Source organism: Eschscholzia californica, unplaced genomic scaffold (genome assembly GCF_041429995.1).
Source record: "Eschscholzia californica isolate CP2 unplaced genomic scaffold, dmEscCali1.0.p SCAF_1, whole genome shotgun sequence".
Taxonomy (NCBI): domain Eukaryota; kingdom Viridiplantae; phylum Streptophyta; class Magnoliopsida; order Ranunculales; family Papaveraceae; genus Eschscholzia; species Eschscholzia californica.
In genome coordinates this window covers 87,540,088-87,763,608 of record NW_028238198.1, presented here as the reverse complement: position 1 = coordinate 87,763,608, position 223,521 = coordinate 87,540,088, and the positions used below count along the sequence as shown (strand labels likewise).

At 36.9% G+C, this 223,521-nt stretch overlaps 27 protein-coding genes, 2 long non-coding RNA genes, 1 other non-coding gene and 4 pseudogenes across 44 annotated transcripts; 15 read left to right on the top strand and 19 right to left on the bottom strand.

Annotated features, from left to right (window-relative positions):
* Positions 1-6,359: 6,359 nt before the first annotated feature.
* On the bottom strand, positions 6,360-8,511 carry LOC147570762 (F-box protein At5g65850-like). Its single transcript, XM_086657300.1, has 2 exons — positions 8,252-8,511; positions 6,360-7,805 (listed from the first exon to the last, which is right to left on the bottom strand). Exon 2 carries the CDS (start codon positions 7,766-7,768, stop codon positions 6,428-6,430), a length of 1,341 nt encoding a protein of 446 aa, XP_086513426.1. The 5' UTR covers positions 7,769-7,805; positions 8,252-8,511; the 3' UTR covers positions 6,360-6,427.
* A 3,292-nt stretch (positions 8,512-11,803) lies between these two features.
* LOC147570761 (uncharacterized) lies at positions 11,804-13,439 on the top strand. The gene is made up of 7 exons (XM_086664678.1): positions 11,804-11,823; positions 12,202-12,318; positions 12,433-12,502; positions 12,666-12,759; positions 12,900-12,936; positions 13,045-13,114; positions 13,266-13,439. Exons 1-7 carry the CDS (start codon positions 11,804-11,806, stop codon positions 13,437-13,439), a joined length of 582 nt encoding a protein of 193 aa, XP_086520804.1.
* An 831-nt stretch (positions 13,440-14,270) lies between these two features.
* Positions 14,271-18,539, bottom strand: LOC147570760 (protein NLP5-like). The gene is made up of 6 exons (XM_086657302.1): positions 18,189-18,539; positions 16,704-17,807; positions 16,558-16,605; positions 15,464-16,469; positions 14,437-15,313; positions 14,271-14,395 (listed from the first exon to the last, which is right to left on the bottom strand). The coding sequence occupies exons 2-5, from the start codon at positions 17,613-17,615 to the stop codon at positions 14,457-14,459; spliced, it is 2,823 nt and encodes a 940-aa protein (XP_086513428.1). The 5' UTR covers positions 17,616-17,807; positions 18,189-18,539; the 3' UTR covers positions 14,271-14,395; positions 14,437-14,456.
* Positions 18,540-21,019: 2,480 nt separating this feature from the next.
* On the bottom strand, positions 21,020-31,406 carry LOC147570759 (phosphoinositide phosphatase SAC7-like). The gene is made up of 22 exons (XM_086657303.1): positions 31,050-31,406; positions 30,393-30,557; positions 30,203-30,286; positions 29,725-29,852; positions 29,547-29,638; positions 28,668-28,725; positions 28,314-28,370; positions 28,175-28,208; positions 27,933-28,013; positions 27,322-27,428; positions 26,787-26,873; positions 26,584-26,661; positions 25,624-25,694; positions 25,455-25,553; positions 25,146-25,245; positions 24,449-24,557; positions 24,183-24,255; positions 23,975-24,068; positions 23,494-23,586; positions 23,234-23,300; positions 22,739-22,899; positions 21,020-21,509 (listed from the first exon to the last, which is right to left on the bottom strand). Exons 2-21 carry the CDS (start codon positions 30,535-30,537, stop codon positions 22,769-22,771), a joined length of 1,788 nt encoding a protein of 595 aa, XP_086513429.1. The 5' UTR covers positions 30,538-30,557; positions 31,050-31,406; the 3' UTR covers positions 21,020-21,509; positions 22,739-22,768.
* A 616-nt stretch (positions 31,407-32,022) lies between these two features.
* Positions 32,023-35,713, bottom strand: LOC147570758 (catalase isozyme 1). 2 transcript variants are annotated; one of them, XM_086657305.1, is made up of 8 exons: positions 35,581-35,713; positions 35,251-35,347; positions 34,106-34,383; positions 33,060-33,836; positions 32,792-32,881; positions 32,621-32,688; positions 32,434-32,527; positions 32,023-32,268 (listed from the first exon to the last, which is right to left on the bottom strand). In XM_086657305.1, exons 1-8 carry the CDS (start codon positions 35,593-35,595, stop codon positions 32,209-32,211), a joined length of 1,479 nt encoding a protein of 492 aa, XP_086513431.1. In that variant the 5' UTR covers positions 35,596-35,713; the 3' UTR covers positions 32,023-32,208. The 2 variants fall into 2 exon arrangements, with proteins under 2 accessions (XP_086513431.1, XP_086513430.1); XM_086657304.1 differs by lacking the exon at positions 35,581-35,713 and having other exon boundaries at positions 35,251-35,377.
* Positions 35,714-39,788: 4,075 nt separating this feature from the next.
* On the top strand, positions 39,789-41,630 carry LOC147570757 (uncharacterized). Its single transcript, XR_015231505.1, has 3 exons — positions 39,789-39,909; positions 40,137-40,888; positions 40,954-41,630. It is a non-coding gene; the product is annotated as an uncharacterized LOC147570757 (long non-coding RNA).
* An 8,470-nt stretch (positions 41,631-50,100) lies between these two features.
* On the bottom strand, positions 50,101-51,082 carry LOC147570756 (uncharacterized). Its single transcript, XM_086672749.1, has 4 exons — positions 50,775-51,082; positions 50,612-50,689; positions 50,426-50,490; positions 50,101-50,334 (listed from the first exon to the last, which is right to left on the bottom strand). Exons 1-4 carry the CDS (start codon positions 51,006-51,008, stop codon positions 50,235-50,237), a joined length of 477 nt encoding a protein of 158 aa, XP_086528875.1. The 5' UTR covers positions 51,009-51,082; the 3' UTR covers positions 50,101-50,234.
* Positions 51,083-52,214: 1,132 nt separating this feature from the next.
* On the bottom strand, positions 52,215-59,258 carry LOC147570755 (chromatin modification-related protein EAF1 B-like; annotated as a pseudogene).
* LOC147570754 (F-box/LRR-repeat protein 10-like) lies at positions 59,251-62,690 on the top strand. The gene is made up of 4 exons (XM_086657299.1): positions 59,251-59,739; positions 60,044-60,249; positions 60,377-60,470; positions 61,027-62,690. The coding sequence occupies exons 1-4, from the start codon at positions 59,542-59,544 to the stop codon at positions 62,407-62,409; spliced, it is 1,881 nt and encodes a 626-aa protein (XP_086513425.1). The 5' UTR covers positions 59,251-59,541; the 3' UTR covers positions 62,410-62,690.
* Positions 62,691-67,078: 4,388 nt separating this feature from the next.
* Positions 67,079-68,451, bottom strand: LOC147570753 (uncharacterized). Its single transcript, XM_086672748.1, has 2 exons — positions 67,532-68,451; positions 67,079-67,118 (listed from the first exon to the last, which is right to left on the bottom strand). Exons 1-2 carry the CDS (start codon positions 68,449-68,451, stop codon positions 67,079-67,081), a joined length of 960 nt encoding a protein of 319 aa, XP_086528874.1.
* Positions 68,452-70,289: 1,838 nt separating this feature from the next.
* On the top strand, positions 70,290-75,237 carry LOC147570752 (uncharacterized). Its single transcript, XM_086657289.1, has 14 exons — positions 70,290-70,592; positions 70,677-70,758; positions 71,028-71,138; positions 71,997-72,094; positions 72,182-72,265; positions 72,351-72,487; positions 72,688-72,760; positions 72,880-72,925; positions 73,018-73,127; positions 73,234-73,341; positions 73,447-73,506; positions 73,657-73,718; positions 73,954-74,263; positions 74,393-75,237. The coding sequence occupies exons 1-14, from the start codon at positions 70,521-70,523 to the stop codon at positions 74,933-74,935; spliced, it is 1,896 nt and encodes a 631-aa protein (XP_086513415.1). The 5' UTR covers positions 70,290-70,520; the 3' UTR covers positions 74,936-75,237.
* Positions 75,238-75,733: 496 nt separating this feature from the next.
* On the top strand, positions 75,734-78,830 carry LOC147570751 (G2/mitotic-specific cyclin-2-like). The gene is made up of 11 exons (XM_086657287.1): positions 75,734-76,012; positions 76,137-76,266; positions 76,350-76,406; positions 76,495-76,549; positions 76,642-76,794; positions 76,917-77,042; positions 77,268-77,357; positions 77,441-77,662; positions 77,930-78,028; positions 78,122-78,300; positions 78,392-78,830. Exons 1-11 carry the CDS (start codon positions 75,955-75,957, stop codon positions 78,522-78,524), a joined length of 1,302 nt encoding a protein of 433 aa, XP_086513413.1. The 5' UTR covers positions 75,734-75,954; the 3' UTR covers positions 78,525-78,830.
* A 1,980-nt stretch (positions 78,831-80,810) lies between these two features.
* On the top strand, positions 80,811-83,969 carry LOC147570750 (butanoate--CoA ligase AAE1-like). Its single transcript, XM_086657285.1, has 2 exons — positions 80,811-81,398; positions 82,392-83,969. The coding sequence occupies exons 1-2, from the start codon at positions 81,069-81,071 to the stop codon at positions 83,823-83,825; spliced, it is 1,764 nt and encodes a 587-aa protein (XP_086513411.1). The 5' UTR covers positions 80,811-81,068; the 3' UTR covers positions 83,826-83,969.
* Positions 83,970-86,392: 2,423 nt separating this feature from the next.
* Positions 86,393-89,592, top strand: LOC147570749 (Zn-dependent exopeptidases superfamily protein). The gene is made up of 11 exons (XM_086657286.1): positions 86,393-86,774; positions 86,885-86,942; positions 87,085-87,201; positions 87,420-87,557; positions 87,659-87,728; positions 87,824-87,879; positions 88,060-88,185; positions 88,282-88,421; positions 88,757-88,829; positions 88,924-88,998; positions 89,086-89,592. The coding sequence occupies exons 1-11, from the start codon at positions 86,650-86,652 to the stop codon at positions 89,407-89,409; spliced, it is 1,302 nt and encodes a 433-aa protein (XP_086513412.1). The 5' UTR covers positions 86,393-86,649; the 3' UTR covers positions 89,410-89,592.
* Positions 89,593-89,839: 247 nt separating this feature from the next.
* LOC147570748 (MATE efflux family protein) lies at positions 89,840-95,878 on the bottom strand. Of its 3 annotated transcripts, none has more exons than XM_086657283.1 (16): positions 95,837-95,878; positions 95,611-95,784; positions 94,976-95,375; positions 94,411-94,550; positions 94,131-94,274; positions 93,880-94,040; positions 93,495-93,630; positions 92,430-92,526; positions 91,847-91,947; positions 91,490-91,653; positions 91,105-91,176; positions 90,856-90,972; positions 90,643-90,738; positions 90,409-90,530; positions 90,242-90,299; positions 89,840-90,049 (listed from the first exon to the last, which is right to left on the bottom strand). In XM_086657283.1, the coding sequence occupies exons 3-16, from the start codon at positions 95,311-95,313 to the stop codon at positions 90,038-90,040; spliced, it is 1,758 nt and encodes a 585-aa protein (XP_086513409.1). In that variant the 5' UTR covers positions 95,314-95,375; positions 95,611-95,784; positions 95,837-95,878; the 3' UTR covers positions 89,840-90,037. The 3 variants fall into 3 exon arrangements, with proteins under 3 accessions (XP_086513409.1, XP_086513410.1, XP_086513408.1); XM_086657284.1 differs by having other exon boundaries at positions 94,976-95,362; positions 95,837-95,864; XM_086657282.1 differs by lacking the exon at positions 95,837-95,878 and having other exon boundaries at positions 93,880-94,274; positions 94,976-95,362; positions 95,611-95,776.
* Positions 95,879-98,409: 2,531 nt separating this feature from the next.
* Positions 98,410-101,775, bottom strand: LOC147570747 (uncharacterized). The gene is made up of 8 exons (XM_086657288.1): positions 101,422-101,775; positions 101,047-101,321; positions 100,616-100,705; positions 100,430-100,510; positions 100,135-100,266; positions 99,734-99,952; positions 99,038-99,130; positions 98,410-98,749 (listed from the first exon to the last, which is right to left on the bottom strand). The coding sequence occupies exons 2-8, from the start codon at positions 101,290-101,292 to the stop codon at positions 98,588-98,590; spliced, it is 1,023 nt and encodes a 340-aa protein (XP_086513414.1). The 5' UTR covers positions 101,293-101,321; positions 101,422-101,775; the 3' UTR covers positions 98,410-98,587.
* Positions 101,776-102,346: 571 nt separating this feature from the next.
* LOC147570746 (inactive purple acid phosphatase-like protein) lies at positions 102,347-106,040 on the bottom strand. Its single transcript, XM_086657274.1, has 11 exons — positions 105,218-106,040; positions 104,812-104,903; positions 104,479-104,672; positions 104,174-104,213; positions 103,980-104,061; positions 103,806-103,883; positions 103,578-103,703; positions 103,349-103,470; positions 102,939-102,978; positions 102,725-102,799; positions 102,347-102,630 (listed from the first exon to the last, which is right to left on the bottom strand). Exons 1-11 carry the CDS (start codon positions 105,514-105,516, stop codon positions 102,471-102,473), a joined length of 1,308 nt encoding a protein of 435 aa, XP_086513400.1. The 5' UTR covers positions 105,517-106,040; the 3' UTR covers positions 102,347-102,470.
* A 3,216-nt stretch (positions 106,041-109,256) lies between these two features.
* LOC147570745 (expansin-like A1) lies at positions 109,257-128,304 on the bottom strand. Of its 2 annotated transcripts, none has more exons than XM_086657281.1 (5): positions 127,932-128,304; positions 110,364-110,473; positions 110,095-110,273; positions 109,828-109,960; positions 109,257-109,657 (listed from the first exon to the last, which is right to left on the bottom strand). In XM_086657281.1, exons 1-5 carry the CDS (start codon positions 128,071-128,073, stop codon positions 109,394-109,396), a joined length of 828 nt encoding a protein of 275 aa, XP_086513407.1. In that variant the 5' UTR covers positions 128,074-128,304; the 3' UTR covers positions 109,257-109,393. The 2 variants fall into 2 exon arrangements, with proteins under 2 accessions (XP_086513407.1, XP_086513406.1); XM_086657280.1 differs by lacking the exon at positions 127,932-128,304 and adding an exon at positions 111,015-111,220.
* A 1,362-nt stretch (positions 128,305-129,666) lies between these two features.
* TRNAF-GAA (transfer RNA phenylalanine (anticodon GAA)) lies at positions 129,667-129,739 on the top strand. The gene has a single exon. It is a non-coding gene; the product is annotated as a tRNA-Phe (tRNA).
* A 270-nt stretch (positions 129,740-130,009) lies between these two features.
* Positions 130,010-134,315, bottom strand: LOC147570743 (DHHC-type zinc finger family protein). Its single transcript, XM_086657279.1, has 11 exons — positions 133,950-134,315; positions 133,723-133,837; positions 132,928-133,002; positions 132,726-132,797; positions 132,383-132,520; positions 132,045-132,078; positions 131,769-131,878; positions 131,295-131,381; positions 131,077-131,160; positions 130,455-130,520; positions 130,010-130,293 (listed from the first exon to the last, which is right to left on the bottom strand). The coding sequence occupies exons 1-11, from the start codon at positions 134,053-134,055 to the stop codon at positions 130,119-130,121; spliced, it is 1,062 nt and encodes a 353-aa protein (XP_086513405.1). The 5' UTR covers positions 134,056-134,315; the 3' UTR covers positions 130,010-130,118.
* A 4,019-nt stretch (positions 134,316-138,334) lies between these two features.
* Positions 138,335-141,416, top strand: LOC147570742 (protein SKU5 SIMILAR 14-like). Of its 2 annotated transcripts, XM_086657277.1 has the most exons (7): positions 138,335-138,939; positions 139,187-139,457; positions 139,595-139,697; positions 139,837-140,182; positions 140,279-140,644; positions 140,736-140,814; positions 140,990-141,416. In XM_086657277.1, the coding sequence occupies exons 1-7, from the start codon at positions 138,686-138,688 to the stop codon at positions 141,209-141,211; spliced, it is 1,641 nt and encodes a 546-aa protein (XP_086513403.1). In that variant the 5' UTR covers positions 138,335-138,685; the 3' UTR covers positions 141,212-141,416. The 2 variants fall into 2 exon arrangements, with proteins under 2 accessions (XP_086513403.1, XP_086513404.1); XM_086657278.1 differs by lacking the exons at positions 140,736-140,814; positions 140,990-141,416 and having other exon boundaries at positions 138,571-138,939; positions 140,279-140,648.
* Positions 141,417-146,039: 4,623 nt separating this feature from the next.
* LOC147570741 (L-ascorbate oxidase homolog) lies at positions 146,040-149,058 on the top strand. The gene is made up of 6 exons (XM_086657276.1): positions 146,040-146,408; positions 146,888-147,158; positions 147,359-147,482; positions 147,621-147,966; positions 148,077-148,442; positions 148,534-149,058. The coding sequence occupies exons 1-6, from the start codon at positions 146,158-146,160 to the stop codon at positions 148,829-148,831; spliced, it is 1,656 nt and encodes a 551-aa protein (XP_086513402.1). The 5' UTR covers positions 146,040-146,157; the 3' UTR covers positions 148,832-149,058.
* A 125-nt stretch (positions 149,059-149,183) lies between these two features.
* On the bottom strand, positions 149,184-153,658 carry LOC147570740 (mechanosensitive ion channel protein 6-like). Its single transcript, XM_086657275.1, has 5 exons — positions 151,332-153,658; positions 151,101-151,224; positions 150,613-150,906; positions 150,322-150,524; positions 149,184-149,704 (listed from the first exon to the last, which is right to left on the bottom strand). The coding sequence occupies exons 1-5, from the start codon at positions 153,188-153,190 to the stop codon at positions 149,416-149,418; spliced, it is 2,769 nt and encodes a 922-aa protein (XP_086513401.1). The 5' UTR covers positions 153,191-153,658; the 3' UTR covers positions 149,184-149,415.
* Positions 153,659-158,013: 4,355 nt separating this feature from the next.
* Positions 158,014-162,022, bottom strand: LOC147570739 (F-box/LRR-repeat protein 10-like; annotated as a pseudogene). The gene is made up of 5 exons (XR_015231498.1): positions 161,988-162,022; positions 160,700-160,961; positions 160,251-160,456; positions 160,018-160,111; positions 158,014-159,589 (listed from the first exon to the last, which is right to left on the bottom strand). The product of XR_015231498.1 is annotated as an F-box/LRR-repeat protein 10-like (transcript).
* Positions 162,023-164,490: 2,468 nt separating this feature from the next.
* LOC147570738 (F-box/LRR-repeat protein 10-like) lies at positions 164,491-167,726 on the bottom strand. Of its 3 annotated transcripts, XR_015231500.1 has the most exons (6): positions 167,509-167,726; positions 166,987-167,192; positions 166,799-166,892; positions 166,335-166,570; positions 165,013-166,161; positions 164,491-164,654 (listed from the first exon to the last, which is right to left on the bottom strand). XR_015231500.1 is itself a non-coding variant. In XM_086657298.1 (4 exons), the coding sequence occupies exons 1-4, from the start codon at positions 167,614-167,616 to the stop codon at positions 165,203-165,205; spliced, it is 1,776 nt and encodes a 591-aa protein (XP_086513424.1). In that variant the 5' UTR covers positions 167,617-167,726; the 3' UTR covers positions 164,901-165,202. The 3 variants fall into 3 exon arrangements, 1 of the variants encoding a protein (XP_086513424.1); XR_015231499.1 differs by having other exon boundaries at positions 165,013-166,570; XM_086657298.1 differs by lacking the exon at positions 164,491-164,654 and having other exon boundaries at positions 164,901-166,570.
* Positions 167,727-170,186: 2,460 nt separating this feature from the next.
* LOC147570737 (ornithine decarboxylase pseudogene) lies at positions 170,187-171,658 on the top strand (annotated as a pseudogene). Its single transcript, XR_015231501.1, has one exon. The product of XR_015231501.1 is annotated as an ornithine decarboxylase pseudogene (transcript).
* Positions 171,659-172,240: 582 nt separating this feature from the next.
* Positions 172,241-173,851, top strand: LOC147570736 (putative pentatricopeptide repeat-containing protein At3g49142 pseudogene; annotated as a pseudogene).
* A 172-nt stretch (positions 173,852-174,023) lies between these two features.
* Positions 174,024-180,025, bottom strand: LOC147570735 (phospholipase D delta-like). Its single transcript, XM_086657297.1, has 10 exons — positions 178,626-180,025; positions 177,782-177,898; positions 177,325-177,519; positions 176,615-176,896; positions 176,455-176,526; positions 176,197-176,344; positions 175,662-175,810; positions 175,102-175,266; positions 174,821-175,018; positions 174,024-174,447 (listed from the first exon to the last, which is right to left on the bottom strand). The coding sequence occupies exons 1-10, from the start codon at positions 179,547-179,549 to the stop codon at positions 174,154-174,156; spliced, it is 2,544 nt and encodes an 847-aa protein (XP_086513423.1). The 5' UTR covers positions 179,550-180,025; the 3' UTR covers positions 174,024-174,153.
* Positions 180,026-183,824: 3,799 nt separating this feature from the next.
* Positions 183,825-189,945, bottom strand: LOC147570734 (uncharacterized). Its single transcript, XM_086657273.1, has 14 exons — positions 189,564-189,945; positions 188,747-188,858; positions 188,567-188,679; positions 188,118-188,240; positions 187,826-188,049; positions 187,650-187,725; positions 186,552-186,638; positions 186,357-186,437; positions 186,235-186,267; positions 185,870-185,923; positions 185,741-185,782; positions 184,946-185,024; positions 184,782-184,852; positions 183,825-184,430 (listed from the first exon to the last, which is right to left on the bottom strand). Exons 1-14 carry the CDS (start codon positions 189,723-189,725, stop codon positions 184,347-184,349), a joined length of 1,341 nt encoding a protein of 446 aa, XP_086513399.1. The 5' UTR covers positions 189,726-189,945; the 3' UTR covers positions 183,825-184,346.
* A 1,637-nt stretch (positions 189,946-191,582) lies between these two features.
* LOC147570733 (uncharacterized) lies at positions 191,583-192,887 on the top strand. The gene is made up of 3 exons (XM_086657295.1): positions 191,583-192,062; positions 192,218-192,357; positions 192,499-192,887. The coding sequence occupies exons 1-3, from the start codon at positions 191,805-191,807 to the stop codon at positions 192,641-192,643; spliced, it is 543 nt and encodes a 180-aa protein (XP_086513421.1). The 5' UTR covers positions 191,583-191,804; the 3' UTR covers positions 192,644-192,887.
* A 695-nt stretch (positions 192,888-193,582) lies between these two features.
* On the bottom strand, positions 193,583-194,392 carry EMB1793 (LYR family of Fe/S cluster biogenesis protein). Its single transcript, XM_086657296.1, has one exon. It carries the CDS (start codon positions 194,341-194,343, stop codon positions 193,867-193,869), a length of 477 nt encoding a protein of 158 aa, XP_086513422.1. The 5' UTR covers positions 194,344-194,392; the 3' UTR covers positions 193,583-193,866.
* Positions 194,393-195,497: 1,105 nt separating this feature from the next.
* On the bottom strand, positions 195,498-196,798 carry LOC147570731 (uncharacterized). Its single transcript, XR_015239493.1, has 3 exons — positions 196,771-196,798; positions 195,765-195,848; positions 195,498-195,544 (listed from the first exon to the last, which is right to left on the bottom strand). It is a non-coding gene; the product is annotated as an uncharacterized LOC147570731 (long non-coding RNA).
* Positions 196,799-198,040: 1,242 nt separating this feature from the next.
* LOC147570730 (chromatin modification-related protein EAF1 B-like) lies at positions 198,041-210,251 on the top strand. 4 transcript variants are annotated; one of them, XM_086657291.1, is made up of 24 exons: positions 198,080-198,187; positions 198,303-198,770; positions 199,392-199,626; positions 199,706-199,760; positions 199,904-199,989; positions 200,079-201,438; positions 201,556-201,675; positions 201,775-202,050; positions 202,747-202,926; positions 203,160-203,240; positions 203,682-203,742; positions 203,822-204,366; positions 204,449-204,502; positions 204,735-204,783; positions 205,069-205,160; positions 205,537-205,590; positions 205,679-205,759; positions 205,869-206,006; positions 206,168-206,284; positions 206,656-206,756; positions 206,928-207,113; positions 207,192-207,579; positions 207,697-209,525; positions 209,777-210,251. In XM_086657291.1, the coding sequence occupies exons 3-23, from the start codon at positions 199,538-199,540 to the stop codon at positions 209,437-209,439; spliced, it is 5,856 nt and encodes a 1,951-aa protein (XP_086513417.1). In that variant the 5' UTR covers positions 198,080-198,187; positions 198,303-198,770; positions 199,392-199,537; the 3' UTR covers positions 209,440-209,525; positions 209,777-210,251. The 4 variants fall into 4 exon arrangements, with proteins under 4 accessions (XP_086513416.1, XP_086513418.1, XP_086513417.1 ...); XM_086657290.1 differs by lacking the exon at positions 198,303-198,770 and having other exon boundaries at positions 198,041-198,187; XM_086657292.1 differs by lacking the exon at positions 198,303-198,770 and having other exon boundaries at positions 198,062-198,187; positions 199,518-199,626.
* A 4,462-nt stretch (positions 210,252-214,713) lies between these two features.
* LOC147570729 (uncharacterized) lies at positions 214,714-223,017 on the top strand. Of its 3 annotated transcripts, XM_086657271.1 has the most exons (15): positions 214,714-214,920; positions 215,193-215,872; positions 218,208-218,283; positions 218,377-218,433; positions 219,255-219,310; positions 219,765-219,993; positions 220,753-220,839; positions 220,917-220,991; positions 221,218-221,301; positions 221,569-221,633; positions 221,765-221,808; positions 221,875-221,963; positions 222,051-222,139; positions 222,408-222,522; positions 222,682-223,017. In XM_086657271.1, the coding sequence occupies exons 2-15, from the start codon at positions 215,262-215,264 to the stop codon at positions 222,721-222,723; spliced, it is 1,719 nt and encodes a 572-aa protein (XP_086513397.1). In that variant the 5' UTR covers positions 214,714-214,920; positions 215,193-215,261; the 3' UTR covers positions 222,724-223,017. The 3 variants fall into 3 exon arrangements, with proteins under 3 accessions (XP_086513397.1, XP_086513396.1, XP_086513398.1); XM_086657270.1 differs by having other exon boundaries at positions 221,765-221,963; XM_086657272.1 differs by lacking the exons at positions 214,714-214,920; positions 215,193-215,872 and adding an exon at positions 217,359-218,123 and having other exon boundaries at positions 221,765-221,963.
* Positions 223,018-223,521: the final 504 nt, after the last annotated feature.

The window sequence follows — 223,521 nt, the reverse complement described above, 5'->3', positions numbered from 1 at the left end:
CCCTTGTAGATCCAATTGTTAAGCAAACTTCATCGACGGTAGCCACTACAGGTAATGTAGGCAAGACTTTAAATATGTCTACACAATTTTCGAATAGTACTTGGATAATTGATTCTGATGCTACAGATCATATGACTTTTGATTCTAGACAGGTCTCAACCATAAACCAATCTTCACATAAATATGTCTCTACTGCCAATGGCACCTCAACCACTGTTGTAGGGGAAGGACCCATAACTCTAACGAACACATTGAACTTAGACTCTGTTTTGGTTGTCCCATCTTTAGATCATAATTTATTATCAGTGTCTCAAATAACCACCACTCTATTTTGTGTTGTCATCTTTTGGCCTGAATTTTGCGTCTTTAAGGACATCCGGACAAGGCAAACAATTGGTTATGGTGTTAGGCGAGGAAAGTTGTATTACTTGGATTTAGTATCTGAAAGCTCTAATAAATTGCGTCAGGCATTAGTAGTGAACAATTCTGAAATAAAAAATAAAGATGAAATATGGTTATGGCATCGCCGTCTGGGGCACGCCTCCTTTGGTTACCTTAAGAAATTATTTCCATCGCTATTTATTAAATGCGATGTTTTAAGTTTTCAATGTGATGTTTGTGCACTTGCAAAAAGTCATCGTGCATCGTTTCCGTTAAATTTAAATAAAAGTCCAACTCCTTTTATGATCTTACATTCTGATGTCTGGGGTCCATCTAAGGTTTCTACTTTGGGTGGGGCACGGTGGTTTGTTACCTTTATTGATGATTGTACTAGGATGACTTGGGTGTGTTTGATGAAATCTAAAAGTGAGGTAAAGTTATTGTTTCAGAAGGTTCATAAACTGTTTAGTACTCAGTACAACGCAAATGTTCAGATACTCCGTAGTGACAACGGAGGAGAGTATATGGATCATGAACTTCAAACTTATTTGGTTTCTCATGGTATTGTTCATCAAACTACTTGTCCAAATACCCCTCAACAAAATGGGGTCGCTGAAAGAAAGAATCGTCACCTGTTAGAAGTTATCAGGGCTATGTTGATCGAAGCACATATGCCATTATCTTATTGGGGAAAAGCACTTCTTGCTGCAACCTATTTAATTAATAGAGTACCATATAGTACTATTGAGTTTAAGACTCCTTTTCAAGCTCTATCGGATGTTACAACTTCTCCGACAGTTTCAAATTTACCTCCCCGTGTCTTTGGGTGTGTAGCATTTGTTCATCTTCATGAGCACCAACGTACAAAATTAACTCCAAGGGCATTAAGATGTGTATTTGTAGGGTACGGTGCAAATCAGAAAGGGTACAGATGTTATCATCCTCCAACTAAACGAATGTTTGGTACATCGGATGTTATCTTTCATGAAGATTCTAAGTATTTTTCACCTGAGTCTGAACTTCAGGGGGAGAAAACTATGCAGGAAGTTCTGACTCTTGATTATGAAGAAACGGATAATCATGTAGAAGAGAACAAAATTGGATCTAATATTGAAGTAAATTTGATTCCTGAAGAAATAAGTAGAGCTGAAATTGAAATTCCAGAATTACCAAAACCTGAATCGGTAATGGAAGAAAGTGTTAATGAAATCGTTGAACAAATTGTGGATTCACCTCCAATTGAAGTCGTTGAACCAAGGGTTAGTAATACACCAAACCAATCAGTTGTTGAGGATGTTCCTGAAGCACCTTCCGAACCACCTAGGAAAATATTACCGTCGCGTCAAACCAGAGGTATTCCTAAACCGACATATGAACCTGAGCTGTCTAGTAGAGTCAAATATCCTATGAGTCAGTATGTGTCAGATCATCGGTTGTCAGAATCAAATAAGTCGTTTGTAAATCAATTATCTACTGTACATATTCCTAACAATGTACAGGAAGCCTTATCTGATTCAAAATGGAAAGCAGCTATGAATGAGGAGATGAAATCCTTACAAAAGAATGACACTTGGGAGCTAGTTGATCGTCCAGAAGATAAAAATCCAGTAGGATGTCGGTGGATTTACTCAGTGAAGTATAAAGCAGATGGTACAATTGAACGTTACAAAGCGAGATTAGTGGCAAAAGGCTACACTCAAACTTATGGAGTCGATTACACAGAGACATTCGCTCCAATTGCAAAAATCAACACTGTTCGCGTCTTGTTATCGTTAGCAGCAAATTTAGATTGGCCACTACAACAATTTGATGTAAAGAATGCTTTTTTGCATGGGGAACTATTAGAAGAAGTCTATATGGACCTTCCACCGGGATGCAAGATACCACAAATACATAGCCAGAAGGTATGTAGATTGAAAAAGTCATTGTATGGATTAAAACAATCACCAAGAGCGTGGTTTGGAAGGTTTACAAAGGCTATGAAGGAATTCGGTTATCACCAAAGCAATTCTGACCATACCTTATTACAAAAAGGCAGAAAGGAAAACTCACAGCACTTATTGTATATGTTGATGACATGGTGGTTACTGGGGATGATCCCGAAGAACGAAAGGCTTTACAGAATTACTTATCTAAAGAGTTTGAGATGAAAGACCTTGGTCCATTGAAATACTTTCTTGGAATTGAAGTATCTCGATCTAGTAATGGGATTTTCTTATCCCAAAGAAAGTATACTTTAGATTTGTTACATGAGGTGGGTATGTCAGCGTGTGAGCCGATTGATACACCTGTCGAAGAAGGATTAAAGTTGTCAGTGGAGCCTAATCAGATACCGGTTGATAAAGGAAGATATCAACGACTGGTTGGAAGGTTGATGTACTTGGCGCACACGAGGCCAGATCTTGCATATGCGTTAAGTATTGTTAGTCAATTTATGCACAATCCCGGTGAAAAACACATGAATGCTGTTTTACGCATTTTGAGATATTTGAAGGCGGCTCCTGGAAAAGGTATTTTGTTTACTAAAAATTCGAGTTGTCGAACTATTGATGTATATACTGATGCAGATTGGGCCGGGGAAGTAAATGGTAGGCGATCAACTGCAGGATATTTTACCTTTGTTGGTGGAAATCTTGTTACATGGAGAAGTAAAAAACAGAACGTTGTTGCACGTTATGGTTAAGACTCCTGTTGGATGATTTAGGATATCCTTCTGAAAGACCAATTCAATTATATTGTGACAATAAAGAAGCATGTGATATTGCTCACAATCCAGTCCAGCACGACCGCACAAAGCATGTTGAGGTGGATCGATGTTTTATTAAAGAAAAGTTGGAAGACAACATTGTAGAATTACCAAAGGTCCGATCTGAAGATCAATTGACTGATGTTCTTACCAAAGCAGTTTCAAGTCGAATATTTTCGAAAATGGTAGACAAGTTAGGCATGTGCGATATCTATGCACCAACTTGAGGGGGAGTGTTGAAATATCTTTCTATATATTAAGATATCCCATATAATAGATATTAGGAAATATCAAATATTAGAAACTACTAAGAATTAGGAACTAGTAAATATATTAGTATAAACTATTAAGAAACTAGTAAAATATTAGAAAACTAGTAAAGTTAGAAACTAGTAGTATTGTAACTCTATAAATAGAGTCTTATATTTCTTTTGTAATCCATCAAGGAATAAAACAATTTCTTTGATCAATTTCAACTCCAGGGTAGACATAAATTTCCTAGTAATAATGTGCCTGAAAAAAGTGAGTTGATATTTGAGTGAAATTCGAGGTGGACGGGTTAATTCCGTTTTGGCCCCCGATTTGTGACCAACTGGCCGTTTTGGCCCCGAATTGTGTCCGGCAGTTCGTTTTGGCACCAAAAAATTCCTAAATGGCCCCAAATTTTTTCAACCTCCCAATTTTACCCCCATGGCATTTCTGTAATTATCTTTTTTTCTTTTTCTTTGTCCACCTCATCTAACAATCACCACATCACTCTGTCCACCTCACCCTTCTTCTCCGGCGAAAGGTTGCCGGACGGAATAAAAAATTCCGGCCTGCCACCTTTACCAAAAAAAAAAAAAAAATTTCTTCATCTCCTTCTTTCTCTCTCTTCTTCATCTTCTTCATTTCTCTCTCTTCTTCATCTCCTTCTTTCTCTCTCTTCTTCATCTCCTTTTTTCTCTCTCTTCTTCTTCTTTATCTCTTCTTCCTCTTTCTTTACCCCTCTCTCTCCGCCCCTTCGCCGGAGAACCAGACCTTGAAGGTCTGGTTTGAAACCAGACTCGGTCTGGTTGTAGAAACCAGACTCGTTCTGGTTGTAGAAACCAGACTCGGTCTGGTTTGAAACCAGACTCGGTCTGGTTATATTGAGAGAGAGAGAGAGAGAGAGAGAGAGAGAGAGAGAGAGAGAGAGAGGGGTTAGAGAGAGAGAGAGGTAAAGAAAGAGGAAGAAGAGATAAAGAAGAAGAAGTGAGAGAAAGAAGGAGATGAAGAAGAGAGAGAAAGAAGGAGATGAAGAAGAGAAAGAAATGAAGAAGATGAAATTTTTTTTTTTTTTTTGGTAAAGGTGGCCGGCCGGAATTTTTTATTTCGGCCGACAACTTTTCGCCGGAGAAGAAGGGTGAGGTGGACAGAGTGATGTGGTGATTGTTAGATGAGGTGGACAAAGAAAAAGAAAAAGAAAATAATTACAGAAATGCCATGGGGGTAGAATTGGGAGGTTGAAAAAATTTGGGGCCATTTAGGAATTTTTTGGGGCCAAAACGAACTGCCGGACACAATTTCGGGGCCAAAACGGCCAGTTGGTCACAAATCGGGGGCCAAAACGGAATTAACCCAAGAAAAAATCTACAACAAAGAAATCTTACACACGTCTTCCTTCACTCTCTGCCACTTCCTTTCTCTTAGTAATGTTGAATTCCGCCGGGTATATATAAGAAGTTGGATTGGGCTTAAGTTATACTATATAATTACATAATTTCTAAATTAAGAGAAAAATTGCTTTCTTTATGGTATTTCCCTAATAGAGATATCCTATTTTGGCAGGAAATCTTACATAAAGTTGAGACGGAATCATGTGTAAATTAAGAGGCAACAAGGGAATGATTAATTGATATGATCCAATGGTGGTGATTAAGTCTAATCCTAGACAAACGTTCTAATTTGTATTTGTATAATAGACAATCTAGATCGTTAATATAAGAAAGAATTTCATTATAATATGAGAGGACCTCTAGACAATATCCTTTATCAAAAAAATGATGTTCGTCCCGTTTTCTCTTCTATTTTATGATATAGATTATATTATGTTGTGAAAGTGGGTAGTTATTTTGGGATTTGTGGTCGATTTTGATGTCCTCGTAGTTTGTTTCTTCTTGATTTGAATCATTTTTTTTTTATTATGAGACTTGGTAGTCTGTTAATTCTATAGCATCTAGTATTAAATATTGCTTAGGTTATAGCTATAACTTATAGGAGCGATATATGGTTTTGTCATGAACCCGTATATTTTCGTGACAAGTTCACAATCTAAATACTCTCTTAAGTTCTTAGTTTTTGGTAGTGGCAGGTTGACCTTAATTTATTATTTCTCTGATTCACAATCTAAATACTCTCTTAAGATAGAATGAAAACTTCTCTTTTGTTGATAGTATACTGATGGTTTTCATAGTTATGTTTATGTACGTATCAGTTGTCATCATCAAACAACTCCGCAGACCTCTGGCTCCAAATAATAGTGATGCAAAGGACTTTGAGGCAAAAATCATCGAGCCAAAAGGACCTTCAGGCACCAAAACAGGAGAATAACCAACTTACATGCTTTACCTCCTAAAAACCCATTTTAGTCCTGGACATTTAACCGCATGCAGATGGGCAACAGAGTATGTGGTGGGTTGAAGGAAAGTAGCCTATAAGATGGATGGAACCTTCTGTTGGATGGTTGACTGTTCACCAGTACAAATTTGTATATTGCCAATCAAGAATCTACGAGTATGGGTCCTGTCGGTTCGTGTTATAGAGAGGTGAATAAATGAACAAGGACACTGTATTTACTTAATAATGCCAAGATCAGTCCTACGTTGAATCCTGAAAGGAAAAAAGAAAGAAAAGAATGATAGTGAGCCCCCCTATAATTAATAGGGGAATGTTGTAGAACTTGTATTGAAATATTCAGAAATGTAAGTTGTACAAAACTTGAATACATAATGGATCGCGGAGCAACAACATTATCGGCCACTATGATTACATTTTTTCTTATCTTAATATTGAAATTAAGGGAAGAAACCCAAAGGTCTTAAGGTCACATGGACCTAGCCTTAGAACTAATATTTAGATAGTTAGAGGTCCCCCCCATCTTCTATGTTTGTAATGAACCAAAACCTAAACCCAAGCAACAAAATGGTTGTCCTGGTGTGAGCAAGTTGATCTGAATTGCCATTGTTGTTGAAAAAAATTGACTCTAAGGGACTTAATAAATAAGCTTTATTATTATATGTTCAAATGATCACAGACTAGATTCAACTATAACAAACTTCCTTACTTCCTAAAAACATAAAGAGCCGAACACATACCAAGAAAACAACAAACACCAATTACTATGCTAGTATTAGACCATTCTTCGGTGTCAACCAAGGGTTGTGGTGGACTGGTGGTGATCATCTGGTCGTGGTGGTCGCCGACTGGTAGTTGTGCTCCAACAGGATAAATGCTCTCTTCAAGTACTGACAAATGGAAATAATTATCATATTTATTTTCTGGCTGAGGCAAACTACCATATTCACTAAACTTCTTCTTCTTCATGTCGTAAAAATAAATAAGAGATTCCTCCGAGCGAAATATTCTTGTTATCATAAACAAATCTGTTCCTGGAATTGATTTAATAACATAAATCTTACCATCTTCCATACAAAAGGGCAATTCAATCATCTCCCAAATCCACTTATAATTATTCTTTCCTACCTCCTCCTGATTTATATAAGTCCACACCCTCATCTCTGTCACCTTCTTTTGATCATCATAAACCATTCTCTCTATTATTGCTAATTGTCCATCAACTTCTAATGGAAATTCGTAATCGTCACGATATCTTATACCATTGGGGGGTGGTTTTATCAATCTAAATTTCTCTTTTCCAACATCAAATGCTAATATGTTGTACAACCGTTGGTCCCCCTCCCACGCCAGGTTGACTATGAACCAATAAATAAAACCATTAATGTAAATTGCAGTTCTATAGCCGAAGTCATTAACCGGTAGTACTTGGTAACTTGTTCTCCAAGTATTTTCACCGACTGTCAATACATCCACAGCAACCTTTTGAAAAGTACCATCTATCAGCCACACTAATAATACTTTATGTTCTTGGGTAACAGGATCAAAACCAAATCCACTTATAGGAACAAGAAGACGACCATTATTATTTTTCCAAACATTTGATGTAATCCATGGTGATGCTTCTTTGGTGCAAAGATTGTAAATAAGAACAGAACCTTTCCCATCGACGAAACATAACAGACCATTAATAGGTCCGTGCATGAGCTTTCCATCGCATGTACGCGGAATTGTTGTCACATCTTCAATACTCTGCTTGAACAAATCTAGTGTGAGGAAACTAATTCCTCCACGGTAAGATTGGATGACCATCTTTTTATTTGATTTTGAGCGACAACTGTATAATAAGAAAAAATGTTTGTCTTCTTGAATTAGAGACAACCAACTCTTGCGTACACACTTGAACCGCATAAGTGACTTGGGAGGAAGTCTACTAAGTATGTCGACCATTATTTCATCAATAGCATAAACTCCGTGAAGGTTTGAAACATTGTCGGCGACCGAGGTGATGATAGGAACAGAATCTTGACTACTTTTGTTTCTCATTGTACGTAGTTTAAACAATCTTGTTTCCTTTTCTTTTCTGTAACTTTTTTCTTGTTCAGATATATATCTATTATATATATAACAACGTAGAGAGATTTAAGAATCCCTTTTTAATTAAACTTCCTTTAAAAACCAAACCGTAATTTTTATTTAGAAATTTTGATTTTAAAAAAAAAAAAGATTTTGGTAAGTAACAACTTATTTGAGAATCCCCTTTTAATTAAACTTCCTTAAAAACCCGTCCATTCTTTTATTTAGAAGATTTTGATAAGTAACAACTTATTTCAGGATCTCCTTTTAATTAAAATTTCCGTAAAAACCCGTCCTTTCTTTTTATTTAGAAGTTTTCATTTAAAAAAAAAAAAAAAATTTGGTAAGTAACAACTTATTTGAGAATCCCTTTTTGATTAAACTTCCTTCAATATGATTTACAGAGATAAAATTTGAAATTCCAAAGAGGGAGATAGAGAGAGATGAACTTACACGGGTTGATGAGATGTGATGAATAGAGGAAGATCTATCAATCGGTTGAGGAAATTTCTCTTTCTTCGACCTAATACCTGTATCACGGCTGGATTCGGAGAGTGAAATGGAGGAGTCAAATGAGAGATTAAATCTAGGGTTTTGTTACTAATTACATTCTAAACAAGTTAAGGAAACCAAAAGCTACTTGGTGGTGCCCGTGCCTCTATCAAATTTTCACTTCATATTATTATGTACAAAATTCTAAATGAGTGAGTGATGATGCAACAATCGTATTAAGACCATATAATACAAGTTTAGAATGTACATATTGCATCACACAATTGTATTAAGACCATATAATACAATTGTTGCACAGCTCATGATGCAACAATCGCTCATGCAAAAGTAAAAAAGTAGTCAACAAGTGGTCCAAGGTGGTGTGGACATAAACTCCAGAAAGTCTTTGAGGTCCCATGTTCGAATCCGAGAGAAAGTTGAATCTTTGGTTATTTGATTTGGGATTATTAGGGTATAAATAATGTAGTTGGGCTTTAGGCCATAGTTCAGTTAGGCTTTAGGCCATAATTTAGTTGTGCGGTTAGCGAGCTTATCACATCTTTGATGTATCAATGTCATATGTAATGACTACCGTTGATAGTAGTCAGTTTCCAAAAAAAAAAAAGTAAATAGGTAAAATTAAAGGACCAAATAACTAAAGACTAGAAAAGGAATGTCATAACTGATCCAAGTTCTATTTCAGGCAGTATGATGTGTCTGTTCAACAACCTGAGTTCTGGAAGATGTATGCATATGTTCAGTAATAAAGATTTTGTCTATAGACAGAATTTCGAAAGTATTATGTACGACCATAGCCAAAGCATGGTAAGTAAGTCATGTGCTATAGATCTAGTATTATGTAATATGTTAAAATATGTTAGTTCCAAACCAAACCTCAAGGTATTCAAACTGAAAGAAGGTAAGCTGAGAGTAATGGAAATTGTTTATACCAACACCACTAGCGATGTGTTATACATTAGGGAGTTAGTTTGTACTTCATACAACTAAGAGCTATTGAATTACTGCAACTTGTTTGACAGCTTAACACAGTAGGATGTATGACACTAGATCTCTATGAAACTGATCAAATAAGATGACACCGACTCTCTAAAATATATCCTGTCTTAAAATTGTCAAAACAAGTTGTTACTTCAGTATATATGCTGAGAGTGTGTGGCAGTTTGTATTCAGACTGATTAGACATGCTAACGGAAAGAATATTCAACAAAGTGAAAATATGCTAATTTATCTCAAGTACTTCTAAGTGATCCATTTCATTGGTTATTTTGTTCAAATTTCGACTGGCAGTTTTTTCTTCTCTATGGTTGCCCTTTTCAACATTTGTAGCTTACTATGCTTTATGATTATTTTTAGATAGCAAGAGCATCATTATTACCTGAATCAAGCTACATAGCAAAACCAACAGCTTCATGGCTTGATGACTTTCTAGAGTGGATGTCTCCAGAGGCCTTTGGTTGCTGCCGTAAGTTCACAAATGGGACTTATTGCCCACCTGATGATCAGGTGAAATATACTGCCTTGCATGTATTTCACTAATTAAAAGCACTCTCTTTGAATAAGTAAGCATGCTCTTGGATTTGGTGCATTCAATTTCACTAATTAGAAAACTCTCTTCGGATAACTAAGCAAGCTCTTGGATTTGGTGATGTAGGACAGAAGTGGGAAAATGGAATTGAAGAAGAAAATAACTTGATTATATTATAGATAGACACTATAAGACATTAAAGACATTAAAGAGACCCTAAAAGACATTAAAACTTTAAACAAGGTGGAACCATTTTGGATTAGGCCCACATTATTCAAGATTCCAAGTGGGCCCTTCATCTAAGACATGCCAAATCAGAATTTGGGCCTTAGAATCTTTCTTTTGACGCCTCCGATACACCTTTTGTGGTTGTTGTTGCCATTCATCTCTATCAACTCTCCCTAGCTTGAGAAAACTCGACCCCGACGAGTTAATTGCATAAAACTTCTCATAAAGGTCTTGGTCGAGTCTTTAAAACTCATCATCTCTAATCCACGTACAATCCGAAAGTGGGTGTCCCCTACATTTAGTCAAATACTTTTGATAACCACCTACCCTAGTAGAAATAAATTGATGATCCACAACGTCTTCAATTTCTTCTTTTGAATGTGGGGCTGGTGGTAGGCGAATGACAGGATCCTTGTCAACTACATAGCTGTCGTGTTCACGGTACAAAGTAAGATCCTCAATGTTGAACACATTACTTATGCCCATATCTTTGGGTAAGTCGAGAACATATGCATTAGAGCTGATCTTCTTAAGAACCATATATGGACCAGCATGTCTCCCTCGTTAAACTCGATAATCTTCCTCCTCAAGTCGGCATGTGCTTTATAAGTTTGATTCTGATTGCAATCTTTCGCCTTACCTCATCATGTATGTCCCGAATGTGCTTACTAAAAGCATCTGCTTCAGCATTAGGGCGTGCTTCAATTGGTAAAGGAACCAAATCAATAGGCTTCTTTGGCAGTATACCAGTTACTATTTCAAAGGGGTTGCGACCAGTAGATCTGTTCACTGAACTATTATAAGCAAATTCAGCCATAGGAATGACCAGATCCCAGCTAGGAGCATGGTCACCCACTAGGCAGCGAAGTAAATCACCCAAACTTCGATTAACAACTTCTGTTTGACCATCCGTCTGTGGGTGAAAAGAAGAAGAAAACTTCAGCTTTGTATTCAGCAATTTCCATAGAATATGCCAAAAATAACTCATAAACTTCACATCACGATCCGAGACAATGGTTGTAGGCAACCCGTGAAATCGAACCACTTTTTTAAAGAAGAGCTTAGCAACAGAGACAACATCAACAGTCTTTGTACACGGAATAAAATGTGCCATTTTCGAATATCGATCCACAACCACATATATGGAATCATGGCCTCTAAGGATTTTTGGTAACCCAAGGATAAAGTCCATGCTTAGGTCTTGCCATGGTTCATGAGGGATAGGTAATGGCATATCTAAGCCAGTATTTTTCCGCCTTCCTTTTGCTGTTTGACAAGTTCGACAACGAGAAACAACTTTGGCAACGTCTCTTTTCAACCCTGGCCAATAAAATCGATCTTCAACCATCACAATAGTCTTATCTCTTCCAAAGTGACCTGCTGCTCCTCCTGCATGTAATTCCCATATTACTTGCTCTCTAAGAGAGGTGTCGAGCAAACAAAGTTGAGTCCCCTTGAACAAGTAGCCATCGTGTATAGAAAATTCAGTATATACTCCTTGCTGTCCAGCCAACAAATCATCATAGATGATGCTGAAATCTTTACAAGAGGGGTAGTCCTTTTTTAGTAAATCAAAACCGACAACTTGGACTTGCATGGAAGAGAGGATATGAACTACTCGACTTAAAGCATCATCAACCTTGTTTTCAGTACCTGCCTTGTGCTTGATAACAAAAGCATATTCCTGTAAGAAAGAAACCCACTTACCATGACGACGATTTAAATTCTTTTGAGAGTTTATGTATTTGAGAGCCTCATGGTCAGAGAATAGCACAAACTCTTGAAAAATAAGATAAGTCCGCCACAAAAGAAGGGCTTGAACAACAACATAAAATTCCTTGTCGTACGTGGAATACTTTTGCTTTGCCTCATTCAGTTTTTCGCTGAAAAATGCAATTGGGGTTCCTTCTTGACTTAAAACACCTCCGATTCCCACATATGATGCATCACATGTCACTTCAAACACCTCTGAGAATTTTTCTCGCGATCACAATTGTTCTCGCAGAAACTGATGCACCTTAGTTACTAGATTATAAGTTAACTTGGAGTTTGAGGGAAATCTGATTTCATTGTACTAGTTTGCGTAAGAGATATGGTCACACGGAGCATATATAAGATACTATACTCTTTATAAAAGGAGAGGATTATCGTTTGATTCATTTAGACTTTTATCTAACAATTTTTTTTTATCAGGGTACGAGAAGGGTGTTTTTCAAGCATCAGCTTTCCGTACGTATCACACTCCACTTAATAAACAAGTAAGGAAATTGAAACATTTTAACGTAAATATGTTATCTCTGAAGCTGAGTCAGACTTTTTCACATTATTACACAAGCTTCCACTTAATTAGATCTGCATGCTCATTGTTGCAAACTGACTTTGTAAATTCATTGCGAGCTGCACGAGAGTTCAGCTCAAGAGTAGCCAAAGTGCTGAATGTAAGTCTTGAATCATCATGATACCATAAACACTAGCTTATACTGTGCCTTATTGTTGATTTAGAAGCAGAAAATGATTAGAACCTGTGGTTATTGTTTATTTAAAAGCATAAATGGCTAGTCATTTTTCATTGGAAGTGCTGGCTTTACCTTTCTGATGCAGATTGATGTCTTTCCATATGCCATGTTTTATATCTTCTTTGAGCAATACCTTAATATCCTGAGAACCGCTTTGATTAGCATCGCTATAGCTCTTGGTTAGTGTTTTCTCCGATGAGATGTGCTCGACGTTACTTAGTAGTGTAAACGGATATATTAAAAAATTATTATTATTTTTTATTTTCGGAACCTTCACTCTAATAGCTCTAACTGAATCTTCTGAACTTTGTATTGGCAGCTGCTGTGTTTGTTGTTTGCTTGATTATCACCAGCAGGTCTTTGATCTTTTTTCTCCCTTTTCCCTAGTGCATCAATTTCTGTGTATCTTTGCCCAATTTCACTGTCGTTGGTATAACTCCGTTTTGTTGCAATCTTGAGCACAGTATATGGAGTTCAGCTATCATTCTACTTGTCTTGACAATGATTTCGGCGTATTTGAAACTTTCTTTTCATGTCTAGTCATTCACTGAAAGATTAATCTCAACAGATACATTTCCATCTGATCTGATAAAACCATGTTTCGAAATTCTTATTTTTCCTTCAATTTATACATTCCTTACAACTTACAAGTTCGGCAAATGATTAATAATGTTGAATTGTGCAGGGTGTGATGGCGATTTTGAATATCCAACTTAACGCACTCTCAGTTGTAAACCTTGTCATGTCAATTGGAATTGCTGTTGAGTTCTGCGTGCATATAACACATGCTACTAAGCTTATGTGGTCCGCCATCAAGATGTACACAAGTAGAGAGGCAAGACGGTCAAAGTACATCTGAGAAAAGTTCAAAAAAAAAAAGAATGCACCAGCCGGGAATCAAACCCGGGTCTGTACCGTGGCAGGGTACTATTCTACCACTAGACCACTGGTGCTCGTTGTATCTAATTTCAAATGAAATCTTCTTAATAAGATGTATTGTCTGAAACTATGCCATTCCCAAACACATAACCTCATCCCAACTGGACAGAGTCTCCACATAAATCTTATGTTATTTGTTGTGATTCGCGCTTCCAATGATTTTGATCCAGAGGTGCGAGTCACGACAAAACACATGATTTCTATCCAAAAACACAAGATTTCTATCCAAGGTTTGTTCGATTTTTCTTGTTCCTTAGCATTACTCTTAATGAAAAGAGATGGGAAATGACCTATTTCATAGCAAAATAAGATTGTATACGAAACACACGTACTGAAAAACAGAAAAGGTGTCAAAACTAGGTAGACTAGTTACAATGTAGGCGTTAGTCGTTTCCTGCTGAATATATTTGTTGAAGAAATTGTTGTTAAACACTATAAAAGCATCAACTATATAAGCTGATTTAAATGCTTTCTCCTAGTCCATAACAAAGAAAGAAGGACTGCCACTTACAAGGACTTATTTTAAACTATTTCGTAACCTCGCCATTCACCATATATAGTTCTTGAAAATACACATACACAATATGAACTTAATAATTTTTTTAACAGACCTCGTCGGTCCCTCCTGTTTAATATATTTTAAAACCAAGTAACATCATTTAATGGATGAAGGAAGCTCAGACTCCCCGCGCTTCTACATGCCCTTCTCCATTTTCAGAATCCCAACTTTCTTACTGAGAATAAGATTTCATAGTCTGCAAACTTAACCTGAAGACCGACCAGTCTTTTGTTCATTTCAAACTCACTTATTCATCCACTACTTTCAGGCCCTTCACTGTGTCTCTAACCAACCACGATTAGTGACGACTTCTTTATGTTGTAGACACTAAAAACTTACTTGGTAAGAGAGTTAGTAGGTTTATTCAGTTTCTACGAACTACTGAGCAGTACTACCCAAGGAACTTCCAAGATTCGGGTAAGAAGCTTGTTGAACTCTGAGTTTAATTGTCTGAGTCTGATATGATTTATAGATTTCCATACACTCCTCAAGATCAGCATCACATGTCAATAGAACCCACTCGTTATCATCATCCAAGTATTGGATAACATTTCTGCTCATATCATCTATGAAAAATCGCTTAGCTATCTCTTGTTGTAGATCTCTGAAACCCCACTGGAGTTGCATACTGAAACGGACTTTCTCTTCCCCGTAAGTCACTTTCAATCTAGGAGCTCCTCTGTCGTGATATACATTACTACTGCTCGGAATTGGAGGTAAACTGTCACCTAGGCTAGGATTCTGATCAGTAAGGTATCTTTGGCTTTGGGATCTTCCCAGAAGACCCGTCGGATCTTCCTGAACTATTGACTGCAATTGTTCTGTTTTTTCAGATATCGAAGTATCTTCTTTACCTCCAAGATTGACAGTACCAGGATTCTGCTGAGTGGAACAACAGAGGCTTGAACTGGAGCTTTGACTACAGGAAGAAGAAGGTGGTGATATCGATGCAGCAGCTTGAGGACTCGAGACACCTTCTGGTTGTACATTAGATGGATTAGATCGATCATTTGGCTGTGGTCTCGAAAATGCGCTACTTCCAGAGAGATTTGGAGAAGTTAACTCAGAAAAATTCGTGTAAATTGATCCAATTTGAAAAGCACCTTCAGCGCCTCGCACTGAGTCAATGACGATTTGGAGTTTTCTTAAAGAATGTCCTACTTTCTTTATCTTTCTTGAAGGCCACCGAGTTATCCCGTGTTGCCTGCATATCCTCTTCAGGGTAGTTGGGCACACTGGAATAGACATAGCCGTGTAAGAACACGCTTATGGAGCATTAGCAAGTCAACCATTTAGATCTAGGAACACTTTAGTTTCTTTTCATTAGCTAGATAAAAAGTAAAGGATGTGCATATTAAATCTTGTATACCAAGTGTTCAACTTACCACCAAGGCTCTTGGCTGCATCTTTTAAGCTCCCTGGAAAGTACTGCCGAAGAACTTGCAAGCTGATGGTTTTCTCCATCTTGGTCCTTCTCTTTCCTCCCGTTCTGCTCGTACTCGAGACTTTACGCTCAATCAAAGAAGAATCACCACCGCTATCAGCGTTGTGTTTGGGACGAGAATCTTGGCTATGCTGCTTAAATTCCATGAACGGTTGCCCTTGCTGTAATACAACCTCAGAGCTATTCCAATGAGTTGTTACTTTGAACCCTTCCGCCGATTCTTCTTTCTGAACGCCTTTACCCTTACGTTGAACCTCAATCAATTGAGTGATCCATGATGATCCTTTGTCACATGATCCTTTCGAAGGAATGGGTTGTGTTAGCATAGGCATTTGATCTCTAAAAGGTTCTGGATTTGGAGGTGCAGCTACTTCATTGTTACTCAAAGTAGTTTCTTCTTGTAGCTCTTTATCCATGACAACCCGTAAGCTTCGGCAAACATTTTGTATGATAAGAGACAAGGATCTGAGCATTGCCTTTTGTTGTTCCGTGTCTCGACAATCCACGGGTAAGAAAAACTCAAGAACATAGTCAGTTGTTCCAGTGTACATGCTTCGTAGGCGGATTGCAACAGCAGCTCCCAACCCAAACATTCTAGCATAGTGCGAGAGAGGATAGTCCTTCTTACTTAGAGTGGTTATGTCACTAAAGAAACATGGTTGATTTGTTGTTAATGCTCTTCCAACAACTCCTTGGCCTTTGAACAGGTGATGTTCAGAGCAAGCCTCATGAAACCCCCAAATTTTAGGATCGCACACACAACAAGCAGAATTCACAGTTGAGACATAATGAGTGTAGTTAATTTGGTCAGAGTGTCGGCATCCTTCATTTCCTTGTATAATGCATGGGACCCATGTCTGGGCTAAGGGCAATCTATGAGTTTCACAGACAGCTCTCAAGACCTCTAGAATCTCTAGCAAAACAGCTTGGTAAGAGAAGTTTGGTGCCTGATAAGAAGAGATGGTAGCATGACTTCAAGAAGACATTTTGGATTTACAGATAGCTAAAATGAGATCGATTAATGTCGATTGTTACCTTGAGGGTGGAAGGACTTGCGACTTCAGAACCCCTCAGATTCACCGACTGCAAACGAGTCCAGGTGAAAAATACTCAAACATAGACAGACATGGAAGAATGAATTAGAAAAGAGACAGAATCAAAGAGTGAAAGAGGAGACATACCTCTAATGCCTTACAGATATTTTCCAGCTCAGGACGATAATTGATCTTTTGAGTGGTCATCACAACTTCAACAACACCCAAGCATGATCTACTACCTAGTTCAAAAATGGGGAGGGCAAGAGTTCCACGAACATCATATCTTTGAGCGTGATGAATCCGTGGATACTCGTTTCTGCTAAAGAATCTAACATCAGGAGTCCATTCAGGAACCTTCCCCAAAAAAACCCGGCCAGGTAAACCAACTGACTCGTTTGAATCCTCGTCAGCTGGAAACTCATACTCCATAGAAGCATTTCTGTAACTTTCAAGCCTTTGGCAGCTAGAATCCAGTTCAAATGGTTGGCCATTAGTAATAAGAAATTGCTTGCCTTCTTTCCTTACAGGAACCCATATCTGAATAAGAACTTCTGCATTCTTAGTCGAACATCTTATGTGATTAAGAGCTCGACCTAGCCTGTCTATCACCGTAGAATGAGGAGTAGGCTCAATCCACCACCTTCTGTCAAGTTCAGAGCTTCCGCCGCTAGGATGACCACGTTCTGGTTGGCTAGAAGTCTCTGCATTACGAAAGGTACTGTTTGCATTCAGATATTGAGTTTCAACAGAAGTCGACGGTTGTAGGGAAGCGGGAATCCTGGGAACAATTGATCCTTCCCTCTCTTCTTGTTTGTTAATTTGAGATGGGTTCAAACCCTCTGAAACAGTACTAGTTGTGGAAGTAGTAGTAGTAGTAGGCAAAAAATATGAAGAATTGAATAAAGCAGTTGGATTTGAGGAACTAGGTTGCAAGAAATCTGATCCTTGAGTAGTCTCCAACCAACAACCTTCTGACAAGAGTTCATCCATGAGATCAAAATCGACGTTGGGATCGGTCGACATGTTATGGGATGGAAATGATTTGCCATCGGCCATTATATATGTATGTGGTCCTCTTTAGTACCCCATTATAAGTATCCTCCTCCCATTCTGGACCCCAATTTCCAGATAATTTCAGGATTGATCCAAAAGGAAGTAGAATGTAGAAGAAAAAGTGAAAAGCAAAAGAGGAGCCTCCTCCAATATGAAATCTTCTTCCTTTTTTCTGTCTTCAGAAGCCCAATCTGTCTAAATTGTGTAAACAGAAATCTTGTGAGGAAATAAAAAGAAGGAAAACTAACATCATTCTAAACAAGCTAGAAATCCTTGTAAAGGAAACCCTAATTAAACTAAATGAAGTTACCCAGGTACATACAAAATTTTGATTAATCTAAAACAAGAAACCAGTAAATGTAAGTATAAAAAAGAAGAAGAAGAAGGTTGTGAGTATTTTTTCTCCAGAAAGCAAAAGGAATGAAGAATCAAAAAAGACCCACTTTTTAGGAGAAAAGCCAAAGTCACATACAGTTAAGAAACAATTTGAACAGAAAAGTTAAAGCAACTTGGAGAGAGAGAGAGAGAGAGAGAGAGAGAGAGAGAGAGAGAGAGAGAGAGAGAGAGAGAACTCACTTTGACAGAATCTTGAATAGATAGGAGATGGGTAGATATGTTACAGAAACAGCAAGATCATGAAATACTTAACAAACAGTAGAGTCAACCTAACAATATGCTGTGAGGAAAGAAGCTTTTGTCTTAATTTCCAGTTTCTACAACATATCTACCCAGAGAAGAGAGAGATTCAACAAACAAAAACCCTTCTATCTATTCTATTCTATACTATATTAGGAAGAAGAAGAAGAAGAAGAAGAAGTTAGAGACAAGTAGCTAGAAAGAAAGAAATAGAGCAAGCAAAAAAAGTAGTAGTAGACTTTTAGAGAGAGAGAGAGAGAGGGTATGTGTGTATTTTTCATGATGTTAGATTCTCTGCTTCTCTCCCCACTAGGGTATTTAATGGCAGGTACTAAGATTCCCATTCTAAGGTAACCAGATACTGCCACTTGTTAGTTGATGAAGTCAGACTGAATATTTAGCCTTCAATATTCCAGGGTCCCACAACCACTTACTCTCATCATCAGATGATCATGATAATCCAACGACTATAAATCATTGGATTTCAGTATCAAGGTGGGATCCCATGGATGACATCATTGCTTAGCTCAGTATGGTTGTTGATTCTTTCTCATCAGATTCTCCTCCCTCTCTTATTAATTTCCTTTTTAACTCCCATTAACTTCACCACTTTTCTAATTAATATTGAGTTAGATGAAACTATATGACAACATATCTCAAGAGCTAAGATGGAATATAATTTTATTCAAATAATCAAAAAAGAAATACACCTAGGTAACAATATATCGACAGATGACATCATTTAGATTTCGATAGAATTCTGATATGTAAATGTGAGTTCAAGAGTTTCTCATTACTGACACGAACATGCCTAATGCCTTCTTTTTTAAATTATATCGATGATATCAACTCAAATAATTAAAAATATGGCAATATGTATAAGTTATGACAAGAGTTTTTACTACTATTAGTAGCTCTAAATTTTTCACAAGTCTCCATCTAATTAATAAAAAAGAAATAATGTTTTGGTTAGTATTTTTATACGTATTTTATACAGGAACATACTCCACAGGTACAAATGAAAGTCAAACACCAAAAATGCTTTTAATAAACATCAAAATATGAGATAAAAGGGTATTTTGATGTTTTTTTTAATAAAAATTATGTTCTTTTACATTTTTCAACTACAACTTTTGAATATCTCAAAGAAGAGTTCAATATTAATGTAAAGAAAAGAATCTTATAATTGTTGCTTATAAGGAAACACATAACAACTACCCAAATATCAAATAGAATAAGACAATTAATTATCTTAATTATATTTTAATCCTCTTTGCTTTAAAGTTGATCAAGGAGTTGTTACATGTTAAAATAACTAGGTTCAAAACTTAAGATTAAATTTTATTTTTGGTATAAAAGTGTGGATTCTTACATCAGTATTTTCTGTCACAAGCAAGCAAGCACACACAAAAAACACACGCATACATAGATATATGTTCACCTCTTGAAATAAAAAATCGAAAAGGGAAAAATTCACAATCAACGGTTCATTAAGTTTAATTAATGTTTTCTAATCTAGGAGGTTCACAATTGATAGTTAATTAACAAAGTTGCTTCATTTTGTCCTCACAATTATACTCTCATACTCCTTTTATTTGGACTTTCAGTATACAATCGTTCCAATGTATTATCAAACGTTGTACTGATTTTTAGCTTCTTAACAAAAAAAAATGTCCTACTTTGCACATCACGTCTTAATGAAAACTGGGTTCTCGTTGAGGGCCAAATACCCTCATATAAGACACGGTTGGTAGTACATCATCGCTTGTACTGGTGAAGTCAATTGTATATGTTTTCATATGAGCAACTTACTAGGAACAACGCGCTTTTAAATACTTCTGAAATGGTAAAGAAGAACTCACTAAATCAAGCAATTACTTGAAGTAGAAAGTTTAAACCCATATAAAATATGTATAAAGAATATTTACGAAGATCTAAACAAGTTGCAGTTAAGCACTTGCAACTTGTTTAGAGTTTGTATATGTACTATCTCTAGAAGAAATTCAAAATTAAATACTTGTTTGTCACTTATGTGCACAACATGTTATGTGGTTATGAAACAGCTTTCAATTGACTTCTTCTTCTAACCATGCAACATCACTATCTCCATCACAAACATCACCACATCAAACTCTCTTGTATTTTTAGTCAACCCATGTTATTAGGAGAAACCAAAATCTTTGATACACTCATACGCAGGGTGTTTGAAGTATTATTGAATAGTGTAGAAATGAATACCGCGATATATACAACCTCAATACACACGCACCACCACTGAGGTCAAGGTGTAGTTGAATGCGACGATACATTGTAACGCCATACATTTTACGGATGCGAAATCTACCACACCCTCCGAAAACACAGTATATCTAATATGAACTAATTATTTATATAGGACTTAAAAAATGGAGTTGAGATTTTTAGTTCAAAATGTAGGGATCATAATTAGCATACCATACTATCTAATAATTGATGGAAACAAGATTCATCAACTATTTATTTGACATACAGTCACTCATTAGATGATTTAAATCAAGATTCTTGTAAGCTTATAGAGATTCAGATCATCATATAAAATTAACTTATCACATTAATTAGGATATATATATATATATATATATATATTAAAATAGAAATGTCCGTGTCTGGTGCAATAGCTAATTATTAGAAAAAACATCCTTTATTTGAAGTAGGTAAAGTATATGACAATTGAATCTACTTGGACCCACGTCAGTGAGAGAGGGACACTAATACAAAATGAATATTCTAAATGAGTTTGTGTATATATAGATACTTGGGGGGGTTCTAGATGCATTTACCAACTCCTTGGAGTTGTTTATTCACAAGTGTTTATATTTCACTACCCAATAATCGATATACATATATATATAGATACTTTCGAGGTACATTATATTAATAAATAACAACTGGGTATTCTTTTACTTGTTACACAGGTCGCCCAATAATCGTGTTCCCAAGAGTTGGGTGTGCAACCCCACGCCTACGCCCCCACTTGGTGATTTCCCTTGCAGTAGTTTGCACATAGCTAGGTTGCTATAACACTCTTCCGATAGCTAAATTAAAGATCATATTAACCATCTTGTTTTGTTATATCAACTAGACATAACTACTACATCAAAAAAACTAGACGTAACTTACTTCACATGTGCGAACATAATACTATAGAAAGAGAAAACAATATCTTATCTCTTCTACTCATTCCACAGTTGTCACCGTATGATTTGGTTAGATCGAAACAAACTTGTGCATTGTAAATAGATCAAAACAATGAGATTTATCGAATGATCTTATTAAATTATATTAATGTTTTATAAAAATAATCGCCTACAAAGTAAGTATTAATAGTTCTCTGACCGATAAAAAGAACTTCTAAGCAGCCAATGATTAATTGACGAATGTCTTAAGCTAAGGAAACATGTTTTAGCCTTTTAATATAGATGGTCAGAATAATAAAATATTTGTTTCTTGATGAGCACTAATAAAAGGGTTTAAAATTGTTGAAAGAAGATTAAGTTAACTAATGAATTGTTTATGTTAGTTCATCGATTTTCTCATAGATCAATTACATTTTTCTAATACAAAGTGCGCTACATTAGTTCAGTTTTAAAACATAAAACCTCGACTTAAGCGTCTATAACTATAATCGAAAACCCATGTTAATATTATGTCTCTTGCCTCGGATACAAAAGCTCTCTAAATAATACACACTAATGAGTTTAATATAGTTCCGTCCACTGGCTCTCAATAACATTCAATTGCTTTTTTTAGCCGTTCAAAAAGTTTTTCCTAATCAGAAGAAAAACAGTAAATTATTCTATTTTAATTATTACAAGTGTTCGCATTTTTCTTTTTTTTCCTCAACTTTTTAAACTAGATAAGTCAATATGGCATAACTTGTATTTTATGGATAGTACAATAATCAATTACAGCTTGATTCGGAGTTTTACTCAACTCATTCATGGAACCTTCTAAATTTTTTACTTTAAATCATTGAGATTTTGCAAACTATTTAATTAAAGTATCTGGTCAGAAAGATGCATCAACTAAAATATAAACAGAAAACAATTCTTCTATACAAAAATCTAGACCATTTATTTATTTATTTCCGCTCTTGCAGTTAAGTTTGATACTTATCGGTTAGTTGATGGCTATTTTTCAGGTTTAAAAATGGTAGTAATTATTAACGGTTATAATGGTGATTTTAGTATTTTGGACCAATTTAAGCACACTTTCACTAATCTAAAACATACGGACAAGCATAAAGAACACATCAAATATCCAAATAATTGTTTTCAATTTAGAAACTAGTATTAGAACAACATTTTATCAGGAAATGGCTGACTGAACCAAAGGGGGAGAATGATAATAATAATAATAACAATAACAATAACAATATTAATATTAATAGTAATAATTATTTCCATGATAATAATAATAAGCAGAAAAGCGGGTGATAGAGGATAGCATACCGATATCGTGGTTTAGAATACTCTTTGTGATTAAAGTTTGGGGTTGTTGAGACGAGGTCGGTTGCAGAAGATGCGGCCATTGGCTCTTACAACTGCTGCTATACCTACACTCATGCTCGCCCATATCATCGAGAAGAATAAATGACGATGATCATTTCGAGCTGCAAAAAGAAACTACCATTAGTTTTGTCCCTCCATTTCCTACACAAATATTTTTAAACAGCAACGCTATTTCGGTCCACAACTCAGTGATGTATCTGTACTATATCTGAAACGAACTCTAATGTGATCGAGGTCAAACTGTGATAATTGAGACTGTGTTAGTACTCATTGATCTTCACGCGATACATCCTAATGTGGAATCAGGGATACACTTAGATATCAACAGAGATTCGATAATGCCAACCAACCAATGAATTGCAATAGCTCCAATAATCAAGTGTCATACGAAATCTTAAGGCAGTTTACATGATAATAACCTAGAAGCTAACTCACCTTGTCTCAGTGACAATGTCGAGAATAAAAGCCCAGTCAACCCCAAAGCCAGAGCCAACGGAAATGACTGCAGAAAACACGAAAATATATTCGCATAAGGATGAAAGTCAATGAGCAGGGTTTAAAGAGATACTGTAAAATCTTATCTTCTACCAAATGTTTCGGCTGACTGAGATTGCTGGTGATGGGTAAGGTTCACTGTTTCCATTGATGATTTTGTACATAAATATAATTATGTGTTTTAAAATGAATGTACTCACAGCGTAAGCCTCGATGCCTTGTTTCTTGGTTGGAGTAATATCCCGGCTGACAGAAGAAACAATGTAATGTCCTTGCAAGAGATCAATTGCATCCTTCGTATTTATCCCAAGACAAAAATAAAAATATCAGGAGTACTTCTCAACTATGTCATGCAATACCAAGAGAAGAGATTGAAATATTTCATGCTAGTGATTATAGAATTATACATCACTTAATCAAGTCAAGCTACCAACTGAAATAGTGGAATGTCAATCAGAGCTAAGATTGTGCTCCATTTCAAGGTCTTGATGACTAATTAAAACGTGATCTTTTAAGAACTATGAACCTCTAGAACAAAGAGTTCATGTATATAAACAGACGCATGTGTGACCACGGTAGGCTAAGAATATCGAAATTTTGTCATTATGAACTATCTAATAAAGTTTTTGCACATTCTCAAAAGAAGACGACCACAAGATAGTGACGGACTGACGCCTATACCTGCTTTGTCCCATCACTGAAATTGTTCAGGTAATAACGAGCAAGAGAACTCCACCCGTCTTGAAGGATGCCTTGAATCCTACGCCGTCCAAATCTATAAATTCAAGAAAAATGAAATAAGTTGGGTGCTTGACTAAAGAGAGAAACTTAACTCCTAAACTGTAAAACCTAAACAGAAAACTTAACTCCATATAAAGAGAGAGATTACCTGACAAAATCTCCTTTCAGAGCAGGAGTACCAGAATACTGCATGCTTATGTCATCTCCATGATTAGCCCACACTATAATAGAAGTGAAAAAATCAGATACCAAGGAGTGGAGAATAACAGATCTAAAATAACATTAATTCCAGAAATCAAATGTACACAAGGTGGATTAAACTCCACCCAGATAAGGATACACAAGTGGAAAACATTTTTGGTCCTAGAAAGGTAAACCGTAAACTGTCTACTTAGCAATATAACAAGAACTTACTTATTTTAAAGCTTTCATCAAAATGCAGATGTGTGCTGATGGTTTCATCTGCGTTAAAAACCCCCATTCGATGAAGTTGCTTATCCAAAAACTTTCTCCCTATCATGCTCTGCTCACAGACAGCCACCGTTAATGCAACTTCAGTTTAGCTATTCATATTCAAGTACAAGATAATAATATAGGTGTCTAGAGTCTCTAGACCACCGCCACTGCACCACACCACACCACACTACAAAACCATCCTATAGACAGAAAACACAAATTTAATTTATACTAGTAATTTTTAAATTTTAAATAATACTTATTAGGTTTGAAGTTTGATTCTTCGAATTTGAATTATTTTATTCGCGGCTTTGCTATTAATAATATTTTTAAAAGGAGTTTTTGTAGGTAATAAATTCCTACAATTTTGTTTTTGTTGCCAAACGACCGAGGATTCAAACCTTGTATACATGAATTTTAGAATTCTTAGGATTGTTTTGCCTGCCAAATAGACCAGACCAAAGAAAATCCCAAGAAACCATGCTTTTGTAGTATTCATGTTTCCATAATCCATAGGATTCATTTTTCCATCGAACCAGACCATAAGAGAAAACTGTGTCGATGTTTGTTATTTTGATCATTTCAACACTACCAACTAGAAGTCAACTACATATGGAAATTTTTTAATAATGGAGCAAATATGAGTTTAACTTGCCTGGGTTACATTTGTACGGTCTAAACAATCAATGCAGTTGGTCCTTACAACTCCAAGTTGCTTATCGACCTTTTCACCCTTTTCGTTCAAAAAGAAGTACCTAACAAGTCCCAAAGAAAATCATGAGTTCTAAGAAACCAAATGAAGCTCCAACGAAGTAATGCATGCCAAAGCACGGAAACATGAGAATGGACAGCGTAAATGTGCTCCCATGATTTCTTTTTTAAATGAAAGATTTGATATCTTCACTTTCTCCCATGAAGCTCCAACAAAGTACTGCATATTAAATTATTGTTCTCTATGTCATACCCATTCTTGTTCAGGAAATCTGCCATTTGGTCGTAAAGGATAGACAGACGCTCAAAGTGGACATGACCACAAATCTGATGAAAATCGAAATGCAGATACCTACAGTAATCAGAAGGTCAGCAAAGATGATTAAAACGAGTAAAACTAACAAAAAGAAAAAAAAAATCACCTTATATCTTCACCAGTAACATGTTGCATCGCACTGCCATATTTTTCACATAGACGTCCCTCACCTCCGTGCTGAAATGAGAAAGAGTCGCAAAAGCATTTCATGAAGTCAGAGACAGAAACAGAGATCGATGGAAACACATGCAACATACTGTCTGGAATTTTATCAACTAGACAGCTTTACATGAGAGGAGAAACACGAAACAGCAAAGATGATAACAAAAACAATATATCCATGTGATTTAGATGAACCTTTGAATATACAAAAACAACAACTATACCAATACAGGTTAGACCCATTGTATAGCAAGGTATTCAAGAACAAAAAGTTAATGGAATTAAATCATTTGCATAATTGCATGAACCCAAACCAGCGACAACGCAGCTAACTAAGAAACCATTCCCCAAGCACATAAGAATATATAACCCTAGTATCTAATGCACAACCTAAATATATAGCATCATCTCAGCGCCTGAGATCAACACACACACAACCGCTGATGAAGGATTCCTCGAAAAGTTAAGGATTAGTAATCTTTTTTAGAAATCGAATGGACCAAGTGGTTGATTTTATACCTCCAGGACCAGAACTTCTTGTTTCAGAAGGTGAATCCGTCAAGCTTGATCAACCACTAACAAGTAATCCCAATGTGGGTGGATTTGGTCAAGGCAACGCAGAAAGAGTACTTCAAGATCCATCACGTGTCCAAGGAACGTCTTTATCAGAATATTTTTGCTTCTCACTTCGGGCAGTTAGAATTAATTTTTCTGTGGACTTCCGGAAATCTAGTTTTTCACTCCATTTGCATGTAAGTAATGACATAGTTACCAACCAAAACTATGTGCATGAGTAAGATCATGTGTATGGTAACAATGACAAAAATATACAAGTACCCATGAAAAAAATAAACAAGTTCCACTATGCCACTAGAACTTAATAAACATATTCTGTGAAGTATACCTTATTGACAAGATCTAGTGCCAACACTGACCCATATCTTTTTCTTAAATCCAAAAAGTGCCGCTCCACTACTCTAGGCTGCAATACAATGTAGCAGTAACCAAAAGATTGTAACCAGCAGAGATACCACAGCTGAAATCTGAAATAACATATCAGAAGAAAAATGAACTGGGCAGAGCATATAAACTCATTTAAATACTCACAGCCTCTTCGAGTCTCAAAAGCTCAAACTTAGGTTTATATGTCAAATCAACTATCTGCTGCCACACCAATGGAATGGAACCTCGAACCTATAAAAGGAGAGTCTATCAGAAGCCCAAATATATGGTAATGTTGAAACATGCATCACATACTGACCCCAGGGAACTCTCTGGCATCATCCAGAAACTTGCAGAAAACAAATATATAGGTTGAGTTTTAATTTGACAGAGGTTTGAGAGGCTGAGAATTTAGTACCAACCAAGACGTCAAAAATTCCTAATATCCAACTTAAAACTGTGAGCCGAAAGAAATGTGCAAAGGATGAAGGATACATAGAAGAGATCTCATCACTACAATAACCAGGCATAACTTTCTAAGTTTATCAAAAGGACAGCTAAAAGCCTAAAACTGGTACGAGATGAAGGTCATAGAGACTATTAATAACCATCAGTTTCAAAGAGAAATATAAAACACTTCCATTATATACCTAAAAAACATAAAAGAAAAATAATAAGATCAAAACAACTAAAACTTCACCTGCACAAATGATGTTGTATACCCATTCAATTGTAAAATTTGTTCACTTTCCACAAAATTTGCAACATAGCCGTCGGAGTCGGCACCTCTTCTCCACATACGTGTACCTTCAGGAAATAAGTAACTTCGTTAACTATCAAAACCGAAGTTTAGTGTGTTTTCTCAAGCAATTAGGTGGCATATCTAAATCACAAATTATACCAATATGTCCTAGACAGAACATTCCAAGTCATTTCAATTTGTCAAGTAACAGAATCACAACAACTTACAACTAGTTAACTGTTACTTGCACGTGATATAACTTTTCAACCAACATTTTTTCCTAAGAAGCCTTCGACATGATTTTATTAGTTTGACACTGTCAGAGCTTTTCTTATCTTGATTACATATTAAACATCCAAATGAATAAATGTAGTAAATCAAATATCCAGAAAATCTACAATCCGTAATTACAAAATCCCTAAATCATGAGGCAATAACTCAGTTTATCCTTTTCTTTGAACGACGAATTAATTTATGATCAAAACTCAGCTTATCCTTACTAAAAGCACTTCAGACAATTCCAAACAGAACTCAAGTTTTCTATAAAATGTAGAAGCTGTGATGTATACCATTTCTCCTCGTACACCTCCGTGCAATGAGAGTAACATCAACGATATTTTTCGCAATTTCTGCCTGAAAGTTCTGAAAGGGTGATGAGCGGCTAAGGTTTAACTTGGAACTGACGAAATAAATAGATAAGAAGAGAAAGAATACTTAAACTTCGTCATATAAGAGTTTGACTTAATTAGAGAAGTTCCTAACATCCTATTTTACATAGTTCGACCGATCAAAGCGAAAGTAGTAAGGATATTCCCTTGGACAATAGGAAGCAGGTACTGGTCGAGCTGCATATTGGATCATAATGAGCAATTATCAGCAATCACAATGTGCTAAATGGTATTAAAGGGTGATACGCTGAATTTAGCCAAAGATTAAGAAAAAGATCTGACCTTATTATCTATGAGAACCTCCAACATGTAGTTATTCCAGAGATACCTAGGGTCTGCCTGTCAAAGAACAACAACGCAAAGGGGCATGACATTTGTTGGGAAAAGAGGTGCCTATCACATTTGAGATAGAAAAGCAATTGTCAAGAGTTGAAATTAACCAACACAACTAGCTACGTGGCTTGGAAAAAGATATAAAGGTGTTTGCTAAGTTGCCTATTGGTGGCCGGCCCTAAGGAGGTAGCCCTAAGGGTTTTCAATTCTCATAAGAAGCGAAAAGTTTTACTTGTTAATTATGAATATCATTCAGTGCAACTACTCAAGCACTCATCTAATTCAAGACATAGATAAAATTACCTGTCTCCAAAGAGGAAGCCTTTTTGTCTCTTCTCCCAGATCATGCAATCGTTGTGCACTGCAACACCAAATCATCAGATTTCGTATACTATAAAAAAGATTTCATGATAGAACATGAAGTAAAAGAAAGAAAACTAAAACGGACTAACCGACTAAGTTCACACAGAGAAGGAGTTACCGACCACTGTTATAAGAGAGATTCGAACATGACAGGAACTAGGAAAGACGTTCTATAGATCAGAAAATTCAGGTCTAGTTATCTGGACACTGATTAGAACTTTGATCGTTTGAGTGGGTGTCTTCCAATATTGCTTCAGATATTTATCGTCTAATTCAGCATAACAAGTTTCAGCTGGATCAGATATTGCTTACTAAGTGAAGTCGAACTTAGAGGAGTAGTCATTAAATCATGAATCTAAGTTCTAAGAAGCATTCAACGCCTAATAAGCTTTGAGTGCCTTACCTCTATGGTCTATAGCATTACAAACATTTCAAACAGGCAGAAGCATAGAGACTCATGAAAGATTAAGGAAGTTTTGAGGTCTTATACCCTGTTTTGCTCTTTATGAAGATGATTCCTTAGAAAGAAAAGTGGTTATGCAGTTATGCTCATGTTTTAGACTTTTAGTTACGTGGCCTTGTTTCACACGATAAGCATAAAGTAGATGGGAAAAATATTTATTTCAAACAGTTAGACATATTTAAAATCATTCTCGAGACAATGGATGGTGGAGAACAAGGGAATCAAATATGTGGCATGATATAGTTAATCAGTTAGACCTCATAAAGACTTTGGGGGTGGTCAATCAATTTTAAGTTTTAACCACAATCGAATCTCCATATAAACATAATACAAACACAGCAATCTAGAGGACACACCTGAGTGTTAGATTGACGTCATAAGAGAAGTACAGACCATAGGTCCTCTCTGCGGCATTTAGGAGCACAGAAAACTCAGATTCCATCTTTTTCTGTCAATAGTGGTGATAGCCGAGGTTAAATAGTTTTATATTACCAAGCTAAAATGATGAGAGCCAAGTACAGTAAACAAGATTACCTGCTCCAGTGAAGAACTATTAAGAGAATGGTCACATTGCAAAACCTTCAAGGATGATACTTTATATATGGGGTGCCCCAAATAAGATCCAAGACATTCACACTCTGTTATCACTAATACATAAACCCCTAAAAATAGAGACAGTAAAGGTATGGTCAAAGTTAAACACAAATCTTGAGAAATATACATTTACTTAAAATGAAAACTAAATTTCATAAGCTATACACTTGAAGAAGAAGAAGAACCTATCTACACATGATATTGTGTTGGAAGATGGGTTATCCTAAAGTTGTTTCACCCACTCGGAATATTAAGCATGCTTTTGGGATTTTGGCTATGCATTAGCATCCATACGTAAATGGTGAATAAATGGATAGCGACAAATTTCTGCATCATAACTTCTGACTTGAATTGAGTCTCCCCACAGATTGAAATTTGAAAGAAAGTTATTATTGGATTCACGGAAAGAATTGCTTGCCTGCCAAGAGCTTTAGTGTTCCAATTACACCAAAAATATTCTGAATCTTTGGAGCCTGGACAGACTGCAACTGTGGAACCTCATCTGCATAACAAAAGATACACTCACTAAACCATCCTGATATAATTCATAAAGAGTTAAAATATAAATTACAATCACATGATAGAATACACAAGAAGTCCACACTAACCAATCAAATTCATTGATCCATCGCGACGACTAATTGCTAAACAAGAACTAGAAAGGCCATCAGTTGGTTCAACTACGAATTGATCTGGAAACTCCCATAATCGCATTTGTTTGTGTAACTTTTGCTCAGAACCAAATGTTTCCATTGAAACTGGGGCCTAACGAGCTGAAAAGTAAACCAGATTAGAAATATTGAACAAAAAACGAGCAATTCAATTCTCTACAATAAAAAAGAATTAGCCCAGTATCAAACTTATTCCGTTTCGTTAGCATATAATTCATTTCAGTTACTCCACACTGCCTATAACTTGAATAGAATCAGTAACTCCAATCTCTGAACATAATTGTATACCTAAGACTAAAGCAGTTAGAATCATAACTCCAATCTCCGAATAAATTTTTATCATCGAAATTTTTGAAAGAATTTGCATGATGAACCGGAGAAAATGAAAAACAGAAACCCACTTAAATTCGTAAGAATTAGTGACTGACTCTCTGGTTCAAGATCAAAAGGATCAAATCTGAGAAGAAATAGGTCTCAAAGATAAGATCCATAAACAAACCAAAACTCCAATACAAGGTAAAGAAAATATAGGAACAAAGAGATGGAGATCGGAAACCCTAACAATGGAAGTAAGATGTATGTAAATATGTATACCTTCGTCGAGGGACGAGTAAAAGTGGAGGAATTGAGTCGTCGATTAAAGGAAGTAGTAGTAGTAGGAAGAAGATGAAGTTGGATAATGCACTAGATGAAGAAGAAGTTCAAGCAAATGGCGGGAAAGACGAGATCTTATACTAATTTGTTCCGATTTTGATGCGTTTATTAGGATTCCGTCCGATGCCCTTTCTTCTGGCGGTTGAAAATTGGGATCTTGAATCTTGGAGGGGAACGGCCTTTATATACTGATTGATGGTGGGAGGGAGCCCCTTCAAAAAGTAATTATTACTATATGGATTGTTAGACTCGCTAAGCGGAACGAAATATTGTGGAGAAATATTCCCCAGTTACCTTAGAAAATTTGACTTGATGAAAGTTAAACTAGTACATGTTTCCTCGTGTAATCCTCGAACCACCATAGGGATCTGCCTGGCCCAGTAGTTAGACCCCAGGAAATATTGACCTCACTTTTTGGTTGCGCTAAAATGTACTGTCATAGACTCTTCGTTAAGCAACTGCACTAGATAAGCCACTCAGTATTCAATTTATGAGCCAACTCCTACTATTGATTTTTGATTCGCAACTCCACCGTCTAGTATAGAAATATCAAGGAGAAGGAATAAGGAAAGGTTTATGGGTGACGAAGCTACTCTTTACCTCACTTATCATCAAGCTATTATGTGATTGTAGCATTTCCAATTTTATTAGTTCTCTAATATTTATGCATTGGGGTGTGCCATATCTAGGTAGCTTTAGAAGAGGATAGAAAGATGTTATCCACACAGTGAACTTATATTTGTACTACAAGCACCAAATTTTACATCGACTAAATGAGCGTGTGAAACACATAAATTCAGAATTTAGTACAGGATGAGTGGACATGGCATAGTATAACAATGGCAAAAAGGGATAACCATCAAACTACCCTCCATAACGAGTAACAGAACCAGAAGATAAAGAGATAAGTGAATTAGAGCAACCATCTTTTTTAAACTTGCACATATAAAACTGCAACTTATTACATGATTTCATCACAGAATGAGTCAAAGACTCAAGTGTATTTTTAGTACAAATACATTTATCAGAACAACAACATTAAAGTTTCATCTTTCATACTACAGACATAGTACTCTCTCTCTCTCTTTCCCTCTCATCTTCAGATGTTTGGTCTCACGTTCAAGTGAGATGCGAGCTTCTGACCAAGAGACACATCAGCCTGTCGATACCAAAATCACACGATTAATACACAAGTAATTCATACATTACCATCAACAACTAGTAGTTTAGTACATGCTCTCCTTATCTCACATCTATGACTGTTGTTTGCATTTCATAATTAAAGCCTCACTACTAAGAAGATAACATAGAATTTGAATCTTACCTGACTCCAGTATGAGACCCAGATACTGCGGATTTCATGGGTGATCCTTGGGTCAGATAAGGCATCAACCCATCGGCGGATAAACCTCTCCTGCCTGTAAATAGACGATACAGGTAAGAAAACCAAGTTAGATCTATTAACTGTTCATGATTCTGCAGAAGGGCGGAAAGAAAAGGAGGATATATACCTGTCTGGTGAGAAGGAACGGTATCTCTCTCCAGGCTGCTTGAAGTTGTTCTCCTTCTCAATGATGCACTGATTTAACCAAAAATCCTTTATTAGTACTACTGATTTATACTAGTATGGTATTTAGTTGTTTCATAAGAAGATATTAGATATAATGTAAATAGAAACTAACCCTATCACGTTTCCCGGTGCAAACAGCTGGTGGAATGGGGTATCTTTCTGCGTGGCGAACTGGGTCATACCTCGAGGGGAAGTAATCAACCTAGAAAGAAAACATTATCAGATGAAGTATAACATCAATAGCTACAACAATGAAGTAGAAGAAAGTGGTTCAACCTAAAAACTAGAATGTTATGTCATTCATTTCATTAGACGCACATTTGGAAAAGCACACTTGAGAGAATATAGTAAATATGTATTTGACTACGAGAGTGAAGTACCTCCTCATCCCTGTGCATGGAATTCATGAAACCATCATAGTGGTTGTTATGGTGAGTACACTTGGGAGCATTAACTGGAAGCTGAAGATAGTTCGGTCCAAGACGGTGCCTCTGAGTATCTGAGTAGGAAAAGATACGAGTCTGAAGCAACTTGTCATCCGAGTAATAGATACCAGGAACAACTATGGCAGGGCAGAAGGCGAGCTGCTCATTCTCAGCAAAGAAATTATCGATGTTCTTGTTCAAAACCAAGCGACCAACTGGCTGAAGGGGTAGGATATCCTCAGGCCAGGTCTTCGTCACATCAAGAGGATCGAAATCAAACCTATCTTCATGATCAGGATCAATTATCTGGATGAAAAGCTTCCACTCGGGGTAGTTACCAGACATGATGGAATCATAGAGATCCTGTGTGGCGTGGCTGTGGTTGGCACCCCCAACCTTGATAGCTTCATCCTCCAACAAATTCTTGACCCCACATGTAGGCTTCCAGTGGAACTTCACGTAGTGGGCTTTCCCGGCCTTGTTGATGAGCATGTAGGTGTTGACACCAGATCCTTCCATGTGTCTATAATCCTGTGGGATACCGATATCGTCAAAGAGGAAGGAAAACATGTGCAGACTCTCTGGGTGGTGGGAAAAGAAATCCAGGATCCTCCAGTTCTCTTGAATATGGGACTTTGGGTTGGGTTTGAGTGCATGGACCATGTCGGGGAACTTCATTCCATCTCGGATGAAGAAAACTGGGAAATTGTTACCCACCAAGTCAAAGTTACCCTGAAACCAACAACAGAAGATAAAGGATTTGATCAGGAAAAGATCCTAAACCATTCCTTCTAACTATAAGACATCATAAATAAAGAAAGTTAAGATCTAAGTCGGAAATTGAAAGTACTCCTAGTAACAGGATTCACTTTCAAATTTATGTATTAACATAAACCAGAAGGTATAGATTAATCTCTCATGAAATATTTCAGAATAATAAGACAATGAGTAGAAAATATTGCTAATGATATACTAATATGAAGTTTACTACTCCAAAATACCTCTCTGGTGTAAAATTTCACAGCAAAACCTCGAGGGTCTCTCAGAGTTTCAGGGCTGCCACGCTCGTGGATAACAGTGGAGAAGCGGACAATGACAGGGGTCTGAACTCCTGGAGCCCGAAGAAAATCAGCACAGCTGAGGTGGGAAATGTCATGAGTGACCTCAAAGAATCCCTTTGCACTAGCTCCCCTAGCATGAACAACACGCTCTGGGATGCGCTCGCGATCAAAGTTAGCAAGCTTTTCCACCAGATGATAATCTTCTAGGAGGATTGGACCTATAAAATAAAAAGTGTAGTGAGTTAAATTGAAATATTAATTCTTGTTCTGGTGAACAAGTCAACCATCCAACAGAAGGTTCATCTTATAGGCTACTTTCCTCTACATCGCAAAATAACTATGCACTTTCACAACATAACATAATATAAAGCTATGGTGCATCATAAAACAAAATCATATATAAAGGTAAAGTGAAAGCAAGAGAAATTTAAATATGCAACAAGGGGGGAAAACAGTATTTCTTTCACAACATTCCTAGACCAACTGCTTCTTAGACAGCATCCAAGACCGCCTCTTGCATCTTACCCGCTTATTTTCCTCGCGATGCATGTTCTCGATTCTCGAGATTTTTCGAAGCTCAAATTCTACACATAGACGGTCTAGTAGTCGGTTGGTTTAGAATTCCGGTTCATTTTATCAGTGGAACAAATAAGCAAGGAATGAAATCGCGACAAATTTTGGTTGAAATTATATTTCGGAAATTAAGATTAGGTGCATGAATCACACTTGCAGCTAATTTGAGCGTAGTTTCCACCGGCATGAAGGAAATCTCTACCGAAATTGTTGAAAATTTCAAAATTTCCATCGACATGGTTGAAATTTCACCCGACGTAATGGAAATTTATCAAAAAAATCAGGAGAAACTGAAACTAAAACTAAAAACATATCTCATTCCTTTATGTGTTATTGTCGGTAAGGATGTTATCTTTTAGGTGTTATTGTGAAGAAGTTGTTCAATTTACCCCGGGCGTAGCTATGTAATGGTTAATACCCTCAAACTAATTTAAATTTTCATCCAAACCAGAATTTTATTCCTCGCAAACAAATTAATTCTAAATAAAACAAAATAAAATAAATAAATATACCTCTAGTTCCAACAGTTAGTGATGAATTGTTGTTCCAAACAGGAGCACCAGAATTGGTGGTGAAAAAAGGTGAATTGAAAGAACTTGAAGGCCGAAACTGCATCATCATCATCATCAAATCAACAAACAAACAAAATCATCAACTCCTAATTCATAATCACAATTCCAAGGAAATCAAAGAAATGAATGTAACAAACATGAAGAGAAATCTGGAAAAACGAGCTGAGACAATCATTTCTGATAATAGAGAAACCAAATTCAATCGAGATGTTATCAGAAACCGAACTAGGGCAAATGAAATCAAGTATAAAAATTAGGGCAGAAATTTACCTTGTAAGGATCCATGATAGAGAGAGAGAGAGAGGGAGATCACTGCAAAGTTCGGATAAGAAGGGGAATTGTTTATGGCGATTAGCTCACGTCTTCTAATTCAGATGCTATTTATAAATATCAGGCCGAGGGGCTGTTATTTTTTGGGTTATTTCCCAAAAGGCCCCCAAAGTTTATGACCAGCTTCCCTTCTAGCCCCTTGGTTTAACGAAAATATTCAGATGACCATTTTTTTGCACTCCCGGTCTATTGACCGTTAAAATCAAACTTGCATTTTTAGGGATGGTTAGAATCAGTCTGACTTTCACTCTTAAAGTCAAGTCTGATTGTTCTTTCTCTCATTAACATCTGAACTAGATCACCCTTTCTCTCTATCTCTCTAGGGTGTCAATTGAGTATCTTTTATGAGTTAGGGGCCAGATAGAAAACTGGTCATAAACTATAGGTCATTTTAAAAAGTAACCCTTTTTTGTTGTAAATATCGGGCACGTTTACTCCAATCTCTCTAGAACATTTCTCGACAATTTCTCGTTTTTTGTGATGTGGCTTATCTTCTTTGTTGTTGTTTTTCTTTTTATTGTTTTTTGTGGTGAGTTTGTGTTAAACCTTTTTTTTAATTTAATTTCTCATTTTGTATTCTTCAAAGGATATGTGTGATCAGTATAAATTTAAAATTTAATCTGTTGAGATGTATTTGTGGAAGAGTGAAGAAACCATTTCCAAGCCATAGATGATGATAGATGTGCAAAAGTTTTATGATTCTAACGTGTTAAATGTGTAAAGGCAACAATCTTTGGTTGGAGTGGTAAGAGGTATAATCTTCCACCTTAGAGGTTAAATGTTCGAAGCACACGCTGAACAATTCAAAAAAAAATGTAAAGGCGAGTATTTTGGCGCATAAGAGTTTGGTTAGGAAGATACATAAGCGTGTGTGCAGTCGATTTAAAAATAGAAATTTCGTTTTTATCATCTCATCTTTGTTTTCACTACAACCACTCTGACGACTATGTCCTCTTTTTCTCCTTCCTCTTCCTTGTTCCACCACAACGATGTCATCAACTTCCCCATTTTCATATCTCGTTATTTTGACGGGACTTCATTAAAAAAGGTTCATCAACTTCCCCATTTTCATATCTCGTTATTTTGACGGGACTTTATTAAAAAAGGTTTCAATTCTCCATCCGCAACTCAACAGGAAAAAATATATGGATTTCAGTCAAAGGAGTTTCAATTCTCCGTCTGTAACTTAAAAAAAAAAGACGCTCAAAAGAATGTAGCGATACAGTGGTAGTGGTCAGTGGCAAAAGTGAAGATGAAAGGCTAATAACCTAACCTTTGAATTTTAGACCCTTAAAAGGTAATTTGTCATCAGAGGTGACTTCCACACTCCAAATTTTGTAGCAATATTATTTATATTAATTGTAATTGTTTCCGACAACAGTTGGTAGCCCAAGTGATTCCAAGGTGTTGACATAAACTCCATAAAACTCTGGAAGTCCCAGATTCGAATCCCAGAGAAGATGGAATCTTTGGTTATTTGAATTGGAATTATTAGGGTGTAAATAATGTTGTTCGGCTTTAGGTCATTGTCTAGTTGGGCTATAGGCCCGGTCTTATTAGTGTTTCAGCTGGCAGTTATCGAGCTTATCACATCTATGATGTATCAAGTGCCATATGTAACGACATACGTAGATCATCGTAGTCAGGGACGTATCCATGTTGAGGCCAGGAGGGGCCATGGCCCCCCCCTGACCTCAACATGGGTAAGCCCAAATGTGGGATATTTAATGGTGCCTTTATAGTCTGGGTGAACAAAATCATCACTTGAGCATGTGACTACTGAAGTCTAGATGAGATTCTTATTGACCTCTCTTTCCATGTTTACTACTTTTCATGTTTGGACTTGGTTTAGTTGACATTTATCTACTCTTACTTCTTATTAAATATAGATGCAGCTTAAACTTGGGGGAAAAAATGCCTTTCGTTTCCTCGAATACACTTGAGTTTTATTTTGATTTATGTTTTGTTATTGTTTCAAAGCACGGGGCTAAATTAGGTACGACAAAAAGATCGTCACAAGAATTAATTCTCATTTTTTCGTTGTATTATTTCCATGATTTCGTGTATGTAGTGTGCATATGTACTGATAACTTAGGTAAAACACGTAAAAAAATATAGGTGGAAGTAAAAAACATTTAATTGTACATGTACATTTGGCCCCCCTTGCTTTTGACTCCTGATTCCGTCCCTGATCGTAGTCGACTTCAAAAAAAAAAATTTATAATTGTTTCCCGAAAAAACAATTGACTACCGTGAGAACTACTCTAGCAAGTGAGAAATTGGTCAACCGAAAATAAATGTGAGGAGAAAATGAAAGATAAATGGGCTCATGGGCCCTAGTGCCTTATCTTCTTTGGGCGTATCTAAAACCTCTTTCCAACCACTCATATGTCAGACCCCTCTATGACTGTCCATTTATATTTTGCCACATCTTACTCGCCCCTTGAGACGTGTGCCCTCTTCACTGCCTTTGGTGTTCTTTTTATCAATTTGGATTTGGTTTCCAACTATTTGTTTGATCAGCTCAACAACAAAAAAAAAAAAAAAAAAAACTATTTGTTTGATCGGTGCTGATAGCGAAGTAGGGGACTCTCCGTATACTCCCACTAGCAGGACGAGGGTGCTTTAGTCTTTCACCTTATGTTCAGATTATGAAAAAATTAGAATGTCCTTCGTCTTATTCGTCACTTTACTAATGAGATTTGTCAAGAAATACACGTACAAGTCTCCCGAGCATTTTTGTTGTTTCATCAATTCTAAAGCTACAATATTTGTTATAGGCTTCATCTCTGGGTGATCATGATCTTCATATCTAAGCACTTTTCAAGGAAGAAAATATCACAATGAAAAAAATTTATTCAGAAAAAAATGTGAATTGTGTTATTTAAATCAGTACCGATGTTATAATAAATAGTCGTACATCTTACTATCAACACCAATATATAATAAATAATTTTTTTATTTACTTTTCCTCGTCTTCTTCTTCACCAAAATAGGTTGTTTTCTTAAATTCATCCAACAATTTGTTTAGACACCAATAGTTGGAGAAAGAAGAAGATGGATTCGGGTTGGGGTTAAAATTTAGTGAGGGCATGTTTGGGTTTACTCGAATATACAATTCACACATTTGAAACTTAGCTAGAACTTGACATTTTCTGTATATGTGGAGTAGGGGGTGTATATCACGTGTTTCAAAAAAGTGAGAGTGTAGTCCTACTATCAATATAGGAGTGGGGGTCAATGTCAAAATCTCTGAACCTTTTTTTTTTTGGCCAAAATTTTATGAGAAACCTTCACAATTTTGTCTTGAATAGCTTACAATAAGAGGAAGGGATTTTTATTTCTTCTAGATTGGCGATTATCCTTTGATAGTATGCAAAGTTCAGTGTAGTCTAGCTTACAACATCAGATCGACCTGAATGTACTTGTTTATCCTAAATTATATCTCCATCTATTAAAGTAAAGAGAAAACCTCTCAAACTGAAGTTGTCAATATCGAATTCCATTAAATGAAGATGGTGATTACGTTATAGGTTCAACTTGCTCAATAAAATGTAGATCCGTACATGGAGGTAATGGTCGCACATACAACTATATTTGGCTATGGCAAACAAGCACTTTTGTGGGAAACTCGAAACTGGTTGTAGATATGGTGCAAGGGGAAAGATGTTAATGCACATTGGACATCCTTTTGGCTTGTCACGATGATCAAACATATATCTTTACCATTTTATAACAATGGGGACATGCCATAGTATAACAATGGGGCGAAAAGCTGAAAAAGAATAACCCTTTAAGAATCCTCCATAACAAGAAACAGGAGCAGATGATGATGGGGGAAGAAGAGAGAAATATAGAACTGGATTAGAGCAACTCTTGCACATATAAAACTGCAACTTATTACATGATTTCATCACAGAATGAGTCAAAGACTCAAGTGTATTTTTAGTACAAATACATTTATCAGAACAACAACATTAAAGTTTCATCTTTCATATATACTACAGACATAGTACTCTCTCTCTCTCTCTCTCTCATCTTCAAATGTTTGATCTCACGTTCAAGTGAGATGCGAGCTTCTGACCAAGAGACACATCGGCCTGTCGATACCTGTTAGAATATATGAGTGTTAGAATATTTAGTACCACATTGCCCAATAGATAAAACTTCTCTCCTATGTAACTCCTTATAAAGACTTATGTAATAGCTTAGGAAATCAATACAATCAATACAATCAATACAAATTCTCTTTTCTTACATGGTATCAGAGCTAGGCCCACACGTGATAGGCTTAAAAGCCACACGTGCTCCACGTCACCCGTAAAGAAAAAAACACACGTGTTAGGCTCAAAGAATGCCACACGTGAGGGGGCGTGTGAGAATAGTCCCACATGGGAGAATGGGTAACTAGCAACCAAAAATATAAAGAATAGGTCCTCTCCACTCATTGCCAATTGGTTTTGAGTTGGATGGCCACAAACTTAACATGGTATAAGAGCTTCTAGGTTTCTTTCTTGGGTTAGTCAATAGAGTCTTCCGCTTGCCGGCGGCGGTAGTCCCATTAATGGCTACCGTTCGCCGGGCTTTTATCGGTTTTTAGTTCAAGTTTAGTGTTTTTTTTTCCTTTCCAATAAGAGTAGTTCTTTTCTATTGTTGAGATCTAATCATTCTTCAATACTTTTCTCAATAGTATTTGAAGATGATGAAGATTAACAAGAAGATGAAAGATCCAAACAAGAGTGATTTGTTGAAGAAATCACATGATATACTCTTCAATGATCTCAAGCATTTCAAATGTCAAGTCCTCCACAACATCAAATCTATGTGTATCCATGGTCCATGAAGTTATATTTTGAGAGACATTGGAAAGCTATTAGAGAGGGGGAAAAGAATTCATGGATTTCTTGTTAGAATAGTTATATACCCCATGTTTATCTTGAAACTATACTTATAGTTGTCCAAAATCTTGATTTCCAATATGATGCACATGAAGTGTTTGATAGAATGTATCAAAGAAATCATGCTTATTCTCAAAGATGGTTTTCTTTTGATGTTTGAAAACATGTTTGTGGGTTCCTTTATGGCAAAGAGTTTATTCTCTTAGTTGATTTGCTCATACTTCTTATATCAAAGTTGAGAACTCTCAAACTATTGTTCCTTAGTTTTTTCATAAGATCAAATGAAGAGGAGATAAGAGAAGATTATAAAGAAGAATTGAAGTGGGAAAAATCAAGAATGGTAATCGCTAGTGGTTGGAAAATGATAAAATCATAAGATCAAGGGGTTGAAAAATGATAAAATCATAAGATCAAGGGGTTGAAAAATGATAAAATCATAAGATCAAGGGTTTGCATTATATTACATTGATGATGTTGGAGTAATAATCATGTGTGAGGGCTATTAAAATCAATGGAGTAAGAATTCCAAACAAAACCTTGACAATGGTTTATAATTGTCAACTTTCTCTTTAAAAAGAGAACATACCTAGGCAATGGTGCTAACTTTTCCTCAAATGGGGAAGGGAGAAAAGACATTCAACAACAACATTCAACAATATTCAACAACAAACAAGATAGCAAGGAGTATATCTCCGCCCACAACCGGACAATGGGTTATAATTGTCCGCTTTCTCTTTAAAAAGGGAAAATACCTGGCAATGGCGCCAACTTTTCTTCAAATGGTCTTCCAACGGAGAAAAGAAAAACAACAACAAAGAACAACAACAACAACAAAGAACAACAACTTAGCAACCTCACAATGATGTCTCCATATCAATACCAAGTCAACATCTACAAATTTTAGCAAACTCATGAATTTTTCACTAGCAAAAGTCATTAGTTTGAGGGGGAATGTTAGAATATATGAGTGTTAGAATATTTAGTACCACATTGCCCAATAGATAAAACTTCTCTCCTATGTAACTCCTTATAAAGACTTATGTAATAGCTTAGGAAATCAATACAATCAATACAAATTCTCTTTTCTTACAATACCAAAATCACACGATTAATACACAAGTCATACATTATCATCAACAACTAGTAATTTAGTACATGGTTTCCTTATCTCACATCTATGTTTGTTGTTTGCGTTGCATAATTAAAAGCCTCGCTACTACGATTAAAAGAAAAAAGAGAATTTGAATCTTACTTGACTCCAGTATGAGCCCAGATACTGCGGATTTCATTGGTGATCCTTGGGTCAGATAAAGCGTCAACCCATCGGCGGATAAACCTCTCCTGCCTGTAAATCGACGATATAGGTATGAAAACCAAGTTAGAAGTGGGCTTTTTTGGCCTGGTTGATGAGCATGTAAGTGTTGACATCAGATCCTTCCATGTATCTATAGTCCTGTGGGATACCGATATCGTCAAAGAGGAAGGAAAACATGTGTAGACTCTCCGGGTGGTGGGAGAAGAAATCCAGGATCCTCCAGTTCTCTTGAATATGGGACTTAGGGTTGGGTTTGAGTGTATGGACCATGTCGGGGAACTTCATTCCATCTCGGATGAAGAAAACTGGGAAATTCTTACCCACCAAGTCAAAGTTACCCTGAAACAAATGACAGAAGATAAAGGATTTGATCAGGAAAAGATCCTAAACCATTCCTTCTAGCTATAAGACATATTATAAATATAGAAAGATAAGATCTAAGTCGGAAATTGAAAGTGCTCCTAGTAACGGGATTCACTTTCAAATTTATGTATTAACATAACCAGAAGGTATAGATTAATTTCTTCATGAAATATTTCAGAACAATAAGACAATGAGTAGAAAATATTGCTAATGATATACTAATATGAAGTGTAATACTCCAAAACACCTCTCTGGTGTAAAATTTCACAGCAAAACCTCGAGGGTCTCTCAGAGTTTCAGGGCTGCCACGCTCGTGGATTACAGTGGAGAAGCGGACAATATATAACAGGGGTCTGAACTCCTGGAGCCCGGAGAAAATCAGCACAGCTGAGGTGGGAAGTGTCGCGAGTGACCTCAAAGAATCACTTTGCACTAGCTCCCCTAGCATGAATTCACGCTCTGGGATGCGCTCGCGATCAAAGTTAGCAAGCTTTTCCACCAGATGATAATCTTCTAGGAGGATTGGACCTATAAAATAAAAAGTGTAGCGAGTTAAATTGAAATATTTATCCTTGTTCTGGTTAACAAGTCAACCATCCAACAGAAGGTTCATCTTATAGGCTACTTTCCTCTACATAAAAATGATTCAGGTCCCCAGGAGAGAAAGCTAAGAACTTAAGAGAGTCTTTAGATCGTGAACTTCTCACGAATATAAGGTCCATGACAAAACCATATCACTCCTATAAGATATAGGTATAATCTAAGCAATATTTAATAGATGCTACAGAATTAGTAACAAACGACCCACTTACCCAGACATCAAATTAAACGAAAAATTGCAAAATAACTTTCCACTTTCACAACATAATATAAATATAAAGCTATAGTGCACCATAAAACAAAATCATATATAAAGGTAAAGTGAAAGCAAGAGAAACTAAAATATGCAACAAGGGGGAAAACAGTATTTCTTTCACAACATTCCTAGACCAACTGCTTCTTAGACAGCATCCAAGACCGCCTCTTGCATCTTACCAGCTTCTTTTCCTCGAGATGCGTGTTCTCGATTCTCGAGATTTTTCGAAGCTCAAATTCTACACATAGGCTGTCTAGGAGTCGGTTGGTTTAGAATTCTAGTTCCTTTTATCAGTGGAACAAATAAGCAAGAAATGAAATCGCGACAAATTTCGGTTGAAATTATATATCGGAAATTAAGATTAGGTGCATGAAATCACACTTGCAGCTAATTTGAGCGTAGTTTCCACCGGCATGAGGGAAATCTCTACCGAAATTGTTGAAAATTTCAAATTTTCCACCGACATAGTTGAAATTTCACCCGACATAATGGAAATTTATCAAAAAAATCAGGAGAAACTGAAACTAAAACTAAAAACATATCTCATTCCTTTATGTGTTATTGTCGGTAAGGATGTTATCTTTTAGGTGTTATTGTGAAGAAGTTGTTCAATTTACCCCGGGCGTAGCTATGTAGTGGTTAATACCCTCAAACTAATTTAAATTTTCATCGAAACCAATGGGCTTTTCAGTAAATTCACTCTCATTAACGGCGCAAATCCGTTAAATCTGACAAAATGTGGGGGTATTAGTAATTACTAATAAAAAGTGGGAGATTCAGTAAAGAGCATTATCAAAGGTCGGGGTTTCAGTATTTCTCCCCCGAGGGCCATTATTTTTTGGATATATCCCAAATGGCCCCAAAGTTTATGACCACCTTCCCGCTTGGCCCCCTAGTTTATCGAAAATATCCAGATGATCATTTTTTTGTCCTTACCGTCTATTGATCGTTAAAATCGGACTTACATTTGTAGGCATGGTTCAAATCAGTCTGACTTTCATTCTTAAAGTCGAGTCCGGTTGTTCTTTCTCTCATTAACATCTGAACTAGATCTCTTTATCTCTCTCTCTCTCTCTCTTCGTCGTCATCTGCCTTTCTTTTTATGAGCTAGGGGCCAGAGAGGAAGCTAGTCATAAATTAGAGGGCATTTTGAAAATAACCTTTTTTTTTGTTATAAATATCGGCCGTTTACTCTAGTCTCTCTAAAACATTTCTCGACGATTTCTCGTTTGTTGTGATTTGATTTATTTTCTTGGTGCTTTCTTTTTATTCTTTTTGTGGTAAGTTTGTATTGAACGTATGTTATTTAATTTCTTATTTTTTTCAGAGTATATGTGTGATCACTATAAATTTAATCCGTGGAGATTTAATTGTGGAAGAGTGAAGAGACCAATTCCAAGCAATAGATGTGATAGATGTGCAAACGTTTTATGATTTTAACCTGCCAAAAAATATAAAAGTAATACAGTAATATAGAAGTGTAAAGGCAAGTATTTTGGCACATAGGAGTTCGGTTAGAAACATTCATAATCTGTGTGCAGTCGGTTTAAAGTAGAAATTTCGTTTTTATTATCTCATCTCTGGTTACACTACTTCTCACTAAATCAGTCTGACGACTATTTCCTCTCTTTCTCATTCTTCTTCTTGTTCTTTGTTCTACCACAAAGTAGTTATCAACTTTCCCATTTTTCATCTCTCGTGCTTTTTACAGGGCTTCGGTCAAAAGGGTTTTAATTCTTCATCCGCAACTCAAACAAAAAACTTACGGGATTTCAGTCAAAGGGGTTTCAATTCTTCATCCGTAACTAAAAAAACACACCTTGTTAGTGGTCATAGTGGCGATACGTGAAGATGGAAGGGCAAAAATCTAACCTATCCTTAAGTGTAATTCAACCTCTAAGGTGACTTTCACACCCCAAATTTTATAGCAATTTTATTTACAGGAAATTGGGCAGGAGGCCCAATTTCTTGTATTTTTTTGTTAAAAAGACAACCCATCTTTTTAACTAGCTAGGCCCTAAGTAAGTTATAAAAATAGGCTTGAAGGACATTTTTAAAGGCACCAACTTTTTAAGAGTCAAAAATACCCTTCATTCAATTAGAAATACCTAGTAATAATCTAACTAATAAATCAGGAACTTGAATTTTTCTCATGAACGAACCGAGTTGGATTGTCGACGCCGATTAAAATTTCTGGGGTTTGAATCGATTTTGGCTATAAGATAGGTTAATGTTTTTAGGTTTTGGTGATTTAATCTATTTGCTTGTTGTTTGAAGAGGCTTTTAAGGGGTTTGATTTAGTTTTTGGTTCTAAATTCTAGAGAGAGAAAGTTTTATATACTTTCAATGGAAGGAGAATTTGATAGTGTTTCAAGGTATAATCCAACTTCTTCATTGCTTTATTTTCATTGAGTTATGAATGATGGATAACAATTTGCTAGTTTTGATGTTTATGTTCAAACTTATTTGTTGGATTTACATGAAAGTTGTGAAAGTATAGTTGATGCAAGCAATGTGTTTGATAAAATGCTTGAAAGAGATGTTGTTGCTTGGAATGCAACTTTAGTTGGTTATACAAGACGTAGGTTGGTTGAAATAGCTATAAAGTTGTTAGATGAAATGCTTGTGAGAAATATTTTTTTCTTGGACAATCATGATTGGTATTTATGTTCAAATTGAGAATTTCATGAAAGCTTTGGAGGTTTTTCGAAGAAAAGTAAAATGATGGTACTAGAGCTTATAAAATGACTATTATGAATTTGTAGGGTTTTTAGATAGTTTTTCGATACAACATTCTATTAGACAAAATATAATAATTTGTAACAAATTTCATGTTAAATCAATTCAAAACTAATTTGCAAACCATTTGCATGGCATTGCAAGGTGTTTGCAAGGCTCTGCAAGGTGTTTGCAAGGCTCTGCAAGGTGTTTGCAAGGCTATGCAAGGTATTTGCAAAGCTTTGCAAGGCTCTGCAAGGTGTTCGCAAGGTTGTGCAAGGTATTTGCAAAATTCATGCAAGGTGTTCGCAAAGCTCTGCAAAGGTTTTGCATGGCTCTGCAAGGTGTTCGCAAGGCTCTGCAATTTATTTGCAAGGCTATCCAAGGTGTTTGCAAAAAACATGCAAGGTGTTTGCAAGGCTTTGCAAGGTGTTTGCAAGGCTTTGCAAGGCAGTGCAAGGTGTTTGCAAGGTATTTTCTTAGACTAGGGTTAGGTTGGTCTTTTTACTGAAATTGAAAATTACATAATTGCCATCAGGGAGGTGAAGCCTAAAAAACTTTGATAAATCCTTTTTAACCAAAAACATAATTTCTTAGGGAGTTTTGGCCAAATTCCCCTTTTATTTATATTAATCATAATTATTTTCCCACAAAAACAGTGACTGATAGTGAGAAATACTAGCTAGAGAGAGATTTTTTTTTGTTGAAGAGAGAGAGAGAAAAATTGGTTACTGAAGAGAAATGCTGCTTGGCCCGAGTGACCGGCCGACGTTAGCCCGAAATCTGACGTGGTCGGCCAACTCGGACAAAAAGCATTTTCGTGGAGAGAAAACAAAAGTGAAGACTTATTCAACTTCAGTCCCCCAAAATTATCTATTATTTCGCTTTCATCCTTCCTTTTTCCCCCCTTTAGATTAAACCAGGGCCGGCCCTGACCCAAAGCGAGCAAAGCCTCGCTTTGGGCCACCAAAATAATAGGGCCACATTTCAGAGGAGGGCCTGTAGAATTTCTTAGAAGTTAGTTCACGGAGGCCCATACATTAGAGCAACTCCAATGTGGGTGGGGGGGGTGGGGGGGGGGGGGGGGGGGGCTGGGACTCCCAAATTCAAATTTGGGGGCTGGGAGCCCCATGCTCCCTGGCTCCCAAATGGGAGCCCGATCTGGGGGCTCCCAGCCCCAATACTCCATTCTCATCTCTCCACCTATTTGTCTCCATCCATTCTTTCTCTCTCTCTCTCTATCAATTTGTCCTCCATCTATTTTTTTTTTCAATGGATTCAAATGTCAATTTGCATAATTTAGGCTATATGGAAATGTTAAATTCCGATTTCAATGTTGCCGATGAAGCTAATTTATCGAATGATGGGGTCGAAGAAAGTTTTGATTGTAATGAAACGGCAATGTCGTCGGTTTCTAGTAAGCGTTATCGAATGATGGGTGAAAATTAAAAACACACATGTACATATTTTGGATTTGGGAGCCCCTGTTGGGAGCCCCATGTTGGAGTTGAGAAAAACCTCGAGGCTCCCAAAATTGGGAGCCCGAGCCCCACATTGGAGTTGCCCTTACCTAAGGAACTTAAAACGTTGGGTTGTTTCTCCATTAATTTCCTTTGGTGTTTTATTCTAAATAAGTGGGTCCACGTCTTTGGTGGTTTATTCTAAATGGGTGAAAATTAAAACATAACCATTCTCAAAAAAAAAAAAAAAAAAAAAAAACATAACCCTCACAGACGTACACCACACATGTACATATTTTGGATTTGGGAGCCCCTGTTGGGAGCTCAATGTTAGAGTTGCGAAAAACCTCGGGGCTCCCAAAATTCAGGGACTCCCAAAATTGGGAGCCCGAGCCCCACATTGAAGTTGCCCTTAACTAAAGAACTTAAAAATTGGGCTGTTTCTCCATTACTTTCCTTTGGTGGTTTATTTTAAATAAGTGGGCCCACAAATTGGGCTGTTTCTCCATTACTTTCCTTTGGTGGTTTATTTTAAATAAGTGGGCCCACGTCTTTAACAAAGAAAAGGGGTAAACAGTAGTACAGTACCACCCTCTCTCTCTCTCTCAACAGTTTACAATGGACCACACCCACACCCACACCCACACCCACACCCACACCCACACCCACACCCACACCCACACCCAACTCATTTCTATTTCTTTTTCTCTCTACATTCTCACATGCATACGTAAATGTTAGTTATAATATATGGGAGTAAATAAACAATAAAATATCTTCTCAAATATGTAATTTACTTTAGTTATGTTTTTAAATCTATATCTTAATATCCCATTATTTTCCATTCACTATGGTTTACAACTAAATGGTAACGTGCAAATGAGAAGTGATTTACGTCGTCAATGAAAATTTCTTATGATAAATTACAAGTGGATAAGTTAAATTTGAATTTTTTCTTTATCTTGTGATCGTTGTATATTCAAGCATAATCGAATTTGGTACTTAGCTTTAAATAAGCTCATTGTTTTTTCACAATATTGACATGGTTAGAAATTTTAGTATCAATTATCAAAGTAAACAAATTTGTGAAATTTGATATGGGAAGAAAATAAGAACAATAATTAAAAAGGATTAGAAAGAATAGTTTTATTTAAAAAAGTTAGGACAAACATGTAATCCTCTAGTTTTTTTTTTTTTTTTTTTGATGAGATTGTAATCCTTTAGTTTGAAAAAAGTATTTGGAAAAGAAAATAAAGGTGTAGGAGAACTAAACACTTGACATAGGCGGAGTTCTACTACGATTTAATCGCATGAGTTGGCATCAAATTTTTTAAATAAAATGAAAACATTTTTACAATAATACAGGGCGACTTTGTTGCCCGAGAAAATCTACTCGTGATTTAGTTGTCTATATATATATGTGTATGCGATAGGGCCACATTTATTGTTCTCGTTTCGGGCCTCCGGAAAATCAGGGCCGGCCCTGGATTAAACTAGACAGAGCGAAAACAGATTTTTCGGCAACTCGATGAAGATAGAAAAAGAGCTGAAGAGAGAGAACAAAGTGAAGAAGGTTTTATTGATTTTATTCAGTAAAAAATGGCGAAGATTTTTCGTCACCAAAGGATCATTAGGGTTTTCGTCAACAATCAAAGATCAGATTTTCGTCACCAAAACGATTTTCTCCATTGAAAATTTAAAAAACAGATATAGGGCAACATATACCCTAATGTTTCAAGACAATGGCACTTGATCTCCCATGAGTCCCATCACAGAGAGCAAAAATCTAGGTTTAAATGCTTTCTCATAGATCATTACTGTGAGAACAGTCCCACATAAGAGAATGGGTAACTAGCATCTAAGAATATAAAGTATAGGTCCTCTCCACTCATTGCCAATTGATTTTGAGTTGGATGCCCACAAACTTAACATGGTATCAGAGCTAGGTCCACACGTGATAGGCTTAAAAGCCACACGTGTTCCACGTCACCTGTAAAGAAAAAAAAAGCACACGTGTTAGGATCAAAGAATGCCACACGTGAGGGGGCGTGTGAGAATAGTCCCACATAAGAGAATGAGTAACTAGCATCTAAGAATATAAAGTATAGGTCCTCTCCACTCATTGCCAATTGGTTTTGAGTTGGATGACCACAAACTTAACAATTACAACCATCAGTTTCAACTTGCTTTAACTATATGGTATTTAACCCAACTGACATAATAGTTGATAAGTTGAATCAGATCTCAGAAGGCTTCAAACTTGTATTACTCTCATGTGAAGGAAAAAGCCAAGCAAAACGAAAATTATGACAAAACATCTTCGTTTTCACCCATAATCAGGATGCTTCAATCGATTGATGTAGAACCCCTTGCAAACCCTAGAATTTAAGTAGCCCTAAATGGAGGAAGGAAGAAGAAGGCAGCCGGTTTCCCGCTCCAAGTCGATTTTCCTATTCAAATTATAAATCCTAGATATCAAATCGTGTCTACTTCATTTCATTCTTTCTCTCTCTCTCTCTCTAACTCCTTGTGTTTTTTCTCTGCCAAAGTCGAGCCGAAGAAGTCGATCCTTCCCTCTCTCTCTCTCTCTCTCTCTCTCTTCAAGCTTATGGTTGAAGAAGAAAGTGAAGAATGGAGACGAAAACAATAGAGAAAAAAAGGGACTGAAGTTGAATAAGAAGAAAATGACTTTCCTCCGTCCACGAAAATGCTTTTGGTCCGAGTTGGCTGGCCACGTCATATTTCGGGCTCACGTCGGCCGGCTACTCGGGCCAAGCAGCATTTTTTTGATAGATTCTCTGTTTTTCGCAACATCATAACACATGAAGTAGTATGTTTACACACTTGAGGACAAAATAGATCATCGACCCATAATACAGTAGTTCTTTTATTCATTTTATTAAGAAAGCTGAACAACAATAAAAGAAAACTAAAAAGTAGCTAGCACTTCTGGCTATTCATCCATCTCTATTTTCCACAATGTATTAGCTTCGTTCAAACTGAATAACACGATCTCGGAGTACTATGACCTTCTCTAGTTTAATAGGCTCGTTCATGTATTGTATTGCTCCTGCCTGCATGCATCTACAGAAAAAAAGAAAACAATATTTTTCAGATGTTTAATTAAGCAAGGGAGATGAAAAAAAAGTCAAGAATGAATGGGTATTTGTCTTACTTTATGGACAATGATTCGTCATGAATTAATTGCCAAATTGCAACATGAATATGTGGCCATCTTTCCTGTTTGTTTGTTCATTTAAAATAACATAATCACAAAGACATATCAAGAAAGAGAGAGAGAGAGAGAGAGATCAAGAAAGAGAGAGAGAGATCAAGAAAGAGAGAGAGAGAGAGAGAGGACCTTGATGTGTTGAAGCAGTTCAAAAGCACTCATATCATACAAATCGTCATGGATTACAACTAGAAATGCAGTACGGCCCTATGAAAACAAAAAACAAGCTAATTTTGTTAAAGAAAACAAATGCAAGGAATGAAAAACAAAGAAATAGGTGCATGAAATAAACCTGAATGTTTTGGTTAGGTCTAGGCCACCTTTCGATATCCCGCAAAAGAGTAGATGCAGTATAATGCCTTCCATGAGTAACTGCTTCAATATCCGGACATATAAAATCTGCTTCAAAATTAGGAAGGCCACGAACCCAACTCGAAACAGTCGCCATCCACAACCCAAATGGGGGTGGTGGTGGACCTGGTGGTGGACCTGGTGGTGGTGGACCTGGTGGTGGTGGTGTAGACATTATTGACTCTTAGTACAGAGAGAGAGAGAGAGTAACAAGAAGTTTTTATTCCTAATAGCAGTTGGTTTGAATGAGATTTGATTAGTGTTACTACTAGTCTTTTATAGGATTTCTGGCCAACTAACTAAATCTTATTAACAGATTCTTGATTTCAGGTTTTCGGTTATAATTCTTGATTTCAGGTTTTCGGTTATAATTCTTGATTTCAGGTTTTTGGTCAGTATAATGTTTTGAACGACATACTAAAGGCGCCCAACCCTATTTAAGGCCCATGTTCTATTTTTTAGCATAGGCCCGTGTTCTCTTTGTGTATACTATATTTTTCATTTCTTTTCTCTCTTTAATTTTGTCTCTATTTCCTCTTTGATCCTCTATTTATTTCTCTTTTCTTTTTGTTTTTTCTCTCCCACTCTCTCTCTTAGCTACTACATACAATAGAGTTGTACATCTTTTTTAAGTGCCCATATTTTACTTTATCATCCTAATAATTTTTTGGGTTAATTCCGTTTTGGCCCCCGATTTGTGACCAACTGGCCGTTTTGACCCCCAATTGTGTCTGACAGTTCGTTTTGGCCCCAATTTCCTGTTTGGCCCCAACATATTTTTGTAAGCTTCTCCATTCTACCCTTATGGCAATTTTGTAAATTAAATGTATTTTCTTTCTCTTTGTCCACCTCACTAAGCAATTGCCACGTCATATTCTGTCACATAAGGTCGCCAGAAAATGTCGCCGGCGACATCATTTCCGGCGACCACCAATTTTTTTTTTTTTTTTTTTTAACTTCTTCTTCTCCAACCATCTCCTTCCTTCTTCTTCTCTCTCTCCTTCCTCTTCTTCTCTCTCTCCTTCTTCTTCTCTCTCTCCTTCTCTCTCCACCACTGCCACAACCAAACACCAGTTAATCAGGGTTTGGCTATTAAAATCCAAAAACACCCAAATTAATTCAAAGCCAACAATAAACATAAACCCACTTTCATCATCATCAAGATCTTCATGCAATTGGGATTTGGCTATTAAAATCCAAAAACACCCAAATTAATTCAAAGCCAAAAATAAACATAAACCCACTTTCATCATCATCAAGATCTTCAGTCAATTAGGTTTTGGCTATTAAAATCCAAAAACACCCAAATTAATTTAAAGCCAAATAAACATAAACATAAACCCACTTTCATCATCGTCAAGATCTTCATGGCTATTAGAGTTTATGAATCAAAATCGAATACAAACGATCTTATAGGGTTTGCTTTGTTCTTTACGACATCCTTAACTTCATCGGCGTTAGGATCTTCAAGCCTAATCAACAACAATGAAGTATTAAATTCATTAAAGTTTAATAAGATGTGTAATGGAACATCATCTAAGGTAGGAAGGGAACTCATTTTTCTTGTTCTTCTTCCTGTGTGATTGTTAGAGAGAGAAATGAAATGTGGGTGGTTGGGAAGAAGAAGATCTTAATGATGACGAAGAGGTGTCTGGATCTGGGGTTTTCCCCAGATCCAGACGGTTTCCGGCGAAGGGTTTCCCTTCGCCGGAAACCTAACAGAGAGAGAAGAGGGGAAGAGAGGGAGAAGAGGGGAAGAGAGAGAGAAGAAGGAGAGAGAGAAGGAGAGAGAGAGAGAGAGAAGAGGAAGGAGAGAGAGAGAAGAAGAAGGAAGGAGATGGTTGGAGAAGAAGTTAAAAAAAAAAAAAAAATTGGTGGTCGCCGGAAATGATGTCGCCGGCGACATTTTCCGGCGACATTTTCCGGCGACCTTATGTGGACGAATTTGACGTGGCAATTGCTTAGTGAGGTGGACAAAGAGAAAGAAAATACATTTATTTACAAAATTTCCATAAGGGTAGAATGGAGAAGCTTACAAAAATATGTTGGGGCCAAACAGGAAATTGGGACCAAAACGAACTGCCGGACACAATTGAGGGCCAAAACGGCCAGTTGGTCACAAATCGGGGGCCAAAACGGAATTAACCCTTTCTTGAACACCACCTAAGGCATGAAATGTATATTTTTTTTTTATAGAAATCGTAACGGAAAATTGTGACCCGTGAAATATGAAAGTTTTGAGAAAGTCGTATTCTACAAAAAAAAAAAACATATACATGAAGGATTGATACATCAACAGACCTAGATAGGGTTTTCCCCACAATACAAAAATAATATTTTCATACATTATTATCAAGCTTAATTGAAAACCATGATAATATAACAACAATGTAAGAAAAGCCCAAGATTTGGGCCCAAATATGAAAAAAAACCCACTCGGGAATAATAATGTAAAAAAAACCCAATTTTTAAACTGTTGGCAATACTTTTGAAACTGTTACAACACTTTTGAAACTGTGACAACATATATAATTATGTGTGAACAAAAACAAATTTGTTCATACATTTACAAAATTGTTGAGAGCAAATACAAAATTGTTGAGAGCAATCTGTGTTTTGTTCAGAAATTTTAATGAATGGTAATTTTAAATTTTGGGTTTTTTTTGCATTATTATTCCGGATTGGGCTTCATTTGATATTTTGACCCGGATTTTGGGCCTTATAATTTTTCTCTCGATAATATATGAACCAATTATAAGGTGACCTTAAATGAAAAAACAAATGGGGAAATGAACTACAATTAACACCCCCTTTTCTTTTCTTCCTTCTTTATCCTATACAAAAACAGTTGAAGAGAGAATTACCCAAGTAATAAAAAGAAAGAGGAGGATTGGCCCCCTGTACACATACTGTTAAACCTATTGAAACCCTAATCTCTCTTCTTGTTTCTTTCGCACAGCCGAACAAGAGTTCAGCTATCCCCAAAGAAAGATAAACACCAAGGTATGCTCGCAAGAGGGTGTCCCCAGTAGATTTGTCATGCAGGTCGCAGTGATAAGCTTCCATCTGCATTGAACCCAATATCCTACTATTAGTTTGAAGTCTATCTCGCAAAATTTCGAAGTGAAGGAAATAAGCGGACATCATGAGACTTTCTAGGCTTAGATATGTAAATGTAGGTGAAAAGAATGATAGTCGACTGAAAATTCAGTCTCTGCTTTGAATGATCGTTTTTTCATGGACTGGTTATGTCTATTTCTGTGTATGTGTTAAGTCTATTTTCATGGATTGGAACTCAGCTTGTAAAACCTACCTGCTGTACAGTACCGAGACAGGGTCGTGAAAAAAGCCAAAGCCAGAAGCTGACCCTTGCTAAGAACGTCAGATCTGCCTAGGTGATTCATCCCGATCGAGAGTTACTTGGCCCGACTCAATCCCCTCCACTGTTTCCTGCTTGCGGGGTTTGTTGTTGTTGTGGCTGGGGCTGCTCGGGATTTTGTGGTGACGGAGAATGTGACGGTGGACCTGGTGGTTCAGGTTGTTGGCTTGCCGATAGATGTTGTCTTTGTTGTTGTTATTTTTGTGAATGCCACTGGGTTCCCGCATTGTTTCCATGCATAAGCACGTGTCCTGAAAACTGTTTCTGGTTAAAGTCATGGACATATGAGGATGGTGCTGTCTCAGTTCCCTCGTACTTGTCAGCGGCAGTGGGTCTCCAACTGCAGACGGATCATTTCTTGAGCTAGGAATTCCTGATTCACGTAAAGGCTCTGACGCTGCTTCCAACTTAAACGAGGTTCTACTTGCAGACGAAACAACAGGAGTGACACTAGTAAATGATTCCGTACGGTCTTGAGGTGATGACATGCTTGTTCTCAGATGGTTGCTCAACTGGTGATTGCAATGAGGATCAGAACTCATTTGCCGATTTTGTTGTATCATTCGTTCCACAGTCTGGTGCGAATTACCCAGTTGCTTCCGATGTTGCCGTGGCGGCTGCTGCTCTTGGCCAGAACTGACAGCCAAGCGAGGAAGAGATGGCTGAGATGCCAAAAGAGAATGAGCCGGGGAGGGAACTGATGGAGACTGGCCTTGACTCAACTGATCGGGATGAGGTAAAGTCTCTGCCATCTGCTTTGACAAAGAAGATGGTGACCAAGATATCAGCTTTTACTGAGGTGAACATTGATTCGAGGATTGAGGCGTCACTGGAGATTTACATGGTTGTACCAAATTTGAACCTGAAAATAAGCCCGGGCTTCCCCCTTGCACCAATTGCGTTACCTGCTCACCTTTCTCATGTGGTACTTGACTTTCAGGAATTGAAGCAGTAATTCCGTTGACATGGAAGGGATCAATAGGTAACTTTTGAGGCATCATCACATTCCCTCTCCCTATTCCCTTAATAGATTTAACTTGTGGTTGTAATTCAGACTGCTGCCTTTGTTGAGCTAGGTGCCTGCTAGGTTGTTGTTGTGGTTGAAGATGCGGCTGCCATTGTTTCAGTATCCGTTCAGGCAAGCTCTCAGCATTGCTACTCTGATGACCCCGACCAAGAACATGAGAGAGGTGATGTTTTGGTTGGGATTGTGAAATTATCGGATTATTGGGAGAAAATGATGATGATATTGGGGGGAGTTGGGTGTTTTGTGAAGGATCCGAAGATGCTTGTTGCTGAATCTGAGAAATATTCTGCACAGAAGACGAAATTGGATGCTGAGACTGTGGTTGGCCAGGAGTGATAGGAGTATTGGAGCCAGAGGTAGGAAATGTATGTTGTTGTTGTGGGTGATGACGCATCCGTTTCTGCAGTTGCCTCTCTTTCGCAAACCGGATCATGTAAGCGTGCTGCTGTGGGGTGGTCGCAGGATTGCGAGCTCGAATATGGGGTAGATGGGCCTGTTGGTGCATCATTGGCCCATATGCCTGTTTCTGGAGCATCTGATGTTGCTGTTGTGGATGTCGTACTGAAAATGTTTGACCAGGTGGAGGGGAAATCTGGTTAGAGAATCCCGTGCTAAGACCATTGAAAGGCGGAACAACTTGGCAAGTCCCCTGTGTCACCTGCTGCATCATCATCTGTTGTAAATGATCATCTGAATTTTGATTAGGCTATGACAAATACAGAAAAATGATCATCAGAAAAGCTGAAAACAAATTATTATTATGGGTTATTTCCCAAATTGCTCCCTACTCTTTTTGTAAGTATGAAGGTCGCCGGCCGGTCACCGAAAATTTTGACCGACAGGCAACCTTATCGGAGATGAGGTGGCGAGAGAGATAACGTGGCAGAGAGAGGTGATGAGATGGAGGAGAGAGGGATGACAACACGGAAGGGTCATTTGGGAGAGGGAAAAAATTTAACGAACATGTGAAAGGGGGTCATCTGGGTACTTTTCATAAAGCAGGGGGCTACGCAAGAAGCTGGTCATAAAGTAAGGGGTCATTTGGGAAATAACCCTATTATTATTTGTTACTCATTGAATATCAGTTAAGCTTTCCAGAATAAACAGAGGAAAAACATTCTCACTCTTGTCATATGCATATCTCGGATCTCATGATTGTGGCCCCCCGGCCAGAAAGAGATCCATTTTTCATAGTTACAAGTTAGGCATCCCAGCCCCGTTTGTGGAAATCAAACTTCCAGATGGAACCATGTTCCTCGAAGGTGAACCTACTCTTTGAAACCCTGGCCGGGGCATTGGCATGGCCCTATTGATTCCAGTCATCATACCTATACCATTTCCACCAGGTAATACGCGAACACCACGATCTGATCCTGCCAAAGACACAGTAAGAGACAAGCCAGGTTGCTGAACTTTTCTACCAGATGCCACGTGATTATAATGTTGCATTCGCTGTTGCTCATCGATCAGTAAAGATGTCTGTGTTGGACCACTATATTTGTGACCATGCATGTAAAACGTAACCATACAATCATGTCTCGATGAATTCATTTCATTATCGCAATATTATTAGATTGTGAAGCATACCTACTACCTAGTAGGGCCACTGGGTGAAGAAGATGGAAGTAGCAAGCTATTATCAAGGACAGGGCCGGAAGATACTTGCGGCATGGAACTAGAACCAGATGTCGGAATTACCGGAGCATCCGAACCTTGATTTGTTATTCCAAGGGAAAGAGTATCCGAGCTTAAAGTTGTTGCATCCCAAAGCTCGAGAGGCCTTCGTGGTAAAATTAAACGAGTTATGATTAGAACTTAAAGAGGAAATAAAAATAAATCAAACTACAGAAACTTGGAACGTACAAATAAACAACAAGTGGAAATGAGTGGCAGTGAATAGAAGGTGAAAGAACTCAAGTACTACATTTCCCCAAAAAAAATTAGAACTTACGTCAATGTGACGCCGTTTGAATTACTCAGACAAGCTTGAAAAACGGCAATAGCATGGGAGCTATGGACTGGAGTTATTTGTTTCGGATCCTGGTTATCATTCTAATATAAAAACAAAACAAATTGAAATTTTGAAACAGGAAAACGAAAGAAAAACCAAGGACCCCAGGGGCCACATTTAATGATATGTATAAATCATGTTGATTAGCCCAGTGAAGAAGTGTAACACACAAACTCGCACGGGTGACAGGTCAAGCACCACAATTTGAGGTTTCCAATTTCAGAAACCTGCAACAAGTGGACGCTACCAAGCTGTCCAATTCAGACTCCCAAAGTAGAGTAACAAACTAAATTATGCAGATGAGGGAGAATCACATGCTACCATCACAGAAACGGTTTACAGATCACGTAATAAAAATGGTCGAAATAATTTACACTTCAAAAACAAAAACAAACCTGAATTTTACGAGAATGTTGATGTCTTCCAATCAAAATGATTTTCTCAAAATGAGATTTAATGGCTTCCTCTTCCTTCGGACCCTGCAAACGCTGGAACAACTGTCTGGCACTACCCTAATGAGAAAGCAGTACTAGTAGACCAGTTTTATTAACAATAGGAGGCATAACTTTGAAATCAGTTTAAATTGAGAGTTCTTCTCATGAAAACAATGAGGAAATAGGACAAGTGAGTTCAAATAATCAAAATGACAAAAAAGCATGCCTTCGGAATTCCAGGTAAACTGGATGGATAAGGTTGGGAAGACCCCGAATCCTCAGCACTATTAGCTCCATCACCAAAATTCTTGTCCATTAAAACTTTGTGGTGTTCCTTGCAATCTGAAGCTTTCCGAAAAGTGCACTGGATGTGGACAGGAAAATCACATACGCATCTTCAGTGTAGACAGTTGAACAGATTACAGTTCATAACATTGACGAAAAGTTTCACTTACAATCTGAAGCTTTCCGAAAAGTTTCACTTACAAAGAACTAAAGTGAGGATAAACTCAAAATGTATTTACCTTTAACTGTAAAGTACTGTTCATAACATCACTAACAAGTTCCCAGTTTGGACCCAAATCATGTACAAGTACAACAAGTGCCTGAAGTATAATTTAACAACATTTCATGTTCTTACTGAGTTTCAAAATCCAAAAACAAAAAAGATAATACGAAGGAGAAGATAACCTGTTCTTCAAATGGTGACAATGGACTTCCCAATTCCAACTGCTCAGTTGGTGTCTACAAAGACAATAAAGTGTAGAAATTCATTATAGCCCTCACACCAATATAAGATGGAAATTGATCATATTTTCGCTTGTACTAGTACATCGCCATTTACTCGTCTATAGTTTCAAACTTTTAGCAACAGAAAACACTCAACACTGACTTGTATTAACCTCCCAATATTACTGACTACCGAGAAGGCTAGAAGCTGGAGACTTCCACACAACACAGTAAACATTAAGTTCTGACAATAAACAAAGGTGTTAAGCCTACCGCAAAACACAGTAAGTATAGTTACATATATTGCCAACATAGCTTTCGCAGATTGTGTTTATTTATAAAATTAAAAGGGGAAATGCTCTTTCTCATAGGCAGAGCCCTGCAAGCATAAGCATACGGTATTCAGAAACATAACAAATGCACATGATTTTCAAATTTTATGTTCATAGGCTGCTAACTAATACCGGCTCCAGCATCATAAATAGATGTGGCAACCTCTCCTTGGCGCAAATTGCCAGCACATTTCTGAAAAATCATATAATTTCAAATTTTCAATAAATAAGCTGGTTAACCATGCACCTACTAATAAAATCAATTCGGATGTAAGGCCGCCCAAGGTTGGTGCACAGAAAACAGGTTGCAATTTGCCATAAGATTGTGTCTAGAGACACGTGTAGGAAAAAGAATTTTTTGTGCAATAATACACTTGAAACATAAACTATTTTGTACAAATGCAACATATGAGATAGTCTCCCATTCTTTGAGTTCCCTCTATGTACTTGGGCCACTCATAAACTCGACTCAATATGTCTGGCCAAAAATACTTGAAATGGAGATGGTCCCATTTAGAACAGGTTCATGACCTGCCCTCGTCCTTTAGGAGAATCTCTTTAGGGAAAAGCTAACCCACCATCATCTCTACAATACAAAGCAGTCAAAACTATTTGGACGTGTAGAAGTAGATATATTTGTAAAAGGAGATAAGTGGTACACAGCCATCATGAGAAATCCTCAATAAAGTAAAGATACATCTCTCATAAAAAAAAAAAAAAAAATCCTAAAAATGCAAAATAGATTATTTAAATTGTTCCGATAAAAAACATTAAAGAGGAAAACTTCTCGACTTTCATGGTGAGTGATATGGTGGAGAGAGACAAGAGAGAGATGGAGGAGAAGTGCATCTTGGAGGTATTGCCTGGTGAGATATTAGGGTTCATAATGGAGAAGATGGATATCTCATCTATCTGCTCTATCTCCACTACCTGTAAGACCTTCAACTCACTCGCTTCCAAAACCCTATCCATCCTCCCCAATCTCCATGTTTCTGTAAGTAATTTCTTTTTAGGGTTTTTAGATTTTGATGGTGCAAATTTTTGATTATATGCACATTCTTTTAGGCTAGGATTTGAGACACTAAAATTGAACTCCCCCTGAAAAGAAAAAATAAATAAATGTCAATCCTTTGAAACTTAGAACTTGCCCTTGAAAATGTGGTTGCTGGGGACAATGGATGGATACCTTCCCCTGCTTAAGCATGAATGTCGGTCAAATTACAGTTTAGGGTTCAACGTCAATCTTAACTAATAGTTTGATTATTATCTGATTAGTAAGTAATCTTGTATGTTTTCAGGATACTCCTCTGCCAATCAATTTGTTGATGCCCCTCATATCTCGTAACCCTAATCTTCAAAGCCTCAGAGCTGACTGTAGGCGCCTTAAAGAGACACCCATCAATTATCTTCTCCGGCCTTCTCTGCAACATCTTTACTTGCATAATTGCATAGATTGCTACAAGAAATTGGCGTCGAAGATTGGAGAATGTTGCAGGGACCTGAGGTTTGGCTCACAATATGGCTTCAGCTTTCTCATGCATTACTTCCTTAGTCAACATCAACTTCTGTATATTAACTTGAGAATAGTTACTGGGTTTCTTGTCAAATGAATTTTTTTTTTTCACTTACAGGTGTCTTTACTTGGATGCGATAGTTGGAAGAAGAGCAGGTTCATATCTTACTGATCAACTACGAGAATTAGTTACTGGTTGCTCCCAATTACAAGTAAGATTCATATTAATACCACATAGACCCGTAAGATTATTTGTTTCATCATAAAGGAATAGTTTTGGCAACTAAACATATTAGACATTGTTTGCCAATCGTCGTCTTTGGTCTAATTCCTACTCTCAAGTGTTAGCAGAGCGGTTGTCTTAAATAGCAAGATTATTTTGTGTCTATTATTTATGCGTTTGTGACCCTGGCTTGTATACATATACATACTAGTTACTGTTAATTATTGTTTGAAAAGGCGCCTCGAGGCGTACGTATTGTAGGCCATGAAAAAAAATGACGTATTTTAGGCTAAGGGGACTTGTTATGATATGGTAGTAAACTTTTCAATGTTAGTTTTGAGTTGTTTGGCAACACTTCAGACTTTATACTATGGCAGTGAAGTAGAAAAACTTATTATGCTATGTTTTTACACAATTGATGTCATTGTCTCTAGCAATTTTTTCTCGTATTTTAGGCATTAAGGCGCGCCTGGAGGTACCACCTCGCCTTGAGGCGTAAAAACGTATTTTAAAACCTTGATGCTAATATTTGTTCATCTTTGTAGTCGTTGACACTGAAGATTGGTGATATGTCTTCAGAATTTTTGAGTGGGATACTATTCCCGTCCGAAGTAGCTCAACAACATCTATCTCATACCGTGCTGATGCTGCCTAACATTCAAAAGTTGTGTATTTCAGTAGACAGTATCTCAGATACTTTAGTTGGTGCTATAAGTAGATGTCTTCCGAATTTGATTCATTTGGATCTTGAAGATGCACCTTATAATGAGTTAATAGACCGGTGGGATCTCAGCAACTCTGGTCTTCAACTTATCAATCAACACGGGAGACTGAAATATCTATCTCTGGTCCGAAAGCCACGTTACCGTCTCACCTACTTTAGACGAGTCGATGACCTTGGCATTATCTCAATGGTAGATAGATGTTCAAATATCGAAAGTGTTTCGCTTGCAGGTTTTTGTCGTGTTACAAATTCAGGTTTCAGGGCAATATTACTCTCATGTCCGAAACTGCAAAAACTGTGGATCCGCCATGGAACAAAGATGACAAATTCAGTGTTTCACGACATTTCTGCTACATCTCTTTCCTTGACAAGTGTGAGCTTGAGATGGTGTTATCTATTAACCAATTCTGCTGTAGCGAGTTTGGTATACAACATGAATATCAAATTTCTAGACTTGCGTGGTTGTCGAAACCTTGGTGATGAAGCCCTAACACAAATCAGCACTCTGCACAAGTTAAAGATATTACTCCTCGATGGCTTGGATATTAGTGATATTGGCTTGACATACTTGGGAAATATAGTATTAGAGTCATTAACTTCATTATCCGTTAGAGGTTGCAAAAGACTTACTGATAATTGCATTACTTCTATATTTTACTGTTCTAGTCAATCTGGTCGAGGGTTGCAACACTTGGACCTATCTAACCTTCCGAATCTTACTGACGATGGAATTTTGGTACTTGCTAAAACTAGGGTTCCTATTATTGAACTGCGTATGCGTGAATGCCCACAGATAGGCGACGCTTCAGTGATAGCATTGGCCACAATGCATGTCGAGGAAGATGGGTGGAATAAGAGTTGCTTGAAGCTAATCGATCTTTATGGTTGTGAGGAAATAACGTGGCTCGCATTTCAGTGGTTTAAGAAACCTTACTTGTCGGGGTTGAGATGGTTAGGTGTGGGTGGAAGTAATAGCGAAGTATTAGTAGATGATTTAGTAAGTAGCCGACCATTCATGCACATTGCAGTCAATGGTGAGGAGTTGGGAATAGGGCATTGGGATGGCTCTGACGGTGGTTTACACAAGAGTGACCACAAAAGAATAGATAAACTAGGGCAAGGAATTCTTGAAGGCGAGGGGGAGATGGACACGGACACGGGGAGTGAAGCTGATGCTGATGATGGTTATGATTGGTGGATCTAGAATAAAACTACTACTAGTATGTCATTAAGGTTGTTTGCCTGTTAGGCTGGAGTAGCTTTCTTTAACAAATAATAAATGGAAACGGCTATTTCGTTTCAGTGTCAAATATCAGTAGTGATAATAATAGCTTAGAGTGAACTGTGAAGAGTCTGACAGAGATGGAGAATTGAGTTTTTTTTTTTCTTTCATTTCAACTTTAGCTTTTTTTAATAAACAAGTGGGCATTACTTTTTTTTGTTACTACTACTATTTGAAACTAGAATGAATTCTTAGTTTCTACCTTTCCATTCTTTTCCAGCTTTGTTGCTCTACTTGTTAATTTGGTCCATATACTTCAATAAAAATCAAATTCGATACCCTACTATATTATACTTTAGACAAGAACGGAGAGTTTTTATGAGGGGCAGGGGCCTAAAGGCAGCAGTGTGACTGAGATTTTGTAGGTCTTGTGGTAAATTTTAGTTTATATGATAAATAAAAACTAACGAAGTAAGGACATAGTAATACCCATTTTACGTTCCCCTATTCAATGTTGCATCTAGTGATTGTCATTATTTCTGTAATTGGAGTCACGACAATAGTAATAGTTATAGCTTAAAGGCTCGATATGAGGTATCCGTCATTCATCATATTGACATATCGTTTGTTTTAAATAGTTTGAGAGGTTTTGCTACTCAGGTGTATGGTTATGCAAGTTTTCAGGCATATCTTGTGGGTGGGTGTGTGCGAGATCTGCTCCTAAAGAGAATACCTAAGGATTTTGATGTCATAACACTGCTCTGACTTAAACATGTTCATGTGATAGCTTTTAGTTTTTTCTCAACTTTTATTCGTATTTGGTCGGACACTTATAGTAGCTTCAGCTTCAGTTCAGGCATCGCTTACTTTGCTTGCTTTGCGTCTAGGCATTAACCTTCTGTATTCTTTAACTGCCGCTCTACCCTTTTTCCATAAGCCGGGTGAAAATTCTTTCATTCTGCCTGATGAGATTGTTTAAAAGGACTTGAGGATGGTTTTAGGGGCCCAAAAGAATGGGATTTATCTTTAGGGGAAGTCTTGCTTCTTCGGCCAAATACAATATACAAGTGGGACCTGCACTATGAGTAAGCTGTGCGAAAAACCGCTTCTTTTTTCCGGTTCCGCAACAACTTGGGCGAAATGGGGTTCTACCGGGAAACCATGGATTTTTTAGTTTTAGCCATTGGTTACTGGTCGAGCCAGTGGGTTCATATTGGTAATTTGCAGATCAAGAAGCTATTTCATTACTCCCACATTGTGGGGAGGCGATTTCCTATATGCCGTGTTCATATAAAAGGCTCTATTATTGAGGTCTATTTGCACTTTAACTGATTGTACCAGCTGACTAACGTCACCCTTGAATCCTTGTTATCTTGGATTGAATCATCATCAACTATGAGTGAGTTGTGGTAGTCAAAACAAATTGCAATGATGGTGATGGAAATGCTTTTTGTTGTTATTAAAAAAGAGCGACGGAAAAATATGCTCTTGCTCATATATAGTTCAAGTTATAAATTTCCATCTATATATAAAGAAAAAAATATAGATAATGAGATAATGATTTACGTGGTTCGGCTAAGCCTACTCCACGGGAGAAGAAGAGAGCTCGTATTTCTCATTCATAGAAGTTTGGAGGTGAGGTTACATGAGTTTTATAGATCAATACAGGCAACTAATTTAAGCAACACAATATAGATATCATATCTTGCCTAAATTGTTATACTCAAATCTAAGACTATGAAGGAAATAAGAATATACTTCATATATCTTTCAAATCTTCTCCACCAACACTCCCCCTCAAGTTGGTGCGAAGATGTCAATAGAGCCCAACTTGAATAAAATCTCTTGAAACTTTTTAGCCGGCAATCCTTTTGTGAAAATATCTGCTAGTTGTTGATCAGTACGAACAAAGGGAGTGCATATATTGTTAGCCTTTATGTGGTCTCGGACAAAGTGGCAGTCCACTTCAATGTGCTTCGTTCTTTCGTGGAATACCGGGTTCGAGGCAATATGCATAGCAGCTTGGTTATCACAAAACATCTTGGTGGGTTGAGATGAAGCAAAACCTAGTTCTTCTAACAAGGCTCTAAGCCATATAATCTCGGAAGTAGTTGATGCCATGGCACGATATTCTGCTTCTGCACTAGATCGAGCAACGACATTTTGTTTTTTACTCTTCCATGTAACCATATTACCTCCAACAAAAGTGCAATAACCTGTTGTTGATTTTCGATCAACCGGACAACCAGCCCAATCAGCATCAGAGTAGGCTGAAATGGAATGTCCAGAATCATCATCATTCTTGCACATCAATATTCCTCTTCCTGGTGATCCTTTTAGATACTGCAAGATCCTCGTTGCTGCATCCATATGATTAGACTTTGGAGAATGCATAAAGCGACTTATTAAACTCACTGCATAAGATATGTCAGGTCGAGTAATGGCAAGATAAATTAATTTACCAACTAACCTTTGAAATTGACCAATATCTAATAGTAATTCACCTTTCTCGTCAATCTTACCACCATTTTCAATTGGAGTATCAACTGGTTTTACTCCCATTTTTCCTGTCTCTCTTAACAAGTCTAAAACATACTTTCTCTGATTAAGAAAAATACCCTTTTTTGAGTAAGCAACTTCAATACCCAGGAAATATTTTAATATCCCTAAGTCTTTGATAGCAAACCTCTTGTGAAGCAGATCTTTAAGTTTTTCGATCTCATGTTGATCGTCACCAGTAATGACAAGATCATCAACATACACCAACACAATAGTAATTCCAGAGTTACCTTTTTTTATAAATAAAGATGGATCGGCTGAGCTTCTTTTCAACCCATCCTTCATAAGAACTGAACTCAACTTAGAATACCATGCACGAGGCGACTGTTTAAGACCGTATATCGCCTTTTTTAATTTGCATACTAGATTAATGTTGCTTTCTTGAGGATGACCAGGCGGTATACTCATGTAGACTTCTTCTTCAAGATTACCGTGTAGGAATGCATTTTTCACATCCATCTGAAATAACTTCCAATCTTTGTTAGCTGCAAGAGACATAAGAACTCTAAAGGTGTTCATCTTGGCAACTGGAGCAAAGGTTTCTTTGTAATCTTCTCCATATGTTTGAGTAAATCCCTTAGCAACCAACCTCGCTTTATGTCGTTCTATACTTCCATCACTTTTGTATTTAGTTTTATATACCCAACGACAACCAACAGTTTTCTTTCCGTGTGGTAACTTTACAAGTTCCCACGTCTTGTTTTCATCTAAAGCTTGCAACTCTTCTTTCATAGCTTTCATCCAAATTGGGTTGGATCGAGCTTCTGTAAAATTTTTTGGCTCTTGATCACTCGATATTGCACTTAAAAAGGCAGAATATGAAGGAGTAACATTATCATAAGTCAAATGGGCCTCCAAAGGGTAAGCAACCGCATGGTATGTGAAGAAATCTTTCATTTTTTCTGGAGGTCTTGTCTCTCTACCAGACCTTCTTAGTATTGGAACTGCTTCACTTTGAGGAGGTATGATTTGTTCTTCTATCCTATCACTGGGATCATTATTTGTCGCAGTTGATATTGGTTGATTTGTTGATTCAACCAGTTCAACATCATTGTTAGAGGATTCATTATCAATAGTAGGAAGTGGCATGGAATTGTTATCTCTGGCAGGAAGCGGTACCATGTCAGCCATATACTCCCCCTGGGACCGATTCCCAGATTCAGATTGAAAATAAGCATGATCTTCATCAAATAAGACATCCCGAGAAATCATAAGCTTTTTGGTTGTTAGATTATAACATACATACCCCTTTTTAGTTGAAGAATATCCAAAGAAAACACATTTACTTGATCGAGCATCAAATTTGTCACGATTTTGTGTTTGTTGGTGAACATAACACACACACCCGAATACCCGAAGATGAGAGATATCAGGTTTATGCCCTTTTAGAACTTCTAATGGAGATTTAAAATTAAGGATTCGAGTAGGAAGTCTATTAATCAAATACGTAGCAGTTAACATACTATGAGACCAATACCTTTTGGGAACATTCATTTGCATCATGAGGGCACGAGCAGTTTCCAACACATGTCTATTTTTGCGTTCTGAAACACCATTTTGTTGCGGTGTGCCAACACAACTCGTTTGATGTATAATACCCTGACTGCGGAGATAATGAGGAAGTAACCCTTTGACATATTCTGTACCATTGTCAGATCTAAAATATTTAATTTTAGCATCAAACTGATTTTTCACCATGCAATTAAAATCTACGAAAACAGAATACACATCACTCTTAGATTTCAGTAAAAACAACCATGTTGCCCGAGACCAATCATCAATAAATAACACAAAATATCTATAACCATCATATGAATCAACTGGAGCAGGACCCCATAAGTCTGAATGGACTAACTCAAAAGGCATAGTAGTTTTAGATGTAGAAATATTAAAAGGTAAACGAGTTTGCTTAGAGAACTGACAAACATCACAGATACTGGACTCTATTGAAAAAGTAGGAAAAATATGAGATAAAATACGACTAGAGGGATGCCCAAGACGCTTATGGAGAATGGAAGTTGGCACAAGATTTGTTGTATGACACGCCTTATTCTGAGGACTGAACAAGTATAAGCCATTTGAGTAGACTCCTTTACCAATCATCAAATTCGTCTTTCGATCCTGAAAGATGACGGAAGTAGGTGTAAAAATAACATTACAATTTAAAGAATTTGTGATCTTTCCGACCGATAGAAGTTGAACAGGAAATGATGGAACTACAAGTGCCTCAGAGGGAGAGCAATTTGAGAAAAAATAAACTTTCCCACTTCCTGAAACAGGGACTGTGCTTCCATTAGCCACAGCAACATTATGCATATGAGATTTAGAAGAAAAATCATTAACAGATGAAGGGTCGTTAGCCATGTGGTCGGTAGCTCCAGAATCAACAATCCAAATATTAAATTTTGAACCAAATGAAGTAAGAAGAGCATGTAAAGTACCTGAACTGTGAGTAGAGGTGGAAGGTTTTTGTTCAGATGAGACAGACTTACTCATTTGTTCGAAAAGATGACTCATTTGATTAATAGTAGATGTATCAGCAATATTTGCACGCTCGGTCTTACCCATTTGCTGAAGTAATTGACTTAATTGATTCAATGTAATCGAAGTATCAGCAACTGCTGCGCGATCAATTTTACCTTTCTCAAAATTAGATTTGAGGTGAGGATGCAATTCCCAACATCGATGCTTTGTGTGCCCACTTTTACCACAATGGTCACAATGATATATTTCACGTCGTCCTTTATTTTTATAATTTTTTCCTCTTCCACCACTAAAATATTTTCCCTTTTCTTCCTTCTCAACCATGAGAGCACTCGATTCAGGTATATCAGAAACATTCTTAAGATTCATAGCCTTCTTTCGAGTTTCTTCACGTTGAATAGTAGCACAAACATTGGATAATGTGGGCAAAGTGGAACTCATAAGGATATTGCTTTTTAAGGAATCATGTTCTGGCTTGAGACTACTAAGAAGTGTAAAAATCTTATCTTCCTCTGCCCTTTGTAAAAGAACCTTAGCATCAGTTGTATGTGGTCTATATAACTCAAGTTCATCCCACATTCGCTTTAGTGTGCCGAGATGTTCGGTAAACGATTTTTCACCCTGCTCTACTTTGGAAATTTCACATTTAAGTTCAAAAATACGTGCAGCATTATTTTGATGTCCATATAAGTCCGCCACAGATTTCCATAGATCCTTTGCAGATTCAGAAAATGAAAATATTTCACTAATATCCGGTACCATTGAGTTTAAAAGCCATGATCTAACAAGTTGGTCATTAGCAATCCAATCGTCATACTTAGGATCCGCTAGATCAGGACATTTAGCATTACTATCAATGAAACTAATTTTCCTTTTTCCACCAAGAGCTAGCATAACAGCTCTTGACCAACGAACATAATTAAGGCCATCTAGAGGAACAGAAGATAACTTTAAACTAGTATTGTAATCCATTTCCGCCATTAGAACACACAATAAGAAAAAAAAAGGAACCAGTATAAAATCTAAGAAAGCTGAAGGGATTAAGGACTTATCTTGAGATGAGTAATACCAAATCACTCTTAACAAAGTATAAGAGAAAAAAATATTCAACCGAGACGCAACCCTATCTTCTTCCCCAAACAAAAGAAACGATCTCCCTTCTCAGTTTTAAGAGAAAAATTAATTCTTCCAATCAAGAAGATTCAGGATGCTGTGCATATAATTTTCTTCAGAAATAATTATGAAGATGTTGTTTCTTCACCAACAATAAAAAAAATTCTGAAGATGTTGTTTCTTCACCAACAAATAGTGCTTATGAATAAGGAGATGAAGGAAGATTGACTCAAATTTCAGAAAGTCAGGAAGGATTTGAACAGATTCGAATTGAAGCTTCTCTTGTTCGCAAAATCGGAGTGGATCTGACGTAGCTCTGATACCATAAAGAAAAAAATATAGATAATGAGATAATGATTTACGTGGTTCGGCTAAGCCTACTCCACGGGAGAAGAAGAGAGCTCGTATTTCTCATTCATAGAAGTTTGGAGGTGAGGTTACATGAGTTTTATAGATCAATACAGGCAACTAATTTAAGCAACACAATATAGATATCATATCTTGCCTAAATTGTTATACTCAAATCTAAGACTATGAAGGAAATAAGAATATACTTCATATATCTTTCAAATCTTCTCCACCAACAATATATAGACTAAAAGGAAAGAAGAGTATATTAGTTCATCTTTGATAAAGGAGAATCATATTATCTAATCGTTAAACTCAGCATGCATGGAGGAAGGCACATAACATATCAAGAACTTGAAGTGTTCATTCTATTTTGAAGTATTGTTGTTTTGTTGTGATAAACATGATATCTCATAAACTCTTTGTATATGTGTATTAAGTTTTTTGCTTGCAATATCGACTTTCAAGTTTGATGATTGTGTCTGATTGAAATTCGGATTTTTAAGTTCGAAATTGTAACATAATTTTTTCTCAAACAGTAGTAGTGACCAATATGCATGATCTAGCTAACATTTCTATAACTAACCCACTCGAGTCTGATTTATCTGAAAAACTGACTTCTCTGAGTCAACAATTGTTCTAGTCATGAGATCAATAGTCATTAATTAGGTTATTTTAAACAATAGACTCCTAATGCAACCATACTACGGTATTATTGTTTTTTTTTTCAAACCAATTATATTATCAAGTTGCACATTACCAAAATCACTTTCAAGATTGTGGCCTTCATACTAGGACACGAATAATAAAGTTGGTTTTATGCATCTCCATTGGTCCTATCTTATGGTAGGTTAAGAGCGTTAGCTGCATGTGAAAATTGGGTGGGAAATTAGATTTCCACTTATTGGTTTGACCAAAAAGAGTTTCTGACATATTTATTCGTTGGCAAAAAATAAAAGATCACTTGGATTCATGAGTCTCAGAGACTCGTGATTCCTTAATCCACACAATTATTGTTTTTCGATTCGAGACCTTATATTAAAGTTCTTCATTTGGATTCATGAGTCTCAGAGACTCAATAGTCTTTAATCCAATCTATTATTGTTTTTCGATTCGAGTCCTTATATTAAAGTTCTTCATTGACTCTCCAATAAGATTACTCAGGTATAAAAAGTTTTGTCTGTATGTAAGCGGCCTTCTATTTTCATTAGTCCATACTTTATTATCGCACTCACTGAAGTCAACGTGGGTAAAGCTTTGTTTCCTCAATTTCAGTGGGTCTCGGCCTGGTCAGTCCGAGATCCAAAACAAGGCCTCGGTCTGGTTTAGTTGGAAGCTGGCTCTTGGGCTAGTCAGTCCGAAAAGAGCACATATCAATCTAGAGGTCAAGCGAGATAGTCAATCCCTTCTATTGTGGCGAATTAACAATTCAAGGGGCACCTTTAGCCGCTCCCCTTATGGTTTCATCATCCGTCCATACTTTTTGTTTTTGGCACTTGGATTCAAAACCAGTAAAAGCGAACACATCAATGGCGGCATTTCGGCCATGACCTCCTCTTCCTCCTCCTACTACGCAGCCGCAGACGCTCATGCCGACATACAAGAGAATCATCTCTTCATCCTTTCTCTCTAGGATTCAAACCCTAATTCTTATCTCACAGGCATCTCTCGTTCCCTCTCTCTCTCTCCCTTCTTCTCTCCTTATTTCAAACTAATAACTCTTCCTTGGTTTTAATTGCTTCCAGAGATCAAAGCACACATTAGCCGGAAATGGAGGTAAAGCTCGATTGCACCATGATATTCGCCTCGAATCTTCACCTGAATCAAGTAATTTCTCAAACTTCATAACTTTCCCGCATTTTTTTTTCTTCTTTTGGGTTTCTTAAGTTTTGTCTTTATAATCTTCAATCTCATATCGCGGGTAAGCTTTGAGAATCAGGGGTTCTTAAGCTTGAGCTGAAAACAAAAAAAGTTTCATTTTTTTCCAGGTCTGATGGATCTTAGGATTCAATTCTAAGAGAAAAGGTGAACGAAATGACTATCTTTTGAAGATAAATTGTTTGCTAAATTAATGATTTTTCTGTAATCTTGTGTAGGTTGCTTTGATATTAAATCATGGAAAACAGTGGATTCCAGAGATTTCGGTATTACTACTTCCACGATTTCGAATTCATCATGGATAGTTTTGAAAATTCTTCAAAGCAAAGGTATATAAACTAACTTACTCCAGCGTATCGACCAATCCTTTCAATTGTGTTGGTTCCTTTTTGTATGTGAGCTTTCTTACCTTTTTGGTCCTGTTTCGCGCTGGAAGGGAATTCGTTTGGTTTAACTAGGAATACTAATATAATTCCGGGCAGATTCCTAACTTGATGTTTGGTTTGCATAGCAATACGAACGCCACTTTTGGTGAAATTCCAGTCATACTCTTGTTTATACCACGTAGTTACACTTCACCTTGTAACTTTAATATAGTTTTTGGTAGTACTATTACTCCCTTCAGGGGGAATCCTATTCTCCCGAAAATGGGATTCGTCTTGCAACCCCGCGAGCCAAGCAATAATTTAGAATTTGATGCCAAGGAATCACAATTATTTCCCGCTCGGCAAACATGGCCTTCATGAATCTCATTTAAGGACATAGTAATACCCATTTTACGTTCCCCTATTCAATGTTGCATCTAGTGATTCACAATTCTGTAGTCTAATACTTATTCCTCAAAATCTTCATCTCTTATAAACTTAATCACCAATTGTTGTGCTTTTGTTTCTTTACCCCCCTGCTTGTGGTGTTTGAGTTTTGCAAGTGCAACATCTAAGCCTTTTTTCTAACTTCTATAGTGACACACCTCCAGAGCCCATCTTTCCTCTGGATTACACAATAGATCAGTTTGTTCTACCACTCAAGATTGTCATTCTTTCTGTAATTGGAGTCACGATAATAGTAATAGACTAATAGTTATAGTTTAGAGGCTCGATATGAGGTATCCGTCATTCATCATATTGACATATCGTTTGTTTTAAATAGTTTGAGAGGTTTTGCTACTTAGGTGTATGGTTATGCAGGTTTTCAGGCATATCTCGTGGGTGGGTGTGTGCGAGATCTGATCCTAAAGAGAATACCTAAGGATTTTGATGTCATTACTACTGCTCAACTTAATCAGGTTTGTGTGATAGCTTTTAGTTTCTTCTGAATTTTTATTCGTATTTGGTCGGACACTTATTAGTTGGTTCATTTTGGTAATGTGCAGATCAAGAAGCAATTTCATCACTGCCACATTGTGGGGAGGCGATTTCCTATATGCCGTGTTCATATTAAAGGCTCTATTATTGAGGTCTATTTGCACTTTAACTGATCGTACCAGCTGACTGATGTCACCCTTGATATAATACCTTCAAGTTTAATCTTTATTGTATCAGGTATCCAGCTTTGATACAGTATCAAGGCAGGCTGAAGAGAAGAAAAAAATTGCTTATTCACAAATGCCAGCTGGCTCTAGGAAAAAGGACTTCATCCTCTGGAGGAACTCTTTGAGTCGGGACTTCACAATTAACAGGTATGCATTTGAATTTGTCCTTTTAGCTAAAGTTTCATTTTTCAATTGTTTCAAGGTTACCCTTTGGTTCTTGGATCCTTGTTACCTACTGTACTATTTTTTCTGTGAAAATTGTGAGTTTATTTCTTGAAAGCATGCCGGTGAGCTTCTTAGTGATTCTAACTGACCATGAGCTAATCTTCACGATTACTTGTAAACAGTTTATTCTATGATCCTTTTGAGAACAAAATATTTGATTACGCAAATGGAATGAGAGACCTAAGTCTATGTAAGGTGATTATCTACTACTCTTGCTACTAAATGAGCAGTCTGCATTTCAATTTGTTCTACTACTACCAATGGTCTTTCATGTTTATAATTTTCAAATTATTTTGTTTATAATTGATACTCAGGTTCGAACAGTCGTTCCGGCCGATTGTTCTTTCAAAGAGGACTGCGGTTTGTGCGCTGATCTCCTTTCCCTGTCAAAATTTATTTATTGGTAAATTGTCCTCTATGCACATATGAATTGTCGACACTCTGAACTGCAGCAAGGATATTGCGTGGCTTAAGAATTGCAGCTCGTCTTGGTTTAACTTTCAATAAAGAAACTGCAGCTGCAATTCAAAAACTATCATCGTCTATAATGACTTTGGACAAGGTATAGATGTCGCTTTCCAAGGAAACAATCGAGTATTTTACAGTAGTTATTCTTACACGACTTCTAACTGTCATCAGCTGATATTCTAAAAACTTTCCATCTTAAGGGAAGGCTGATGATGGAAATGAACTATATGCTCTCGTATGGAGCTGCTGAGGCCTCTCTCTGTTTACTTAGGAGATTCAAGCTTCTGGATATCCTCCTTCCATTTCATGTGAGTGGTTCTTCCAATTACTGTAAACAAATTCAATGGAAAATCATGTATTCTGAAAGTTCGAAACTCAGTTAATCATTTTTTGGCATATCGATTCATGTGCAGGCAGCATACTTAGCTCAAGAGGCTCCCAATCAATCAAATCAAAGTTCTCTTATGTTAATGGTAAATGTACTTGTGAAACAATGTATCCATCTTAGTGTGAAGTAGTTTCACTCAACAAACCTAAAATTATACTCTTAACCTTATTGAATAGTTATAGTTTTGGTAACCTCACTTCAATTGATGACTCTTATGCTCTCTGATTCCCCGCAGAAACTATTTTCCAGTATGGATAAATTACTTGGCTGTGATAGACCGTCTCATTACAGTCTCTGGTAAGTACATTCTGTTGTTTGTGTTGGAATAGTCACTCCTCGTTAGACATGCGTTATCCTTTTCATGAGGCAAGAATATAGCTTTCTAAGTACGAATGCTTGCATTTATCTGTCAGCGTGTGATATTTTAGTATACGGGCAAATTCCAACCACAGGGTGCTCTTAAATCTTAATTGTCATGAAACCACATTGTTTGATATTTGGCTGATTGATCATTTACTGTTTTCTATTATAGGGTTGGCTTGTTATCTTTTCACCTAGCACTTGTAAATAACCCTCAAAATTCCCTTGTCGTTTGGGCTTTCTCCTCCGTATTGTATCATGGTAACTGGGGGGAAGCTGTGAACTTTGCTAGAAAAAATGCGCAAATTGACGATCAGTTTGTCCCTGAAATTTTGAAGGCCTGTGATACCATAACAGACAAAAAACTTGCAGAAGATGTTACACATTTTGCATCGCTACTGAGATACTCTGTTGATGCTTTAACTGAGCTAGAAAGTCTGAACGCATCAATGGCTCGATACCCTATATCAAGTGCTGGTTTGGTAGGTTCATCTTCTTAATGCATCAAGATAAGAGAGCAGATACCTTGAATGTTTCGAATTTTAGCTGTACTCTCTCTCTCTCTCTCACCACACACTAGCTTGATCTGTTTGGAAATGTGTTTCTATCAGGTATTTATGTCCAAGGCGGTCGCGCAAAACGTGGACGGGCTCTTCAGTGCCCTTGCTAATGATATCACGAAGTACAACAACACGAGGGAAAGTTTTGAGATAGACTATGAGTTGCTTGGGATGGGTGATAAGAACGAGATTAGATTCGTTCTTGGTAAAGTCATCATGGATGCAATGAGCAGCGAGGTGATCAGAGAACAAAAGAAAGATGCAGTTAATGAACGTAATCAACCACTGTTTGATTTCAAAAAGCAGCTCAAAGCAGTAACAAAGAAGGATAACCTACCAAAGCTCAAATTTGCACAAGAGCAGAATGCAGTGGACAACGAGAGTCATTCTGAACCAATTTCGAGCGTGGGCGAAATTTGGGAGGTTATCAAGAAGAGTAAAGTAAACCCTAAACTGTCGAACCTCAATGAACAAAGAGACGCGGGTAAGAAGCTTGAATCAGCTGAACCAGTGCCAAATCTGAAACAACAACACCAAGTGGATAAAGACAGTGGGAAAAGTAGTAAGCCTCGTCTGTCTAGTCTGTTCATGTAAATCAGAGTTGTCGGCTTTTGAAATTGTAAATTATCGCGATCCCCGCTTTGAATTGGGGCTTTGCTTAATGAGTTTAAGTTATAAGCTTTGTAGTTTATTTTTCATTGAATTAGGTGGTTTGTGCCACCAAAACATGAAATATGGAACTTAGATTAGTTGACATTCTTATGATCAGATTAGAAGCTATGTAATATGTTGAAGTAACGTAATTTGGTGACCCGAAGTCTTACCACTTATGTACCTGTACTGATTCTGTCTGAACTTGAATGCTTATCTGTATTTATACGGCTCAACAACAAAAATTAGTATAAAATTTTGGGTGGGAAATTCGGCAACTGGTGTTATCTTTTTCTTTTTAGTTGAAACTTATCCAGTTCTAGCAAACAATGTCATCTTTTTTTTTTTTGTTGTTGAAATGCAAACAATGTCATCAACATTCAAGTTTTCAAACTAGGTTTATTTCTCCTCATTAGGAGTCTAATAATTGTCTTTGAGGGTGTTTTCAGTCTTTTCGTCAATTTGAACGTTAACTCATTGGTTGTCATTACAAACAATTTGATTTTTTTGCAACCTAAACTTAACGCAGGTAAACTAAGTTTTCCTTCAAAGTTGACGAGATTTTGTTTAAACGTTAAACATCTAGTGGGTTTTATTAACCCGCTTTCTGAATAACGCACCTAAGTTTTCAAGTCGTGAAGTTTGAACCCTAGGAAACGTTAACTATTTCAAAGATAACCGTTAGATCCTGTCAGCAAACCAGACTTGTAATTTAAATGATCTGACGGTACTAATTAAACTAGCCGTTATTTTTTTTTCTGTAGAAAGGGATTCTTATTTTCCTTCTTCTTCTTGATTGAAACAAAGACAGAGACTAGAGAGAGAGAGAGAGAGAGAGAGAGAGGGTTTCAATGCTACTTGCAGTGTGGTTCTCTTCATTGGGTTTCTCTGGTTTGTGTTGATTTGGAATCAGACGAGTGTGAATTCTCAAAAATCTTTTTTCTAGGGTTAGAACAATCAAAATGGGAAGATCAGATGAGAACAATCCTGGTGTGATTGCACAAACTCATAATCTTCAAGGTAAAAAAAACCTCTAATTTGATTAAACAAATTTTAGTTAAACTTGTTGAAAGTTTGAATCTTTTATAGGATCTAGTAACATCTAATGGGGTTTATTGTTCTTTTTTGGTTTATAAATTTAAAGGAGGACATCAAAGAGGAGCGGGGAAGATAGTCTCTGAAATGTGTCATCACAGAAGAGCTTTAAGCAATATCAACAAGAATGTTGTTGGACTTCCACCTTATCCAGCAGTCAGGAAAAGAGGATTAGAAGAGTAACTATTGAAAACCCTAATCTTTTTTTGATTCCCCATTTTCAAATCTCTCATTTTTAATCTTAATCTGAAATTTGTTTCAGAAAGCCTGTTGTTAGTAATAAGAATCCAATTAATCCAGTCCATCGACCAATAACAAGGTCAGAAAAATACCCTAATTTTTTTTTATTCCCCTTTCAAATTTCTTTACTATAGCTTTATTGATTTGATTGATTGTGTTAATTTCAGAAAATTCACAGCACAAATGGGGAACAAGCAGGCACAGAAGCAGACTTTGCCTGAGGTACCTTCTTCTTCTTCATAGAACTAAAGATTCAAACTTTGATTCATTTGTGCTTGTTTAGGTAATCTTTTTTGGGATTGTTTAATCTTCAGGAAACTTCAAAACCATCACCAATAATCCCAAACCCAAGTGAATCAGAAGATTTTAATGTTATAGATGTTGATGAATACAAGTCATCTGATGAAAGTTCTGTGCCAATGTATGTGAAACACACAGAAGCCATGATGGATGAAATTGATCAAATGGTATTTTTAAGAACTTCTTTCAAGACTTGGTTTGGTTCCTCATCAACCAGGACTAATTTCTCATAGACTGTTATCGATTTTCTTTGTTTGTTTTTCTAATGTAATCATAACCCATATTGTAGGAAGAGGTAGAAATGGAAGATATAGTAGCGGAACCGATAATGGATATCGATAGTTGTGATGTGAAGAACCCTCTTGCAGTTGTTGACTACATTGAAGATATCTATGCCCACTATCGGAAAACTGAGGTTTGCCAAATTTTTAGTTCATCTAGTTTCATCCAATTAATGTACACATCAACCAATAATATCAAGACTTTATTCTCAACTTATAACGCGATATGGGTAGTTAAATTATCAGATTAAGCTTTGGACTTCATTCTTTTGGAGAATTTTTATGACCCAAAACTTGTAATATGTAAAAGATGGTAAGATTGATCCAAGTTTCTTACCCACTGAAATCAAAATTTGCAGAGTTCTAGTTGTGTATCTCCAACATATATGGCGCAACAATTTGACATCAATGAGAAGATGAGGGGCATTCTGATTGATTGGTTAATTGAGGTAAACACCATTAGCTCAGTATCTTCAGTTTGAGCACTTGAGTGAGCTGTAGAATTTCTGACCCATTTGATGAAATCTTGTAGGTGCATTACAAATTTGAGCTCATGGATGAGACATTATTCCTTACTGTGAATATAATCGATCGATTCTTAGAACGCCAAACTGTTTTAAGAAAGAAGCTTCAGTTGGTTGGAGTGACGGCAATGTTACTAGCGTGCAAGTATGAGGAAGTCTCGATCCCTGTTGTTGAAGACCTGATTCTGATATCTGATAAAGCATACACAAGGAAGGAAGTTCTCGACATGGTAACTAATTTATCCTCCCCTAACCTCCACCTTTCGATAAATTTCTTAACTTTAGTTGCATATCAAGCTTGTGGGCTGTAAGATTATCCTCGGACGCCCCTCTTTTGTTGGGGGCTGGCTATCTGAACTAGACATGTGTCTTTTTGTTGGGCAACATGGAACACGTGTAGGCATATCATGTGCCGGGTCTTGCTCGAACACCATAGTAGGTTTGTGGCCATCTAACTCAAAACCGTAAATATTCTTAACACTCTTTTGTACTTGCAGGAGAGATTGATAGTGAACACGTTGCAGTTCAACATGTCCGTTCCAACTCCATATGTGTTCATGAGGCGGTTCCTTAAGGCAGCAGAATCAGACAAGAAGGTAAGTTGAGTTAGCTTTAGTAATTTCCTGTATCAGTCGAATGCAGTAGCTACATACTAATCTGGTTCCCGGATTTGTAAATTTGAACAACAGCTTGAGCTTTTATCTTTCTTTCTAATTGAGCTGTGCTTGGTCGAGTATCAAATGCTCAAATACCCACCTTCTCTCTTAGCTGCATCGGCCATCTACACTGCACTATGTTCTCTTTGCACTTCTAACCATTGGAGCAAGACAGCCGAGTGGTATTCTAACTACTCAGAAGATCAGCTTCTGTAAGTAGTACTTCTTTTGATTCAGATCATTATATATAAATATATATACACATAGACCATTTATTAAAATGTGATTTGTTTGATATAATAGGGAATGCTCCAGATTGATGGTTACTTTCCATCAAAACGCTTCGTCGGGCAAACTAACAGGGGTGCACAGGAAATATAGTACATTTAGGTTTGGGTGTGCTGCGAAATCTGATCCGGCTTTTTTTCTCTTGTGAACCAAGGCGGCCTCTAGACAAGGAAAGGGCGATTAACCGAATAACAACTAACTTTTTTTCATATTGGATGGTTTAATATTGAGAAAGATAAGCTGCAATTTTTGCAACAGAAGTTGCAGGGGAGGAGGATGGAGTTGTTTTAGGTATCAAAATCTTTTGTTACTTGCTTCTGCCAAGTTTACACACGCTTCATCATGTAATTTTTGTTTTCTGATTTTGTGATAACACTCATGTTGTTGGAATTGGAAAACCAAAAGTTGAATCTAATTTGTATCGTCAAAATGAAATGTTCTTCTCTTCTTGGAATGTGAAAGTTCTACTGGGATGTTTGTGGGCTTCTAACTCAAAACTATATAGTCTTTCTCTTCTTGGAATGATGAGCATTATAAATCTCTGTCTCTCTACTTAGTCTAAATCCAAATGTATTCCAACCACATTTCAGAAAACTTGGTTTTTTTATTTGATTTCTAGCCGCGACTCAGGTTGCTTTTAGGTCTATTTGAATCCGACATAAAATACATTTGAATTAAGAGAGTTTATTTGACTCCCCGCTCTAATACAAGTTAATTACCATCAACAAATTCTTAACATCTTGGTCAATCAACCAACAATCTCCAATAGATGTTAAACCATCCATTGCAAGGGTACTATGAATATATCTTTGACCAACTTAAAATCTTTTAGTATTTCCTAGTTTTTGTTCTAGTAGATTTAAAACTGGGGATCGATCATGTCCATTAGGTATATTTGAGCAAGAAAGAATCACAAGTTTTGAGATATAACACCAACTAGCTAGTTTTGGAAGTGTCATTAATGTTCTATTAGACAAAACAAGAGAGAGTACATTAATTAATATTTGGCTATTATTACATACAACAGAATGGTCCGGTAGTATATTTATGTAAATTTTAAACTAGACTAGACTTGTCTTGGATGCAGATGTTATTCTATTTAATGAGCGAGGAGTTGTTTAATTATGATGCTAACATGGCTGCTTCAGAGGAACTCACCAAGACGTTTTCCAACTTCTTTGATGGACTTATTTCCACAAAACATCCCTGCTACTCTTTACTGCCGCTAGCTGTATATTTTCTTTGGTACAGAGTCTTCGACAAATTAGATAATAATAATATATAGTATTCAATTTTATCAAGTACATTTCTAGACAAAGTACTAAGGTTGTGAATGAAGCACTAAGGTTGTCGAGTATATCACCTGGCTGGGCTGGGATATTAAGAGAAGTCCTCAAAGATATACTTATAAATGGTATGTAGATAACAAAGTCGTTTTTATCTACAATTTTAAAGGACTTCCGTACTTGATTTCACCGGCCCGTTAGGCTCTTGGAACTTAACAAATATGTACTTGTGAATCGTGATATTTTGCAGGATATGTAATTATTCCACAAGGTTGGACTTTTATGTATGATGGTTCCTTCCGCAGTGCATATGAAATTTAAAGATCTCCTTTCCTTCAACCCATGGAGATGGAAGGTTAGTATTTAGGGAGGAGAAACGTACCGAGCTCCTGTCTTGGGTTTTAAAGGTGGATTTGATATTGAAGTCTCTGCAAAAAAAAATGAAAAATCTCGTCAAATTTTAGCAAAACCTAGATTTATTTTAATGTACTTTGTAATTCAATCCTATCCTCCTTGTTTGGGTGTGTGATCTCTCTCAATTTCGTCATTTTAGTAGTGGCTTGTATTACATGACATTTATACATCACGAAGGTATAGCAGTTGTGACTGATCAATCAACTTACCTCTTGCTATGAGAGAAAGTTATAGGTCATCAAATTGAAGTAGTTTAGGAGCCTAAAAAGATATTACGAAAATATTAGGGCAGAGCTTTAGTAGATTAAGGAAAGTAGGTCAAACTAAAAGATCAAGTGTAATTAAGAAATCCTTGCCTCAATGGTCCGGTCATTCCTCTTATAATCGTGGAGAAACAAGTTCGATATCAAATGTTGGTGTTCTAATCTGGGATAATGGTTATAGATTCTCCACGTGCTGACGCTTGGTACAATGATGCTCAGGAACAAGCTCGTTTATAGTGAGAAATGCTTATTTCCTCTTAGGATTACGCGAAACAATCTGAGTAAGATCTGGACTAAACTCATTTATACCAGGCTTATTTCTTCTACGGTCCTAATCATTTTACTCGGGAACTGATGTAACATCTTCAATTGTTGTTGTTTTGAAATGTGAAGGATACAAAATCAATGGGCAGACATTGCAAAAGATTCAGTAGAGATTAGTAAAGAAGTGTCTTTCAACAAAAAAATAAAAAATAGAAGTGTGTGAGAGAGAGTGAGTGTTAAAACTTAGGGCCCTTTCCTTTCAATTTGGGTGGAGTTTGTTTGATAGTGTAATCAAGTAAAAAGGTCAAAATGTTCCAATTTCTCTCTATTTCTCCAAAATGAATTCTTCTTCTTCTATGGGAATTGGATTCCTTTGCTGAATAAGTAATCTCACTCTATCCTTACTCAAATTCCCACCTCTCTCTCTCTCTCTCCCTCTCTCTCTCTCTCTCTCTCTGTGGTAAAATGAATTTCATGTCTAGATTTTTTTACTCATCTCGGATGAATCTCTATCTAATAACTCAAATTCATCCCAAAATCGTTCAAAAAGCTCATTTTTCTGAGAAACCCAAGTTTAGTTTTAGTAAATCAATGGAGGAGGAGGGTCTCCTTATAAATTCAGCAAATTACATACCCTTAACTCCAATAAGCTTCTTAGAGAGATCAGCTATTGCTTATGGAGATAGATTCTCTGTTATTTATGGTAATCTCAACTTCACTTGGAAACAAACACTTGATAGATGTCTAAAGCTTGCTTCTGCTCTTACCCAACTTGGGGTTTCCCCTGGGGATATTGTAAGTTCCATAAAATTTTCTTTCCCTGGTATCAGTTTGATTTTTCATCTTTTACTGTTTTATTGTGATTAATTCTTGTGAATGAAATGCTCATGATATCCTCATACAGAGTTGAAAAACTACTTTTCAGATTTTTGTTTGGATATATATAAATGATGAAATGTGGGTTTGACTCCAAATGTTCACTATTGATTATCAAGTGGGTTTTTGAATAAAGATCTGATCTAGTTAAGTTTCGCCACCACATATTGGTTACACTAATTAAATGATCTAGAATTGCTCATTATGAGTTTTCTTTAAAGCCCTTGCAGTTCATCATTGTAGTATCTTGCTAGTATATATAAGACCAGTTCTTCCGGTGACGATAAGTTTGAACCAGATTTACTTAGCCATGTAAAAACAGACATGGTCGTCCGAGAAATTGATGTAAGAAGCGTCTATTTTATTTTGAAACGACAAACTTGGATCCCTGCTCTCTGCAGTGGAGAGACATGAATGTTACCACCCAACCATAGTGGGCTTCACAGAAGTTGCAGATCTCAAATTTGGTTCTTCTCCATGATAAGCTTTCATCTACTGCTTTGTGCAGTTCCATCCCCATTTGTGTTCTTAGTTTGCCGCCCTTTTTTCCTTTTGCAAATTTTCTGTTTATCCATCCGTATTCCGTTCTCCTCCTTGAAGGGAACATAAACCAACAAATATTACTTACCTTCCATGAGAAAGTTTTGCATAAATCATTACAGTTGTAGCTTCTTTTGGTAGGAAAATGACTGAAATCAGCTACCGAATTCACATATTTGGTAACCATCTGACTTACCCGAGTAAAAGCTTGATTGGCATTCAATCTGCATCTGGGAGGTGAAAATCCTTCAAACGAATTGCTAATAAGTTTTTCTTCACTCCAATACCATTAACTTATCTCTCTTGCCAGCTCCGATTTACTTTGAACTTTAATTGAAGTACTTTTTTGTTTTAAAATATTTGATGAAGTAGGTTGCTACATTATCCCCGAACGTCCCTGCAATGTATGAGCTCCATTTCGGTGTCCCGATGGCAGGGGCAGTTTTGTGTACACTCAACACAAGGCATGACTCGGCCATGATTTCCGTCTTACTGAAACACTCAGAGGCCAAGGTTTTATTTGTAGACTACCAGTTACTCGAAACTGCTCGTGGAGCACTCAACCTTCTTACCCAGTCGAAAACTAAGCCCCCTCTCTTGGTACTGATTGCAGAATCCAAAAGTTCATCAGAGACAACAACGACTAATGATTTGGAGTACGAGAATCTCCTGGCAATGGGGCAAACTGAATTTGAGATAAAACGCCCGAAGGATGAAACTGACCCAATCTCTTTGAATTATACTTCTGGAACAACATCAAATCCGAAAGGAGTTGTTTACAGCCATAGAGGTTCTTATCTGAATTCCCTTTCTACTGTTTTGCTTCACAATATGAGTTCAGTGCCTGTTTACCTATGGACCGTGCCTATGTTTCACTGCAACGGTTGGTGTCTTCCTTGGGGGGTAGCGGCTCAAGGCGGCACAAATATATGCCTAAGAAGTGTCTCTCCGAAGGGAATATACGACAATATCGCTCTTCACAAGGTTACCCACATGGGCGGTGCACCTACCGTCTTGAACATGATTGTCAATGCATCAGAAAGTGATCGAAAACCACTTTCGTCCAAGGTAGAGATTCTGACAGGAGGTTCAGCTCCACCTCCAAATATCCTTTTCAAGATGGAAGAGCTCGGTTTCAAGGTAAGTCACATATACGGGCTGACAGAAACTTACGGCCCAGCAACAATTTGTTCATGGCGACCAGAATGGGATTCTTTACCACCAGAAGAACGTGCAAAGAAGAAGTCCCGACAAGGAGTCCAACATATCGGAGTCGAAGTTGACATAAAAGATCCAGTTACCATGAGAAGTATACCAAACGACGGAATAACTATAGGTGAGGTAATGCTCAGAGGTAATACGGTCATGAACGGATACTTCAAAGATTTGAAAGCAACAGAGGAAGCCCTAAAGGGTGGATGGTTTCGAAGTGGCGATCTAGCAGTGAAGCATTCTGATGGTTTTATACAGATAAAAGATCGATCAAAAGATATTGTCATATCAGGGGGAGAGAATATAAGCACAATTGAAGTAGAGACAGTGTTGTTTAGTCATCCTGCAGTACTTGAAGCAGCAGTAGTTGGACGACCGGATAACCATTGGGGTGAGACGCCTTGTGCATTTGTGAAGTTAAAAGAAGGGTTTGATGCTAATGCGGAAGAGATTATCAAATTCTGTCGAGATCGTTTACCACATTATATGGCTCCTCGGACTGTCGTTTTCGAGGATCTTCCAAAGACTTCAACTGGAAAGACACAAAAGTTCATTCTCAAGGAGAGAGCAAAATCAATGGGTAGTCTTTTCTAACTTAACCTTCCTTGTATTATAAGGATATAGTCCCACATTCTAAATCAACGAGTGTTAGTTGTAGTAATTGTTCAGTAACTTCTTTTGCCATTTGCCTTGTAGTAATAAACGTTTATGAATCACCTAATCTGTTTAGTTTGTGGACATTCAATTCAAAACTAACCGGGCAAAAACAACTTCAGATTTTCGCTCTTGCCTGGGTTTATAGTTGAAGTACAAGTGATTTTTGCTTGAGCACCCATAATAAAATAATTCAATCACATCCTACCATCTCAGAAACCAAAATAAGTATATACTCAAACTTAGTGAATACCAAAAGTTATTGGGTAGGTACAGTGACAACACTGACATGGGGACGATAGTTGTTTCATGAATCGTTATTACTAGATAGGAGTATTATTTATTTATTATTTTCGGGAAACAAGATCACAATTTGAGTGTTTTGTCTTTAAATCCAAACAGGTGTACACTTTAACATATCTCTGATAACCAACCCCTCCTACAAATACAAATAATTTCACTAAAAATACAAATAATTTCACTAAAGTACAAAACCAATAATTTCATTGAATTGGTTGCAACTTGCAATCTCAATTTCAAGAAAGATCCGTCTCTTTCAACAAAAAAAAAAGAAAGAAAGTGTCCTACCTTTCATCTCATTTTGGCCCTTCCACTATTGGTTGGGGACATGGGGGTATTGAGATTTTGGGTCAATACCCAATCAAGTGATAGAGTTATCTAATTTTACCCTTATAGCATATCCAATGGAATACTCTACCAACAACTTTAAAAGTCCTAGTTTTCTAGTGTCAACCAAAACTCACTCTTTGAAATGACTTATAAAGACACTTTAAACTTTTTTTTGTCTCCCGTGGAGATCTCTATAATACCTCTACTTAATACACATATCACTCTTAAATTTAATAGGAAAAAAGTGGTTAAAAAAACAAAGATTTAGAGCTCTTGAAGAGTGGAACAATGCATTACCAGACACGAGATAGATCCTTCAAAGAACGAGACATTTTTGGAACAAGCCAATTCATTTGGGATCTTGCAGATCAATTCTTTTTCCTATTTAAAGATCAACCCCCATGAAATTTTGAATCGAATCTCAGTTGAAATTTCTTGAAGTCCGATGTAAAAGAAGATAATAACATTGCCTTAGTAACTTAATCAACTAAATTTGGCCAACAAGTGGGAGGACACTTGCTAGTGCATCTACTCTGTGATACGGTCCTAAGTTCGATTTTTTTTTTTTTTTTTGAATACAAGGGAAACATATCCATTAATAAGTGATAAAATCACAATGACACAAGGATGATAATTGTTATTTCTCTCCTCTGAAGACTTCATGAGAGTTACATACCTTTAAATGCAAAGTGCCTCATGAAAGGAAAGAAATTGGACTAGACACAGGCACAAATAAAGACCCTAAAGGCTGACTAAAAGACCCTGAAGGCCGACTAATACTGAAAGTACCCCAGCCGAGGTCGCCGCCACCATAACCAGGAAGACGCCGCTAACACTACAGACCCACCAATTTTATTGTACTAAGATAGATAAACTAAATAACATTTCTCATCTACCCTTCTCTGCAGGATCACCACCGCCACTTAATAAAACAGTCCCCACCACCACCACAAAAACACCACATCAACCACCCTTTACCACAACCCTCGTCTCCACCATCACGCCACCACCACCACACCAACCTCACAAAAACACCACCACACCACCACCACCACCCTCCACAATCATTAAACATCACCACGGATCCCTCCACCACTCCATCATCAAGAAACCCTAAAATCCTACCGCGCCACCCCCACCTACCAACACCACCACCATCTTACCATCACCATCAGACCATCACCAACACCGCCGACACTACCACCATCATACCATCACCAAAAACCCCCACCACAGAACCTACACCACCACCACCCCACCATCTCAAAACCCACCACCAGATCTAGCCGTAAACCCCAATCACACCACTGCCACCACTTTCAACCAAGAACACCGGTAGATCCCAATCACTCCACCACTACCAGATCTATCCATAGTTAAATCACACCATCACGCAACGGTGAATGTCGAAAGAGAATAGAAAGAGGAAGAAAGGGTCAATCCCTCGCCGGATTGCAGAAGGATTAAACTAGAAACAACAACCGGTTTGTTATTTGATTTTGAAACCTAGGAGAGAGAGAGGGACGATTCTGAAGTGGTTTCTTAGAGAGAGGAGAGAGGAAAGTTCGATCTTATAAGAGTGCAAATTCAGAATTATTGAACTTGGGTATAAATAAAATAATTAGATGGACTTTAGGCCAGTTGTTTCATTGAAATTTAAACCAATTGATTCGTTGGACTTTAAACCAGTAATTTCTAAAAAGTTTAAATCGTGTTTATCACACTGTACCAATGCTTTTGTAATGACTATTGTAATTCATTCAAAAAAAAAAAAAAAGTCAATTCAGGTCACTAAGTCTTCATGCCCCAGCAAAAATTGGATGTCCCACTAGTTCCATGGTATGGGTAGAAAAGGGAAGAAATAGGGAGCGGAATCTGATGCCCGAAATCAATCATCGTGACCGTAGAACATGGAGGAGAAGATGGGAGGAAACTAGAGAGAGATAGAGAGAGAAACGAACACTTTTTTTTTTTTTTTTCTCTCTAAATGACGTTGAAAATCTTCATGACGATCGTTATTTTCCCCTACCTTCTATTCTCAGAAGAAAAACAGTAAAATAAAAACACAAATGAAAAGAAGAAGAAACAAAGAAGAAGAAGAACTTCTGTTTCTCTCTCTAATTTCTTTCTTCAGATGGGCTCTTCTTCTCACTTTATTATTATTCTCTTCTTTTTCTTTTTCTCTCTCCAACTATTAGTTAATGGCAGCAGCAGAAATCTTTCTTCCACACCCATCAATCGCGATCTCTATCATTCTAGGTTACTTTTTTTTTTTTTTACAATACCCACTTTTTCAATTTTTACTAACTTCCGATCTAAACTAACCCAATTTTAGGTTTTCATATCATTCTTTTATGTTGATTTTGCAGTGAAGATTTGCAGGAAGAGATCAAAGCCCTTGTAAATCGACACTCTAATAGATTTTTTGTAAGTACCCCCAACCACCCAGATTTAGAAATGACTAAAGGTTATAACTTTATCTTTCTTCTTCTATAATCACCCATACTTGAAATTTCACCATGAATTCATATCTCTGTCTTAATAATTCTCTATCTATCTATGTAAACAGATGGAAACAGTTACAACTCAAAATAAAGGCTATAATGCAGAGATTTCAGTAGTTACTTATACCAATTCTAAATCAAAGATCGATAATGATGATCGTTCCAAGTTTCGACTTCTTCTTGTAAGTATTCTAATTGCCACTACTTGTATATCATTTCCAATTGAGTAAGATATAGATAGATCCTTCACTCCTACATATTGGGCTAGAAATTTGAAATTAGGATAACTTTACCTTGTGAAGACGATTTTTATTAGTTCAGAGTTGAGGAGGCGATAAAGGGTTATCTCAGATTTGTCGTAATATCTGGTGTTTTTGACAGATGATTACTTGTCTTCCAGAGTTTCGGACAGCATGGGAGGGAGCTTATTACTTCTGAACTCGCGTTCAGACTTCTCTCAATCTTGAGTGGAGAACAACGAACCTCAAATGTCGATCCATCTTCCCTAAACAGTATACTAGAGAATCTAGTCATAAAGGTAACAAATTTGTCTTGTTTAAACTGGATTCATCAACCAACTTCCATGGAAAGAGTAATAATATTAATAATGTCTGAGTGGAATCCTGATGTGGGTTTCAGGTGGTACCTTTGGAAAACTTAAACGGTCGCAAACTTGTTGAAGCGGGAGATCTTTGTGAGAGACGAAACGGTAAGAAAGGCTCTCTTGTTCTTCACCTTCTGATGCTAAATACTAGTACCTTCTGTTGTTTACTGGTCTTACTGCCTCTCTGTCTTAATCTGCAGGAAGAGGAGTTGATCTTAACCGAAATTGGAGTGTAGACTGGGGCAAAAAAGAGAAAGTTAGTTCCTCCTTTAGTTTCCTCAGCTCATTATGTTCGTTATGGATCTGGTTTTACCGATGTTTTACCTCAAATATTGACACTCATCCATCCACTTCCACTTGGATTGCCTTCTTTATGTCTCCTACCCACACGGAATACATAACCATATCACTAAGATTTTGTCTGTCCAAATTGTAGGATTATGATCCATATGAAGAGAATCCTGGAACAGGTCCTTTTAGTGAGCCTGAGACTCAAATGATGCGGCAACTCACCAAATCGTTTGATCCGCATGTGTGGGTTAATGTTCATTCTGGAATGGAGGTAACGCGTGCTATACCAGTGTTGTTTTGTTTGTGTTTGAGACTGAGTTCCTGAGAATTGTTTATGTAAAATCACGGTCTTACATGATCATTGCAGGCCCTTTTCATGCCATACGACCACAGGAACACAACACCAGATGGATTAGCCTCTCATGTGATGAAGTCACTGCTTGAAGACTTGAACGATTTACACTGCCATGGGCGATGCTTAGTTGGATCTGGTGGCGGCTCAGTTGGGTTAGTATTCAATCATATCTTGACTTAACAAAAACTGAAGATCTCCCTAGAGTTTATAATCTAGCTGCTACCTAAAAGTTGATGCTAGATGATTCAACTTGATTTTAAGAAAACTAGACTCTGCATGAAAAAGAGTTTATAGTTCACACGGATAAGTCACCTTTGAAGTCTTCGTAGTTCCTTTCCCCTTTACAGGACTCGAGATCGACTTCTTAGCATCAGAGTGGAAAATAGTAATTTGTCTTTGTACAGTCAAATAATTGTCTAGGGACCAATCACAAATCTAACATGTTCAGTGTTGTTCGATCCTCCTATCTGATTGTTATATGTCGCAGGTATCTAGCACATGGAACTGCAACAGATTACATGTATGAAGTCGCCAAGGTCCCCATGGCGTTCACCTTTGAGGTCGGTACACTGTTATAATGTTCATAAACTATCATTCCAGAGGCGATGTCCTGTCCTGAAATCATAACCGCTTCTATTTTCGCGTGATAACCAGATCTATGGAGACACAGATGCCTCGTCGAAGGACTGCTTTAGGATGTTCAATCCTACTGATATCACCACCTTCAATGTTAGTAACTCCACAGAGCTAGACAGACGCTCCTTTCTATGTTAACTACAAAATCTAAACGACTGTTTTTTGTTTTCGGTGTTTCAGAGAGTTCTCGATGACTGGTGTGGTGTCTTCTTCACATTGTTCAACACCGCTAAGAACCGGTTTGATGGGATTAACACGAAAACTTCAGATTCGAAATCAGACAAGTGGATATCAATAGACGAGTATTTAGAAGGGTATTTAATGGAGAGAAGCAGTAGATATGGGAAGAGGACAGAGGTGCTTGAGCTAGGTATACAGGAGATAAGGACATACTTTAGGTTATTTCTATTATCATCAGTTCTGTTGATGTTTATGTTCTGTTCTAGAATTTCAAAGAGCAAGTGCAATACAATCAGACCACTTGTTTCGACGGTCTCACTCTGAGCTACTAAAATCAGAGATAGAGAGAGGTTAGAGAAAGAGAAAGAGATGTTAGTTTCCTGAAAACATCTCTTTCTCAGTCGAGGTAGAGTATTATTGAATTATGATAACCACACCACCAATTTGTGTATAAACAATTTTCTTTTTTCCAATCCCAGTATGTAGTGGAATGTCTGAGTTCTTGCATGAATCTATTTGCATTTTTTGTGAGTTAAGACATGGGACAGATACATAAACTAGGTTTCCCTTAATTGTTCTTAAATTCTAGAAAAACAACAATTATGATTGAGCTCTTAAGATAGAGAAATAGCCCCGATAACGATGTTCGTTGTTTCCCAAATTTCAGTATGTGAATTTCTCTGTGTTCGTTGTTTCCCTATTACATAATTGTAGATTAGAGATTAATGAGAAAATTGAAGTAAAGAGAAATGAGTTTCAAAATTGGCAACTTGTAATGTACGTAGCCTTATTTCAACTTGATCAAAAAAGAATTATAATGTAAAAATATTTCTAAGAGAAACAACAGTTTTAACTACAAGAGCAAATTACAGCTCGGTCAGGAAGTACCCAGCAAGAGGCTTAGATGTCGTAGACAAATGCGATTATCATATCCGTGACACCCCTTCAAATTTTATCCAGCAACCTAGAAAATCAGGAGGGGAAAGAATCTCATGACTGGGAATTGAAAGATCTAGTGTATAAAATAGAGTGGCAGTGATTTTGTAAGTTTGTGTGGGAAACGTTATGAAGACGAAACAAATGTGAAGATTGAAGATTCAATTGTTGCATATCTCACAGAAACAAATAAGAAGGTCAAGTCTTCATTTATACTAACCTCGCTTCTCTGTAAGTCTCTGTGCAAGAACCACCATGGTCCCGACTTTGACATTAATCTGAAATAAAAGTAAGAAAACAGCAAGGATGTCTAAAATAAACACTATTGGAAGCGTATCGAAAACCTAAATGGATTGATTTCAGATGAAAATAAGCTTCTATTTTTACCTGATACATCCTGCTACCGTACGTAATCCCATGAAAAGAGATAAACCCATCCAAACACCCGGAAGACCAAATACAGAAGGAGCATATAGCAAAAATGTAGAACATACAGCTCCAACTACCATCTACAATATCAATTCGATATTATTTAGGACAAAGCAATTTACATGATGAGTTTATGTGCACTAACTAACAAAAAGGAAATCGATATCTAAAACATCTTGAGGACATCTTTACCATAGATTGAGCCGAATATGCAAAGTCTGAAAGACCGAAGTAGAGACCATCAGAAATAAAAGCTACAGCGTTAAACGGTTGACTGGCGCAGACAAACTGTAGAAGAAGGTTACATCAAGAATGTCATTGACAAGTAAAAGAATGGGGCAAAAGAGAATGGTACCAAGAGCACAAAAATGTGATATAGACAAATTGGCAGATAGACGCACGTACCAGTATTCCAGATCTAACAATTCCTAGGACTTCCACGTCCTTGGTGAAAAATGTGGCAAGGGTACCGAAAGATGCCCCCAAAACTAAAGCTAAGAAAACACCGGTAAACAGCCCTATCTGGAGAAATTTGTATAACCATTACAAAAGACGCAATCGAATACTAGGAAACAGTAAGAAGTGAGGTAGAACTAGTTCAAATCTAGAATCCAATACAAAGCCTTAAATTAAGGGATATGCGGAAGAACTAACCTTCAATACAAGAAAAGTTACTTCTTTCACTCTGGGATAGTCACCCTCTGAGAAAGAACTTGCAATCATAGCCTATTGATTGATCATTAGAAAAATGAGTCCATAAAAATGAGCAGAGTTTGAGATGACCAATGTTAAAGATGTGAACTATGACGAGTAGTCACATACAACGATGTAAAAGGGAAGGCCTGTATCTCATGAACTAAAATGAGACTGGTAGTATTGCAGTTGCCAGAAGATCTAGGTTTATGCCAAAGAAAATGAAATAGCAGTATTCATGTAACTGGTTCATATGAGATTCTCTTATAACAGTTTATGTTAAAAAGTAGTCAGAAAGCAAGTGAAAACAAATTGAAACTTCGGTTGAGATTGCTAAGCCAGATACCTGAGCAGATGAAGCTAGGGCGTCTGTAAGGAGAGATACAGCCAACCACACTTGGAAGCATATCTGATGAGCCGCCATCCCTACTGGCCCTTGACGAGCGGCCATGGACGTTCCAAGTGTCACGGTAGCAAGGACAGCTAAAGTTCTTCCAACAAGGAAGCCACCTAAAAGTACGCATCTGTTATTAAATACATGCAAATGTGTGCTGAAACCAAGGGAAATTCTTAATTAAAAGAAGACGTGAGTATTTTTAAACATCACTGGCAGCAAGATTATAGACCACTAATTTGTCCCCAGCAAAGCCATTTCATCAACCATACATGCTAGCGATGTTATTACCAACAACAAAACACTCACCGCATTTTAGATAGCCACCAAACTGCAGATTTTCCATCTTTGGAGGCAATAATATAGCCCTCTTACTAAGAAACCAGACCATCAAAAATGTCACAATGTACCTGAATATTTTTTAATAGAATAAACAAGTACGATTGGTTAAAAGGCTCAATCAGTAAAGAAAGAAAAAAAAGGGTACAATGTGCATATTGGAGACTAAGCGGTGAATTTAATATACAAAACGTAGCAAAAAACACCAATCTCACCAAAAACTCAGATTCACATATGATTTCTAAGAGGATCTCCTACACCACTAAAACATGTCATATATAAACTATTCTTAGCTTTCATTTAAAGACCTTCCAGATATTACTGTCTTTACACTAAAAACAACTTATATTTCTTATAGGATGCTTGCTTCCTGCAAACCTAACAGATCAACTTATGCTTGCTTCTTAGAACGGCCAAAAATCAGTTAATAGCATTAGCAACCACAAAAAACATCATTTGGCCCGTCCATTTTTTTTTCAGGTAACCATTACTAAGTACGGTGTTTCTTCGATGACATTAAGTGTAAGAGAAGGGGGTGGAAAGATGAACATACTGAGACAAAACAGTAGCAATAGCTGCACCAATTACACCGAGGCGAAACGAATACATAAGCAATGGGAACAAAAGTACAGCTGAAAAGTTGCCAACTCCTGCACATAGATCAAAATATCAGTTCGTAGAAAGGATGTCTGGTATAAAAGCAGACACTCAGATGGGGGTAGGTTAACCAGTATCCTAATAGAACACAATAGCCGGGAAAAAACCAATTTAATGGGCTAAAATATTTGCAGAAAGAAAAAAGTCTCCAAGTAAGCTAGTTTCTCTTAATTTTACAAGTATTACTATATAGTAGGCCGTGCTTTAATATTTGGCGACCACAAATGATACATTTTATTTCATCAACATCCAGTATTTTACATGACAAATAGAGAAAAAAATAACAGATAAACTGCTCGTCAAAGAAATCTATGTCTCAAAATTTATCAAATGTAAACAAACAATTAATAAGGAATACTTTAATTTCTTAGACTAACACTAACCTCTTTTTATATAATTCTAAGGTAGCCTTGAAGACTCATAACCATTTCACACACTTTTTGCTCATTGACGTTTTTACTCGAATTGCTCAACTAAAACTTCAGAACATACTGAAAAAAAATTATTTCTCTCACCATTCCAAGGCACAGTGTTACAACTGGATACTGAAATTTATGAAGCAGGAGATTGAAAGGTCAGTTCCTGATGTTATGGCTGTACGAGTTTTATCAGCACTACTATATAACCACTCAGTGCACACAAATATGGCAGTACCTCTAAGAACACTATAGTAAGATGAAATTCCAATCAAATAGCAGCACATAGAGTCATAGACCATCAAAATGCTAGAATTGGATAGTTAAAAATGGATACTGTTATCACAAACATGTAGATCTGGACCTTTTGACAGAGAGCTCCACAGAGACTGTTTCTTAAAAGGCCAAAAGAAGGAATACGATGTGTACAATATGCTCAAAGTGAACAAAACGAAAAAAAAAACCTGGTGACGCGCGAAGATATATCAAACTCTTCGACTAATACAAGTAAATATATCTTATTTATAACTTCAAGAGATACTTGCCTAGACAAAACAGAGGAGTCTTTGTATCCTTAAAACCACGAAAAACACCTTGAAGAGCGAGAGAAACTACAGTTGCAGGAGCACCAAGGGCCCTCAGGGATAGAAATTGTTGTGCTAGAACCCTCATGGATGAAGCCTGTTCAGGGAACGAGTTTAAGATATACTCCTCCCTGTATAATTAACATGCATGAAGAGTCTGAGAGGCAACGGAAGAGGAAAGAGATACGATTTTGAAGAAATATTCTAAGGACACAAGTTTTCACCAAAAGACAATTTAATGAACTGTCTACGACTCGTGCTTCTATGCAAAGTGAAGAGCCAGGGGGATGCCGGGTATGTACATTTCATAAATAATATTACAAAAGGAAAAATATGAATAACTTACTGAAGATACGCCCATAATATTCAAGAAAAACCCAGAACCCAAATACAGTGCTAAAGCTTCAAAGGTACCAATCCCGAGAGCTAGTAACAGAGCAGTAGATACTGATGCTAATTGCTTTCTCTCAGTCCCTTCAAGTGGTCTACCATCACCATTACCCCCATCTGGAAAAAAAAAATAGCCAGGATTAGCTACAGAAAATAATAATTCTTGGTATTTGCTTACACTTGCTAGCAAATAATCTTTTATTTCACCTGAAGCAGATTCTTTGCTTGCACTTTTTGCGATGTCTTCCGCCACGAAAGAAGTAGCTACACTAAGAAGAGGAATATTGAATAGCTTTGATACGACATTGAAGATCGACACGGAAACACCAGCAGAAGCCAACTCCACAGGACCTTTAGAAATAAGATTTTTTTAATGGATGAAAAATTGACGGACTAATCAGAACCTCCAAATTCAAACCAACCTAGTAATCGATGTGCATGGATGAAATTGTAAAGCACCAAGTGTAGAAAGGCATAGAAATTTTACCAATCCTCCCAATATAAGCTGTCTCCATCAGTTGTGCTAAGGGGTCAAGAGCTTGTCCACCAATAGCTGGTAAAGAAAGAGATACAAGTTCATGCATGATATTTCGGGAACTTGATTGACTGATTGGTGTCTCTGTTGGCCTGTTGATAACAGATACAAGTTATTAACAGCTGAATAAAAATCATAATGAGTCATTCTATTAAAGAAAAAAAGATTTATAGGGCCTATCCGCTTCAATAGTTTCACTGTCTAAAACGTGACGTGTCATGTTAAGACCGAATATTATGACCCATTGAAGAAAAAACAACATATCCTCGTGCAGGCAAAAGTTTCTTTATGAACGGAAATGGGTATTTCTTCTCTTGGTGCAGGCAATTTTTTTTTTTGAAAACATGCAGGCAAAAGTTTTTTTTCAAGAGGAAATGGGTATTTCTTATCCTAGTGCAGGCAAAATAATACAAGAGAAGTATATACTCGTGGAGCATAGATTATGTCTGTCGGGAGGTCATTTCAGGTACCAACTTGAATAAAACAGTGAAATCTAAAGAAATCACGTAAGACTTACAAAGTTCCCTCCTTCGAACGGCTTGGAACACAATCGTTCTCTGAACTAGGTGTCTCCTCAACATCATAGGGACCACCATGATCGCAGTCTGAAACCTTATTACTGACCACGTGAAAAGCACACCTTCTGCTTGCCTGCGAAGACAACAACAGCTTCGTACGGCGATGACAAATACTCATACTGTTGGTCGAATTCGTGCCGTTCTTATTCCTGGGTGATACTAGTTTGGTAGTTGCCTGAGCACAACCAAGGCTGGAAACCCTTGTCATTTTGTTTACACACATTTTGCTCATTAGTCCATTAGGAAGTGAACCACCTTGCATATTTGTAACCCTCATGATCCTAAGCTTCGTCTGGGCCGGAGTTGCTCCAAATTAATGTAAAGAACTGAACATGGTAACTAAAAGAGATAATTCATTACACACTACTCAATTAAAATATGAACCCTAACTAAGGAGTCAATAGATTTTCAAGCATTATTATATACTAAGTAACAGATTAAACAAGAAAATCTCTAAGTAACAATTGAAAGGAAACAAACAAAGATTGAAAGGAAAGAAACAGTTTGTTAATCAAAACCGACCGACGATCCATTGTTGGGTATAATATGAAGATAAAATGGAAAAGGGTTTTACCTTGCTTGTGTGTTTCTAGGGTTTAGTTTGTGAAATTCAGGAGGAGGTTAATGACAAGGAAGACAATTTCTCAGAATCTCGTGTCGTGGCAACTCACAACTACTAGTACTCTAGTAGTATACAAGTACTAACAAAATAGGGCCTGTGGCTGTGGGTTTAAAAGAGAGTAAAAAACTGTCCATTTTAATACTTCTGGACCTCACAGTTCACATTTTCCCAAGATTACATCATATTAGAGCGAATCGTGTTGATAACGTGTGGTTTAAAATGGAGTAAAAAATGGTCTTATATTCACCTGTCTTGTTGTATAATGGTGCATACCAACTTTCTTGGTTGCTAGTGATACCAGTTATTTGACACTTCTAGGCTTAGGGGGTGGTAGTGGTTGGGGACATTGGGGGACATGAAATTAGGTTATTGGTTGGGGACATTTGAAATGTCTCCAAATGTCCGTGTTATTGGTTAGAGACATTTTAAATGTCTCCAAATGTCCGTGTTATTGGTTGGGGAAATTTCAAATGTCCCCAAATGTCTGTGTTATTCGTTTGGGACACGAAATTAGGGACATTTGGAGACATTTTAGTGTAAATTTGGAGAGCTTTTGGAGAGAAAATGTCTCTCAAAATATGGAAGACACTTGTAGACACTTGGGGACATTTGAGTAAGGAAGATAATAAAAATAATTATTATTATCAAATCATATTATAATAATATTATCTTATTATTATATTACTATATTATTATTATTATTATTATTATTATTATTATTATTATTATTATTATTATTATTATTATTATTATTATTATTATTATTATTATTATTATTATTATTATTATTATTATTATTATTATTACTGTTGTATTATTTTTATTATTATTATTATATTTTATTTGAGTAAGATGATAAAAATAATAATTATTATCAAATTATATTATTATAATATTATCTTATTATTATATTATATTATATTATATTATATTATATTATATTATATTATATTATATTATATTATATTATATTATATCACTATTATATTATACTATTATATTATTATTATTATATTATACTATTATATTATTAATATTATATTAACTATATTAAATAATAAATATTTACCAATTGTCCATCAATGTCTACAGATATCTATGGATGTCTACAAAAGTCGAAAAATATATATATTTGAAAATATTAATTAATTTTTTTTATTTCATATGGTAAGACAGTAATAATATTAAAATAATAAATATCAACTAAATATCTATCAATGTCCACAGATATTCACGGATGTCTACGAAAGTCGAAAAATATATTTTCAAAGTAGTAGTGCAAATATTTTATTTTATATGATTAGGTAATAATGATGATATTAAAATAATAAATGTCTACCAATTGTCATCAATGTCCACATATATTCACGGATGTCTACGAAAGTCGAAAAATTTATTTTCAAAGTGGTAGTGTGACGCAGCGGAAAACTGATAAAAAAGCCTTAGAACTCCGTCTAAAGACTATTGAACCGAAATTGATAACAAGAATACTAAAATACTGAATTTTATTGATTGAATGAATGACTGAAACAACTTCTAAGCCCTCATTATATAGACTTAGGGTTTCCTAATCTTGGTCAAACTCCAATAGAAACTCCTAAAAAAATAAAATACTAGAATAGTAGAAATCCTAAACTGAAAACAATTACCAAAAATAGAAAAAAACTAGTAAAAGTCCGTTTTGAAGCCCTAAACGATGGAATTTGCCACTCAAAGTGGGCCCGTTGTGGCAAAGCTACAATGAATGACCGGAACACTATTTCGCACAATCCCTCAAAATTTCGTCCAATTCCGACACCCGTAGCTTCGATTTTGGCCGTTTTAGTCTGTCACCCTTGTATTTGGCCGCTTCGATCTCACCCATGTATTTCTCAGCCAATTCCTCTACATCATAGTGCAAATATATTATTTCATATGATTAGACAATAATGATACCATTAAAATAATAAATGTCTACCAATTGCCATCAATATCCTCAGATATCCACAAAAGTCGAAAAATATATTATTGAAATATGAGTACAAATATATTATTTCTGACACTAATGATAATATTAAAATAATAAATGTCTACCAATTACCCTTCAATAATAATAATACTAATAATAATAATAATAATAGTAATAATATCCAATACACATTTTGTCCATGGATTCAATATGTTAAAATGTCCCCAGGACATTTTGTCCATGAACCAAATGTCTTGAAATGTCTCTAAGACATTTTGTCTATGAATCAAATGTCTTGAAATGTCCATAAAGACATTTTGTCTACGGACAAATGTCCCGAAATGTCTTGAAATATCTCTGGAACATTTTGTCTCTGAGTGTCCTCCAATGTCGTCCAATGTTTGCAACAAGTGTCAATTTTCAGGTTACTTGATCCCAAAAAAACACTAGGTAATTCTCACTTGTAGGTGGTAATTCTCATTTGTAGGTGAAAGAAGAAAATCACTTTTTTGTTTTCTCAACCATACTTGTTATAACAAACATCAAATATGCAGAGGAACGAGAATGATTAACAACATTGAGGAAGAACAAGAATGTGCCTCCTCTTCCTCAATGTTGTTAATCATTCTTGTTTCTCTGCACATTCGATCACTCTTACTGTGTTTTTAACATGAAAAGCCGCGTTAGGGGGATCCAGAAAATGGTATTTGAGGTTTTTTTTCACTTGTGTACTTCAGAGCCTAAAAAACAGTCGCAAGAAAACATCTTGTCACAGAGAATTTTCAATCAATAACTTTCACTACGAATTAAAGCTAGCACCTTTCCATTAACGAAGAACAATAATATATTCTCGCCCTAAAGGGGCGAACCGAAAATGATTACATGTAAAGATTGCACTATTTTATTCGAACTAGAACATATAAATTGTCATCTGAGATATTCTACAGTTCTACCCGACTTGTTTCGTTCGCTGACCGCTGTCTAGATGTTCTCTCCTGGAGGTAACTCGGCCAGCTTTGGAGAAGTTCCAAGTACCCTCTCCATATCAAATCGCACCTCAATGTTCCGAATGCTATACCCAACCACCATGAGCCAGTAAAGAAGCTTCGCTAGTTCTGGTGCGCTCGTCTCTGTTGCTGATGTCTGCAAATCAATGATGAGAATGAATCTGAATATGTCAATCAACCGGAAATCGTGCTGTGGTACTTTTAGAACTAAAACCGACATTCATCAGTTCATGACTTGACATTTTTGAACGGGTCTAAAAGGCCAGTGGCGTTCTATTATCACTTAAGTAAATATCGTCCAGGACTAAAATTGAGTATAAAAATTAGAACTCGTTCTAGTTGGAAACATTCATGAAAAACATTATCATGTATTGATAAACAATAGAAAATGGGACAAGGGAAGTTGTTCTTAGTGAAGGCAAACCTTCATTTGCGAGGGATCTGAAACTGCCAAGAGACGTTTTATGAAGGTGTTCATAGCCACGACAACATCCTCACCGGCATTACTAGATAGTTCCTGCATAAGTTGGGCACGTTAAACACTTAACAACTCCACGCATGCCAGATACAAGATTGTAAATGACTACTACTAATGCTGAAAAGAGTGACTCCATAAGGATGAATAGCTGGTAAAAGGAACATGAGCTTATACTGTAATACCTAGCCGAAGTTTACTTTGGTATCTTTGATGATAAATCCACAGATAGAGCATTTCTATATGTAAACGGTCGTTGTCATGAGACCCATTATTTGGTGACCAGACTGATTGTGTGAGTAGATTTAATTCCTCGTGGCCATATAAGGTACAACATACGTCATAACTAGCACAATAAGAATTCCATGCAAGCGCCATGTATGGGGTATCAACTTCGAGATACGAGGCAATCAAGGTAGTTTCATTTCATAATTTTCATCAGTGCCACAATCAGGTGGACAAAGCTTCTTTGTCCATTGAAATCAATTAGCATTAGAAAGTGAAAACATGTCAGTATTCCAAATAACTGCGCTGAAACTAGACGTATTTTACCAGCCCACCAATTATCAGATGCAACAAAAACTTAAAGGATGATACAGAAATAACTGAAAATGCATTTAACCATCAGTTCGCTTTGCCTCCTACCTTCAGATTTTGTGGCTCAAGAGATTTAAGGTAATCCAACAATGCATTTTGTCCACTGAAGGCCTTTCTTCCAACCTGACGATTTAGTTCCTCAATTTCGGCTTCAAGTATTTCAATGTATTTTACCGCGTCTATTTTCTCAGGACCAGACACATTATTCCACCTGATAACTTCCCCTGTCACATTTTTCTGAGTCCCTGGTGCATAATCTGGTTTATCCTGCAACAATCATGAGCACGAATAACGGGTTGCACAAGTAATAAGTCGGACTCTCGAAGGCCACTTTCTAGATGATGCAAATTGCAGAATCATTCAAACATAAACAGAAAGAAAATGATGCCCACAGCCACCAAGCACAACGACTAGAAAGTAGTAACTAAATAAAGCGAAGTGAAAATTACTTTATTTTCTTGAACTTCGGGGAGAGCAGCCTGTTCCAGACTCTGCTGCAGTTCCATACGATATTGAGCATTTCTAAACATGTAGCCAGTCATCAAAACACTGTACATGAGCTGAGCTAGATTCTCAGCAACCTGAACAAAGAACCAAGCGTTTTTACTACCACAACGAGCACTAAATATTCAAAAGTACTACACAACTAATGCAGACCCAAGACAAAAAAGTTGAACACTGTCCCAAGATTGCTCATTAATCAATAAAGCAAAAGAATTTCATGACGTTGAAGCAAATACTCACAGTAGTAACCGTTACAGCGAAAAATTGAGGGGGTAGAGTTCCGATCATATTCGTCACTGTCTGCCTCATGGCATCAACTACCTACATACAGGAAAACCCACATTGAATTTGTCTTTCAAATTGATAGGGCAACATGAAACTTCAACAAACAAATCAAAAATTGAAGAAGCAGGGCGGAAAACAGACCTGCTGGGGTGCCCTTTTCACGAATAACTCCATGAATTCAGGTTGGACATTTTTAACATACTCGAGCAAAATATCCCTCCTACTTTTCGGCTAATGAACAACCACAAAAAGTATTCAAAAGTAAACTTTCAAACAAATCATAAACTCTTTGCGGAATTAAAACAAAACATGTTATCTACAAACACAATGGTCACAAAACCCATGCTCATTTTCATCACTAAACCCTAGTTGTATCATCAAATTACCCCCTACTTTTATGGCTAGTGAAAATACACAAAAAGGGTAGGAAGTAAACTTTCGAACAAATCATAAATTCTTTAAGGAATTAAGACAAACACATTATCTACAAACACAATAATAACAAAACCCATGTCCTTATATTCATCACTAAACCCTAATTGTATAATTCAAATATAAGTAAGAGAGATTACCAGAGTACCGTCTGGGGGTTTGGTGTAGCCGGCTTCATTGGTGTTATTATTATCACCGGGAGAATTAAAAGAGCGTATTAAAAAACATCTTCCTCTTCTGCTGGTTTTAATTGGGAATCTAACGTAGGAAGAAGAGAGAGAGCGATGTGATGATGATGATGAGATATTAGGAGAATGGGATGAAGAAGAAGAAGTTGATGATGATGATGGAATGAGGGTTGACCACTTGAATGTCAATGAACACATTCTCTTCTCTTCTTCTTTCCTCACTCTCTCTCTATCACTCTCCCCTGTGTTTTATTTTTTATTTTCTCTCTCTAGAATATAACCTCTCAGAAGGATCTGCCCCTGCCCTGCCTGCCTGTCTGTTGAGACCTAAGCAACTAATAATCTAAACAAGATTTTGTGAACATTTTTATATTCTAATACTATATAGTGTTGAATATCCTTTAAACAAAAAAAAAAAAAAAAATATAGTGTTGAATATGATTGGACTATATTTGCCAACCACGGTAGCAGAGTTGGCAGCATATCTACTCGGCAATACCAAAACCCCCGTATTCAATTGTATGCAAGTGTAAATCGAAGATTATTGAATTTGAGTATAAATAAAAAATAATAACGATCCAGTCGATAATATAGTACACCTACTCGAACTCATCTATTTTTTTTAAAAAAAAAGAGAGATAAACTCTCTAAATCTTGATTAAGATAAAAACCCATGATTATACAACATATAATTTGGATAACAACTCTATTTGTAAGAGTAAAAAAAAAATATTGTTCTCCTGTAGAGTGATAAATATCATAAACAAATGAATCAAAATTTTTCACTCCCACTGACATTATAAAAACCATATATCACTATTATTAGTACGACAATATATCACTATTAGAACGATGTGTTAGTACGTATAAGCAAAAACACAGTTATCTTTGAACAAAGATCTTCAGACAATACGCCGTAATAGTCAAACTCTAGTTTTTGAGATCGAAATACTTGTTACCATAGCAAACGAAGTTATGAAATCTGAGGAACCAACAGAATTGGAAGAGCTGCTTTCAGACTGAAGTCATTAAACAAAGCTTTCCTGTACGTGTTTGATTCCCTTTCCCGTTGCTTCTGACCCAATTTTTCAGCAGATACATAAACATCATGGATCATTGTAATGTAGATGTATGTACAGCTTTCATTTTAAATCTATTTTGTTCATGGAATCAAATTAAAATGATACTGTCGTGATATCGAGACTATAGATCAACATAACAAAATCAAGGCAAAAGATCTGATTAACAAGTATGCCAAAAATGAAAGAATGATTAAATAAAAAACTAACATTTCTACTGTTTTGTTTACACACTATTTCAGTCTTTTGAGTACAAAAAATATGGTCTCAAAAATAAATATTTCTGAATTCTACACTTCATTGTGAAAGTGAGCCTGGTTGTTCATCAATTGGAGGTGGTGAAGAAGACCCAAACTCGAGATGTGGGTAGACACCAGGTGGTCTCTCTCGAGGCTGAATTGATAGCAACTGGCTGGAGTCACCCACGACGTCTGCCCATCCGTAATGAGGTTCAGCCCTTCGAGATAGAAAATGCAGTTTTCGTTAGTTTTGATTTAGCAGGAGGGACAAATTCCAATCTAAAGTTATGTATACAGATTATATGAGCTTACTCATAATAGGTTTCCTCATCCACAACGATATCCCAGCTTTCAGCTGTTGTGCTTTTACCGTATTTGTGTACTTTCCTGAAGATATAAACTTTGCTTATTCAGACAACATTGAATCAAGTCGATATAGGAACTACACTGAAGAGTAACAGTTCGTCCATACAAGCTAAGTTGGTATAATGGTTATAGGACGTTTCCACATTGCGGAGGTACTTACCCGTTTCCAAAGTGCTCTTCTCCCCACGTTCTCGACCAACCTTGAAATGACATGAAAAACATCTCAGTGATATTTAAATTTGCGAAGGACATGACAAATTGTAAAAACAAAATTAGGGAAAGCATGGTAACTAATCACAATAAAGACGGTACATAACTAGTTACTTCAGAGAAAAGGTTTTTCTTAAATATGTTTTAAGGTTTGCATTAATTACCGATTTCCTACCTTTGCTGCTCAATATTAGCTTATATTGGTGTATGACATTTGGGTATTTAAAATGATCTAGTAAGATAAGTTTGCTGTACCAAAAAGCATCAAGGCTGTAATCATGCAGGTTGGTTGCATTTCAAACAGTTTAAGAGTAAGGAGTGTAGCAATTGGAGATTGGATGACAAAGAGAAGAAGCATACGTTCTCCAGCAGGTGAAACATGCCACGTCTCTCCTTGTCGTGATCCTATGCCTGAAACAAACCTTTCTTCCCACTTGTCTCCCCATTTGGTTCCTAATTCTGTCTCTGCCCATTTATCTGTCCTGGGAAAAGGAAGAGATAGAGAAACTTGATAGTCAATAGAAACCTCGACACCCACAATATTTCAACTAGATAAAATTGAAGTCAAACAAGAGAGTTTTGAACAAACCATTTTAGGACGGATCCTCTTCCATCGTAGTGCTCTCCCCATTTCTCCCACCACGATTGCTCGTTCAACCTACCATATTTATGAGCTCCTTTTTCTGTCCAACCTTTAGCATCATATTTCTCCCACCTACATGCAAGAAATAAATCACCATTATATGCTTCCTTTTCACAATCGAATCGATTCTACTTAAGTATGAAGCTATAGAGTAATACTGAGATTCACACTCACCATTTCTCATACCATCCTGCATTCTCAGTTCCTGATTTCGCTTGTTTCTCCGCACTTCGCTCTATCCTTGCTAAATTACTGTAATTCAGAATATTACATATTTAGGCAGATCAAACTCGGTGGTAGATTCTTCATAACTTACAAAAATAGTACATAAGTTTATTTTAAAGCTACCTCCATTCATCTTGATGCAGAACTTCTTGCCATGTTTCCCACCACGCATCCCCTTCGGCGTTTTTCCCTGATTTCTCTACGCCTATAGGAACCGTAACTAATGAAAATAAGCACTAGAACAATAATTGTGCAAATTCGAGATAGCATTTAGCATATCAAAGAAGAAAGTGATGAATGATAAAGCGAGTAACTACCTAGTTCTTTGTATCCAGTCCAATCACTTTTCTCCCACCACTGTTAAGATATTAAAAAAGCCAATTAAACGCATCTACATTGGATAACAGTCATCCTGGTTTTGAAAACAAAGTAAAGATGCATCGTTGCAATATGCTAAATGGTTGAGTAGCAGCATTGATACACCAGAATGAACAAAAAACTAGTATCTATTTCACACATTTGGGAAAAGGGTGCTTCGTGATCAAACAGAAAAGAAAAATTACACGAGAAGACAAAGGACAATGTAGGTCATACACGAATCTTAGTATAAGCAGAAGTATACCGTTTCTTTCCATTCCGAAGAACCATCCTGGCATTGACCACCCATCTTAGTCCAGCGGCATCTATACCCATTTTCTCCAATGTCTTCTCCACTTTCACGGTACCAAGTACTTCCATCTTCATTTGTACCAGTTTCGTTTACATTTTCATTTAACAAACTGATTCCCCAATCTTTCTCATTAGCAATACCAGTATCTACAGGGATAGTATAAGTTGAATTACCAGGCATTTATGATAATACTAAAAATTCATCCTTTAACTAATTGACACTATTAGTCCAAAACTGAAACACGCATTAGGTTAGACATTATATGGTTTATTGTTGATTCATTACCTCTTTTAGGTGGAGTGTCACGAGACTGTGGGGCAGTATTTCTCGGAGTACACCGAGGATAGAACTTCTTTTGTTCCGAAGCACCACGAGGTCTGCAGTAAACAGCAAGAGAAAAATGCTTTTCTTTTTTCAGTAAAAAAAAATGTCATCTTTAAACATTAACTGATTGAACTCTATACATACTGGTCATATTCCATCAAAGGTAGAGCTGATCAATTAATGTTTGCAAAGTTTAAATTATCAAGTGTAATGGCGAAAAAGGTTGATGCTTTTTAGCAAAAATCAAGTTGATCTAGGGTTACTAAGTACATTACAGTAAGCGGAAGCATCAAAATTGAAGTTAAGTGACAGATCAAACTAAGCACTAGTACAATTTAGTACCTAGATGGGTAAACAGAATGAATACCTAGATGAAGCGAAAGGAGTAGTAGTAGGAATAGCTTGAATACGAACTTGACGTTGAGTTTTGTTGGAATCCAACCTGATCAAATCATCAGCATTCTCAACAACACTCTTCCTTGAACCAGATTTCCTTCGAATGAGAGACACAGAGTCAGAACAAATGATGCTTGTGGAACTTTTCCTCTTGTTCTGAAAATGCAGTTCAAGATACTGAGGATGAATTGAATCAAGAGTTTTGTGTTTGAGACGAATGAACGGAGAAGAAGAAGAAGAAGCAAAGTGAGTAGTAGAAGTAGTTGCCATTATCTCTATAGCTTATACTAACAACAATTCCATTTATATATACATATATAGAGAGGGAAGAGGATTGAATAAACCCTAGGTTTTCTGTTTTAGGTGATTGGAGTTGGGAGAGTACGAAACTAGAGAGATGAAGATTTTATAGGGCGAGGAAGTTGGGAGGGGTTTAGAGAGAGAGAAGCAAGTTGGAGTTGGAGATGGTGATGGATAGATAGATTTGGAAGAGGGGGAGAAGATCCGTTGAGGAGATCTTCCATCAAAAATCCCATGCCAACTTTTTCGCACAATATCTCTCACCTTTTTCCAATAACATAATGCCACGTGTGATCGGTTCAACTTTGCTAATCAAAGATAATGTCTCTTAATTTTGAATTGTGAATCAAAATTCCTCCCCCTATTAAACACAACCCCCTCCTCAACAAAAAAAAAAAATATATTAAACACAACCCTATCCCACAAAATTGTCACTGCCCGTTTCCATAACCTCTACACCCAAATCCCAAAAAATAAAAAGGGAAGAATCTCGAAAATTTTCATTCTACTCTAAATCACCCACCTTTAGAAAATCATTTGAAAATATTGGAAGATTGTGTGTCGATCTAATAGGGTTTTATAGAAATTTACATTTGTACTTTTCTTTTTCAACATTTCGTAGGACGAAAAATTATTTTATATGGTGTAATTTATTAATCAAATTCATTAAACTTTATATTAATTCAACTTTATATTATTATTAATTATATTAAACTTTATTATTATTAAGATTTATTAAAATTATTATTATTATTAATTTTAAAATTTTATATTACTATTAATTATTAAATTTATTATTATTAAACTTGTATATTAAACTTTTTATGAAAAGTTATTTTATATAGTCCTTTTTTATTATTATAAAAGTACGCATAAACCTAAAATTTATTAATTCAATTCATTAAAGTTTATTATTAATTCAACTTTATAACATTAATTCAAATTTATGTCATTATCAATTATACTAAAATGTGTTAAATTTATTATTATTAGAATTAATTTTAAAATTTATTAAATTTATTAAAACTTATTAATAAAATTTATTAAATTTGTATTGTTATTAATTTATTAAAATTTTAAAATTTATATTATTATTAATTATTAAAAGTATTATTATTAAAATTAATTATTATTTATTATTTATTATTTATTATTAATTCAAATTTGTTAATTAAAATTTATAGTCCTTTCACATATCTATTAAACTTTCAACTCGTCTATATTGAGTGATTTATAGAGCTTTGATTATCCCGAAAGAGTAAGGACAGATCAACTCTCATTTAATCCTTTTTTAATCATACAAAATAAAATTTTAGAATTCTAAAAAAAAAAAATCATATGACACATGACTTATTGTGAAATGATAACCATAAAACCTTATCTAAAAGAATGAATATAAAGATACATTTTTCTAAATGTCTGCGTCAACCTTTTTAGTGACAACAACAAAGTCTCATGACTTGTTGGTGTGGATCTTTCTCCTATGGGGCTCATATGACCTAATCAATATAAACCCACCATTCGTCAAAACCTACACAGGTGAGGTGGGAACAACCTGATGACTACGTGTCTCTTTAGCCAATGGATAAGATGAGAAAATGCCAAACTTACGTGTAAGAATTAGTAGTGGTTTAGAATCCCTGAAAGAGGAAAGGAAGAAAGTGAGTCTCAATTTCTTTTTAAACACTTGTCATCCACACTTTTGAGGTAACCATAGAAAATAAAGTTTGCAAATTTTTGTCAAGTTTAAGGAAAACAAGCATGTTTTATGAATCATATGATCTTATCCTTATTTTTTTAAACAAGTCTAGTTTTAAGTTCTATCAAATTGTTCTTGCTCAAATGGTTTAAATCTTTTTTTTCTTATTAGTTGTTCAATTGTTTGTGGTTACAAGTTTTATAACACAAAATATACCTTTTTATTAAGAGAAAAATCATATGATATAATGATATCAAGAGAATGCAGTTAATAGATGCTTGCTTGAGGTTGAGGGGAACAACAAAATAAAGGAGGAGGTGATAGAAAAAAAAATGACTACTATTGTAAAGAGATGAAGTGTATTCATAGACGATATCTTGATTTATGTTGAAACTTCGTATCATACATGTTTAAAGCTTGATTTTAGAAAATACCGAGCACTGACATAACATTGAAATGTATAGGCATTTCTATACGAATTACAAATTAATTTGTTATTTCACTAAGGATTTTTATTTAAACAATTTCTTAGTTCAAATTTTGTTTTGCTTTCATTTATTTAAAATAATCATAAGGTCGACAAGTGATAGTTGGTATTGCATGTACTCTAAAACACTGGATCAGGTTTCAAGTTCGATTCCCAGGGAGGTTAAATTCATCATTTGAGTTAGATGGGCACAAACTTAATATGGTATCATAGCTAGGTCATCTCCACACGTGACGTGACGTAGTCCGAAAAGAAAGAAAAACACGTGTTAAGCTGAAATACCCCACACGTGTGGGGACGTGTGAGACTAATTCCACATGCGAGAAGGCTAGCATATCTTCTGGTGGTTCCTCCTTGTAATTTAGAATTTGGTAGGGTTGGAGTTTGTTCAATTATTGAAAAAAACATGAAATTCTTACCTCAAACCTTTTAAGACATAACTTCCCTTCACCACAGAAGTGCAATAAGAGCAAGAGTCTAGATCATACTCGATTACTCCCTCAATTTGCTCTCTCCTAATCCTCTGAGGCTCTGACTGATGTTGTGACGTCTCATTTAAACGTAGAACAAATAGAGAGAGAATATGGTCAAGAGAGGTCACGGGACATTGCCACATATAATTTCTGAGCTTCGGTAGGATTTTTCTATTTATTTTGTGAACGGTTGAGATCATTCTAGGGTCCATATATAATTTGCATTTGAATGAGAAGTCGTACTCCTAGTCGGCCCAATTAACATTCGTGAAATTAAACAGATCTTCCTTTATAAGTTTGAATATGAAAACACCAAGAACATCATAGCTCTAGTATGGCAAATTGATAGGAAAAACTCTTTGAATGTAGTGCCCTCCAAATCACTCAACATTAGCCCAAAAAAAAAAAAATTACAAGCTAATAAGGAAGATGTGTATCGGGGGATTACATTTCAAATGTCCACTAATCTTCAAGTCATTAGTTTGGGACACGCAAAAAGCTGGTCACACTTCAAGGGACCAATCGGGAAACAACCCTAATAAAAATGTTTGATGCATGGCCTGAATGGTTGAACTTGTTGGCTCTAAACTCAAGAAATCATTCCTTTTAAGAAGTTGAACTCACTGATTTTACCCAATGTCTAGTTGATCACCCTTTTCTCACTGACTCTCTTGTTCTTTAGGTTTTAATGCTATTTAACTCGATGTAGATGTAGTCTCATATTCCAAATTCAACCTAGTCTCCTCCTCAAATAAGGTTGTGTAATAGTTCCTCGTCGTCCACATCATTATAAATGAAAAAATATTAGTTGTCAAAGTTTTTTATTATGTGAGATTCTGCAGTGGCGCTTACAATCGTTGTAGTCTATCCGAGGTCGACAATTAAATAATATTTCAAGTATGTAAGGATATTATCTTCAATCACTAATCTAAGACATTGGGTCTGATTCTCCCTCCTCACCCTAAAATAAAAGGGTGAAATCAAGTCGTCCACGTTGAATTTCGACCCTTTTTTTAGCCCCAAATTTCATTTTTGATTCAAACGCCAAAGATCAAATAAAGAACACAGATTTGATTAAAGGAGGGATGCCTTATTACATATTGATGTTATCAAACCACAATAATGGACATCAACAAACGACATTGGCTCCATTACTAGCTAATTAAAATACGTAGCAATGAGTAGTAATTAAGAAGAAACTAGTAATTCATCAGAACTACTAGTACAAGGAGTGCAACCTTCTATCATATCGACAACATTGTTGGTTTGAGCACCCAAATCATAAATCTCGCCGACTTTCCAATCAACGGGTAAACCCTTAGTTGTCCACACCATATACCTATCTCCTCCTCCTACCAAGAACAGCCTGAACAACATTGGCTCCTGTGGTACTGGACTCATACTCCACACGGCTCCGTACTTCCTGCTCATTGAACTTTCTCTCCCATTACCCTGCATTTTTAAACAAATATAAAAGTTACCGCATTGTTTTAGGGGTTGACCATGGGTTTTGGTTGAGTCAACCCATGTCCAACTCGGTCACATACATTTCTCATGTGAGGAGTCTATACGTACGTACATAGGTGATATACTAGCTTTCATTAATAACCAATTTTACATACCAATAGAACATCTAAGAGCTTGATTTGGGTTTGTCCACCTTCATACAAGACTGTAACTTCTAGGTAAGTTGGATTCTTGCTTTCTTTTTCCACTCTTAATGAAATATTCTTGTTTTCATAAACACATGGGATCCTGCATATTAACAAAAAAAACTAACTATTCTTAGTTCATGACAATGAGATATAGCTTAATTTAGTGATCCGATTATACATACATATACATACATATATAAGGTCGACCCTTAGATTAGCCATCAAATTCATTACCTTTTGTATTCAGTGTCAACGATTCCTTGGCGTAAAAGGTCATGAGCCATACCCTTACGAGTCATGGAAATGAAAGCCCTTTGACTAAGAACGAGATCTGTTTTATTGTTGTTATGGGTATCGGTTAAAATCACTTTAGTACCTTGTCCTCGGCAGAGTTTCTCATTCTTGCACTTTACCTATCAAACATAAAACGCATCAGGTGAAAAAAATCATCACAAAAACAGAGAGAGTAACTTCATTATTGTGTTCATTAATTAGGTACATACTTGGAAGCAGTTTCCACATCCAAGACCATCTTTAAACAAGGATGGGATACCAGCTGCTAGGTATCCATTAAAGAAACTTGGAGCCAAGGAGCCATACCCACATGCCCCAGCTGCAAACAATCAATTAAAATCAGACCAACCCATTATTCATAAGTACTTTAATCAATATATTACATGGGTCACCTCTCTGTGTCAATTTGTTCCAGCCGGCCCGCAGGCCGAAATAAATGTTCTAGTCAAAATTGAAAACCTCAAGACAAATATTGGAAAAACAAATTCTAAGAAGAAAAACTTCATCGAGCCACAAGTTTGCAAAGAAATTAAAGTCCGATGAAGGCGATACTTTTTGTGGGTCACATTGGTGCTAAACACGACTTTTTGTGGGTCGTCAATCTAATTTACATGTTTGGGCTGAGGGCTTAGGCGGGGCCCCATCTGGGCTGAACTCCTAACCCAGTATACAACACTAGGGTCTCACCCATGAAATTGTAGTTTGGTCTATCTACATGAACAACAACAATATAACCACCTAAAAGTAAAAGTCTCCTTAGACCAAAGTGAAAATCAACGGTTCTATTCAGAGTGAGAAAGATTATCAAAAGAGATGTATATAGAGAGAGAGAGGGGGGGGGGGGGTATGAAAGTTCTTACATGAGAGAATAGGGTCAGAAGAGGGGAAATAAGCAGCCTTGCTTTTCTGAGAACAAAGAGGATTACATTGGGCATTAGCAGTGGGAGAAGTAAGAAAGATTAAGAAGAAGAGGAAGCAGCTCACAACAAAAGTGGTTAGGGCAGACATTCTTAAACTACTGAGGGATTTATTTTGTGTGGGAAGAAGTAAGACATTCCAAGTATATATATATAGAGAAAAAAGAAGAGTTGGGTCTATATACATATAATAGAGAGAGAGAGAGAGAGAGAGAGAAGTGAGGTGGGGTGAGTGGGGAATGAGAGGAAAAAGTGAAGAAGAAGAAGAAGAAAAAAAAAAGACATACGAAAGAACAACTCCAAAATGGAGCCGATCAGAGCCCCCAAAGACTGATGCGGCGAGCTCTTATTGGTCCGGACATGTGAAAAAAAAAACGTCTGGAATAATAAGAGTCCGCTACGTCAGCTTTCAAATAGTGGTCGATTTTCATTTCGGGTCAGATAGCATATCTCGAAAAATAAACACATGACCGGTCGGGTTGATGGAATTGATTAAACAAATTGTGCTACTTATTTTATTTGCAGGAGGCCCGGCACTACCCACTCTAGAAAACGTTTTTAATACGGGTTTTATTTATTTAACAAATATTACACATACCACCATGTTATTTTTTTTTATACCCACTTAATTGTCTTTCATTTTTTTTCCTGATCCAACTCTTTTCGAGTCTGTTTCCTTTGAATCTAAATTCTCTATCACAACTGGTTTACTCACATGAAAAATAGTTATGTCAGTTCATTATTGTGACGGTGTCTTGATTTAAACATTTTTTTTCAATGAATTTCATCCTCAATAGACTGTATATTAATCATACAAAGTCAACCCCATACACATATCTCAATCAAAAATCACGACCCACACAAAAATAACAAACATTAAATAAATCGTGACCCTAGACAAATGATCAAATCTATAATCATAAGAGTTCATATTGGACTTAGAGAACTCCATATAAGAACACCAACCTAGTTAGCTAGCTAGTAGTTGTTTTTTTATTACAGACTACTTTATTACAGAATTAACTTATCAATAAGAACGTGTAAGCATGTTAATAACTGACACTAAATATCATAAGATAGGATTATATCAGGGGCGGCCCGTGACCAAAGCCACCAAAGCGGTCGATTTGGGCCCCAAATAATCAAGGACCTCATGTTTCCTATTTCATATGTAAATTTCGTAAAACTAATTATACTTTGAACCAATTTCAAACATAATTTAAGACTTAGCATAGTGGTAAAGAGTTTAGATCTTGGATAAAAAGTCAGATATACTTGGGCCAGCCCTGGACTATATAGATCTCTATTAATCAAAAATAAAATAATGATATAGATGTTCTAAATATTTATATTAATTAATAACAATTGTGTATCTTGTTATGTTCAACGAAAATTATTGATGATGTGACGATATTATAATGTTGGAAAAGGATTTTGAAATTATAGAGGCAAAGTTTGCTATTGGAAGAGAGGATACGTACGTCAAATTTTAAGTAGGGTAAAGATTACTTGCAACGGTAGAAAGAAAATCCGTCAGAAATAGTTCTAGTTTTGAAGGTTTATCTGAAATCCATCGAGAGCAGTCAGTATTAACTACGGGTTTATACTCCAACCAAGAGGTTTGCTTAGTTTGCACATAGAGCCCAAACCGAAAAAATACTAAGTATTTTTTTTACCAAAACCAACCGAAAATTTGATATTCGATCGAATTACATGAAAATTGCATTTGATAAGGCATTTACTAAATAAGGTTATATAGGTAATTAAAAATTGTTATTTTTAGTATATTGGTTAGTGATTTATAATCACTGAATTATCGATTGTTTGTATTTTGTTTGATAAACTAAGATTTGAGGGTGGAGAAGAGAAATTAATTTACGAGAACAGAGACGAGTGATCTCTTTCCTTAAGACATTTACTCGTGTTGTTTATTGTACCAATAGTATAAGCGAAATGTCTCTCAGAATACAACAGATTACCTTTTTGGACCGGAGGTACTTGGATTTAGAAATCTGTTGAACGTTAGTAAATATTGAAGAACTCCTGAATGCTTTTAACTCACTGTTAATTCAAAGTGGGTTTTTAAGTCTGATTTCATGGCATATTTATAGGTGAGAGGCGAGTGTTAGCAAAAGTCGCACTTAGAGGGAAGAGGCATTTGTGACTATTGGGTCCAGTTGCTCTTTGATCATACAATCAACGAGTTTGATCTGGGTCGTTGGATGGTGATCATCACGTTTGATCACAACGGTGTGATTAACATCTGATTACAACTGTCAAATCAGAACGGTCGGATCTAGATATAATTGTGTATGTCGGATTGACTTCGGTATGGTAAAACAAAAATGCAAAAAGTGTCACTAAATGCTCACGCGGTTCACGCGTTGCAAACCACACAAAGCATTGGAGGATAGCTTCATTCATACCGTCACACTCTAGTACAAGAGATTCAATTATCATAAACCCATCACCTTCCTCTTCATTATGTGATGGGAGACTATCTTTCGACTTTCGCTGGTTCCTGTCTTGTCATGTTTATACCCAACTTCGGGAGTTAATAACACGTTCATATGGAATTTTTTTTGAGCAAACAATAGCTTGAAGTTAAGCCCTGGACGAAGAGAACGCAACAATACATCTCTTGATTTGTTTTATGGTAATCCTATTTGTATATCCAAGTGGGGTTATTCTTGCAAAAACCAGAAAAAAAAAAATAGAATAGAGAAGGAACACAATAGTGATGTTTGAAGAATGCCTTAGTCATATTGATGTTAGCAAAATCAGAGTACATAATCATGCATCAAATTAACAAACACCTAATGAGAATTTATTGGCAAATGTCTCCTTATTATCATGACAGCAAATGCTAATTAAACCAAGAAAAAACCCTCTCTTTCATTCAAATTAACCTAATCTCTTGGCAAATATCTCCTCCTCCTCCTCTTAAATCCTATGGATTGGAACAAGGAGTGCAACCTTCTATCATATTATAAACATTGTTGGTTTGATCGCCCATATCGATAATATCGCCAACCGTCCACTTATTAACATTTACTTTCTCCTTTGTCTGACACACTAAATATTTCTGCTCCACCTATCATGTACATTCTGATGTAAACAGGCTCCTTTGGCAATGGACTCCAAACTGCCCCATATTGCCTTTCCATTGATTCATCTCCCCCTTGCCCCATATTCTGCATTTTTCAGACATACAAATCACTTTTATTGATGTAGTATCGTATTTCAGACTGTTTTTTTTATCTGACTCATAATATCTTCCATTTGATTCGTCTGAATAGCTCATGATAGTTTGATTTTATTAGGTTTAGGTTGATTTGATTCAAACGAGTCAGATTCTAATGATGAACCAATTAAGTAGATTCTCTATTTGATTGCTTTATTGTGTGATTTTAAAAATTCTTAAAATCTTAATACTATATATTTCTCTATATTTTTACTGAAAATTTTTAAATGCGAGAATAGTCTCAAATGGGAGAATGAGTAACTAGCAACCAAAAATATAAAGTATAGGCCATCTCCACTCATTGTCAATTGGTTTTGAGTAGGATGGCCACAAACTTAACATGGTACCAGAGCTAGGCCCACACGTGATAGGCTTAAAAGCCACACGTGCTCCACGTCACTCGTAAAGGGGCTCCACGTCACCCGTAAAGGGGAGTGTGAGAATAGTCCCACATAGGAGAATGGGTAACTAGCAATCAAGAATATAAAGTATAGGTCATCTCCACTCATTGCCAATTGGTTTTGAGTTGGATGGCCACCAACTTAACATTAAACTTGATATGTTACCCAAACAATTATAAAATTTGAAGGTACCTGTTGAAATATTCGATTGAAAATATTGAGGATCTTGAAATATTTGATTGAAGATATTTCAAGGCATTATCTTCTGGCTTAGCTAATTGCCAACCATTCTTTCCAATACATTGGTTATTCTTTCCTTACGTAGTATCTTACCATTCTTTCCAATACATTGATTATTCTTTCCTTACTTAGTATCTTGTATAGGCTATATATTTTCTGGTATGTAGACATGTTGGAAATACAAAAAACAAATAAAAATGTTCTTCAATTCATATCTCATTCCTCTTTCTTCAATTCATCTTTCATTTCTCTGGTTATCATTCTCAATATGGTATCCGAGCAGTGTTTGTGATCCCAAAAAAAGAAAACCTGCTGTGCTCATCATCTACCGAAAACAAAAATGTCTGAAGAAGATACCAACAATCTGGCCATCCAGATTGCCAATCTCCTTAAAAATGGAGTTCAAACCCAAACCCAGAACACAAAACCAAATCCTTCCGATAGTCTAAAGATTAGTCTCAATCTCACAAGCCAAAACTACCCTTTATGGGCTCGAATGATACGAGTAGCCATAGGGGGGGAAATCAAAAGCGTTGTTAAATCATCTCACCCAAAATCCACCAGAACCCGTTGATGAACAGTGGAAACAAGATGATTTGATCGTTTTTTCCTGGCTCATCCAAAATATTGAACCAGCCTTCGCTTGCAACTTGACGGAGTTTCCCACAGCAAAAACACTATGGGACGCTCTTTCAGTTACGTATAGTAGTGACAAAGACAAACTTCAAACTTTCGATCTCCATGTTAAAGCAAACGAGCTCAAGCAAAATGGTGTACCTTTGGAAGAATTCTGGATAGTTATGCAGGGTATCTGGGAAGAAATAGAACGCCGAGACCCAAACCCGATGAAATGTTCTACCGACATCGCCACTTACAATAAAATAAGGTCTGAAAACAAACTCTTTCAATTCCTTAATGCTCTTGACCGAAAGTATGATTCCCTTAAAAGGGAGATCCTCCGGTGGGATCCTTTGCCGTCCGCCGAAGCCGCTTATGCTGCTGTCCGAAAGGAAAGCGCACATCAAAGCATCTTTGGTAACATACAACAAGGGGTGGGATCGGGTCTAAACTCAACAAGTGTTTCTGATGGGTTAGGGCTCGTTTCTAGAGGTCGTCGGTCAGACCAGAAACTCAATCTGTCATCATCCCGAGTTGATAAAAACAAGTTAAGGTGCGACCACTGTGGCATGGCCAAACATACGAAAGAACAGTGTTTCAAACTAGTGGGATACCCAGAATGGTGGGCTGACGAACACAAAAAGGGCAAGGCCGCTGTCGCCGTGGGCAATCAAGAAACCACCGGAAGTCGAGAAAAAGGAAATCTTGGAGGCTCATGTTGTTTTGCGGCTGTGAAAGAAGAACTAGGAGATGGTATCACAGGTATTGTGTTTGAGGGTTACACCTCAAACTCTTCACTCTCTCAACCTACATTCTTTAAACCCAATAACTCAAAAATGAAAGTACTGAACCCTCAATTTTTTAGTCCAAAAATCCTTGATTTATTAAATGAATTGCAAGGTTCAGAGGTTACAGACAATACCTCTCACATTTCTAACTTGGATAAAAAGGAGTCAAAAAATTCTTTTAATATTGGGAAAGTTAATATGGCAACAAAAAATGGAAAAAATAAAGACTCATGGATATTTGATTGTGGTGCTACCGATACAATGACCTACGAAATATCTGACATGTGCTCAATGTCAAAACCACAAAGATCCAAAATTCATACTGCATATGGAGAAAGTATTGAAGTAAAAGGAGGAGGGACTATTCAAGTTTCACCAAACATGAAACTATCAAATTGCCTCTATGTTCCATCCTTATCTCATAAATTGCTATCGATAAGTCATGTTACAAAAGAGATCAATTGTGTTGTGTTAATGCATCCTACCTAATGTATCTTACAGGACATCAGGACGGGAACGATCATTGGGCGTGGTACTGAGCGGCAAGGACTATACTATGTGGATGAAGTGACTCGACAAGGTACTGTGATGCTAGCTCATGGATCTACAGATAGGGAAGCTTGGTTATGGCACCGAAGATTGGGACACTCATCCAGTGGGTACTTGCATCGTTTATTTCCTGAATTATTTCCAATAAATAAAGTCTTGAATTGTGAGACATGTTTTTTAGCTAAGAGTCATAGACACACTTTCAAATCAAATGACACTAAAGTTGATTCTCCTTTTTTATTAATTCATTCGGATGTGTGGGGGCCAGCAAAAGTTGTGGGGGGGCAAAATTTCCGTTACTTCGTAACATTCATTGATGACTGCACCCGCATGACTTGGATTTATCTTTTGAAAAATAAATCAGAAGTTTTCTCAAAATTCACATTTTTCTATGCCATGGTTAAAACCCAATTCAAGAAAGATATCCAAATTCTTAGGTCCGATAATGGGGGGGAATTTGTAAGTACTTGGCCTGACATTGCTTACGCAGTGGGAGTTGTAAGCCAATTCATGCATCAACCTCAAGTTACTCATATGGTAGCCGTATGGAGAATTATCAGATACCTCAAAGGGACACCTGGTCATGGAGTTCTGTTCAAGACAAATGGACACCTTGAAACCCAAGTGTATACAGATGCAAACTGGGCTGGAGATAAAGGAAATCGGAGGTCAACATCTGGTTACTTTACCCTCATTGGTGGAAATCTTGTCACTTGGAGAAGCAAGAAACAAAAGGTGGTGGCTCTTTCAAGTGCCGAAGCAGAGTTTCGAGGAATAGCACGTGGTCTAGCAGAGATTCTATGGGTACGGAAACTCTTGACAGAGATCGGGTATCCTCCATCCCAATCTAGTAAAATTTTGTGCGATAACAAGGCAGCTATCCAAATTTCAGAGAATCCAGTCCAGCATGATCGCACAAAACACATTGAGGTAGACCGACACTTCATCAAAGAGAAACTTGAAACAGGGATAATTGAACTCTCGTTTGTTCGCTCAGAAGATCAACTCGCAGACATACTAACAAAGGCGGTCAGCGGAAAATTTTCAATCATTGTCTTGGCAAGTTGAGTATTGAAAATCCCACTACTCAACTTGAGGGGGAATGTTGAAATATTCGATTGAAAATATTGAGGATCTTGAAATATTTGATTAAAGATATTTCAAGGCATTATATTCTGGCTTAGCTAATTGTCAACCATTCTTTCCAATACATTGGTTATTCTTTCCTTACTTAGTATCTTACCATTCTTTCCAATACATTGATTATTCTTTCCTTACTTAGTATCTTGTATAGGCTATATATTTTCTGGTATGTAGACATGTTGGAAATACAAAAAAGAAATAAAAAAGTTCTTCAATTCATCTCTCATTCCTCTTTCTTCAATTCATCTTTCATTTCTCTGGTTATCATTCTCAATATCCATTCCAGTGCGGCGTCAAAGCGCATGATGATGCCAGTTTGTCCACCTTGATACAGGACTGTAAATTCTACATAATTTGGTTTTGTTTTGTCCACTCTTAATGATATATTCTTGTTTTCGTAAACACAAGGTATCCTGCATATTAAGGACAACGATTAAATTTCAAAGACCCGTAGGTTAATCTACGGGAATCAACTAGCTAGCCAACATTACCTTCATAAAAAATAAAACGTATTACGTACCTTTTATATTCGATATCGACAATTTTCTTACTTAAGAGTTGATGAGCCATACCCTTACTAGGCCATGGAAATAATAGCTCTTTTACTAATTAAGAAGGAAATCAGTTTTCTTATTTGATTTATAACTATCCGTTAATATCACTTTAGTTCCTCGTCGTCTGCAGAGTTTTTTGTCCTTGCAGTTTACCTTAAAAAAAATAAAAAGAAATGATTGAGTGCCCAAAAAATGGATCGAAATCTAGCTAGAATCCGACTGGGGACCTCTCTGTTGGGTTAAGTCTGGTCGTCCACGTCAAATTCCGACTACTAAACGCGTACAGTAAGTAAACAACAAACTAATTATACAGGAAGGAAAAAATATTTGAAGTTTAATATATGTTGAGATATATACTAGGTAGCAGTTTCCACAGCCAAGTCCATCATTAAAGAGGGAAGGAGCAGCAGCTGCTGCTAGGTATCCATTATAGAGAGTTGGAGCCAAGGAACCATACCCACATGCTGTCCCAGCTTCAAACAAAAACAAAACCAACCCATTAATTAATATTATGTAACTATATGAGAAATATTATTACATGAAATTGTACTAATTAATTGGATGTAGAGAGATATATCTTAATTATTACATGAGAGATGGGTTGAAGAGAGGGAATGAGAAGCCTTGGTTTGCTGGTAACAAAGAGGATTACAAGGCAGATAAGGATCGAGGAGGAGGAGGAAGCTCCAAACACCATAGAAGAGAGCACACATTTTTAGTTGCTAGCTAGACTCTCAATCTCAATGTCACAATGTGGTGTGGGATTTCAAAACTGTGAAGAGGTACGTACCTCTTGATAATCGACTCGGATGAAGCCGAGGAAGATGAAGAGAGATTGATCCCTCGGTGGAACCGAGAGGGACAATAGGACCTCTCGGGTGAAACCGAGAGGATGATGATGAAGATAATCGGGTAAGACCGAGAGAGAAGGTTGGAGAACTCGGTTGAATCCCGAGTGTTGATCCTAGTCTTCTCGGTTGGAACAAAGATGATGATAGCAAAGTGTTAATCGTGAGAGAGAGAGAGAGAGATAGGTAAATACCTTTTCTTTATTCACAATAACATGATTTTACATTATGGATCTAATCCTTTATATAGGTTTACAAGAAGAGTTTAAGAAATATAAAACTATATCTAAGTATGTGTTTATCTAAACTACATCAATCTTGGTAGTAATAGGAATCCTAATCCTACTAGGATTACTATAATTAAGTGAACCTAATCCACTCGGTTTAGCCGAGTGGAGTGGACTCTAACACTCCCCCTCAAGTTAGAGCGGGAATGGAAGTAACGCCTAACTTGCCAATAATGTTCTTGAACGGTTCTGCTCCAAGTGGTTTGGTGAAGATATCCGCTAACTGGTTGTCTGAAGTGGTGAAGCGAGTGACAATAACGTTGTCTTTGATCTTCTCACGAACGATGTGGCAATCTATTTCAATATGTTTCGTACGTTCGTGGAATACGGGGTTATCAGCGATATGGAGTGCAGCCCGATTGTCACAGTAAACTGTCATCGGGTCTGTGTGATCAATTCCAAAATCAAGTAATAAATACTTGAGCCATTGTAGTTCACAAGTGAGAATGGCCAAAGCTCGATATTCTGCTTCTGCAGATGATTTAGCAACCGTTGGTTGTTTCTTTGATTTCCAAGAGAGTGGACTATCACCCATCATTGTAAAATATCCAGTAGTTGATCTACGGGTTGAAGGGCAGCCAGCCCAATCCGAATCACAGTATCCTGTAATATGGAGAGAGCTGTCTGCGGATAAGAAGACTCCTTTATCAAGAGTACCCTTCAAGTATCGTAGAACGCGATGAGCTGCGTCTAAGTGTACTTGGCTAGGTGTTTGCATGAATTGGCTCAGGTTGTTGACGGCGAAGGTGATATCCGGCCGTGTAACCGTTAAGTAAAGTAATCTGCCTATGAGACGACGGTAAACTGACGGATCTGGTAAAGGTGTACCGTCGGTGGGACTGAGACGTATTTTTTGTTCCATGGGAAACTCAGAAGGACGTGCAGCGGTGAGTCCAGAATCTTTTAAAATATCAAGAGCATATTTCCTTTGACATAGAAAAATGTCTTGTGATGAGCGAGATACTTCGATACCAAGGAAGTACTGCAGACGACCCAGATCTTTTAGTGAAAAAGCTTTATTCAGAAATATTTTTAACTGGGAGATAGCATGATCATTATTTCCCGTGATAATTATGTCGTCTACGTAGACGAGAACAAAGATTTGAGTGGAGTTCGAACGGAAAGTGAAGAGAGAACAGTCGCTTTTAGACTGAGAAAAACCTCGTTCAATAAGAACGGAGGAGAATTTTGAAAACCATTGACGGGAGGCCTGTTTAAGACCGTATAAGGACTTATGAAGACGACATACTTTAGACTCCCCCTGAGATGAAAAACCGGGAGGAAGTTTCATGTAGACTTCTTCATGGAGATCGCCTTGAAGAAAGGCGTTATTGACATCCAATTGATGGAGATTCCACCCTTTAATGGCGGCAAGAGATAAGAGAACACGGACAGTAACGAGTTTTGCGACTGGGGCAAAAGTGTCGTTATAGTCGAGTCCCTCGATTTGGGTGTAACCTTTAGCTACTAGACGAGCTTTATAGCGTTCGATGGAACCATCGGAATTGAATTTAATTTTGTATACCCATTTGCAACCAATAGGTCGCTTGCCGGGTGGAAGATCAGTGATGGACCATGTCTTGTTTTCTTCCAAAGCGGAGATTTCTTTGGCCATAGCTTCCTTCCAATGAGACGATTTCATTGCTTGAGTGAAGGAGGTAGGCTCGGTAGTAGACAATACAGAGGAGAGGAATTGTTGATGAGATGTGGAGAATGAATTAATGGAGAAGTAGTTTTCAAGTGGGTACTTGACGGAACTTGTGTTGGAACACACATAATCTTTCAAGTGGGACGGTGGTCGGCGCGATCGTGTTGGACGGCCGGAAATCTCAACCATCTGGTCGGAATTAGCCTCGGGCGGTGTTGGGTCCGTCGAGGGGACGTCGGGTATAGGACTGTCCATGGCTGCTGGAGACGCTCCTGATTGGGGAGCGTCACTAGCGGCCGCTGAAGGCACCTCGGGCGATGGTGCCTGTTGTAATGGACCGGGAATGGAACCCGGTCCTGCAGGGGTGTCTGAAGGCACCCCTGAATCGGTAATCTGTCGAACAGCAACTCCATCGGTGATCTGCTGGACGTCGGGAACAGCAGCTCCATCGGTGATGGTGCTGCTGTTTGGTGCCGAAACAGTGGAGGTCTTGCCGGTCGATGGAAAATCGAAGGTGTCATCATCTTCGATGGAAAGGAATGGTTCCGGATCGGAGTGGTTCGGTATTGCCGAAGAGTATGAGGGAGACATTGGAAATTTGTTTTCAACGAACGTGACGTCTCTAGAAACAAATATTCGTCGTGTGGAGATATCGTAAACACGATAACCTTTTTGTCCATTGGGATATCCAAGGAATATACCGGCGGAAGAGCGGGCGTCCAACTTGGTTTTAACCATAGGAATTCGAGCATAGCAAAGACATCCAAAAACACGTAGATGTGAAAGATTGGGAGCAACACCCATGAGGATTTCATGGGGTGATTTTCCATCGAGAATGGGTGTCGGTAATTTATTGATTAAATAAACCGCGGTGAGAACACATTCTCCCCAAAAAGAGAGAGGAAGGTGAGCTTGGAGTCGTAATGAACGTGCCACTTCAAGGATGTGGCGATGTTTACGTTCAACTACCCCGTTTTGTTGGGGTGTATAAGTACAACTACGTTGGTGGGTAACCCCTTTTTCGACAAACCAACTTTGTAGAGAGGAATTGATAAATTCGGTTCATTGTCCGATCGAAAAGTCTTTATTTTACAATTAAATTGTGTGGAGACATAGGTAAAGAAATTCATAATTGTCCTATTTGAATCGGACTTAGAATCCAAAAGAAATATCCAAGTACAACGTGAATAATCGTCTACAAGGGTGAGAAAATATCGACGCCCGGAGGTGGATGGAACCGGAAAAGGTCCCCACAAATCCGCATGTACCAACTCAAATATGTGAGAGGAAGAAGTGGTACTAGTTGGAAAAGGTAAACGACATTGCTTAGAAAGTGGACAAACATCGCACGGTACTTTATTAGATAAATATTTAAAATTCAAACAAGGAAGTTTGGAATGGAAATATTGAAAACGACTAAAAGATGGATGGCCTAAACGCCAATGCCATAAAACAAAAGACTCATTACTAGAACTATCTTTAGTAAGACTAGAAATCGAAAAAATTGGACGCTCCGTGCGAAGGAAATAAAGATCATCATGAAGACTACCATGCCCAATCGTCGTCTTCGTTGTTCAGTCCTGAAAAAGACACAAATTCCGATCAAATAAGACGGTACAACGAAGTGATTTAGAGATTTGAGAAATAGAGATAAGATTAAATTGAAAAGATGGAATGTGAAAAACATCTTCAAGATAAAATCTATTGGAAAAATAGACAATACCAATATGTTCAACCTTTACCCGTGAACCGTCCGGTAAACGGACGTATAAATCCGGTGGTGCAAGGGAATAAGAGGAGAATCGAGATATATTCGAACAAATATGCTTGGCGGCTCCCGAGTCAATGACCCAAGGAGGATGAAAAGAAGAGTAATACTTACCGGTAAGGTTGATTAGAGGGTCCTTGTTGGTGTTGCCTTGAGAATTGGTTGTGGACGGTTGCCTATTGCGGTCAAGGAGTGCCAATATTCCTTGGTATTGCTCATTAGTGAAGGATGTTGCTGGAGGCACCCCCTGGCCGGTTTTGTCAGAAACCGAGAGATTGATGGACTCTTGTCGGTTGCGAGTTCGTCCTCTTTGACCATAGTTGGGTGGATACCCATGTATCTTGTAACAAGAGGAAACATCGTGTCCATGGATTTTGCAATTTTCACAAAAAGGACGAGGACGTTTTGGACGTTGTCTCTCGGTTCCATTAAAACGAGTTTGATTAAACTCATTGTTTCCAACGGCAAGTGCCGAGTTGTTGGAGTCAATACTCATAGGAGTGACTAAGTTTTGTTGAACCTCTTCTTGTTTAATAAGTGAATGGATTCGAAGAATCGAAGGGAAGGGTTCAATCAATAAAATTTGACTCCGAATAGATGAAAATCTATCGTTAAGTCCTTGAAGAAATTCCATAGCCCTATCTTGATTTGTTCTTTCAAGTAAGGAACGACCATGTCCACATGTACAAGGCTCGGTGATAATCAAGGAATTGAGTTCGTCTTGAAGAGCCTTGAGGTTGGTGAAATATGTAGAAACATCGGAGTTGTCTTGTCTAAGACAAGAAATCGCTCTCTTTAATTGGAAAATTTTAGGAGCATTACGTTGATAGAAACGATCATATAGATTGTACCATATATCGGAGGCCGTTTCATCATATAAGATGGATGATCGAAGAGGTGGATCAACGGAATTGATGAGCCAACTAGAAACGAGATCATTACATCGTCCCCATTGTTCTAGTTCATTAGGATCGGTTGGTTTTTCGATGCTTCCATCAACAAAACCTAACTTAGCTTTAGCTCTCAAGGCTTTAGTCATTCCTCGTGACCATGAGGGATAGTTATCACCGGTTAGAAATGGTGTGATAAGAATAGTAGTGGGAGAATCCGAATGGTGGACATCAAACGGCCCACTATTGATGTTGTGATGAACTTGAGAGGTTTCCGAAGTTTCGGGAGTAGTCATCTCTTAAAAAAAATTTGAATTCTAGCTCTTATACCATGTGAAGAGGTACGTACCTCTTGATAATCGACTCGGATGAAGCCGAGGAAGATGAAGAGAGGTTGATCCCTCGGTGGAACCGAGAGGGACAATAGGACCTCTCGGGTGAAACCGAGAGGATGATGATGAAGATAATCGAGTAAGACCGAGAGAGAAGGTTGGAGAACTCGGTTGAATCCCGAGTGTTGATCCTAGTCTTCTCGGTTGGAACAAAGATGATGATAGCAAAGTGTTAATCGTGTGAGAGAGAGAGAGAGATAGGTAAATACCTTTTCTTTATTCACAATAACATGATTTTACATTATGGATCTAATCCTTTATATAGGTTTACAAGAAGAGTTTAAGAAATATAAAACTATATCTAAGTATGTGTTTATCTAAACTACATCAATCTTGGTAGTAATAGGAATCCTAATCCTACTAGGGTTACTATAATTAAGTGAACCTAATCCACTCGGTTTAGCCGAGTGGAGTGGACTCTAACAAAAACAGATTGATAGAGAAAAAGAGAGTGATGATGTGAGTTTTATTAGAAAAACCATTGTTTGGGTTTTGGAATTCATTTCTTATAAATTTCAAAATTGACCTTTATTAAAGACAAATGCTAAACGAAGCTGCATAATTGCTTCATAAAGCTATTTGCTAGACACAACCATTTATTTTTTGTTAAATTGCTAAACAACACCAAAGATCGATTTATTGGTTTTATCTAGCAAATAATTTTTTGAATCTTAGATTGTTAAATACAACTATGTTTTAACTTCCCAAAATTATGTATTGGACACCATTTTTTCTTTTATTAACTTATTACACAAAAATAAAATTGGTTGTATTAGTGTTATCTAATATTTTTTTAAATAAATACTTAGACATGTTATAGGGTTTTAAAAAAAAATATACATTATATTTATGTAGTATAATTTTATGTAATATGATTTTATGAAATATACATTATTAAGGTTTAAACTAAGCTTAAAAATATACATAGTGATTTTATGTAGTATGATTTTTACAACATGAAATGCTCTGATTGGAATATAATATTTTTTAGTTATTTTTTTTATACTTGGTTAACTTTTTAATTTAATGTTCGAATAAATTTTATTTATGCATAATTAATTATGGTAATAGAAATGAACCCAAGATTTTTTGAGAAAAAATTCGAATATTTGATTTTTTTTTTTCTTTGGATTTTACCTCAAATTACAGCATGGAATGCTCTGATTGGAATATAATTTTTTTTTATTTGTTACTATTTGGTTAACTTTTTAGTTTAGTGCTCGAATAAATTTTATTTATGAATAATTAATTATGGTAATAGAAATTTGAATTTTGAGAAAAAATTCGATTACATTTGATTTTTTTCTTTTAGTGTTGGATTTAGCAATTTAAGACAAAATTCAATTAATTTTATTTAGTTATTTTGTGTAATAATTTTTTTAAAGTTGTATATAAATAGAGGAGAGATTCGGTTATACTTGATTTTTGGTGTTGGTTAGCAATTTAGGACATAATTTTAGTTAGTTTTATTTAGTTATTTTTGTCTAATAGTTGTCCTTAGCAAAACTGAAGTTGCATATAGTAGCATCCTTATTAAAAATGAATCTAATGATCTGATTGACCTAACCATGCTGAGGAATAGGAGGTAGTTCCCAAATAACAGTCCAACTTCAATTACTCCCATTTTAGAGTTTATGTCAACATTATCTTGACCAACCAATTATTTACAATATCACCAATAAAATTGATCACTTTTCATCAACATATTTTTCAAGACATTAATTACCAATTAAAGTTATGAATTCATTAATTAATCCATGAGAGCTAAAAATGTGTGACCATCTAACATTAATTGATAAGGTGACGATGTTATTGTTGGGAAAAATCGAAATTATATAGGCAAAGATCAAAATCTTTAGGGTTAATTCCGTTTTGGCCTCCACAAGTGTCCGACAATTCGTTTTGGCCCTCAAAAACCAAAAAAAATTGTAACTCTTTCCGAAATACCCTTAGGGGTAAAAAATAATTAAATCTTAAATAAACTTAAAAACAAATAAATCCACCTCATCTCTCCTTCTCTCTTCCACTTCATCATCTTTTTCCTCCACTTCATCCCTCCTTCTTGCCACATCACTATCTTCTCTGATAGTGGTCGTCGGAGAAATAAGATTGGGAGATCCTCTGTTATATTTGTGGGGTTCTTTTATTAGGGTTTGAAAGAGAAATAAGATGGAGAGTCAAAATCACTCTAACTCCCTTCATATTGAACCTTCTTTCAATCCAACCCCTAAAACCTAGTTACTGTTAACAGATCTAAATCAAAAGGCGGAACACCACAACCTCGGTCGTCTGGATCTGGGAGCCGTTTGGATCTACTTTTCATTTCATCGAAGGTGTTGCTAGTGGTGTAGCTGGAGGGAGACAGAGAGAAGAAAGACAAAAGAGAGATGGAGACAGAGGAGGGTGTGTTGATGGTGGTGGGGTGGCAACGATGGTGGGAGATATAGAAGATGAAGAAAAAAATAGGTCGTTGGACGTAGCCCTACCTTTGGTCGGAGAAGAAAAAGAGGTGAGAGGAAAAGATAGACAAGTGAGGTGGGGATAATAAAAAGCAAAATAATATAATTACAAAAATGCTACAAGGGTAGATCTGAAAAAAAAGTTAAATTAAATTAAAATTTTGAGGTCAAAACGAACTGCCAGACACTTATGGAGGCTAAAATGGTGAGTTGGTCACAAATTGGGAGCCAAAACGAAATTAATCCAGATCTTCTTTGTTATGTAAAGATTACATAGAGTAAGCTGGTACAGTCTACAAATCGAACGGAAGATTTGTTTAGTTTGTACAGAGAGCCCAGGCCAAAAAAAAAAGAATAGTCTTTTTAATAAAATTAAACCAACAGGTAATATGATAACCCAGTTGGGTTTAATGTAAATTCCATTCAATAAAGACAATTTCTAAACAAGATTGTAACAACTTTTGATTCAAACACCAAATGGTTTCATGATTGAAAGAAGGATGCCTTATTACATATAGATGTTAGCAAACCACAATAATGGACATCAATAAGTACTACATTGGCTCCATTACTAGCTAATTAAATTACTTAGCAATAAGTAGTAATTAAGAAGCACTACTAGTACAAGGAGTGCAGCCGTCTATCAAATCGACAACATTGTTGGTTTGATCACCCAAATCGTAAATCTCGCCAACTTTCCAGTCCACAGGTAAACCCTTAGTTGTCCACACCATGTACCTGAAATATCCTCCTACCAAGAACAGCCTGAACAACATTGGCTCCTGTGGTACTGGACTCATACTCCACACGGCTCCGTACTTCCTGCTCATTGAACTTTCTCTCCCATTACCCTGCATACATTTTTAAACAAATATAAAAGTTACCGCATTGTTTTAGGGGTTGACCAAGGATCCATACCCACATGCCCCAGCTGCAAACAAAAACAAAACCAACCCACTAACTATGAGAAATATTATTACATGAAATTGTACTAATTAATTGGATGTAGAGAGATATATCTTAATTATTACATGAGAGATGGGTTGAAGAGAGGGTATGAGAAGCCTTGGTTTGCTTGTAACAAAGAGGATTACATGTTGCATTAGCACTAGGAGAAATAACAAGGCAGATAAGGAGGAGGAAGCTCCAAACACCTAAAAAGAGAGCACACATTTTTAGTTGCTAGCTAGACTCTCAATCTCAATGATCTCAATGTGGTGTGGGATTTCAAAACAGATTTATAGAGAAAAAGAGAGTGATTATGTGAGTTCAACAAGACGACTAGTATTTATTTATACAGCAGAGAGGTAATTAAGGTGAGACTAGAGGACAAGTCCTGGAACCTTCTTCTTATGGACTTCCAAGGAGGGTTCATTCTCAAAGATTGAATTGAAGAAGGAAAACAAACACATTAAACATGTTCTGTTAACCATATAGTAAAAAAAAAAAAACATTTTTAGGGTTTCTTCCCGATCAGAGGTTATCACCGAAAAAACAGCTGTTTATGGTGTACGGAATAACATAAAAACATTTTCTAGACATGTTTAATTTATTTATTTTTTCTAGACGTACATTATATATTGTTTTATTTTATTTTCAGAGCTACATTATTTTATTTTAATTTTTATTACATTTAGTAACGAGCATTACTAGTTCCTGTCGGTAGAGTAATTTTGAAATGTGTTTTAACAACTTATTAAGATCTACTATTAGTACTAAATAATCTTTTTTTGGTAAGATTAAAAAGCCAACTTGGTACCAAGATCTGTATAGGGTTTTTGAATGATCACAAAAATAATGATATAGATATTTTGAATAATGATAGATAACAAGAAAAACTAGACAGACTCTAGACATACATCTTATGTGGCTTGTCGTGATTCGTTGTTTAGTAGATTAGAATTATCAAAAATACAGCAAGTCACATAGGCTGTATGTCCAGAGTCTGTTTAGTTTTTCTATCCCTATTCATAGATTTGAATAGAATAACGCCGAGGTGAGATAGCATTTATTACGCTGGATTCTTTTACCTAGAAAAACAATTGTTTAATATGATTCCTATTAATCTAGTCTATACAAATTTCAAAATTGACTCTTAGAAGAAAACAATGAAGCTAATTGATCTAACCATGCCAAGAAGGATTCTATCCAGAAACAGTGAAGCAAAAGAGAACAAAAAGAAACTATGGAAGGATTTTAGCGAGAAAACTCGAAAAATTTAGAAGAAAGATTGACATTGTTAGAATTACAAGATAGAATTTCACGGTTAGGATAGTCATGCAGGGTAAATATAATGAGAGTTTATGACTCAAAATAATTTTGATCGGTTCCTTTATGATAGTCATAACGTTGATAATAACTATTGGAATGATCATCAACCTCTACATAGTTGTTTCCCTCAGTTAAGAAATACCAATAATTATCAACGTTTCAACAATCGAAATTATTTTAAAAAACCAATGACGAACAACTATGGCATTAACAATAACTGGGGTCATTACCAGCCACATGAAGGTTGCAAACCACATTTCGAGTGTCTCCATAATTATTCATACATGCAATATAATCAAGATTTAGTGAGCCACATACACCTCACAGGAGATTGAGCAAACCAATGATTATTCATCCCAAATTTCAACTTCATTAAACTAAGTCTTAGGGATTTGTCTAGGAACACAATAGAGTAGGCTAAGAGAACACAAGAGTGAGGTAGAGTTCATGAGGTGCGATTCGTCTTAGAAAGTATTATTAATATTTGTACAACAAGCGGGGATAGCTCAGTTGGGAGAGCGTCAGACTGAAGATCTGAAGGTCGCGTGTTCGATCCACGCTCACCGCATATTTCTTTTCTCGTTCTCTTTTTTAGGGTTTTGGGTTACTCTCTGGAGAGGACTTGATGAATTATCAACCGGGCTACTATTTGTTGGTCTCTCTCGCTGGTTCAATCACACACTTCACTTCTCATACAATTTGACCAGCACCCAATTTACCCGCAGTACTTAAATTATACAGGAATGGAATATGTTATTTCAATTGCATATGATCTGAACTTTGAAAAAAAAAACTGTGCTAAAAAGCTGAAAAGGTTGTACAAATTTCAGGACAGGACTAACAAAATGAAGGTATTAATTGCTTAACCAATAACTACTAGTAACATTACTTTGACATAACACATAATTCTGCTAAGAAAACAACATAAGATACATCATATAATCAAGTCAGCAACATCGACACGATAACACATCAAAACAGGTATATGGTCTCGATTTTGCTTCCACTTCTTGGGTTAACGGCAGTGCTTCCATCGTCGATAAGCTCTCACGGGCACAGCAGAAGTGGTACAAATTACTGCAAACACCCTTGCTGAAAGGGTACACTCTCTCTGGTATACCTCTGCTCGAAACAAACGACGAAAAGTGAGAAATTTGAACAAGACGTTGATCGAGGGTATTTAGCCAGCCATGATGAATTGATGGACTTGGTTTGACTTGGAATATAAATTTCAAAAGGGAACGTTAATTGCAAGTTTAAGGTGGAAAAGTAAGAAAACTAACCTTAAATATGGTATTCTTCGCCTTCTTACAAGTTCGTAAGTAGTTTGATTTGTGAGTACAAGATAGCTACAAAAAAAAAAGGATTATGATTAAACCAGCTAACTCTATTGGGAATTCGCCTATTTCATAGTAACTGGAACTTTCGCTTCATAAGTGAGCAGAAAAGGCAACAAAGATATTGGTCATAAATGAACATCAGATTCAAGACAATTAATTTATTTTTGCTTCATTCTGTTTGTATAGTAGCAAAGTTTAACTGGGCTATCATCCTTTAGAACATGGTCAAAGTCATCAACTAGAGACTCAGTATGTCATATTCTTGATTAACCCCATTTAAAAACTCGTATTTTTAATCTTATTATCTAAGGGAGCCTGTGACATAGACGATGTAACGTGGATACTGTATGGATATTTTTTCGATTATTTAAGAAATATGTTTTTCTTGACTACTAGTTATCAGGCGAATACAAAAGTTGGATTAGAATGAAGATAGCAGAGACCTGTCAAGTGTCTATGAAGCTAATGGGTATCACTCAAAGCAACTATTGATGTTAATTGATCTAGCTACATCGAAGTGTGGGATTGAATTTAAAATGTTAAATTTTCATAACAGCTGCCTTACCTGTGGAATAGAAGCAGCAGGAGCAAAAAGATGAGGCAAAGGGACAAAGTAGCCAAAAACAATACAACGATGACATCTTTCCACCTGTAACATATTGCGTCCAAGATTTTGAAAATTTTTTTTTACAAATAATCGATGATAATAAATCGATTTTCTTTGTCGAAACGAAAAAAAAACTGATACGAAAATATGGTGCATTATCAACAGAATCAACATACCATGCCCTTGAAATATCAGCCCTCAAATACGATATGTACCAAACACCGGTCCAGATGCACAATATTGTCTCTTCAAATATGTACCACCTATAATATAAGTTAGTAGCATGTAAGACATCTTTCACATTGAGTTAGAATCGCATTTGTTTCCTAATGAAGAATTTCAGAATAGAAAGAAAAAAAAAAGAGTCAAAAGACTAAAGTTACGCGAGATGGACGTAACATGGAGTTCGCTATTACATGTTGCAGAAATATGGAAGAGGGAGCCGTGGAGCCATTTGTTATGTGGAAATAATGCATTTGATGTCAAATGATTTCTTGACCTTGACCACATAATTAATTAATTCAAGAGCCTAATTCAACTTGTAACACAAGAGGATTGGACCTTCAACTAGCTTGTAAAAAAATAAAGATGCACCTTTTAGGAACAAATTAAACATTAATGGATAAATCTTACTAGGACACCAAACTCACCAAAATCGGCAATGATTACCGCGACCTATGCACGTTCCAAGCCAAACACAATGGTGGTCAAATTGAAGAACACACTTGTCACAATCGTGACAATGCTTTGCTCGCGGAGGCTGCAAATACATCATATTATAAATAAGATCTAGAGCATAAAAATGGCTTGTAGCAAGAGCCACTATCATAGTAAAGGTTCTGTGCAAAAGTCCAACATATCAATTATAGACCTACGCAAGCCCAATATGAAAGCAGAAGAGATAGATATGAACTTGACTACACTACCTGCACGATATTACAATAGCTGCATGTCCAATTTCTGCCGAAAAACAAATAAAAAAAGTTAACAAATTCTCGTGAATCATGATACTACTGATGTTAAGAGTTAAGCATAGCTGCATAGAGAATGGTTTGATTCGAATAGAACTTGATTTCCATCACATGGATTTCATACTCTAATCTAGTGCACAAGTCTTACTGAATAGTGGACAGAATCAGAACGATTAGATAGATGATAGATCAAATTCAGAGATAGTCCCTATCTCAACAAATGTTCATATATTGAACTATGACACAAATGTTCGATACGTAAATAAGCAGACAATGAAGGAAAATATGCTTACCTAATGGATGATCCGGGATGATACAATTCCATCACCATCTTTGTCCATGACGTGTTATATGACCCTGAAACAGTTCTTCCCAACTGATTCCCTTCTACAGAGATAGTCACGCTCCCATTTTTTATTGAAGCAGATTGTCTTTTCTTGATCATTGTAAACTAAAGTTAGCAAGCTACGGTACTCAATTAGTCACAAACTCCACTTTCTTGTATCACTAAAACAAATAAGCCATCTAAAACTGCTAGCCCCCATTACGGAGAGTCCAAATAGGTTTTTTCTCTTTTTATCTTTTTGAGTAAAATCAAAATGCAAAAATTGATAAAATAAAATAAATCAATCTTACATTGAGGTTTCTGGTGTGTTCGTAAAAGTTGCATGTGCCTCATTGACAGACCTCATTGCATCAATAACATATCTAAAGCAGGAGCAACACATAACAATAGATGATTTATACAGAGATCGCGAGAACCGCATCTACTGATGTAATCAGAAACTCCTAAATGAATATTTACGACATAATATAATACAGTCAAGGAAAAAGCTACCCAGGAGAAGAACCAGCTGTAAAGAAATACTGAGCTAATGTTGCAACAAACAGCAACAAGTATATCACAGTGAGCCTGAAAAAAAAGGGACTATAGTGAATTTTGTACTGAGAAAAAATTGAAAATAGCAGGACCAACAGTAAGAAAAATTGCAATAATTGAAGGTAATCCATATTTCTAGCAGTGAAATATTATTGTTCCTCAAAATGATATATGATTGATTACAGATATCTATGATATGTCTTCTCTAGAAAGGACCAGAAATACCTTGCTTACGTGTAATTGGGAAATGCATTAACATAAAAACGGCAGTAAGCAGAGGTAATACAAAAGTGTGTAAACTATAAAAATGAGTCAAGAGTAGATAAGTAGATTGACCCACACTAGCACTTCCGCGTAATTAATCGACCAAGGGTGATCCTAATACAGGATTAGCATCGCCTATCACGATTTTTACTGCCCAATAACCAATTTGGTCCCGAGGTAAGGAATAACCGGTTTCACCAAAAAAAGATGCTGTCAATACAGCCATAACGGCAACCCCGTAACCCAAGTCAATAATTAGGCCTAAAAAATAATAGGTACACCATCTGAACTGATCTTGGGCTACCTAACTAGTGTTATGACCTTTGTAAGTATGAGATTAATGGGTTAATTGGGTATGGCATTTGATTAATGAAATCTTGAATTCTTACAATAATAGACAATAACCCAAATAGAATTAATCTTTAGTAGAAAGAAGCAAAACTCAAACAGATAGTTGAGTGTGACAAAAAGAGATGGAAGAAGTAATACCAAGGTTGTTTGAGTGTTTGATCAATCAAATCTGTGTAAAAAAGGAAGAGAACTCCAACAAAGATCAAGTGAAGAGATACCAAAGCCATTTTCAAACCCCATGAAGATCTCGTAGCTGAAACCCAACCAAAAAATTAAACAAAGCTTGATAATTGAAAAGGAAAAAAAAAAAGGGGGTGGGGTGGGAAATTAGGGTTGTTAATAATAAAGAGAAGAAGTAGTTGTACCTGGATCTGAGAGACAAGGGATTAAGTGGTAACACCTACTAGTCCTCTCCTGGTAAGCTTGATGAATTGATTCGCGTAGTGGGGAACAAAATCCCATTATCGTCATTAAAATTGGGCTCTCATCATCTCCTCCTCCCAATATTATTCTCTGTTTTTTTTTTGTGAGACCGTACTACTACTAATCACCCTTCAGGATTAACTGGTGGTTCCAGAGAGAGAGAGAGAGAGAGAGAGAGCCGGTATGTATGAATATTGAATATTGAATTGGGGGGTTCGGTTGTTGTTGTTTCTAGAGAGAGAAAGAAAGAAACCGGAGGAGGAGTACGTAATTCTCTCTCTCTCTCTATTTGGACAAAATCCCACGGGAATTGTTTCATTCTCGGGTCGGGTTGGATACTATCGGGTCGGATCTTCTGATGAGAATAACCACGTCAGCTATTATGGTAGCAATAAGGGAGGTCTGCGGAACTCAGATCGGCACGTTGAACCCTTAAGTGCTTCAAGGCGAGGGGGAAGGTGGACCCGGCACGAAATTTATTCAACCTGAGTTTCGATTTGACCAGAGAGCCATAGCAGAGAGATCGACCAAAAAGGACTTCGCCCTCCCAAGCTTAGATTAACCTCAACATAACATCAATGACGTGAAAAGGCCACATAAAACCAACGATCCACTTTCATGCACGAAGGATATGTCAAATGTTAGAAGATACGCACGCATAAGATATTATCCTCCAAATAGTCATCGACACGTGGCTAACATCAAGACCGGTGCTTTATCACCCCTCATCTCAACTGAACATCGTTATTGTTTATCCAAACGTATATAAGCATATCATGTGTTTCCTTAAAAAATGATCGAAGCCAATTTTATAAATTCAAACTTTGAATACTTCCATTAAAACTGCAAGAAACACTTTAGTGACTTAAGCATCAGAGTGATTTTTTTTTTTTGCTTTTTAGCAAGTTCGAGTTTAATAATTACTTAAGGGAAATTCACTATCTGAGCTTAGATCTCGATCATTAAGAAGATAACCGAGAAAACAACTTTTCGACATCATCATCAGTAGAGTTTAAGTTTTGTACAAATGGAACCAATAAAGAAAGGGGACTTTATTCCGTCAAAAATGTGAGTCCAGATACGTTCTCGTATGCTAAATACTATTTTGCAATGCAATTTTAATTAATTGCAGTTCATGGTCATGCTCCAAATAAAACCATATACTTATCAATTGAGAATATAAGGTACACTGATTTGGAACTAGGAAAATGCAATTTACTAATGTGCATCATTGTGAAGGACTGGACAGTGTGAGGTTATGATAAATTAGTTAGTTGCTAAATTAAAAATAAATAGAGAGGTAGTTGGACTAAATAATGGAGTTTGCACCTAACTTATTTCAAACACAAGTATGTGTTCTAGAGCAGAGGAGAGAGCCAGTTGTGTGAAGGTGGCCTACTCCTCCTACAAAAACACCTCATCAAGTCCAAAACAAAATATGGACTTGCTCATTTCCATCTCCCAATTCCTCAAATTAAAGTGTTTGAGTGTTTCATATCACTCAATATACTTGAATCTATCTGCTCCCATAATAAAATACTACGGTTGTGTTTGTTTTTTATTTTGTGGCTGAATCTGAATTGGCTGAACTGAATTAGCTGAATCTGAATTGGCTGAACTGAATTAGCTGAATCTGAATTGGGCTGAATTATTTAGAGTTAGATGTTTGTTTTTGAAATCTGAATTATTGAGTCTGAATTAAAATATTGACATTTCTACCCTCACTCATCTTTTAACACCAAAAAACCCTAATTTATAAATTATCCTTTTTCCTTCCATTTCATGCCCAAAGGAAACCCTAGCTTTTAAACCTTTCCCCCTCTTTACTGCTCTCTCTCTCCTTGCCTGGTAGGAGTCTCTCTCTCTCTCCCTCTCTCTCTCTCTCCCTCTCCCTCTCCCTCTCTCTCTCTCTCCCTCTCTCTCCCTCTCTCTAGACATAAGTTTGTGGAATGGCGGTTTAGTTTGTGGTGGAGATGGTGGAGATGGTGGTGGTTTCTGTTGGTGATATGTTTCTGGTGGTGGTGGTAATGGCGGTTTAGTTTGTGGTGGAGATGGTGGAGATGGTGGTGGTTTCTGTTGGTGGAGATGGTGGTGATGGTGGTGGTTTCTGTTGGTGATATGTTTCTGGTGGTGGTGGTAATGGCGGTTTAGTTTGTGGTGGAGATGGTGGAGATGGTGGTGGTTTCTGTTGGTGATATGTTTCTGGTGGTGGTGGTAATGGCGGTTTAGTTTGTGGTGGAGATGGTGGTAATGGCGGTTTAGTTTGTGGTGGAGATGGTGGAGATGGTGGTGGTTTCTGTTGGTGGAGATGGTGGTGGTTTCTGTTGGTGATATGTTTCTGGTGGTGGTGGTTGGAAACGGTGGTGGTTTCTGGTGGTGGAGATGGTGGTGATGGTGGTGGTTTCTGTTGGTGATATGTGGTGCTGGTGGTTGGAAACAGTGGTGGTTCTGGTGTGGGTGATGGTGGTGGTTGTGGTTGTGGTGGTGGTGGTGGTGGGATGGTGGGAAAACTTTGAAACAAAGAAATATTTTCAAAATCATGGGTACAAGTGTCATTTGACACAATTCAGATATTGAGCCATTGTTTCAGACTTGTTTTGAAGTCTGAAAATTATGGACTATTTTTCAGCCAATTCAGACATAGACTAAATTCAGCCAAAATTTCAGATTTTTTTAAATTAAAAAAACAAACATCTGAAATCTGAATTGATCTTAATTCAGATTTCAGATCTGAAAATTTTGAAAAACAAACAGCACCTACCTTTTAAAACTACAAAATACATTTTCGGTGATAGATTTTAGATAAATTCTGAAAAGAAAAAAATGTACGTTTTTGTGATCTAATAATCTCTAAAAGAATGTAGTTAGGGCCTAGAAGGATCCTTTAGCGGGAAGTTCTAAAAGTGTCCCATATTATTGCGGTGGACGGCCCCAACAACCTAACTTTCTTAGGAGATTTCATGTGGAAAGGTGACGCCTTTAGAGATAAGTGGCCCCTTTAGAATTTCTCTCTGATCACAATTCTAATCACTTGATGGGAAGTTTTATAGGAGCTACCACTAAAGTTAAGGAGCGTCTATAAGTAGTCCCGAAATTACTCCTGACCCATTTCTCCTTCTGTGCATTTGGACCGTGACAGTCCAAGAGCACTCAGACTAAGCCTAGTCTGTGTTGGGTTTGAACAACACACACTCAAGCTAATATAAGGCTCTCAGCTGACTACCGCAATTCAAGGATCTCGGACTGCTCATTCCCAAGCTCAGAGAGAGAGTACAAAGATAAGAATGGGTTAAGAGGAAAAAGACAGGGCTGTCTTTGGATGCAACCTAAAACTAAAAAATGGTGTAGCCAAATGATCAAATATACTGTCCTTTGACTAAATTGTAGTACTAGTAGCAATTATTCATCTGATGAGAAGCCGCAATTCGTGGTAGAACATTAATATCACTCACATGTTGGAAAAGATCGAGTGGACTTTCTTTTTAAACAAGAATGTGGGATGTTTATTTAACAATTAGCTAGTATATACTAGTATATATTTATAACTATATATCTAACTCCCTTCAATATAAAAACAACATTGGATCTGATATTCGTGAGTACCCATTGACTTCCACCACTTGCCACACTATTTCTGCTATCAATCTCTCCATTTTATTAACCTAATTTTGACTGCCAGAAAGATTACGACCACATGAAGGAGTTGAGAACTTGTATTGTGAAATTCCTGCAACAAAAATTCTATTTCTCCCTCCGTTTGCTCCCTCCCCCCCATCCCTCCAGATGATGTAGCGACGTCTTGCTTGACCGTGCTTCGGCATATTCTCGCTCCATTTGCTCCATGCTAGAGTGAAAACATATCACATCAGTCGGGGAGCTGAGAGGAATAGAATTTCTCACTACCTATTTACCTCAATCCATTACTAAACTTACCCTCATATATGTTATTAATACAACACCTCTTCCAATCTCCTTAATATAACTAATTAAACGTATACATAAAAAATAATGGAACTTTCTAAATAAAATTATATTTGTGTTGTGAGTATCGAAACACATTAACCAGCGCAAGATGTTAAATTAGAGACTTCTTATTTAAAAATGGAAAGATTAGAATGTTAAATAGGGTTTTTTTTCCTAGTTAAAAGTCACGGAGTGTGAAAGTAGTCCTACACGAGAGAATGGCGAACCAAAAACCATACAATGGGTCCGTCCTGTTAAATTAGAAAGTCAGATGAATTTTTTTGGTATTTGAGTTTGACATACGTAAAATTCAGTTTGATTGATGGTAAGTATTTATTTCTGCCATAGGGATTGTTTTTTGATTGTTGAGAGGAAGCTCAAATTTAAGTGTAGCCTTCTTCCAGCTGTTTGGTACAAGATCTTTTTATTATGTTAAGACTAGATCGGGAAAAAGAAAATAATACTATATTTATATAACATATAGATCGAGAACGGGATCTTCTATTATGTCACATCTCGTTCATATTGTATAATTGTTTAATTTAGTATACTAATCACATTAAGTAAAGCTTTTAAATAGTTCTAATATCTCAAACTATTCTTCCAATCATTTCTCACTCACTCTCCCTCACTCACTGCTGAGTCTCTTGAGACTCAAGGGAGTAAAAACCACAAAAAACTCTTACTTCATCATCACTTTGTCTCTCCCAATAAAATGTCAATGAATAATGTAGCTACCATTTTCATCATCTCATTGGCTTTGGTGTTTGTTGATGTGGTTAGAGGTGAAGATCCATACAGGTTCTTCACTTGGAATGTGACTTATGGCACCATTTACCCTCTTGGAGTCCCTCAAAAAGGTATACTGATCAATAATCAGTTTCCTGGTCCAAATATCTTCTCCAATACCAATGATAATCTCATTGTTAATGTATTCAACTACTTGGATGAACCATTCCTCATCTCTTGGTATGTGATCTCTAGCTATCTAGATTTCTCACTCTTTGTTTCTCCAGTAACGCTAGAGAAAAAGAAAAACTAGGCAGACTCTGGGCCGAAAACTTACGTGGCTTGCTGTGATTCGCTGTTTAGTGAATCAGAATCATCAAAAGCACGAATCACAAAAATCCACATACGATTTCTGCTTAGAATCTGCCTAGTTTTTCTTAGTTGTCCTCTTTCTCTCTCTTATTTTGAATGTGATTGATATGATCAGGAGTGGAGTACAACAGAGAAAGAATTCATGGCAAGATGGGGTTTATGGAACAAATTGTCCAATCCCACCAGGCATGAACTTTACTTACAAAATCCAGGTGAAGGATCAGATTGGAAGTTTCTTCTACTTCCCTTCTCTTGCTTTCCACAAGGCAGCTGGTGGGTTTGGAGGAATTAGTATTCTTAGTAGACCTAAGATTCCAGTTCCCTTCCCTGATCCTGCTGGTGACTATACACTTCTTGTTGGTGATTGGTACAAGGCTAACCACACGGTATTAATCGCTCGCTCTCGGATACCCACATGATTGGAATCTGTTGTATAATTGTTGTAAGCTTGTTGTATCAATACAAGAACTCTGCGTTATCTGGGTCTGTTGACTTTTTTTCGTTCTCTGTCTTTTCTGTTCAGGATTTGAGATCGACTCTGGACGGTGGTGCGATGCTTCCTTCCCCGGATGGCATCCTGATTAATGGTCAAGGATCGAACCGATTATCTTACACATTTCAACAAGGTAACATTATGATCAGATCATACTTTATATTTTTAACACAAGTCGTTGCCTCATTAGCCAGATTTTATCAAAACGGACAATATTACTAGCAGATTAATTGAATTTGTACAATACTAATTTGTTAACTTAATGTATACAGAAAAAACATATAGGTTTCGTATTTCAAACGTGGGTTTGCAAAATTCACTCAACTTCCGTATTCAAGGACACAAGATGGTTCTAGTTGAAGTCGAGGGAACTCACACTGTCCAGACAACATACTCGTCCCTAGACATTCACGTCGGTCAGACATACTCCATTCTAGTCACGGCTAATCAACCGCCTCAAAACTACTACTTTGTTGTTTCCACGCGATTTACATCAGACACCCTCTACTCATTCGGTACCTTCCAGTATAGTAATTCTGCAGGTGGATTCTCTGGTGCACCCTTTGAGGATCCGACCAGCGACATTGAGTGGTCTCTCAACCAGGCTCATTCCATTAGGTACACATCATTGCAATATTGCTATCAAGTTGTCTCATTAAAGGTCATTTGTCGTTCGCTAGGCTTAACTAACCTTCTTGCTTTTTGTCATTGTAGGACTAACCTAACTGCAAGTGGACCAAGACCTAACCCACAAGGTTCATACCATTATGGTCTTGTAAACATCAGTAGAACCATCAAGCTATCAGGCTCAGCAGGTCAAGTAAATGACAAGCTGAGATATGCAGTTAACAATGTCTCTTTCGTACCAGCCGATACTCCTCTCAAAATAGCTGATGCCTTCAAAATACTAAATGTTTTTCGGGTCGGAAGCATCTCCACCGCCCCTACGGATGTAGCATTGCACCTTGATACATCCGTAATGGGTGCCGATTTTAGGGAATTCGTCGAGGTTGTGATTGAAAATCCTGAAAACCTCGTGCAGAGCTGGCACATTGATGGTTACGCGTTCTTCGTTGTTGGGTAAGTACTTATTAAATACCCATGTAGACGATAAAATGGTTTTCATAGAAAGATTAGCATGATTGATATATTTTTTCGTGTATATTTGCAGTATGGGTAGAGGAGAGTGGAGTCTTGCTAGTAGAGGTGAATACAACCTGATTGACGCAGTTGTACGAACAACTATTCAGGTATGTCATATTGAAAAGATGTTTTAATGTTGTGATAACTCGATCGGTTTTGTATATATATTATTAATTATTATATTATTATGTATGCATAATATATATATATATATATATATATATATATATATAATATCATGGATTGAATGGCTAAATCGAGTGGCATTTGGCATTTTTACAGGTATATCCTTATTCATGGACTGCAGTTTACGTTCCACTAGATAACGTTGGAATGTGGAATATAAGATCCGAGATATGGGCACGACAATACCTTGGTCAACAATTCTATTTACGTGTTTATTCGCCAGTAGAATCCATTAGAGACCAATACCTAATCCCAAGTAATACTCTTCTCTGCGGTAGGGCAGCTGGTCTCGCATTGCCTCCTGTACCCAGCGTTTGATGGAAGGTAGATCCATGGTCGTCATAGTAGAAGATGATTATTAGGGTTAGGGTTTCCAAGCGCTTATGAATTTTGATGAAACCATGAAAGTAAGAACTAAGTTACGTATTCTTTAGCTATTGTCAATTGTTATTGTTGTTCAATTCTCTTTCTTTCCTCATTGTTGTTGTTATTAAGTAAATGGAAATAATTTGATTTTGTCTCACTTTGTTTAAAATAAACTAGTTTTCATTATTTTTTGCATTTTCGTTTTTAGATTGAAAACTACCCTATTAAACTAGAGCACACATTTTTTTTTTTTTTTGAATAATGTGATTGAATTGAGAGGAAGAGGGAAAGGAATGTACAAGCCTAAAAGGCGAAAACGACGACAGGGGAGGCAAAGCCCACAAGCCGACGCCCCAAAAGAAAAAAACAAAAAACAAGAAACAAGACCCGACTTTAGTTTTGACGAGGTACATTGCAAAACATTCAGACTTTAGTTATGGACATAAATCGTAGAAAATAAGCCAAACTTTGTAGCAAATGATCTTTGGCTGTGACCACAACCTCGTAACTGATCGCCATCACAAATAATTTCGCTACGAACTTTTTGCTACAGATATCCATAGCTAAAAAGCCAGGTTCAATTACGGCTTGTCCCATAGTAAAAAAAAAATCATATTACCAGAACAAAATGATCGTTCGTCTGTAGCAAAAAAAAATTTAAGTTTTTGTCCAAAAATGTTTTAGTTACAGCAAGTCAGCAACTGAGTTGTAGTACTAGTGAAAGACCAATTAATATATTATAATATCCATATAAGAATTGAACAACATATTGAAAAAAAATGTATCTTTTATTTACCAAGTAATTGAACCATCCTCCTTAACAAAAAAAGAAAAGTAATTGAACCATCCAAATTCATGTCAATGATCATGAGCCAGAGTTTGGGTTGTTCTTGGAGAGAATGAGAAAAATCTCCAACCCTCTACTGAATGCTTGGTTGAACGTTAGCCAATTGTAAGCAAAAGTGTAACTTCTAACCTGCAATAATATTTTAGACAAGAAAAAGAATTTAAAGCAAATTCTGGTCTCATGGAATCATTAAGATTAAGGAACAAGCACAACTCTTTTTAACAAAATGAAAATTCTATATGTCGAACCATAAACTTCGTACCAGTTCCTTGATATTTTTAAAAGATAAAACCCTAATTTTTTTTTTTTGATGAAGTTATAAAACCCTAATTAGTAATTTATCTTCTACTCTTCTAATGAGTCCTTGTTAAAGGATAAAACATACTAAAGGTCTAAAGTCCAACTAAACTAATAGCCCAAAGCCCATCTAACTATTTTATTTTATCTTCGCTGGGAATCGAAGTTGGGACCTTCAAGATTTTGGAGTACATGCACTACCAGCTGAGCTGTCAGTTGCTGGTTTATTTTATATAGTGTCATTGTTATATTTTTTATTTGTCAGCGTTTTCGGAAAAGAAGAAAAAGTTTCCATGGCAATATAGTGCCATTGTTATATTTTTTTTTTGTCAGTTTTCCCAGTTCTTTATTCTTTTCTCTTCCCTTCCCACCACCTCCACTATAACTCTGGCGACCTCTACTTTTAACGCCGACGACCTCCACCTTTAACGGCGGCGACCTCCACCATTGACGTCGCTCGATCTTCACCATTAACATCGGCGATCTCCACCATCAAATCTGGTCGTCTCCTTTTTTCCTCTCTCTCTTTTCTTCTCTCTCGCCTCTTTCCCTCTCCATGCTTCTATCTTTCTCTATCTAGGTTCCGACAAAGGGAGATCCCCTCGGTTGGAATCTCGTTTAGATTTGGTTCTTCCAGATGTAGACGAATGAACCTTACATTCGTCTAGAAACCAGACTAAGGGTTCCAGGAAGGGGCCCTCTCCTTCGTCGCAACTTAAACAGAAAAAAAAAAGAGAGAAGCGGAGAGAGAGAAAGTGGACAGAGAGAAGAGACAAATAGAAGGGAGAGAGAGAAGAGGCAAAGAAGTCGACGGTCAACTCCGGGCGACGACTTTCTGCCTTTTTTTTCCGAAATCATTTCTTGTTTCCCGAAAATGACCACTTTTTTGTATTTTATTTTTGTGAAACAGTCTCATTATTGTTATTGCTTTTTTTTATTAGATATACTACTTCTTTGACTTTGTGCATACAATTCACATGTTCTGTTCTTCTCAGACCTTCATATTTATATCAAGTCAACGGTTTGCTTTAGATCTGAAGCCGTGGCGGTGATAGTGTTCTTTCATCTGTTATACTATTCAATCCTCGAGAAAGATCAATGTCACATATTATCTCATACGCCAGTTAGTGGGACTTTCCGGTATGATGGGTGTCCAAGATTGACGCGCTATTATACCATCTTTAAAAAATTTATTTTTTTGTTTTTCCCGCGTTTACAGGTTTGACACGTGATTATTTGGATACGCGTTTTGCCCATTTAATGCCAATTCGATATTTACTTACTATCAACAATTTGGTCACTTTTAGAGTAAAATTATTGAAAAGTCTAAATCAACACATTCTTTGATTAAATTCATACTATGATCATATATATATTGTTGAACTCAGTAGCGTGTGGTGGGGGGTGCGGGGTGTGCTCCCGCACAGGGCCCCCCACCACATTGGGCCCCCAATTTTTTTAGTTTCCTACCTTTATGCTTGCACCAGGTTTACCAATGAAGGTAAATTGGGCCCCTAATAACTACTTTCCCACTTTCTCTTTCTTCACTCCCTTTTTTAGCTCTATTCTCTCTTATTACTTCCAACTTCAAGATGCAATTTCCTTTTATGCCAAAAAAAAGATGCAATTTCCATTAAAATTTATTTTATAGTTTACTATTTTGAATTTCATTAAACTCTAATTATTATAAATTATTTGGAGATTTTGAATTGATTAGTTTTTTAATTTATTATTAGACCTTGATTGTTAGATCATTTAAATTTTATTATTTTTTATGGTTAGATCATTTAAGTTTTATCAGCTGGGTTCAATTCGTCGATAGAATACTTTTATTTTGTTGTTAGATCATTTAATTTTATGTTTATTATACTACGTAAAAAAAAATTCTATACTGTAAAAATTTAATTACTATTTGGCACCGGACCCCCAATTCCTTAGCCACGCCACTGGTTGAACTTTGACCTTTTGTTAAAAATATTTAAATTACTCTGGTTTCAAAGAGTGTATTTAGTACATTATTACTGTGTTCAAGCACATGGATTTGTATTTATGACCGTAAATACAAAAATAATTAGGTTGACCTAGAAAAACCGGTGGGAAGCTTCTCAATATGTATTATCGCAATACAAATACATAGAACTAATCTTTACCTCCAATTACTTGACTCCTCCTCGCATTAATCATGGGATTAAGTCAACTAATCACAAGTGGGAACATACATGTTAAACCTATTTCTAACATTTTCTATGGCCCATAGGCAGGCGACTCTAATTTTAATCTCAATTTGCTTCCGACGAATTAAATTGTTTAGAAAATCAGTGAAGTAAGATATAAACTTATGTTGATGATAAATTTGTAACTTAGAATGAGATTTTGCATTACTTGTCGCCACGTTTATTTTTTAGTTATAACTTCATCTAACAAGTACAAAAAAGATACCCCAGTATGTACTCTATTAAGTGATTGCGAGACGTTTACTTTTCTGATATTTTATTAGTTTGTATAAACCAGTGGAAAAAGAATGAATTAACATTTAACACATTTCTTTACCACACGCGTTAAATTACAAATTATTTGTACTTTCAGTACAAATTTAATCTTTATGTGGATTGTAAGAAAAAAAAGAAAAAACTATGATAGAAAATGTAAACTCGAACCTTAATGAGTATATTAAAAGAGATTCTTAATTCACATAACAATTTCTAGTTCCTTTTAAAAGAATGAGGACAGTTTACATTGCTTAATGGTGAGAGATTAAAATAATAATGCGTGATACACGAAACATCATGTATAGAGTGTATATGATCATAATATTAAATTGTCAATTAGTTGTGGAAACATCTTAGCTCACACATAACTGGCTAGGCCCTTTTCATGTCTCATTCCTTTTCTTCTATCTCTAGATTTGCCTTTTCTTTCTTTTTGCATGTATTAATTCCATTTTGACTCGATAAAGATTACCAACTCACCAAGATGGCTTCCTAAAAATGACCAACTTTCAATATAGACCTCTTCTGAATTTTTCAGTTAGTGAATTTTAAGTTGATTAATTATTTCTTTTTTACCCCTCTTTTAAGGAATTATATCCTATTTATCTTTTCTTTCTCTGCTAGCAGAGATGGGTCGCCGACTCCTCGCCTACGACCATCATCGACAACTAAAAAGAATAAGAAAAAACTTCTCTTCATCTTCGTTTTCTTACTTCTTCCTTTTCTCTATTTTAACCTAAATTATCAAGGTTCTTTATCTCTCTCCCCCTCTCCATCTTCCCCTATATCCACTCTCTTAATTTTATCTTAACTAACGGAAAAACTTAAAAGAGAACTATATTGGAAGCTGGTCATCTTGAGGGGGTCATTTTGGTAAGTTAGTCATCTTTATGGGGCCAAAATGGAATTAGCCCTTTTTCCTTTGATGCTTCGTTTCTAACATTCTACACTCCTTTTTAAATAGCCTTCCTCCTCCTCTGTTCTTCCAATCACCTCCCACCTCTCCAACTCTCTCTCTCTCTCTCTCTCTCTCTCTCTCTCTCTCTCTCTCTCTCTCTCTCTCTCTCTCTCTCTCTCTCTCTCTCTCTCTCTCTCTCTCTCTCTCTCTCTCTCTCTCTCTCTCTCTCTCTCTCTCTCTCTCTCTCTCTCTCTCTCTCTCTCTCTCTCTCTCTCTCTCTCTAAGCTCCAAAAAGGGAGAAACTTATACACCTACCCTTACATCAAAACTACCATCTTTTACCTCTATAGAGCTTTCTCTCAAGAAAATGTCAATGAATGTAGCTGCCATCTTCATCATCTCATTGGCCTTGGTGTTTGTTGTTGTGGTTAGAGCTGAAGATCCATACAGGTTCTTCACTTGGAATGTGACTTATGGCACAATTTCCCCTGTTGGAGTTCCTCAACAGGGTATACTGATCAATGGTCAATTTCCTGGTCCAAATATCTTCTCTGTTACAAATGACAATCTTATTATTAATGTATTCAACAACTTGGATGAACCATTTCTCCTTTCTTGGTATGTCTCTAGCTAGATTTATCTCTCTAACATGGTAGTATTTGCTTTTGTTTTATAGAAATTTGACTTGTGTAGCCGTAATATCCGTCAGAATAACTACTTCGTTGAGTTAGACCATTCAGACCTATAAATGATAAAAGTACTTCCTTAATGGCTCACCTCCTTGTCTACATGGTGAACAAGACAAGGGGTTATTGGTATTTCTCTTGAGTTAAAATGTCTCTTGTCTTATTAGGATGGAGTCCACGTGGAAGACGGGAGGTACTTGTATCATTGTTGATTTAGACGAGTCAAATCATTCAGGCTAATCATCATTTTAGATAAATTCAGATAAAAGTCAAACATTTTGAAAACAAATCGACTTTAGACTATTCAGACGAGTAAGATCCGAATTAAAAAAAAAAAAAAAAAAGACTGCATAAAAGTGACTCATTTTTCTTTGTTATAGTATTGAATATGAATAATGAAAATAAACACAGGAATGGAATACAACAGAGGAGGAATTCGTGGCAAGATGGAGTATATGGAACAAACTGTCCAATTCCACCAGGGAAGAACTACACATACACATTGCAAGTGAAAGATCAAATTGGAAGTTTCTTCTACTTCCCTTCTCTCTCTTTCCACAAAGCAGCTGGTGGGTTTGGAGGAATCAGTATTCTCAGTAGACCTAGAATTCCAGTTCCCTTCCCTGATCCTGCTGATGATTTTACCCTTCTCATTGGTGATTGGTACAAGGCCAACCACACGGTACGTAATACTCTAATAAACCCTTTCTTTCTCTAAATAGTCCCACACGGGAGAGAAAGCCGATCTAATAACCAAGAATATAATGTCTAGGTCCTCTCTACTCATTTTCAATTGATTTTGAATTGGATGACCACAAACTTAACAAACATGATCTTGTTTTTTTTCTTGTTCTCATCATTTATTCTGCTTTGCGTTTTCAGAGGTTGAGATCCATTCTTGATGGTGGTAAGAAGCTTCCTTTCCCAGATGGCATCCTTATCAATGGCCGAGGGTCAATGAACAATCAGCAGCTAGCGTCCTTATTTACTTACACAGTCGAACAAGGTGACTATATATATACATTCTTAAAGTCATGCGACCGAAAAGACCCATAACAGACAGTATTACGAGCAGCCTGCTTGGAATGGTAGTTGATCAACTCGAATAACTTTATAACTAATAAGTGAATTTTAATGTGTACAGGAAAAACATATAGGTTTCGAATTTCGAACGTGGGTTTACAACATTCGCTCAACTTCAGGATTGAAGGCCACACCATGGTTTTAGTTGAAGTCGAGGGGACTCACACTGTCCAAACAACATATTCGTCTCTAGACGTTCACGTGGGCCAGTCTTACTCTGTTTTAGTCACTGCTAATCAAAAACCCAAGGACTATCACTTTGTTGTTTCCAACCGATTTAGCTCACTCATCCTTTCTTCTTTCGGTACCTTCAAATACAGTAATTCTAGAATTGGGTTCACCGGGCCACCACCTGGTGGTCCTACGCTTGACATCGACTTTTCACTTAAACAGGCTCGTTCCATCAGGTACACATCATTGCACTGCATTGCAAACAAGTCGGACCATGAAAAGCCCAACAAGGCTCAATATAGTCCATGGATTTTAACCCTTCTCTCTCTATTTGTACTATGTGTAGGACTAATCTTACTGCAAGTGGACCAAGGCCAAACCCACAAGGTTCATACCACTATGGCCAAGTAAACATCAGCAGAACCATCAGGCTTTCAAGCACAGCTGCTCAAGTAAATAAGAAGCAGAGATATGCAGTTAATAATGTCTCTTTTATACCAGCTGATACTCCTCTCAAAATCGCCGATGCCTTTAAAATACCAAACGTTTTTCGTGTCGGAACCATCTCAACCGCCCCTACCGGTAAAGCAATGTATCTCGACACATCGGTAATGGGTGCTGATTTTAGAGAATTCGTCGAGATTGTGTTTGAAAACCCTGAAAACATCGTTCAGAGCTGGCATATAGATGGCTATTCCTTCTTCGTTGTTGGGTATATATTTTTCATTACCCTAGTAGTTAAATGGTGTTCTTCAAAAGACAACTAGTGCTTTAACTTAACATTTTTTTTACGTGTTTTGCAGTATGGAAGGAGGAAAATGGACGCCCGCTAGTAGGGGCGAATACAATCTGAATGATGCAATTGTACGGTCTACTGTTCAGGTCTATCCGGCCTCATGGACTGCGATATATGTCCCACTAGATAATGTAGGAATGTGGAACATAAGATCTGAGTTTTGGGCACGCCAATACCTTGGTCAACAATTCTATTTACGCGTTTATTCTTCAGTGGAGTCGACAAGGGACCAACACCCAATCCCACCGAACGCCCTTCTCTGTGGTAGGGCAGCCGGCCTCTCCCTGCCACCCCCTAGTCCATGATTGAAGGTGGGTTCTGGTGGTCGGAGGTGATGGATAATTAGGTTAGAATTCTATGGATTTGTGAGTTCTCAAGCGGCATGCCATCTCATTAGGAAACAAGTCAAGATTCTTTATGCTCTCTTTGGGAGTAGGCAACTTTATTTTGAATTCTTTATTGTTGGGAAATGTAATTGTTATTATCATTATTTACTTTATACTAATAAAAAGGTAAAAGAGTTTGATTTTTATTTTATCTTATATTAAGCTCGATTGGGTAATATTCGGCAGGTATTGTGGAATCAGAACCGATATAAAAGTGTTCAGGGTTCCTGTTTGAGTCTGGGATAAACACGTATAGCTGCGTAACCGAGTATATAAACATCAAGTTAATCTATAAATCTGGCTGATTTATTCAATTACATTTGCCTCCTGAACTCTTAATACACCACAAAAGAGAAAAATGGCGGAGTAAAAGAAGAAAATTTCCGGCTCAATCACAACCACTGCTATGCCATCCTAACTCAGCCCTAGAACTAAAGAAGAGGATGCCAACTTCAAATACATGTTTTTTGAGATCTAAATTGGGTGAGTTGATAATTTGATGATTAGTTGGAGGAAGCTGACCAATTGGAGGGAACACGGTTCGACGACCAACCAGGCATATTTCTAACATTGACATCAAGAGGTAGCATTCGGTACTCGATGTCGAGTTCCCTTAAGATCTTAATCAATTCTTCGACAACTAGAGCTCTTCGTGTCCATCTCTCTCCCATGTCTTGATGATTCATTCGATGCGTTAACCAAATTGAAATCTTTAACCTGTTCAGATCATCCACATCCCTTACTACTACCATTGGTGCTGGGTACCAATGTTCTGTTTTGTTCTCTATGTACCTGTTTAGTAAAAAAAAAACAACAAGACCCATCAGAGATTTAGAGTCCAAAAAGAAGAGATAGAGATCTTAAACAGTTGGGAGTGACTGATCCACAGCTTGGGTTCAACGGTAGCCCGAGTGATCCTTGCCTGACCCTGGTCCCAAGTTGGTTATTATGTTTGAAACTATGAGTTATTAGAGATTAATTTGAACTATTAGCATAAAGTTACGATTCCCATCACCCTCCCGAACTGCATAGTAAAGATCATGCTCCCAACTTAATACATTCCGCACGATTATGTACATAAACCACCATGTCCAGTACGATCAGACAGAGATCAGACAGAGTTCATACATTGACATGTTTTTTAAGTTATCTCTATCTGTGGGTACATGTATATATTATGTACATTCAAACGGAATGATCTGAATTGGAAGCCGAGAGCCACAGGCTACTCAGTGCCAACTGCTTCGGTGTTTTTGGCTGGTTTCCAAGTTTTAGGCTTAGATGTCATATGTGGAGTTGAAGCCTCTCTATGCTGGTGTTGCATGGTTTACATAGGCAAAAGTATCCTTTTACGCGACTTTAAACAAAATACATGAAGAAAAGAACGAAGATGCTTTTTTAATACATACGCTGTTAGTCGCTGTTTCATGATAGCGATCTTTTCCGCTGGGGTAGAGACGTGGATACAGTAATCAATTGCATCTCCCATATCTGGACTTCGATAGTAATTGCTAATTGGCTTAGTGGAAAGAACACTATTTGGGTATATGATCTTCTGGTTGTCGAACCTCAGAAAAACTGTAGTGAGGATATTCATCTCTTCCACTATCATCTGAAATCCGTATAAGTGAGATTAGGACTAACTAAAATATTACATCGATCTATCTATTTGTCTGCACACATATATTGCAATTTCGTACCTGAACGCCTTCTATTTCACACCGATCGCCGACATCAAAAGGATGCATCACAAATAAGAAGATGATTGCCTCAAACACCATTTTGCAGGTGTTCCCAAACATGAAAGCAACCAGAAGAAGTTGAGAGCTTATGAAGACTAGGAGCTGGGTGGTCGCAATTCCGAGTATGAGAAGCCCGATAACTACTATTACAATACCAATGACAACATTTATCATACGGTGGAGTTGGTTCACGGCTGTTTTTGTATCATCCAGAGTCAAGGCAAGAGCTCTTCTTTCTCTAAAAGCATTAACCTGAACAAAAGAGGTTTAAGTTTAACACATTATATGTTTCGGCTAAGTAGTTTAAGGCCGAATGTGCTCGGGATCGGACAGTGGCCAAACTCCTATCTGTGATCCCCACATGTCTGAGCCACGTAAAGATGCCGAGTGTTCACCAACCTATATAGTTTACAATAACAAGTATGGAGCAGAATTAAGATAATTACCACCCAGTTCTTTAGCGATTTCTTGCTGACTTTCTTGTTTTCAGGTGCTCCTTCAAATAAACTCATGGTTTTCTCGGCTTCATCTTCTCTCATGAATCGCATAATATCTTCCATATATATAAACCTATTCAAGAAGAACATTAGAAACTAGATTTCTCTCATGAAATGGCTCTAATTTTCACAACTATTGATTCAACACAAGGAACACGAAAATTAGTAGTAGGAGTTTACCTAGAGTTGGGCTCAGCAACATTGTTGAATATCTTCCTAGCTGCACATTTAGCTTCAAACTCACTTCTGATCTTTGTCGCAGATTCATCTTCAAGACTCGAATCATGTATCTGCTCATCAAGTGTAGACAATACTCCATGACGAACAACTTTCATTAATCTCTTCATTCTCCAAGCAGAGACATTTTTCTGGTTCAATTTGTGCAATTGATCAATGGTGATTGCTTCTTCTTCCTGCCTCGGAGTTGCTCCTCCAGATCTAGCACTCTTACCAATCTTGGGAGTATTTTGAAGTCCCCCACTTCCACATATCTTCCCACTTTTCATTGGTGGCAAAGCTGTAGCTCTTAGATCAGCTGGCATTTTAGCTCCTGCATTCTGAAGTTTCTCAACTTCAGCCATTACTTCTTCATCTTCTTCCTGGTTCTTCTCAATCTCAATCAACGGCGGACCCGATAACGTCTCAATTACATACTGATTAAACAAAGAATCCTGAATTCGATCGAAATAAGTGCTAACATGAAACGACGAAGCGAGAACTTTAACAAGGAGGGTTTTCACAAGCCATATTAATGTACCAGCCAGCAAACAGATCAAGATCTTAGTTATAACAAAAGGTAGAGTTTTATCCTTCACTTTCGTCGAAACTTTCTTATCAAACAAATAATGCCAAGCAATCAAAACCAAACCTAACCATAAACAATTCTGAACTGCTTTTCTCAATCCATAAACAAAATACAAAACCCTTTTCCTCAAAATGAAATTCCTTTCTATAAAGAAGACAACAAACCTAATTCCCCAACCAGAAACTAATCTCCCACAGATCAAAACCAATACTAAGAGCTCCCATTTCCATAGAGGTAGTTCAGCTAGTGTTTTCTTAGCAAGTTTATGAATGGTTAAAGTAGAAACTAGGGCACCCAAAATTAAAATTAGACTTACCCATTGAAGAACAGTTAAAGTGTTGAACTTAGCTCTCTTATATTCATCTGGTAGATCTTCTTCTGCAAATGGGTCATCATCTTCTTCATCATTTAATCTCCCTAAATGGCCAGATTTCAATTGCCCTGATTTTGGTACTCTCCCTGATCTCTTATCAAGTTTATCTGATGGTGGATCCATTAACCTTGATTTAGTAGTTTTAGTCCTCAAAAAGCTTGATTTTCTCTTAAAAGATGAATTTGAAGTACATCTAATTACTTCATCATTAGAATGATTCTGATTGTTGGTATTCTTTTGTTGTTGATCTTCTTCTTCATTGGGTTTTCTTCTTCTAACTGGTTCTGGTGCTATCTCAATAGGATTAAATGGAGGAGGAGGAGGAGATTCATGAAAAGAAACTTTAGGGTTTTCTTTAGGACTTTCATCAACTATAGATAAAGTTCTTGTACTTTGAAGAACAAGTTCATCCATTTCCAAATCCATATCTAATGAAAACTCCCCAGAAGCTTGTTGTTTATGTAAAAACTGTCCAATAAGCTTTGATGGCGGATCATCAATAACTTTATGAGATTCTGTTTGAAACTTAAACTCATCAATTCCTTCAATTTTACCTGCATTTCCATCTTTCCAAAATTCATAACTTGATTCTCTCCATATTGGGTTTACAACATTATTGCTATTATTATTATTAAACCCTAAACCCATCTCTAATTCTCTTTGATCACCATTACTAGTACTACTAGTCTCAAAGTTTTGATTCCCATCTTGGATCTTAACAATGAAATCATCTTTCCTGTCAGAGTCACCAGGAGATTTGATGACCATATCTTGATCTGAGAGTATGGGTTGTTTTTCAAAGTTTTGATCTTTTTGTTGACTAGGTTTTAAAGATTTGAAAGATTGTCTGAGAGATTCCATAACTGAGCTCTATAATAGTAGTTCTGAAAGCTTTTTAAAAAGAGAGAATTCTAGAGAGAGAGAGAGAGAGAGAGGGTTCCTACCTAGGGAGATGGTTCAATACAAGTACTTATTTAAACAAAGATTGATTGTTTGACTATGGTCTTTCAGTGAGTAAGACGCGTGTATAAAAGTACTACTCAACTCACTCCTTCTTCATTAAAGAAAGCTTAGAAAAGGCATTGTTAGGTTAAAAAATCGAACAAGAGAGAGAACGAACGAACAGATGGCGGATTCTGAGAGAAGCAGTAGAAATCTGGTTAACTTCCGCCATTAATTTTATTATTATTATGAGACTGGCTGGGGATTTTTATAATGGAAAGAAAAAGAAAGGGACGAGACATAGATGACTGAATTTACGGAAAAGGACATTCCTTGTATATTAAATTACCACATTCTGTTTACTACTACGTTTTCCGTCTTAGAATTAAAGAAACTTTTTTTTTTTTTTGTTGAAATATAAAGAAACTTTTTAGAAAAATGATAGAGAACAAGAAAATCCAGACATACTCTAGACATACATCTTATGTGGCTTGTTGTGATTCGTGTTTTTGATGATTCTAATTCACTAGACAACGAATCACGGCAAGCCACATAGGATGTATGTCTAGAGTATGTCTGGATTTTCTTGTTCTCTATCATTTTTCAACTTTTTATTATGTACAAGGAAAGAAGTAGGTGGTGTTTCTAGAAAGAGTGGGAAAGATCTAATTTCTAACTAATTAATATATTACTCTTTCAACAAAAAAAAAAAAAAATAGAAAGAGTGAGAAAGAATGAAAATTGTGATGGTTTGTTTTTTAGGGTTTAATTCGAGGGTTGAAATTAAGAACTATGATTTTATTTCATGTACGGTGAATAGAACGAACGTGATGTTATGTCCGACCAATATTTCGATCAAATTCTGACCAAAGTACTTGGACGAATCAGATCTAGTGTCCGGCCGGCCAGAGAGATCCTGCTCGTCTATGTAGATTTGGTCCGTCAAAATACCCCGATCAAAATTGGGGCAGGATGTTAGGCATCATTTTTTATGATAGAATGCTAACAATATTGGTTTGTGCGCATTGAAGTTTCCAGCACTAGTATAGCTGGGGAAACCCTAGCTAATGGCCGGATGGCAGTGTCCAAACTCCAAAGACATGAGTGTGGCGAAATTGATGATAACTTTGTTAATGACAGTTGGGAGAAATGGAACCACTAGTCAGACATTTTGTTTGTTTCTTGTTTCTGATATATATTAGGTACAAAATTTGATCTCCCCAATTTGGCAAGGATACCATTTAATAATCTTGTGGAGTTGTTTCTAGATAGTATTAGATTTTGAAACTTACTTTGTATGGAATTTGAATCCATTGAACTTGAATCTTGACGGGTCATCATTCGTGGGGGCAGGATGAAACCCATCTTTGTTTGTGGCACAAAAGAAGAATTCCAACTTATATGGTATTAGTGAGTGAGGGGGTGAGTTGGAGGAAAGTGGGGTGTGATCTCTCTAAATTATGTCAGAACTCGTAACCTTGTGTTATATATATATAGAAGACGTCGAGAAAAAACCGACCAAACTAGAGAGAATATTTGTTTTCGTGTTCCATTCTCGAAATGTTTTTTCTGTTTAAATATGGTTTTTTTTTCCTTCTCTTTTTGCGAAATAACTTTTCAAAGTATAAAGCTAGATTCATTTTTTTGATGAAGAAAGCTGGATTCATTATGTAGGGTAATAGTGTGATTTCGACGTGTCTCTAGCAAACTCTCCCTTCGTATGGTCCCCCTCACAAAGCAGAACAAACTTTTCCTTCTTGTCTCAAGTATAAAAGAAAGTATAAAATTGGAAACACGGAAGTCATTAGAACATAATTGTAACAATTGTGTTATTCTGGGGAGGGATTAAATTTGATCTTGGTTGAAGTATATGGACCAAATTGGCAAGTCGAGTAGAAGAATAATCAAGCCAAAGCTTGAAAAGAACGGAAGGTAGAAAGCAAGGATTAATTATAGTAATAAGTAAACCCCACATATGTATGTATATCCGAAAGGAAGCTAAAGTTGAAAAAGAAACAAAAAGCTCATTGCAAACACCTATCTTTATAGAACCACAAGCAAACCTATAACCTTAATGACGTAGTATTATTATTCTAGAACCCAAAATCATCATCAGTTTCACTTTCGGTGTCAATCTCACCCTCGCCTTCCAAAATTCCTTGCCTTAGTTCATCTATTCTTCTGTGATCACTCTTGTGTAAACCACCATTCGAGCCGTCCCAATGGCTTATTCCCAAGTCCTCACCATTAAACTCAATGTGCATAAATAGTCGGTTAGTCCATAAATAGTGAATATGCCTATATCCGATCCAATAAGTTAATATTTACGGGCATAGTAAGTGAGTGAGAGAATAAAAATAAATAAAAAATTTGGTCGTCGGCCGGAAATTTGGTCGGTCGGCGACCCCTGCCTGAGAAGATGATGATATGACGTGATAGGTGACTTGAGAGAGAGGAGATGAGATGGAGGAGAGAGAGTAACGAAAAATTAACGGTAACTAAAAAAAATGACCATATAGATATTTTTGCTAAAGTAGAGGGCTAGGCAGGAAGCTAGTCACAAAGTTGGGGGCCATTTGAGAAATAACTCTTTACTTTATAGTGGGAAAGAAAGAAAGAGACAAGAGAGACAGATGAATGAATTTACTGGAAAGGACATTCCTTGTAAGTTCAACAAAAAAAAAGGACATTCCTTGTATATTAAATTATGCCATTCTGCCACTAAGTTTTCCTCTTTAAAATTTAAGAAACTTTTTTCTCTTTTTTTTTTTATGTACAAGGAACGTTTAGTTCAACAAAAAAAGAATGTACAAGGAATGTTGTTAAAGTTCAACAAAAAAAAAAAGGAATGTTGTTAAAGTGTGTTTTTAGAAATAGATGGAATCATGGAAAGGGTGAAAATTATGATGGTTTTAATCGGAGGGTTGAGATTAAAAAAAGAATAGATTATGATTTCGTTTCATGTATGATGATAGAACGACTGTGATGTTATGCCCAACCGATATTTAGAACGTATTTCGGCCAGAATACTTGGACGAACAAGATCTGTTGAGTGAAAATCAAACATTTTCTGACCGTCTAAATATCCCGATCGAAATTCAATCGAGATCGTAATTGGACATATCATCATTTTTTATTTTTTCTAACGACAGACTGCGTACTATATTGGTGTGTGTGCATGGAAGTTTCCAACACTACTATAGCTGAGACACCCTAGCTAAGGCCAGGATCCTAGTGTTCAAGCGACACATGTCAAGACACGAGTGGTGCTTAAAAAAGAAATTTTTTTTTTTTTTTTTTTTGTTTTTTTTTTATGCTTAAAAAAGAAATGAAAGGCAAAATTGATGATAATTTTGGGCCTAACTTTGTCATGTGAGAGAAATGAAAAGAAATAGTTTATGATTTTATTTCATGTAGGATAAATAGAACAAGCATGATGTTATGCTATGTCAATATCTCGAACGAATTCCTACTAAAGTACTTGGCAAACCAGATCTGGTGTTTTTGTCACTTGATCTGACCCGTCCAAGTAGGCCCAAAAGAGGAGATATTAACTCGACTTAACTTCTTCATCAAAAAAAAAACTCGACTTAACTTCTTCTTTTTTATGATTGAATAGCCTACAACTATATTGGTTCGTGTGCACGGAGGTTTTCCAGCTATACATACTGGTGCAGGATGGCAGTGTCGACACGGCACAAGTGAAGGAAGCCATGGGTGCTCTAATTGATGATAACTTTGTCATGACAGTTGGGAGAAATGGAACCACTAGTGACACATTTGTTTCTTTCTTGTTCTCATATTAGGTTCAAGATTTTGACTGGCCAAACAAAGGCCCTATTTTTATTTTATTTTTTTATTTTTTTGTTGAAAGCGGCCCAATTGCTATTGCCTAATATAAATAAGTTTCGGGTCTACCACTAAATTTCCGTAAGTAAATTAAGCAATAGAAGATTACGTCTTTCGTTCAAAACTGACAAATAACATGTTGATGTTGTTTTCTGATAAAATTATATATAGACAAAAGAGAGGTAGAGGTGAAAAGTAAAGACCATTTTCATTTTTCAGAGCTACATACTGTATTATCCATGGACAAATCCATTGAACTTGAATCTTGACAGGTCATTGACTCATCATGGGGCAGGATGAAACCCATCTTTGTCAACTTTTTTGTGGCACACAGAAACAAAAGAACAATTCCAACTTATATGATATTAGTGAGGGGTGAGTTGGAGGAAATTGGGGGGTGATCTCTCTCTCAATTATGCGCGGACACGAAACCTTAGTGTTATATATAGAAGCGTCAAGAAAAAGTCCGAAAAAACCGACCAAACTAGAGAGTATGTTTGTTTTCATGTTCCATTTCCGAAAAGTTTTCTCAGTTTCAACATGGTTTTTTTTCTTTTTCGCTAAGCAACTTTTCAAAGTAAAAAAGCTCGATTAATTAAGTTTAGGGTAATAATGTGATTTCAAGTATATGGACCAAATTGACAAGTGGAGTCCAAGAAATAATCAACCCAAAGCTTGAAAAGAATTGAAGGTAGAAGAAAGCAAGGATTAATTATAGTAACAAGTAAACCTCACATATGTATGTATATCCGAAAGGAAGCTAAAGTTGAAAAAGAAACAAAAAGCTCATTGCAAACACCTGTCTTTATAGAACCACAAGCAAACCTTCATAGAACCACAAGCTCATTGCAAACACCTATCTTGATAGAACCACTCCGAACGACATATTCAGATAAATCCCTCACTCCAAAACTACTCCATGTTGAAGTCTAAAAGGCAAAACACATACGGTATCGAGAAATAGTAAGTGAGTTACAAATGTTAGGTTGTCTAGAATTGTTTCCATTTATTATTTGTTAAAGAAAGCTACTCCAGCCTAAGTGGCAAACAACCTTAATGACATACTAGTAGTTTTATTCTAGACCCACCAACCATAATCATCATCATCATCATCTTCATCAGCTTCACTACCCGTCTCCGTGTCCATCTCCCCCTCGCCTTCAAGAATTCCTTGTCCTAGTTTATCTATTCTTTTGTGGTCACTCTTGTGTAAACCGCCATCTGACCCATCCCAATGGCCTATACCTAACTCCTCACCATTGACTGCAATGTGCATGAATGGTCGGCTACTTACTAAATCATCTGCTGATACTTCCTTATTACTTCCATCCACTCCTAACCATCTCAACCCTGAAAAGTAAGGTTTCTCAAACCACCGAAATGCGAGCCACGTTATTTCCTCACAGCCATAAAGATCGATTAGCTTCAAGCAACTCTTATTCCACCCATCTTCCTCGGCATGCATTGTGGCCAATGCTATCACTGAAGCGTCACCTATGTGTCGACATTCACGCAAACGTAGTTCAATAATAGGAACCCTAGTTTTAGCAAGTAACAAAGTTCGTTGTCAGTAAGATTCGGAAGATTTGATAGGTCCAAGTGCTGCAACCTCCGACCAGATTGACTAGAACAATCAAATATACAAGTAATGCACTTATCGGTAAGTCTTTTGCAACCTCTAACGGATAATGAAGTTAACGACTCTAGTACTTTATTTCCCAAGTATGTCAAGCCAATATCACTAATATCCAAGCCATCGAGAAGTAATATCTTTAACTTGTGTAGAGTGCTTATTTTTGTTAGGGCTTCATCACCAAGATTTCGACAACCACGCAAGTCAAGATATTTGATATTCCTGTTCTCTACCAGACTCGCTACAGCAGAATTGGTTAATAAATAACACCATCTCAAGCTCACACTTGTCAAGGAAAGAGATGTAGCAGAAATGTCCTGTAACACCAGATTTGTCATCTTTGTTCCATGGCTGATCCACAGTTTTTGCAGTTTCGGACATGAGAGTAATATTGCCTTGAAACCTGTATTTGTAACACGACAAAAACCTGCAAGCGAAATACTTTCGATGTTTGAACATCTATCTACCATTGAGATAATGCCAAGGTCATCAACTCGTCTAAAGTAGGTGAGACGGTAACGTGGCTTTCGGACCAGAGATAGATATTTCAGTCTTCCATGTTGATTGATAAGTTGAAGACCAGAGTTGCTGAGATCCCACCGGTCCATTAACACATGATAAGGTGCATCTTCAATATCCAAATGAATCAAATTCGGAAGACATCTACCTATAGCACCAACTAAAGTATCTGAGATATTGTCTACTGAAATGCACAACTTATGAATGTTAGGCAGCATGAGCATGGTACGAGATAGATGTTGTTGAGCTACTTCAGACGGGAATAGTATCCCACTCACAAAATCTGAAGTCATATCACCAATCTTCAGTGTCAACGACTACAAAGATGAATAGATATTAGCAGAAAGGTTTTAAAATACGTTTTTGCACCTCAAGGTGGTTTGCTAACACCAGGCTAGGCAGTGCCTCGAGGCGCGCCTTAATGCGCAAAATACGAGAAAAAATTGCTAAAGAAAATGACATCAATAGTGTAAAAACATAGCATAATAAATTTTTCTACTTCACTACCATAGTATAAAGTCTGAAGTGTTGCCAAACAACTCAAAACTAACAGTGAAAAGTATACTACCAAAGCATAACAAGTCCCCTTAGCCTAAAATACGTCAATTTTTTCAGGGCCTAAAATACGTAAGCGGCAAAGACGACTATTGGCAACCAATGTCTAATATGTTTAGTTACCAAAACTATTGCTTTATGACGAAACAAATAATCTTATGAGTCAATTTGGTATTAATATGAATCTTACTTGTAATTGAGAGCAACCACAAACTAATTTCCGTAGCTGATCAGTAACATATGAACCTGCGCTTCTTCCAACTATCGCATCCAAGTAAAGACACCTATAAGTGAAAAAACAAATTCATTTGACAAGAAACCCAGTAACTATTCTCAAGTTAATAGACAGAAGCTGATGTTTGGTATTTTCCATGACTAAGGAAGTAATGAATGAGAAAACTGAAGCCATATTTTGAGCCAAACCTCAGGCCCCTACAGCGTTCTCCAATCTCCGACGCCAATTTCTTGTAGCAATCTATGCAATTATGCAAGTAAAGATCTTGCAGGGAAGGCCGAAGAAGATAATTGATGGGTGTCTCTTTAAGGCGCCTACAGTCAGCTCTGAGGCTTTGAAGATTAGGGTTCCGAGATATGAGGGGCATCAACAAATTGATTGACAGAGGAATATCCTAGAAACAAATAGTATTACTTACTAATCAGGTAATATCAAAGTATTGAGGGCATCAAAACCAGATCAACAAACCCCATTCCACCGGACTTTGCCCTAATTTCAGCCCAAGTATGGAATTCGTCATTACTCATTACAGTTCAATTTTAATGTTTCAAATCCTAGACTGCGTCATTTATAATCAAGAATTTTGCATATTTTTCATCAATTATAATCTAAAAACTCTAAAAAAGAAATTACTTGCAGAAAGATGGAGATTGGGGAGGATGGATAGGGTTTTGGAAGCGACTGTGTTGAAGGTCTTACCTGTAGTGGCTATAGAGCAGATAGATGAGACATCCATCTTATCCATTATCAACCCTAATATCTCACCAAGCAATACCTCCGAGATGCACTTCTCCTCCATCCCTCTCTCTCTCTCTGCACCGTATCACTCTGACAAAGTTAAGAAGAACCCTAAAATAGGTCTGTTGCCAAAACACTGAAAACTACAAATGAGTAACAATCTGACTCTTATAAAAACTAAAGGGGTGCTTCTAAAGGCACCGGGTCAAAAGGCGGTTAGCATCCAACTCTATTAGCACCAGACCCAACTACTCATTTCTCTGTTAGCACCGTCCAACTATGTAGGCACCGGTCAAAGTAAAGTTAACCCTAACCCCTCCATCCATCTCTCACAAAATCTGAAAATTGGGAATTCCAAATTTTCTCTCTCTAAGCTTTCAAAACCGAACTTGTCGATTAAGAATTGGTAATCTAATGACCCTTGTTACTGAGCAGTGTGAAGAGTGTGATCCACAATTTCCGAAGTAACAGAGAGTTTGGTCGATTAAGAATTGATATGCTAGAAGCTATCTGCTGTTATTGATTAATTTCTTAGCAACACAAAGAATTATTGTGGTCAACATATTCTCTGTTGCAGGTATAGAAAGGCCTCCAGGTCAAATGGATCCAAAAGCATACATGCTTCAGAAGTTCAACGCAACCGCGCGCGGCGAGTTAGTTTTCATCAATGAACATGCCCATTTACATCTCACGCAATTGACCTGAATATGAATAAAAGTTTTGGCCTTTGATGTCTACAGTCTATATGTTTTTTAATCCGAATGAACATATTCTAGCTTAAAGAAGAAGTTAACAACCTAATATATAGATCAGAAATGCATCAAATAGATGTTGTTTAAAGTGTTCACATGTACTGGTACTTAGATCATGATTGACAATTTATCTTATAGTTTTGAACTAAATTTGTTTCGAAGAAGAAGATGGAAGAAGCAAACGAAGGTGAACGCCACCCACATTAAAAATTGGTGCTTATAGAGAATTCGGGTCAATGGCCATTGACCCGAGTCAATAAATTTTCCGGATGCTAACAGCCTTTTGGCACGGTGCCTTTAGAAGCACCCAAACTAAAGATTTAGGCCAGCCGGTTGGGGAAAGCTAAATAGTTTTGGGGGTGTGAACTTTTAAATGGAATATGTAAAATTTTGAAAATTTTGTGTGGAAATATATTTTATGGGAAAATTGTCCACCTCACCTCTCTCTCTCACCACCTCATCTTTCTCCACCACACATGTCTCTCCACCTCATCTCTCTCTCCGCCACACATGTCTCTCCACCTCATCTCTCTCTCCACCTCATCTCTTTCTTCTCCGACGAAGGTCACCGGTCGAAAAAATTCTGGCCGGCGACCTTCAACATAGATTTTTTTTTCTTAAATTATTCTCTCTCTCTCTAAAAAAAACAAAAAAAAAACTCGTTCTCTCTCAAAATATTCCGGCGAAGGGTTCAACATAGATTTTTTTTCTTAAATTCTTCTCTTTCTCTCTCTAAAAAAAACAAAAAAAAACTCGTTCTCTCTCAAAATATTCCGGCGACCCCTTCGCCGGAGTTTCTTGAGAGAGAGAGTGATTTTTTTTTCATGGTCGCCTGTCGGAAATTTTCCGGTCGGCGACCTTGTCGGAGAAGAGAGAGAGGTGAGGTGGAGAGAGAGTGAGGTGGAGCTTTTTATTTCCCTCTAACAACTTACAAAATAAAATTGTCAAACAAAATTGACCAATTTTTGACCAAGTCTTCACACACCCCGAAAACTATTTAGCTTTCCTCAAAGCGCTGGCCAAGATTTAACCTCCACGATGATATTAACCACAAGTATTAGGTAAGATTTCTCCCTATCCAACTACATTGCTCACAGTTTCAACAAAAAAAAAACTACATTGCTCACAACATCTACCTTTCTATGAAATGTCACCTAAGTTATTTTTAAATTTTTAGAGTGTTACATTGGAGATGCTCTTAAGCATGAGAAGGTTGTTATTAATCGTTTAGTCATCCAACTCAAAATTAATTACAATGACAATAAAAATATTTGGCATTACATTTTTGGTTAAAATATCACCATTTTTTAGTGATGCACACGCGCCCCTTCACATGTGACATATCTTTAACCTAACATGTGTCTGTTTTTTTTTTCGTTTCGAGTGGTGGGAGCACATGTGACTTTTAAACCTATCAATGTGGCTCTAGGTCTGACCATGTTTTTTGCTTCTCTCATCCAACTCAAACCCGTTTAGCAATGAGCGAAGATGACCTTTTCATGTGATACTATCATAGTTACTGTGATTCTTCAGCGACCTAATTTTCAGGGCAGGTGTTATTCAAAAGTTAATGCCAACTAAGATTAGAGCAAGAGACTCTTCTGTCTCCCTGGGGTGCAACGTGTTCCAGAACAAATCTTTCATCTGGGCTAGGCTGGACTTTCTAATTTCATCATTGCATCTGGTCATGGTGAAGAATTGTCAGAAGACTAAGTCCATGCCAAGATTTTTGGTTTTTGGATTTATGATTATTAGGGCTTCCCAAAGAAGTTTGTTCTTGTCCATGGAATGTTAAGGGTTTTTTATTTTTATTTATTAAGTGATTTTCATGCCAAGATTTTTGGTTTTTGGAGTATTACGTAGGGACCGATAATTTTAAGATGTTTGATTTTTCACTTAATAAATGATTTTCAGTTATTAAGTGTGGGGCTGACAATTTTGGTTGTTTATTTTTTCACTTAATAAGTGAAAATCACTTCTAAGTGATAGCAAAGTAACTGCAAAAATGTAAACTCCAACTTGAAGCTTATTTTTTTGCACTTACAGATCCCTCTGCTACTATAACAGTGACAAATACAATCTTAACTAAAACAAAACCTTAATTTATAGATGAGTGCAAAACTTCTTTATGGGTGTAGCGAAGACTCTTTCCCTTCATCACTCATCTTTCACCGAAGCATTTCTTCTTGATTTATGTTTTTCATCTCCCCTCCTTCACTAATCATAGAACCACCCAAGTTCTATGATGCAATGTGATTCCTCTCTCCGTCATAATTCTTAGTTGCTTCCGATTTATGTTTTCGACACAAATCATTCATAAATCTTGGTTCTTTTTTAACTAAATTCATGGGTTTAATGAATTAGTACGAATGCAAACATTTACATACTTCAAGTCAAAATAGACAGTTACTCACTTTTATAACAATTGGAATTAATATAAAAGCAGAAATCAGGCACTTAAAAGTGATAGAAAACAAACGACGTAACACTTACAACTGATATCACTTACTAAGTGATAAAAATCAAATCACTTAGTAAGCACTAGCCGTTATAAGTGCTAAAAATCAAACACCCTCGTAAGATTAAAGGGCAACTACACTCGAGCACCTAATACTATGAAAAATCCTAACATCACAAGATGAGTGGTTCGGTCAACAGTTGGTAGCCCAAGTGGTTCCAAGGTGTTGACATAAACTCCAGAAATCCCTAGAGGTCCCAGGTTCGAATCCCAGAGAAGGTGGAATCTTTGGTTATTTGAATTGGGGTTATTAAGGTGTAAATAATGTTTTCGGGCTTTAGGTCATGTCTTGTTGGGCTATAGGTCCGGTTCTGTTAGTGTTTGAGTGGGCGCTTATCGAGCTTATCACATCTATGATGTATCAAGTGCCAAATGTAACGACATAAGAAGATCGTAGTCGACTTCCAAAAAAAAGATGAGTGGTTCGCACACTTCAAATATATTTATTACTTTAAAAAAAAAGTATATTTATTACAATTGAGTTGTAAATGTTTTTCCTTTTCCGTAAGGATTCTCCATCTCTCTCTCTCTCTCTCCCCCTGCATCCTTCTTCTAGCACACGCTCTTTCTTCCTCTCTGGCCACCTGAATTTCAAAAGAGAAGTTGAATTTAGTTTTGCGATTGAATGAGGGAGAAGATTTCCTCTGTTTCAGAAGAGAACGTCAGGGGGGAGATCAACCCTTGTCCCCCCCCCCCCCCCCTGTCTGAAGTATAAAATAAAAAACACTGAAGTCATTCGAACATAATTGTAACAGTCGTATACTTTAGGGGATCAAATTGAAGTATATGGACGAAATCGACAAGTAGAGCCACAAAGCTGGAAAAGAATGGAAGGTGGAAACTAAGGATTAATTCAAGTTTCCAACAGTAGTAACAACTAATCCCCATATATGTATATTCAAAGCTAAAGTTGAAAAGAAAGAAAAACTTTGTTCTACTCACCACTCGATCTTCACTCAATTCTCCATCTTTGTCTGTCTAACTCTTCTCTCTAAGCTATTATCACTACTGATGTTTGACACGAAACGAAATAACCGTTTCCATTTATACTTATTAAAACGAAAACCACTCCATAAGGGAAGCCACATACCATATCCACAAATAACCTTAATGACATACTAGTAGTATTATTCTAGATAATCCAATCATCATCAGCTTCATTCCCCGTGTCCATCTCCCCCTCGCCTTCAAGAATTCCTTGCCCTAGTTCATCTATTCTTTTGTAGTCACTCTTGTGTAAACCACCATCGGAGCCATCCCAATGCCCTATTTCCAACTCCTCACCATTAAACGCAATGTGCATGAATGGTCGGCTACTTACTAAATCATCTATTAATAATTGGTTAATACTTCCATCATACACTCCTAACCATCTCAAGCCCGGGAAGTAAGGTTTCTTAAACCACGGAAATGCGAGCCCCGTCATTTCCTCACAACCATAAAGATCGATTAGCTTCAAGCAACTCTTGTTCCACCCATCTTCCTCGACATACATTGTGGCCAATGATATCACTGAAGCGTCACCTATCTGTGGACATTCACGCATACGTAGTTCAATAATAGAAACCCTAGTTTTAGCAAGTAACAAAATTCCATGGTCAGTAAGATTCGGAAGATTAGATACGTCTAAGTGCTGCAACCTCCGACCAGATTGACTAGAGCAATCAAATATACAAGTAATGCACTTATCAGTAAGTCTTTTGCAACCTCTAATGGATAATGAAGTTAATGATTCTAGTACTTTGTTTCCCAAGTATGTCAAACCTGTATCACTAATATCCAAGCCATCGAGGAGTAAAATCTTTAACTTGTGTAGATCGCTGATTTTTGTTAGGGCTTCATCACCAAGATTTCGGCAACCACGCAAGTCTAGAAATTTGATATTCCTGTTCTCTACCAAACTCGCTACAACAGAATTGGTTAATAAATAACACCATCTCAAGCTCACACTTGTCAAGGAAAGAGATGTAGCAGAAATGTCGTGAAACACTGAATTTGTCATCCGCGGTCCATGGCTGATCCACAGTTTTTGCAGTTTCGGACATGAGAGTAATATTGCCCTGAAACCTGCATTTGTAACACGACAAAAACCTGCAAGAGAAATACTTTCCATGTTTGAACATCTATCTACCATTGAGATGATGCCAAGGTCATCGACTCGTCTAAAGTAGGTGAGACGGTAACGTGGCTTTCGGACCAAAGATAGGTATTTCAGTCTCCCATGTTGATTGATAAGTTGAAGACCAGAGTTGCTGAGATCGTACCGGTCTATTGAGTGATGATAAGGTGCATCTTCAAGATCCAAATGAATCAAATTTGGAAGACATCTACTTATAGCACCAACTAAAGTATCTGAGATACTGTTTACTGAAATGCACAACTTTTGAATGTTAGGCAGCATGAGCACGGTATGAGAAAGATGTTGTTGAGCTTCTTCAGACGGGAATAGTATCTCACTCACAAATACTGAAGACATATCACCAATCTTCAGTGTCAACGACTACAAAGATGAATAAATATTAGCATTTAACTAGCATGTATATGTATACAAACCAGGGTCACAAACGCATAAATAATAGACAAACTCTCTACTAACACTTGAGGAGTAGGAGTTAGACCAAAGACGACGATTGGCAAACAATGTCTAATATGTTTAGTTGCCAAAACTATTGCTTTATGGTGAAACAAATAATCTTACGAGTGAATGTGGTATTAATATGAATCTTACTTGTAATTGGGAGCAACCAGTAACTAATTTCCGTAGCTTACCAGTGAGCTTCAAACTTGCTTTTCTTTCAACTATCGCATCCAAGTAAAGACACCTGTAAGTGAAAAACAAATTCATTTGCCAAGAAACCCAGTAGGCCAGTAACGAAGTAATGCATGAAAATATTGAAGCCATATTGTGAGCCAAACCTCAGGTCCCTACAGCGTTCTCCAATCTCCAACGCCAATTTCTTGTAGCAATCTATGCAATTATGCAAGTAAAGATCTTGCAGAGAAGGCCGAAGAAGATAATTGATGGATGTCTCATTAAGGCGCCTACAGTCGGCTCTGAGGCTTTGAAGATTAGGGTTCCGAGATATGAGAGGCAACAACAAATCGATTGACAGAGGAGTATCCTGAAAAGTGAAAACATAGATTACTTACTAATCAGCTAATAATCAAAGTATCAGGTAAGACCGTAATAGTGACGTTGAACCCTAAACTGTAATTCGACATTCATGCTTAATTCCACATTCATGCTTAAGCAGGGGAAGGTATTCATCCATTGTCCCCAACAACCACATTTTCAAGGGCAAGTTCTAAGTTTTTGACATTTATTTTTTTTCTTTCCAAGAAAAGTTCAATGTCTCAAATCTTAACCTAAAAGAATCAAGAATTTTGCATATTTTTCATCAATTATAATCTAAAAACCCTAAAAAAGAAATTACTTACGGAAAAATGGAGATTGGGGAGGATGGATAGGGTTTGGGAAACGAGTGTGTTGAAGGTCTTACAGGTAGTGGCGATAGAGCACATAGATGAGATATCCATCTTATCCATTATCAACCCTAATATCTGGCAATACCTCCAAGATGCACTTCTCCTCCGTCTCCATCTCGTTCTCTTGTCTCTCTCTTGTCCAACCACTGAAAGTCGAGAAGAACCCTAAAACAGCTCAGTGGTTGATAGTTGTAGTCCTAAGTTTTCTCTTAGTTCGGATAGGGCCTCTATTTTGAACCCAACGGATTAGGCCTCTATTTTCATTCACTTGGTCTATTTCTTGACTACATAATGAACCCAAATAAGTTCCTCATTTTTTGGTGCATTGATTGGACACTCCCTCTTAAGTCCCTATATCGTGCCATCGAGTCTCCGTGGAAGTAGTTCATCATCGAAATTTATCTCATGTGACTCATACAGTAAATAAAGTAAATGTATGAATAGATGGGATTTCAGACTCCTTTGGATGGTCTTAAGATTTATGTGACATTTATGACTAAGATGTCTTAATTGGCGGTTATAGTGTTCATCAAAAGTTATGATCTATCGCCTATTATAATTATGATGTATCAATGTCATTCAAGTGAAGTTTTGAGATAAACAAAAAAATATGTCCAATCAAAGCGTAATACTCTTCTTGCCTATCACATAGGCTCTGATCACAATTCTCATATGGGATCAGAGCACAATACTCTTTAGCTTGACCAATCAAGCTCTGATACCAATTGTCAAATGGGTATCAGAGCGCCATACTCTGGCCTGTCATCGAGGCTCTGATACCAATTGTCAAATGGGTATCAGAGTGTTATACTTTTTGGCCTGTACACTCTCAGACTCTGATACCAATTGTCAAATGGGTATCAAAGTGTAATATATCTTTAGCCTGTCATCTAAAGTTAGTATATTATTCATGCAAATTTGGACGAGTCAGATTTATATTAGGAGGCAAAGTTCAATCAAGTGAAGTTTTGAGATGAACAAAAAATATGTCGCCTTAGTCAATCTTAATCGACTTACTCTTTATACCACAAAGACTTTTCTTAATATACCCAAAAAACCACGGCGTCTTCTTAATACCCAAAACTTGATTGATCCAAATTTTTATGCAGATGAAATTCTATAAGCACCAACACATAGGTATAGACAGGGTTACAAATTTTTTTTTTACTTCGATCATAATAGGATTTTTCTATATCTTCAAACTTTTTTGAAAGAGACATCTAATCATATAACACATTTCAAAATTTTGGATTATGAAAAAAGAAGGTAAATCATGAGGAATTTAGGAAAAAATACTGTTGGGGAGTCCTTGAACAAGATGAATCATTTTCCCGGATTTTAGAATGACCAGTTTTATGTAATGTCACCCATAAAATCACCCATTACATTTGATGTAGAGGAGATATAATCCTATTAATTTCCCAGGATTTTGGAATGACCAATTTTGTGTAATGTCACCCACAAAATCACCCATTACATTTGATGTAGAGGAGATATAATCCTATTAAAAACCCAACTAAATGGGCAAAAACTATGTGATTGTTAAAGGGGGTGAACGGGAGACATGGGTTGTACCCTCGCGTGTATATATATATATATATATATATATATATATATATATATATATATATATATATATATCAAAATGCTTGATTGATTCTAACTTGCAAACTGTTAAATTCACGATTATATAATAATCGGAGATATAGACATGAAACAAAGACACAATAATTTAACGTGGTTCGGTCGAATACTCAAGACCTACATCCACGGAGAAATAACTCTTTATTAATAATTCACCACATACAAACGTGGGTTGATCGGTTACATTGGTCAGACATAACTCGATAATTTAAACTCTGTAGCCCAACTCATATTTATAGAGTGATTCAGGTTATCTAGTTTCCTAACTAAACTTAGGAAAGAATACAATATAAGGGATATCTTGAATATATGAATATATCTTCTGATCTTCATATATCTTGGTCTCTTCTTTTATCGTCGGATCTCTTCATCTCGATCCGTCTTATATATTTTATATCTTCCGATATCTTCCATATCTTGTATATTAGTAGTCACCATATCCAGTATATCTTTCATATCTCAATACAAACTTTAACCAAGTTAGGTACAAAGGTGGGACAAAGATGTCATGTTAAATTTATGATAAAACCAACAAGCTATGGTCACTCCTTGGTTGTGGCAGATTTAACCTAACTAACTATACTCATGTTTTGTGTGACTATAACCCCCCTCCAGCCCTCCCTATTCAATCAATTACATCTCTCCTCTGTCATTGAAAAATATCTTTTATCTCTCTCCCTCACTCACTCTAGACCAATGATGAGGTTTAGTTTGGTCAATAGAAATAGGTGGTGGAAAGTAAATACCAAAAGTAAAAAACATGAGTACTGACACCACTTTACTCCTCCGATAGCTCCCCAACTAATCACACCAAACATACTAAATAAGCCCCATCCACATTCTTACCTGCACAAATTGATTTCTATCACTTACCTCTTTCATCTGCCTATAAACCTATTTCCCCTATTATAATTCCCTCCAACATTCTCTCTCTCTCTCTCTCTCTCTCTCTCTCTCTCTCTCATAGAAGAAATATACTAATTTTCATGGCCTCCCAACAAACTAAACTGATGGCTTTGAGCCACCACCACAACCACCAGGATGAGGTCTGGGGTGCTCCAGGAGTGAAGGGTAAGAGGGTTATCACTATACCCTCAGATGATGAAGCATTAACTGATTTAATTCAGTCTATTATCATATCCAAGAACCAAGAACTAAAGGATAATCCATCTTTCTATGTTCTTGACTTAGGAAGAGTTGTTACAGTTATGAACACATGGAACAATAGTCTTGCCAATATCCTTCCTTATTATGCCGTTAAATGCAACCCTAACCGTGCCTTCCTCGGTGCCCTTGCCTCACTCGGTGCAGGTTTTGACTGTGCTACTCGTGCCGAGATTGAACTAGTCCTTTCTCTTGGTGTCTCACCCGATCGTATTGTTTATGCTAACCCATGCAAAACCGAGTCACACATAAGGTACGCGGCTCAAGTAGGCGTAAATCTCACTACTTTCGACTCTAAATATGAAGTCGACAAGATAAAGAAATGGCATCCAAAATGTGGGCTTCTTCTTCGGATCAAATCCCCAGATGACGAAGGAGCGCACCATCCGTTGGGTCGAAAATACGGAGCATTACCCGAAGAATTCGTCCCATTGTTAGAAGCTGCCCAAGCTGCAAAGTTACTTGTTCATGGTGTATCATTTCATGTGGGTAGTGCAGCAACTCATTCTAGAGGTTATAGTAGCTCCATTGAAGCTGCAAAATCCATTTTTGATACTGCATTTAGACTCGGAATGCCTCGAATGCACGTAATTAATATCGGCGGTGGATTTACGATGGGAAAACAGTTTGAGGATGCATCAATAACTATTAAAACTTCAATTCAAAAACATTTTCCAAATCATGAGAGTGAAGGAATAAGTTTGATGTCTGAACCAGGAAGGTTTTTTGCTGAGACATGTTTCACTCTTGTCACTACCATAATTGGGAAAAGAGTAAGAGGTGAAATGAAGGAATATTGGATTAGTGATGGTATATACGGATCGATGAATCGTTTAGTATATGGTTTTGAGAGTATGAAGGCAATGCCATTAGCTTGTTCCTCTAACCGGGCTAACCCGACTTGTCGAGGGACTAAGACTTATGGGTCGACCGTATTTGGCCCGACATGCGACGCACTCGACACACTACTCACTGAGTACCAATTGCCTGAGCTTGAGGTGAATGACTGGCTAGTATGGCCAAATATGGGTGCTTATACTTCCTCAGCTGGTTCTAGTTTTAATGGGTTTAATACTTCTTCAATTCCAACCTTTCTTGCTTACTCTAATCCTCCACTTAATTAAAAAAGATGAAGGATGCATTTTTTTTCTTCTTCTTCTTCTTCTTCTTCTTCTATATTTCTTTGAATTGATTGTGTGGAATAACTAATGTGTGTTTTTCCATTAGGGATTAAGTTATTTTGTTGGTTTGCGAGAAGTATAAATGAAGATGTCGCGTTATATCTTCTTTTATCTATTATTTCTTTCTTTTCATGACTTCCTATTAGGAACAATAATTGCATGATTTTTCTTTGTTTTGTTAAGTTACGAGAAATATTTAAATTGGTATTTCTTTCTCCTGTCATTATTTTATGTTTCCAACTCTTGTTGAAAAAACAAAACTATCTAGGATTACATCACAAAATTGTCACAGACAAACAAATTTTTTACTCACCTCAAAAACTTAACAATTACTTAAAGTATTCGGCTTGGCCAAACGCGGCCCGGCCCAAAGTGTAAGTACCCGAAGTCCAAGGGTACTCAATGTGGCTCACCCGAAGGGTAAGTACCCATAGGCGCCCTGCTGACCCGATTTTTGTCGCTCGATCTATCAGGATTCAAATATATTTTTTTGGATATTGACTAGGACAGTCGTTACAAAGACATTGACTAGGAAAGTCATTACAATGACATTGATACATCAATACAATTCGATCATTTGAACTTTCACGTGATCAAACCTAAGACTTCTGTATTGCAGAGTAGATGCACCACGGCTAACTGAGGGGGTTGACATATGTGACATAGGAAAATAATTTTTTCACAGAATAACCCAAATGCTAATTTCACATTCACATCAAGAGCGGGTTCGGATCATAACGAAATTTTCTTATTTTGTTGGTTCAATTAGATTTTTAAGTGGACAAAAGAAGAAATGGAGAAGTAACCCATATAGAGATTCTTTCATATACACTCAATTGCTGCAACAATTCAGCGGAAGAAGCAAAATCCTTAGAGAAATTCACGCTCAGATCATCACCAGTGGTTACCAACACAATTATTTTCTTGCTGCAAAGCTTGTTAGTAAGTATAGTGAGTCAAGTATTGAAGATGCTCGTAAGGTGTTTGATTCTGTGTCTGAAAGAGATGTTTTACTCTGGAATGTGATTATTCAAGGGTATGCCAATTTGGGTCCTTTCTCAGAAGCCATTAAAATCTATGGTCGAATGCGATCTGGTGGTGGTAGTGGTGGTGGTGGTGGTGTCTCAGCAAATAAGTACACTTACCCATTTGTGCTGAAGGCTTGTGGTGCAATGAGAGATGTCAAGAATGGGCAGATCATCCATGGACATGTTATAATTTCTGGGTTGGAGTCTGATTTGTTTGTGGGTAATGCCCTTGTTGCATTTTATAGTAAATGCTCTGAAATTTTAGTAGCTCGTAGAGTGTTCGATGAAATTACTCGTAAAGATCTTGTTAGTTGGAATTCCATGATTGCTGGTTATGCTCAAAATGACTGTGCAAATGAAGCTATTACTACTCTTCATCAGATGTTAAAAGAGGCTAGTGGCTTTGTGCTTGACCGTGCTACCTTTGTCGGTGTTCTACCAGCTTGTGCTCATGCTGCAGCCATTCAAGAAGGTCTTTATATTCATAGTTTTATAATAAAACATGAGATGGAACTTGATGTTTCATTGGGTAGTGGCCTTATATCAATGTATGGAAATTGCGGACGTTTAGGCACTGCTAGAGTCATTTTCGATAGATTGCAGGATAAGAATATTGTAGTTTGGAATTCAATGATAAGGTGTTATGGGATGCACGGACAACCCAAAGAAGCTCTCGAGATGTTCTCGGAAATGGTGGAAACTGGTATAAACCCAGATAGTATTAGCCTCTTATGTGTACTCTCGGCTTGTAGTCATGCAGGATTAATTGATAAAGGTTGGGAATTGTTCGAAAAAATGGAAGAAGATTATGGGGTTGAGAAGAACGATCAGCATTATGCTTGTATGGTTGATCTTTTGGGTAGAGCCGGACAGCTTCATGAAGCAGTGGAATTCATTAAAAGAATGCCGGTGAAGGCAGGGAAAGATGTATATGGAGCTTTACTTGGTGCTTGTAGAATACATAACGATATAAATTTGGCGGAAGAAGTTGCAGAGAGACTATTTGTTCTTGACCCGGATAATGCAGGACGGTATGTACTTTTAGCTAAGATGTATGAGGATGCAGGTAGATGGAAAGATGCAGCTAGGGTGAGAAAGTTGATGAGAGAGAAACAAGTTAAGAAACAACTTGGTTGTAGTTCAATTGATGTTGATTCTGTTTTTCACACTTTTGGAGTTGAAGATGAGACTCATCATATGAGTGAGCAGATATTCCATATGTTGGGACAGTTGGATAGTACAACCACGGACGAACCAATGAAGCTTTCACTTGTTTGATTCTTTTTCATGCTTTTAGCTGTTCCGATCGTTCATTTTTTGTGATAAAATCTCCATCCGTACTTGATAAGCTGTGCTGGAAAGTGTCTGCCTCTAAATACATAGGAAGTGTGGCCAAAAGTTATTGTCAATTAGAGTTGTGAAATTTGATGACAAGAACTGACACAGTATGTTTATGAAAGCTATTTACTTACTGATTTAATTGTACACAAATATTACATCAAATCCGAAAAAAAAATCACTCTGTTAAAACACATGGGTTTCACTATACAGGAAAGGCTATGGATTCATGGACATTAGATTTATGTGGTTAGAGTGTCTGGAAGTGAAGTAGGAGAACCAAGTATCTTCCCACCAACATCTGGGAAAGAATCTTGTTCTGGTAAAGCATCGACTTTGCCGAAAGCATCTACTCTGACTGGGTACTTGAGAAGATGTCCCTGAAGTTCTGTTACTTCTTCGGCTGTGAACCTTTTCCAGTTTTCTTCGGCTATTGTGTTTACGTTCTTGACACAATCCAAACTCTGGGGCTCTTTGAAGCATTCATCTAGTAGACCCAAATGCTCTGCCCATAAGGACATTCTATATCCATAGACCTGCATGAACAATAGTTGATTAATACCATTTTATTCAATTCAATCAAGTACATAAATGATACTATGTTTCTTTCATCAAGGTTTGTTTCGGTAGAGTTTGATTATTCAGTGGCACTTTGAAATATGATCAACCCAATACGCTGCTATGCAGATTCATATCCTGTCCTACGAACAATATTTTGAAGTATGGGATACACAAGCAACTCATCGAAGTTCGAAATTTAGGTTGGGTCTAGTTGGCTTTTTCTTTTTCAGGGAAAGCGAAATTTTTTCAGAAAATTCTTCGTTCCTTGAGAACTTTTCCCTTTCCCCGAAGTTGCAATAATCAGCCTTAAATGGGGTAAACTCAAACAACAAAGAAGGTATTTCTAACCTGGCCATGAGGATGGTTCTTCACACCCCAAGTATGATGTGGTTGATATGCACCCATTGCTATTTCAGTGTCTCTTGAACCAGCCAAAGATCGTTGATTTATGTTGGCAGACCCCAAAAGCACATATTCGTCGTCTATGATCATTCCTTTTGCATGTACATAAATCATAAATCGCCGGGATTTTTGGACAGATGAAGCCTGAGTGTTCAATATGAATATAAATAAATTTGTGACAGTATAGAATGTTAAACAAGAAAGGCAATTTTGAATCTCATAATTACCGCATCACCGTTAGAAGAAGGTGCACTAGATGTCGTTGTGGCAAGCAGTGGTTCTCGGTTACCAAGACAATAAAAATTCAGGTAATCTAGTGGATGTGATGTCTCAAGTTCTGCAGACTTCAGCTCCTTCGCGATAAGTTCGTACATCATTTGCATTGTCTGATACTGCAGAAGCAAGAACAATCGTGAAGTTAACAAATTATGAGTATGAACGGAATTAGATTTTGGTGACTGGTGGTATAAGATTTTTTTATGAGGTCGAGGGTATCGACTGTGACATTCGCTAAGGAGCGTAACGGAGACAGACACATAGCCAGATTGAATTATCTTCTCAGGCGGCAAAGATCGTATCTGATAACTTCACTAGCGGAGTAGTGGGTTTGGCCCAGCTTGATAAACTACATAAAAAGTTCTCCACCTCGATAAAGGTTCCATTTTTTCTTTTAAACGAAGAAAGGGATCAAAAGAATGGGCTCGGCATGACTACGAAGACAACTCTGGATGTTTCTCTACATTATTCAAGGTCTTTGTCCATCAAATTCCAAACATGCAAAAGTTACCTGCCAATACAGAATTTCTTGCACTGCGTTACTAGACGGTACTCCCTCAGGCCACATTGGTATGACGACATAAACTGCAAATCTCTCCTTTGCTCTTATTTTAGAGACAATCTTTAACGCCAATTCCATTGGAATCAGATTGTCCGCACCTAATGAAATACAAAAGAAAAACGGAAGAATTTTAAAGAAAATCAGATTGTCCGCACCTAATACCAGCAAAGGTAACTAGTACTGTTGTCATGGCAAACTAACTGTTAAAAGCAAATAATGAGGTATGACAATATTTGATGTACTCTCCTCGTACGGAATAACGTCTGACAGCAACATAGATGAATACGACTTTCTAATCTTCATAGAGAAAGTAAGTAATTAAAGAAAATGGAGTTCGACTACCTAAAAATGGTACATATCTATGAAATATGGAGTAGTTTAAAGAAACAACTACTCCATATATTCTGCAAAATTAATACCATGCTCTAAGCATCTGGAGTAGTTTAAAGAAACAAAATATACACCCTAAATAAGTTCTTCTAACCTGCATTTTTGTAAGATGGCCACCCATAAGATGATCCGAGAAAATACTGATTTTCAATATATATGAAGTGCTGAGCAGATCTAATTGCCTGGATATATCCTGTTTGAATACTCTTATCTATCACGAGATTTTTTGCAGAAACAAGATTCTGAAACACAAGAGACAATTTTGTAAGTATTCTACAATTTCATAACCTAGCATCTTGATAAACTAGAGAGAATTTGTCCAGATATATCCTGTTTCAAAGTTTTTACATACCTGGGCTTCAGCTTGTTGAACATTCTTGGTTGGAAAACCTTTCACAGAACCAGAGTCAATGGATCGAAATATCTGTGAAAATAGATAAATTTAGGGAAAAAATCCATAAAAAAACAAAATATCCAGAATTTCATCACCACAAAAATTCAGTATATCCAACCTGAACGTGCCAGTTTTCCGGATTTTGTTCATCGCAGACCCAGAGGCTAGGATCGTCATTTGGAACAGCTGGAGAAGGACTAAGTATCCAGGAAATTCGCTCAATCTTTATTAAAGCGTCGTCATGCCAATGAGATATCTTTCTGAAACGTTGTCCAAATTCTGACCATTTTGTTGCTTTTCTCCAACGTTGCTCAAAGTTTGTGAGAACATCATACGCAGCAGGGCCTTCAATTCTGCAATGCAAATCATGCCATGGTTGTCTTGGAGCCTTAGTTCCTGCCTGTTATAAACAACCAAAAATCACATTTCAGCAGAAGATTGTAAGTCATGGTGACGCATGCAATGTTGATACCACAGACCATCTTTCTCTTGATAAATTTCCAGAGATGATGCAAATCTATCCGACAACAAATATGCTATGACAGTTTCCGTTCCTCGATATTTTAGAAAAGAAGCAAATGCCTCGTAATATTAGCAACAAATGGAAATGGGCATATTCTATTGGATATTAAAGTACGCGATGCATGAAGATTGTGATGATGACTCTGCTTTTAACTCAGTTTGGTACCTTAGATTATGTAGTGCTAATAGGATGACGGTGGGGTAACACCTTAGAATAAGGCATGGTTCGTAAATGATTATAATGATTAACTAAGTAGAGAAAGAGAACGATGATAATAGATCGACTAAAAGAAAATAAACACTTACAGGAAATGTGGGATTGTGATAATCTCCTTGAAATACAGTATCGATATCACGAAATAGCCGATGCTCTGGTGTATCATATCGACCATCACAAAGATCAAGACCTCCTAGAAAAGCTGTTATCTTTCTGTTATTTCTAGATGCCTGTGAATCTACCAGGACACACTTCTGATGGTGCGTGAAGAGGGTTCCGACCACCTGAACATAGAGGTTATAAAAGCAGGTCAGCAAGATGTACACTTTCAACAATCGCGACTTTTTCATCGTATTTTTTATTATGTGAACCGAAATTCAATGAGAATTAGGGAAGTAAAGATCAAAAAGGAAGTTTTATACTTGGTTGTCGAAAGAATGGCACATTATCGAAAATTTTCCTATAATATCGAGACCAGGTGATACAATTGGGACTCTATAAATAAGAAAAATTACTCGCGTAAGAATGAATTGTGTAAAAACCTGCCTGTTGTTTGAAAATGCTGAGCTTACTGCTAGCATAACGAGGTGACAGTACACAGATGACAGATGAATGCTTGAAAAACTTACGAGTTTCTTCATCATGAGTTCCCATCACTCCTGCCTGTAGCCAAACCAGTCGTAACTAAATTAACATCGGAACAAAACTTTATATTGAAGATAATGCTAAGAAAGTTACTTCATAGTATTAACGAAAATGAATTGTATGGACTTCTAGAACTAGGGGCCACCAGCAGCTATAGAATATATGTTGGCATTCAACAACCTTAAACTTTGAAAAGTAAAAAAAACTTTATGCGGGAAACATATAGGGAAACTCTGTTGTCCAGAGTCCCGATTCCGCGTACATCGTGCCCCCTGTGCATGGCCATGCTTCCCGAGATTCACGAGAAACAAAGTGCAAGATTTATCCCATTTTGTCCCAAAGTGTATAAGAATCATTATGATTAGTGAAATAATGTTCAAGGTTTAACCCTTTATTGAAGCAAAACTGGTCCCAGGACAAAAGTCTAGAGAAGACGAAAGGACAGATATACATCCAAGGTTCCCATATGGACCAGAATGAAAAACAAAAGAACTCTTTTAGAAAAGTTTACTTCCTACTAGAACAAAATAAATTAGGGGACCTTTTCTTTAAAGGATTTTCCTATCACGAGTCTGTGCCGAAGTATAAATTCTTGATTTCTAAGTTAGAAATCTAAGAAACGGGGCAATCAGTTTTAAACACAGGCTTTTTTAAAAGTGGAAAGAATTTATAACTTATCACGAACCCCAAACGTATAATTATTGAGAAACTTAAAAATAATAATAAAATTGAGAGAACTACTTACAGTTTTGATGAAGAATTTGTTGTGGGAAGTTTTATCATCCCAAACCAACAAAAGAACTCGAACCCCTTCTTGTGATTTATACTTAAGAAGATCACCAAGAGTCAAATCCCCACCCATAGGTAATGGTCTAGTAGGCTCTCTAACAAGCTTAACTTTATGGTAAATAGACCAACCCACAATATAAATCAAATGATGAGCTTCTAAAATGGCATGACAAATATCTTCCCAACATTGTCCATGTTGATAAACCTTCCCATTATCCAATCCAATCTCCGGTAACATACCAGGAGGAACATGAGCATCTTGATACAAAGTTACCGATCCACCTCTTCTAACAGGAAAATAAGTATTTTGAACCCCAAATTGTTGAGGATTTGATGCAATTCCTTTTGTATATAAAGGGTTTTTGTCACAAGGTGTAAACTTCATCTCCATCCAAAGAGCTGAATCTTGTTTAGGTGGTTTCCCATATGGACCAATAATAGGAAACCAACCACTAATAAGTTTACCTTGATTAATATCTTGAGCAGAAATTGAAACAATACCAATTAATTGAGCACCAAATGCATCATTATCTTTAACTTGAAATTCAACCCTAGAAACAGGATGAGCAAGTGGAATTTTAAATGATTCATTCCAAGTTGGATCTTGTGAATTAGGTATTACCTTAGTTCTAGCAACAGTAGCTCCGGCTAAACAAACAGTAACATAAGGATCACTGGTAATGATTTTCCGGTGATGATGATGACGATGATGCTTGCGATTTTTAAAAGGAGCTTGACAAGTTCCACATGCAGTGAAACAACGACGAAGACGTTCCGCCATTAAATCCATATTAGGTAACCATCTAGCTTCTAAAATTTTCAAATCAAGATCTCCATGAAGGAAAATAATTTGATCAGAAGGAGAATCGGGTTCCGCCATCAACGAAGCTTGCTCAAAAATCGGTATTAGTGGTTTAACGAACCAGAGAAACCACTAGAACCGATTCTTTTTTAGGTTTTTATAAAAAAGAAAACATTGAATTGAAGAAGAAGAAAAGAACAAAGGAGGAGGAAGAGGTTGCTTCGAAATGGTGATTGAACAGGTAGACAGAAATTCTAAGAAGAATGGAGAGAAGTACCGTTAATGAGGCAACCTAGAGAGAGAGAAGTACCGTTAATTAGGGTTTTGGTGACGGAGGGAGAGAGGGAATTTCTAGAGAGAGAAAGAGATGATGAAGATAGAGAAAGAGAGAGAGAGACAGAAGAGGTTTTGGTGATCAGGCAGGGAAGAGGTTTTTTTCGTGAATAGTTGAAAACAAAATTACCGCCGTTTTCGCTTCGTTGAAAAAGAACACAGGTTGGCGGGTTATGTTAGCGTGGTGTAAGAAAAAAATACTAGCTTTTTTGAGACATTTTCTCAAGTGTATTTTAATGAGTTTTCCCACAGCAAGAGCATCTCCAATGAGACACTCAATCTCTAACACTTAGAGTGCCACACATGATTTTTTGGAGTTTTTGTTAAAAAATCACTTCCAATAGAACACTTTGTTAGACACTCTATTATGAGGTGGACACATTTATTATAGAGTGTCTAGAGAAAGAAACTCTAAAATGAGAGTGTCTACTTGAGATCTCTAAGTGTCACTTTAATATTTAAACCAATAGAAACCTTTTCTTTTCAACTACTTATTTCATATTCAATTTAAAAGTGACATGTGTGTTAAGTGAGAGATTTTAGAGATTTCCATTGGAGACCAAATAAATTAAGAGTGTCTCTATATTGACACTAGGAAAGAGAATCATTATTTGACACTTGACAACTAGACTTTTAGAGTGTTTATTAGAGTGTCCCATTGGAGATGCTAAGTAGTAGCTTTTTTGAGACATTTTCTTTGAAATTAAATCTTCAAAAATAAAATTTTTTTACGATTTAGTGTATATTTATTGTAACGTGTTTTGGAAATCATGTTTAATTTGAGCAGTGTATATTAATTGCAACGCGTTTTGGAAAGGCCGCGAAAAATCTCAGGAACATAAAGACCTTGGTCAATAAGATTTGACGAATGAGACGTATTCATTTTGAATCCAAAAATTTAAGTTTTTGTCTTTTGTCTCGTAATCTTCATCCCCTCGTCTTTCTCTCTTCGAATCTCACGTTGCTCTCTCCCACTGTCTGTCTGTCTGTCTCTCTCTCTCTCTCTCTCTCTCTCTCGCATTCTCACGATCTCTCTTTGTCCCTCTCCCTCTCCCATTATTCTCTCTCTATCTCCTACCAAGCACCTAAAAAACCTAGCATAACAACAGATGTAATAGAAGAAGAAGAAACTAGTCTTGACCTTTCAACAAACCCCTGTTCTTTTATTTTTTTCATTACCTTCAACATGTTTATTTGATATACAGATTGAAACTCCAACTAATCGAATCTCAGACCTCTTTATCAATGAAAACACAACCAGAAGACATATTCACCAAAAGCTAGGGTTTCATCAATACCAGAATAATCAATCTTCTGCTTCTCTTCAGATCTTCAACGAATCATTACAAGCAAAACAAACTAACCCCTTTCAACCCCAAATAAAGAAAGAAAACCTTATACTCTCATTCTTGCTTTCTTTCTCTCTCTCAAAACCAACAAGCTGTTGATATTAGTTTCATTCTTTTAACCGACTATTAATTTTTTTCTTCTCGTACACCAACTACTAATAACTTCTGATGAGATGCTTCCTCATGGACCTAGGTTTTGTTTTAATGAAACATAGAGTGATGAAGATTTAGGGGTAAAATGCAATGAGGTTTATTTTTGGACTAAAAATATATATACCTCTTAAGTCAATCAAAATTGATTGGGTCTTTATTCTCCGGAGATTTTTGTTTATGCCCTAAACAATCCACCTTTGGAAATCATGTTTAATTTAACACAGTGTAGTTGTTGCCATCAATATTTGATAATTGTTGTTCAAGTGAATTTGGCACCCACATACTTCATAAAAACCAAAGCATTGAGAAACAAAATCTGTATAACCATATATATATATATATATATATATATTAATATTATGATGAATTTAGTAAATATTTCAATAAGATACACAATTGAACTCCATAAATCAAGTTCATGATCTTTTAGATTTTAGAAGATTTGTGAGTGAGTCTAGGATCACTAACTCTTCTCCCGAGGAATTTTAATTACAATTCTAAATAGAATTACATAATTAAATAGTTATAGTTTAGATAAGTCAAAAGGAAAATAAACTAAAATAATAAGAAATTATTGTTGAAAGGAATTATTCTAACTCCAACATTTATTTTTATCTATTTTCAACAATATGTTACCTTGATAAAAGTACAATTGTTTAATAATCTATCCGGTTAAACAATTTTTTAATTTTTTTTTGAAAGTCCGGTTAAACAATTTGCAACTAAAAAAAGAAGACAGATTTAAACAACAAAAGAGTTGGGACAAGAGAAAAAGGACAAGGGTATAAGCGATGGAGCAATTGTTGTTGAGTTCACATTTTCTCCAAGTGCAGCTCATCACCTTTATTACTAATTAATTCGGGATGGGGTGACAGTGATAGAATTGAATAATAAATTTCATTTTCTAAGCTAAAATTAGTGGGTAATAATTTAATCAGGAAGCAAATCTCACAACAACAATCTTCGTTTCAGGCCAAGCAATTGGTGCCACCTGATCTGCCTATGTAAGCACCAAATACGTGTCCATCCGTAAATCTTTTTTTAATTTATTCCAAGAACCACAATCCATTCACACGAGAATCGAATCTAGAATATCTCTATTAGGGAGTTAATGTTCAACCACCACACTAAATAGTAGTAGACCTAAGTCCCAAACCCATTTGTATTTAGAGAGCCAACCGAGGTATATGGGTACGCATCAAATTCACCTTTTTATTTGTTTTTCGAATCAACACAATTGAAGTAAAACTTAATCAAAAAGAAAAAGAAAAAATTGGTTTTGAGTAAAGAGAATGGTTGGCCCCAAAATCAAGTTGCATTCCTGGAGAAAAAGTGTTGTTATTGGCTTGCTTAATACAGATGGGTTTAATTGAAATCTCTCAACCTCCACTAAACACAAATGCCTTATGTACAAACCCTGAGCTTTCCAAGTAGGTCCTGTGATTTATATGTTTCAAACGTGGGTTTAATTGAAATCTCTCATCCTATTTATTTATGGCCAGCGCTTTGGGGAAAGCTAAATAGTTTCTGGGGTGTGAAGATTTGGTCAAAAATTGGTCAATTTTGTTTGACAATTTTATGTAGGGGGAAAGCAAAATAGCTTCTCCACCTCAGCTCTCTCCCTCCACCTCACTTCTCTCCCTCCACCTCATCTTCTCTCTCCACCTCATCTTCTCTCTCTCTTCTCCGATAGGTTGCCGGCCGGAAAATTTTCCGGCCGGCGACCATGAAAAAAAAAAAAAATTTCTCTCACATCTCTCTCTCTCTCTCTAAACTCCGGCGAAGGGGGTTTCCCTTCGCCGGAGTTCCGGTCTGTTCTTCAACAGATCCGGTCTGTTGAAGTCTTCAACAGACCGGATCTGTTGAAGTCTTCAACAGACCGGATCTGTTGAAGTCTTCAACAGACCGGTCCGGTCTGTTCTTCAACAGACCGGACCGGTCTGTTCTTCAACAGGCCAGTTCCGGTCTGTTGAAGAACAGACCGATCTGGTCTGTTCTTCAACAGGCCAGATCCGGTCTGTTGAAGAACAGACCAGTTCCGGTCTGTTCTTCAACAGACCGGAACTCCGGCGAAGGGAAACCCCCTTCGCCGGAGTTTAGAGAGAGAGAGGTGTGAGAGAAAAAAAAAAATTTCTTTTTTTTTCATGGTCGCCGGCCGGAAAATTTTCCGGCCGGCGACCTATCGGAGAAGAGAGAGAGAAGATGAGGTGGAGGGAGGTGAGATGAGGTGGAGGGAGGTGAGGTGAGGTGGAGGGAGGTGAGGGGGAAATTTTTTTATTTTGAGCCATATTCCCCATAAAATATGTTTCCCCGGAAACTTTTCGAAATTTTGCATATTCCCTTTAAAATTTCACACCCCGGAAACTATTTAGCTTTCCCCAAAGCGCTGGCCTTTATTTATTCATAGATATTATCAACGTTTGGTGGCCAACCACGACTATATAGCCACATTTTTCAGCAAATGTTGGCAAAGAAGACAACTCCTAATCAAAATTTGAGTATGCAAATAACAAAATTACACATTACAACTAGGCTATATTTTCATATGGCAAAATCATATAAAGTATGATACTAGTATTTTGATCATTGTACATTTCTAAAATACAATCAAGACAATACTATAATCAGTATACGTATATAAGAAACTACTTGATGTTGTACAAATTCAGCTATCAAGTACTTTGTGTGTAAGTACAAGTACAAAATGCACATACCATAACTTAATAGTAACAAAATAAATCTCAATAATGTACATTATCTACTTACAGTTCAAATGAACGAAACTCTTGCTTCTTCTACATCTCCAACTTGATCCAACACCTGCCATTAGACGTCAAGTAATAGCTTCTTGTTCTGTGGGTGTTCATTGAAGAGTTGTCTAGTGTCGGAGCGTTTTTTGTCCTATGATTGAGCAGTCAACCAGATTTTGGTACGGTGTCGTGTCGATTTTGAGGTGTGTTCTATAAGAATATATAAGGTTTCCAGGAATATACAGACATGAGGATCAACAGGAAAGACAGAAAAACTTAGTCTTTAGATGCTAGGGTTCATTGTTGATGCTTATTTCGTGGGTTGAAAGAGATGGAGATCTTCTTATCATTAGACTCTGCATGAAGGCTATCATCTGCAAAGGCAGGTACAATATCAGTTTTTTCAGAAAGTTGCTTAAAGAACCAAAGTTTAAATAAAGAAAAAAAAACAGTTACGTAGCGGTCGATGGTGCTGCTGGTTTAACAAAAAAAACTGCAATGTTTTTCAATTGAATACGAAGTACTTCAGAGAAATTGTCAAAAAGAAAACTTACAGAAAGAAAGAGGAACTATTATATCGGCTGTTACTAACTTTTTTTTTTACTTTACTGTCTTATTCAAGATACTGGTTTTCCGGATACAGGGAAAAGTATGTAAGAACCGTAAATAAGGATAGTACAGAAAACACATGTTAGATATACCTGGGAAACGTTACAAGTTCTTACCATGATAAATCCTGTGCACATAATGCTGAAACCGGGGAAATGAAATGGTGCTCTTTCTGAAAGGAAGAGTGCTGGAAAAGAAATAAACATGAGGTGGTAGTTAGATTACGGTGCACTTGAGGCGAAGATCAAAGGTTTTTTCCTTTAATATTAGATTATATTACCTGTCAGAGGAGTGAAAAGAAGAGGAGCTATTATGTTGGCAAAGGAACTTATCCCGGAAATGCACCCCTGAGCCTTCCCCTGAAAATGAGTTAAAAAGTTAGAACTATTGAGAAAACTAAACTGGACTTAAATAAGCTGCGTGAAAAAGTCATACTTAGAAACTGGGAAGATGGGTATTTCACCGCACATGGGAAGGGACACAGTAATGTTTCACAACTAGCAGATGCCTCATAGGTCAAAGCCACTCTAAAGTAAGATGGCTACTTTTTCTTCGTAGTTTTGTCGTGTTGGCTAAGGATACTCATGTCAGATACTCAAATACTCAATGTCACTTCGGTGGGTATAATGTCAAATTTTGTATGTACATCTTCGGTTTACTCGCATAATCGTGTTAGGATCTTAAAATAAAATTCTAAGCTAGTGTTGTTATATGTAGTTCAATAATGGTTGGTCCAAAAGATAAAAACTTACAGAACAAAATATGTATATCTAAGACAAGAAAATATGTGAACACTGACCATATCCTTTTTGGGGTCCTTCGAGTTGCCAAGACCTCTTACCAGTAACACTGATAACCGTAATGGTTTAAAATTACTTAGCTGTAAGTCTCAACTATAATGAAACTAGGTATAATTTCTACTACATCTCTTTCTTTCATCTACTTTTTCTTTCCTAACAAAGTTCTCGAAGTTAAATGATTCAATTTGGAGTGAAGTATTTCTACATCACGATGTGCAGCTAGTAAGCAAAACTTCCACGACTCAAGTATCTGAGTTCCTGGAGAGAGAAATTACCTGCTCTTCTGGTCCAACTTGTTTGGATGCAATGCTTCTTATCTGTACAAATTCAAGAGTTCAGAGTTTTTCAAGAAGTAATTCTGAGACCAACGGAACTTTTAGTTATATACGAAATAAATTACTCACACATGGGGCTGAGAAAACAGATAAAACAGTAAAAGTAGTAGCGACATACGGAACCTGCATAGTTTTAAGGATTAAGGTGTCAATGCACATATTGCTGAGAAAACAAATTAATCATTTAAATGTCATGTACCCTATCTTTTATCAGCACGCAGTCAAGTACATCAAAACACAAAATAATATCTATGGCTGTAAAGGATGGATAAGAATGTCAAACACAAAATTTGGTCAACAGTCGCGAGTATATAAGTCAACCACAATATGTAAACATGCATAAATTTTCATCATACATCGGCCGACCCAAGGATACAAGTATCATATAATTTTAGAAGTAAGATGAATCCAAATATATTTGATAGAAGAATTACCCAAGCAGCCCATGCTATACTATACAGAAACATCTGCATCAACCCAAGCATTGATCAGTAACTCAAAATTTTCCGATACAAACGTGAAGCGCAGAAGGTAATAGATGAGACAATGTTCTCACATGTGCAAAGGCTGCAAATAGCCCTATCACGAGCAATTTTTCCTCCCCTAAACGAGGAGCTAACACAGGCATGATAAGCAACTGCAGTACGAGATCATGTTAGCTACTTGTCAATCCAGAGTGAAATATAGTTAAAGATAAGAAAAATATAGATGCCATGGTGCTGGAGACAACACCAAAATTGCAGAAAGTAACCTGTGATATCGCCCCCGCAACCCCCACGATCAGTAACAAGTTGGCAAATTGGTTCTTGTTAAAGTGAAAACTAGCCTTCAAGTAGTACTGCGGAACAAAGTAATGGAAATTTTCCTTATTTTTCAGCACGCCATATGGCTACTTAGAAGATTGAGGACTTAGTATGAAGAGCAATAACTACATACTGTATATATACATATACAGTATATATATATATATATATATATACACACACACTATATATAGTATATATATATGTACATATAAATAGATTTTGGCTGACCAAATGAAACGATAGAAACTTGTGGCAGATCAACAATAAGAAAAAGAAGTAGACAATATAGTATCAAATAACATTTCAATTGAGTTTTTTGATCGTTAGCTTATAAAATACACTTAACATAAACACCTTCAAGAATTGGGGAAATTTGATGCGCTTATTTTCTAAGAAGATTTACTACCAAGTTATTCGGGCAACTCCGACAGAATTTGAGCAATTCAGAGATAGATCATATGGAATTTTTACTCAGTCACTTAAAACGATAGTAGGGGAACCCCAACTTCGATGATTAAAATAGGTAGTTAAAAAAGATCTAGGCATGGGCTGCTAGCCTGCTACCATATTTCCTCTTTCTCTAGTCAAAACGCATTACTCTAAACGGTACAAGCCATTGGCTGTTTCCCAATTTCCACTTTTCACTAGTCGTGCACACCTCGATGTCACGTACAGTTTTGTTTTATTATGGTATCCCTAAAACAGACTCTCTGTAGCCAACTAGCCATTGAGGGATACAGTTTTCATGAGTATACCATAGTTCGTGGACGAAGAAACCCGAGGCAACACCTAATGGGGAGTTATCCCAAGTTGGAACTGTACTATTTCGTGTCACTGCCACGATCAACTGCCGTAGGAGTCGAGGCACCTCTAACATGTTGAAAGACTGCGAATGTTTTAGAGCTCAAATTCCCAACAACAGGAGAGATGACTCCAATTGCCACATAGAAAGGAAATAAAGAACAAAAAACAGTACATAAACCTAAGTGAGGCAAACAATAGTTCCTAAACTTATGGATTCATGGAGCGAGAAAACTAGTTACCAGCAACGCCTCACGAAGACCACCTTCCCCTAAACTGTAAAAGAATGCAATTATGGCAGCTTGTGTAAATGTCCAACTGCATAATTGGAGACAAAAATCAGACCCTAATAAATAATGGATCAATTAAACTAAACCCTAAACCTTAAACCCACAAAATAAACTCATGTCACTTTTACCTGGTCTTTAGTAAAATGATCATATCCTCTACAGATGGAAGTCCTTTACCAATTTGTATCTTAGAACAGGAATCACCCTCAGACGGATTAATTGCAGGTCCGCTAGGGTTGTTCTTCTTGGAGATGATCAGCCGTGACGATGAGGAATCAGTGAGATTGCAATTTGAATCCGTCAGGAAAATTCTCATGTATAATGTTGCCAAGATCGCTACAAATGCAGAAACCTGAAACCCTAATCATTAGATTACAGTATATCAAAGATGAGATAAAAAAAAGATCAAGAGAGAAAAACCTGGAAGGTTGATTGGGTGGAGAGCAATCGAGCGGTTAAAGTACCACAGACGAAAGCGGCTGATCCGACGCCGGAAAGAATCCCGAACGCCGACGCTCTTCGACTTTCTGAAATGTTATCCGCCTAATTCACATCCAAGTTCCAGTTTTAGGCGGGAAATCAGAATATTGCCTATTTATAGAAGATGGCGGCAAAGTTTCACGAGCTCATTATAAAGCCCGAGCCCCATTTGAAGCCCGTGGCCACAAGGCACAACCAAAAATTGTTTTCAGCCGAGATACTCAACACGGCTTGTCTCCTGAGTGAATCCGGGCCGAGAGACGTGGCCGGATTAGATTTAGAGAGAGAAAATTTTACACGACGGAAAATCATCCGGAAGACGGACCAGGCATAGCGTCCTTTTTCAATTGTTTTTAGGAAAGGAAAAGAGTAGAACAAAAAAAGTTTACCACATAAGCAAGAGATAGACATAGGACACTGCCTTCACAAAACATAGCAGTGACTGTCTTGAGAGCATAGTACCCATAGAAGAAGTATTTTGTCCTTCCACATGCCAATATTGCTGTAGTAGAATCATCATTAAGCTAAGGTACTAAAACTAAATGAATTAAGAGCTGAGAAAGATTTACCTAAGGGTATAACAGAGAGAGTCATTGGAAGTGTCAGTAATGTTTTTCTTCCATATGAGTCTGAAAGGTTACCAATAAGTGGCATCAACATGAAACTCCCCAATCCTGTCACCTAGATGTGAAAAATAAAAACTATAGTGGTTCACGGATCATATGGCAAAGAAAAAAACGTCTCGTTAAGTTTGTGGTAATCCAACTCAAAACTCATAGGCAATGAGTTGGAGAGGACGTAGATATTATACTCTTGGTTGCTAGATCGCTCTTCTTGAGTGTTTAAGCATATCACGTGCCACGTGGGGAACTAGTTTTGTAGGCATCCAACTCAATTGACAATAGTGGAGAGGACTTGGACATAATTTTCTTAGTTGTTAGATCGTTCTTTTCGAGAGCTTTTAAGCCTATAACGTGTGGACCTAATTTAAAATCATATTAAATGTGTGATCATCCAACTCAAAACTAATCGGCAATAAGTGAAGAAAGACGACAACATTATATTCTTAGTTGGTAGACATCCCTCTCCCTCGCATGTATATATAAAACATACGAATTTAGTTAGTAGGCAAAGGGGCCAAACCCATGGCTCATATAAATGGGTGCCAACTCCCTCAACCAAAAACAAACATTTGGGTGTATCACAAAGTGCAAGTAGTCTAGCTGCACACAATTGAGATACTTTTGTTTGGGTTTTTGCCTTTGATATTCATGTGAGTGTTTTAGAGAGAGAGAGAGAGAGAGAGTTTGGGTCATTGGATGGTGGGTGATCACAAACTGAATAAAATCAAGAAGAATAATTAATAGAAATTGATGAATAACTTACAGCTTGTTGGAAGCCACTTAGGTAAATGACAAGAGAGCATTCCTCTCTACCAGGACAAAGTGCTAACATTGTAACATCTGTTATGCTTGGTATCACCATGAATATTGCATAATTATACAGAAACACTGTCACAAATAGATCCCTTAACCCTCCAAATTCCATCTCTCTCTCTCTCTGTCTCTCTCCAAAATTTAGAGTGAGAAAGTAAAGTAGAAGAATGGGAAGAGATCCAATGAACACTTGCACTAAAAATGTAGCTACTGAGTGGCATTACTTAAGCAGACACTTGTAACAAAGAAGGAATTGATGATCACACTTTTAATGCTTGGTGTGCACTTTTCAAATTTTGGTGACATTTTGCTTTTGCTTTCATCTTCATTTTGTCTGTTTTAGTGAGAGTGGGTTACAAAGATAAAGACAAAGAAATTTATCATAAAAGATTCAATTATCTATATAAGTTGGTTATAGAAAGATTCCATTGTCTATATTTACATATAATAAGGTGATTTTCTTTTCTTCTTACTAATGTATCTACAAAGTGTTTGGACGGTGAACCCATTCGTGACGTCCAAAGACATGAAACGAATCAATACGTTTGTGTGTATTAAGTAGGTTTCTTTTCTTTTTTTTATTTTTGTTTCTAAGGCATATCTGAAATGGAACTCGAGATGTATACGAGCCAAATTTCGAAATGTTTGTGTTTGTTTGACTTATGATGCATGACTTGTCCGAGCAACTGATTTTAAATCAAATGATTCAATTTATTTGAATCAAATGATTCAGTTTCAGCTAATGAGAAAAAAAAATACGTATCATTAGGCGACGGTGAAGGAAAAATAATCATATTTTATTCTCTCGAAAAACATCACTACTTCAGTTCTAAAATAATAAACATTGGCATTACAGTCGGACATAAGTTAAGGTGCGTACTCTTGTGCTTTACTTTACATACAAACACTAAAACTAAAAAGCAAATTCCTCGCTCCTCCAAAAAAAAATTGTATTAGGTAAGACATATAACTCTAGCTGTTAAAAGCAGTTTGACAGTTAGTATTTTATGTGGTTACAAATATTTTGTTTGTTACTTTGGTTGTTTCCAATTATAAGTGGTCCTAGACTATTGTGGTATTTGGAGTAATCAAATTCCACATAAAGTCAAAAGCAATGGAAAATAAGTAGGATGACATTACTTAGAAGGAAACACACAAAAGTTAATACACTTGGGAAAGAAACTAGACAAGGAATGTAGTTGTGTGAGAGGAGAGAATACCTAGTTCCTAAAGAAATCAACAAGTTAACTTATTCATAAAGTAAAGTATCACTCTTATTTGTAGCATAATTATAGTATCCACAAACAAAATTACAATTTGAATAATTCCCCCTTTTTTTTTATCTCATAAAATTACGATTAATTTGTTTACATTTCGACCAGTCTAGAGAGTTGAAAAGAAGACTACCTAATAACTCCTTTAGAACTCACAAAGGATCAAGGGTTGATCAGCCAACCTGTATTTTAAAATATTGACCAATCGGATCACATAGGTTTTGAGGGTTGATCAACCAACCTATATTTTAAAACATTGACCAATCCGTTCTACACCATTTGATTGTATAATATGGATTCGATAAGTCCATCTTCACCATTTGCAACAAAAAGAAATCCATCTTCGATAAGTCCATCTTCCCATTCTACACCGTTTATTTACCCGAGTGACCCAACATGTCACAACTTAAATCAAGATCTTTTGTCCACTTAGCATTTCCGATTCTATTCTATTACAGTGAGTTCTGTGTCCAACTCGTGCACAAAACTTGACGTGGATAATACTATTCTATTATAGTGAGTTCTATGTCCAACTCGTGCACAAAACTTGATGTGTATAATAGCGAGACAATTAACCCTTTTCATCCATTTGGTGCTCATCTCGAAAAAGTAGTAACTTGACACAAGAGCCATATGAATACTCCAAAGGCATGCGCATATGATTCAAAGGACCATATATGGTACCTTCTCTTTTTACCACTGGTTGTACAAATATTTTTTTTTTGCCCTAGTATATGAAACACTAAAGAGATTTTCAAAGTGGGGCATCAATCAACCAACCAATCAAAGAGCTCGTGCTTTGAACGTTAGGTTTGATCAGTAGCTAAGGGAGACAAGTCTCATGAAGATGACCTATTTGCCTTGAATAATTTATCTCCTTACCAGTTTATCTCATCAAATCTGCATACACAAAGGTAATGAAAAGAATGGATGTTCCCCAGTCAAGAAAATTGTTGAGCACACCACACCAACCACCACCAGCGCCGCCACCGCCACCACCACCACTGCCAGTTTCGAAGTACTACTACTGGTGGATACCATCAGGACCAGCGCCTACTTGGAGCGTGACCAAGGAGCAAATTGCTGATTTCTGGAGGAGAAAGAAAATAGAGCATGAAGATCACCTCCTTGCTGCTATTAAAGCCGCTGCTACTATCCGAGAAAAAAGACTCACAGTCTCTCTCTCTCTCTCTCTCTCTCTCTCTCTCTCTCTCTCTCTCTCTCTCTCTCTCTCTCTCTCTCTCTCTCTCTCTCTCTCTCTCTCTGTACTGTAGTCTGTACAAATGTCATAAAACTGTAACATGATAATACTTATCTGTGATAAATATAGGAGGAAGACTGCAGCAAAAAGATGGATTCATTGGAGGAGGACAATGACGAGTCTAGTGAGAACGAAGACAACAACAACAACAACAAGAACGAGGATGAGAACGAGAATGGCAAAGAAATCCGTGTCGGTATCAAAGACTGGTTAGTTCCAATATTACTACTTTCTCTAACTCTGCTTATAGATGGCTTGACAAAAAATTGTAATTCGACCCAAGGTTTCTAATTGTCTCTGTATCTTCTACTCGGAGTTTCTCTGAAAAGTAATTAACCAATATTTTGCAGGTGGACAAAAAGTAAGTACGCGTATCTTAATGAACCGGCAATCAAATCAATGGATAAATCGAAGAAAAATACCTCCACTTACGTTCCTAATTCCTTCATTTACAAAGCGCCTCGACCTCTACCTACTTCATTTGGGGTTTTCTAAATGTTCAACCTTGTTAGTAACTCCTATAAAATGAACAAGAATATCTTTTTTCCATCATTAGTACTATCATATCTCCCTGAAAAGTCCGTAGTTTTTCATATTTTGTTTGGTGTTCGAGTTCCACACTTCTATTGTTGTATAAGTGAGAGTCCTATATTTGATCTTTATTGTACTAGAGCTTATTGTTGATGAATGTAATCCCTATAATGTTCTAAAATTAATCATATAAGTAGTCTATTCATTATTCTCTCTAGTCATCCAATATATCCTGCAAGTTATACAACATAAAGTAATTCACCATTTTCTCTAGTCATCCAGGGAAAAAAAATACTAAAAGGAAGGTTTTATACGCAATAGTTAAAGGCAAGCTTGCTAAAGGCAATTCTTAAACGGATGAAGGCAATGTGTGTAAAGAAGGCAATGCCTCCGTCAATGTTTGACCTAACGGCACAATGGACACCATTAGGTCGTCGTCGGCCGGCAATCTCCGACAGGAAACCTTCATGAATTTAAAAAGAAAAATTTTCTGTCCTTTCTCTTCTTCCGGCAAAAGTCGCCGACGGAATTCGGGCAGCGACCTAACTTTCTTCTTCTTCCTCTCTGTCAACATTCCCTTCCTTCTGTCAGTTAACACTCTTCTCTCTCTACTCTCCCATTAAAACCCTCGATCCCGGATTCCACACTTACAGTGGAACCATACTTCGAGGGTTCCACTAAATCTCTTGATCTAGGGTTTCAATGGAACCCTCGATCGAGGGATACAAACATCTACTGGAACCCTCAAACCGGGTTTCTCTCTAGTGTTAAAGGTTTCCATTGAAAACCTAACTACTGCTAAAGGGTTTTTCTATCTACAAACATCAAAAAGGAAGAAGAAAAGAGAACAAGGAACAAAAAAAAATTCAGGTCATGTAACTAAGAAACTAAGAACAGAAAAAATGGTTAAAATGCACAAGATTTTGGATACCAAATTATGAAACTATTAAAAAATTCAGGTTGTGTAGAAAATCAAGAGCAAATTAATCACACCCACATTCAGGTAAAAGATAAGAAGACCCATATACAAATCTCACAAGAAACAAGAAAAAAAAAACCCAATTTATAACCCTAATTTCTGGTACAGACAACAAGTTTTCTTTTTTATTCTACAAGATCTCAAAGAACAAAAAAAAAAACATTATTAAAGTTTACCTCTTTAAGCCCCAAATCTGATCTATTCTAGGTTATCGACCACGACTATCTCGATCAATTTGATCTTGAGCGATTTGTTTTTTTTGTTTCTCAACAAGCTTATCAAGAGCAGATTGAACAGCATCTCTACCACCAATTAATAACCTAGTTATGACCTCTGGATCCTTTTCATAACGAGCTTCTTCAAATTCTCTTCTAGCATTTTCTCTTAAAACATCTCTCCATAAGATACCTCGAGAATCAGGCCAAAGGAAGAACCTAGTTGCCCTAATTATGTCTCTGTAAAGACTAAGAGCTTCTCGTCGAGTACTCGTGAGACGGCGGCGTAGTAACTGTTCTTCTTCGTCGCTGTCGTATATTTTCTCCTTCTTCTTTACAACGTGTCTATCTAAAAGCTCCTCCACCGTATCTGGACCTTCGTGAAGATATCTCCGGGGAAGAACCGCCGATCCGCCACCGCCTGATCTGATTGAATTTGCAGAGATTGCGAGTTTTCGAAATTTTTCCATTGTTCTTTTTCTCTGCACTTTTCGCGGTTTGGGATTTATCAAGGAAGTTTTCGATTTACTCCTTCAAAAGTCACTCAATTTGACGGTTATCCGTTCTTTTACCAAATTAACTTAAGAGGTAATTTCTAAAAAGGTCAAAATAATATTGAAAATGAGTAGAAAAGCACAAAACATTTGAAAATTATTATTCAGGTCAAAAAGTGTGCAAATACTAAAATATCCTTTTTTGTCATTTTGTGTAAATAAATTCTTTTATTTTTCTTTAAACTTTAAATCGATATAACTTTTGTTTGAGATGTCGGGTTTCTATAAAAATTATATATTTAGAAATGATTTTTCATTAGCTTTCTAACAAGATCCACTTTCAATACTTTTTTTCAAAAAAAAAAACCCAGAAAAAAAAAAACAGCGTTTTTTTCCTTGACGTTTTTCTGCAAACGTATTTGCAACAATCTGTTATGCAAACGTGTTTGCAACAATCTGTTATGCAAACGTGTTTGCAAAAATCTGTTATGCAAACTTGTTTGCAAAAATCTGTTATGCAAACATGTATTTGCATTTGCGATATTGCAAACATGTGTTTGCATTTGCGATATTGCAAACTGAGTTTGCATTTGCGACAATGCAAACTGAGTTTGGATTTGCGACGTTGCAAACTCAGTTTGCACACGTTTACATCTTCACAAATTGCTTAAAGCCAACTTTTAGTTTCCACCTAAGAACTTCCTTGCTTTACTAGTATTGATCTCTCCCTGTATATACGAAAATTTTCATTATATTCATTAAATAAATAGTTTAGATTTACAACAGATAATTGAACATTTACTCTAAAGATCAATAGATCAGGTCATACCGAATTCAAATTGACATGCCCACATACATCTACATATTAATAGATTCTCTGATAAGCAACGCATATGGTATCATAGAAGATGATAGCTGTTATCAAATATAAAAAACAACACAGGCAAATATTAGACTTGAATAAGAAGTTGAGACAACAAGGCATCATCCTGGAGCACGTCAGTGCTTGCATCAAAATCTCTACCTCCTCGACTTTTAGAAGCAGGATGACCGGTGCTCATAGGAAGTATGTTCTTCTCTTGTTTCACCTTCCATCCATCAACTCTTTCTTTCCAAGCTACATAGCCAAATCCTTATCCACTGAATTCCCTTACCGGATCCACAACTCTAACATTAGCTGCAAAAGTGATAAACCATCAAAAGCTCGTATCAGCAATATACAAATTGAGAAGACACTACAAATTTGTGAGAATTTTTATTCTTGGAATTAGAATGTCATAAGTTTACTGTTCAGGTTACAAATTAGTAACAATATGCCTTACTTTAATTTTTTGTTTAACATGGCATATGCATCGAGTTCCCTTAATACAAGAGCGAACTGTTTTGAGGGGAAGTACCTACTACTAAGATAGCACTGTCGGTGTACCAGTAAATAGGGTGCTTCCGTCCAAACTCCAACTCAAGCTTGTGCAGTAGAACAACTGCACAACAACAATATCAAAACACAAGTTAAGTGAAACTTCAAACACTATATTTGAACTATAAGTGTTGAGCCCCACGGTGGGCGACTACATATTTTTTTTAAGCAAATGCCATTCTGATTATATGTTTAGTTGATATCATTGAAAGTAATGCTTCCACCTCTTCAATGTTTATGGTTTTATGCATATATCACTTCTAAGCTTCTTCTAGGATGATCATAACTTATTTTTGGTTGATCATTTTTCTGTATTTTACATGATTATCTAAACAGACATAATTGTATGACCTTAATATACAATGGTTTCAGGGCAAACGTTCCATATGGTAAGCGTAGTACAACTTCAAGAAGACCCTGGCAATAGACAGTGGACGGGTCCGTTGGGGTTTCTTCTAGATCCAAAAAGAATGTGTTGAAGTCTATCTAAAAGTCATTTACATTGGGGTATAAATAGATATGATCCAACACAAGTGAATCTCTAAGATCGAGCCTCAACAGTGAAGTATGAATATGACAAACGAGACTTGAAATATATATAAGTGTGATACAAATGCTTGCGGATTGCATAAGTTATATAGAAATTATCCAACATGTCATCCTTTTACGAAGACGAAAACGACATTCAGTCACGAAGCCACAAAATGATCTATAACCCATCATACTTGTGTGAAGTATTTCACATTATATGCGCTTTTATCCAATACATCTTATAAATTATAAATAGCAGTATAATTTGTTAGCTAGAAATCTATAAGCATTCAGTACATGTTTAGAATGTATTCATACCACTACAACTCAATGTACATCTTATTAACTGAAAAGCACCCACTTTACTATAAAAGAAACCCTAATTTGTTTTAACAGGGTTTGCTCTAGAAAAGAAACAGAACAAACAAAAATGGAAATGAAGAAGGAAAACTAACCACTGTCGTCAATGAGAAGAAGTTTAATTAGGAGATCGTGATCAGCCTAGCTCTTGTTGGTGCTACTGCCATTTTTTCACTTCCTTCTTCTTCTCGTTAACAAGGGGGAACTGTTCCCTTTACTCTCTTTCTCTCTCTAACAACTATCCGCTTTCTCTTTCTCTCTCTCTCTAAAACTAAAATCGAGGATGGTCGGTGACCGTAGAAATTGGAAGGATGGAATAATCAAAAGGAGATTTGTCGAACAAGAAAAAGGAAAATCGAAGAAGGTGATTCAGAGAACAATAAGAAGAATCGAATGGGAAACATTGAAGAAGAAGATAGTAGAGAAGAAAAACCCTAAAAATCATCCCGATTTTTAGAGAGAAAGATAGTTTTAATTTGTAAGGGTATTTTGGGAACCAAAATAATAAAAAATGACCTCATTAACAATTATCCATATTATTTCAAACCTTATGTATCACTACCAATAATATTATGACACATTTTGGTTAATAGAAAAAAATGATGGTTTTTTTAGTTATTATGATAATTTTCTGAACTCAAATAACCATTTTCCCTTAACTTAAGCTCCTTAGAGAAACGGAAAAGTTTTATATCTTTTACGTTTCACCGTACCAGCGCTAAAATGGGTCTTTCGTGTATGTCGAAATTAATTTGAGAGAAGGTCTACAAGTTCGTGATGAATTCTTGATGGTTTTACAGTCGTAGTTCATGAAAATTTATATTTTACTAGGATACTTTGTATGGCAGAGTGAAGCTTCGCAATATTATATCGCGAATTTCCATGATATTTTTTCTCTTTCTTGTTGAATCCACTGTATTCAAGCTAGGTGGAAATTGATTTCCCGAGCGGGTAAGCAAAACTTAATCAAAAGCCTTTTTGTTCTTGGAATGGTTATACAGTCTCATCATTACAAGGCATTTATGAAGAGATAATACAAAGATACATCAAATTTTATAAAATTGAATGAACAATATAACTGTCTGATTATAACCTTAAAGGCCATATATATTTGCCCTAAAGCCCATCTAATCTACCTCTACTTTATTTGCACCCGAATTCAATAAATCATGAATTTGCACTTCTATGGGTCGAACTTAGGACTTCCGTATCGTAGAGTGGGTCGCCAATCACTACACCTTAAGGCGATGGACATATCAAAAACCAATTTAGAGAATCCGTAAGTGCTTATAAATTCGTGCGTTGTAGGCCCAACAAGAAGTTCTGGGCCAGGTGAAACGGGAAACCGGGTTCGGGTTAATATTTGCCCCCTGAACAAAATCCATTAACACTTGTACCCGTCTCGAGCTAGGGCAGAGAAGAGCAACTTCCTTTCCCAATTTCATGACTGATTTTGCTTTCTATTCTTCATTGAATCTTCTTTCATCAACGTGATCCAACGAAATTACTTCTGTGAGTTCTATTTTATATCTTTCTCTTTAATCAAATCTCTGAATTATCTTATTTCACTTACGAATTCGAGGTTAGACTTACTTGTTGTTTCTCTCTTTAAACATATAATGATCAGCAAGAATTATCTATCTAGGGTTATCTCTAGGAGGTGCGTATTTCTTATCTAAGGTATCTGGATAAAATCCCCCGAAATTTGACCTGTTTAAACGTTGAATTTGGAACATTTTGATCATCCCAAAACCCTAGAATTTAGATACCCAAAATGTTGGGTCGCATTTTATTCCGAAGTTGTCTGAAATGTGTGTTTCGGACTCATTGAGGGATGCTGCAAGCAATTTGGGGGAGAATTGGTGATGACAATGCATTAAACTTACAGGGTGCCCTAACCCTAGTTTTGTGGGAGTTTGGGAAAAATTGGAAATTGGACTGTTTAAGGGGAATTTTGGGTAGTACGCGTATCGCTCAATAAGTAGTTAAATGGTTTGAGCAACGTGCAAGTTCGTAGAGTTGTTGAGGGATCCAAGTCTTTCTATAACTAGTTGGCGTGTGTGCTTCAACGTTATCTGAACTGCAATAATTTTCGGTATGTGATACGGGTACAATAACTACTACTTTCATTGTTTGGTACGCTAGATGTCTAGAATATAGACTCATTCCAAGCACTTCTATCTCCATTTTATCTAAAAGTAGAAAATGACTGACTTAACCTCAAGTAGTTAATCCTATAGATAGAGTATACAAAAAGAGAAAGTACAATCGAGATTGAAGATTGGTAATACTAATATAGAGTACCAGATCGCTGAAGTGCTCACAAAGGCTAAAATAATATGCAGATTGGAGGGTCCGAGCTGTTGTAAGCAAGACGGCTCAGAGTTTCTAATGGTTTTGGTTCTATTAAGTAGTAAGGCTATATGGAGAACTAGCAATTTTTCTTAATGGACTTGTTCCCTGCAGTGACACGTGAAATTGAATTCGAGTTCAATGAATATGGATTTGAACTTTCTAATTTTAGTGCAAATACTTAACTTAATTATCCGCCTTACCGAAGAACTATTCTAGATGGAGTATTGGCTTGCTTTACTCCTGATTTAAACGGAAAAACCACATATTAGGGTACACCAAACCATATATTTCCACTTACATTCAGCAAACATGACAATAAGTTTTTAGGATTTTTTTAAGTTAACATGTATTCAATTTGCAGTGTGATTCGCCGCAGTAAGCTGCAGGTATTCTTAAGAACGTTAGGGATGTATGGAATGGAAAAACTGTTATAGATAGCTGTGGGAACATAAGAATGAATATACATTTCTTGGACGTCTTCTTTTAGTAAATGCAGAAGTTGATTCCATGGGGGGAGTCATTGATGGTGGATTTGGTGTCAATACAAAAGCCTCTCCTCGCCGAACAGTGATTGAAAAAACTCAGGTGGAACTGAGGTAAGATGTTACTCTGGCATCCTCGTCTATATTTGTTTCTGGTAGCAGAAATAAAACCTATTAACTTTCTTCCCTGCAGGCAAGAGTATGATGCTCGTGAAGAGCGTAGAAGGGAGTTAGAGTTTCTCGAGAAAGTACGTCATTGATATCTTCACTTTTTATCTCCGCGATATAAATAATGTTAATTTTCTGCCTCTACTTTCTCTAGTTGATTGCTCCGAAAAAATGATGTTAACTGTGTTATAGTCGCTTGGGTTAACACATTTGTTCCTTGTAGGGAGGCAATCCGTTGGATTTCAGTCTTGGACCTGCGCCATCTGTTAGCTTCCAGTCTACTTCATCCCGTGATCATTTTGTAACTAGGTATTAGTCATGTTTTACTTTATCAGATATAATTGACACTAGTGACCATGTATTTAAAGCAGTTTAATTGGCTTGCTGTGGTGTGATAGTGAAGCAAAAGGCAGCTTTGCCTTGACAGCCTCACCTCCTGGAGGTTCTGTCGAGAGTAGTGGTAGACCAGAGGATCCTCAGGGTCGTGAAACAAATACTGCTGATAATCTCTTACTTTTTAAGGGTGAAAATAATATAACCGAGGGAGAGAAACTACGTGGAAACAGAAGTAGGGTTCCTTTATCAGAAACGTCATCCCAGGTGGATGTCACCCGCAATGCCAACGACTCGGAAGATTTGTCACTTCTGCGATTTGTGGTGAAAAAAAGCCATGCTTATGCTCGAAGGAACAGGACACGAACAAGTCGTGATGCTCGAGCTTGCTCAACTGGATTACCACCTGTTGGTGATGGTAAGGGAGCTCCAATTTTAGCTTCTCCTCGTCATGTTTCAAGGAAAACGAAGGGATTGGGTTCCGGATCAATCACTCGAGAAGCCCACTCTGTATCTTCTATGGGTAACTCAAAATCTGCAAGTCCTAAGGGTGTGTTTCTGAAGTCTGTTGCTTCTGGAAGTCAGTTGGATATGGAGTTGGATGCTCCTCTAGCATATAAAAAAGTGGAAGGTGAGTTGAATACTAGTACATCCAAAGACTTACGAGATACTGAAGACATTAAACGTCTAAAAATTGATCCAGACCAAGTTCCTGATATCACGAACTCTGTCTCGACTGAGTTATCTGGAGAGAGATTAGGGGTTCCATCTAGTCTTGAATGTAATAAGCTGGGGAAGTTCAGCACCGTTAGTGAGGCTCGCGGGTTGAGCATTCCAAATACAGATGTAAAGGAGAGACAGCAGGGGTTGGATCGAGAAGCTTCTATTGATCAGTTAAGGAAAATCAAATCTTCAGGAACTTCCAAAGAACACAAGTCAGCGAATGAAGACTCCCCTAATCTACTAGTTGCAGACGCAGTCAAAGAGAACAATGAGATGAAAAATGTTGAAGTGCTTGATATCACCGAAGGTGGTCTTAATTCTGTTCGTCAAAACTGCAGAATCAACGACTCTTCTGTTAAAGTTGAGGAAGAAATCTTCGACCATGAATTTGGTTCACAAGATCAGGTAGAAGTTGTTGCTAACATGGACGGGTCAGAAACAAATGCCTATACTGTTAAGCAAAATAAGAGAAAGCTGAATAATGTACTAGGAAATGAATCACATACTGGAAGCGCACCACCGGGAGATCAAAAAAGACAGTTAAGCACTTCGGCGTCTTCCCAAAGCATGCTGCCAGAGGCTACCTTTTCTGGAAGGGGTACAAAAGCTTCCCTTGAGTGTAATACATGTATGGGAAGCCACATAATAGTGGCCAACAATGTGCATGAAGATTCAATTCTGGAAGAGGCACGGATTATAGAGGTTATTTACTTAGCTTTTATGCTCTGATAATTTATTCTCATTCGTTGATTATGGAGGAGATTTATTTGAGTAATTACCTTGAATATTGGTTTTTAAAGATCTATATATTTCAAACAGTCTAAACGTAAGAGGATTGCAGAGCTATCAGTGGGTAACAACCATTTGGAGAGTAGACGAAAATCTCATTGGGATTTTGTTCTTGAGGAGATGGCATGGTTAGCTAATGATTTCATTCAGGTGCGTGTTTATGTAGACCTGGTTCCAGGTTTAGCTGTCTCCAGTGTCTTCTTTCTCGGTGCATATTCAGTAATTGTTCTTTCTTATATCTGTGACTAGGAACGTCTCTGGAAAACAACTCTAGCAGCGCAAATATGTAACATGGTTGCTTTGAATGTCCAGTCAAGGTTCGATAAACAAAATCTCTGTGGAAGGCAAAAACAGGTAGCTCACACCTTATCAAAGGCTATCCTGCAGTTTTGGCAGTCAGCTGAGGTGTTCGCTAGCAGTGATGATCCTAGTGTGGTCGTCAAAGACTGGAATTTAGCACTAGTTCAGGCCCGAAATATTTGTGGAAGTGAAGCTGTAAACAACAGAGTTGGAGAACCAAATATGGTGCGGAACTACCTTGATGTCTTATTCAAGAAAGTTGTTATGGCCTCAATTTATATGGCTTTGTGTCTTCACTTCTAAAGTCTAGATTTCATCTCTTACTTTTTCTTCTTTAACTGAGAGAATCTCCTAACATGTTTTTGATTTATATAGATATAGTGGTCTATGATATAGTTAGGTTACGTTTGTTATTTATTCTTTTCTCTCAATTAGTTAGACAACTTCTAAATATACACTGTGATTGTATGGTTTTTTCTAGCAACTCCACTTCCATGCCATGATACTTGTGCATGCAGAAAGTGTCATCTGTTTGACCTGGAGTTTATTATTCGGATTTACTATGACCTTTCGTATGATAAGGTCACTGATTTATAAATATTGCAACGTTCAGAGACCTCAAAAGTCGAAATGTTTAGGTTTGATGGCCTGAAGGATCTTTTTGGTTATCACTCTTCCATGAGAAAAGCTGTGCATGTGCAAGAAAACTTGCAAAATTCCTATCTAGCGACTTATTCTTAATATATAGATGAACTCATGTGGTTTCAGTTTATTCGAAACAGTTTTCTGGATATTGCCAATGGCCATTTAGTGATCTTATCATTTGTGGTGCTTGATTTTAATTTGTGCATCTTCTTTCTTTGGTCGTTAAATTGTTTCCTACATTTCTCTCTTTAGTGCTGAAATTTTTGTTTGTTCTAGGAGGAAATGAATAAATATCTAGAAGAAGAAAGTTTTGGAAAAGGCCCTCGACTTGCTATTCAGGGATATGCAGTTCGATTCCTGAAAAGCACTAGTACCTTTAACCAAGCTGAAGCACCTCTGACTCCTGACAGGATATCCGATCTGGGTATTGTGGAATGGGAGGATAAGTTCTCTGAAGTACGGCTAAGTTTTCCTCTTTAACCTTTTTGTTGAAACAATTTAAATAATCCATTTGAATGTTGTATTTTTAGGTTTTTTTTTTGAGGATTTCTCATGGTGGCTGTTTACCATTTATCTCCTTTTCCAAATATATTTACTTCTACTCGTAAAAGCATTTGTTTTTTCAATTCTTAGAGGATGTGAAAAGATATCTGTTGGTTGAACATGTATTGTTTTGCATTACTTGGCAGGAAACTCTCTTTTATGCAGTTCCATTTGGTGCAATGGAAGATTATCGAAAATCCATTGAACTCTATTGGTCACAGTATCAGGTAATCGTGGTGGCGTCCAAATAGTTTTAACTGCTTTGTAATGTAGAGATGGTGGGTTAGCTTCTCCTCCTGATATCTCAAAGAGATTCTCTTAATGGACGAGGGCAGGTCATGAACCTGTTCTGCATGGGACCATCTCTATCTGAAGTATCTTTGGCCAGATACATACTGGGTCGAGTTTATGAGTGGCCGAAGTACCATCAAAGAATGGGAAACTATCTCATATGTTGCATTTGTACAAAACAGTTTCTGTTTCAAGTGTATTATTGCACAAAATTTTCTTTTTCCTGCACGTATCTCTAGACACAATCTTATGACAAATTGCAACCTGTTTTCTATCCACCAACATTGGGCAGTCCTTACATCCAAATTGATTTTATTAGTAGGTGCATGGTTAACCTGGTCAACCAGCTTATTCATTGAAATTATATGATTTTTCAGAAATGTGCTGGCAATTTGCGCCAAGGGGAGGTTGGCACATCTGTTTATGATGCTGAAGCCGGTATTAGTTAGCAGCCTTGTTGGTTATTTTATTAGGGTTGAATAGTTCCATATTCTTGACATGGTTTGTTTGTTTGTAGATTTTGAAGCCCGAGGAAATGCCTACAATGAATATGAAAGAGAAGCAGGAAACCATTACTTACCTGGGGCATTCGAAGGTAGCAGGTCAACGAAATCTGCTCAAAGGAAACAGAAGAACTCGTCAAAGTCATACTCTGCAAGGTCATATGAATTTGGAGCAGAGATGTCTTGTGGTCAGTATCCTCACCCATTGTCTTCATTGGGGAAAAGGCCTTCCAACGACATAAATGTTGGTTCAATTCCAACAAAGCGTGTACGAACTGCTACAAGGCAGCGAGCTCCGAGTTCTTTTGGTGCTGGAACTGCTGGAGGTGTACAACTTCCGCCCAGAAATGATGCATCAAGTGGAGATACTAGTTCTTTTCAGGATGACCAGAGTACTGTGCACTGTGGGTCCCAAATCCGAGAAAATGTGGAGGTTGAGTCGACAGGAGAGTTAGGAAAGCACTTGCACCCAGATTCAACTAAGAAACCTAAGAAGAAGAAACCTAAGCATCCCCTTCATAAGCACACAAAGAATGCTGGGACTTTTGTTATGGGAAAAGTATAGATATTTCTTCTTTATAAGTGCTTATGTGTTTTCAAATATTGTTATGTTTCTGAATATCGTATGCTTATGCTTGCAGGGCACTGCCTATGAACATAGATGGCCGCTTGATTCCATTGTTAAAAGTGAACAGGTAACTTAATTTTGAACAATTTAGACCTGTAGGAAATCAATATACGAGTTCTACTTTAAAGGGAGATCTTTTTTCTGAATAAAATCTATTGGGTTCCTGATCCTTAATAATGAACTAGTTTAGGCAATTGTCTAGAATCGTTATTTTGGTAATTGCCGGAACATGTATACGGTATACCATGCATTATTTGTTGTATGTTGTAGTCAATCTGATTTTTCATTTCTTGCTGCAGAGGGATCATTCCAAGAAGCTGTTGGAGATTGAATCTAATGGAAACAGTGGTAATGCTCTTTCTCATTTTCTTTCGTTCTTTAGCAGCCAATGCATCGATTTCCTAGAACCGTGTTTCATTTTCTTTCTGGGAGGGTTGTGGGTTGTGTGTTGTGGTAGGGGGAGGGAGGAAGGTGGTCTTTAGTTTTCCTGTTTCCTTTCACTAACATGATTTTCAAATTCCTTCTATAAAGGTTATGTTGGCCAACATGTTTCAAAGAAGCCTAAGATCATGAAACAGCCAAAAGATATTTCTGGTAGCTTTAATCCTCTAATCGGATACTTTTCTTCTCCAGTGGCTTCCAGTGTGGGTAATTTGTCGAGTTCAAGTAAGCTCATTAAAATGTTTGCTGGCCGGGATCATGGGAGGAAGAATAAAGTGTCAAAGGTATTCTCTATTATAGCCATTAAATTGCTTATGATATCATTTTTTTCCCTTTTAATTTTATAATAAAAACAATTGGCGAAAACTATGTTGGCAATATATGTAATTATACTTTCTGTTTTTTGCGATAGACTTAACACCTTCGTTTATTATCAGAACTTAATGATTTACTGTGTTGTGCGGAAGTCTCCAGCTTCTAGCCTTCTCGGTAATATTGGGAGGTTAATACAAGTCAGTGTTGAGTGTTTTCTGTTGCTAAAAGTTTGAAACTACAGACGAGTAAATGGCGATGTACTAGTACAAGCGACAATATGATCAATTGCCATCTTATATTGGTGTGAGGGCTATAATGAATTTCTACACATTATTGTCTTTGCAGATGCCAACTGAGCAGTTGGAATTAGGATGTCCATGGTCGCCATTTGAAGAACAGGTTATCTTCTCCTTCACATTATCTTTTCTTTTGGATGTTGAAACTCAGTAAGAAGTTCCTGATCTGTTGTAAAAAAATTATACTTCAGGCACTTGTTGTACTTGTACATGATTTGGGTCCAAACTGGGAACTTGTTAGTGATGTTATGAACAGTACTCTGCAGTTAAAGGTAAATACATTTTGAGTTTATTCTCACTTGAGGTCTTTGCAAGCGAAACTGTAATCTGTTCAACTGTCTACACTGAAGATGTGTATGTGATTTTCCTGTCCACATCCAGTGCACTTTTCGGAAAGCTTCAGATTGCAAGGAACACCACAAAGTTTTAATGGACAAGAATTCTGGTGATGGAGCTGATAGTGCTGAGGATTCGGGGTCTTCCCAACCTTATCCATCCAGTTTACCTGGAATTCCGAAGGCATGCTTTTTTGTCATTTTGATGACTTGAACTCACTTATCTTATTTCCTCATATTGTTTTTATCAGAAGAACTCTCAAGTTAAAATGATTTTCGAGTTATACCTCTTATTGCCTCCTATTGTTAACTAAACTGATCTACTAGTACTGCTTTTCTCATCAGGGTAGTGCCAGACAGTTGTTTCAGCGTTTGCAGGGTCCGAAGGAAGAGGAAGCCATTAAGTCTCATTTTGAGAAAATCATTTTGATTGGAAGACACCGACATTCTCGTAAACTTCAGGTTTGTTTTTGTTTTTGAAGTGCAAATTTCGACCATTTTTATTCACGTGATCTACTGCTCTGTAAACCATTTCTGTGATGGTAGGTAGCATGTGATTCTCCGTCATCTGCATAATTTAGTTTGTTGTTCTACTTCGGAAGTCTGAATTGGACAGTTGGGTAGCTTCCACTTTTTGCAGGTTTCTGAAATTGAAACCTCAAATTATGGTGCTTGACCTGTCACCTGTGCGAGTTTGTCTTACACTTCTTCACTGGGGAAAATCAACATGATTTATACATATCATTAAATGTGGCCCCTATGTGGGGTATTTGGTCTTTCTTCCATTTTCCTGTTTCAAAATTTCAATTTTTTTTGTTTTTTTTTTCTGTCAGAATGATAATCAGGATCCGAAACAAATAACTCCAGTCCATAGCTCCCATGCTATCGCCGTTTCTCAAGCTTGTCCAAGTAATTCAAACGGTGTCACATTGACGTAAGTTCTAATTTATTTTGGGAAATGTAGTACTTGAGTTCTTTCACCTTCTATTCATTGCCACTCATTTCCACTTGTTGTTTATCCGTACGTTCCAAGTTTCTGTAGTTTGATTTATTTCTATTTCCTCTTTAAGTTCTAATCATAACTTCGTTTAATTTTACCACAAAGGCCTCTCGAGCTTTGTGATGCAACCACTTTAAGCTCGGATATTCTTTCCCTTGGAATAACAAATCAAGGTTCGGATGCTCCAGTAATCCCGACATCTGGTTCTAGTTCCATGCCGCAAGTATCTTCCGACCCTGTCCTTGATAATAGCTTGCTACTTCCATCTTCTTCACCCAGTGCCCCTACTAGGTATGCTTCACAATCTAATAGTATTGGGATTATGAAATGAATTCATCGAGACATGATTGTATGGTTACGCTTTTACAGGGATGGTCACAAATATGGTGGTCCAAGACAGACATCTTTACCAGTCGATGAGCAACAGCGAATGCAACATTATAATCACATGGTGTCTGGTAGAAAAGTTCACCAACCTGGCTTGTCTGCTACTGGGCCTTTGGCAGGAACTGATCGTGGTGTTCGCGTATTACCTGGTGGAAATGGTATAGGTATGATGACTGGAATCAATAGGGGCATGCCAATGCCTCGGCCAGGGTTTCAAGGAGTAGGTTCACCTTCTAGGAACACGGTTTCATCTGGAAGTTTGCTTTCCACAAACGGGGCTGGGATGCCTAACTCTGTAACTATGAACAATGGATCTCTTTCTGGCCAGGGAGCCACAATCATGAGATCCCGAGATATGCATATGACAAGGGTGAGAATCTTTTTTCCTCTGTTTATTCCGGAAAGCTTAACTGATATTTAATGTGTAGCAAATAATAATAATTCGGTTTCAGCTTTTCTGATGATCATTTTTCTGTATTTGTCCTAGCCTGGTCAAAATTCAGATGATCAGATACAGCAGATGATGATGCAGGAGCTTCAGATGCAGCAGGTGACACAGGGGACTAGCCAAGTTGTTCCGCCTTTCAATGGTCTTAGCACGGGATTCTCTAACCAGATTGCCCCTCCACCTGGTCAAACATTTTCAGTACAACATCCACAGCAGCAACATCAGATGCTCCAGAAACAGGCATATGGGCCAATGATGCACCAACAGGCCCATCTGCCCCATATTCGAGCCCGCAATCCTGCGACCACCCCGCAGCAGCACGCTTACATGGTTCGGCTTGCGAAAGAGAGGCAACTCCAGCAACGGATGCGACATCACCAACAACAACAGCATACATTTCCTACCTCTGGCTCCAATACTCCAATCACTCCTGGCCAACCACAGTCTCAGCATCCAATTTCGTCTCCTGTGCAGAATATTTCTCAGATTCAGCAACAGGCATCTTCGGATCCTTCACAGAACACCCAGGTCCCCCCAACATCATCATCATCTTCTCCCAATAATCCGATAATTTCACAATCCCAACCAAAACATCACCTTCCTCATGTTCTTGGTCGGGGCCATCAGAGTAGCAATGCTGAGAGCTTGCCTGAACGAATACTGAAACAACGACAGCGGCATCTTCAACCACAACAACAACCTAGCAGGCACCTAGCTCAACAAAGGCAACAGTCTGAATTACAACCACAAGTTAAATCTATTAAGGGAATAGGGAGAGGGAATGTGATGATGCCTCAAAAGCTACCTATTGATCCCTTCCACATCAACGGAATTCCTGCTACGATTCCTGGAAGTCAAGTACCACATGAGAAAGGTGAGCAGGTAATGCAATTGGTGCAAGGGGGTAGCCAGGGCTTATTTTCAGGTTCAAACTTGGTACAACCATGTAAATCTCCAGTGACGCCTCAATCCTCGAATCAATGTTCACCTCAGCAAAAGCTGATATCTCGGTCACCATCTTCTTTGTCAAAGCAGATGGCGGAGACTTCACCTCATTCCGATCAGTTGAGTCGAGGCCAGTCTCCATCAGTTTTCTCCCCGGCTCATTCTATTTTGGCATCTCAGCCATCTCTTCCTCGCTTGGCTGTCAGTTCTGGCCAAGAGCAGCAGCCGCCACGGCAACAGCAACAACAGCGAAAGCAAGTGGGTAATTCACACCAGACTGCGGAACGAATGAAACAACAAAATCGGCAAATGAGTTCTGATCCACATGTGCAATCACCAGTTGAACAACCATCCGAGAGTACACTTCAGGTAGGAAGAACAAGCCTGTCATCACCTCAAGACCATACAGAATCATTTGCTAGTGTCACTCCTGCTGTTTCCTCTGCAAGTAGCGCCTCGTTTAAGTTGGAAGCAGCGTCAGAGCCTTTACATGAATCAGGAATTTCTAGCTCAAGAAATGACCCATCTGCAGTTGTAGGCCCACCGCCGCTGACAAGTACGAGGGAAACTGAGCCAGCACCATCCTCATCTGTCCATGATTTTAACCAGAAACAGTTTTCAGGATACATGCTTATGCATGGAAACAATGTGGGAACCCAGTGGCATTCACAAAGACAACATCCATCAGCAGGCCAACAACCTGAATCACCAGGTCCACCGTCACATTCTCCGTCACCACATAATCCCGAGCAACCTCAGCCACAACAACAACAAACCCCGCAAGCAGGAAACAGTGGAGGGGATTGTGTCGGCCCAAGTAACTCTCGATCGGGATGAATCACCTAGGCAGATCTGATGTTCGTAGCAAGGGTCAGCTTCTGGCTTTGGCTTTTTCACGACCCTGTCTCAGTACTGTACAGCAGGTAGGTTTACAAGCTGAGTTCCAATCCATGAAAATAGACTTAACACATACACAGAAATAGACGAAACCAATCCATGAAAATACGATCATTCAAAGCAGAGACTGAATTTTCAGTCGACTATCATTCTTTTCACCTACATGTACATATCTAAGCCTAGAAAATCTAGTCTCATGATGTCCGCTTATTTCCTTCACTTTGAAATTTTGCTTGAAAGACTTCAAACTAATAGTAGGATATTGGGTTCGATGCAGATGGAAGCTTATCACTGCGACCCGCATGACAAATCTACCGGGGATACCCTCTTGCGAGCATACCTTGGTGTTTATCTTTCTTTGGGGATAGCTGAACTCTTGTTCAGCTATGCGAAAGAAACAAGAAGAGAGATTAGGGTTTCAATAGGTTTAAGAGTATGTGTACAGGGGGCCAATCCCTTCTTCCTCTTTATTTTTGTTACTTGGGTAATTCTCTCTTCAATTGTTTTTGTATAGGATAAAGAAGGAAGAAAAGAAAAGGGGGTGTTAATTGTAGTTCATTTCCCCATTTCTTTCTCTTTTAAGGTCACCTTATAATTGGTTCATATATTATCATGGTTTTCGATTAAGCTTGATAATAATGTACAAAAATATTGTGGGGAAAACCCTATCTAGGTCTTTTTGTTGATGTATCAATCCTTCATGTATATGTTTTTTGTAGAATACAACTTTCTCAAAACTTTCATATTTCATAGATCACAAGTTTCCATTTCGATTTCTATAAAAAGCTATACATTTCATGCCTTAGGTGGTGTTCTTTTTTTACATTGTCTTAGTAACTCGAGTTTGAATCTGAATTGTCTAAGGATGCTACTACACGCAACTCTAATTTTACTAAATACAACTATTGGATAAATATAACCTAATAAAACTAATAAAAATAGTGTCCTAAATTGCTAGCCAACGCACAACTCTGATAAATATAACCTACTAAAACTAATAAAAATAGGGTCCTAATTTGCTAACCACCAACTCTAAATACAACACTAAATACTAATTTCTCCTCTATGCTATACACAACTTTATTTTACTCCACTCATATGTGTAGGGGTGGGAATTCTACCCGAAAGCCCGATACCCGTCACGTTTACCCGCGCCCGACAATGTCCATGGACGCCCGCGCCCGAAGATGGGTACTACCCGCCCAGCCCGATGATTTTTCGTGGGCGGGCTCGGGTGAAAAGCTCTGCCCGCCACCCCGCCCATACCCGAGCCCGATATGCTCACCCGACGGGTGCCTATAGATGCCAATCACTTTGAGTGTCGATTATACTTCACTATAAAGCCCAAAGTAGATTTAAGGTTTCTCCCAAGATATATAAACTACATATTGAAGCAACCCTAATAGTTTACCACATTGAATCTGAAAAATTCGGTAGCATAGAGAGAGAGAAAAAGAATCTACGTTGTCTCTCTAGCCGTTTCTCTCTTATTTACTAGACCTTCTTGTGCCAACCTTCTTCTCTATTAAATAAGTTATTGGGATCATCTTCCATCTCTATGTAGTGGTCAAATTTTAAGATTATTTTGATGTGAAGGAAGAACAAAGAAGAACTAATGAAACATACAAAGACAAGAAAAAAAGTGGAAGACAACCAAGTCTCATGTTTGCATATATAGATCTATATCAGTTGTTGATTTCTTATGTTACGGAATCTGAGTATTTCTTTCATTCTTGATTTATAAGTTTTGTAAAGTTTTGGTATCAATTTGTTTAAAGAAGCTTATTTGAACAATATCAAATTTCTAGAGTTTTCTGATCTGGTAAAAAAATATCAGATAAAGAAACCCGATGCCCGATTTGCCCGAAGCCCGACTTGCCCGATGCTTTAGTGGGCATGGGCGGGCTTTGATCATAGGAGATTTCAGAAAAGCCCGCCCGAATCCGCCCGAGAACCCGAGTGGGTAGAGGAGAAACTTACCCGACCCGCCCGAGCCCGACTCAGAATTACCCGCGGGTGCCCATACCCGCCCGATTCCCACCCCTACATATGTGGCAGGAATTGTTAAGGAAGTTGGGTATAAACAAATTGGTCTTTGGACAATAGGATGAAGAAATTGAATGGTGCACAAAAGTGTTTAACGGAAATCAGGTCGAAGCAAAAATAGGTTGTCTTATGTTCAATGGATATATTTATCATATATGGAGAGAACAAAATGCTCGCATTTTTCAGGGAGTTAGGAACTTGATGGAGGAGATTGTTAGACAAATTGTAGAAGTGAAAAAAAAAACTAGTTCTAGGGTATATTTGATTTTCGTGTGTTATGATGTTGCGAAAAACAGAGGTATCACATAAAATTATTTTCGTCTATAAGAGGGTATATGCTGAAATTGTATACAAACATATCATCTGCGTGGTCTGAGTAGATTAATTATAGAATTTTTGGGCTTATAGTCCAAAAAACGGGTCCTAATAGTAGATATAATCCTCTCTAATTCTATCAAAGGTTTTAAAACCAAAAAAATAATATAAATGGATATCTAGTCCATTTGGTCTCATCTAGAGAGAAAACACAAATCTCTAGAATAAATATTATTTCATAATCCCTAATCTAACCTTTCCATATTTTATAACTGATTTATCTTCGAAATCTATGCATATCTTTTTCCATATTTATCTCTCATATTTCTTTCCAATTATGTTTCTATTAAAAGTAAGGATGTCTTCATTATTATCTTCCATATTTCTCTCCAATCATGTTTCTATTCAAAGTAAGGATATCTTCATTATTTTCAGTAACGGAAACTCTTTATTTGATCTCTCTAAAACCGATTTAGTTGACAAACCTCCATTAAACTCAGAAAATCTTCTTCTTCTACATTATATTGCTGTCCAAATTCATCATTTATCAGGTTTAATACTTTCGAAATCTTTATAAACACCATTGTTAATATCTAATATTTCTTCTTATAACTAAAACCCTAATTATTTCGCTCTATTATAAAACGTATCAGATTTATGATACATATCTATAAGATATGTTTACTAATTCATTAACTTCGAATGTATGATGTTTATTTTCTCTCTCTAAAATTTTCATAACTGTTTAAGATCTTTATGTTTATTCCTTATTCAATGATTCCTTCAAAGTTAGTATGTTATGTTTGCATCCAGTGATAATATCATATTTTTTAGATCTATGTTTAATCTTCTGTTGTTTCTTATATTTCGTGAGATCAGATTATCAATCATCTATCAAATGTTTGATGTTTATTTTCTTTCTCTCTCTTAAAATTTCATTTATGTTTTTAATCTTGATGCTTAATCCTTCAACTTGAGTTTGACATTATTGCAATCAATCATCATAGCAGATATCTTTAGATTTATAGTTTAAGCATAATGATATTCTCATTTTTTTTTTCTTCAGATCTGGTTTTCAATCCGTACGGATTTATGAAACATTTGTTCTTTCGTACGGTTACTCATAAAAGAATTTACAGTACATGTACTTTATCGTAAATTACCACAATTTATAGTAAATAATGGGTAATTTATAGAACATTACCCGTGCTTTAACACCAAAACAGTACTCATTTCATTAGTAGAAATGCTTCGCTTTACTATCAAATCTCGTGTACTTTGCAATAGAGTATATATAATTTACGTATATCTTCATGTTCTTACCATTATGTATATAATTTACGTATAAGTGCACATAAATTGTGTATTATTTATTTACCATTACGTGTACTTTTCACCCAAAACAGTAGCCTTGATAAGTTTACCAAACTACTCAAAACCTTCAAATGTTGTCAAAATTTGACAAACATTATATATAATTTACGAAACTGTACATGTAGTTTATAATACAATATATGATTTTTTTTTTCTTTAATGTATGTGTATTTATGTGTGTAGATTTGATATACCAGGTGAAATTTCAAAGAGAATCGTCAAATCAAAGTGAGTCAACGAAACTAATGGAGAGTACATGGATGGGCACCATTTTTGAACCAAAGAAGATTTTGTACTTTTTTTTTGTAACAAAATGTAAAGGATGTGTAATGTAAAAGAAATTATGTGTAATTTATTGAACAAGACCCACATACATTTGATAAATTATGTTTATACTTGACAAATGATGGTTTCCTCGTCATAAATAATACATAATTTACGTATTTGTTTCCTAGTTTGTATTCTATGTGTATTTATGTATGAGTAAAAACGAAAACACATGTTGCTTTAATGTTCCTAGAACAATATACTATTTCCAAAACTGAAAGTTAAGTGAGAGAAAGTGATATACATGTTTTGTATATTAACCCCCAAATCACGCTAAATTGATCCTTGAAAATATACTATTTCCAAATCTGAAAGTTAAGTGAGAGAAAATTGATTTGAATCGAAAAAAAATTACATAGTGAGAGAGAGAAAATTGATTTGGTTTCCAAATCTGTAAAGAGAGAAAATTGATTTGGTTACGATTTTTGTTTTGAATTGATTTGGAAATAGATTTGCTTTCCAAAACGGTTAGAAGATAGAGAAAAATCAATTTCGGATTTATACGTTAGTTGCTTTAAATCCCCTAAATCACGCCCACATTAGAAACATTCCAAATTCACCCTGGAAAATTAAAAATCCCGTGATTTTTGTAGGAGGGACATGGACGGTAGTTCTCTCATAAAGAATGGGTTATTATGTTCATAATGTAAAAGGACTAAATATCCATGTTTTGAGAAGATTGGATCATAAACCTTTTTTGAATATTATTTTGGTCTATATACCCACGGACTCTTAATTATTTGTCCATAAAATTATTTTCGTACCAATTAGGTGAGTCGTTTTACTTATTAGAGCAGTATGTGTACATCAACTTCTTCCATATAAATATTTGAATTCACTCCAATTTTCGATCAACTAAGAAAAAACAGAAGGGCGGAAGGGAGAGCCTCCTTTCCAAAGGAGGGGGACAATCACCACCCTTTTGCCACCGAAAAAGAATCATTCAAAATGGTTCTCCTTTTCGGCCTTAGGTAGAGGGCATGAGATAAAGGGGAGGGAAGAGTGAGAGATAGAGGTAAGAGAAAAAAACATTAAAAGCTAAGGACATAAGTGGAAAGTAAAAAAATTGAAACGGTCACGATTGAGAGAAAATAGGTAATGAAGAGACCGGAAGGGCTACTAGCTATTAACTAGGGGGCAAATTGAAATTTTCCCACAAAATAACACTTTGGGAGTTAAGGATCCGTTTGGAATGTTAATTCCGTAAGACAATCCTGAGATGTAAAGAGCGTAATTTTATTGAGAAATCCAAACAAGTAGTAAAAACTCAGGAAATACGCTTTAGTTGGTGACCAAGCCCCGGGAACATTTTCTCTTCCTTCCTCTCGCGCGGGAGCTCGAATACTTAGGGTTTTCGAGGTAAAATCTGAAAACCCTAGAAATATGCGGATATAATCTTCCTTTTCTTTTGTAATCTGTTTTTGTTTTAGGGTTTTATTTGATTTGATTTGTTTTTTGGTACTCTCAAATACGATTTTCTTACAATTTTCAATTCTAGGGTTTGTGTTAGTACTGAAACAGTTGCTCCTTTTCACAGTTATTAATTTCTTAAATTTTAGGCGTTTATTGGTTATTGATATATCATATATGTTATTTGATACTGAACTAGGTTAATTTGTGATTGAGTTCAGGTTTTCCGCAACTTTAGAAGAAGAGATTGGCTATTTAGGGATTTAATCTCTCTTCCGGTTTCAATTTCCATGGATTTCGATGAGTATGATTATTTAGAGCAAACAGTTGAAAACCCTGAAGCACCAAATGGTGGTGCTGGTAATGGTGCTACAGAAGGTGGGAACGACAGGAAAAGTTCCAGGCACAGGAGTGATGGGAATGATTTGGATAAACCATCTAAGCGAGTGAAATCTGGAGAAGAGAGTCGAGACCATGACCGACGGAGAGAGGAAAACTCTTCAAGGCATCGATCAAGAGATGATCGTCAGACAAGAAATGGCGAGAGGAGTGAGAAAGATAGGAACGAGAGTGATCGACATAGAAGTGGCAAGGAACACAAAAGCGGAGATAGAGATAGGGATAGGCATAAGGAGGAGAGAAACGGTAAGGAGAGAGAAAGTGACAAAGATAGAGAGAAGAGGCAAGACAAAGATCGTGACAGAGTAAGAGAACCTGATCGAGAAAGCAAAAGGGAGGGGAGAGAGGGCGATCGATCACGTGATAGCCGGAGCAGCTCTGAAAGACGACGTAGTGATCGTGAAAAGGATGCTGAACGAGAGAGGGACAAAGAGAAGAGCAGAGAAAGAGAGAAAGAAAGAGAACAAGAGAGGGAGTTAAGAGAGAAAGAACGCGTGAGCAGGTGATTTCTTTGCGTCTTTCTAACTTCAATTCACTACACTCAGAGTTCTGCAATATCAAGCATTAGTCGATAGTTAATGGCTTGTGTTTGTTAACTAATTATGCATGCATTATTCGGAAATTATTGGGTTGTGTTTGTTAAATAAGTTTGTCATGCAAATGCTTGCTTATTGTTTAAACTGATCAAACGCATACGACCGATACTCCATATGGACCATGATAACTGAGTAGTCCAGATCGTATTCTCGGTTTCTTGTCCAAAAGAACCTAGAAAATGGTTACCCTCATATTAAGGTTTAACAAGCTCTCGTTGGTATCACTGTATGAAGAGCGTGTAGTAGGCCTTGTATTTCTTATTGAGTACTTAGCAACTTGCGTTCCATTTTTCTTTCCGATTGTTCGATATTCTTTTTTTGTTAAGAAGTACTGCTAGTTATGTTTTTCCTCTCTACATTTAAAACTCTAAGCAGGAAGAGAGTTAAATGGATCTCGTTGGGCTTTGCAAGCCTTACTAACTTAATAACTCGTATCCTGCATTACGGTTGCCAGTTAAGCTTTTATGAACTCTTTGAGTTGGCCGGACCATGAACTCATTTATTTATTCTGTAATAAAAAGTTACTTGATTTGCTCGTCGCCTCGTCCCCACATGCATTTATTAAAGATCATAATGGGAAGTAATATGCACATTATGGCTTGTTGGGTTGATTTGGGGTTAGGAACCGTATATAGAAAAGCGTGAAGGACTGATTTCAATTGATATCTTCTTTGTGCAAAGCTGTTTGATTCAGTTGGCGGACTGATCTGAAACAAACTTTTCTTTTGATTATTGTCGATTGAGGTCGGGTAGCCTGCAATTTGTTGATTACGCCTGTGCATTCTGAATCGATGATGCATCTGATTTTTTCCCCTTTTCTAGAATAGATATTCTTCGGATGGTAATTTATTTAGTGATTATTTGGTCAACACCTGTGCGCTTGTTATCTAGTCGCTTCATTTTTTTCTTCTGAAGTGGAGAACTTGAACTGCTTCTGGATCCTTATGTTCACTTAGTTTAGCCATGTTATTTTTGAAGTGTTGGAAATTCTAAATGTTGAACATTAGATTCTGGGAACTCGCAGATGCGCTAGGTCAATCAGCAGATGGTCATTCTGGCAACTGAGCCAGCCAAGAGCTCGAGTTATGAGTTCAAAATTTCCCTTCTTCCTACAGTTGCTTAGCAGAATCAGCGTTTTGATACAGAGGGTTTGAAAATCAAGGCGATGCGAATGTTATGAATTTGGTTAGCAACACAATAGAATTAAAGGGCTTAATTTTAATTTGTTCTGTTGCAGAAATCTTTGATGGTCGTAACTGGCTTTGCTTCACATGAGCACTTCGTCTCCGTTACTTTTAAGGAAAATGGTTGTTCAGTTGGAGTTGCTTACTTGACCTGCGATAATTGTTTATAAAATGAATCAATGGTCTCATTGCGCTAGACAGTTTCTCTTGTGAAGAGTTAGGTCCTTTAGAAAACTCCAATAAGAATCCCTTGTAGAGTTTAAATTTATGAGTCATTTTTCAATATTTAATTTTTTACCATTTTCCAACTGCTTATAGTTTTTCTATAGTCACCCCTTTTTAGGTATTTTTTGTACCACTTCAGTCTGTTGTATACAAGGTACTAAATTCAAGTTTGTGTTAAGATTCCGGTCTTCTTTCTAGAAGGGAGATCCAAAGCTCTTCTCAATGACATCGCAACCAGGTTGGTCTCATAGTTGTGCCTTCGGGCGGGACATGTTGGTCACGGTTTAATGCGAAGTATGGATCATCTATTTTTCTATAGTCATCCCTTTTTAGGTATTTTTTGTACCACTTCAGTCTGTTGTATACAAGGTACTAAATTCAAGTTTGTGTTAAGATTCCGGTCTCGCTGGAAAGACAAATATTTGTAGAAATACTTTGTTACTTACAGAAATAGTTATGAAGTTACAGAAATAGTGGAAATGGTTTTTCAGCTTTTGTGAAGATGGTTCAACATGTTTCGTGTTGTTATCTGCTTTAGAGTTATTAACGTAATAATCGTGTTGTAGTTGTTGAGCGCTATCTTTATTTACCATCTCTGTTTGATTGTTTCTTTGTGTGTTTCTTGCAGTTCCTTCTGTAATATATGTCGTGGATCTGAACTTTGTGCAACACTTGGATCTTTGCTCCATTTTTAAGTTTTTTGCATACTTCATATTATAAATTCATACTTCATCTATGGGATGTTCAGGTTCACTTACCTTTCTAATAGCATGTTTTAGATATAATTATTTTGTAAGGCTCGAAATTTGAGTATTTTTTTTTTCTGTTGCAGACGCTACAAGGACAAAAAGGAAAATGAGCCTGAGGCTGATCCAGAACGAGATCAAAGGACTGTTTTTGCATATCAGGTATCAACTTGCATTCCTCCATATTTGTTTATTTGAAAAAGAGTTTAGTAGGTATGTACTGAACACCTGATGTTTTACCAACATTATTGGCAGATTGGCTTGAAGGCAGATGAGAGAGATGTGTACGAATTTTTCTCAAGGGCTGGCAAGGTTAGTTCAAGGGATTGCAACTTTTCAGGTCCTTATGTGTCTAAAGAAGTAAAGAGTGCGGCATTAAATATCATGTTCGATTGAAAAAGGAAAACATAGCCTAGATTTGACAAATTTTCATCTCTCAGCGAAGATTACTTGTATTTTATACGTGGATTTATCACTGCACTGCTGATTGTTTACAATAGTGAAGGCCCAGGGTTTGAAGTACCTAAATTCTTATAACCTTAGGGTTTAGGCTTTAGGGTAAATAATCTAAGAATCCTGCTTAGAGAAGTGAAGAACTAACGTTTAGTGTAAAAGACTAGCTTTGCCAGTTGCCATTATATTTGATTGCTGATATAGTTTCTGATACATGTAGAGTTTGCCTTATCTTGCATAAAATTATGAAATATACATAAAACTGATTCTAAAAGTGAGTGTAGTGTTATACGTGTGGTTAAAATTGTTACCTCTTTGTGAGTTAAAAATTTGTGTATGGATTCCCTTTATTCTAACAAACTTCACAGCTTACTTAGTGGAAGAACTTGCTGGTTTTGAGACCTGAAATTAAGATGATTATATATTTGTACATATTGCTTGGTCTGCCTGTTCTGCTTGAAGCCATTGATTGTTCTTTAGGGTTTACGTTCTTAATCCGTGGTGAGTTTAATGCTGCGCTTGAACATGGCAGGCAATCATATAGCTGCCTCTCATGGTGCAATAACATAAACTATTGATTATCTTTGTCAGGAGATCATATTTTTGTAAGTTGAAGTTCTTAAAGATGTCACTATACATTTTCACTTTTTTTATCTTGTTGACCCTTCAACTCTCTTTAGGTTCGAGATGTCCGCCTCATAATGGATCGCAATTCAAGACGTTCAAAAGGAGTTGGGTAAGTTTTGATACTATTGATTCATAATCAATTTAGTCCTAGGCTTTGAGGTTACATTTTTATTTATTTAAGTAATGTTCTCCTTGGCATTCTCCATTTCATAGCCTGTCTCTCTAGTCTCTAGTAAATGGTATTCGGTTAAAGTTGGACGAGGATATTAAAAGTTAAAACCTCTAGATCTTCCAAATTCTTGTAATCATTCCAATTCTGATCTTTTAGCTCAATATAGGTTGAGAAACTAAATGATATTGCTTGTGCTGGTCAGTTCTCACAAACGAAGGTTCAGTCTGAATGATAACCATTAAATATCATCTCAAAAATCTTTTTGAAGTTGACTTATAGGAGATTTACTCATTTACACTCACACAACATCAGATATGTATATTAGTATATATATGACACACACACATACACTATAGACTCCATGATATATATACTATATGGGCTTTTGCAGGTATGTTGAATTTTATGATGCAATGTCTGTTCCCATGGCAATAGCACTCTCTGGTCAGCCACTTCTTGGTAATGCAGTTATGGTTAAACCATCAGAGGCTGAAAAGAATCTGGTTCAATCAAATACGGCTGTAGTAGGAGCAGGCGGTATTGGACCCTACTCAGGTGGAGCTAGAAGGTTGTATGTCGGCAATTTGCACTTCAACATAACTGAAGATCAACTTCGTCAGGTTTGTTTCTGAGTTTAACTTGTTTCTCCTTAGCTAATTAATATTTATCAACACGTGTACCTTTTTCTTCCTTTTCTTTACAGCGTCAATGTACGTTGGGCTTTTACACTGTCTTTGTATCAATTGTTTCCAGTTTCAGCCTTTCAGGTGTTGGGTGGTGTTATCTCAATACATTATTTATTGACGTTGTCAGTTAAGATAGTTTCATTAGACGTGTATAGGTTGGCCATGCTTGTTTGCTTCAAACTGCAACGTATACTATTTTACACGAGCCAGCAATTTTAAATGTATGTAAGCAAAGGAATTTAATCCAAAGAGCATTAGAAACTTATATGCTGTCATCTGCAAGTCTCAGTTAGGCACTCTTGACCTTTGTGATGAATGGCAACAATTATTGTCAGTTGTTGAACAAAAATATTAGTAAAAAGCGAAGTTCTCGTATAGCTGTACAAGTAGTTCAAGAAAATATCTTTACGTTAGTCTAAAAGCAGTTGTATTGTTGCTTATATATAATTCTGAACTGTACGAATTGTGGGTAACTTATCCATCCCAAACCGTACAAATAATATTTATCAAATCTTTAGTCCACTCTTTCCCTATAGTCCTATACTTAGTGGAAGAGGTTGCCTTGCAGAATATAACCTCTTAGTCATATACTTATATGGTGGTGATTATTGTTGTCCAAGCTACAAACTTGGTGTACTTGATTGCTGTTGATGTTATGGGCTTCTATGTTCACTGTGGTGCTTATTGTTCCAGGTATTTGAACCATTTGGTCCTTTAGAGTTGGTGCAGTTGCCTATTGACCAAGAAACTGGCCAGTGCAAAGGGTTTGGTTTTGTCCAAGTGAGTATAGTAATAGTAAATATGATTTTTTTTTTTTCATTCAAGTTGTATCCAAAAATTAAAGCTGGACATTTCAGTTTGCACGTCTTGAGGATGCTAGAGCTGCCGAGAGTTTAAATGGACAACTTGAAATTGCTGGGCGAAACATTAAGGTACTCTACTACATTTTCCATGTTCTCTGAGTATTAAATGATGAAAGAAGAACTTGTTTAGATAAAGAGCAACCGTGAAAGTTTTAAGAGTGAAATAGAAGCAAGAAAGACCCTAACGTCGTTATGTGAAATGAAATCTGGGATGCTTCAGTTACATGAATTCCTGTTAACATCAATATCAACATAAGCTCTTTCTGAATTGTTTCATTTATTCCCTTCCACATAGGTATCGGCTGTGTCTGATCAAGTGGGGATGCAAGACATTGGAGCTACTGCTGGTGATTTTGACGATGATGATGGTGGAGGCTTGGTTAGTCTTGGTTCTCTCTTATGTTTTGTTAACATTAACTGGTCTTGGTAACATGAAACCACTCAATTAATTTCATCCTAAAGTTGATATAGACCACAGTATGCTGGACTATTTGACAACTCTGCAAATTACGGATGTGCTCGCGAAACTTCTAAAGTTTATTCAGAAAATATGTAGATATATATATATATATATATATATTCACTGCAATTAACAGAATGATGATTTCTGGAAAAGTCAAATGACATTGTTCTACCTTTTTTGCAGTCCCTGAATGCTCGCTCTAGAGCCATGCTCATGCAAAAATTGGACCGCAGTGGTGCTACTTCAAGGTTAGCTGCTACAAAACTTATACTCTTTACTATATTTTGCTTTGAGTGATTCTACCTCCTCTCTTTGAACGACAATTGAATGATTTTTCGGCAAGACTCGACCTTTAAGCTTTAACTTGTATCATCTGCAGTGTCAATGGGTCTGGGCTTAATATGGCAGCGGCACCAGGTCATGGTATGACACCTGCTATCAGCCCACTTCTTGCTTCACTTGGACAATCAGCTGCTGTTCCTGGTGCAGGCCTTGCAGTTCCTGTACCTCCTGTTGATATGATTGGTGTCCCTAGTGAATGCTTAATGTTGAAGAATATGTTCGACCCAAGTGTGGAGGTTTGTTCTATTTGTTGTATTTCAACTTTTTTTTGCATTTCCTTGCTTCTTTTACTAATTGTTCTAAATCTGTTTTTTGAATTGAAGACTGAACCTGATTTCGATTTGGATATTAAAGAAGATGTTCAAGAAGAGTGTTCGAAGTTCGGAAAACTGAAACATATTTATGTGGACAAGTAATTATCTAATCTTTAAAACTGGTTTTGATGTATTCTACAAACTTCTTTGCATGAAAAGGAGAATGTTAAAGAAAACCTTAGATTTGCATTTCCAGTCAATTCTTCGCCCTAGGGTTTTGCTGTATAGACTAAAGAGTTGGATAAATGGATAGTATGCTAAGCTAGAGTGTATTTCCCATGACAGGAAGAAGATAAAGTTCTTTGATTAATTGAAAATCTATCAAGTTGTTTGTTTCGATGATACTTATTTTGTATTCAATAACAGGAATAGTGCTGGTCATGTCTACTTGCGCTTTGAAAATACAGAAGCAGCCATTAATTCACAGCGTGCACTCCACGGAAGGTGGTTTGCTGGGAAGATGATAACTGCAACCTACATGGTGAGTCTCTCTCTCTCTCCCTATATCTCTCTCTCTCCCTATCTCTCTCTCTCCCTATCTCTCTCTCTCTCTAGAGCACAACAACAATCACAAAGATTACATAGAGATGCTAATCAATTTATTTTGTTTCTTTTTCGTGTATCCCGCTACAAATTACAGTTGCCCGTGAACTATGAGGCGAAATTCCCGGAGAGCAAATAACAACACTCTTCTGAAGGTCGAATTGAAAAGCCGTCTGTTTTAGTTTGGTTTATTCCCTTTGTTTGTGTAACAATATAGTTCTAGATGCACATTTATGCCCTAGTTTTTACCCATTTGCAGATGGGTTTTTCGATTCGGTAAACTAGAGAAATATTTAACATTTCATTAGAGTGCAGTGAGTTAAAGAACTATGGAGATTATATGAATTCTGTATAATTTGCTTGATTGTTTACTACCGCTTGTCTCTCTTTTCTCTCATAAGATGAAATCAAATACCCAATTATACTTTTTTTCTAATGAAAAGCTTGCTTGAATCATGAACTTTTTATGAACCAGTTTCTTCTTGTTGACCTATTCGAGAAATTCAACCAATGGTTTTACGGATAACAAAGTATTCGTGTTTTTATGTCCGTACATGGTTTGATGTTGAATAACACCAAGTAATGGGGTTGTTAGGGTTAAATGGCATAAAATTAAATAACTTCTTTTGTGAAAGGGATTTTGGGTCATTTGACCTAAGAGATTAAGAGTGCAGATGTGTAATTGAAAATGGACAATTGTAATATCACCTTTTTTGAGAAATCGATTACGATGGTCAATACATGGCATATATACATCATGAAAAGATAATACAAAGGTGTATCATGACTCATGGATTGAATAAGCACTATAATGTGACTCGAGTTCCTTTAAAGGTCACTTGAACTAAAGAGGTTAAAGTTCAACAAATTCTGGATTTCCACTTTCATGAAATCGAAATTGGGATTTTTGTGTTGCAAAGTGGGTGTTTAACCGCTA

Bases quoted from the DNA above. Each gene is read 5' to 3' on its own strand.
- LOC147570733 (XM_086657295.1), top strand. From the start codon at position 191,805: ATGAAAAGAATGGATGTTCCCCAGTCAAGAAAATTGTTGAGCACACCA. The intron at 192,063-192,217 runs GTCTCTCTCTCT...TGATAAATATAG, and splicing joins TCCGAGAAAAAAGACTCACA to GAGGAAGACTGCAGCAAAAA. The intron at 192,358-192,498 runs GTTAGTTCCAAT...AATATTTTGCAG, and splicing joins CGTGTCGGTATCAAAGACTG to GTGGACAAAAAGTAAGTACG.
- EMB1793 (XM_086657296.1), bottom strand. From the start codon at position 194,343: ATGGAAAAATTTCGAAAACTCGCAATCTCTGCAAATTCAATCAGATCA.
- LOC147570753 (XM_086672748.1), bottom strand. From the start codon at position 68,451: ATGGCGGAAATGGATTACAATACTAGTTTAAAGTTATCTTCTGTTCCT. The intron at 67,119-67,531 runs TATTGCTGATAC...CACCTACTTCCG, and splicing joins GGTAAGACCGAGCGTGCAAA to TCATCTTTCAGGATCGAAAG.
- LOC147570761 (XM_086664678.1), top strand. From the start codon at position 11,804: ATGTATTTGAGAGCCTCATG. The intron at 12,319-12,432 runs ACAAGTAAGGAA...ATGCTCATTGTT, and splicing joins TATCACACTCCACTTAATAA to GCAAACTGACTTTGTAAATT. The intron at 12,503-12,665 runs GTAAGTCTTGAA...TTTCTGATGCAG, and splicing joins GAGTAGCCAAAGTGCTGAAT to ATTGATGTCTTTCCATATGC.
- LOC147570742 (XM_086657277.1), top strand. From the start codon at position 138,686: ATGTCAATGAATAATGTAGCTACCATTTTCATCATCTCATTGGCTTTG. The intron at 139,458-139,594 runs GTATTAATCGCT...TTTTCTGTTCAG, and splicing joins GGTACAAGGCTAACCACACG to GATTTGAGATCGACTCTGGA. The intron at 140,183-140,278 runs GTACACATCATT...TTGTCATTGTAG, and splicing joins AACCAGGCTCATTCCATTAG to GACTAACCTAACTGCAAGTG.
- LOC147570748 (XM_086657282.1), bottom strand. From the start codon at position 95,313: ATGAGGGTTACAAATATGCAAGGTGGTTCACTTCCTAATGGACTAATG. The intron at 91,654-91,846 runs GTGAGTGTTTTG...GCGTACTTTTAG, and splicing joins TGGTGGCTATCTAAAATGCG to GTGGCTTCCTTGTTGGAAGA. The intron at 90,739-90,855 runs GTACGTGCGTCT...CTTCTTCTACAG, and splicing joins TTGTTAGATCTGGAATACTG to TTTGTCTGCGCCAGTCAACC.
- LOC147570743 (XM_086657279.1), bottom strand. From the start codon at position 134,055: ATGACGATAATGGGATTTTGTTCCCCACTACGCGAATCAATTCATCAA. The intron at 131,382-131,768 runs GTGAGTTTGGTG...CTTATATTATAG, and splicing joins GGTAATCATTGCCGATTTTG to GTGGTACATATTTGAAGAGA. The intron at 131,161-131,294 runs GTATGTTGATTC...AATATGTTACAG, and splicing joins GCTGATATTTCAAGGGCATG to GTGGAAAGATGTCATCGTTG.
- LOC147570750 (XM_086657285.1), top strand. From the start codon at position 81,069: ATGAATTTCATGTCTAGATTTTTTTACTCATCTCGGATGAATCTCTAT. The intron at 81,399-82,391 runs GTAAGTTCCATA...TTGATGAAGTAG, and splicing joins GGGTTTCCCCTGGGGATATT to GTTGCTACATTATCCCCGAA.
- LOC147570746 (XM_086657274.1), bottom strand. From the start codon at position 105,516: ATGGCAACTACTTCTACTACTCACTTTGCTTCTTCTTCTTCTTCTCCG. The intron at 102,979-103,348 runs GTATGCTTCTTC...TGTCATTTCAAG, and splicing joins TGTTTCACCTGCTGGAGAAC to GTTGGTCGAGAACGTGGGGA. The intron at 102,800-102,938 runs GTAAGTACCTCC...TTATATCTTCAG, and splicing joins GAAGAGCACTTTGGAAACGG to GAAAGTACACAAATACGGTA.
- LOC147570734 (XM_086657273.1), bottom strand. From the start codon at position 189,725: ATGGAATTTGGAGGGTTAAGGGATCTATTTGTGACAGTGTTTCTGTAT. The intron at 186,639-187,649 runs GTAACTAGTTTT...TTTGTTCCGCAG, and splicing joins GTCTTCGTGAGGCGTTGCTG to TACTACTTGAAGGCTAGTTT. The intron at 185,924-186,234 runs GTAATTCTTCTA...AAAACTATGCAG, and splicing joins GTATAGCATGGGCTGCTTGG to GTTCCGTATGTCGCTACTAC.
- LOC147570745 (XM_086657280.1), bottom strand. From the start codon at position 111,162: ATGTCTGCCCTAACCACTTTTGTTGTGAGCTGCTTCCTCTTCTTCTTA. The intron at 110,274-110,363 runs GTATGTACCTAA...TATGTTTGATAG, and splicing joins GATGTGGAAACTGCTTCCAA to GTAAAGTGCAAGAATGAGAA. The intron at 109,961-110,094 runs GTAATGAATTTG...GTTAATATGCAG, and splicing joins GTTGACACTGAATACAAAAG to GATCCCATGTGTTTATGAAA.
- LOC147570758 (XM_086657304.1), bottom strand. From the start codon at position 35,365: ATGATGATGATGATGCAGTTTCGGCCTTCAAGTTCTTTCAATTCACCT. The intron at 32,882-33,059 runs GTACTTCACTCT...TTTTCTTTCTAG, and splicing joins CCATGCACAGGGATGAGGAG to GTTGATTACTTCCCCTCGAG. The intron at 32,269-32,433 runs GTAAGATTCAAA...TGGTATCGACAG, and splicing joins GGGTCTCATACTGGAGTCAG to GCTGATGTGTCTCTTGGTCA.
- LOC147570740 (XM_086657275.1), bottom strand. From the start codon at position 153,190: ATGGAATCTCTCAGACAATCTTTCAAATCTTTAAAACCTAGTCAACAA. The intron at 151,225-151,331 runs GTAAACTCCTAC...CTTCTTGAATAG, and splicing joins GTTGCTGAGCCCAACTCTAG to GTTTATATATATGGAAGATA. The intron at 149,705-150,321 runs GTATGTATTAAA...TTTACTAAACAG, and splicing joins ATGAAACAGCGACTAACAGC to GTACATAGAGAACAAAACAG.
- LOC147570749 (XM_086657286.1), top strand. From the start codon at position 86,650: ATGGGCTCTTCTTCTCACTTTATTATTATTCTCTTCTTTTTCTTTTTC. The intron at 86,775-86,884 runs GTTACTTTTTTT...TTGATTTTGCAG, and splicing joins CGCGATCTCTATCATTCTAG to TGAAGATTTGCAGGAAGAGA. The intron at 88,999-89,085 runs GTTAGTAACTCC...TCGGTGTTTCAG, and splicing joins CTGATATCACCACCTTCAAT to AGAGTTCTCGATGACTGGTG.
- LOC147570741 (XM_086657276.1), top strand. From the start codon at position 146,158: ATGTCAATGAATGTAGCTGCCATCTTCATCATCTCATTGGCCTTGGTG. The intron at 146,409-146,887 runs GTATGTCTCTAG...AAATAAACACAG, and splicing joins GAACCATTTCTCCTTTCTTG to GAATGGAATACAACAGAGGA. The intron at 148,443-148,533 runs GTATATATTTTT...CGTGTTTTGCAG, and splicing joins TATTCCTTCTTCGTTGTTGG to TATGGAAGGAGGAAAATGGA.
- LOC147570747 (XM_086657288.1), bottom strand. From the start codon at position 101,292: ATGTGTTCATTGACATTCAAGTGGTCAACCCTCATTCCATCATCATCA. The intron at 100,511-100,615 runs GTCTGTTTTCCG...TCCTGTATGTAG, and splicing joins TGAAAAGGGCACCCCAGCAG to GTAGTTGATGCCATGAGGCA. The intron at 100,267-100,429 runs GTGAGTATTTGC...TTCTTTGTTCAG, and splicing joins TCGCTGTAACGGTTACTACT to GTTGCTGAGAATCTAGCTCA.
- LOC147570754 (XM_086657299.1), top strand. From the start codon at position 59,542: ATGGTGAGTGATATGGTGGAGAGAGACAAGAGAGAGATGGAGGAGAAG. The intron at 59,740-60,043 runs GTAAGTAATTTC...GTATGTTTTCAG, and splicing joins TCCCCAATCTCCATGTTTCT to GATACTCCTCTGCCAATCAA. The intron at 60,250-60,376 runs GTTTGGCTCACA...TTTCACTTACAG, and splicing joins GAATGTTGCAGGGACCTGAG to GTGTCTTTACTTGGATGCGA.
- LOC147570756 (XM_086672749.1), bottom strand. From the start codon at position 51,008: ATGTCTACACCACCACCACCAGGTCCACCACCACCAGGTCCACCACCA. The intron at 50,491-50,611 runs GTCCTCTCTCTC...ACAAACAAACAG, and splicing joins AACTGCTTCAACACATCAAG to GAAAGATGGCCACATATTCA. The intron at 50,335-50,425 runs GTAAGACAAATA...TTTTTTCTGTAG, and splicing joins GACGAATCATTGTCCATAAA to ATGCATGCAGGCAGGAGCAA.
- LOC147570752 (XM_086657289.1), top strand. From the start codon at position 70,521: ATGCCGACATACAAGAGAATCATCTCTTCATCCTTTCTCTCTAGGATT. The intron at 70,593-70,676 runs GCATCTCTCGTT...AATTGCTTCCAG, and splicing joins CCCTAATTCTTATCTCACAG to AGATCAAAGCACACATTAGC. The intron at 72,488-72,687 runs GTATGCATTTGA...ACTTGTAAACAG, and splicing joins CGGGACTTCACAATTAACAG to TTTATTCTATGATCCTTTTG.
- LOC147570730 (XM_086657290.1), top strand. From the start codon at position 199,538: ATGGGGGGAGTCATTGATGGTGGATTTGGTGTCAATACAAAAGCCTCT. The intron at 203,241-203,681 runs GTAATCGTGGTG...ATGATTTTTCAG, and splicing joins TCTATTGGTCACAGTATCAG to AAATGTGCTGGCAATTTGCG. The intron at 204,784-205,068 runs GTAATGCTCTTT...TTTCTTCTCCAG, and splicing joins TGAATCTAATGGAAACAGTG to TGGCTTCCAGTGTGGGTAAT.
- LOC147570735 (XM_086657297.1), bottom strand. From the start codon at position 179,549: ATGGCGGAACCCGATTCTCCTTCTGATCAAATTATTTTCCTTCATGGA. The intron at 175,811-176,196 runs GTTAGAAGAACT...GTATTTCATTAG, and splicing joins GCCATCTTACAAAAATGCAG to GTGCGGACAATCTGATTCCA. The intron at 174,448-174,820 runs GTTAGAAATACC...TTGTTCATGCAG, and splicing joins AGAACCATCCTCATGGCCAG to GTCTATGGATATAGAATGTC.
- LOC147570760 (XM_086657302.1), bottom strand. From the start codon at position 17,615: ATGGCCGATGGCAAATCATTTCCATCCCATAACATGTCGACCGATCCC. The intron at 16,606-16,703 runs GTATGTCTCCTC...ACTCGTTTGCAG, and splicing joins ATATCTGTAAGGCATTAGAG to TCGGTGAATCTGAGGGGTTC. The intron at 15,314-15,463 runs GTAAGTTGAACA...TGTCTATTCCAG, and splicing joins TGCAGCCAAGAGCCTTGGTG to TGTGCCCAACTACCCTGAAG.
- LOC147570762 (XM_086657300.1), bottom strand. From the start codon at position 7,768: ATGAGAAACAAAAGTAGTCAAGATTCTGTTCCTATCATCACCTCGGTC.
- LOC147570751 (XM_086657287.1), top strand. From the start codon at position 75,955: ATGGGAAGATCAGATGAGAACAATCCTGGTGTGATTGCACAAACTCAT. The intron at 76,013-76,136 runs GTAAAAAAAACC...ATAAATTTAAAG, and splicing joins ACAAACTCATAATCTTCAAG to GAGGACATCAAAGAGGAGCG. The intron at 77,043-77,267 runs GTTTGCCAAATT...CAAAATTTGCAG, and splicing joins CCCACTATCGGAAAACTGAG to AGTTCTAGTTGTGTATCTCC.
- LOC147570759 (XM_086657303.1), bottom strand. From the start codon at position 30,537: ATGGAAACATTTGGTTCTGAGCAAAAGTTACACAAACAAATGCGATTA. The intron at 29,639-29,724 runs GTAATCTTGTTT...CACTATTGACAG, and splicing joins ATAGTTCTTCACTGGAGCAG to AAAAAGATGGAATCTGAGTT. The intron at 28,014-28,174 runs ATATCCTTACTA...GCCGCTCATCAC, and splicing joins GCTTCCTATTGTCCAAGGGA to CCTTTCAGAACTTTCAGGCA.
- LOC147570729 (XM_086657270.1), top strand. From the start codon at position 215,262: ATGGATTTCGATGAGTATGATTATTTAGAGCAAACAGTTGAAAACCCT. The intron at 215,873-218,207 runs GTGATTTCTTTG...TTTCTGTTGCAG, and splicing joins GAGAAAGAACGCGTGAGCAG to ACGCTACAAGGACAAAAAGG. The intron at 222,140-222,407 runs GTAATTATCTAA...ATTCAATAACAG, and splicing joins AAACATATTTATGTGGACAA to GAATAGTGCTGGTCATGTCT.
- LOC147570738 (XM_086657298.1), bottom strand. From the start codon at position 167,616: ATGGATAAGATGGATATCTCATCTATGTGCTCTATCGCCACTACCTGT. The intron at 166,893-166,986 runs GTTTGGCTCACA...TTTCACTTACAG, and splicing joins GAACGCTGTAGGGACCTGAG to GTGTCTTTACTTGGATGCGA. The intron at 166,571-166,798 runs GTAAGATTCATA...TCATCTTTGTAG, and splicing joins CTGGTTGCTCCCAATTACAA to TCGTTGACACTGAAGATTGG.